Here is a 288,358-nt window from a genome sequence, read left to right as displayed (position 1 = left end):
AGACAAGTTACACAAAATTGATTGGCATCTACTATTAGTCAGAGCAACTCATTCTTTAAGCCAATCACACAATCTTCTACATATTTTAAACTTTTATCCTCTTAATCTTGTTCTCTTCAGACTAAAGTAAAAAGAAATCAGAGGCAATGATCCTATAAGTTCTTTGAACACTTAAGTACCAACACCCCATTCTCTTCTCTTCACTATACCAAACAAACCTAATAGTTGGTTTGCTGACTTCAACAAAACATAAAGTGTATACAAGTTTATTTATCAAGTTTATTGATGGCTTCTCCTTCATGCTCTGATCAAGATTCTGATTCATGACAAGTTGGTATTATGAATTTATTTAGTGCTAAAAAATGTCTTAAATTCAAATATAGCAGAACAGAAACACCAAATTGTGCTCTTTAGTGGTGCCATCAGGAATACAGCTGGACAATTTAATTGTTTACCAATGAGCCACAATCACATTAGTGTCAAATAAACTAATTACTTCATCAAATCACAGAATCAATCAACTACTAAAAATTAGTGTTTCCAATTATTCCAACAATAAATTAATCGAAATTTTGACTAAATTTATTCTCATGACAATAATTAACTCAAATTAGCATTTCCAATTATTACTGTTTTTGATCATTATAACTATCCAAGTAATCAAAATTTTGCTATTATGTTTGTTTATTATGAAGCACCAAACTACTTTAAAGGACATCTGTGACCAGCCTACTTCAGGTATCAAAGTACAATTTTAGCATTATAAGTTTCTTCTTTACTTCAGCTTTGGGATAGCATTACCTAATGATTTGTTAGTTGGCTGGTTTGGTGTTTTATGGCACAAAACAACTAACTATCTGTGCCAAACAACCAGTAAAAAGTTAAAATTAAAATAAAATAATTAAAATTCATAAAAGAAAATTAAGGTGAAACAAAACAAAGTTGAATTTTTGAATTCAAGACATAAATAGCATTAAATCCAATTTTTACATGTAATCTACAACAGTAAGAGAAAAAACTACAGTGATACAAGTTGTAAAGGACTGTCTGTAGCATAATTGTAATTATCATAACTCACCAGGATGACTAACGTGTATGTTCAAAAATCAGCATTAGTCACCTGAAGTTGGCCTTTCCAGTCCTGGTTTCGAGTTATTTGACATTATGGGGGTTTTAAAGTAATACAAGTTTCAAAAGACTTGTAGCAAAATTTTAATTATTATAACTTGCCAGGATGACTAACAGGTAGTTAAAACAGTACCATTAGACACATGAAGTTGACCTTTCCTGTCCTGATTTTGAATTATTTGACATTATGGCCATTTCCTAATTTCAAATCGAACAAGATATACTTTGATTGTTAAAAGGGAATCACATTTAAAAAATGTCTAATGTATAAATTAAAAAATCAAACTTAAATAGCATTAAAAAGATTAATGGCCTTTAAAAAACTAAAAACATTTCTAAGGTGGACAGTGTCACCATCACCAATAACACTGTCTAATGTTAGGAATAAACCTTGGAACAAAGCATGTTTAAAATGGTGCTGTCGTTGAGAGTCGAATAATAAAACATAATAAGATAATAAAATGTGGTTTATTGTGACCTGAGTATTACACACACAACACATTGGTGCACCAGTTTCAGATAAAAGAAAACACTGAGTTAAAAAACTGTAACCGATGTGAAGTCTAATTAGGACAACTTCCTCTTTCTGACCCTTATAGAAGCAAGGCGGCCAAAGTCCAATAGAGGGTTTTGTTTGGAAAAGCTTGTTTTCACGTTGCTCACACCAAGTTGACTGCCGACAAGCATGGTGCCGAACCTTGAATACAGGACTACAATTCATGTATGGAACATGCACAGCAGTGATAGTGCCAGAACAGACAGATTTAGCTGCAGTGTTAGCAAGCTCATTCCCTCAAATATCAATGTGGCCTGGTAGCCAGAAAAACTGGATAGAAGTAGATGTTAAAAAGAAATGGGCCAATTGGTTTTGAATATCAGCAAGAACAGGGTGAGAACTAACATGAAGCAGTTTCAGAGCCAATAGAGAACTAAGCGAGTCAGTATAAATAGTGCAATTTGAGTACTGCTTAGCTTCTATGTGATCCAGGGCAAGAGAAATGGCATACAGTTCAGCAGTGAACACAGAAACTGTAGAGGTTCTGTGCACAACCACCAAACCATGGCAGAGCCCACACAGTCACATGATTTTGAACCATCCTTATAAATAGGCCCCCCCCGCTAGTACAGCGGTATGTGTCCGGATTTACAACGCTAAAATCAGGGGTTTGATTCTCCTCAGTGGGCTCAGCAGATAACCTGATGTGGCTTTGCTCTAAGAAAACACCTGTATAAATAGGAATGGAAGGATGGTTCGAAAGATGTTCAGCAAATAACAGGCGGTATTTCCAATCAGGAGTATCTGCTTTTCTCAGATGGCTTAAAGAAAGGTCACATTTTGGGGCTTTAGTAAGCCATGGCAGGTGAGCTGACCAGTAGATACAGAAATGTTATCCAAGAACAGACACAATTCATCCAACTGTACCTGGATACAAAGGCCAAAAGGAGCAATGGCAAATAGTCTGTTCTGAAAAAGCACAGCCCACCGGGAAGGAAAGCACAACCCCAGGTGGATTGTTTTGGGAAAGAACGAAGTTTTGAAGCATACAATCAAGACAATTTCAAACAACAGAAGTGTCGAGGAGGTTTACGAGACTCTGTGCATTAGCTCCGAGCTGGAAAAGTGTGGAAAGCCCAGTGCAGAGCCGAAGTCCCTGATGACTAACAGGGCCCAGCATCTACAAGGCCAAGGTCCTGGTAGAGCCATATACCAGTGATCCATAGTCAAGTTTCAATCAAATAAGAGCACGATATATCTTTCGCATAGAACATCGATCTGCTCCCTAAGTGGTGGAAGAGAGGACATGGAGGCTGTTCAGTGCTATTGTACATTTCACCCGTAGCTGTTTCATGTGTGGTATAAAGGTCAGTTCACGGTCAAAGATAAGCCCCAAGAATTTTGTCTCAGGGACCTCATGTTGCACAAGTTCACCAATATGGAGGGTGAATAACTCTTTGGTAGCAAAAATACATGCAAATGGTTTTAGAGAGACAGAAGTTAAAACTATTTGCTGTGATCCACTTCAGTAAAGATTGGGGACAGTCTGCAGCTGCCACTCAATATACCTCATGTTTGATGAGTGACGTGAGATGTGAATGTCATTGACAGAACCCATTTGCAATAGTAAGAGGGAGTTGTTCAGTGATGGCATTAATCTTTATACTGAAAAGTGTGACATTAAAAACACAGCCTTGAGGGACTCTTAAGACCCTGTAGAAAAGAATGGGAAAGTGTCAAACCTACACAAACTTGGAATCATCTCTCCATTAAAATATTTTTAATAAAAATGAGCAAATGGCCATGTAAGCCATATCAATGGAGATATCACAAAATGCCATACCTCCATGTTGTATCAAAAGCCTTCTCAATGTTAAAGAATACTGATATAAGATGTCATTTGAGAAAGACTTCTCTGATTCACATTTATAGTCGAATCAGGTGGTCCCTGATGCAGCTCTGTCATCAGAACCCACACTGGGTGGGCGAGAGAAAGTTGTTTGATTCGAGGAACCAAACAAGATAAGCATTAACCATCCTCTCTATGGTACGACAGACACAGCTCATCAAAGAAACTGTACGGTAGTTTGAAGGAGTCTTAGGATCCTTCCCAGGCTCAGAGAAAGGTAGGACAATAGCCTGTTGCCAGGTGTCAGAAAAAGCATTCTCCTGCCAGATCCAGTGAAAAACAATCAGAAGAATAGCAAGAGAAGCAGAAGACAGATGGTGCAACATTTCACAGTGTACATCATCAGGTCCACCAATGTACAGCCAGAGTGATGAAGGGCCAGTTTGAGTTTCACCAGTGTAAAGGGACAATTATAGTCATAGAGACAATCAGTTTAAAAGGGCCAGTTTGAGTTCCACCAGTGTAAATAAATAATTATAAATCATAGAGACAATCAGCTCAAAAGGAAAGAGGTGATCGCTCTGCCCAAATCTTCATGTCTAAGAAGGTGGAGAAAGAAACAGAAGTGCTAAATACCTGACAAGAGCTTTCACCTAGAGTACTGACAATGTTCCGGGTATCAAATACTTCCTGGCCATCAGAGAGGAAGATTGAGAGGGGACAGAATTATATTGCCCACTGACTTTTCAAATCTTGTCCCATATGACTTTGGAACTGGTGATAGAAGATATGCTGGTTGTGAACTTAATCCAAGAGTTATTCTTGTTTTGACATTTTATCCACCAAGCATGTACACGGATCTTCTGGAAAGCGATGCAGTTCGAGAGTGTGGGATACCTACGAGAAATATCCCAGGCCCGTTTTTGAGCCCTCCATGCCATGTCACAGGCAGGATTCCATCATGAATGAGGATATTTTGGAAAACGTATCTAGGTTTTAGGAATACACTGAGCAGTTGCCTCTATAATACAGTAAGTTACTGCTGCCACACAGTCGTCTATTGATGGCTTACAGACGATGGCAGGATTAAGTTTTGTAAAAGCAGTGAAAAAGGACCAGTTTGCCTGATCCAGCTTCCACCAGAGCATGCAGGTTAGGTGGCATCAGCCATGGCCAGCCTCTCTCAAGATTACAAGAAAATTATCACTACCTTGTGGATTAACATCAACCCTCCATGAAAAATGGGAGAATAATGAAGGGGAGCAAATTGAGAGATCAACAGCAGTAAAGGACAGTGCACAGAAATAAGTAGAAGAACCAGTATTGAAAAGAGAAAGGTTGTGATCATAGAGCATACACTTTACAGAGCAACCCCTCCTATCAATACCAGCACTTCCCCAGAGGGGATGATGTCCATTAAAGTCCCCCAAGATGAAAATGGGAGATGGCAACTGTTCAATGAGAGCATCAAGGTCTGATTAATATATATGTCTCTCCAGGCAACAGGTAGAGAGAACAAACAGTGGTGGTATGACCCAGGAAACAGGGATGGCTATGGCCTCCAAGAGTGTGTTGAGTGGCAAAGACAAGGTGGGCACATGCTGATCGACCAACAGTGCCACCTCTCAATGCACTCATCCGTCACACAGCCTGTCATTTCTGTACAAAGAAAACTGCCAAAAGGTGACTGTATCGGCAGGTTTCAGAAATGTTTCCTGCAAGGAAAGACATACAGGATGGTAGGAAGCAATCAGTGCTTTGATATCATCCAGATTAGAATATAAACAGTTCCATTGTATCAAGGTGCCCATTTTTATTTATGTGTAGGCAAACTGGATGGAGAGCCCTTCAATTTATGACCATGTCTTTTTTTCTTTATTGTTTCTATTCGAGGGAGATCTGTGAAACTCTATGGATCCTGCCCTGGGTCGATTGGGCAGGTCTTTGTTGATGGAAGAGGATTCCAGTGACTGAGAATGTGAATGAATGATCATTTTGCATCTTGGGGTGGAAGATGTACCCAAGGAAATGCCTGTACCCAGAAACAAAAGAAGTGGATCTTGAGGTTTGCTGGAATGTATTTTACGGACAGAGGTAGGTGTTGACGTTGATCCATCAACTTTTTAAACCATGGAGGTCAAAAGACTTTTCATTTGGTTTGAGAACAATTCTTTTGGAGGCACAGAGATCCGTCTGCACTCCCATTGTAGTAGTGGAACAAAGTGCAGCAGCATACATCTGAGATAAAGTGGTGGACAGCAACTTTCAAGCCTCAGGGTAAGTAATGTTTTGAATAGGCTTCAAATGCTGCATCTCTTTTCCTTCCAACCCTTTATGGCAGGAATGAAAGTAGGGCAGGTGAGAGTCATTGCAATTGATGCAACAAGAGTCTGTTTCACACTCATAGGCATTGTGATCCTTGTCACCACAACGAGAACATGTCAAAGAACCACGACATGATGTTTTTGAGTGACTACACTGATGACACTGGAAACATCTGAGAGGGTTTGAAATGTATGACCACACCTTGCAACTAAGATAACTTGTCTTGATGGTGGCAGGTGGATGCAGTGATGTAAATGTTAAAATGAAGATAATGGTCGGCATCATAATACCATCTTTGCGAGTGGAGATATGCCTCACTGCAGAAACTCCTTGGGTGGAGAAACCAGCAAGAACCTCTGACTCGGGGATGTTCTTCAAATTCCTCTTAACAATAACTCCTTGTGACAAATTCAAAGTAGCATAAGATGTAACCTTAATAGGTATATCACCAATCGCCTTTAAATGTGAGAGGAGTTCACTATGCTAAGACGTGGACGCTTCCACCACCAGTATGTTACCAGAGCGAAGTTTTTTCGACTGACTCTGGAGAGCCAGCAAGTCCCTCTAGTCTCTTCTGAATGAAAAAGGGAGACATTTGCCTCAAAGGTTTGTCTAAAAGAGAATGCAGTATAAGAAAATGAGGTGCAGGTGTTACAGATGTTGAAGATTGCTGGTCAGAATCTTCAAGATGTGGTCATTTACCTGCAGACTGTTTTTTCACTATTTTATTCAAATTTTTATTTGGAGGATCCATAATAAAAAAAAAAAGAATTTTTCGGTGCCCAATGACCCCACCCACCATGGAGCCCTATAAGGAGATGATGCACTACAATGCCAAACAAGGGCACTGCAGTAATGCCAGGGTCTCACAAGCACTATACCCAAGCACCAGCATCAGATACAATGTCTACAACACCTGTTGAGGACATCCAACACTGGTGCTTGGCTGATCCTAACCCGAGTGGACCAGCCGACTGACCCTGGGAGGCCACCCCAAGGCTGCCCATTTGCAGAAATTCAAGGCTTGAGTGGTGTGTTAGGGTTGGATTCCTCAACCACAAGGGTCCTCTCCTCCCCTTCACAGGTCACCATGCATGGCAAACATATGGGTGGATGTTTAGATCCCAAAGGAGGTAAACTGAAAAAAATGGAATCTTCCCTGGGAGGTCCCCTCACCACATACAAGAATCCACACTAAGAGGTTAGTGATTTGTAGGTCTTGGACTTGAATCCCATTGCTTCAAAACTTGCTCACTTTGTTTTTATCATGGCAAAGCTATAAAGTCTATCTGTCACCATCCCTAATTTTGAACTGCTGAATAGAAAAAAGGCAACTGGCTGGCAGCATCAACTGCCAACTGTTGGACTACTTATGTGTTAAACAATATGCATCTTCAGTGTTTTCAACTCATGTTGTACTTGTACTTTATAATATATATATATATATATTATTTAATCATGCATAAGTAGACACAGATATGAGAGGTTCAAGGGGCTTGACTCCCTACTAATCTTTAAAAAAAATACAGATGTCCTTACACTGCCATAGAGTATGATTAAGACATGTAAGATGCTAGTGTTTTTAAATGATTGTTCTAACCACCATAAACATTTCTTCAGGTTTTTCTTAAAGTCAACAGAGCTGGCATCTACAACAATCCAGTTATAACCTCAGTACTAATAATTGGACAAAAAACTGCTTTGCCCATTCTCAAGAAATTATTTTTGCTAAGAACCTATCACTCATTGAAAATATATTACCATATCTTACAAAATATTGGAAACTATGCATTTATTGGTTACTGTGTAAGCATAGTAAAATAGGAAACAGGATGTTCATAAGCACTTTCAAGTCTAATTTGCCACCCAACTTTAAATTACTCTAATTTAAAACAACTAGTTTCAGCTATAGGCTTATATTATGTATAAGTTAGTTGAATACTTCTTTCATTGTTAAAAATAAATTATCTTTCAAAACACATCCAAAAGCCAATACAATATTTGAAAAAAACAATGATAAAAAAGTCAAACCTTGTTAGATAGATCCATACTTTGAGAAACTTACTCAAAAAGGGGGTAAGTCAAGATATTTTGTGTGTTTGTGTCTATCAGAGGGAGGGTCAAACTCAATCTTTTCAGTGTGGGCTCAAAACCTGATATTGACCTTGAAACCATTTTGTGCTTTCTATGGTTTTCATGCTATTACTTTTCAATTGGTATGTGTGTTCATAAAATCTGGCAGATTATCAGTAAACATTACAAGGCTTTGACACAGAAAATATCAGATTTTTTATTAAGTCTTAAGGTTTGTTAAGCAATGTTTTTCTCATGCCTTTTTGTTTTTGTATGTTGCAAATTACTTTTCATTATAAGATTAAAAATAATTATGCATCAGAAAATTTTCAAATTTCACAAACAAAATCCTTATGATGTCTGGATAGTTCTACCAAAGTTTTTTTTAATAAACTTTATATTTTGTTATTTTCACTTATGAATCTCTGTTGATTTTACCTGTCTCATATCCACCATATAAAATAAAGAAATTAATATAAATTATGTCTGTCATTCTAGAATGACTATATATAATAAAATAAAAACATAAATGTAAAGATTAAATAGCTTAAATCTCAATTTTATACATGTATACAGATTTATTATTTTTATTATATTGACCTTTTAAGTGTGCCTAGCTAACAATGCAGAAACTAATGTCATGGAACACATTTGCTAATGTTACTGTAACCAATAATATAAAACTGACCTTTCTTGGGTGTGTGTTTTAGTGGTCTAGTATTCAGTAACATATTCTCACATTTCAATTATTATACATTGTTTATGTATATAGATTGTTATTACTTATAAACAAGTTCTTAAAAGTTCTCGTTACAGCCTTTGAACTCAGTTGCTGCTTGTTGTAGCTTGCTAAGCCTTAAATCAGTTTGCACCTGGATGATGTGAAACAAATTTTTTTTTTAGGTTTTACATTTATATGTAAACATATTTGAATAACCACAAAAACCTAAATTACTTCATCAATATCACAGAATTTCATTATCATTTATCAGGCTTAATAACTAACCTATATTTGTATCTAAAAAAAATACAATACCTCAGACTAAAGACTCAACAGTACAAAGGTTTGTCTTGATAAAAAGAAAGGACACCATTATATTTGAAAAATTTTCCAGGTGACCCCTCAGAATGCTTTGAAAAAATTCACATCTACCCAAAAAATTGCCAAAAATTAGATCAATATCTCTAATAGTTTCTGATTTACAGCCCTGTAAAATTTAATTAATTTCTTGTTATTTTTGGCAAATTCATTTTCGGGCAACCTTGGCTGCTTAAAGCTGCAAGAGTAATGGTGGCAGAAGGCTGAAATTTGCTACACTGACTGAATTAATCTCACAGAATTCAAAAATGGTCTCACACCAAGTTTATCTGCCTTAAGATTTGCATGGTGAGGCAGTAAAATCACCTAAAAACCCAAAATCGTAAAACACATTGGTTTATTTAATGAGCCATAGCTCTAAGACTTCATATGATACAAAGCTGAATTTTATTTTCAAATTTCCTATATCACTTGATAAGTCAGCAACTGTTGTAATTAAAAGTCTATTAGATCTCCTGTAAAAACATTTAGTTGCATGCAACTTATGATTTAGCTAAAAATAGCCCTACTTCAGGCTACAGTTTGACCATGTCACCAATTATTCTACCTTTTCAGATTACCATATATTCTTACATCTCTGAATATGATCTACAAAATAAATCAGGATGGTGTTCAACCTACTTTTTGAGTTATAATTTTTTAAAGTATCCTCTGACCATACGTTTAGTTGAAAAAAAACTTAAATTCAGGTGTGTTATTGTGCGCATATATATCCATACAAATTTGAAATAACTTATGAATCCCATTGAAATATTCTAATCAGCCTTTACCATATATCCTTACATCTCTGAACATGACCTTCAGAAAATCAAGGTTGTGAAAAATAATAAATTATCAAATTTTAAGTGTCTCTGATATGTACCATTGGGCAAAGGACCACATTCAGGGCATTCAGTTCTTTCTTGTCAATCAGAAATCAGTCCTGCAGAATTATGTAAAGTTTGATCTACTTGAGCACTATGAAAAATGCAAAACTGTGGCAGGTATTAGGTCACATCATAGCTTTATTCCCCACTCTACCAACAAATTGTATATGACAAGGCTATCAGATGATATGTGTACACAGTTGTAACTGTTGGTAGTAGCAGTGAAAGTGATGCTGCAGCAGCTCAAATAGGGTCTAATGATAGCAATGACAATATGTAGCATGCCCATACGATCATGAATGATATGTGGGAAACATAAAATATAAGATCAGATGTACATTTCAATGTGTTGGTGTCATTTATGAAGAAATCAAGAAACTGTTCTCATGGCCTGCAAGGTCACGTAAAGATGAAAGCTGGATTCCTTTCCAACATGTTCTTTGTCAAAGTGATCTCAACATAATCAAACTTGAATTTAAAAATTTATTCAAGCTGTCTGAACAAAGCAATGTTTATTTGATGTTGTTAAGGCTAATTTATTGCCAAAGCAGTTTTTGAAACATTTCATTGTCACGATTATTGCAGTTTGGTGTGACTATAATCTTTCTGTTATCCCCTGTTGTAGCACTGTGCTTTTTGTGTCTGATTTACCTTTGTATTTATTATATTATGAATCTTAAACCCAGCCATATCTGCATAACTGTAATGCATACATAATATATTTGCATTGCCATGAGATCTAACTAGTTATGCCAATAAACTTGTTCAGAAATGAATTAATTCATTCTTATTTCTTACAACTTCATTATTTAACATTGTGAAAGGCTGGTTGGAATATTTCAGTGGGATTCATAAAATTCTGACAGGCATTTTTCAAAATTGTATGGATATATTTGCACACAGTAATGCACCTGAACTGAATTTTTTTTAAATAAAAAACGTATGGTCAGAGGACACTTGAAATATTATAACTCAAAAAGTAGGTTGAACACCATCCTAATTTTTTTTGTAGATCATATTCAGAGATGTAATAATATATGGTAAAAATATGAAAAGGCTGAATAACTGGTGACATGGTCAAACTAAATATAGTGATAGTTCATCAAATAGAAAAGATAAAGGGTTATTTTACATTCTAGTTTGTCAATATCAGTAATGTGAGTTCCTAATTCATACAAAACTATAGACTTTGTATTTTGATATCACAAATACCTAATCTTAACCAGTGCTGCATTCAACATACCACAAGACAAAAAAAATCAATGTTTAGGTGTGTTTAACATTTTAAATAAAGAAATTGAATAATGTATATGAATTTTTGAATTATAATGTAGTTTGATACCAATCTTTATAAAATAAATTAATAAAACAGTAGTTTGATAAAACTTTGAATCCAAGTCAACAAATGTGATGACATCCTTTGACCTTTAATGATCCAACATCAAAAGGGAAGGCAAATAGCTCATAATACCCACCACTAACTCTAGCTACTTAAGTACAAAATAAAATATAAATTTAGTGGGTTTTTTTACACTCTATTATGTTTCTTATTTATAGCAACATAACCACCTTTTTTTTTATTATTAATAACTGGATTATTAAATGCAGAAACAGGAAAAAATCTAGAAGATCAAACTTCATCATTTTCTCTTTCCTTTTAAGAAATTAAAAATAGCTAATAGAAATAAAAAGAAATATCAAGTTTCATTAATTTTAATTGATCAGTCTATTGATCACCATAAGAACTTTAAAAAAAAACTGATATCAATACAGCTGAAGTTGACAGCAATCTTTGTGTGGCTTCAGCTAGTGACTGGTTATTTCAAAATGAATACAATGTCAACTAAATATTGATGTTGAAAGCAGCACTGTCTAAAATTAGATGTTTGTGATTTTAAAATAATGAGTTTATAGCTTCATACAAATTAGAAATTTGAATTACCAATATTGACAAGTTATAAAATAAGAACCTCATATCTTAAGTAATGAATCAAACACAGTGGCCCCATTCACCTCTTTCCATTTTTTAGAAATAGTCCCTCATATACTCAACTACAATACATGGCTTATCTCCAGGAATCTTCACACTAAACTAACAAAAATACAATCTAGCAGAGAAGAATTTACTTAAGAAGCATACATTAACATGGTGAGCAAAAGTCTGTTCTGTGTTTCCATTTCCAAAAAATGTTCTTGTGTATTAAAAATTCTGATTGGAAACTCATCCAATGGGAAGATAATTACCTGTAGAATCAATTAGCATATCAGATGAAATAGGAAAGCAAGCCATAAAAATGTCAACAACAGTCAACTGAACTTCTTTGATGGAGGTCAGTATAGGTCACCAAATATGTGCATTGTGAGAGAAATCGATAAAATCTTGCAATATACTGGCATCCTTTCAACTACTTGAATGTCAGAAGTGTCAAATGTTTTCTGTATGTCCACATATTCATGATTTAATCCTCTATACACTGGTCATGGGTCAGAGGCCATGTCATCACATTTGTTGGCTCGCATTCAAAATTTTATTGAACTACCATATCATCAATTCATGTTAATAGGTTTGATATCAAACTATAAATTTTAATTCAAATATTAATATTATACATTATTTAATTTTTAATTTAAACATCAAATTTGTTTGTTGTGTGGTATGTTGAATGCAGCATTGGTTTAAATTTCACTTTTGTAATGTCACAATACAAAGTTTTTTAAGAATCAGGAACAAATTATTGATACTAACAAACCAGAATATAAAATAATAACCTCCTATCTTTTCTATTTGATATCACTCATGTACTGAATCAAACACACTGGCCCTGCTAACCTCTTTCCATTGTTGGAAACACTTCTGTCTATGACATGTGAACCAACAGAAATCTAAGAATGTCCCCTAGTGGCTTTCTCAGCCATTTTCAAGTATTATGATGTCATCTTATTCTTCTGGTAAAAAAATTCAAGCTGGCAAGTTATGTCTTTAGTCTACTTGAAATTTCATATTTGTTAAGACCCACATACAGCTAAGTTACACGCTTGATATATAACAGTGGAATTCTATGATATCGATATAATATATTTTATTTTTTTGTTTATATCAAATATTTCTATAAAGCCAAAATTATTTCACATCTTCCATGAGCAAAAGTTTATAAGGCTTAACAATCTACAATAAAAAAGTACAATGGAAAATTGTTCACTTTATACTTCTTTGTTTACTGTTCTGGTCTTAAAAGCTTAAGAAGTTATTTATAAACAGTAATAATCTATATATATTTATAATGTATTATAACTGACATATGGCAGTATTTAAAAAAAACAATAGTCCACAAAAACACAGCTAAAACAGGTCATTTCGTAAAGATTAAACATCACTTGTATATTACTGGATACAGTAATACTAGTGCACACGAACTACTTCATTGTAACTGCTGTATTGTTAGCAAGGCATGACTGAGAGATCAATATAAAAAAAATAATAAATATATACATAAATGTTAAATGTATAATTTTATAAGGTTTATGCTATTTAGACTAAACATTTATGTTTGAATTATAATTTGTAGTCATTCTAAAACAACAAAAAAACACACTATTTATATATCCTAATTTTTGATGGTGGTTATAAGATTGGTCAAATCAACCAAACCTGTATAGTAATTTGTTGGTGAAAATAACAGATAAAATGTGAAGGTTTTTCTTAAGAAAATTATGTGAATATTATAAAGATTTCACATGTGGAATTTGAAAATTTTCTAATGCATAAAAGTATTTATATTCTTCAAGTGAAAATTACTTTGCATGTTGGCTAGGCAAGACACAAAATGAAAAATGTACGAGAAAAACACTGCTTAACAAACCTTACAATAAAAAAAAAATTAATAAAAAATATGATATTTGCATATGAAAGCCCTGTAATGTTTGCCGATAACCTGCCAAATTTTGTGAACATACACTTACTAATTTAAGTCATGGCATGAAAACTATAACAAGCACAAAATAGTTATAAGGTCAGTCCCAAGAACCAAGCCCACACTGAAAGAGTTAAAATTTTGTGTTTGAAGTGATTACAAAATTAATTGAATTTCCAAAATTGTTTTTATCAAGCAATTTGGAAAAGAAAATTTACCCACATCTTAAAATCACTTTTGGGTTACAGCAAACAAAAATATTATTTTCAAGCCTGGCATAACAAACACAGAAATAGTAAATTTAGGGCAATGGGAATCATTACCAAACTTTCAAATCACAAAGCATCCCTAACATGTATGTTTGTGGTTAACAACAAATATGTTCAAACATGTTATTGGTATGAACATACTTTATAGTCACTATGAGAAAATCCATACACTGGATATATGAAGTGGAGAAAAAAGTGTCACTGGTCACTATTCATATCTTCACATTATACAACCACACAATAGCATGTTTAATAAACTTAGTATTTAGAATATTGTTTAACCCTTATTAAACAGCAGCAATGTTGTGAGTTGCATTATCAACTGATGATGGCTGCTGTTTAAGGATTAATAATTGTTTAATTAAACAATTTTTGGAATACTAAGTTTATTTTTTTTAATATACACAATGGAAATATACCAAATACCCACATATTCAAAATAATCAAAATTCCTAATTTTCATGACAGTCAATTTAATCATAATTTTGATTAATTAACTATTGATATAAGAATAAACAACAATAACAATAATAAAACATCTTTACATTTTCCAGACAATCAATGTAATAGTAACTTTGATTGTTGGAACAATTAAAAACAGCAAGATATTTAATTTCATTACATTAGTCGATTAATCAATTAATTTATGAAATGCTAATTAATGTAGTCATATTAATTAAATTGTCCAGCTATAACATGAACTTATCCATTTTGTTCTTAATATTCCTCATGTTCCAATAATAACCATGCTAATTTTTAATGCACTATATTTATCTTTAAGGCTGACAAACTTATCTTTAAGACTATTATTCACGTTATAGCATATTCCCTATCATTTTCTCCCTATCAGCTATCATTCTCACCATCATAATACTTGAGAAGTTAAATTTAAAGAATACCTTTAGAGCTTTCCCAAATATGATAATACATAGCATGCTTAAGTAAACCTTATCTCTAGCATGTACTTTTCACCCTTGCCCTAAAAACTATAAGTTTACTCATCCCATTTACATGTCAATGAGCTGTCATTTAAGCCCTGAATCCTGCAAAGTAATTATTCCTCTGTCTAGCTCAAGAATGCATGACTAACATTACCACAACTTTATTTCTATCCTTAAATTTAACTCTTCAGAAATTAGGGCTAGATATAAATTTAGAATTTTCAAGAAGTTTTTCTAACTTACTACTTATAATTTTAAATAATTATTATTAGAAATAAGAAAAACTCATCTAACATATTCTTATTCTAAACTGCAAGACTTAATTCAGAATATTAAGAACTACCGAAGAATTAAAGAATAGTGTATATAGCTGAAGAAAATTTTCAAGTTTACATTAACTCCAGATAATCTGAATGGAAGAAAAATAAAAACAAGTTTAACATATTTTCCCCACGAACATAATCAGAAAACACTCGTACCCAAAGAATGTGTGCTTTCTTTCCCATGCCCAATAATAGTGGCAACCTAAATGGGCACAAGGGCCAGTATTTCATATAATCTATAATCATCCAAAGACAACGAGCACAATTTAAAACATCTTTTCTAGGCCTAATATTCCAACTAGCTAAATTGTCGTTTAACTTTTTTTTTTTGTTATTAAAACTAAATATTTGTATTATATAGCAACATTAGGAGAAAAAGAAAATTTGTAAATCACCTTTTTACTCAGTTTACCCTTTAACAGCTACTAAATAAGTTTTAACTCCAATGCTAAACTTAAGCCTAGTTCTTTACTTGAAGTTGAGGTTGCAAGTTTAGGCGCTCCGTCTGGCACAAAAAATCTGTTAAACCAAATACAGTTAGTTGACTTTCCTTCACAACAGTCTGAATATGACAAAAGCAATAAAATCTTTTAAATGTTTATCAGCTAATTTATTCTAATAAAGTCTATAATTTCACTAAACCTCAATATAAATTCATCATTTTAATTCGTTTATGCACGGGGTATACAAAATCAGTTACAAAGGGTATAGGCCTAATCAGTGGTATAATATTACGTCGCCACCTGCACTAATATAATAGGTGTGAGTAAAATTAATAGAAAGAATCGTATTCTAGAGATGGTATTTTAAGAATCAATCTTTTACACCCTCAATAAATTAAATCAATGATTTTCAGTATTTTTCACCTAAAATTTAACAAGATAAACAATGATGAACATTTTAAATGTTATGTTGATTCATAATGTTAAACTCAATTTTCGATGCCTTTGGCGGGTATGGTACATATGACCCTTCATGTAGCTTTGTTTTTAACTATAATGTATGTTTCTGTGTATGTTTTCTTATAGCAAAGTCACATGAAGCTGTCTGCTCTGTCCACTGAAGGGAATCGAATTCCTGATTTTAGTGTTGTAAATCCGACGACTTACCTCTGTCGCAGAGCGGAACTTTTAATTACAAATAAACAAACGTCCTTTGCTATTGGATCCAGCACGGCCAGATGGGTTAAGGCGTTCGACTCGTAGTCTGAGGGTCACGGGTTCGAATCCTCGTCGTACCAAACATGATCGACCTTTCAGCCGTGGGAGCGTTATAAGGGTACAATCAATCCCACTATTCGTTGGTAAAAGAGTAGCCCAAGAGTTGGCGGTGGGTGGTGATGATAAGCTGCCTTCCCTCTAGTCTTACACTGCTAAATTAGGGACTGCTAGTGCAACTAGTCCTCGTGTAGCTTTCCAGGAGTTCAAATCTTTGGTATTTTGTCTCAACATTAAATACCTCCAAGTGTTTGTTCAGTGAGTCTTAAAGTTTATAACGCTAAAAACAAAAAAACTTTTTTCGATACCCGTAGTGAAGGTAGCATACAAAGTTAATTGTTTACCTTTGAAATTAATAACTAACAAACCAAAATGAAATATACTTTTTACTAAACGGTTGTCGATAAATTAATACAACACAAGTATCATATTGTAAAGTCATGATACGATTGTATCGATACATCGTCCAATACGATATGATATCTATATCTTAAAAAAATGTGCAATCTTTCAGTAAACATTAATAATTTTAACAGAAAAAAGTCAGAAATTTTAATAAAATATTTTTTTCTAAAATTTACTGATTAAATGAAGAAATTTGAGTATTGCAGGTTGTCTTCATTTCTTTTATCAAAAACATAGTGGCCCGGCATGGCAAGGTGGTCAAGGCACTCGACTCGTAATTTGAGGGTCGTGGGTTCGAATTCCCGTCACACCAAAATGCTCATCCTTTCACCCGTGAGGGCGTTATAATGTTACGTCCAATTCCATTATTCATTAGTAAAATAGTAGCCTAAAGTGGGCAGCAGGTGGTGATGACTAGCTGTCTTCCCTCTTGTCTTACACTGCTAAATTAGAGACGGCTAGCGTTGATAGCTCTCATGTAGTTTTTTTCGAAAGTTAAAAACAAACAAACAAACTTAACAACATTAATATTTGTATGGCACTTTTATATTTTCAGATGTAATTTATATGTTCCTTATATCATATTTGTACACTCCTCTTACTGGATCTTTGTGCCTCTAATTTGTTAAATGGCCATGTGAAAGACCCTAGACGTTTATGGTTTAGATATAGCCATCACTAAGTTTGAACAACTGAACAGAGGAAAGGCAGCCAGTTAGTGGCAGCAACTGCCGCTACAAGAGTGTTTTCCAGTTTTGAAATGAATAACAGTATTAACTGTCACCCTTAAAACGACCTCATGGTATTGTGAAGCATTTTTTTTTTTCACAAATTAATTATGAACTAAAATGTTTGTGAATCTATGATATTCCTAGTAATAAAATTCCTATTCATATAGAAAATTTCGAAAACAAAAAACTTCAATATTGTAATTAATCCCAATAATTACTCTTAGGGTTTCCTGTACAGTATTACATAAAGTGATGTAATTCTCCTTGAAGAAGTATTAATTCACACCTTTTCAGTACCTGGCTTTATAGTTTACAGAGTTTAAAGTTTGTGCAATTTAATAACACCTCTTAACACACCATTTAAATTCAGCTGTTAAGAAACAGAAAAAACAATGGTAGCCCAGTATGATAGAATGGTTAAGATACTCGACTCACAATTTGAAGGTCGCAAGTTTCAATCCCCATCCCACCAAACATGCCCACCCTTTCATCTGTGGAGATGTTATATAATTATGGTTAATCCCACCATTTGTTGATCAAAGAGTTGGTGCAGGGTGGTGCCTTCTCTCTAGTTTTACACTACTAAATTAGGAATGGTTAGTACTGATAGCTCTCATGTAGCTTTGTGCAAATTTCAAACCAAAACCTCAAAAAGTAATGGAGCTCTGTATCTCATTTGGAATTCTGAGAACTGGCATTGAGTTTCAGCAGAATGTCAACCATAATTTTACATCATTAGAAGAAAATGAACGATATCACTCAATTTATGTCATATATTTTCATGTGTTGTGACAGATAAAATCAAAATCTTATCATTGGCTTGGTGATTAGGGCACTTGATGCACAATCTGTGAATCGTAGGTTTGAATCCCACTCTGAACTCATTCCAGCCCTTTGGCATTACAGTGTGACTATCAGTTCTACTATTCATTGGTAAAGGTAAAAAGTAGTTCAAGACATGGTGATCGATGTTGATGACCAATTGTCTTTTCTCTTATTTACACTTCAAAGAAGCAAAATTAAAAAGAAAATTGTGAAAATGTTGTGGAAGTTTGAGGATACAAGCATACATGGTAGCTTCACCACTGTTAAGGAAGAAGATATTATTGGCATCACATGGTACAAGGATTGGTGGCCAATGGAGTGTTTTGTGAACTACTGCTACCATGTGAAACTAGTTTTTGTGGCTGTAACATTAGGAGGTGGTCTTAACACTTATATTGTGTATGTATATGCACTGCTTATAACAAAAGCAGAGCAAACTCTGTGATATTTTCACATGTTTTCCCTTGTAGAGAATTTCCAGGGAACTTATATTGGTAATTAGTATGTGCTAGTGTGACACCACATACCTCACTATAGTATATATATACTGTTCAAAATTTCTGATTCAATTGTAAAAAAATCTAATAAAAGTCACATGTCTTTGTAACATTGTCTGGTCATTGAATCTATCTACTGCTTCATGAGATAGATGCATTATGTTCTACATTCACTTTGTATATATGATACTGCTCTTTAATTATCCCATGGAATAGAAATATTTATTCACATAGTTATTGTTACTCTTTATTTGAATTTCACTTAAAGGAAATAAATGGCTAGTTTTTCCTAATTACGAAGTGAAAGACTATAAGGAAAGCAATTAATCAACTTTTTTGGCTAATCTTTATCAACAAATAGTAGGATTGACAGTAACATTATAACACTCCCATGGTTGAGAAACAAGCATGTTCAGTGATGGGTTTAAAACCCATAAATTGTGAGTTAAGCACCATAGCAACCAAGTAATTCCAGACCTGGATATATTTGATCAAATTTTCTGATTAGTCTCTGACAAGGAGCAAATAAAATGTCCCCACCCCCAATGTTGGCATTTCTAAACAGATTTGTTTTTTATCTAGAAAGAACTAGAACTCATTGTCAAGGTTTTGTCTTTGTTTCACTGTTTTTAGGTAATGTCCACTGATTATGTGATATTCACACTTATTACAAGAAAAGTTTATTGTAATTTATTTTTTGTCAAATACAGTTGCCCTTTAATTATTGTTTTTAATGAAATATAGTTTATTCTTTATGTTTTAATTCAATTACAATGCAAGTTCTTTTATTATACCAATTAGTCATTTTTGTTGTCTTCAGTCAATAAAGATTATATTCTATATATCTTTGCCCCAAGTTTTATTTCTTTCATTCCACCCACAACAAATGACTACATATGTACTTCTGTATACCAAGTTCACAAGTCTTCAGTTATTGTGAAGATCAGGTAAATACTTGTTTAACACCAGGATCAGTTACTTTACCAAGTAAATTGAGGTACATCCACTGATTAACATTTTATTGCAGTTGTTGCAAATAAGTTAATTGAAACATGGATATCTTGATCCTAAGGCCCTGAAGAAACCCATATGAAGCAAAAAGCCAACTTCGACAGCCTCTTCAGACATATGTAAATAAAGTGTTAAATGTGGCAAACGTTCAAAACTTTTTCATACCACTCAATCTAATGGTTTGGCTGAATGAATTATTCAGACGGTCAACAATATGTTTTCTAAGTTTATGACTTCTGACAGTATTATTGACTAAGCTGAAGATACTCTATGCAGTATTGTGCAACTGTGCAGCAGTCACAAGATTATTTGTTTAACCTCCTGGTGTTCAGACATGAAATATAGTTTCTGACTCATCATCTCATTCAGATTTGCCATGATATTCACAAAATCATGCAAAGTGGCACTTGTGTACATTTGATGATGGACATGAATCTGCCCATCGGATAAGTAAAGCAACCATACACTATGAGATGTTTTGCAGTACGATAAAAACAACAGTAAAAGCCTGGAAACTGTGTATGACTTTAACATGGACTTAGTTTAGGCTAGACTTATAGTTGGGCAGCTCAGTCCTTCTGGGCCTACTCAACACTTACAGGGTCATAGGTGGTACTTATGTAAGAAGGAAACAAGCAGGAAGGTATGTCTTTCCTTAAACCAATGTTAAGACAGACTCTTAACATGTAAAGGTAAGACTTAAGGGTGACCAGACAAAATTGTGATTTATTACCGAACATAGTTTAATTATACATATTTCCTTTGTGTTTTGTCCAGTGTAAATATCTAGCTTCAGTAACTGTTTCTTCTGTTGACATCAAACAACAGAAGTTGGACAGATAGCATTGTGTATTCAGTAAGTTCACTACAGAAAAAGATTGTTATACTTTGTTTTGGTGTGAATCAATAAATTCTGTTTTTGTAAGAAAAAGCTGTATTCAATATTGTTATTTCACTGTTTTATCAGAAGTATTTACTCTGCAACAATTATCTCATTGTTTTTCCAGCTATTTCATAAGTTTTTAATTTGCCTGTCAGTGGCCAGTACTACAAGGGAAGACCATGAACTGATATTGTAACATAGAAATATAAAATGATATTTTAGTTATACCAACACAAAAAACACAAATATTAATATGGCACTTGCTTTAATTTACTTAAAAGTTATTCCAAATCCTTCAACAAATTATTTAAAGAAGTACAGAATTAACTATGGATAAAACAAATATCTATGAGACAGCTATAATCAATAAATTAGTACGAATAAAAAAGTACTAATGATATTCCAATACAGTAGAAAAGCATATAATAACAAGATTTTCTGTAAATTCGTATGCTTTCCCAACTATTAGATGATTGCCTTTTCTTTATAATTTTATGTTTGAATGCCAATTAACAGAACCTTTTCTTAGCTATAAATTAGTACTACATTAGTGAGTAATGGATTATGCCAATGTGAGGAATCATACTGATCCAGTAATAAGGTGTTGATTGAAGAATGTGATAAAGCCATTTCTCACAAAGTGGGATTATAATTTAGAAACTGTGTTTTTCGAGTAGAATTGAAAACAAAAATAGCTATCAAAAGATTTGAAAATTTTTCTTTTATAACAAAAGAACAATGCGAGACCAGAATGCTACTGTTATTATTTCTTGAAGATCTGTTATTAATGGACAGAAGACAAGGGGGATCTTTTCTCTTCTGTTTTCATCCTTCTCCACGTAGAATGATATTCAATCATTTTTAAAGATGAAGCTAATTAAGATAAAATTCAGAGAATATTAAATCAGCTTGAGGATTTTGTCTTTTAATTTCATCATGTAGTTGCTGGAGATAATGGTAAACAGCATTAGCAATTAGAAACTGATGCATCCTACATGCCAAAGAAGATTTTGTATAAGTATGCATCATATAAAGTGCACATCTGCTTTCAGAAGTAAGTCATGTAGTGGATGGATGGCTTGCAATAATACTAAGTGGCAAACTATGGGATGATATAACAATCACAAATTAAGGAAGCTTGATTTGTTCAGTTTCCAGGTTGATCATGCAAAGTAATATTTCCAGAAGAAACAGTGTGCTGTAACTGAGGCACGTCTAGTTAAATAACAGATCTTATTTTTTGGAACTTCAAAACCAACAGTACACATAACATTAACAGCAACTTCCTCTTTAATTAAGAGAAATAGAAGATTCAGGGTAGTTTTCAACTAATAATGAATTGGTGAGACTATTTTCAGTACCAACTACTTGCTGTGAATCCTCTGTATTTACATATAAAGGTAAATTTACTCTTAAAACAGCTCTGCAATCTTCTCCAATTAGATCAGTTTGTGAAGCATGAGATGTCTCTGCACTTTGATCAATCATATTTTCAGACACGTCTGCAGTATTATCAGTTCCAGCTGAAGTGACTGGAATTTCTGTAGCACTGTTCACCTGATTATAATGTGTTCCAAAAACGCTAATGTATGTTGGAGGAGAGAAAATGAACTTCAAAACATCTTCATATGATGGTGGAGGATCATAATGTGGTAGATCTGATGTCACACATCCTTCACCCATAATATGACTCTGATCTACAACAATTAAAATATTAATAAGCATGTTCAGTATACAAGACACTGCTTCCTTCACATAATGCATATAATCTCATATAACTGAATTAATCATGATCTTATTTCATTTGAGAATCAGTTCAGTATAGATGATTTATTTTTCTCTAAATACTTTATGCTTTTAAACGTTTCCAATATGTAAAAGTCTGTAAAATAGCATATGATAATTTTAAAATGTATAATAAAGAATAATAAGTAACTTTTGTAAATTTTATGACTGATTCAGTGTATAAAGTAAGTTTTGATTCAAGTGACCAAAATATGAAACTTTTCAGTCTGTGAAATTAACAAATTACATTATTCTGCTACTTACCACTGTTTCCATTATGAGTACAAAGGCTATCCCTGGTAGAATCTTCATCTGATTGTTTTTTGTGAAATCTTATAAGAATCATCAGGGCTACCAAAATAAACATTCCAAGTCCTGCTAAGCCAGTAATTAAAACAAGTTTGTTGGTACCTACAGTTGACAAGTTTGACTGTTTAGGGAAGTAATAGTTGGGTGTCAAAGTTTTCCACCAGTTTTTGTCAAAAGAATCATGTGAGCTCCCTTTTCCTGAAAAATAGTTCAGATTTTCTGTTATAGTTAATATATGACTTTCTTTTACATATCACTAGGTAACAAATAATTATGGTATTTCACAAAGAGGAACACTTCAAAACTGACCAAACAAACCATCTAACAAGATCTGTTTACCACATTATACAAAAGCTAAGGAAGAAAATATTGAACAAATAATGTTAAAAGTTAATTTTAAGAGCCAAATTTCTTTTTTGTGGAATGAAGAAATCAGTCTCAACAGTATACATGTATCTTTGTAGTTAATGTATCAAAGTTAAATAACACTATATGCAGTTATGGAAAAAAAAATTAGACTTAGCTTAATTCCATAGTGGGAGGTTGAGCTTCAACTCCCAAGTTAGTAGAACAACAATCTACTAAACATAAGTCCTGGATAAAAAATTATTATGGCAGGATTTGAACCTAAGAACAGCATTCAACTAATAGTATTCTTATGCTTAAGTGAGTTGTACATTAAACCACTGTGACTGTTTGACAACTGACCTAAATTACACATGAGAAAGAAAAAAAAAGCATAAAATATTTTATTTATGGGGTCACCAGTATGTGATGTTAACTAGTGAGCAATACCAATATTTCATAAGAAAATACTGAAAAGATTAAATGAGGTAATAAAAGGCAATCTTGAGTCCTGTTAACTTTGTTACAGAACACAGTTTATACTCAAGAAGCAACCTGGTTGTCAGTTTTATTTGATATTACTTTTAAAGAGCATTATGTGATGGAAAATTATTACATTATACACAAAGTAAACCTTCCCATATAATTCCTTCAGCTCATTATCAATCTCAATTAGTATTTAGAATTTCAGTTTGTTAAAATATTCAACCAAGGAATAAAAACACACTATTTTGCAACAGCTCTGTAAACTGTAGTCTTATAAACTTTATATAGTATAATGACTTAAAAAACACGATATTCTCTTACACAGATTTTTCTTCTAATAGTTTGAAAAGTAAGAACATTTCGGTATGAAAATAAAGAAACATCTATTCTGGAAGCAAATCTCGAGAATTTGTACTAAAAGAACAGTTAGAAATCGAATAGAAGCAAAGGATGCTTTACAGAGAATTTTTATTTTAATTACCTGTACACAAGAGTTCATCAGAGTTATCCCCACAGTGATTGAAAGCATCACACTGAAGTTTCTGTGCAATGCATCGCCCATTCTTACATTGGAACTCACTAGTTGAGTAGCATTCTGAAAGAGTAGGCCAACTATGAAACTAATACATTTATATTTAAAATATTTATATTAAAAATGACAAATGTGAAAGTATTACATGTCATACAGAACAAATAGTTGCATTTTCAAAGCAACTTCATAATTTGAAGTTCAAGCTAGCTTTTCTTAATATTATTTTATAATATCCTAACTACACCAGGCCCTATAGAAATAGCCATTTCAATTGAAAACTTTATTGGATAGAGTCACATTACAGTACTGTTTCTTAAAAACATTAATATGAACCTGTATTCCAACTCGCAAAACTTCATTACACTAAATCTCCTGCATATTATGGTAAACATAAGCAAAATCATGGTTTACAAAAACCTTTTCAACTGAAAGCAAGTATATGGTCCAATTAACATAACATAATGTTTAGGAAAAACAAGGGACCTGCCTGTCTATCTCAGTTGTCCCATCCTATATGCAAATTAAAAAAAAAATTAAAGCCAGCCCTTATCATTCATATACTTATCAATCTTTCTCTGAAACTCACCTAAATTTATTGCCTCCACAATATCTGAAGGCAAACCATTCATAGGCCAATCACCATATTTGAAAAATAAAACTGTCTTAGCTAAAGATGGCTTCTACCTTGGCTAAATTTATATTTCTGTCCTCTGGTTCCATAATTCTAGCTCCTAAGTATCAAAAAGTTTGATGCATCAACGTTATTAATTTCTTTTACAATCTTAAACACTTCAATTAGATCCCATCTAGCTTTCTTTTGTCAAGAGAAAACAAGTATAACGATCTTAACCTCTCCTCATGTGACAACCTTCTCCTTCCCAGGCACAATTTTAGTAATCATCTTCTGAACCATTTCTAACAATTCAATGTCTTTCTTGAGGTAAAGAACCCAAGACTGAACACAATATTTCATATGTGGCCTAAACAGTTACTTATACATTGAAGCTATAACCTCTTTAGACTAGTATTCAATATTTTTGTAAATACAACCTAAATTTCTATTTGTCCTACTACTATAAACAGCACATTGCTAATGAACCAACCTGGTTTTTTACACCAAGATCCTATTCTTTCATGAGACTGTTAAGGTTATTCACATCCAAATTATGTTCATAATTAAAGTTATAATAACCCACATGCAATATTTTGCATTCATCATAATTAAAACCCATCTGCCTTTTATTTGCCCAACTCAATAAATGATCTAAATCTTTTCATAAAGCAACAACATCCTCTTCACATCCAACATCATCCAAGACCTTGATATCATCAGGATATTTAAGTAATTTATTGACCATTCCTTCATCTATGACATTAATGTAAATCAAAAATAGCAATGGTCCTGAGATTAAGTCTTGAGGTACATCACTTGCAACATTAATCCAGTTTCACTAAACTCCATTTATAAAACTCTACTTTCTTCCATCAAGCCATTCTTCTATACAATTACTTAACTTATCCCCTATCCCCCTACAGAGATGAGTTTCTTTACAAGCCTTTTATGTGACATTTTGTCAAATGCTTTCTGAACATTCAGACATACAAACACGCTTACCTTCATCAACATATGCAGTAACATTTTCAAAGAACATCAAAGTATTTGCTAGGCAAGAGTTTCACTTAGTGAAACCATGTTGACCATCCCGTAAATTCTAAACTTTGTTAAATGACTTTGCAAAATATCTTTTATCAGACTTTCCAAAACCTATCCCACAACTGATATAAAACTAATAGACCTACAATTACTGGGACAGCTTTTATTACTTCTCTTGAAGAAAGGAATGATATTAGCTAATTTCTAATCTGTTGCAACTTGTCAGTTATTGAAAGATTTACAAAAATAGTAGAAAGTGGCTCACATATCCAATCTTTAAAGCTCTTGGGGATCTAGTATCTGGCCCAGCAGCCTTATTATTCTTTAAACTTCTCAATTTTATTTTAGCAAATTCAGAACTTATGGAATTGTCTTGTTCAAGTTTGTTTTCATCTATCAGTTACTCAAGATGAGGAATACTGCTTAAGTCTTCATTAGTAAAAATTAAAAAAAAAAACAGAATTTAATAACCTAGTCATTTCATAACCATCAAATACAAGCCTTCCTTTATCATCCCTCAACAGTCCTATCCCCATCCAGATATTTGTTTATCCTTAAAGTACTTTACAAATCCTTACTGTTAATTTTTATGTTTTCAGCCAAATATTTTTTACACATCCTTTTAAATGTCCTAACTTCCTTATACCCTTTGTCAGCCAACTTGTCTTTTTACTTGCAGCTACCATTTTCTTTCTGTAAAGAGAATATTTGTTTTAATATTGAAAGATTTTTCTTTAAAAATTTTCCACATTTGATCAGTGCCTCCAAATAACTCAGTTGCCCAATTCACGAGAATTGCTGCATCCCTTCAAAATTTGTTGTTTTGTTTTTAACTTGGAATCAAAATATCATTATTCCTGATTTCTATATACAGCAAAACATCACACATAATATAGAAATGACCACTTGTACCTAGGTTTTTCCCAATTGTTACCTTCTCAGTCATTTCTGTATTAGGAGTTAATAATAATTCTAAAATATCATTCTTTCTAATAGGTTCCTTGACCATTTGGTGAAGAAATCCATCCTACAGTTTCTAGAAGCCTTTCTCCCTTATGGTTTGACTCTAGAATTTCCCAATCTATATGTCCAAAATTCAAATCACTCATAATTATGACTTCATTAACAGCTAAAATCTTAATTTCATTGCAAAGTATTTCACTAATTTCATCACTTTCAACTGGTGGTCTGTAACAAATTCCTACTAAGAGCTTTTCCCCTTAATATTCACCAACAAAAACCAAAATAGTTTCAATCTCTTTGCTGTCATCTTTAATATTTTCAACTTCAACAGGATATACTCACACTTTACATACAGAGCACTCCTCCCCCTCTCTTTGTTACTCTATCCATATTAAATAACCTATAATCACATATTTCACAGAAATATCTGTCATAAAACTCATTTACATTTAACCATGTTTCAGTTATTATCGTTTTATCAAAATATTCTATTGATACCAGTGCCCTATAGTAATCTATTTTATTTCTTATACTTAGCATTATATGTCTTGTGTAAAACTAACAGCCAATTGGAGATATACATCTCCTAATTATACGTAATTTATAAAAACAACAACATATTGCAACATTTTCCTTATAAACACAAGTCAGTGTCTATTCAATTTAAATGTTCTGTGAAACTCTAATGCTACAGATATCTCTAGAAAACCAATTAGCATATGATCTCACTATAGTATATCTTAATACCCTAATGCTGACAACAATTATCATGTCTAATCACAATGATTTCTGAAATATTATTATATCATAAAGAATCCTTCAGATGCTAGCTAGTGAATGTTTTTTTATGTCTTAATACAGTAGCTAAAGAACAATTTTTATTAAATAAAAAGCTGTTTTGGCAATTAAAAAGTTTCAAAAGATAAACAAATAATTCATGAAAAATGTTCAGTATTATGAAATGTTTTAAACATAAAGTATAAGAAAACAAGCCAAGATTTATTTTATCATAAAATCAGAATTATTGAATTGAAATTTAAAGTCAAAGCAAAAAAAAATTTCCAGCCAAAATAAAAATAACAAAACCTTAAAGCTGCTCTAATATTGTTAAATTTAAATGTTATTAAAATTTATGATTTCTGTTGTAATATATTGAAAATTTTTCACAAATCATTTTGTTAAAATACAATATATCTAATTCTTACATCCAAAGGCCTACATTAGGAAATAATGTAGCAAAATAAAATTAATCATTCAGAATTGGTGGGTTGTTTGTTTGTTTGTTTTTACTGTTTTTTGAATTTTGAGCAAAGCTACACAAGGACTATCTGCACTAGACAACCCTAATTTAGCAGTGTAAGATTAGTGGGAAGGCAGCTAGTCATCACCACCCATCACTAACTCTTGGACTGCTCTTTTACCAATGAATAGTGGGATTGACTGTCACATTATAACACCCCCACAGCTGAAAGGACGAGCATGTTTGGTGCGACGGGGATTCAAATCTGCGACCCTCAAATTATGAGTCGAATCCCTTAACCCACCTGGCCGTGCCGGGCCGTATTAAATTGGTGGGATGTTACTTATTTGACAACGAAATTTATAGCTATACAAATAAAATTGATTTGTTTAAAATATTTGAAAACCCAATTGCCCCTCTGTGGCTTACCAGTAAGTCTGCAGGCTCATGATGCTAAATATTGGGTTATGATACTTGTAATGGACACAGAAAATGAATATAGTCCTGTATAGCTTTGTACTTAGTAGTAATCAAACCAATAAAAAAAGCACACTTGATTTTCACTTTAACGTAAAATCTAAAAGACAAAAGTCCAAATACTTTTGACATACTTTTCAGGTTTATAAGAATATCTCATGAGGTGGTGCATATAAGAGGCTTGGAAAACCTTAACCTCATTAAATAGTTTCCCTTACAGGGCAGTATTTTCACCATTTCAAAAATTATTATACAATATATGTGTGAAGAAAGAGACAGATAATAGAATAGCCTACCCAAAACAGGACTAAAGTGATTTTCCTTTATTATTTAGTTGTATATTGTTACAGGATATATTCTTAATTTTTGTAATTTAGATTTTAGGTAGAGGGTGTATCACATTAAGATAACTTTAGCAGTAGAATATATTGGAATATTAATGAACAACAGGTTTTGCAGGATAACTAGAACAAGAGTTGTCTTACAAATACAGGTAAGGCAGTCAAGCAGCTAAGTAAGAGAGAGTTGTTTTCCAGTTGATAAGGTGAATAACATAATGAGTTTAACTTTTTGAATCTGTGTTAACTATTTAGCATAATGCTACTTTGTACAAGCATGTTGATTATTATGTTAATATAGGGCAGATTGTGTGACAGTAAACATAAGCCTGCAGCAAGTTACAAAGTGTACTAGTCTGTAAAGAAACATAAAGAAAGAAAGAAAACTCATTTGTTATTGTTATATGGACTAGATGTCGAATTATTCACAACAAATAACTTAAAAGAACTAGTCAATGAAAGAACAATGTTAGAACATTTGTGTCAGGAGTGGGTTATTTTGGCAAAAATAAAATAAAACATTGACTAGCCTTCATAAGATGAAGAACTTAGGGCAAAATATTATTTGAGATAATGAAATTATTAAAACAAAATCAGGAACAACATAGCAGAATATTTAAAAGAGAAAGATTTAAATGAAAAGAAAACCAAGAAAAAATTTACTGAAAATTAAGATAGGGAAAAAAAGATAGAATAATAAGAGACAGGGAATTAAGAGATGGATTAAAAGAAAGATCCATACTATATAATAAAGAATTAAAATAAAAAATAAAACTGATTGAAGTCAAGACTGACAAAACTATTGGAGATGTATATAGAGAGATTAAAACAACAAGTTTATTGAAATGCAATGTGATATTAAGGAGTTACAGAAAGGCACTAATGAAAAATCTAAAGAACTACAACAAGGCTGTACTGACAGAATTGATGAAGAAGAAAGGACCACCATCGAAGTAGAAAAGAACATTAGTAACAGAATAAAGCATTTGAAAAACAAACTATTAGATGTGAAGGTTAAACCAGCCAATGCTCTTTATGCATTGGATCAGAAGTTTCAGGCTCAGTTGAAATAATTTCCAGAATGAATGAATGGAATAGTGAGCAACAAACTTTTCATCTCTGTCTAATTAAAAGGACTAGATTTAATAATATTAAGTAATAACCCTTCAACTCAGAGCAATAATGGCTATTAATCATTAGCAGCCACCTTATTCAACTGGTTGCACCAGAAAAAAGTAACTAGAGTACTGTTTCTGAATAAGGTACATAAGAAATAAAAAAAACATAGCTGAAGATTTGGAAAAGCTTGCCTATTATCTTACTTGGGCATTCCTTGTGAACTAATGGATTTGTTGTCACATGACTAATTTGTAAATGATATAAAAAAACAAAGATATGAGAATTAGGATGAATCACAGTAGATGTACATCCTTAATGGAACCTGTAATTGGTGATGGAACTAAAACCCATTAAAGTCACAGGTGAACAACTAAAAACATCGTTTCAAATTTTCAGAATTGTTAGATCAATGATTATTGAAATATTAACTCCATTGTTGATAATCTACAAGAGCTAAAACGACTGGTTAGACAACTAGTTATAAGGAATAAGAAATCCTCTCAAGTGATACTAAAAGAGGGAATCATTATATAAGTAAAAAAAACCTGATCATTACAACGTAGATTGTGAAGAATCAACAAGCATTAAGACATAAACAATGAGTCTTTAAATACAAACATGTCAAAGGAACAGCCAAGGGTTAACCAAACACTAGGAAACAGGAACTAGCTGAACTTATGAGGCCAAATTCAGATAAGAATACCCTATCTGTTTCAAATGAAATAAAAAAGTACAATACTCAAAGAAAACCACCAGTCTATTGATTTACAGGCTAACTGACAGGGAGCGTCACATAATGTTGATCAACACTGGCTCTACCACTATAATTCTTTAACCCAATTTATTAATGAAAAATGGGAAACTGCCTCCAGATATGAAGAAAAAATGAGAGAGTGATGCAAACACCAAGTGAATATAAGGTTTCAGCAAGAGGAAAATTAGTATTACCCTTACTGTAGGAAACTAATCTATGCTTCATGATGTGTGGGTAAATGACATCAAGCAATAATGCATATTGAGGACTGACTTCATTTGGAGATAGGGATGCAAGATTAAGCTAGCTTCAAATACCTTCTTAGCTTAGTCTAGTTTACGAGTATGAAAATTCTGTGCACTACATGACCATTACTATGAACGAGTTTGAATTTCCAATGACATTAAGAAGAGCAGTCGCTCAAAATAAATTCACATCTTGTAAGTGGGCTATATTAGGAATGTCCAAGGGACTGTATAATCCAGAAAATGGGCAATGTTATAAGGTATATTTTTAATGTTGTAGATGGTATGTCATTTAAGAACACATTAGTTTCTAGAATATTTGGGATATTAATGAGTGAGAAGCTTTGTAAAATATTTAGAATAAGGATCAGATTCCCTTGATTAAGTACATAAACTTGCAGTGAAACAGTGAAGTATCAAGAAGATACAGGGTTCATTTTCTGCCGTTAAGACGAATCAATCAACTTGATGTAAAAAAGTTATGACAATGCAGCTATAATGCAGCTGCTTATCATATTTAACATTTTATACATAGTCTGCATTCTTTTGATGAAACATTAGCATTTTTTGGCTTGAAACAGTATCATGCCCCCAGACCCTGTAGATAAGAAGAGAGAATTAATAAGTGCAAGGGGTTGATAAAGGTATTTAAAGAAAAAGACCATAACTTAATTTTGCTTGAGACATTGCCAAAAAATTAACTGTGGGAATGAAGTTATAAGTAGGTCACTAGGGCTAAGTGCTAGACTTCGGTTAGTATGTAAGGATGAACAGATTGACTGTTTGGATTTGTGTGAGCAATTCAAGGGAAGAAGAGAGCTTTTTGAAATGGATGGTTTACACTTAAATAGGATAGAGATTGACTTGTTGACTATGGCTATTAACTCAGCTGTAAGGGAAGTTTTAAACTAGGATCAGACAGTGGTGAGGGCCAAGATAATCTAAATGCAAAAAAGAATATGAGGCAGAGAAACGATAGTATAAGAAATGAAGAAGAAGAAGTTATAAGGGTGGGTTTAATTGTAACTATTGTAAAGCTAGAAGTATAAGAAATAAAATAGATAACTTTAGTGCATTGGTTGGAACGGTGGATTTTTATATAATGAAAATAACTAAAACATGGCTAAATGTAGATGACTCTGATGACAGAAGTTTCTTTGAAATACAAGGTAATTAACAGAGACAAATTATTGAAAGAAGAAAAGGAGTAGCTCTCTAAATAAAATATAAGTTATATCCTGTTGAAATTGATGATATCAAAGATAATAGCAAGGAAGTTAAATCCATTTGGGATTATATTAATGTATATAAAAATAAAAGGCTTTTAGTGGGAATTTGTTACAGACCATCAAATGATATTGATAAGGGTAAACAAAGTATTAAGAAGGTGGTAGACGGATGATAAACGGTGGCTCATATTTTATTATTACAATATGACTGGATTTTAATTTTTCCTTTTTTTCAGTTTTTACTAATAAATATTTGAACAGAATTCCATATCTTAAATAGTTCTAGATGGAAACATAGTTGAACAAAATGGTTGAATTAATCCTCACAATTCTCATTTTGTTAAGAAACAACAGAGAAGTTTAAAGAATGATAAGATTCCAGGTCCAAATAATATTTCAAGTGTTTTTGAATGAGGTTAAGGAATAGATACATGAGCCACTTGCAACTCTTTTTCGTAAACCTTTAAATAGCAGGTTTAATATATACCAGAGGATTGGAAGTTAGCCAATGTCACTCCTGTTTTTAAGGTAGATGATACAAGTTATCCCTGTAATTATAGGCTCATTAGTCTCAGATCAGTTGTGGGAAAAGTTTTGGAAAGTCTCTTAAAAGATGCTTTACAAAGCCATTCAACAAAGTTTAGAATTTTATTGAATAGTCAACTTGGATTCACTAAGAAAAAATCTTGCCTAACAAATCTTTTGACTTTCTTTGTAAAGGTTATTGTTTGTGTAGATGAGGGTAAAGATGCATATTTGATGTATATGGATTTTTAGTGAGCCTTTGACGAGGTGCCACATGAAAAACTTTTAAACCAATTATCTCTATAGGTGTGGGGAATAAGTTAGCAAATTAGGTAGAAAAGTTGTTGAGTGTTATAAATCAGAGGGTTGTGTAACAGATTTACTGTTATACATTTTTAATATCCATGTTTGTTTTAGTTTAATATATACATTTAGAAACGCATGTGTATTGGGAAAGTCCTGCCTTTTCTCTAAATTTGTAGAAAGTTCTTGAGCATAAGAACAAACAATCTACAATATATGTATGTAAAACACTAGTGATTACCAGCTGCATTTTTGAGAATCTTGCCTAATGAGTATAAAAGGTAATCAATGCAACATGTGGAGAGATAGTTTAATATTGCTGCTCTGCTACAGTCAGTATATTTTAATCCTTGGAAGCTTTAATTGTGATAAATGCTTATTAATCTCAAAGTTACAAATATTTGGCCAGGAATGTTTATAGATTTCTAACATGATAAATCATTCAATTTCAGCGAATTTACTTTGGGTATAAGTATTTCTGTGAGGACATTAAATATCTTTGTTAAAGAAAAGTCCACTTGTAAATGGCCTGAGGCTTGCCATTAAGGGAAGTGTAACAATATCAATTCAGAGTTAATTCTCTCTTTGTGAACCATCGATAAAATAGTCAGTTCCAGACCAGATAGAAGACTCAATGTTCTTTGTAAGTTTGTAAAGCTTTTGTACATACATCATTATTTGTAATAAATTTTGTTATAAATTATTATTCTTTGTATATTAAAATATATTTGTGTTAAGAAAAAATCATGTGTATCAATCTTGTTGGCAAATATCACAAATTTGATACATATCAATATTTAATTAACTTCTAAATATAAATTCAAATTTCTGGCTATTCATGATACATCATGACACTTAACATAATATATCAGAGACTCATTTGAGATAAATTATAATATGTAACAGTTGTTACAAATGGAGTTCAGACAAACTAAATTACTGTTACAAGTGGGATATCTCAAGGCTCAATCTTACGAATTTTGCTCTTTTTGTGTTACATCAATGGCACAGATGAAGGATTGTTTGTTTCCGAATTTTGTGCATAGGTATATGGAGGATATCTGCACTAGCTCTCCCTAATTTAACAATGAGACACTACAGGGAAAGCAGCTAGTAATATCCACTCACCACCAACTCTGGAACTACTCTTTTAACAAGGAATAGTGGGATTGATTGTCACAATTAACACCACCACAGCTGAAAGGGTGAGCATTTTTGGTGGGACCGGGATTTGTACAGGAAGGAATGGTCAATATATTATTTAAATTGTTAGCTGTGAAGAAGATACTGTTGATTTTACAAAAAAGGATTTATCAGAGTTGGGTAAATAAATGGCAGATGGATTTTAACCATAATAAATGCAAGATAATGGAGGTGTGAGGCATTGCTGGATATCTTAAATGCCTCAGCTAATTTTATGCAATAAGGAGAAGTGTGATACAATGAAGTATAGGCACAGAAGTATAAAAAATTATATAACAACAATGACTCAAGTTTATGCTGTAACGAACTGACACTATCAAAGTCAGTAAAAGGGTTATGCAAGCTATGGATGCTGTATTAATAAGTGGAACCAGGAAGATTCTCTTACAACTTGAAGACACTGCAGTATGGGCTAAAGCTGCAGATGATTGATAATTATTGAGCTTAAAACTTTCTAAAAAGGAAGCCAGCTGGCACTTTGATAAAGTATTGATAACCAGAATGTGGGTATAGATATGAGAGTAGAGGCTGATGTTTCATCGTTTCTATCTGTAGCCAATGAATAATCAGATTTGTTTTTGCATACAATCATAAGAGAATTGACTAATTAAGTATCGGAATTATTTGCGAGTAGTTTTGCATGATGTTTGGTAAATCCTGAGGATACTAAGGAAAAATCAAGTTAAACCTCATGTAACGAGGAAAAAGTCAGTTCTCTCCTGCAGCAAAGATGTTGTTTCTAGACTCTGCATCAGTTATGCCCTCTACTTCAACATGACCACTACAATAATGAGCTGACCAACTGTTTCTCCCCTTAACTCTTTGTACGTATTTCATTGCCATTATTCCTATATGTTGGTTAGCATATTAAAGTACTGTAAAGTTAATATTGTAAGTAATTGTTTTGTAAAAAGTACTGATTAAAGTAAACGAGTTTAACTCATCAAGAAATATGAATGTTGGTAGGTATATGAAAAGCTTAATAAAAGAAGTATTCTTGGAATCTTGGTCTTAGACTTCTTTGCTTTAACTGTAAAGCCTCAAGTTAGTGCCTGTGTGTTCCATTCACCTACTGTTTCCTCATTTAAAATAAATAACAGTGTAACAGGTAGTATTAGTCGAAGCTCCAACAGCTAAACCAAACCACCACTTAGCCTGCCTTCAGTACAGATGGGTTAGCACAATTTGAATTATAAATTTAATTTGAATAGTAATAACCTTAACAGAAAGGTTGGGCTTTGGAATGGATTACCTTTAGATGCTGTGGAGGCAGTATATTTAAGTGAGTTTAGAGGAAATCTGGATAAGTATATGAATGATAAGGGTTGGCTTTAAGATTTAAAAAAATATACTTAACAGTTTTAGCTTAGTTTAGAGGATGGAAGAGTTGAGGTGGACCAGTAGGTCCCATGTCGTCCCAAACCATTACGTTATCTCAATAACATACATTGCATGCTAATTGTGCTTTGCACAACATATATTGGCTTTTGATCTCATAAATTAACCCCCCTTCACACATTTTACGTACAGGCCTGTGAGATATTAAGTACAAGTACACTGGTTATCACACTAGTGTGTGAAGATAGCATGCTTGTAAACATAGGCCTACAACAAGTTACAAAGTGCATAATAATATAAATAAATGCTAACGATGAAATAAAAAATAATGCTACTGTTATATGGACTGTATGTTGAATTATTTTATCAGATATTTAAAAGAATCCTCTTTATAAAAAAACAACAGTAGAATAATATGATACTCACCCTCATACCTAAATGTAGTGTAAACCATTGCTATTCGAGATGTTCTGTTGAAAAATCCTTGAAGTCTAATGTAGAATCCTTCATGTGCTGAAATGATGTGTTCCTTCCCTTGAGGAACCTTGTGGTTATGAAATCTTGTAACAGACTCAATCATCTTGGATTTGGATGTTAGACCTTGTCGTATCTCTAAAACAGACTTCGATCCTGTCAATGAAACATAGATAAGATATTTGTTTTAATTATATATTTTGATTTGCTACTCTTACTTATTCAAATGAAATCATCATAAAAAATTAATATGCTTATTTTTGGTTGTAATAATTATCTAAGAACAATCTTACTATAATGGACAAAACATGTATCTATGTATGTGATTGAAACAATATATGTACATATCTATTGAATGGCACCATAAACTATAATGCATAAAATCTTCACACTATAACTATAGTGTGTGCAACAACCATTTCTTTAACACAGAACACAATTTTAAATAAAAGTATTCTCCTCAAAACAAAAACACTACCCTTTGCTAAGACTTTATGTACAGGTTTGATTATATATCTATTTATGTGATTTGTAAACATAGTACTACAAAGTTGAATTTAAGAAAGAACTTATTTTTTCAATAAGGGGTACCACTTTCAACATTTAAAAACAGTTCAATTTATATCAGCACAATCAGAACAATTTGCCCATGCATATTAAATTACTGATTTAATATACAAGTCGTTTTTGTTTTCAGGTTTAAATACTAGCTTTGTGTGTTTATATATATATTCATACACACACACATATATAGATTTGTCAAATATTACCATTACAGTTTTCATCGAATTTGTCAAATATTAAGCCTGTTACTAGTTTTTAATAATTTAGAATTGCATTATTTTTCATCAGGAAAAATACTAATTACATATTTTTAAGTTTATAAAATGATTTCTCACCCATAAATTCAAACAGTGCAACTTGAATAGAAAGATGAGTCTCAAATGCATTTGGACCTTTTTGGTAAATTAACCATATGCAATCATAAAACTGAAATTCACTGGTACTTGTCATGTTAATCATAGTGATAACTCCTCCTTTGTTGTCAATAATTCCTCCACATTCTGAGAAAGAATAATGTAAAATGTATATAAATATACTTGTGCATAAAACTGCAGTTTTTACACTACACAAGCTTAATTATAAAAAGAACATTTTTTTCTTTCAATATAGGATGAACTTTTAACTTACCATTCTGTGTATAAATACAGTTCACTATGATGTTCTTAACTACAAGCTAACCATATAGTACTTTTATCTATGGCAAAAGTGACAATTTGTTTAACCAAAGTAATTTTTCACAGATTTGATGTAAATAAAGTCAATTTTAAATGCTCATTTTTATTACTATCAAACTTAAAAATAATAATAGCTAAATCCTGAGAATTTAATTATTGAAATTTTTAATTTTATTATCACTTAAAGTTATCCAAATGGCCATTCTTCACTTGGGATATATTTATGGTATTATGTATTTAGTAAGTTGCCATGGCAGTAAGGCATACAGTCATTACTTTTTTTTTTTTAATTTTGAAGTTTCTTAAATGTATTTAAAGTGAAATTTTTATATGTGTTAAAACTATGTTATTTTGACAGTTTGTTTTATAAAATACCAAAGTTTTCTCAACACTATAGTAATAATGTGAAGAGTAATTTGTGGAAGATTTTTGAGTGAAATATTACTACATAGCAACAATGTTACAATAATTTTCAAACAAAATGTGATTTAATAAAAAAAATGCTAATATCATTAACTGTAATACTTAATGTAAATACACAGATCAAATAATACTGCAGCTTCAGTGTTTCTTGCTAATATCATTTTCAGGTTCTTTTTATGATGTAAAATGTAAGTTTGATTTGCTTCCCTGAGTAATATCTTTACATAAACACCTTTCAGAAATGTCTGGATATTTAATTGTCAGACGTGTTTCTCAGTGTGCATGTCAATTTTCTTTATCACATGAAATTTGTGGCTAAACGTTTTTATCTTTATTTATATGATAAAAATTAAATTAAAATGGAGTCTAACTTGCAGTAAAATTAGTTTTTTTCAGCAGAACAGATGTTAGGCCACATTCAGCTATGGATATTTTATGACTTATTTTTTGTAATTTCATGCAGAGTTACACAAGGGCTATCTGTGCTAGCCATACCTAATTTAGCAGCATAAGACTAGAGGGAAGACAGCTAGTCATTACCACCCGCTGCCCACTCTTGGGCTACTTTTACCAACAAATAGTGGTATTGACCATCACATTATAATACCCCCATGGCTGAAAGGGCGAGCATGTTTGGTGTGATGGGGATGCGAACCCACGACCCTCAGATTATGAGTCGAGTGCCTTAAACAAGGGATTGTTTTGTCAATCTAGGTTATCCTAGCCACTAAATTAAGCTAAATAGTAAAAAAACTAAAAGTCAGTCAGCCCTTATAATTCAAATTTTTCTACAGCTCTCCCTGAATCCCCTTAAAATGTTAAAATGACTGCACCTTTCACATATGAAAGGAAACTTGTTCCAAAGCCTAGCCACCCTGTTAGAAAAATAAAGCTATCTTTGCTGAAGATGATTCTTACTTTCCCACAAGTATTTCTGTTTCCCAATCTCACCACTTTCACAATTAAATATGAAAAAAATGATACATCAACATTGCTAATTTCTTTAACAACCTTAAACACCTCAATCAGATTCCATCTACTTTTTCATATGACAATATTTCCATCCCAAGTATCATGTTGTTAGCCTTCCTCTGAACTCTTTCCAGCAATTAATCTTTTTCTTCCATACCAATGTTAAGGTTATTCCCATAAAAATTAGTTATAATTTAAATCGTGATATTCCATACACATTACCTTGCAATATTATAATTAAAAGTCATCTACCATTTATTTTCCCAACCTATTAAATAATCCAAAACTTTACCCAAAACTTTGGTGTTGTAAATAAATTCAAATAATTTATTAATCACTCCTTCATCTATGTCACTCATATAAAAAAAAAAAGAGCAGAAGCCCTAAGACTGAGCCCTGAGGTACTGCACTCATGACATTAATTCAATTTGAATTAACTTCACTCATAGCAACTCCCTGTTTCCTTTCATCTAACTTTTATGTGGCACCTTGTTAGATGCTTTCTGACAAGATTAATAAAATATAATTTTCTTATAGTGAAACCATGCTGACTAAAAAAAAAAAAGTAAAAATTGTTAAAAGACTTTGCAAAGCATTTTTTAATTAGATATTCAAAACATTTTCCCATCACTGATGTAAAACTAATAGACCTATAATTTCTGAAACAATTTTTATCATCTCTTTTGGAAAGAAGAATGACATAAGTGAGCTTCTAACCTTCTGTCACCTACCTACTATTCAAAGACTTACAAAAAAAAAACAGTAGCAATATCTCATACGTCCAATCTTTAGCCTCCTTCAAATTTCCTGGGGAAATATTATCTTTCCCAGAAGCTTTATCATTCTTTAAACTTACCATTTTTTTCTTAAAAGTTCAGAACTAATGAAGTTATCTTATTCAGTCTTGCTTCCATCTATCAACTATTTAAGATATGAAATACTGTTTAAATCTTCGTCAGTAAAAACTGAAGAAAAAGTAAAGTTTAATAACATAGTCATCTCATAATCATCAGATATGAGCCTTCCATTATCACCAATTGAAGGTCCTACTGCCATCCTAACATTTTGATTACCCTTATTCTATTTTTAAAAAATCCTTACTGTGAATTTTTACATTTTCAGCCAACCTTTTCTCAAACATTCTTTTTGATGTTCTAATTTTCCATTTCACCAACTTTCTTGATCTTCTGTAACCTTTTAAATATTCCATTATGCCAGTCATTTTAATTTTCTTATAATTATAATGCTTTTCTTTCATATTATGCCTCATGCTAGTACAATGGTATGTCTACGAATTTACAACGCTAAAATCAGGGGTTTGAATCCTAACGATGGGCTCAGCAGATAGCCCGATGTGACTTTGCTATAAGAAAACAAACACACACTTTCATAATATTATTTATACTCTTCTTGATTCAATCTGGGTTTTTTCACTTGATCCACTTTTTTTGTCTATAAAGACCATACTTATCTTGAATATTTTGAATAAATTTAAGAAGTTATTTTTCAAAAAATTTCCACATTTAATCAGTGTCTCTGAATAACTCAGCTGCCCATTTAACAACAGATAATTCTTGTTGCATTCCTTTAAAATTTGATTGTTTGTAAACCTGGAACCAAAAAAAAACACACGAAATCTAATTGAAAAATGATAATTTGCACATAAATGTTCTCCATTCTCTACTCTATCAACCAAATCTGTATTAAAACTTAGCAACATATCTAAAATAGCATAGTTCCTATTTGGTTCCCTAACTAACTTTTGAAGAAAATTATCCTGAATGTACATAAAAAAACTGTCTCCCTCATGATTTGACTAGCATTTCCAAATCTATATGCCTAAAATTAAGATGTTCCATAATTATAATCTCATTATCAATTGAGTTCTTTGTTTGTTTCTTTTAGAGCTAATTAACATTGGACTATCTTCCACATACACTGTGGGAGAATCAAGTAATAGATTTTAGCATTGTAAGTCTGTAAAATAACTGCTGTTCCACAAATCCTTCTTCCCTTATGAACAACTAACAGAAACCCAAACAAATTCAGTCACATTGCCATTAGCTTTTGTATCATTGACTTGTAGAGGTTGCAACACACATTTTACATAAAAAGTCACATGACATTAAACTATTTGAAAAGGATTCAAATAATATATATATAATAAATCAAGTAATAGATTTTAGCATTGTAAGTCTGTAAACTAACTGCTGTTCCACAAATCCTTCTTCCCTTATGAACAACTAACAGAAACCCAAACAAATTCAGTCACATTGCCATTAGCTTTTGTATCATTGACTTGTAGAGGTTGCAACACACATTTTACATAAAAAGTCACATGACATTAAACTATTTGAAAAGGATTCAAAGGAAGGCTGCCTGAGATGGAAAAGTTGCTATGTAGGGACAGGTTAATATCTCCAAGATTGTTTTCACTTCAAGAGAGAGTTAGAACGGATCTTATTGAGGTGTTAAGATTGTTAATGAAACTGATAGTGTTGATTCATCATCTTTATTTTTGCTTAATAGTGAAAATGATAGGACACAAATATAAATTTTAGCAGGGTAGAAGTCATCATCAGCTAAGAAAGTTTTGTTTTTCTAACAGAATAGTATGCATTTTGGAATTAATGGCTTTCAGCTGTGGTATATGCAGTAAATTTAAGGGAGTTTAAAGGAAGGTTTGATAAATATTTGAATGATAAGGACTGCCTTTGAGTGTTATATTTTTATTCTGAGGTTAAGTTTAGTGGATGGAATGACCTATATGGGTCAAGAGATCCTTTGTTATCCTTGAGTTTTTATATTTTATCATATATTCACAAACAAAACCTTTTACATAAAAAAATATTACTTTCAATGTTTATTGGTTAAATTTTTTTCATTTTAAAAAACAACTAAACTTTAGCCTAAATTTAAAAAATAAAAGCCTTTTACTGGAGAGAAGCTTAAAACTCACATATACTGAAACAAAAAAAAACTAACACTTCAGAAAACTAAAAATTAAGGATCTACATAACAGTTATGATAAAACATGAGCAAAGACTTACATATATATTCAAAATACATTATCATTATAATGAGATTATAACATTGTGTAATTAAATTTACAAAGCTTTTGACAGAAACATTAAGGAAGCATGGGCATATTGATGCAAATGCTGCTGAGAACCCTCAAACCTGATTGATAAAAATACTGCTGAGAACCCCAATGATTGGAAATTTGTACTGTGCACTCCCAATCATTGGTGTGTTGTGTGTGTGTGTGTGTGTGTGTGTGTGTGTGTGTGTGTAATATACATAAGATAAATTAAAAAATCAGATTAATTTTAATTTATGTCATAAATACATTTAGTATGTATGTTCCTATTTCTTACAAAAACTTGAAAATAATTATTTTATTTAATATGAGATGCATGGAGTCCATTACATTCAGATTGATAGTTAAATATATTATAAATTCACTGTAAGTAATGAAATTATATTAAATGTAGCTGGTTTATGATCAAATGTTTTGATATAATTCATTTATCAGATCTCATGTTTGAAATAAGTTAAAGGTTGACTGCTAACTTCACTTATCAGTCTTCCCATAAATGTAGTTAATCAGCTTATAGCTTAACAAACTGCATATCTCAAAGGAAGCCATACAGGTTAATGTAACATCTACAAATATATTATGGTTTTTTCTACCATACTTTACCTCATTTGTTTAAATTTTAAATGTCACACCACAAAATTCTTTAGCATAAGATGGCACAGTACTTACCAGTAAATGTTTGAGTAAACCAGTCCCTGTTGTCACCTGTATAATCACAAAATTTAATGTATATCAAGATGTATGTAAATACAGAGTGAGTAGGAAAATCAAACAACAGAATGATTCTGAAGGAAATAAAAAACGAGATAAATAAATGAAATATGTTTAAAAAAACGTGTAAAAAATGAAAAATTTAAAATATTTAAAAGAGAAAGAGAAAAAATTGGAAATAAAAGTAAATTTAAGGGTAAAAAGCTTGTGAAACATAAAAAAACACCTAATATTAATTAACAAAATAAATCAATAATACAAAAATAGAAATTATAAAAATACAAAAAGTTGACAAAGAAAGAAAATGTAAGTAAAAATAGTGAAGAAAATGACAGAACTATAGAAAATTGTAAAACAGACAATGTGAAAGATAAAACTTAAAACATTAGAACAGTTACTACACTAAAAAATCAAATAACAATAAGAATCAATTGAAAAAAAAGTGTATAATGTAAAAAAAAAAGACAAAAACATACTAGGAAAAAAATGTACAAATATAAAGCAAATAATGATTATGGAGCACAGAAAATGTGAAGACAAAATATGCTAATGTTTGGTTTACAGATTAGTAATTATATGAAGTAAACAATATCAAGAAATATTTCCTTTATGATTTTATTTATATATATTTATTCACTTATATATATACTTAAGTTTTTTTTCTCATGTTGGCAATTAAAAGTACAGATGCAAGGCAAATATTGTTCATTTGTGGCATTGTGAAAAACACTTTGAAATACTCCCTTTTAGTACCAAGGAATGTAAATTGGCATTTAAAACGTCCTTAAGTTGTTAAGCACCATTTCATTAAGTTTCTATCCATTAAATTTAACATTCAATATAGAATTACATATTTATTCTAATACAGCCATTTATATAAACATTATACTTACAGCTTGTGAAAGAATACATGACACGAAAACCAGAACTAGGATGGTCATCACTGGCTAAAAATCTCAAAGTGAGAGTAGGGCCAGATGATACTATGATTGGTGGTCGAAATATCTTTCCGGTGTATACATCCATACGTGTGCTGTCGCTATCAAAAAGCTGTTTGAAAAGTAGAAAAACAAAATTATCATCTTGCTTTTTTATTTTGTTAACTTAATACAACAGACTAAAAAAAACTCTCATTTGTGAATAATGAAACATATTTACCAAGTTGATCTTTTGAGTAGAATTTTCAATAATCTAGAAATTTTTGTTAACAGTTGCTTTAATACTTTTATGTATGATACCTATGGTATCAGAATTGTAATACTAGAGTAACCACCACCAGAAATCTGTGGAGATTTCAAAATCAGCTTTCAATCCTTTATTTGAATAACATATTTTGTATGTACTATAGATTAAGCATAACAAAGCAAGGAAAATATTTTAACAATTATAGACTGTTTGGAAAAAAAACATGTTATCTTAAAATATGCATACTATGAACTCATTAAAATTGTCTTAATATCAGTATACAACAACATGTTCATAGAAAATATTTAATATTTTAAAGAAGATGCAAGAGTACATTATTAAATATACAAAATCATTTGAAATATCTTATAATATCTTACCCTTCAAATGTTTAAAGTAATGAAGCAATATGTTTTTCCAGAAAAGATTTATTCTTAGGAAATGGTTAACTATATCACAGTTATAGTATTCAACTTATAACCTATGGTAGAAATGTCACAGTAGAGCTACAAGTTTTTTTATCATATTTTGCCTATTATTCATCACTAAGACTACCATAATTGGGGGTTACTTTGAGCATCAACATAACTTTGAACATATTTTTGTGAAAAAGATTTTTACCATTTTAACCTTCCATAAAAATTCAGCTTCATAAAAAATATTTATTCTAAAGTATTGATTCTTACTATGTTATCAATTAATTTTTATAATAAAATATTTCTATGAAAGAAACAGGTCTGCAGCAAATTTTCAAACATGGCCATTATCCACATTCGATAATCACATTTTCATGGTAATCAAACTGTTCTTTTTTTCCCTATGAAGGAAAGTATATATATGGCACCAAATTTAGCTAATGTGTAAAGTATTTTATGCATATATAAAAACTGACAGAGAAAACTGAATCTGTTTGTTGGATAAATTTATACTTTAGGAAGTTACATAAACTGTATGGAGAAAATAGACCATTCACCAAACTCATGTTTAATTTATCTATGAGGTTCAGTTGACTAAATATCTTATCATTTTCTATACATGTGCATTTAGGGTTGCCTACTATGACATGTTGTTTAGAATTTCATGTCACCCCCATGTGTTATTGGAACCAGTAATCAGAAATATCCAGCAAAACTTACATCTGTCAAAATGATCAGACTACAAATGGCAGTCTGATCCTCATCACTACATGAGCTACACAGACAAACATGTAAAGAAGCCTCTTGATCATATAAAAACAAACAAAATTTCCCTTAGAAAAGCCACCAAAGAGCACAAGGTTCCCTTTGGAATGCTAAGTTACAAATTATACAAAAAACTTGAAAGAAAAGCAGGACATACAACAGTCTTCACTGAAGCAGAGGAGCAGTCATTTGTGGATCATATAAAAGTTGTGACATATTGATGGTTCCCATTTGACACTTTTGGTATAAAATTTCTGGCAAATAATTATCCAAACGCCAATGATCATACTGTAAAGTAGTTTTCCAGCACCTACCCATTACCTGAATGGGTAATGTCTGTCACAGACAGGCATAAAGATGAAATTACATGCAGAACATTAAAATATTAGAGGCAAGTGTTAGTGCTTAGGAAGTGAGATGTACTTTTAATACCTAACAGAGACACTGAAAGATGATAATCAGCAAGTGTCCCTGCAGAACATCTTCAATTATGATGAAACAAATCCATGTAATGACCTTGGGGTCAAGAGTTATGGGAGATCTGACTGAGATGTTTAAGATTATAAAAGGAATTGATAGCGTTGATGCATCATCTTTTTTCATATTTAACACTGAGAATAGTAGGGCTATGGGACACAAATATAAGTATTGGCAGAGTAGGGGCACCTTCATTTAAGCTAGTTTCGTTTTTCTAACAGGGTGATTGACATTTGGAATGGGTTGCCTTCAGATGCTGTAGAAGAAGTAAATTTAAGTAAGTTTAAGAAAAAACTTGATAAGTACATGAATGACAAGGGCTGGCTTGAAGATTTTGTTTTTAATATTTTAATTTAGTTTAGAATATGTAACAACCAGGACTGACCAGCAAGTTCCATGTTGTTTCAAAATGTTATTTTCAAAGGAAGAGTAAAGTATGCAGAAAGAATTAAAATAGTTTTATAGGAGTTACTTCAGTGATGTTTTATAGATCTGAAACAAGTGAAACAATATCATGTTATGTGATTTATAAGTCAGAAACCCTATGGACAACATGGACTAACAAGGGACCTCAAGGATTCTGATATAACAGGAGTCAGAGTGAATGGTTTGATGCTTGCTGTTTCCCAAACTGGTTTGTTTCTATCCCATGTGAATGATCTGCCAAGAAAAAAGTCATTATTAGAGAAAAATTGAGTAGCCACATTAAAGAAACTGTTTTTGAGACTTGCCGAGTATAACAATATCTCCTTTACCACCCAATGCAACTCATATGATGCAACCACTTAATGTTACATCTTTCCTCCAGATACATCACAGATTTTGTAGAAGCTGCCAGGTACAGATTCAACCAACACCTAAGAAGTTTTGTAAAATGTAAGGAAGAGCATATCAGATGTGGTTCTTGACATTTTAAGGACAATAAGAGTAATATACAATGATGAACGTCACACTTATACCAACAAAAGAGAACAAATGTTCCTCTAGGAAAGAGTATTGGCTATGAAGATTTGACCCAGGTGAAAAACTTATTATCAGATCCATCAAGAAGGGAGTTTGACAATGAAAACTAAAACAATGGAAGTGAAGCCCATACTGATGAAAAGAAGAGTTATCCAGTGTGCGAGGCACAAAGTGGATCAGAGAATGAACCTAATGAAGATTCAGAAAACAAAACAGAGACAAGGTGCATGTTGTAGTTTGTCAGGATAACTTGGTAATAGAGCCTGCTACAGGGCCAGCATAAAAAGTATGAAAAAGAATGTCACTGCTGTGGGTAGTCTCTGATGGTCGATTATAAAACTTCCAAATTCCATGGAAATGTCACCTTTTGAGGTTATTTTAAATATCAAAAAAAGTTTAAATTTTTCAGGCAGTTAATATATGAATTAATAACTGGATGAAAAGAAAGGTATTCCTAGGCCCCATACTCTGATAGCACAACATTTGAGTTTACTGTTCAAAGTAAACCCAGTGTACAATGTTTATCTTTAATCATGCTTATTGTACATTTTTAGCAGTTCTACCTGTAGAAATTATTACATCATACATTAGTTGTTCATCATTGAAAATAATAAGTCTTCTTTTCATCTTACCTCAATGTAAGACCAGGAAGATAGCTGAAAATCAATAAATGTCATTTGAATACATCCTTTATCTTTGATATTTCTGATGATGTACTCACACCTGTAGTCACCAGGATAACTAACAGGGAAGTATGGAGATTCAAAGATATTTGTGGTGTTTAACTGGTACAAGTCATAATGTCCTTTCAACACATACACATTTTCTGGTGGATATAAACAAGAATTATAAAACAAAATGTATTTATATTAGGTAAATAAATACAATTAATTAAGTCATTTTGTTGGAAGAAAAAACATGGTATAAGAATATTTTCAAATGTTTATTCACTATTTCACTAATTTGAATTATGCTTGTACATTAAAGTATATCTGACCATTTTAATTAGTTATCTGAAAATAATTCATAGGACAAAGGATTTGATGAAGACCTATACAACTAAACTTTTTTACACCACACACACATTACCCTAAGAAGTAAATCTTTAAAACAGAATCATATCAAAATTTTGGTATTTTTATTTCTGAAAAAATGCATCTATACAGTAGTGTAGTACTAGATAAGAACAAAAAACATGGGCTGAATATTGTCAGAAATAGAAGATCTAAGGTAATATCTCAACAAGTACAAATATGAATTAATTAAACAGCTTTAAGGAAAATGCATATAAGGACAATTTCTCTGTTCTGTTCTCTATCTTGTTCATTTGTTTGTGAAAGTTGTGAAAACTTTATATGTCATATTTTAGGTACTATTAAACCATAACCATACAAAACTTCAGCTACAAATCAAAGAAACACCTTTTTTAAGTTTCTCTATACTTCCAACACATATTCATTTTGTTTTCTGTATAAAATTTTTAGCTACTTCTTCACTTGTTACTATTTTTTATGTGTCAAAATAATGGTGAATATGGGCATAAACAGAGATAACAAAACTTTACATAGGGTTTCCATAAAGAAGGCTAAGGTGAAGACATTCAAGGTGTTTCATCTTCAGGCAAAATAATATACCTCTTGCATATCATATAGGAGGTACCTGATGAAGATGTTTGATGTAATTCATAATTGGTAAGTGGTACTGAAACCACAGTTATTGATTGTATGGTTCTGGTTCCATACTGGTTGCTAAGGTGGTTCTGGTTTTAGTAACAGTCATATATGCACTTCTTGTGTTTATCAGTGATAAACAAAGACTGATAATTTTCAATTCTTTGTCTCTGTTGAATACATAACAGGGTATTTATGTAAAAAATGTCCTTATTTTCCTAGTTTTCCAATGCAATGAGCCTAACACTGTCCCAGCTCAGTAACTGTACTTATTGTTACAACAAAAACATTATAATATTTTCCATTGTGAATTGCATACTGTGGTCTATAAAGTTAAAATGTTTCCATAAGGAAGTTAGGTGCTTTTGTCTATAAATACTAAGTCATTTTTTCTGTAGGGGTAAGTATTCTGTGTTTAAAGCTTTCTGTGTAAATATCTGCTTAGATTGGAGAAAATGTAGAATAAGAGCAAGGTATTCTATTTGTTCACTGAATGTGTGTCATATTGGAAGTAGGTAGACAGTACAAATACTGTAGTTAATTACATGACAGCTTCAAGATCCGATTGCTAGGGAATTATTTAATAGTCATTGTTGGTATTAAAAGAGGATACAATTTGCACTTGCAGTGCATCAAAACTCATGCATGAATCAATTGATCTAGTGTTAGCAATAGCAGTCATCAGTAATTTTTTGTTTATTGTTCAATTGAACAGCATTCTTGCCATCACTGAACTTTTTTATGCCAAAATTAACAGTCTCTTTAATGTGTGCCTTTGAAATGGATTGACAGATATATTTTCTGCAACTTATCAGGTGATATCTTGCTATTACTTTGGAGGATATACGCTTCTAAACCAATCTTAAGGATAAGCAAGAGGAAATTCTCAATATCCACAGTGTGTGAAATTATTTAGGCAGGGTTAGAGTAAATTAATGTATGAGACTCTAAGTTAGTTTTTTTTTTTTTTTTTTTTATCAGCTGTATTTTGTGTTCTAGCAATACCAATATGTATGAGCATACATATACCAATTTGATTTTAATACTTGTCAGAATCTCTACCAACCTACCCCCAAAATGAAATTCTTTTAGGCAGGATTAAATTAAATTAATAAATGAGACCTTGAGTGTGGTCAAATATATCAGTCAAAAGGGTTTGACCTTCTGAGTTAAAAACTATTACTTGATCTCATATCAGTCCAAAGAAGACAAAGCTTTGAGTTCAAAGTTTGTACTTGTTTTTTTTTCAAAACCATTCTATGAACTGCTCAGTAATGGCTTAAAAACAATATTTCTTACATAAGTTAATCCTAAAATTAATGGAGAAGTATAACTGCAAATACACATGGAAGAAAACATTATAGAGTTAGGATTTTGTTCTGATATTTGTTTTCTCTTACATAATATAGCAAAAAACTGATGTTATATGTCACTGAACTGCTCATATCATTTTATTTATAAACATACTCACAGTTTTTTTTAGTTGAAACTACATTATATAAAGAAAAATTAAGTTAACCATTAAATTACATTAGCCAGAAACAACATAAAAAATAATTGCTTCATTGAGAATAGTATTCCAGAAAAATGAAACAAACCATTAATTCTTAGCTAGATATAACATTACATAACCAAATAATTTAAGAACTTCTACTACACTTTAACTTGAAACTGGACATCATCATTACTTACTGGCTGCTGTGAACTGGAGAACAAAGCTATCTTTGTATGTGTATCTATAGAAAAAATCTATAGTTACAAGTTTAGTTCTAGACTCATACTGCCAGCCAAATGATTGGTTATTGACAAAACCACAAAATTTCTGACCAGATGTGGCATAGGCTGATTCTTTGATCCAAACATAATCACATCTAAAATAAAAACAAAACTAAATAAATGTTTTGTTACGTACACACTTGAATCTGAAATTCTGCTATAGAAGGGAGATTTTTTTTAATACTGAAATTGAGCTTGTTGATAAAGTAACACATGGAAACACTTTTATCATTTAAATGCATTTGCTTGTTATGCCAGTAATAATAGTTGTTAAACTCACAGTTATTATTAGTATAGCCAACTGAAAGTATTCAAAGAAAGAAAATATGCTCATCAATCCTCATTTCAAATAAAACTGATCCTTGAAGAAAAGTTTTATGATACAGGAATCATTTTACAGTCTTTCTGAATTTTATGTTAATTTTTATAAGTTGTTTTTAATTTCATGATACCAGTTTATGATAAATATCTGTTTTTACATAGTTTAATGTTTCTGCTATGATAATGTAAACCTATAAGCAAGTGAACATTTTAATTGTTAATATGGTGATGTAAATTATAAACAAAAAAGAAAGATGTCTAGTTAATATGGTGGTCTTATATTATAGTTTTATATAAGATGTTGAGAGAGCTTAAACATCACAAGATACATTTTTAATGCAAGTTATTTCTTTAATTGTAACTGATGATGTTAACTTTTAGTCCAACAACTAAATAACAAAGTAATACCTTGGTCAGCACACAAGTTCATTGTATCTTTATTAACTACACACTGCTGCTTCTATTTACCATATCAATAAAGAAATCAAAGTGAAAGTGGTCTAGATGTTCAATAAATGTAAGGCATATAGTTCAAAAGATTAACAAAACCTAACAACAATTGTCACACAGTTATGGCTAATTGATTACCTGCAGGAGTTGTCAGAACTGCACATAGGAATGTTTAGATATAAAACTGAAACAACAATGTGACATGATGGGCAAGTGACTAGTTCCATAGTACATTGAGGAAGGTTCAGATGTTCTGTTTCATTTTTAAAGAATTTGCTGCTCACATTTTCTGCTTTGATGATTCCAGTTTCTCCAACATCAACATAATATTTCTTTCCATTCATCAATTTGCATAGGTCTAAATAAACACAAAACAGGATAAAAATTGGAATACCTATGGGAAAATATTCTTAAAATATAATTACATTACACATGTATGCATTCTGTATAGTTTATTATTTCTCTGATACTTTTTCAATTTTCTTGTTTGTGGTTTACCTCAAAACACCCTATCCACAGAGTGGGCTAAATGGCCAGATCAAAATAACCATTTGTAATCTTAACTTGCAGAGCAGAGTGAAACAACCAGTCAGCAGCAACTATCGTTTGAGAAAGCTACTCTTAACAAATAGCAGGACTGCTTGACACTCTTATCACCCAACCACAGTTGAAAGCGTAAAGTGTATTTAGTGGTACAACATCTCAAACTCAAGGCCCTCACATTACCAATCTGATACCCTAATTATAGGTCCTGCTCAAGTACGCTTGATCAGAATCATAGCAAAGGTGAAAAAAGTACCACCGCTGTACAGCAAAAGGATTTTAGACACGAGTCAGTCTTACAACCATCGCTATTCATAAAAATAAAGAATGAAAACGATATTGTATGGAGACAACCTTGATACCATAGCCACTTCATTCTTCCCTAGACTATTTATTTGTTGTTGTTTTTTTATGAAAGACAGAAGCAAGCATATTGTTTCATGTCCTTGAAGCTCCTCTACTATCATAAGTATTAATTATTTTATGTTGATGGTAATGATGCTTTAGCCTACTTTAGTTCATTGTTTTCGTAGTAGGAGATGACGCACATATTGTTGAAAGTGAAAGCTTTGGGTTGTGTTATGTTTTATGCAAGTTCTAATGAGTGTATGCTTTTAATTTAATTGTTCCAACTCTTTGCTTTTGAAATACAACATAACGTTTACACATTGCACAGTACAATATATGGTTCAACCAAAACTTTAATGACCTTTTTAAAATAGCATATAAACTCTAAAATTAAATCAACGGCTGTGTGTGAAGCAGATATGTAATATGAAATCTGTATATATATGTAGGGGCGTATATTTTTTACACCCGATGGGGGGACGATTTTTGCAACCACTTATGTGGAGTGTTCAATTTGCAAATTGGTAATCTTTGATTACGTGAACCTGAAAGCTGCAAACATGCAGTCACAGAGTAATCTTGTTGCCACGATACTTCAAGGTTTCCATGTAGGTTTGTATAAGTGAGGTGTTGTGAACAGTTTTCAAAATGTTAATAGAATAAAGACAAATGTGTCACAAATTAACTGCCACATGAATTTATTCCTGCACACTGTACAGTATAAAAGATGGCCATTATACTTGACAAGGTTACTAATAACTTTCATGGCATGAATTACGTTTTCAAATATTAATAAAATTAGTATTTACCTTTGATAAGTTTATAGCTACTGAAAAACTGTTCATGTTGTTTGATAAAAATAATTAAAATGTCTTTGCAAACTCTTGAAAATTACACATCATTACAATGTAGCACATAATTATTCATACTTTTCGTCGAAGTAAGAATCATTTAGTCCTATAGTCTACATGTTCCCAAACGTAGACCTCCTTTCTGATGATCTGTTTATGCATTCTTTCATAAGCTCTTCTATATTTATCTTGTCGACCTCATCTTTGTGAGTGTGACAAACTGCCACATGGTTGAGGCGGCACTGAGACATAGTCTTCAACCGTCTTAATGCAGAAAAGCTGCATTACATTCGCAGCTGGGCACTGGATATACAAGCAAAATTTTCATGAGAAGAACCACTTCACTAAACATCTGCTGGCTTGTTTCATGCATTGTACAGAAAGCATCCTTCACACCTTTCAGAAATACTGCTTTTGTTGTTCCTTTGAACATGGACAACTGAAACTCGAGCCGTTGTGCAGAGATTTCTGGATAGAAGTTTATAACCGAGTTGTCAATCTTGCCAGATGTGATCATGTTCTCAAGTGCCAGATATTGCCTCAAGTCATTGTTATCTGTATTGAATCTAGTGGTCAGATGTTCTATGACTGTGTCCACAAATTCAAAATATTGGCTTCTGTAGTAATCTCTAGCTGTTGCAGAATGATGTGCTGAGTCATCACCTGTGATCCTTCTGGGGGGTCTGAAAATGCGTGGTAGTTCAATAGGCACCAGATCTAGGGAAGTTACCTTTTTCTCAGCTTCATCAAATATCTTGTTGTAATTTTCCTCTGTTCGCAATACCAGCAACTGCTCAACTGTCATTGCAGATGCTTCAATCATGCCAGATACTGTCGCTGATTTTGCTTGGAATGAACGGTTTAGTTTCTCTAATGCAGCTATAATGGATGCTGAGGCATCAACAATCCTAAAACTGTCTTTCCTTTGTCAAATCTGTCCAGCAAACCTCGTGCTTTCACTTCTACATCTGATTTTTCATTTGTTAATTCAGACAAAGAATCAACAATGTCACTGTAGTGATCATTAGCACTTGTAATTGCAGATAGACGGCACAACCAGCGTGTTAGACACAGTGGGCGGATGCATTTAACTGGACCATTGTGGCTGTTTGACGATCCAATATTTTCAAAGATTGTCTTGTATTTGCCTGACCTCTGAAGCAAGACACCAAGTTCATGTACCCACTGGATAGAATCTCGAACACATTCACAAGCTTCAACTGCATGTTGCATTATTAAATTAGCCTTGTGTGCTCTGCAGTGAAAAAACAAAGCTGACGGTTGTTTTTATTTTATTTTTGCCTGGCATCCACTGTACGCACCACTCATCTTAGCGGCTCCATCATAAGTTTATGCTCTTAATCCTGACAGTAATAAATTGAGTCTAGTTAGTATATCAAGCATAGTCGAGGATATTATTTCACCAGTTGTATTGGAAACACTGTACAAACCAAGAAATGTCTCGTGGACGTCAAGATTCTCATCTACGTATCGTACACATATTGCTTCCTGTTCGGCACCTGTAACATCTTGAGTGCCATCAACCATTAATGCAAAGATTTTACTTTGCTGCACTTCGTCTGCTATGTTCTTCAGTATTTGATGGCTGAACATCTCCATTATTTCATTCTGAGCCTGGGGTGATGTGAATGTGGTTTTCTTTGACAAGTAGGCCGTCAACTCGGGATCTTCCTCTTCCAGGAGCTTCATTAACTGCAGGAAGTTCCCCTCCGTATCAGTATGTCCACGTAATGCTAAACCTTGACGCAGTATGAAACGTAAACTTCTGAATATTTTGGCTAGACTTTTTTTGCATTCTTCCTGCTGCTTCTTTTTTCCATCATGTAGCTAGACAATCACTGGAGTTACATCAAGTGAATCTTCTGGAGATATAGCGAATCTGTGCTGAGAGGAGGATTAGTGTTTGTTAAATTTCTGTTTTGCCTTTTTCCAATTGCAAAAACCGGTGGATATGAAGGTATACTCCACTGGCATCTCCAATTTCCCTGTAAAAAGGCCTTTATTTTCCGCCTTGGCACAATGAAAGCATACGACTTTTTGAGTCTGATTGTCGAAGTGCAGTCATGGGAACTCATCAAACCACTTGCCCTGGAAGTTGATATTTTGAGATTTTGCTTTGTGTCGTGGTATTACTTGTGCATTTAGATGACATGGCTTTCCACGCTGTATCTGTGGAGTGTCAGATTTTTCATTACTGCACAACTTGTTTCACAACTATCTGGTGGTTCATGATGTGTAATAGTTGCACAAGCATTTTCAGACTCGTCCTCTGATGAACATGATATTTCCTCTGTATGGCAAGTTTCTATTCCTTTGCTTGAGGTTGTTGGATTATCTGCATCTGCATTGTCACTTGTAGTACTGGTAACTGGCTTGCAGAACTACCTAATATCGGAAAGTTTCAGACGCTTGCTTGTCATAACTGGAATCTGTTTCCCAGGTGACTCAACAGGCTAAAATACAGTCTTTATTGATAATCTCTAACATACAATGAATGAAGATAGAACAGAATGGAAGTAGGATTGAATTATACAATGTATTTAAGTCGAACGCGCGAACCTCACAGTGACAACTGAGCCGACTGACCGCCTGGGCATCGCTGGGACAATAATGTGTGCTAGTTCCAACACATTTCTGTTAAAGCTCATCAAAAGGCAAACACGATGTAATATAACGTCTATAAGTACGTCTATTAAATAAAAACACCTGAACAAAAACTAGCAATACAATTCGAGTAGAGGCTTCAGGCCGTTGAAATAGCTCCTTTTGTGTTCTAATTATACAAGAAAATACAATATTTTTACTATCTATGATAAGAGAATATATTGTTCTTTTACCATGTAGCACCAGCACTTTATTAGAGGGTGGTGATAATCTACGTATCAAAATTATATGAAATTTCATAGATTAATGAGGGCCACATACACAGGTCTAATGAGCCCTGTTGTAAAATCGAGACTCAGACTAAAGGGAGCGAAAGGGGTGATTTAGGGCGCGTCTGGATCCGAGCGGCCCGAACCTGTCGTTAACTGTACACTAAACGTACACTGTGGTCATCGGCTTCGGCAGCTAAGGAGAGTGAGGCGTTTGACAATAAAACTGGCTAGACATGCATAAGAACAAATGGCGTAGGAAAACCGCACAATATACACATAAGATTGATGCAGCTACAAGCTACAAATGGCCTGCCAGATCTAGATCACAAGAGTTTACACTTGGAAGTAATATTTTCGAATTTCATGTTCTGTTCAATCTGTTGTGATGAAAATTTTACTTAATGTTATACTACATACAAGACGTAGGGAGAGTCTGTGATAGTGCTTGCAAGCCTTGCATGTATACTTAGGCCTACTGACAGATACTTACGAACTATCGCTTAGATCGAAAATCTTAGAAGCACGCCTATATTAAAGATATACATTTCGGCTACTGAAAAAGTCTACAACTGGGCCTAATTATGTAATTAGATTGATAAGAACACGATAATCGCAAGAACAAACACACGATTTGTAGTTCTGTGATGCAATGAAACAATTCAACAGACCAAATTGTAGGGGAGGATGATTGTATGTACTATACCCCCACCTAAATTAAGGGGGATGTATCCCCCATCCTCTCCAGAATCTACGCCCCTGTATACAGACAAAACGTAGAAAAACTATTAACAATCATATTTCTGCAAATTCAGTGGCGCGTTCTCACAATTACGACCCTAACGCTGGTGTAGTTTAGTTCCAGTATATTAAATTTAAAGCAAATTTGTGATCATTTCGTAGTACAAATCCTTTTGTAATAGAAGGGAAATAACATACTTGCAAGATTCAAAACCATGGTCCAAACCAATTTGGTTTAAAACCCTTAGCCGCAAAGTGAAGGTTATGGATGATTACAAAAGAGAATCAACCGCCCCCAAAAATATTGAAATGATGTTAGCGAAAGATCACGTGCCTCTAGCTAAACTTCGGAGCCAACGTCCGTTTTCTTGAGCAATACTGCTGAAAAACTTCAATCACAGTAACACCTTACGACAACATAACGAACAAGTCACACCGTCTTTTCTTGATGCAGGTCCGATAATCTTTTGCGTCTTTGTTGCTTTTAGAATTTAACATCCAAACACTTGTATGAAACATCTGTGAAGACTTTGTTAATATATATGGGTGTGCTAAAACTAGCCTTGCTACCCTTTGTAACAGCTTGTCATATATATATTGCGTTGTTGAGCAACAATGAATTAAAAAGTATGATGGTGTCATCAAACTGATCATGGAGTATTTTTTGTTTGGTTTTGTTTTGAATTTCGCGCAACGCTACACGAGAGCTATCTGCACTAGCCGTGCCTAATACAGCAGTGTAAGACAAGAGGGAAAGCAACTAGTCATCACCACCCACCGCCAATTCTTGGGCTACTCTTTTACCAACGAATAGTGGATTGATCGTCACATTATAACGTCCCCATGGCTGAAAGGGCGAGCATGTTTGGTGCGACGGGGATTCGAACCCACGACCCTCAGATTACGAGTCGAACGCCTTAACCCACCTGGCCATGTCAGGCCACACCGATCATGAAGTAAACAAGAGCAGTAGGTTATCTGGAATATCGTTCTTACAATTAACTTTCAGTAGAAATCATTCAAAGTACAATTTTTTTTGAAATGATATGTGACAGAAAATAAGGTCATTTAGTTCTAATTACAAATTTAGTTTAAAATCATATTTAAGTCGATTATTAACGACTAGTATGTCAAATACACACATTTAGAAGAAATTTATTTAACATACGCAGTAGATATATAGGTTAAGATAGTGTACAAATTTAAAAAACAAACAAACTATAACATCGGTATTCGATTCTGTTTAAAAGCTAAGTGTAATGTTTATAGTTTTAATTAGATGAGAAAACAATACTTACCTCCATCAGGTAAGCATTCGTTCACAGCTAACGAAACAACAACCGCCAGAAAGGCAATCTCGAAAGCTGACAATGAAATATAAATGCTTTAGCCATTAAGAATAAAATAACAAAACAAACTTAATTGAAAAGTTTTAAAATAAAATAAACTGGCTAAATGTTCAGGTGAATATATATATATATATATATATATATTTAAGAAAGAAAAGAGTCATCAAACCAGCAACATTTTAATCGCACTATATGTATATAATAGTTTACGTTACCTCAATTTCTAGTAATATATATATGTGATGAATTTGCGTAGAAATTAAATCATTACGTTTCATTAGTGTTTGAGTTGCTTTTACACCTTAATCGTAATAAATAGCATAACCTAGAATACGTTACGTAGTTATTTAATTTAATTTAATATACCTTAAATCCAAAGTTTGGTATAAGTATATAAATTATTTCGAAAAAAACATTTACCTTTCTTGCTTCGTACTATTATTAACTACTAAGTTAAGTGTGGTTTTTACCCACAAAGTCACAAAGTCAAAATACTTTATGTTTAAGAATTACTCTGCCGTTCGTATAATAAGAAAATTTATTATTGCAAACAATATTCAGTACACAAAGAAGGTCTAAACATTACGAAAAAGAAATACGTTCAGTTCACCCAAACAGCTTAATACAATCAGTTTTATTTGAAACTTATTATTATATATTTCTAATATCACAAAAACAAATAAAAATCAAGTTTATCAGACTAGTATATAATTACTAGGAAAATCGTACAACAATATTTTCTTTTCACCATATAAAATAAGTCCCAACTACCCCCCCCCCCAGTAGCACAGCGTTATGCGAGCGGACTTACAACTCTATAATATGGGCTTCGATACCCGTGGTGGGCAGAACACACATAGCCCAATGTATAACTTTGTGCTTAATTACAAACAAACAAGTCCTATCTTTTACATATAAAAAGCAATAAACTGCATACCCGAAGTCTAAAATTCAAAATGGTATACCCATTTTTATTTGAAAAAGGAGACTTGTACAGTTCTACATTTACAGCTCTACTGAAGGATATGGAAGTTTAGAAGAAAAAAAAAACAACTTTAAGGGATGGTGAATGTGCGAAGTTCTTAACACAATAAATACAGTGAAGTAGATATGCGTTAAAAGCTTTACTAAATACACTAAATATTCAAGAATGTGTATACACAATAAAATACTTAATAAAAACTCACTTGACCACAAGTCCATCAAACTTGTACGTCGGATCAGTAGAAACTATACAGATAAATGTTACGTGAATTGTTTTATAAACACGAGTGAATTGTACTGCACAAGATAAAGGTGTCTTTTGTATATGACAAAATACAAGCTTTATAAATACGACTTTGACTGAGTCTCAATATACACGATGAACGAGATGTCTCTTCTTCACTAACGAGATTAAATATTGATAAGCAAATTTAATCCAGTTTAGCTGTGTGCAGTTCGTTTGACGAGCGAAGAAAGGAAAAAAAAAAGGTCTTGGATATTTTACTAATTATAGTATTTATTACACAATGATTTATCATAGCCAGAATAATTAATTGACAGTTCCTGTTTCATATTAAATATTCTACAAAATTACAGAACCACGAGTTTGAAAATGTAGACAAAAATCTAACTTTAAGTATATATTTATAGGTATAAAAAATGTCATTGACGTTACCAAAAGGTTGAACTGAAGGGGAATAGCTCCCATTATTTTAAATAGGGGTTACGTTTTACACATCCTCTTAAATTTGATTAGTTTGTTTCGAATTTCTCACGAAGCTACTCGAGGGCTATTGCGCTAGCCGTCCCTAATTTAGCAGTGTAAGACTGGAGGGAAGGCAGCTAGTCATTACCACCCACCGACAACTCTTGGGCTACATTTTTACCAACGAATAGCGGGATTGACTGTCGCTTTATAGCGCCTCCACGACTAAAAGGGTGAGCATGTTTTGGTGTGACGAGTATTCGAACCCGCGACCCTCAGACTACGCGTCTAATGCCAAAACCATCTGGCCATGCCCATCCCTATTAGATTTGATCAGCGTTATTATTAATGAAGTTATATTTACATTATTAGGTAAATATGAACTGTAACTATTCTCGTGTTACAAATAATAATGCAAGATAGGAAAATGTTAAGAATTTAATATTACTTCAGGATCAAAAGATTCACACTTTAAATTTAATGATCGTACAGCTCGAAGTCATAGCATGCTAAACTGATATTTTTGGTTTTCCGTTTGTGTGTGTGTTTTCGTATAGCAAAGATACATCGGGCTATCTGCTGAGCCCACCGAGGGTATCGAACCATTGATTTTAGCGTTATAAATCCCTAGACGTACCGCTGTACTAGCGAGGGGCTTATTTTTCGTTAAAGATAACCGAAGAAAATAATCGTGCATAGAGGAAACTTTCTCAAAACTTAATCGTTCAGGTTCGATTGTTTGGAACATGAGACTAGCTTAGCTAATGATGGCCTGGCGGTTAAGGCACTTGATTCGTAATCTGAGGGTCGCGGGTTCGAATTTCCGTCGCACAAACATGCTCGCCCTTTCAGCCGTGGGAGCATTATAATGTTATGATAAATTCCACTATTCGTTGGTAAAAGAGTAGCCCAAGAGTTGTCGGTGGGTGGTAATGACTAGCTGCTTTCCCTCTAGCCTTACTCCGCTAAATTAGGGACGGCTAGCGCAGATAACCCTCGTGTTGCTTTGTACGAAATTCAAAACAAACTAACTCATGATACTGATTTGCAATTAATTTTTGCTTTAGTAAATAATTTGGTACAACACAGTAAATGTGGAAAATGAAAGTTTTAATGAATGGTTATTCGTAATTGAGAAATAACAAGAAATATAATGCTTTTTCTGCATTTTTCACGAATAATATGAAGGCAAGATAAAAAGTAATTATATTGTTCTTTTTAATAAACAACAGTTCATAATTTCGTATACAAATTACAAATACTGTAAACACAGAGTTTAGCATATATTGATGTTTAAAATGTACGTATCTCACCTGTTGCACCAACCAACATAATGTATGGTTGATATTTAGGAGTGTGTGTTTTCTGAAAGTTAAGCCACATTTGGTTATCTGCTGAGCTCAAAGAGAGGAATCGTACCTCTGATTTTAGCATTATAAATCCGTAGACATACTGCTGTACTAGCGGGAGTCAAAATGAAAGTAGAAATTTACGAGCCAGCCAGGATTTGAACCCGGAATCTGCTGGTTCGTAGTCAGACGCATTATTCGTTGCGCCACCAGCCCTGATATTCACAAATACTTTTAGTTATTATTAATGCTTCATATATTTTAACATAACGGATTTTATTCATTAATAAATATTGTCCCAATGGAACGGAACGTCAAAATTTTTAGATGAGTTTCTTTTATCAGGTTTGCAAAGGACTTAATTTACATTGATAGGAAGAAAGGAACGAAAAGCATTTCATCCTAGTGAAAGTCTGGCCGGCTACTAGGGTGTACACCCTCTCTTCAGCAAGTAGATGGAACTAAGAAAGGAGAGAAAAGTAAAGATGGATGAGTAAGAGGGAAACTAGAAAGTGGAGTTGTCGTGTAGGGGAAAGCAAAAAGGGGGAAGTGAAGTGTACGGAGGAAAGTCACTGAGGGCGGAAAATAATAAAGTGAACGTGTGACAATGAAAGGAGGAAAAACGTCAAAAGATGATACAGACACATATCATAGCACCAAAAATGATAGAGTAAGGAGGTCGGTTTGCATGAGGCATGCTGCTCCAGAGTCGGCGAATCAGAAGAGTAAATATAATGTGGTAAGTTACACAGCGGCATGTCAGTATGTTCAGGATCATTAAGTAGAAGGTTAAACAGATGTTCCAAAGGAAGGGTGAAGTGAAAAGAACGGTGGAAAGGATTATCAAATACAGTAGGAAAGAGAACATTTTGAGTATGAAAGTAATGTTGGACATAGCAAATCCAAAGAAGTTCACAAGCGGTGGGGAAAAAGTAATGCGAACATAAAGGTTTCGAGTAGAACTGAGCAACATGACGCGTAAAGCATAACATTCCAAAATCTGCAAACGATCATAAAAGGAGGAAGATGAGGAAGGTGTAGAAACTCAAGCAGTATGACCACAGGTAAGACAAGGAGGTCGTATGGTGGTTTTGTACGTGTAAAGGAAAAGTGGAAGATACAAGCCCCAGAGGTTTCCAGACGGGGAATGAAGAAGCTGAAACCGGGAATTGAATTTACTACGGAGGGAATTAAAATGTGCATTCCAGGTAAGATGTTCCTCAAAAGTGACCCCAAGGTATTTCATAGTGTTAGAAAGTGTTAGTGGTACATTTTCAATGCGGACTTTAAAAAGAGACGAGTCACGACAGGAATGAAATTTGTCACGGGTATGGCCAAATAAAATACCTCGAGTTTTAGGTGCATTCACAAAAAGACGCCAGCGACAAGTCCAGTGAATGAATTTATCGACAGTCGTCTGAAGTAATCTGTTAAGAATAACCATCGTCTTGCAGGTAGCGAGGAGGACAGTATCATCATGATTTTGATAAAAGTAAATGAGAAGAGATGTAACTAGCATATCATACACATACAGCATATAAAACAGACGAGAGAGAGCCAAACCCTGAAGACCTATTCCCGCTGCTATGGGAAGAAATCAAGAGTATATTCCCTCAAGAAAGACCGTGACTAAGCGATTTGAAAGAAAGGGGTGAATAAGATGGATATACGACAGAGGAAGGTGCAGACAATGTAACTTGTAAGTTAAACCTTGATGTCAAACCGATTCAGAGATACTCACAAAGTCAAAAAAAAAGAAGACAAGAAGGTTAATAAGTGTTAACATGATTGGTAACGGCATAAGACAATCGGAGAAGTTAATTCATAACTGAAAGGTGGGGTGGAAACCAGCTTGGATATGGGGAAAAGCTTTGTATCAGGTCAAATGTGAATGAAGTCTGTGAACCAGAATTAGCTCAAAAGTATTACTAAAAACTCTAGTAAGACTAACAGGTCGGTTAGAATCAAAAAGCACTAAGACGTGGATAATTTTGAGATGAATAGAACAGTATAAAAGGCAACCAAAAGAAGTAAATACTGAGTAGGGATACTCTGAAGGTGAGAGTAAGTCACACAGTAAGGGCCAAAAGTCGTATTACGCTGAACACAATGGATGTATTAAGAGGACAAACAGAGAAAACATGACCAATACTTGGAGTAAAGTCAGAGAGAGAAGAATCAGTCTGACGATAAATATCAGGAGAATCCTCAAGATCTATAGAGTGTTGAACAGGTGCTTGAAAGTTTTGGCAATTGATGAGAAAGGAGCAGCCCCATAAACCAGAAGAGGATAGGAAGGAGTAGTTCATCGCCCAGTAAGAAGTCAACATTATTTCCAGTACTAGGAAGAGTGAGGACAGTTTGGTAAGGCATATAAAATAACTAATTTTTTATTTTTCACTATGATTAAGCAAAAATCTTTATAATGGGCTATCTGTGTTCTGCCTACCACAAGTATTGAAACGCGGTTACTAGTAGTGTAAGTCCGCAAACATACCGTTGTGCTAGTGTGGGGCTTATACCCCCAAATCAACTGAAATTTAAACGTTTGCATTGTTTTAAATATTTTTAATGTATTATAGGAAGTACTGTGCGTTTAAACAGTTTTTAATAATAGTCATTTTAAGATTCATAAATTCATTAACTTCTTGTTGATACACAGGACTCAAATTACTTTGACAACACGACTTATTTGCTACTACACCTGTCTCGTCACTTTCTATTTAGTTCTCTACAAACACAAACGAAATAAAACAAGTTTATCCCTAAACCTATTTACATCTATAAGCCCCCAGTGGAACAGCGGTGTACCTGCGGACTCACACTGCTAGAAACCGAGTTTCGACATCTGTGGTGGACAGAACCCGGTTAGCCGGTGCTTAATTCCAAACAAACATCTAAGGGCCCTGCATAGCCAGAAGATTAGGGCGCTCGACTCGCAATGTAAGGATCGCGGGCTCGAATCCCATTCACACCAAATATGTTCGTCCTTTCAACTGTGGGGAAATTATAATGTTACCATCTATCGCATTATTTGTTGGTAAAAGAGGTGGCAGTGGGTGGTGATGACCAGCTGCTTTTTCTCTAGTCTTACACTACTAAATTACGGACGGCTAAAACAGATATCCCTCGTGTAGCTTTGCACGAAATTAAAAAAACAAAACAAAAAACACATCTACAACATGTAGGCCTTCTTTACATATGAAACAAAAACATCTGAGTAGCGCATCTAAAACTAATCTTGTTTAGCTTTCGTACAGTGCTGATTAACTTAGGTATATATATATATATATATATCTTCTATCAACTTTTTTAAGATTTTAATTATTGTTATTTTTAATCTTCGACGTATTTACAAAATTTTTATATGAAACACGACGAATAGCTTGTTGTTTGATCGTCAAAGTAGTTTCGAGCGAAGAATCCCGAAACGATTGCATTTTTATAAAGTGTATATCTGCATTGACAGTTCTCTTGGAATGTGTTTTAAAAAACCTTTTGGAATTTTGAAATTAGAATATCCTAATATCGATTGATTAGCGTTTGGAGAATCACTAAAGTACTTCAAGATATGCGGGTTTCTCTTTAAGGTAAAAATAGTAATCACAACAACTAGAGGAACATCAGAAAATATTATCAGAAGTAATTTTGATTTCTGTAACTCTAGCTGAGTTTGAAAATGAGATGAAACACAATGTAAAAACAATGAGCAGTAATCTTTATTAAACAATGGCATATGTCACTGCAAGTCACAAGATAATTAAGTTATTACCCAAAAAGCAGACTGTTCAAGATTTGAAAAAATACTGGGTTATATTAAATGAGTGAACTAGCATCATGTCTTATAGTGCACACACTACCTACTCGACTGATAGGCATTCCAAAAGCAAAAAAGAACACCATCTCAAGATATATATCCAATCATCATTGTTCACCTATATTTAATGTAGCTTGTCTTATAGTATGTTGAATATTCTATTTTAAAAATATGTGCTACCAAAATAATAGAGGCCCGACATGGCCAGGTAGCTAAGGCACTCGACTTGTAACCCGAGGGTCGCGGGTTCGAATTCCATTTTCAGTCGTGGGGGCGTTATAATGTGACAGTCAAACCCACTATTCGTTGGTAAAAGAGTAGTCCAAGAGTTTCAATGAGTGGTGATGACTAGCTACCTTCCCTCAAGTCTTACACTGCTAAATTAGGGACAGGCAGCGCTGATAGCTCTCGTGTAGCATTACGCGAAATTCAAAACAAACCAAACCAAAATAATAGATAACCAGGTTTACTCTATCTTCACCACAATTCTACATTCCACTGCTTGGTTCTAGTTGTAAGAAGTTTTAGTCATGTCATGATTCTCGCCTATTCAATGCCCTTTGTGATTATTTTTCCATTCAGCTATCTGATTCTGTCAAATATCTGGGCATTACCTTTGATGAGAATCTCACCTGGAAAACTCGTTTAAAGCCAAGCGAATCAGCTTCATACGATACCTCATTGAGGCTTATTGAAAACTGAATTTCCCTCTTTTACTTCATACTTTTTATAAATATTTTATACAACTATGCCTTACTTATGATCATACGTAATGGATGTGTGTTTCCTCAACATTTGATGATCTTTTGATAATCCTGGAAAGATTAATTCTCCGATTAGCTTTCTGGAGTTGTCTATCCAGTCCAGTCAAAGAACTATATAACCATATTACCTTTCCTCTCATCTTTTCACATTTTGCGCGAAAATTCAAAACAAACCAAAGCCTCAGTAATAAGTGGTAAATACTCAGTAATAAAAAATTCGTATTTTTGGCACTTACCTATTAATGCTAATAATGTGATTGTTTTTTCTGGCACTATAAGAGAATATATTATATTGTTTTTATCAATTTTAGTGGAAGAAACTATTGGTGAGTTTAGATATGTAAATTAAAAGAGTATGAAAGTATAAATTTGATTCGTTAAAGTAGCTGCCTTTTCTAATTTCATGAGTTTTTTTGTTCTTACTTAAGTTGTTTATCTTCACATAACCCACTTATTAAACAAACTTTCATTACTAACACACTTCGTCCAAATTAAACAGGACGATCAAAAATTGAGAAAATTTAGAAGACTTATTTAAACCACCTAGAAATTAATCGTCTAGCTTGAATTTCTTAATACAAATAACTTATTTAATCAAACAGGTGGTGTTTTCTAAATACTATATGAAAATAATAAAAAAGTCCTAAATAGTGTAAATTTATTTTAAAGATATTGAGAAAAAGAAAATTATTACGTTGAATTCTTATCATTACTGTGTACTTAATTTGAAATTTAATAAATGTTATTCTTCTTTAATTTATCCCGTATTCCACTTGTTTAGGGTGAGTCTACAATTGTAAGTTGGAAAGGGGTTCGTATTTTCCGTATGAGTGTTAAAAGAACGTTTTGGAACTGATACAAAGCATGTCAGATATAACCATAAAACAGTATTTGTTGAACAATATTAACATCTCAATAATGTTATACAGCAAACAGATTCTGACAGTCCTATTTTGTTTGTTTTTTATGCATATTTTCCATAAATTTGATATTGTTTCAAACCAAATTTACAAATTGTCTATTACGAAATTGAAAATAAAATAACGAATTTTTGCCAACAATAGTTGATAAGAACAAGTGCCATATGAAGTTTAAACATGAAAATGTTTGCTGGTATGTGAGAAACATTCCACAGGTGATATTAGTTGTCGATATAATTAACCCATGTTAGTGGATGTACTGTACTATTCAATTTGTTCTAAATAAATTAATTTTCATATTAAATTTTAGCACGTGATTTAAAACAAATTTTTAGGCTTATACGTATAACTTTAAAAATCGAATTTCTTCTACGAGTTAATCAAAATATAGGAAAGTTTAGTGTATAACATAACCGTTATGAATTTATTTCCAATTAGTTTGCGATCGGCTAATATTTTATATAAACCAATACATGTTACACGCGGTTGATTAGCATGTTAATCGATGAGTATTAGAACTCTCATCCTTCGGATTAGAAGTTGAGAATTCAAAGCAGAGGGTTACGCCAAGTCCACGTTATAAAGTAACAGTAATTGCATTTCTGTATATTCTAATAAATATTTGGTTAGTATTATTTTATTAGTCTAAACAGTATAGTAATTTTTAGTTGCACGATATAAAATATCTACAAATGTAGTCCCCCCCGTTTCCGATGTTTTGTTCAACACAGAAAACAATTGTAATTACTCTCACCAGGAATTTTCTGCCTTTTGTTTCACAAAATTTATTATTTGTTGAATAGGTATGGAAATGGTAAAAAAAGAAAAAAGTCATAAACCTGATTGTGATTTAGCTGCAAAGGTAAATTTTAAAATTTAATTTCTATCAATAAAATAATCAATCAGTATATCATTTATAAAAACTTTATTTGTTTTTCTATTTTTAATTAAAGTAAAGCTGGGTAACATATAAGCCTCCTTAAATATTATTGAAATATTAAGTAACTTGTAAAGAGTTGTTACAAATTTTTATCTTTGATTCTGAGTATGGTTGTATGTTGGAGAATAGTGGACATTTTCAGGTTGTTAAAGACTTTTATTATTCCACTGATTAATGTTAAAAATCAAGGATTATGCTTTTTATCATGATTTTAAATCAAAGAAAATTAGTGACTTTACTTAAAAGGCAACAATGAATACAGCTATTGTTTTTGTCCCTTAATAATTGCTTGTCAAATGTATTAGCTTTATGAAACTTACCTTGTATTTTCAATGTTTGCATTTATAAAGGCAACAGAAGTTGAGAAAATAAGTTATTTGCCAACCTAGAAAGTACAAGGAAGATTCATAGTTGATTGCCTTTAAAAATATTACCATTGTAAGGCTTGGAAAATATTGGAAAGGTTTGTCTGCTGAAGTTGTATTACTTTTGTAACTTTAAGTGTTGATATTTTGACTTTGAAAACAAAGGCTGAACAGTATTTATATTAAGTTACCTCCTCTTAATAGTTAATGCATCTTGCAGAAGTTTAAAATATATTATGTATAGATTAAGAACTAATTTCATATATTGTATGTCTTCCCTATAATTTCAAGTGCTTGATTTGATGTCAGTGTAATGAAACATATAAAAAGCACTAACATCATATTTAAGTTTATATCACACCATATTACTAAAATTGAGGAAGTTTAAAAAATTTTGAAAGTGCTTTTTTGTGAGTTATTTGACTTGTGTAGGTATTAATTACATGAAAATGAAACGTACAAGTTAAGCGGTAGGCCCTACTACTAGACTAGGAAAGCCTTTTGATTGATTATTGTAGTTACCAGACCAGTAGAGCAGAAAAGTTGACTATTATATCTACTGGAGCAATAGAGAATATAGATGAACTAGTAGAACTAATAGAACAAATGTGAGAGAAAGACTAATTAGTAGTATACTTGGATTAGTAGAAAAGTATACAGTTTGTAGGGAGAAGTTAGAACCAGTTACTACTGAGCAACTGAAATTTTAGCATGCACAGGGAAATTTAAAATAGTACTCTGAGTGAGTAAAAACTTACTTTCAAAAAGGGTTCTTAACTTTATTTCATGATGCAGTTACTCACAAAAGTTCCAATACAACTTCCTAAAGATTTCACAGATGTAGTTTCCTAATTTTGTGGTAGTAATGGTAAATGGGATGATCAAGTTCATGTTTAAATCCACTAGCTGCAATTATCCACATAATGTGTAGAACACACTTAGAGATTTAATTTCAATGCTATATAAGTAATGAAACATTAAGTTGTGATAACTACACTCACCCTTTTGGTTGATTTACATATGCAGTAGTAAAAGTATAAACATTTGTATGTGGTTGGGTAAGAAAGGTGAAGTAAGTTTGATATAATTGAAATTGGCAAGGATTAACTAATAACCACATTTTCACATAATTGTTTTCGACTTTGATATACTTGTGTGTTCTTTTGTTTTTAACAAAACACTGATGAATATAATCAGCCTACAAAAGCTTGGTTTTACAAATTTCAAAGAAATAACTTATATCATGCCATTCTGTTTTGAAATTGTATGGGATAAAGATTCAAACTACAGTTTCTTTTAATATTTGCAGGGGAAAATCATGCTAATTCTTATGGATTTCACATGTATTGTAACTCAGATCCAAAGATATGTCCATGTATTTTATGTATTATTGTTAGTTATGACTCAGTCCAGCATGGACAACTTACTGGCTTGGTAACTATGTTGGGGAGATAGAAGAGTTGCAAATTCTGTTTAGGTGTGTCAGCTAAGACAGGAGTTACAGGTAGCAATGCATTATTAAAAGTCAAGTATGGCTTTGAATTTGTCACATAATCTCTGAAACAAAGCTTACTTGTCAGGCTTATTCACAGTTGTCACAATTGACTTGCTTTGTCATATCTGGAATTGTATTTCAAATTTCTTAGTGACTTCTTCAGACTAAGAGTGTTGTAATATTACTATCAAATACAGTTAAAATGTATTTCTGGTGGAACATTTCAGTTCTCTCATTTTTTTCTGGAGTCATATTTATGTTACATTTGGAATACAAATTTTTTTAACCCTCTGGTTTGCAGATTTAATAATTCTCTGTTAGGTGTAAATTGCACCTTGGAACACTACCAAAGTACAACCATCAATATTAAGTTTTATCTCAAATTTATCTACTTTTTTACATTTTAGTTTGAAGCTCTGTTTCTGTGTTCACTTATTTTACTTTTTGTATGAGCTATATAATCATGTTTTTGTTTCAGTAGTCAGTTGTAGGATTTACTTTTGTGATTGATTTGTGTCATTCAAACATTAAAACTGGAGAATATTTTCATTTCTGAACTGAATTGCACTATTGAAAGGAACATGTAAACATACTTATAAATTAATATACTTAAAATTGTAGTATTCCTTGGTGAAAGTGAAACCAATGGGGTATTAAGTTTACCAAATATGTATCTATAACATCAGTAACTAAAACTCAACCATAAAAAGAAAAACACTCAGACACTTTTTACACTTTGAATCAAAAGGAAGACATTTAATGCTAACATAAAAACAGTACTCTTGTATTAACCAGAATAGTTCCTAAAATATCCAATTTATCTGTGCAGATAACATTGACCATCATCATGAAAAATTTGAAAACAAACTAACTTTCCAGAATGTCAAGTTCTGTTGAAAGACAGTGATGCAACAAAGTTCTCCACAATTATACTTTAAATGTGATAACTAATACAGATATTGCAAGAAAATATTTTGGCCAGTGGCAACTTAAATATTCCAGTAACTGGACACTAGCTGGCCTAGGGCCATGACTAATAGGAGCATAAAACAAAGGTGTTAGGAATTAATTTTGATATCTAAAAAGTGATTTTTCTTTTTCCTTTGTATTTTTCTTCTGAATTAAATCATATAATGTATTATAAAGTAGAGAAACTTGGGGAAGCAAAACAATCTCAAAATCTTATAGTACATCCAACTATGTAGTTTTTCACTGTCAACTCTCAGTAAATGCAGCAAAAGTAACACTCAAATTGTATAAACTAAATACAATGTTAAACAAGAAAAATTCCATGTTACATTTAGAGGGTTTACTATAGAAGAACTAAAGGTCTAAAGGTATCCCCCTCAAACAAGTTAAAACAAATTTTCAAATGTAAATTAATCTTGCAGGGGCAAAAGTGGCTTTAAATCAAAAAAGATTAGTATTACAAAAGTTTTAATTGTATATCATGCTTATGATCTTTTTTTAACTTTGAATCAATTTTGAGGCAGAGACTGCCCCTGACAATTGTATTGCCCAACAAGAGAAACAGCCATCAATTTTTGGATGTCGCATTCTATTATCCCTCCAAGAAAATTAGACTAATTACTAACTTTTGAACCCAAGTCCTTTACATATTATTTCAAAACAAGGAAATTTAAAGTGGTACTTCAACAGATAGTTGTATCTAAACAGAATACTTTAAATGAGACAATGATTCTGCAGAGATGAATGTGGAAAATGAGGATAATCACTGACATAGGTAATGTTGAATTGTGGAAAACTGTATTACCACTATGATGTTTATCTGATTGAAAGTGTGATAGACACAGCTCTGCAGTTTTGTATATTTTTAAAACATTATCTTCCTTCTGCCTTGGTAACAATATTGTTCCAACTTTATTTTAGAACCAGAAAATATTGTGGTAATTAAGGCCAAGGCACAACTTGTCTGTGCATAAGAATAAAGACTTTGAACTCCATAACTCCATGTATCTATTTTAGCCCTTCCCTGTTTCTCTCTCTTGAGTTTATTACAGTAGTTTTATAAACAGTTCAGTTGGATTCTTTAGTTGCTGCAATACTTTAAATTTTAAGCGTAGTTATACAATTTGTTATCTGAACTCTTTCCACACAGGTATTGTAAATGGATTTTTATCATTATAAGTTTGTTGATTTATTGTTGAACTTCTCTGACTCATTATTTACTACTTTTAATTTTGTTTCAGCATTATCTAAGACTATCATACATTGAGATGTGATAAATGCAAAGGTTCAGAGTTGATAGCATAAAAAAACAAATTGCTCATCAGATTTCAATTCTGTAAATATTATAACTTACTGTGAAGTGTGGAAAATGTGATGCAGTTAAAATAAAAAAAAGAACACAACTAAATGAAAATAACTGAAAAGTATTTTCCATTAATTTCCGAAAAGAGTTAGGCTAGTAATAAAATATCATTTATAAATGATTTCTTTAAGCTTCATCTTAATAACATTATAAGTGTTAAAAATGAGCATTTAAAGTAAATCTAGACTTGTAAAGGTGTAAAAGTAAAATGTTAATCTAGGAAATTGATGGTGAAACAAGATACCTCGTATTACATTATTTATAGAATATTATCTATGAACAGATAAAATATATTTTTTTATCAGCAATGAAATATATTTATGGACTTGATGTATCACATGGGGTTAATAATTAAGTTGGTCATATCCTAGTTTCCTTTTAATAAATATTTTTCCCATTCCATTCAATAAATTCTGTGCAATAATCATTAGTTACTTTTGATGCTATAATAAGATAAAAAAAATGCATGCTTTGTTTTGAAATTGAAATATTTTATGGTTTCTCACCTTTACTGGGTCCAACTTGGCCAAATGGTTAGGGCACTTTAGTTTGCAATCTGAAGGTTGTGGATTCAAATCCATATTCCACTTAACATGCTTGCTCTTTCAGTCGTGGAAGAGTAGCTCAAGAGTTGGCAATGGGTGGTGATGACTAGCTGTCTTTCCTCTAGTATTTCATTGCTAAATTAGGATTGGCTAGCACAGGTAATCTTTGTGTAGCTTTGCAAAAATGTAAAACAAAACAAGCATCAGTTGGTGTTTATCTTGAATAGCTTAACATGGCTTTATATGGAGAGAAAACCTAAAGTTCTGTTAAAAGATTTTTAAGACGATTATCAACTTGTGTATGCAAGTAGACATGTTGTATTTTTTGAGTAAGGTTGGTTTTAATTTTTGATAAATGCATTTAGACTATTTCTGTTTCAGCTTACAACCCATTAGTATTATCGAATTTAGCTTTCAACACACATTTTTTGTTTGATCATACCATCATTATAAGGTGAATCTATCTAACACCTGTGTGGAAGTCGATTTATCTGGCACTACCAGAAACAGATTTTTTTTTTATTTAAGGATAAATTTTGGTGCTGTAACCATAGCATTTATTGTGCAAAATTTTGTTTTGTTTGTTTTTGAATTTCATGTAAAGCTACTTGAGGGCTGTATGCATTAGCTCTCCATAATTTAGCAGTGTAAGACTAGACGGAAGGCAAGTAGTCATCACTACCTATCGCCAACTCTCGATATACTTTTTTATCAATGAATAGTGAGATTGACTGTTACATTGTAATGTTTCTCTGGCTGAAAGAGTGAGCATGTTTGATGTAATGGGATTTTCAACCTGCGACTTTTAGATTATGAGTTGAGAGCCCTAACCACCTGGCCATATTTGGCTTTTATGTTGTTGTTGTTAATGAATATATGAGCCACTCCTTTATATGTTGAGTTAAAGGTGTTTAATGCTTTTACTAAAATCAGATTAATCTGGATGTAGAAGTAGTCCATGCTGTGGAGGTTCCTGACATCAAACAGCCTGCAGTCATAGACTCAAGAAGGCCTGTTGATCTCTAGAGCATCAATACTGGTGAATGAAACCTTGCACCTCATGGTTGATCTCAAAATAATGGAAGTGAGGGTCATCAATAGTGATTGGCTCTCAAAGGTAAAGACCATGGACCATAGGGTTGTAAGTTTTATGCCCTGAAAGGTACCACATGACATCAGCCATTGTTATGATGATGTTTGCGAGTTGTGTGGGACAGTACAATGAAATACCATGAGTAACTAGTTATCCTACTACTTTCTACAAAACTACCTTCAACAAAGGATCAATATTCTGTCCAGGTGTCAGATTCCTTTTAAATAACTATTGTCAAGTGCCCATGTCATTGGTGGGATCTCAGCCAGGCATTAGTGAGAACTCGCAAGAGAGAGGTTTTGTCCAACATTACATGTCTCTACCCCTTGAGGTGGATTCCTGTATGTGATGGGGGACCTCCCAGGGAAAGTTTTGTATTTTCAGTATACCTTCTCTGGCTTCTGAACATCCACCCACTTTTTTGTTGTGTGTGGCAACTCATAAAATGTAGAAGAGGATCCTGGTGGTTGAGCAGTCCAACCCTGTTGCACCATTTTGATCTTGAGTTGCTGTAGACAGGTAGCCTTAGGGTGGTCCCCAGGCACAACTGAATACCAGTATTTGACGTTTGCAAGAGGTGTTATGGGCCTTGTGTTTAATGCTGGTATTTGGGTATAGTGTCCATGAAACCCTGATATTGCTGTTGAGCCTTTTGGTTTCAGCTCTGTAGCACATCTTCTTGTATAGCTCCATGGTAGGTGGGGTCAATGGACATTTAATTTTTATCTTTTTCAGGGTTTCTCACACCTCTTATCCATTCACTGCTAAGGTTAAACAACCATTGATTGGAAAGTGACTATGCTTGGAGGTCTCTAATACTCAGTCCAAAGCTACAAGTGATAACATACTTTGATATCCTTATTTTTACATTCAATATCTGAAAGGTACATTTGGCAGATGTCAGTTTTTATTCAAAAAGATTGGAAAGGCTCACTGGTTCTCCAAAATCTGTTCAAAAATTAAGATCCGTACACATTCTGGTTGAAACTTCAATACCAGAACACATCATCATCCTTTTGAAGTCTAAGGCTTTTGAGGATTTGTGCATTCAGGTTACTTCCCATACTACTCTGAATACATCTCGAGGAGTTATTGCTGGGAAAGATTTTCTTAACATCCCCGAGTCAGAAATTCTTGCTGGTCTCTCTAGTGGAGGAGTTTGGTCATGCAGCATATCTCAACTCGCAAAGATTGAGTATTTTAATCTACCAGTTTTCTCATTTCATTTTATGTTCACTTCTCTACATTCCCCTACATCTGTAAAGGCAGATTACTTACATTGTAAGGTTTGACTCTATATCCCTAACTCTTTTTGGTGTTTCCAATGCCAGTGGTTTTGTCACTCTTAGATCACTTCTTGTGGCTTTTTTGCAGTGCTAATTGTGATGTCAAAGACCAGAAGGCAGATCTGTGTGACAAAGAGCCTCACTGCATTAACTGTGATTTCTACCCTTCTTATTCCCATTCTTATCCCAAGTTAATCAAAGGAAAAGCAGTACAGCACTTGAGGACTGTTAACAACATGCACTATCTTGAGGCATGTAAACTTTTGTTTTCCATGCCAGCAAAGACATAAGCTGCTGCTCTTTATTCTACCACCTCAGTGGTTGTGGAGACCAACCTTTCTGTGCCTCCTGAAGAGTCTTTTTCTTCTTAACTTCATATTCACTTGCCCTCTGTGAAAAATGGAGTTGACAAGTCCACATCAACTCCTGTATCTGTTCCTACCTCTATGGCTGATCAGGTCCCTCTTGAAGTGCTAAACTGTTATAAGGTCATGCACACAGTCACTAGACTCACCAATTTCATGCAGAATCCATGAGATCAGCAGAACTCTTTCTTCTGAAGAGAAGTAGTGTGGCTGCAAAGGGATCTCTGCCATTATCCACTACAGGGATGACATTAAGGTCCTGATTGATTCATACCATCCAGTCTGTCTTTTGTCAAAAAAAGCTTTCCTCCATTCTGCTGATGCCATCACCTTTTAGCAGTTTTCACACTACAGGAAGAGCAGGTTGTGTGATGGTCAAACCCATGGTGGTGTGGATTTGCTGGTCGCCCAGCATGTGTCCTCTATATTTGTGCTACTAGCTGCTCCATTGAGGTTGTGGAAATTTGTCTCTCTTTGGGTCATACCATCACTATTTCTTCCATCTACCTGTCTCCAGGAAAGACTTGCAGTCAGTCATATCTAGATGTTATTTTAGATTAAGTGTCATCTCCTATTTTCCTTTTGGGTGATTTTACTGGACATAGTCTCTACTGGGATGATGCCAACAATGATGGAAGGGGTCTTTATGTGGAGCATATGTTCTGAGATCATAATATATCTCTATTCAGTGATGGTTCTTTTACTTACTCTCATGTACCCAGTGGTGGATCTGAAGATTTCTCTTCATCAGTCTGACAGTACATCAGTTGGAAATGACAATCTTCATTATAAGATGCTGTACCATGTATCTCCTGCCAGTGGTGGCAGTGAAACTGTACATCTTGACTGTGCTTTTAGATTTTTATGAACCATTGGTGTTTTTAATTCTATATAGATTTTACCTTATTCTGGGATTTCAACACCACCACCAAAAACAAAAACAGAAATCCCATATTTTAGCATGTACCATTTTTCCTTGTTTGCTTTTAACTATGTATATTTTTATTGATATTTTTTGCCTTTTTAACGTTTTTCAGAGTATTGTTTCACTTTCAAAATGAAATAAAACAATTCCTACTTTTACAAAGGTTGGTTTGCCCTTTCACCCACTGTTTGGCACAGATAGCCTCGATGCTTTGTGCTATTAAATGCCAACTGACACAGGTCTTTATAAGTGAGATTAACCCCTTCCCAATGTTTAAGATTGTGGTAAAAGACGACTTTGGTAATTCACCAAGACATTTCAAACAGGAAACTCCCTATAATTGATGGACTCATGAAGTGGCTTTTAGTGCCTAATCCTGAGCTTAGATCTTTTGGCTGCATTAAATTTAAAATATTTGCTATTGGTGTGAATACAGAATAGTAGATGCCACTTGGAAAAAGAACTAGCCAAAGCAAGTCAAACACCTAGAGATATTTGGGTGTTGCATATACAGATGATATCTCTGGGTGTTGCTGGTCCACTTCTTGGAATTGCAAGACATTATTGCTAGATACTAGTCACTGTCAACTATTTCACAAAGTGGTTGATATAGCAGTACAGTTTATAGCTAATTGTTTGGGTGTAGAAGTGAATAACACAGTGCAGAGTAAAGATAAGAGAGTTAACTTCAATAGACAGCTGTCTTCTGGGTTTTCCTGTATGAGTTCTCCATTTAATTATTTTTATTGTTGGCTTGGGGCCAAGCCTGAAACAGAGAAGTTGGGAAAAATGTGACTTGCAGGGATATCATGTTTCCCACCATCTTTTATAACAAAGGAATTTAAAAAAAAATCACCTATCCTATTTTTACGAAGTTTTAGCATAAAATTTGGTTTAGAAAACTACTGAAATTGTTTCATGTTAGTTGCCTTTTTGTACTTGTTCTCTATAACAGATAATATCTGCTCTGACTTAATTTGACACACTTTTACATCTAAAGAAGAAAAGCTGAAATTCTATTCAATGATCCAATATAGGCAATCATCTACTTGTGTACACAAGTATGTATGCTCTTTTTCTTGTATCTGAAATAAAATTTGTGTTTTAATTTCTATTAAATGTGCCAAGTGTGCTTATTTCTTAGAGATTTAAAATGAGCTGAAATTGTGATCTGACTTATTGTGACAATGTAGTTATTCTGTAAGTGACCACTAGTTTCACGGAAGGACTTGCTATTGGAGAGTTCACTTGTTGAATAGCCATGGATTCTGCCAAGATCAGTTCAGATTACTGTAAAGAACAGAGCCATTAGTGATAAGACAGAAAGTTGCAACAAAGTACAAAAGATCATCCTATACATATACCACATACCAAAGAAATAAAAAACCACCAAAAGGATATTAATTTATAGTTTAGAGCTAGAAAATGAGACAACAGAGAATGTTTTGTTTTGTTGATCTATCTGTAACTACTTTTTTTGTCATATTCAATTAATAATTTATGAATACTGCCTCTTTTATGCTTCATGGTAGATGATAAGTGTTGAGGTAATTATCTTTTACCTTTTTTCAGCTGGATGTACAATTTACACTTTGAACCAAATATTTAAAATTTGGACTCATCTGTTCATAATGCCATCTTTCAATCATGAACAGTCATGTTTTGTACTTTTTTTTTTAGCATCTTCACAGTATTTGGAGATTGAAGTAATGGTTTTCAAAATCCTACACAATTGCATATTCTATTCTCTTTGAGTTGTCTTGATACTGTAGATTTGGATACTTCACTGTCATTTCATACATGGTCATTTATCTCGTGTTTGAGATCAGTGGCAATCTTCCTTCAGCTCCAAAGGCTGCATGAACGAAGATATTTAACATTAGTATAATTCAGTTAACTTGTTCTGACTCTTCCTTTCCTAATTTCAAATGTACCTGTCTCATTCTCATGATCTATGGTGTGCTTGAGAGTGTTTGTGGAGCATTTCAAGTCTGTAGCAAGTTGTCGGAGAGTCCAACCGGAATCATGCAAAGATTTTATGCAAACTCTGCTATACTGATATTTCTCCACACTTTTTTGGGATGTAGCATGACGAAACTTTATATATAATGTTAAACACTATTTTTTCTTGTGGTTTATTTATGAAGTGTTGTTAAACTACTTTATTCTAGTTTATAGAGCTACCTATGCTAGTTCTTTGCTAGCTTCTTTCAAAATAGTTATAACACTGAATAGGGTACCATATCAGTTATACCAGACCCTAAATTTAATCTGTTTATTCATTCAAGGAGAACCCTTATGACATGCCCTTGGTATAAATATATGGAAAATCTAAATAAGTATTCTGAGCATGAATCATTCAGTTGTCAACAAGGATAAATGAAGTATTACCATAAATGTTGAAATTTACATTATATAATGGCATGGAAGAATTGAACCTATAAAATGAAAATAGTGATAAAATGTTCTCCTGTCCAAACAGTTTTTTACAGGACTGTACCCTTCCTCATTTCTTGATCAATCAACACCAAAACATTAAAAATGAAGCGCTAAAGATATAATAAACCTTATATTAATACTTTACGGTAAAAATAATTAGTTCTCTAATTTTAAAGCATTTAAATGTAATTGAGAAATTACTGGATTAAAGATTAAAAATAACTAAAATGGTGTATAAAAATAGAGTAAAACTACGTTTAGCCACCACTAATGTGATATCATCATATACTTTACACAACTGAACACAATATAATAAATTCATCCATGGAGTCATAAACATAATCATGACGGCCGGGCATGGCCAGGTGGTTAAGACACTCGGCTCTTAATCCGAGGTTCGCGGGTTCGAATCCTCGTCACATCAAACATGTTCACCCTTTCAGCCGTGGTGGCGTTATAATGTTTCGGTCAATCCCACTCTTCGTTGGTAAAAGAGTAGCCCAAGAGTTGGTGGTGGATGGTGACTACTACCTGCCTTCCCTCTAGTAAATTAAGGAAGGCTAGCGCAGATAGCCCTCGTGTAGCTTTGCGCGAACTTCAAAAGTAAACAAACAAATATAATCATGACTTAAACATACTTATTAGATATTATTTATCATAAGTTTGCTTTATATTATAGTATATTAAGATAAGAGCAACTAACTTTTACAATTTTCTTATTACAGGGATGTGATGTAACTATAATTAATCTGTAAAGCTTTTATATTTAAATAGAAAATATTATGAAATAAGTTTATAAAATACGCTACAAAAGGAAAGAAGGTGACCTTATGTAATTAAAAATTTGAAACACTCTCGTGGCTTTCAAAACAAGAGCTCTAATACACGAGCCAGCCAGGATTCGAACCTGGAGTCTTCTGATCCGTAGTCAGACGCGTTATCCGTTGCGCCACTGGCCCTGAGAGAAAGTTTGTTTACAGGAATTTAGAAAAATGTGTTTTTCAAATTATGTTATTCTTGTATTTGCATTACATTTATATTTTTCACTACGTCCTACTTTCCATCCGCTAAAAAGAATGTGAATACGATTCGTTCCTGGTTACTAACATCCTATTAATTGATAGTGTTACTAATGTTAATCAAAGCAAGCTACTTGCATAGATCAAAACTAAAAATCTTCCTGCTAACGAGAAAAGTTAATTAAGTATATTGCTTTTACGTTCTTATTCAGAACGTTTTAGTTACTGAAATACGGTGTTTCTTCAGTTGGCATCCTTGCGTTAATTAAAGTTCTTGAAGATTCACGGAAGGTTTAGCTTTGTTACACTCTCTCTCGGGTTTGGGTATCATATGTACCCTGGAGGTTCAGGTGCTATTCGACCTCTTCCTCCTTTGTTACACTTATAAACTTTTACTTTACTTTTAAATTTAAGTATTTGTTTATGTTTGCTGCTAGCGAACCACTCGTTTTCATTATGAACGAAACGTAAGAACGTTTTTAAGTTTACATATTCGGTTTAACTGTCCTTTCTAGCGAAACGCTGTCAAGCGATTAGCGTGGTGGGCTGTAGAACTAAAGTTCTGCAGCTCGCCACGAAATTATAAAAGTAAGAATGTTTTACTTCGCTGTGGGGCGTAACAGTTGTGAGGATAAAATCCCAGTCTTTGGTAAGTGGTGTTGACTAGCTGCCTTCTCTTTAGTCTATAACAGGGTGGGGGACTTATTTTTCATAGTGGTCACAACTATGGCTAAAGAAAATAACGTTGGTTCTAAATTTATGTCAGTAAGACGAGATTTGTATCTAGACTTAAGAAAATCTAGCGTAGAAAATGTTGACTCACACACCCACGTGGATTCAAACATGGAAAATAATTTTGAAATTGCTATTTTTAAATTTGGAAGACTCTCATTTATCACAATTGTGAACCCCATCTCTCTGATAGAACATTTGCACAGAAAGTGCAAATCACACTGCTATAATAAAGTTTCAATTTCAGGGAAATTTTTAATCTTACCTTTTTCGACAAGATACGTTTTTATTTGAGGAAATAAGGAAGTAGATTGTTCCAAGACTTCTCTACTTAACCACCTTACATTTGCATAATCAGTAAGATCATCAAAAGTACAATCACTGCTTTTCTTCAAAGACTCAACAAACTGTTGATGGATAAGTGATCTTCCACTTCTAATATAATTCACAACTTTTACAACAATGTCCATTACATTTTCCAATTCATCACTTTCAGACATCTGAGCACATACATTTTCCTGATGTAAAATGCAATGGAAAGATGGTAGCGTGAACTTCACATTATTTTCAATTAAATGCTGCTTTAAAAGAGAAACAAATCTCAATTTCGCCCCAGTCATGGCGGGAGCATCGTCTCTTGTGTTTGTTTGTTTGTTTTTGAAATTCGCACAAAGCTACTCGAGGGCTATCTGTGCTAGCCGTCTTTAATTTAGCAGCGTAAGACTAGAGGGAAGGCAGCTAGTCATCACCACCCACCACCAACTCTTGGGCTACTCTTTTACCAACGAAAAGTGGTATTGACCGTCACATTATAACGCCCCCACGGCTGAAAGGGCGAGCATGTTTGGCGCGACAGGGATGCGAACCTCTAACCCTCAGATTACGAGTCCCACGCCTTAACATGCTTGGCCATGCGGGCCCCCGTCTCTTGTGAAGGAAACCAGGTTTTTGAAATTCAGATTGAATTTTTTGATATTTCAAGAAAATTTTCAAAGATTTTTTTTCACATATTCGATCTCGTAATCCACAAAGGCCAAGCATTTCTTCCCTCATTTGAAGATCTGAAGTTACATATTGAACCCAAAATATCAACTGTGCAGTGTTACTAACATATTTTGACTATTTGTTTTTGAATTTTGCGTAAAGCTACTAAAGGGCTATCTGCGCTAACCGTCACTAATTTACTAGTGTAAGACTAGAGGAAAGGTAGCTAGTCATCACCACCCACTGCCAACACTTGGGCTACTTTTTTACCAACAAATAGTGGGATTGATCATCGTCTTATTATATTGCTCCAACGGCTAAAAGGGCGAGCATGTTTGTTGTGACTGACATTCGAACCCGCGACCCTCGGATTACGAGTCGAATGCCTTAACCACCTGGCCATGCCGGGCCCATCCGTTGACTTATCTAGTGCTAAAAAAATACAAACAGTATTTTAGTTGTTCAAGCAACTGATTTTCTATATCTTTCGCTTATTCTAGCATCCTGCGGACAATTGTTACTCGATTTAATTGCAAATTATTTACATTTTGAAGTATATCGTCTTTTATTTTTGAATCATAATTCTCCAAAAGAGTTTCAATGACCACAATGAATATTTTTTTTACTAGTTCAGCATCAGAAAATTATTTTTTGAGCTAGAATCCAAGCTACTTTATAGCTACCTGACGCAACTAGTTCTATTGATGATAAAAGTCTTTTTAGGCCTTCCTTTTGTTCATAAAGTTGTGCTTTCAGACGGCTAATTTCATTCATACGACTTTTGCTATCAACTGAATATTTTACATCAAATTCGTTGTGAAAATTGTTAAACTGTTGCTCAAGGGTGTATACTTTATTATGCCTTAAAACTTGGTTACACAAAAGACACACTGACTTATTATTTGCTTCAATCACTGCAAATTTCAACTCCCAACTTTCATTACATTCTCGTTTCACGTTTTTCCAGTCACGCGCCATTTTCTTCTCGGCAGTAATGTCAGAATCAGTTAAATTATCTTTATTTTCTGAGTGTTCACCATCATCTAGATTTTTTCGTTTTCGAATTCCACTTATTCATATTATGAGGTTAAAAGCAAAGTATGTTTAAACACTTGAAAGTTGCACAATAAAAATATGTGTGCAAGCGCATGCAAAACAACGCACACTCAATAACAAACTTCTTCCCCATCGCACCAAACGTGCTCGTCCTTTCAGTCATGGGGGCGTTATAATGTTTTGATTAATCCCACTATTCGTTGGTAAAAGAGTAGCCCAAAAGTTAGCGGTGGGTGGTGATGACTAGCTGCCTTCCCTCTAGTTTTACTCTGCTAAATTAGGGACGGCTAGCGCACATAGCCCTCGAGTAGCTTTGCGCGAAATTAAGAAAAACAACAAAAAACAAACATCCAAACCAGACTGAAGTTACAAATTGGGCGGAGTCTGTGACAGTGATGAAGTGCGCGACATCAGCAATGACCTGAGGCAGTGCAGTTGCTGATTGCCAAATTTGCGATAAAAAAAAATGATGGAAAAAATTGATTCCTAAACTCGAGCTGGCCACAATTGTGCTATCCACTGGCCACGGAGCTGCCAACCTCTGGTCTATAACTTCCAAATAACGTTATATCGAAAGCCTTCGTGAAGCTTTACGCGAATTTAAACAAAGTACAAAAACACCCTCTATACTACTTCCCGCGGTAACCCGTGTTACGCGGTGGAAATTGTGTAGACGCAACTTACTGAACACTTGAAAGAGTTGTGAAACTCAATGGAAAAAAATGGTAGAACTATTTTTTTTCTTCTTTATGAAATGTACGTTTGACTGCTCAAAAGTACAAATTTTCTGTGTTGATTTTAATGGAATCTCACGAAAATGTACATATGTGGTAATTTTTTATTTCTTTCTCAGCTCAGTATCGGATACGAGACCCTTCTCTACCAACTCAGCTATAGGTTAGTCCAGCGTTTCTCAAAATGTGGTCCAATGACCCCTAGTGGGTCCCGAAATCGCTTGAGGGGGTCTTCTAGGTCAAAACTAACTTCATAATATAATTGTTTCAATGAAACGTTTTTGTACGTTTTGAACCGAGTGAGAGAACGATTTTGTTTTTGAATTTCGCGCAACGCTACACGAAGGCTATCTGCGCTAGCCGTTCCTAATTTTGCAGTGTAAGACTAGAGGGAAGGCAGTCATCACCACCCACCGCCAGTTCTTCGGCTACTCTTTTACCAACGAATAATGGGATTGACTGAAAATCATAACGCCCTCACGGCTGAAATGGCGATCATGTTTGGAGTGGCGGAGATTCGACCTCGCGACCCTCGGATCAAGAGTGAGTCTTTGAAAAATAAGTACACTTTGTTGTCTTATTTTACAATATTTTTAATTGAAAACTTTTCTAATTTTTAAATTTGTCTACAATTTTATTATTTTATAATTTAATTATATTTTATTCTAAAATAAAATAAAATTTATTAATAAAATGTTTTTCTTATATTTAAGAATGGATCGTTGGCTTAAAAAGGGAGATTGGAAGATTCGCTTTCTCGACCCACTGTTGCACCGTCTATGTCCAGAGATACTGAAAATGATGAAACTGAAATATCAGAGAGTTCTTTGTCTTATGGAGGAGAGAAATCTACTTCAAAGAAACTTGGCGAAACTGTAAATAAGAAACTAAAATATGACGAAATCTATCTTTCCATCGGCTTTATAGTTGTTAATAATTTACCTGATTGTGTCTTATGCAAAAGAACATTTTCAAATAGTATGGTGTCAGTTAAGTTGCGGCATCGTTTTCAGACTAATCATTCAGAGTTTAAAGAAAAAGGAACTGAATATTTTAAACGTAGACGTGATCAGCTCTTTAAAATCCAAAAATTATTTGTTACAGCTTTTCAAACTAAAATGATAACACCACAGAAGTATCTTACAGGGTAAGTTATCATATTGCATTGGCTGGAGAAGCGCACACAATAGCTGAGAGACTAATAAATTCTTGTACAGTTGATATTGTTGAATGCATACTGGATGAAAAATCAGTAAAAGAAATTACAGAATTGCCACTTTCCAACTATACAGTATCTCGTCGAATTAAAGAATGAGCTGCAAACATGAAGACTGAGTTAATATCTCTCCTGCAGGATTGTCCTTCTACCTTACAAATGGACGAATCTGCAAACGTGGCTGAACTTGCTGTTTTGCTTGTATCCGTTCGGTATCAGCATAAACTAACCATCTTTTATGTGAATTCTTGCCAACAAACATAACTGGTGTTGAAATATTCCATGTGTTGAATAACATTTTTGTATATCATGGTTAATTCTGAAACAACTGTGTTGACATTTGCACTGGTGGTGCAAAAGCAATGGTAGGTAAAACTGCTGGCGCCTCAGCATAAATCAAGGCAGTGGCACCAAACTGTACTAGTAGTCATTGCATTCTTCACCACCACGCACTCACGGTATAAAAAAAAAAAAAAAAAAGCCAGTTTCACTTAAGAAAATCTTTCATGAAGCAGTAAAAATTATTAATTTTATTAAATCATAACCCTCGAGGACAAGTCTTTTTAATACTCTGTGTGGCGAAATGGGAAGTTCGTATAAAGCATTACTGCTGCATACCGAAGTACTATGGTTGTCTATCAGGCTAAATGGAATAATGAATTACCTGGAAGGATTTAAGGCTTAACTGAAGAGTTATTAGGGAAATGCTTAGAGCAAAGTGAGCTGGTTAAAACTGTAGAAAAATGTTTAAAGTAAGGGTAATTTTATGTTACAAATAGGTTTTACTAAAACAGGTTAAGAAGTACGGTGTTTAGGAAAACTAAACATACTCATCAAAGCTGCTGAATGCAGGTGAAAAACTTTGGAGAATTGCGAATATACAGTTTGACAGAATATCTAGAAAAACGAAGGGTTTGAACAAAGTATATTGAAGGCATAATAAATTAAAAACTAACTTGAAGGATAATTACCTTAGGTTTACAGATAAACTTAGTAGGATCAAGGATAAATATTGCTCATATTATCATAATATCAGGAGTTCTAGGATTAAATTAATTGAGTTCAGGGCATTAGTTTAAATGGAAGACTGTGATGTAATGGGAGTTAATTAAACTTTTAATCACATTTGAAGAATATCGATAGAATAATTATTTTGACATTTCAGGTTACAAGCCATTTAATAATGATAGAGTTTTCAAGTGAGATGCGGAGCAGGTTTTAATACAAGTGATGAACTGCAACATGTCAGAACTGAAGGTAGTGAAGAAGCTGAATCTGTATGAGTTAAAAATCAGGTGCATAAGAGCAAAGTTAACAGAGATAAAAAAACTTGTTCCTTTAATATACGCATTTTTGGAGTTGGCCTCATCAAACTCAAGTTTACCTGTCTTTACAGCAACTGCCATCATCTCCTGGAAACAAAGAATTTGTTGCGTTCATAATTCTTTCGAATGAAAAACATTATTTTTTGAAGAACAAAGTACAAGTAGTACATTTTAGCAAGCGATTGATTTTCTATGTTAAAATTTCCTAAAGTAAGTTATTAATTTTATCTATTTTTTTATTCAAATGTTAACTTCGAAGTTCATCAATTAATAGAATTGTCCATTTATTTATAACTCAAAAGCAAATAATAATTTTATTTATTTATAGTTAAGTTTATTAGTCTAATACGTGATTTATTTGCGATTTTGTGTTCATTGCGATGTTAATTTACGTTTAAGTTACTTTAGTTTTATATTTTACTTAATATCACCACAACTATAAGGAATGGTATTCATTATAACTGTACTTAAGATGAAATTTTGAATTTCGATATTTAATGCTGATTCCAGGGATAAAGTGAAAGACATGACTTCCCAAATTTCGTAACATGTTTACGCCTATGAGCGTCTTCAGGAAAACCACGGATGATAAAGTTTTAATGGTGGTTGTTATAAGTCAGAAGGACTAAATTAAAAGTTGCATAATGAGGCCAGGATTGTTTCTAAAGATACTAATGTAACAGTTATTTGAAACTACTTTTATTCCTCCTCTGAGGAAGGGCAAACAACAGTGATTTTACAATATTAAAATTTGGGGTTCCATTTCCTACAGTGAACACAGTAGGTAATCAAGTTTCAGTCTCTTGACAGTATTTGGTGATCGAAGTAAAGGTCTTTAAATTGCTACACAACTACATATTCTGTTCTCTTTGAGTCTTCTTGATATTGTAGATCTTGATACTTCACATGCGTTTCGTGCGTGGTTGGGTATCTCGTGTTTGGGATCAGTGGCAATTTTCCTTCTGCTCCAAAGGCTGCATAAACGAAGATACTTAAGATTAGTGTAATTAAGTTTAGCTGTTCTGTCTTTTCATTTCCTAATTTCAAAGGTACCTGTCTTAATCTCATCTATGGTGTGCTTGAGAGTGTTTGTGGAGCATTTCAAGTCTGTAGCAAGTTGTCGGAGAGTCCAACTAGAATCACGTAAAGATTTTATGCTAACTCTCTGCTCTATTGATATTTCTCCACACTTTTGGGGCGTGGCATGACGAAACTCAATATATAATGTTAAACACTATTTTTTCTTGTGGTTTATTTACGAAGTGCTGTTAAACTGCTTTATTCTAGTAGAAACAGTTACCTATGCTAGTTCCTTGTTAGCTTCTTTCTATATAGTTATAACACTGAACAGGGTAACATATCAGTTATACCAGACCCTAAATTTGATCAATATGTTCATTCAAGGAGAACCCTTATGACATGCCCTTGGTACAAATATATGGGAAGTCTAAATAATAAGCATTCTTAACATGACTTATTCACTTGTCAACGAGGATCGGTGAATCATTACCATAAATGTCGAAATTTACATTCTGTAATGGCATTGAAGAATTAACCCCATAAAATAGAAATAATGGCAAAATGTTTTTTTGTTCTAATACTTTTGCACAGTATTGTATGTCAAAGAATCTTCTTTTGCGATTTTGATACTATTTCAGAGAACTTTGGACTTCTACCGGTCATCAACATATCACTGTTACAGCTTTGAATATGTCTGTTTCTGTGGTCACTGTCCGTGACTTTTTCACATGCTAAACATTTAACTTTGTGACGATCACTTGCATGTCTTTCCCCCAGCAACTTTGTACTTATTAAGAAAACGGTCTAGAACAGAAAAAGGTAAAAACTGATTAGTCGAAAACATGGGGAAGAACAATAATGAAATGAAAATGACTAGTGTAATCTTTCAAAAAAATTTCTTATATTCATTTTTCAAATGATCCACCTGAACCTCTGTGCCTTGGCCATACTAAAATACGCAAAATAATGGCCAAAAATTAATGTTTTAAATTTTATTAAATTATTCACAAAATATAAGTACATTTTAGATCACAATAAGCATTTAATAATACAATTAAGAAAAATATATTATCTAATTAAAATACAAAAACTTTAAAAACTTTTTCTTCTGAAACACTTTATCACAACATAAATATTAATTATAATAACAGATAAACCTATTTGTTCGTATGTTTTTTATACATCTATCTTATAAATATTAATTAGAAAAACAGGAAAAATATTCTATATATTCATTATTCAACCATAACGAGACGTAAAAGAAAAATAATTGACACAGAATTACATTGCTTATTGCATCATCTCGCTTGATCCACTGTCCAATTGTTTACTGACATGTATTCGTTCGCGTTCCAATGAAAAGGAAACAAGTGCAGAAAATATAAAAGTCAAATCTTAATCTTGATATTCTTACGGTGATTTTTCTGTCTCTCTCTATCCGATCCATATTTCTTCCTTTTCTCCCCCCCCTTTCCTTCAATCTCTCTCTGAGAGGATATGTTTTTTTCCGAAATTAGGGGTCAAATGGCCCCTCACATCCTGCGAGCATGCCTCAACTTGCACTTTCCACCTTTCTTCGCTGCTTCTGATGCCTTTTTTCCTTGGGACCAGCTATGGTAGAAAAGAATGTCATGCTCTTGTTGGTGGAGTGTTGCCATATGCTACAACCCAGCTGAACCACGTTGAAACATGGAGTAGGTGGGAGTTTCAAGACTAGTAGTTATCAAAAACATTCTTGCACACAGAGAGCAGCACTGAACGATAAAGCTTTCATATGAGACGAGGTATCTATCAGAAATATATATACAGTGTTGGAAAGTGTTAAGTTTTCATAAATTTAAAATTCATCCACAAGTTTTTTGTGTCTGGACCCTCAATTTGAAAGGCATAGGCATTACAATTGCAAAGCAAAGCTGAAAATTGGTAATACTAAAATTGTAATCAAACTTTATGTATGTAATCTTGGGTGTGAGTATGTATACAGAGTGGCCCGTATGTCCCTACCCATTCATATATCTTATGTATCCAGTGTATCTGTGTGCTGTCCCTCATTCTCGCTGTATAATATTATGCGACGCCATGTTCTGTGAGACATTTTCCTCAACATAGCAGGAGTTATTGTTCCAAATGCCATGGTAACAGCTACCTTCAACTCATCATCATCATAATTGAATATAACATAACAACATATGGATGGGTAGGGACTTACAGGCCACCCTGTATATATATAAACAGTTAAAGATAAGCGTCTTTCTTGAGCCTTCTGTTTTCAAGTTCCAAAGTAGAATTGGTTGGCTTTCTTTATGAAAAATATTTTCCATCCTTACTTTTCTATATCTTTTATCTGTAATAGCAGATCACAGATATAATGGCACGTTTAAATGATGCCACAGTAATATACGATTCCAAATCCTCCAAAACAGCAATTATGCTAAGGATATTGCTGAAACCTTTTATTCAGAAAAGATACAAAGGAATTTTATTCATGTATTCAAATTATTTATTAATATGCATAACTGGAATCATGCATATTTTATTTGCCACAGGAATGTGTCAAAATTGTAAGTATGTTGTATAAAAAAATTCTGAAAAACAACAAATAAAGAATGAATTCTTTATAGAGTTAGCATTTTATCTGAAATATTTTCATTACAATGGTTATTGACCAATCTAAAAACAAAATGAGGAATACATTTACATTTGTTAATTTAAATGCAGCACAGATAGCTTAGTTGCTTTGTGCCATAAAATGCAAACCCATTCAACCAACCAATTTAAATGCATATATGTGCTAAAAGTATAAAGTATTAAATAAATTTCATTTGATCATTTCTTGGTATAGTTGTACTTTTATTAGATAGGATTCTTTAAAAGATTCTAACAAACAAGCTTTTAAGTCTTCATAATATGTGTGATCCTACCTGATTCATCCAATACTAAATTATGCTTTCACATAAAATGAGCAATAAAACATTTCTACTTTTACTGATATATTGAAAATGTTCATGTGTAATGATTTAATACTGTCACATTTTATATTTTTTAGTAATATACAAATGCTTCAGTATGTTATATTAAACTAATTTTGAATAAGCAAATGAATATCTCATACAACAACTACAGCTGATATAAAATTCCAACAGTACAGCAGCAACAAAGCTACATTTCAACATTATTTGGTATTTCATATGTAGTTTGATGCCACCAAAACCTTGTCACATTTAGGAAAGTATGTAATAGCCATGAAAAATAATCATGAATGTGGGTTATGAAGATGTGTTCAGATTAAGGGCAATTCAAGACATGGATAGTCCTTAAACTTAGTTGAATTGAGAAATAAAGGAACATCAACTGGGAGCATCAGAACTATCCAGAAAGAAATGTGGAAAAAACACCATCCCACCCATGCTAATCAAAGTACAACATTTTATAACAGATGGTAATCCATGAACACAAATGTCAGTTATGAAAGTTATCAACTGCTCCAGCCAACAGAATAGATATTAATCAAAAAGGATCTCCACCTGGAAGAGAAACAGGTCATGTGTACAGAAGTTGCTTTTGCAAGATATTTGTTCAGTCATTACATACCTTAATCACCTAGAGCTCTAAACCTACATTCTATAGATGTCTTACCATGCCCATTAGCTACAAAATTAAGGAGTCACTAATTTATTCTAAATTAGAAGCTCCATTACTTTGTTCTAAATTTACCTTTAATCACCACCAGGTGGAACTTATCCTTGAAATTGCAAGTGTGTCAATCATATACATTTATGCCATTTACAAAATGTTCTGTGATAAAAAACAAAACAAAATTACTAAACTTGTAAAATTCATGATTTAAGACACACTTCATCTTATTCAGTGTAGTACACACCAATATAAGTGTAAGAGAACATCTTACAATCACAAGTCTTTCATTAGTATGAACAGTGAACTTCTTAGTGTGAAATATGTTATCATACCTTACCAAATTGTTCACTACATTAAACTCACAGGTATAGTCACTGGTTCACATCAAAAGAAGAGAGAAAAAAAATGAATCCTTCAGAACATTCACTATAAATACTGTAATGTAAAATAACATTAATCGTCATATAGAGATTATTTACCTTGTTATTTTAAAATAAAAAAAATCCAAAAAATGACATGAATTTTCTACAGACTTGGCATAAGTTTGCACTAGAGTCACTGATATTATTTCAATGCATTGATAACAAACTAGTTCAAAAGTTGGTTGTGGGTGTTATTGATAAGATTCCTTCCTTCCAGTCTATCAATTCTAAATTATGGATGGTTGGCTGGATGTGGGTGGGGTTGACTAGATTCCTTCCCTTTAGTCCATAAATTCTAAATTATAGATGGGTGGCTTAGATACCCCCTTGTTCAGCTTTGTATGAAATTCAACAAAACATTCACTTCAGTATTTTCTATTTTGTAAACTTCCAAAAGCTGTTATATGTTTATATGGTATTCCTTTACTTTATTTTTAACCCTTAAAGAACAAACAAATATATAAAGTAAAAAAAAATCTTAAAAAATATGTCTTGTTTCATGAGTTACTTAAGCAAATTAAAAGCAATGCTTTTAAGATATGTATCTCTTTGTGGATCTTAAATCCATCAAGATCATTAACATACAGATAAGAACATTATTTTCAAAATGGTAGAATTATTAAGACTAGTTGAGGGAAGAAGATACACAATATGGTATCTCTATAAACAATATGGTAAGTTATTCAAACCTTAACCATTTCATTGTAAAATCATCTGTTACTATATTAGGACTTCACAAGTTAAAGTTCCTTTGAAAGAGATTTATATTAATATTAAATTTTGCACAGTACAAAAATATTCAACTTATGAACCAAAATTGTATTAAAGTAAATGGTGTACTTTATTTATACATTCTTGTCTCAACTAGGTTTATACCTTGTGTGACAGTTTCTTCAGTCTTTTAATTTGTTTTGAACACTTACAAGTTCTCCAGAGAAGACAGTACAGGATTTAAGTTTTAAATATAATGTGCTAATTTTTATTAAACACTTGTAGAAGGAGCAGCATTGTGAAATTTATACTTTACAGCTGCAAAAACTTTGAGAAATTTTGCAAATTGCTTGTGAACTGTGGTGATGTTTAACCAGATTTTTATTTGCCTTATTTGCACTATTTACAAATGTGGTTTCACTGTCCAAATGTGCAAAGTGATCTTCCTGACAGAAGACTAGGGGTAATCTGATGACAATTACAACTAGGTTTTCAAAGTCTACTTGAACAACAACTGTCTGAATTAAGTTTTAGTAACCTTCCAATCATCAATTGAATACATGCAAGTTAATAAGGTATATGAATGACGTTTTGTGAATATTTTTCATCAAAGGTTTTATTCGATGTGTACATTTGATTGTTTATCATGAACGTAATTTTTGATTACCCATATGTTCATGATAAACATTTTTTTAAACTTAAACAAAACCCTTAGTGTGACCACACGTCTAGTTTTTTGTTAGGTTATACCAGTCTCATGCAAACATTTCTTGTAATGCATAAAATGTCTCAGTTTTATGATAAAGACATCAAACTTTAAATCACATCGAGTTATGAACATAATAGGCCTGCTTCACTTCTTCATTTTGTAACACATACTCTTTTGCTAAACTCTTTCAAAATTTCTGTCTATGTATGGTGAAAAACCCAGGTCTGCAGAGATTTTGGAGCTAGTAGAAATGCGGTTCACCTACAGCTTTTGATGAATGTGTTCATGTTAGGGACATTTCTTTATGATATTATTGAAAATGTTTAACCTATTATGGTATTAAAATGCTGAAAGGAAGTGTTTTTTTCTTCAGATGTTTCGAAAGCGGACTTCTTTTTTTGCAGGTTGGACATTGAGGATCATACTGACATAAAAAAGCACAAGAACTATTCTACAATTAGGGGCAAGGGCTAAGATGTCCTGGTTTTTGGGTTTGGAAATATGGTCACCCTACACAACCTCTCACCCAAGATAACAAGATGTGTAAAGATCAGTCCAACAGGTACCATTGTCATTATTATCAACAAGAACCTTATGACTGCAATTAAAGTATGTTTTGTGTGTTCTTAAAAGAGGAATTATGAAAATCGTTTTAAGGAAGCCTTACATGGAAGTATTCAGGACAATTATCTGGATTATAACTGATCTTAGGTGTTTTACCTGGTTAAAGTAAGGCAAATATTTATTTTCAATAGCCTCCCATGACCTTTAAATTTGTCCTTGTCTTCTTTCTATTAATATGACCTATCCTACAGTCTTTGTATAATTTGAATGTGTTAAAAGTCTGTAAATATTATATGTAAATATAGTATACAATATATTTAATATCCAAAGACAACTATAGCTGAAACAAATATGCATATAATCAACTACTGTGTAAATAATCCCAAACTTTTCACACAACCTTGATGAATTTCCCAGATTTAGCTCTGTCTCCATTAATTTCAACAAGACAAAACAGCCAATGCATGCAGCTAACCATCCTGCATTTCTGTGTACCTGCTTGACATAATTTAAAAATTTGTTTTCTACTGTTTTTGTTTACATATAGAAAACCATGCAATTCATTAATGTGCATTTTTCTACTTTTATTGCTAACTACGTTTTGCCTGTTTGTTGTTTAGATTCAGGTATTCTACATTAAACTGTTAGGAATTAATCACAATATTATTCATATTTCAAAATGTGAAGTAACTAACACACGTCGGCTCCCACATGACCCACTGGTGTGTCATGACAGTCTTCTGGTAAAACCCCCCCTGACCCACCAATGAGTCGTGCTTTATTATCTTTTTAAATGGCCACTTATTGGCTAGGACACAAAAGCTACATATACACTCTTCCTAAAAAAAGTAATTGTAAAATGACTAGTGGAATCCTGGAAAGTATCAGCAAAGTAGATTTGGGGGCCAATGTGTTAAAGAATAAAAATGTATATTTACTGTATTTGATTACTGAGTGGCTCTTAGCATGAGTGAAATGATCAAAAAGTACTTTTTGCAGTGGGTGGCATAAGCAGCTCAGAGCTTTGGCTCAGGGTAAAACCAAGAATGCAATGCAGTTAGCCTTTTCAAATAATTTAAATTGATATATTAACTTAAACTTTTCTCATAACAGAGGATGGATACTTTTAATTGTAAAACATATTACAAAAATTGTGCAAGTTCTACAATTATACCCTTTACACTATTCAATTATACTGCATGATTTACCAGTTTTAATATTAAAGTTATTTTAACAAGATCAGCTCTTTACTATAAATTAATTTGTGGAATTTTTATTTTATAAACATTACTTGACATAAACAATTATCACATTGCTTTGTCAGTTCAGTTAAACATAAATATGAATTTTCTAACTGTTGTAATCTTTAAGTTTTCAAAAACCCACATATCATTGTAAGCTAACTTTAAACACACTGCTAAATAAACCCTGAACACCTAATTGTTTTTATTATCTACACGATAAAAGTTCTTTAATAGAAACTGAAAGACAATGGCTATTACTGTTAACTGAAAGAAGTAATATTTTTAACAGCCAGCTGAGAGTAATTCAGTTGTATAAGTGCAAATCTTAAACATAAACAGTTTTTAAGAAATGTGAACATTTCATATATAATATTTCATTCCTACCAAGTTTTTATTGGATCACTAATTCTACATGACTGGGAGAAAGTGGGAACTGCTGATTAATATCATCACATACACAATGTTACTCAACTGTATGTCTATCATGCACATTACAAGTCTTTTAATAACATAATCTATTGTTTCTGTATTTGCTATGAGGAGAAACATATTAAATAAAACTAATATTTCTAACCAAGTTCCTCTATTCCTCTAAAAGAGGAAAGAAAAATATATTTCCTTTGCTGAAACAGTGGATTATGTTATTAAAAGACTTATTATGTGCATGATAGACACACAGTTGAGTAACATTGTGCATGTGATTATATTAATCAGCAGTTCCCACTTTCTCCCAGTCACGTAGAATTAGTGATCCAATAAAAACTTGGTAGGAATGAAATGTTCACATTTCTTAAAAACTGTTTATGTTTAAGATTTGTATTTGTACAACTAAATTACTCTCAGCTGGCTGCTAAAAATATAAACTTGTAACTATATTGAAATAAGTGAATGTAGTAATTATCAAACAATACTGAAAAAGCATTAATTTTGAAATTTTTATGCAAGAACGATTTAAATATTAAGAAAAGTATTTTTGAAAAAACTGAAATTAAGTAATCTTTGTGAGATTGTAATGTTAGGATGTTAACTGTGATAACAGTTAACATATATAAGCCCTTAAGTTTAATTATAATTAGTTAAGAACATAGCACACCAGCCTTCAAACTAAAAAAAACTGCAGAACAAATCCTGGTTCTTACTACCACAAATAGTCCTTTTCAAGACTTATCTGAATACAAAAGTATATATTATAAAGTAACTAGTCTCTAGTGAAAAATAAATACATGGATAACTTATTGATACTTAGACTTAAGTGACAATATACATAAGTGACAATGACAACAATAAATATTTAACTTCATGTACAATCAACTGTCAAAAATATAGTGTAACCAAAAATAACATAATTAAATTTTAAAAATTATTATTGATCACCAATGCAGTTGCATTTGTCTAATCTTAGTTCATAGCCATCTTGACAGTTACAAAGAAAGCTTCCAATGGCATTAACACAGCAACCATTCAGGCATAGTCCTGGTATGGTGTGGCAATCATCCTCGTCTGTTAAGAAAAATGTCATTATTTTAACATTATTTCTATTCTTCTCATTAGAAATATATTAAACATTTTAAATCATGTTTCTTTAGAAATGCAAGATTAGTATGATATCTTTACACTTATTTAAAGTCGCTCCCTGCTGTGTAACAATTAAATAACCATCATCCTAAATAGAATTTGTTTCTGTATGAAGAATACTAAAACACATTTACTTATATATGCAGTTACCTTTTGGACAGAAGTTAAAATACTATATATCACTTAATTAATAACTTACCTTCTGGTGTAATGAAAAATCCAGAGTTACAGGTATATTGGTAAGATCCTAGTATGTTCTGACAAATTTTCATTAAGACATTCCAGGTCTATGAGCATATTCATCAGTATCTACAATCATACAAGTTAGAATTATGGCAACATTTATGGACGTTTTAAAAAGCATTTATTTTTAATTGTTTTCTAACAGATAATAAATTCAGAATTTATTTTTTTTAAATTATAATATCAAATAAGCTCTTATAAGTTTAACATGTAACTTGATATTGAATGCAAAAAAAACAACAACAAAAAAACACCTAGACAATCTCTCCTATCTTGTGACAGGAAATAACCTGCATTACAAGTACCCTGGGATCTTCCCTCAAGATTTGTATGCTGCCCATGTTAACATGTCTACACATTCATTCACATCTCAATCAAAAACATAATATTCTCAGTTTAAAAATAATAGTTTTTTCACAAATCTTGTGCACTTAAAAGTTTGTTCAAACTAAATATATCAGAACACAGGTTTATTTCCCACAAAATGAGACAGATTGACCTTCACCAAAATATGCACAGTTTATTCTTTCTGACATGGGACTAGTACCACAGGCGTTATCTGCTACAGCTTTAAGGTAACAACTGGAACTAACAAAGGAATCTTTATCAAAATCTTTTTAATGCTTATTTTATATTTAATTCTTTATTGTTTTATAGTGCTGAAGCTATATATATACTTCATCCAAATACTTTTATTAACATGCATGCTAAACACACACACTCAATTGTAAACCTTATGTAAAGAGTATTATCAGTGTTTAAAGTGGTTTAGAAAAAGTTATAGTATGTCCACAGCTGAAAGAGCTAGAGGTGGTTTAGTGTTTAACCTGATGAGCAACATACTTGCACATATCACAGTTAAACACAGATTTACATAAAATCAAATAGGTATGGGAAAGGTGTTTTGTTACAAATACCATCCTTTTTTTTTCTGTTCTTACCACTATGCATACCACCCTACTTTAACCACTAAGTCTTTAAGAATATATCATGTCAGATACATAGTTTATCCTCTTGTTTGATGTTGAGATGAATTCTCAAATTTTCTCAACCATTGATCCTTCACAACGACCTTGCCGGTCCATGGAATTACACAAAGACGAACAACATATATATGTCACAATGTTTTTGGTGTTTTTTTTTTCATTGTATTTACAATTTAATGATCTATGACAGTAAAGTTCCATATTTCACACAAAGTACAACTATCCGTGTTGTTGATCTTGTTTATATTAACGTGAATAAAAATTATAATGTTTTATGAAAGACTTAATATTGAAAGCCCCTATCTAAATAAAGTAAAACTCCGTATGAAACACAACTGCATTTTATATTTATCTACCTTAAAACTGACAAAAAAAAAGCTTTGCGAATACTCCCTTTTAAATCCGTAACTAGACAACCCCGATCCCAATTTTAAAATACAAAAATTTATAACTCTCATTTCAACTACTTCTCAAAATATCTACTAATTCTAAATATACCCTATATTCCCATTACATCCTCGTAATTTCAACATTAACCTGACATTACACTTCTTTTTCACTACATACAGCCACCTAAAATTTCTGTTAATTTAAAAGCCTTTTTATACTGAATATTGTCATTAACCTCGCATTCTGATATATAAACAAATCAGTTTTTTAAGAAGGAAGTGGTGTTGTTGAAAGAATATATAAAAAATTTACAACAGATTTAAAACTATGGAAACGTGTGAAACTCGGCTCAAATAGAATTATTAAATATTTTGAACTCTTATTTCAAGTGTCTGTTCTGCTGAAGAATTATTAAATGGTTCTCCACTTTAATGTATCCTGTATTTCTATTATACTACCCGAGTCTACTAATATTAATCACAAGGGAGATTAGTTTATAAGTAAGAGCATTAAAAGAGCATGAGAGATCGAATGAGAAGGACCTTTCTCCATTTTTAAATGATTAGTTTAATACAAGTTATCACTAAATTTCAAATATACTTATAAAATATTATTTCGTTATCAATGTTAATATGATAACAATATTTCAAAATAACCAACTAATGTTTCATTTATTTATATGCTAGAGCATGGACTAGCGATAACTTTCACACTCACAAAGCTAAGATCAAGTAGGACAAGTTCATGCACAAGCTGTTTAACATGTTTTGCGCAGCAGAAAAATAACTATAATTTATTTAACAATAAAGTATATGATACTTCAATTTTTTTTTTTAATTTCTACTATCTTGAACTTGAAATGTACGAAATTTTGGCAATGATATACTGGTATGTATGTTTTTTCTTATAGCAAAGCCATATCAAGCTATCCACTGAACCCACCGAGGGGAATCGAAACCCTGATTTTAGCGTTGTAAAGCTGTAAACTTACTGCTGTACTGGCGGGGGGGGCATTATGTACTGGTATCAGCTTTATTCTTCATACTTACGAGGTTTATGGCTATTTTTAATTCATCATATTGTAACCAAATTAATTTAGATATGCGAAAAAGTATTTCTGACTGCGCCTAATATATATATATATATATATATATATATTATACATCGGACCAGTTATTTAATGATATTTAATTATTTTATTTTCACCAAAGAGAAATTTAAAAATGTTAGCTATGTCTCAAAAACCATATAACTATTATAAAAGGACTAACTGTTTTTGTGTTGCTGACCCAAGCTGTGTTGATGTGTCTTGAATAGTCGAAACTATAGACCACAATAAAGGGTACAGTGAATCAAAACAGTTGGAATAATTATTAGATATAAATATGGATAAGCTAAACAATAAATCTGGTAAACTTCTAAAGAAAATCAAAGAAACAGATTGAGTCAATCAGTTAATGTTTTGTTTCGTTTTTACTTCTAGTTATTTGATCGCTAAGTCAGGAAGCTATAAAGTAAGTTAATTTATTACGTTTAGATATTCCCCTTTGAGCATTATATGCAAAGTTGCTACAGCTTACAAGTTACAAAGTGTACAAGACTATAAAGCAGTGGTGTACAAAGTCCGGCCCGCGACGAGTCGCCGAGTGGCCCGAGTCAAACATAGAGAGTTCCCGCGCTTAGAGTTCGCGCCTGCGCGAAGATTAAGCGCTATTGAAGAATATGCATTAGATTAGATACTGAATGGTTCCATATTTGTGTCGAGCAATAAAGAAAATTTAATAAGCAAATCTCGTTAATGCATAGGCATTTAATCATTGGCGCAATGACGTAATATTTCCGTAATTACGAAATCTCACGCGTTCCAATTGTTCTTCGAGATTTACTTACGAGCCCTATTTTGATATTATTTTGTAACAAAAATGGCAGATAATCGAAAAAGAAAAGTTACCGACTAAAACCGGCAGTTTCATGATGATTGGACTGCGCAATACTGTTTTGTTCAACAACAGAAGAATGTGATTTGTCTGTTGTGTCATTCGACAGTAGCAGTGGCGAAGGTATCCAATATAAAGTGTCATTATGAGTCGAAGCATAAAGATTTCCACAACGTTGTCAGTGATTAACGAACAGCTCGAATTGAATCTCTGCGGCGGTCGCTGAATCACCAGCAGAACATTTTCTCAAAGCAGTCAGCAGATTTAGGTGCAGCATGTGAGGTCAGTTACGATATTTTGTTGATGATAGCGAAATCTGGCCGACCATTCACTGATGGAGATTTTGTCAAGCAATGTATGATTACTGCATCGGAAACGTTGTGTCCAGAAGCAGTTTGCAAGCTATAGACGGTGGCTTTGAATTGTATGACAGTTCAACGAAGAATTTCACACCTCTCAGCAGACGTGACAAGGCAGCTTACATATAAAGCATCCAACTTTGCTTACTTCTCTTTGAAGTACGCTGGCTGAGTCGATGGAAGATGCTCAGTAGATTCTGGGAGTTGATTGATGAGGTGATAGAATTCCTCAGAAGCAAGAACAAAGACACAGAAGTGATTTCCATGACTGATCCAGCATGGTAAGCTGATTTGACCTTTCTGATCGACATGACACAACACTTTAATGATCTGAATTTGAAGTTGCAAGACAAAAATCAGCTTGTCTGTCAGCTTGCAAATCACGTGTCAGCTTTCAGGACAAAGTTGCAGTTGTTTCGGCAGCAAGTAGCATCAGGCAACTTCGGTCACTTTCACACTTTTCAGTTACAGCAACAGAATAATCAGGACATTGACACACAAGTTTATGTTGGGAAGCTAGATACCTTGATTCAATCCTTCAACTCACGGTTTCATAACTTTGACCAATGCAGATTGTTGATGAAACTTTTTGCTGATCCATTCATTGTGTCAGTGGATGACATGTCAGCAGAATATCAGCTCGAACTTACTGATCTCCAGGCATCTGATGAACTGCATGCTATTTACCAAGAAAACAGTTTGCTTGACTTCTACAAAACGTTGCCTGATACATTTGCTAATCTGAAAGAGAACGCACTTGTCCACACCAGCATGTTTGGCAGCACGTACTGCTGCGAACAGGCTTTCCCGCATATGAAACTGAACAAAAACAAAACTCGCAATCAGCTGACTGATGACATTCTGGAAGCAGTCTTGCGTCTTTCAACGTCAAACATCAAGCCGGACATTTCTAAATTCGTAGACATGCAGCACCATCCATCGCACTGATTTTGTGAAAGTTGACGTATCATAACATTTATTAGAATAATGTGCAAACTCTTTGATGTAATCGTTATTTGTGTGTTCTGAAATGTGATGTCCATCTTGTGTGAAACAACTGTGGGACGATTTTAATATTCACTTTTTATGGCCCTCAATGGTTACGAGAAGTCTGTTTGTGGCCCCTGACTGAAAAAGTACGTACACCACTGCTATAAAGAAACATTAAAGAGAAAATAAATTAATTTGTTATGACTGTATAGATTGGACTTGAATCATTTTCACTAGATAGTTTTAAAATGCCTGCTAACAACAGAAGAACGTTATAACACATATGTCAAAAGTAGGGTTACTTTGGTGAAAGCTCGAACATTAAATAAACTTTAACCTTTAAGATGACTTCATGAGGCAATATTTGACAGTTATTACAGTAACTAAACTAATTAAAGAAAATTAAGAAAAAACACGTAGAAAACAAAAAGAAAAGGGCAGAAAACTATATAAAAAGTTGAGAAATGATCATGAGTAGAAATACAGCAGTTTAAAAGAAGTTAAGAGAAATGTTCGAATAAAAATAAATTGTATTGAATGTGTGTGTGTGTTTTTTTTATTGCAAAGCCACATTGGACAATCTTCTGAGTCCATCGTATGGATTGCAAGATTATTGAAGCTATTTGGGATATGCAGAAGGATTAGAATAAATAATCACAGATATTACTTAGGAGGTTGTAAAGATTTGATTTGGTTTGTTTTGAATTTCGCGCAAAGCTACACGAGGGCTATCTGCGCTAGCCATCCCTAATGTAGCAGTGTAAGACTAGAGGGAAGGTAGCTAGTCATCACCAGCCACTCCCAACTATTTGGCTACTTTTTTACCAACGAATAGTGGGATTGACTGTCACGTTATAACGTTCCCACGGCTGAAAGTGCGTATTTGGTGTGATGGGGATTCAAACTCGCGACCCTGGGATTAAGAGTCGATTGCCTTTACCACCTGGCCATACCTAGCCTGGTTGTAAAGGCAAAAAAAGACATGAATAAAATAAAGAAAGATATAAACGGGGTAGAAAACGGGTATTAAAATGAAACATCTGAAAAAAACATCAAAAGCAAAAATTAAACCAGCAATACTTCTTTCTGCATTGTAACAACAGGTTTTAAACCAGCAATACTTCTTTCTGCATTGTAACAACAGTTTTTAAACCAGCAATACTTCTTTCTGCATTGTAACAACAGTTTTTAAACCAGCAATACTTCTTTCTGCATTGTAACAACAGTTTTTAAACCAGCAATACTTCTTTCTGCATTGTAACAACAGTTTTTAAACCAGCAATACTTCTTTCTGCATTGTAACAACAGTTTTTACCTAGAAATTCATTTAAAAAATATGATACAGGAGAACTTATTTGGTCTAAATCTATTACCACTAATGCTTTACAGTCACAATCAGTGAGATGTTAAGAACTATTTTATGAACTATGATATGGAGGTATATCAGGCTTAATTTGTAACAATTTTCAAGGTGAACAGATGGAACAGTGAAGAAAAAACAATTCATTCTGCAGCTCATCTAAAGGAACCAACTTTACAACATTAAATAACCTTCCAGTCATGGCAGCTATCAAACAACAGGTTTGAAATGAAAGATTAGTGGATGGAAAATTTAGTTTGGTGTTTAAACTTTATATTAGGAGTGTTCAAGGGACTTTACAATTCATGAAGACGGCAATGTTGTAAGTTGCATTTTAATGATATAATTTATTACCTAGAAGTCGCAAAGACGTTCGCAGGAATAGCCTTGAATATTCTAAATTGATGTCAGAAAAACTTAGTGACTTTGTGTATATCAGGTGATATACTTTGCATAGTTCTTACTAATCCAGATTGCATGGGGCAAATTAAATGTGAGGGGCAAGGTTTATTTGACCAAACGAAGTATGGGAACATGCACCACAGGCACGTACCCTTACACTTTAGAGCCCTAGAAGCTTTAGGGTTCTGGATGAAGTTTTATGCATTTTTCTGAGGGTAATTTTCCTAATTTTGATGCATTTTTACTGAGACAGATTGAAAAGTAAGGTTCCAGTTCTCTCATCTCTTCACTTTCTAAACCACTGTACTTAGCAAGGGGTTTGGAGTGGTTTCTTTAAAACATTGGACAATATTTCACATCAAATAATTAACTCAGTGCTTTAGAATGCAAAGAGTCGCAACGCTCTTTCAATTATATTTTTCCATCATGTGATGTTATAACTGTCGATAACTGACTGATAATTCAGTATACGTTGTATACGTTAACCCTCATTTATTTAATTCACCCTACGTACTGTTGGGGACACTGGGGAGTTCGCATGATGAATGACTATATAACACATCCACTATGAATAGCACTACCTGTCTGAATGGCCTACTAACCCCTGTTTCATTGCTCTGTATGAAAGCATCATATATGAAAAGTGATCATTCCAGTCGGTTCTTTCCAGATTGACTGTATTTACAAATATCCACTTTGTAATCTTTATCACATGTTCTATCAAACCATTACAATGGAGTGACAAGGTAAAGTGCAAGTTTTTGTTACACCTAACACTTTACGAAACTAAATGAACAGTTGGCTATTGAAGTTAGTTTCCTAGTTCATGTTATTTTAAAGCATTTTTTTTAAATCGTGCTATCAAATTCTCAGCTAATATCTGTGACAGTTTGTGCTCGCATACTGATTAATGGATAAGCTTTAGCCCACTCCATGAAATAGTCAATGATGATTAATATACAACAAAGACCTCTAACAGTTTCTCAGAAGGAACAAGAAATATTTCTAGCTATCTTATGCACAGGAGACCCATGAATTATCTATTGGAATTTACATGTTTCAGTAAGTTTGTCTTTTGGGTGGTATGTACCTTATACCATTCATACAAGTGCTGAACTTTTTTATACATTTGTGGCCTCAGCAACTGCTATTGGGTTTTAGCACAAGTGTGGGTTGCATCTTAGCGTCTTCCAGTATTTGTGTTGTTAAAGTGTAGAGGACTGCTTGTAACAGATTTCTCGAGACCACTAGCTGCAGCTCTATTGGAGTACCAAACGTTGTGGTTTCATCAAAATAATACAGCCCACTTTCTTGCACTTGTAACTGCTTGTTCAGCTGTGTCAGAATACATACATTTATGCTGTGTTCATCTGCTAGTTTTGTTGAATCTTGGACACCCATACTAGGTCAGGGTTTTTAGTTACTCATCCCAGGTAGAGATATACATCTGCATGTAAAGATTTCTATCCCATGCTTTATTTGCTGTGACAGAAATGGTCATGGTTTAACTTTCACACAGTGTCAATGGTCGGAACATTACAAGAATGGATAAGACCTTATCATGTGGAGAGATGGTCAATCTGCATTTCTGTGTCGTGGGCCTGAGTAAGGAACTATGAGAAAGTCATAATCTTCCAGTGCCATTGCCAAACATGTTGTTATCTCGTCCAGATTTGTAAAGCTGCTAACCACTTCAGAAAAGTATGATCCATCTGCAGTGAGCTTTCTACCAAGCAAGTAGTTTCTTCAGTTTGTCCCTAAAGAAGAAAGGTCCACCTTTCTAAAGTGCTTGAGTTATAGGGTTTAATTAATTTCTATCAAGACTTCTTGAACCTGTGTGTTATTTTAACATTATGAAGTAAGTAGTGATTATCGTGTTTCACAAAAACAACCACTGCAAGCAGCTCTTTGTTTTACGTACTATATGTGCTTCTGGGAATCGTAAGAATATAAGCATCATATGTGACTGTACTACACATTTTACTCAATCCTATAACTCTGATAACGATACTACAATTCTGTTGTTGATTTTGATATTCAGGAGAAAAACAATTCTATTAGGGAAAGTCAGCACTGGAGCATCCACTTTAGGAATTGAAATACTTGATCATAATCTTCACTTCATTTAAAGTACACACCCACAGTTGTGACAGTCAACAATTGTGTGACTATCTTTGAGAAGTTGGACTATAAATCGTCAGTAGTATGACATAAAACCAAAACCTGCAGACTTCTGACTTCTTCCTGGGTAAAGGCAAATTTCATACTTTGCTCCTTTCACCCTGTACGATGCTCTGGTAGGGTTAATGGTTATGACTGTGATATGTGCCCAGTGGGTGAACCATGTGGTTGCATATGTCCATGGGTAAACTTTGGCATAACATGTATCCCATGGATGGACCTTGCTGCAGCATGTACCTTGTAAGCATACATGTTTAGGCTTGCCCACTTATTGGAGAGCAGTGTGATTGCATCACATTTGTATCTATTGGAAGTGACTGGTTGTCAAACCTTCAGTTGGATTTAGCCTACTGTTATGGATGTGTTTAGGTCATACCATCTGCTAGTGAAATTGCTTCTAGAACTTTTACTACAGACTTTCATCTTTGATAATTTCATTCTCAGGTGATGTTGCATAAACTCATTGGGAGGTCTCTCAACGTACTCAATGAAAAGGGTATTCTTTTAATCTTCAGAGGTAATTGGTAGATATGCCTTCCCATATAACCAGTAAAGGGCATATATGTAGGTATACAGTTCCATGATACCCAGCCTTGAAATGGGTTGAATCAGCCATGTAGCTTGTACATTGTGGTTAACCAGTTGTTCTGCTGGTCCTCACCCAGTTGTTCAATAGCACCGGGGGCTAGGTTGTCTCAGTTTAAAACAAGGCATTGTGTAATTCATTCCTAAGTTCGTCCATTCCAAGTGTCATCTGCTTAGCTCTATTCATAAAACCTATGCAATGAGCCAAATTCTCCTCTTTCATAATTCCATCAGATACCAAGAAGTGCTGCCAATGGTCTTAGTTCTGGTTGGAAGCTACCCAGCTTGACTTCTACACCCAGTGCATGATGGGTCTTTGGTTCAGGGCTATTAGCTACTTGAAACGGTTCATTGTATGGTTCTACTTGACCTCAGGTATAATAATATAAGTTGTAGTGAATTTCATGGGAAAACTCTCTGTCCTAAAATGTACCATATCTTATGGATCATGGTCTTCATCTATGGATGCCTATTGCTTCGCTAGCCAAGGAGATACCTCTGACTGTCATAAATCATCCACCAACGACAATTCTGGTCTCCTTCCACTAGTTATTGATGGTCTTACCTCAAGTTAGAAATGCTGTGCTCTGAATGACATCACCCCATCTAGTGTCCAACTCATCAAGTGCCAATCCATTCTATCAAATCTCAATCGTCTGCCCTTCCATTCTACTCAAATTGCCTCAAGATTACCATCTGATTAAATAGTCTGTATATACCAGATATGAGTATATGTTTCCGAGCTAGAAATTGCAAGCTACTTGAAGCCATGTTTCGTTTCAGCATTGGTAAAAGTCATATGGAAAGAATGAAGTTTAATGTGAGGGTTATGACTTCGATAGTTTATATAGTGCAAATGTCATATATAATTATTTTTAGAAGCGAGAGCTTATGGCAAGTTTGTTTCAGTAGTTATTTACGAATCATAACGTTCTGTAGCATGTACATTCAACTGTTTTGTGTTAGCTATTGTTATATTGTTGCATCGTGTTACTAGAACTTGCTGAAATTTTCTGGTTGTTTTAATTGTGTATTATTGCATCAGAATACACAGTATTGTGTGAAATGTTCTACTAGACTTTTATTCGGCTATAAATATTCGTTTAGAATTGGAAAAAAAATATATGATTTTTTCAAATTCAAAACATAAGTAGAAATTTTATTTGTGCACAAAATGAATCATGCACCAGTTGCACACAATATCACCGTGTTCAAAGAACAAAACCAACAAAACATAAATTTCACACAATAACAAAAGCATAACTCAATGAATATTTACTGCAAATCAATGTGACTTTTGCTGTTGCCTTTCAGAGACAAGTTCAAAAATGCGCGGCTTCACTTTGGCAAGTGTCACTCTCATATCATTTTCGCAACAAAGTCTTCTTTTTTTCTTTGTTTTTATGTCTACCATCCTCGAAAAGGATTGCTCGCAAAGATACGTTGTAACAAACGATATGAGTATCTCAAGGGCATTCTTAGCAATAAGAAGATACGCTACGATTTTGTGACACCAAAACGTTGTTGTTCTGAAAAGTTGCTGTTCAACCTGGCTCTGCTGAAGTTCAATGATTTCGTCAAGGTATTCATCATTGGCATCTGGTGTCGCAACACTAAACGTGAACGGCTGTCTCACCCATGCTGGATATGATTCTCTGGTGGGGAAGTATCCGTCGAAAGACTTTGCGAGCTCATCTTAGTGCATGGCAATTGCTTGCTTTAGTTCCCCGGGTACAGAAATGTCTCCAATTTCAGACACATCTTCGATCTTACTGACACAGTCGTCCAGCAGGGAAAAGATTGCGAAGTTATCATTCTCTGTCGTTTCCATAACAGTAGTTTTTTTTTAAAAGCCTTCAAGTTTTCTTCCGCTTCAATGATGTTGACTCCACCGCCCTGCATCTGTTGATTGATATGATTGAGAGCATTGAAGATATCGACCATGTACGCCAAAATGAGAATGAACTCAGATTTTTCGAAGCAATCTGCATCACAATGTTGGTGCTCTCGCAAAAACAGGGCTAATTCCACACGCATGGCAAAAACACGATTCAGCACCTTTCCCTGCGATAACCACCGAACGTTAGAATGGTAAAGAAGTACCTCGAATTCAGAGCCCATTTCATTACACAGCTTTTTGAAGATGCGGTGCTTCAGGGCACTATTTCGCACAAAGTTCACACATTCCACAACAGTTTTTAATACTTCTGCCAGTTTTGAAGGCAAGGTTTATGTTGCCAACTCATGCCTGTGCAGAACACAGTGTGTTACAACGATGTGTGGTGCATCGGCTTTCACCAGCGGACCAAAACCAGAGTTTCGTCCCAGCATGACTGGAGCTCTGTTCGAACAAATTGCAGAAACTATATCCCACAAAAGATCGTTGTCTCTGAAGAAGTCATCCACAAGTTTCTTCACGTCAAGTGCCTTAGTTGTTGTTGTAAGAGGCTTACAAAATAAAAAACCCTTTATTTTGTAGTTCTTCACATAGTGCACGAATACAACAAGCTGACTTAAATTGGAAACATTGGTGGTCTCATCGAGTTGAAGGCTGAATTTTGCTGGGTTTGAAATCAGATCTGCAACTACTTGAGCCAAGATGTCATTGCTCATGTCATCTATTCTGCTGCTGATGGTGTCATTTGAAAGAGGAATTTGGGATAACTTATTTTTAGCAGCTTTTCCCAGCATGATATTCGCCATCTTCAACGCAGCTGGTTTTACGAATGCTGTAGTAGTGGTGTGTGGTTTGCCCTGCTTTGCAATCAAGTACGCAACTTCGTACGATGCTGTGAGGATCGGTTTGTCGATAGGTACAAAGCCGAGAACAGGCAAAGTAGCCTTTTCATCGAACCTGGTTCTCTTTACCTTGAATTCAGCAAGCGTTGTGTTCTTGTATTTCCAATCTCCATGCAGCTTTAGGGAGTGTTCTCTTAGTTTTACTGGTGCTAGACTAGAATTGCTCAACTTGGCATTGCAAATCATGCATTGAGGACGCTGACTTCCATCATGTTCCGTTATGCACGTGAATCCATATTGTACATATTCGTCCGACCACTCTGTTTTAGCTCGACATAGTTAGTATGAAGGGGTTGAAAGATTAGGAAAAAAATCACAAATGACGCACGATTACTACAGCCACAAGTCGACTGCTAAGCGCACGAAGTTCCCTGCAGCACAGATATTAAAGCCAAGTGATGTGACGTGATCAGCCGCAGCCAATGATAGCCAAGTGGAGCATGAAGTCACGAATCATACGAGTGGAAGGAATGGAACAGACAAACACACAGTGTGTTTGTCTCGAATTTCGCTGAACCCAGGTTAAGAACCACTGGTTTAGCTCTAGACTGCACGATTGTATATTGTGTAATAAATAGTATTTTTAAAATGAAATAGTTACAAACTGTATTATAATAATATAGCAGAGAAGATTAATTTGCCTTGTAAAATTGTGTTATAAAGTAATCGAACACTGACGAAAAAAAGAGTCAATTATTTAAAGCTCTAGATACAACTGTGATAGCAAACAGTGTAAAGAACATGTATATAAGTGTGACTTGTTTTAATATATTATTTTAAAACAAGTGTTTGTGTTGCTGTTTATTTTTGAAATTTTCATCGCCAGCAATTAACAGACACTTATTATAAGGAATCTGGCCTTCAAAACTTTACAGCTATTTGAAGTTTAAATGTCTAGTGTACACAACACAATAAGTCGGGCACTCGTCTAAGATAAATTATAATACCTAACATAATAAACCGAGAGCTCTTTCGAGATCTGAGTCAGAGACAAAATTCGAAATAAATTTAAATCATTATTCGATTTATATTGATCAGTGTCAATAAGATTTGACAATATCTGATTATAGGTTTCTTGAATCACCCTACCTCCCTTGAACAACTAGAAAAATATAACAAAAGTGATTGTTTGAAATTGTCAAAGTTTTAGAATTAGAAGTTAAAAATCAATGAGAAGAAACGAACTAAAAAGCGTATTGTTGAAATATAAGTCGTTGATGATTTGTTGTCTGAAGAAACATTAGAGAAATACTCATGTGTCTGAACTAGCCAGTCAGAGTTAAGTGATAAAGATAAGTTAGAAGTCCAATTAAAACTCAAACAAATTGAATTTTAACAAGCCTACATCAAAGCCTAAAAGAGCAAGCCTGTATCGAAGCAGAAAAAGAAAGTAAATGTATCGAGGCTGAAAAAGCCCGTATTGAAGCCAAGTGTGAAATTAGGCTGAATGAAATGGAAATTATACTAAATTCTGATCGACCAAGGCAAAATTACAACTTTAAACTCAATCAATATATAAAGTATCGCCATTTAATGGAAATAAAGTTGATAAATATTTCCAGCATTTTGAGAAAGTTGTCCAAATCATGAAATGACCCAACGAAAAATGTTGCTATTATTATAGAGTGTTTCGTCTGGTGAAACACAAGAAGCTTATGCTGCTCTCTCCCTAGGAAATTGCACTAATTATGATAAGGTTAACACAGTTATTCTCAAAGCATAAGAGTTAGTACCAGAGGTTTATCGCCAAAAGTTTCGAGAATATTACAAACAAGATAATTAAACTTACATGGAATTCGCTCATAAAAACAAGATATTCCTGCCAGTTCAGCAAAAGCCTGTACTTGTTCAATCTTCTAAAGTTGATAATTCTTTTAAAAAAAATTTTCCAGCTCTACTAGTTCGAAATCTTCAGATAGTCAGGATAAAACTTCATCAAAATCATCAAGTCCTGTCTGCCATTTATGTAAAAAAAACCAATTGTTGGAGTTTGAGAAAGAAAAGAAGGCAACACCGAGTGCATTTGTGTTCACATATGGGCGTAGTTTCACCAGATCACCCAGTGTTGTTGATTTGGCCACTGATAAAAAGGCTGATGTAGTTAGGGAGGAATTTAGACCTTTTGTTCTTTGGTTCAGTGTTCAGTGTCATACACATACGTATTTTACATGATACTTCAGGGTATTGAAGGTGTCTTTGTTAATGCTACTCTTCAGAGCATTTATGTAGCATCATATCTAGTTTTGGGACCAGTTTTGGTTGCAGTACAACCTACTCTGGCTGTTTTCCAATTAAAAGTGTATCATTATTGTTGGGAAACAATTTAATTGGTTGAAACGTTGTCGCCGAACCCAAAATGGTAAATAAGCCGATTACTGTTTCATCTAAGGATGACATTGTTGTTGAGGAGAATTCAGACGTGTTTTACTTGTGTATGACTCCAAATCAGACTAAGAAATTAAGCCTAAAAGAAATGATAGACATATGTTCAGTGGATGACATTATAGATTTGTCTCAGACATTTTTTAGGTCTGACATGGATCTTATAAATGATTGATTGTCTTACTGACAATTCTTTGATGAGTGCCAATGATGGACGTGATTGTTACATGTTATAACTTAGTTCGGATAAGTCTCCAATTTATTATATTATGTACGTTATGTATTATTATTTCAAATAACTGGAATTTTAATTTGAGCTTAGAAATTCATCAAGTGTTAATATGTACTAAATTTATGTTATTTGCTAATAAGATTGATACGCACAATTTCCTTTTTTGATACAAATATATTTCAATTAATGTACAAACACAAAAATAATACAATTTATAATAACGGTTATTACTAATAGTTATTACAAACAGTGGTTTATATACAACAGTTTTACAAACTTATAAACAATACCAAGTTTAATATCCGGTCTAAAACTAAATACATGTATTTCATCGGCAATCCAGGTCCACGACGAGTAAACTAATTTTGAGTTGATATTGTTACACACCTCGCTTAAGCTAACTAGCTTGATTGGCCTCATACTTTTACAAGCTCGTAGAAATACTAACGTCGAAAATACTTCACTGAAGTTGAACAGTTTGTAATGTTCGAAATCTATAAACGTTTCTGGACAAATTCTGTAGTTTTCCGTTTAATAGACGTCGATCACAATTATAACTTCCTAGGCCTATAGCACATTGATTGTAGCTGTCCAATAATAATAACCCTGTCTCGTTTGTTTATTTGTTTTGAATTTTGCGCAAAACCACACGAGGGCTATCTGCGCTAGCCGTCCCTAATTTAGCAGTGTAAGACTAGAGGGAAGCCAGCTGGTCATCATCACCCACCGCCAACTCTTGGGCTACTCTTTTACCAACGAACAGTGGGATTGACCGTACATTATAATGCTCCACGGCTGAAATGGTGAGCATGTTTGGTGCGACGGGGATTCGAACTCGCGACCCTCGGATTACTAGTCGAACGCCTTAACCCACCTGGCCATGCCGGGCCTAACACAAATTTATTTACATACAGCCCACGAGCGCACTGGAATGGGTGAAGTGTGTATGATTTTAATTCTAAATATTAACTGAAATACTAAACATAACTTAATTGGTGGGTAATATTGTTTGGTTATTTTTGAATTAATGGTTAATTCGAAACAAAATTGTTTTTACAGTAAAATTATTTTTAAAATTTATCCCACAGTTTTTGAGAAGAGTCAGTTGCATACATAATGTTAAAGCACTAATAAAATTTAGCATTAAAATGGCATTTTATGTATTGACTAGTTTCAGTAGTCCAAGTTTAAATCGTTGGTATTATTAATATAAATGCTGAACAAATCAGTGTTTAATTAAAACATTTAGTAAACGTCGAACATGGTTATATAAAATATTAGAATTCAATAAGATTGTTTTTCAACGTATAAAATATATACAATTTTACAGACCTATCGAGTTTTTACATATTTAAAACTATTCCAAGTTTGTGAAATAGATTTTTTTAGAAAATCCATATATATATACATTTGTGTGTTTATTTGTTTTTATTGATATCAGCTTTAATGTGGTTATAGAAATGTTTTGCTGAAACGTTGTAACATTTATTCTGCCATATAAATTTATGCCTTTGCAGTATAGTCATAATTGTAATGGATGGTTGTGAAAACGAACATTAAATAATTGGACAAAAAATTAATTCATCTTCTTTATCCATACGTAATTTAATTTCCCCTAACCATATTGTTTATATTTAATAACCATTAATACATGTAATTTAAACACAGATTAGTTGTTTTAATTACATTACATTTTTCTTTTCCTATTTTTCTCGTAAGCTACGTCCTTATAATAGTAGGACTTCAAAAATTTCCGTGAATTTACGAGTCAGTCTATTTCATGTTAAGAGTAATTTAAAATGTTATCATTCAGCTATATAAAGAAATTAAAGTTAACAAAGAGGACGGTTTGATTGATCTAATTTATGAAAACTTAAAATGCCTTTTAAAACTATCACTTTAAATTTAAATCTTCTGAAGTAAAAATATTCAATATGCTGCATTCTTATTTTATACTCTTGTTTTGTTTGTGGAGTAATAATCTTCCATTCATTCTAGTCTACCGTTTGTTTCTCTCCTGCTCTGGGTGAGTCTACAAATGTCAAATACAAAAGGGGGTTGCGTTTTACATACGAACATTAAAAGAACGTGTTAGAATGAATAAGAATAATCTTGGTATATTTTTAATAGGGGCACAATTAAAGGGAAATCAGGTAGATAGTTGTCCCTCCTGCGTTTAATACCATCTTGTAAGTTTAAGAACAATACACCTATCTATAATGTATAGTTTGACTATCCACTTGCAGCAAGGTTATGAGCGCCATCTAACTAAAAGTGACTGTAGGAAAAGGAAAAAAAAAAAAAAAAAAACCGAAGGGAGATAGAAGGAAATTTTCTGTCCCTTACGTGATAAGCAAAAACTAGAAAAATTTAGCTGGCCTGTCCTATCGTATAAAATAATATTTAAAATCAGGAGGAGTAAAACATTTGATAAACAAAATATGACCTCCAGTGTTATATATTTTCTGGTAGTATATAAACTATTATTCGTTTCGGAACCTTTCGTGTTACACAAAGAGGTTATTTACTATTCAGCGTCTTCTTCTACCATTACACCCGTTTGGTTTAAGACCTACGGATGAAGCGTCACAGGAATATAAGTGTGCATGTTGGAAACAAGTTTGATTTAACTTTCTCATTGGCCTGGTGGTTAGTGGGTTCGACTCGCAATGGACTCGAATTCCCCATCCCACAAAAATATACTCGTCCTTTCAGCTCTGGGTGTTTTATAATTTACAGTTAATCTTACTGTGTTTTTCTAGTTTCTCACTGTTCAAGTAGCAACGGCTAGAAAAAAAATCATAATTTTAAATTATATTTCGTGACGAGATTGATGTTAATAGATTTCCTATTACTTTAGTAAAATTTTTTGGCAATGAACTGAACAGCGGTTTTGTAAAGATTTAAACATTTTTTTTTGTTTTAAAGTTTGTTTAACTCCCATAGTTGTTAGGTAAGTTTATCAAGAATCTAGCATGGTTCCAACCAGTTGGGCTGGTAAGTAACTGCATGCGCAGAGATAATTTATTTCTTAAATAACAGAAAATTATTTTCGGCCTGTAAAAACTAAAACAGTTTTTTGAAAGGCCTCTGATTTTAAACTTATAACTTTAGGAACCTTATTTTCACTTTGATTTTGTTCTAGAATTGTATTTTAATTCTTGATTCAGTTTTTTTTTTTTTTAGGGGAATGCTACACTTAACTATTACAAATTCAAAACAAAAGGAAATGTACTCTAAAGTGCAAGTTAAAATTCAATATTGGAAAGTCTAAATTGATTGGTTTTAAAGCTTATTTTAAGAATTTTTTAAAGTGTAATATAATTATTATTAGTAAGCAGATACAAGTTTGTTACATTAAATACACAATGAGTTATTTGTATTCTGCCCACTGGTATACGAGGGCTGTTCAAAAAATACGCGGACTGTTTGAATTGCGCGGCTTCAGTTGGTTCCAGGGGAATCCGCTTGGTGTCGCTAGGTTCGCACAGATCAGCTGATTACGACGCCATTTTCCGATTGCAGATATCTTCATTTGTGTATTAGCTACGCGGTTTTAAGTGAAGTGCGATTTTTTCGTTTGGCGGATTTCAGAATGAATGACCTGAAGGAGCAACGATTTGCTGTGAAATTTTGTGTTAAACTTGGAAAATCTGCGACTGAAACTTTTGCTATGCTTAACACGGCTTACGGTGATGTTGCTATAAATCGTACGGCATGTTTCAAGTGGCATGAACGTTTTAAGGATGGTCGACAGTCCATTGAAGATGATGAGCGTCCTGGACGTCCTTCCACGTCATCTGACGACCCACACGTCGACAAAATCAACACCTTGGTGCGGGCAAATCGACGTCTGACTGTCAGGGAGCTTGCTGAAGAGTGTGGGATATCAGTTGGATCTTGTTACGAGATTTTGACCGAAAAATTCAAGATGCACAGCGTTGCTGCGAAATTCAGCCCTCAGAACTCGTGAGTTTTTGGCCAAACACTCGATCACTGTTCTTCCCCCCCCCCTACTCACCTGACCTTGCTCCTTGCGATTTTTTCTTGTTCCCCAAACTCAAAAAACCCTTGAAAGGAAGATTTGAGACGATTCCCGAGATTAAGGCAAATGCGACGAAGGAGCTGGAGGACATTACAAAAGAAGCGTACCAGGACTGTTTCAACAAGTGGAAACACCGTTGGGATAAGAGTGTGCGTTGGGGAGGAGAGTACTTTGAAGGAGTCCCAGACATGTAACTTCTGAATAAAGTACATTTTGTTTTATGACGTCAGTCCGCGTATTTTTTGAACAGCCCTCGTATAACAGTGATTGATTTGATTCATATGCCCACAGAATTACCATTTTGACACTGGAAAATTAGTGAATTTTGCTCAATGTTTTTTTCAGTAGTTAGACTGGTTTAAGATTGGTAAAATAAGAATGGATACAAGCCATAAAAGCATATCATACATATATTCAGAACATCTTGTTTAATATAAATGTTTGAATTTGTTCAGTTATTTTTCATGTCGTTTGCGTATACTCGTACCACATGCATGACTATGTACAAGTAGGTGTAAGTTTAGGAAACTAAGAAAGATTATATCGCCGCCTATCGGAGAAATATTCTCCTATACTAAAACCGATTCCTACACACAAATTGACTCTGGCCAGGCGACACAAATCCTTACCTTTAACCATTAAAGCCCCCTAACTTTTTTTTTCCTTAGGGACTTTTCTTCAGTTACAAGTTTATTACAACTTGTTTCATGTGCGACTTACAAAACTTTCACCATATGAGTGTTACTTTTTGTTTTTACCTATTACATTTACAGCCTACATTTTCAGGCGTTATTACTGCAACTTGTAATAAAATAAAGTCAATAAAACTGTATGCTCATTTAAAATATTTTAATCTGCATGACTGAATATATTCTACCACAACCACATAAAACACTAGGTACATCATGTTTACTTTTCTCTTGATATAAAACTTCACGCTCGTGAACTTCATTTACTAATAATTCTGTCTATTCGTCAATATTTGAATTCGATCCCATTTAAATATCTTGCACCACTGTTTACAAATAATACTAGATAAAGCTATGCTTTCTCTCAGAGGTACCACGAGTTACTTTGTTACTATTATCTCCTCCATCAAAATTCACATTCTGCTGAATATTTCATTGTCAAAATTGAAATATTATATTACACTAAGTAACAGTTTTTTTCCTTTTTCATGTTCCAAGGCAGAAAGTGTTATTTCCCAATTTCTTATGCCTAATGTAAATGAAAAACATATTTTTCGCTTCAAACTTTGCTTTTGTGACCTGAGAGCGTATAATGAAAACATGACGGGAGACTAACATTGGGGGCTAATACGTGAAAGTGATTTACATTACAGTCGCAAATCTCGAAAAACTACTCACTTCTAAACATTTTTGTATAACTCTAGTATAAATACATGTAAATCTTGATTCATATGTTGTTTTATTCAGGCCTTATGTAAATTAAAATGTTCAAATTTGCCCCTTTATACATAGAAAATAGGTTAATTTCTAAATTTTATTATCCAGGCCACAAAAGCAAAGTTTGAAGGGAGTAATGGCCATTTTCTATACTTTTACAACACAAGAAGTTAAGAAATAACACATATTATCCAGGAACAAAATTTGTGTTACATATTGTTATTAATTTTAAAAGTAACAGATACAGAGTTAATTCAAATACCTTCCAAGTCACTGGTCACAGTTAACCTCATATCAATAAATCTTTACGTGAAGATCAAATCCCTTTTTTCCACAAACATTGTTTATTAGTGTGCTATTTGTATATTTGATTCATTGATATTTTAAAATACTCATGAAATATTTTATTCAATGATGAAACTTTGTAGAATGGATGGCAACTCTGCCTAAACAATCTATCAATGAAACGCAAACGCAAACTAACGTGGCAGGGGTTTAGTTTAGAGAGAGAGAAATCAGAAGAGTTCTCTCTCCAACTGGGGTGTTCAGGAACGTTGTGGTTCCTCTTCGTCCCCTTACGTGAGAAATTGTTAAAATGTCCGTGGGGTTTTTTCTTTTACTTCTTTTTAATGTTTTTAAGGTGGAGTGGGGTATTTATGAGTGAGAGAACTGGACGAGAGCAGCATAAGTGAAGTGAGCCAGACCTTGGCCCGAGAATGGAGTACACTGTCGGCTGGCGAATTCCTTTAAAATTTACTATTTACTGTTAACTATGGCTGGATAACCTGTGACTGGGTAAACGGTCCTTTTCAGAAAGTGGCTGGGACCTACAGATCCGATGCCAGAGATTTTGCTGTGGGGGAAACGGGAGTACCCCGAGAAAACCCACTTTCACGGTCTGGGCGACGAAAAATCTACCCAGACCGTGCCCTGAAGTAGCTGGGAAGAAAAATAAATAAATAAAAATAATAAAATATAAAAAAAACACAAAATAATAAAGAAAAACAAAAACAACTGATGAACTGTGACGGTGGTATACTTGGAAACTGTTAGCTGCGGTCTTGTAGATCGGATGGTATCTTTGTCATGAACTTGTTTTCACACTTGAAGCCCATTGGTGCAAGTGAAAAACGTGGTCTCTGTGGTGGAACAACTGGCTGTTCTTCGCTGGTCTGTGATGCTTTGTTTCTTCTTGTAATTTTAGTTTGAGTTTTCTGCGTGGAGGTAGTTTGTTTTTCAGTTTGAACTGTCGCGTCGATGGATATCTTTGTAGTGGTTTGAGTCTGGCTGGTTGTTAAATTCTGTGGAACTTGGATTGAAGTCTGGCATGATCTGTCCTCTTTCTTTCTTAGGTTGCTGACACTTGGCGTGTCGGTGGCAGAGGGAATTGACGTCTTCTGGGTCGAGTTATTGGTATCTGTCTTCGTGTTTCTTCTGGTTAGTTCTGGACTCGACGGTATTTTTGTAGTTTCTTGTTGGTAGTTGTCCGTTGGTTGTTTCTGATGTCTGGATGCTTTGTTTGACCAAGTGTTGAAAGGTCGTCGATGTGGGCGTTCGGCTCTAAAGTGGAATATGTGATAATAACAGCCGTCACGTAAAATACAATCAGCACTGTACTTCGACGTTGTTACTATCTTCATAAAGTACGTAGGAAGGTTAGTGTTCTTAGAAAAAATTCGATGAACAGCATATACATTGGCTTGAATTTGAGGTTCTATGGCTTGTTTGATTTCTTCTGGTTCTATTGATGGGTCGACGCCCCTGAGGAATACTGAGAAAAGGCTGACTGGACTTTTAGTAGGGGAACAATTTACATTAAATTCGGTGTTCCACGGTTGGCATAGATAAACTTGGTCTGCAGTAGTGGCTGGTTGGATGAGAATTCCGCCCCGGCGTAAAATTCGGGTCCTGGACGGTTCGATGGTTGCCCCTGGCTTGGCTCGGGCGATCAACGTGGCGACTTGGAACGGCGTGAGGTTCGACGGTAGACCATCGACGATTACCGGCGGTACTAACGGCTTGACTGGCGTGGATGAACGTTTCGTTCTAAAGAACATATTGGCAGAGATATTAGCACGTCTGACTTGCTCGGTGATTAGCTCTGGAAAGCCCAGACGTGCCCTCCAATAGATCCTCGTTAAAGGATTTAGAGTGTACTCATTCCAATTACGGGGCCTCGATAGAGTCCCGTATCGTTATTTTTCGTCACTACCTCCCCGTTCTGGGAGTGGGTAATTTTCGCGCCCGCTGCCTTCCTTGTTCTTTTGTGTTCCTGCTGCCTATCAATGAACACAACAAACACAAACTAACGTGGCAGGGGTTTAGTTTAGAGAGAGAGAAATCAGAAGAGTTCTCTCTCCAACTGGGGTGATCAGGAACGTTGTGGTTCCTCTTCGTCCCCTTACATGAGAAATGTTTTAAAATATCCGTGGAATTTTTACTTTATTTTTAACATTTCAAAAATGGAGTGGGGTATTTGTGAGTGAGAGGAAGGACGGGAGAACTGGACGAGAGCAGCGAAAGTGAAGTGAGCCAGGCCTTGGCTCGAGAACGGAGTAAACTGGCGGCTGGCGAATTGATTTTTAAAATTTACTATGATTGATTAGATACCCTGTGACTGGGTAAACGGCCCTTTTCAGAACGAGGCTGGGACCTACAGGTCCGATGCCAGAGATTTTGCTGTGGGGGGAAACGGGAGTACCCCGAGAAAACCCACTTTCACGGCCTGGGCGCCGAATAATCTACCCAGACCGTGCCCTGAAGTAGCTGGAAAGAAAGAAAGAAAGAAGAAAAAAAACAAAAAACAAACAAACAAAAACTGATAAACTATGTTGGTGGTATACGTGGAAACTGTTAGCTGCAGTCTTGTGGATCAGGTGGTAACTTCGTCATGAACTTGTTTCCACACTTGAAGCCCATTCTGTCAATGAACTAACTAACTAAACTAACGTGGCAGGGGTTCAGTTTAGAGAGAGAGAAATCAGAAGAGTTCTCTCTCCAACTGGGGTGTTCAGGAACTTTATAGTTCCTCTTCGTCCCCTTACGTGAGAAATGTTTTACAATATCCATGGAGTTTTTACTTTATTTTTAACATTTCAAAAGTATTTGTGAGTGAGAGGAAGGACGGGAGAACTGGACGAAAGCAGCGAAAGTGAAGTGAGCCAGACTTTGGCTCGAGGATGGAGAACCCTAGCGGCTGGCGAATTGGTTTTTTAAAATTTACTGTAATTGATCAGATACCCTTGACTGGGTAAACGGCCCTTTTCAGAATGAGGCTGGGACCTACAGGTCCGATGCCAGAGATTTTGCTGTGGGGGGAAACGGGAGTACCCCGAGAAAACCCACTTTCACGGCCTGGGCGCCGAATAGTCTACCCAGACCGTGCCCGGAAGTAGCTGGGAAAGTTTTTCTTTTTTTTTTCTTTTTTTTTTTTTTTTTTTAAAAAAATTTACATGCCCCGTGAAAGGGAAGGGCCGCTCGGACCCTTGGTTTGACAAGCTGAAATTCAACGACTCGTGCAGAGCACGCTGCGGGTCCAGCATCCCGTGTGTCTCTGACTGAGACCGGCTAATCGCTCGGATTAACTCGTAGGCGTGCGGTCGAACGCACGTACTGCTTTTATCCCCGCTCGGACCGAGAGGGATAGGGAAACAGTCACCGTTGTTCACGTGCCCCGTGAAAGGGAAGAGCCGCTCGGACCCTTGGTTTGACATGCTAATATTTGAATGAATATTTGAATGAATATTTCAATGAATATTTTATGCAATGTTTATATATACATACAAGCAGCTCTACTGAAATGGTAGGGATATATTTCAGTACCTATCAGGGAGCTTAAAGAAATGGTAAAAATTTTGTTACGGATGTAACAGATCAGTACAGAAAATTTTAAACAAACATTAAATGTGCATTCAATCATTTATACGTTTATGTGGCATTTTAAAAACTATTTGAAAAGAAAAAATGTTTCTCTGGGTCCATGATGGATCTTAGCAGCCCTTTGTGTAATGTATACACACACATACATACACAAATGTACTGATGAGAAGATATATTTCTTTCTTAAAATTAAGCTATTCTAAACTAAAGATGTTTACAAAAATAATAAAAGATGTTTCATATATATAATGTGGGATATAAAAAGCTTGTACCCTGGGATCTTTTCAGTTAGTGCAGCGTTTTTTTATTATTTTTTTCAGCTTGTTTTTAGATTATAACAAACTAATATAATTAGTCAGAGGTTTAGATTTGCTGTTTTTAATGTTGTCCTTCCTTTTGATTTTGTTTACTTAACTTTATTAGTATTACTTTTCTCTGAAATATATACATACATGTATAAGATAGAATTGGATATTAATAGCCTTGATTTCTTGCTATATATATATAAAGTTGATCCAATACATGATCTCCTGAAAACTAAGTTTTCAATTCACAACTGATCACTATAATAAGAGAGAAATATTCGTGTAGCAAAACCTAAAAGTTACGAATTCCTATAAGTATATTATTTAAATCAGTTACTTTGTTTTTGGTTTTATTCTTCACTACAAAATTTATTCTCATCTTTAATAGAAACAGAGACTAAACATTGTTGCTACGAAAAATTAAGAAATTTATGGTTTGAACAGTATTATCAATAGCATCTATATTTAAATATAATTTAAACGTTATTACATAATTTATGGAACGAAAGGAGTTGTCTATACTTAATTTTCATTATTTACTCATCAAGAATAACACTGGATTGGTGAACAAAGTATACAGTTACTGAAAAAAACAAACTTAAACATATGGAAAAGATATGTTGATAATGCTTATTAAGCTTGCATAATACACACATACTCATTCAATTTTCTTCTATTCAAGGGCATAAAACCTTTTTTACTGATTTACATTTCAAAAAACATCCCTGAAAAATACAAAAATGATTCTAAAGCTTCAGTTTCGATTTCCTATCGATTGTAGTCGTGGTATTACTTAATGCTTTGATGGCTTAGAGTATGAATACTGACCACAATAACAAAAGAAACAGCAGAAAATGGTTAGCAAGGATAAAAACTATACTACTAACTTGAATAAATAAAAATACACTAAATACAATGTGAAACAAAATGCAAAGTAATTTTTATTAAACGTGCTTATTGCCCATCATGTTTGATGAGGCAAGCACTACCATTCCATAGTATAACCCAACATCACATTTCATAAGTAACTAAAATAAATAAATTTTGTGAAATCAAGCTTAACCAGCAAAGGAGCAGAAAAGTGCAACTGAGGCAGTCAACATTAGTAAATCCCTTTATGGGCCAATCATAATTAAGAATATTCACGAAATGTATTCTTGACATATTCATATAATAATTAACAGTGAAAATCAAGGTACTTTTTCGTTCTACTCCTTCAACTGTTCCTGTTTAGCCTAATGTTTAAGAACTAATTATATTAGTAATTTTAATAATAGTTTATCTTTGCACGAAAGTAAAAAAATAAAATATCTTTAATTATATAGAACTTAGAGAACTTTATTAGAAGTTACAATAACTAGTCTTTGATGTACATGTAAGGTTAACAATACAATGTATTTACCTAGATTTATATCATAAACTACCCATAACTATATGTTGAATTTAAACTAACATATCTAAGCTCAACATCTGCGACAACATTAGACCTTATTGGTCCATATTCGCTCTTCCAACCTCAAAACTATTAATAGATAAATATAAACAAATCTTAAAGCCAGCCCTTATCATTCATATACTTATCAAACTTTCTAAAGGCCAACCACCACTAGAAAAATAAAAATATATTTATAATCTTAAAGGGAATTGACAGTGTTTTTATATATTTCCTATATATGAGGGTAATATTCCTTGAAAACCATATTGGATAGTGAAATATAATGATTTAAAGAAAAAAACTGAGATAAATTAGAAGGAAAGTGTTCTCCAGTAAATAGTTTATATGAAGGCAAAACTAAGTCAATAAGAGGCCAATATTATTGTCAATAAAACAAATTATTTAAACAAGAATATCCAAGATATAAAGAAGCTATCTTTTTACAGATTCCAATTTTGTAATGAGGCATATGAACATCCAGATTTCTTAGATTAGAACACAGATGACAACACACACACAGGTTTGGCAACTGTTTTAAGTACCAGGGGATATTCCTGTATTTCACAGTAGAAGGAAATTTTTTTGGTAGCCAGGAGGTAAACCTAAATCAGTCATTTATAAATACTTATTCAAATATATCCAAACTATGCAGCAAAAAGGGTTAAAGGAATATCCAACTTCTTTAAGAAAGTGAAATTCAAGGGGTAACAATAACACTGGTTACACTACAATTATGATTTTTTAAAAATTACTACTAGTTAATAGTAATATTTGTGAAAGCAGATACTCTGTTTGAAACTATTTCACTTCTATGATATTCGATGACATCATTGTCTTGGTTTTTGAGTTATGTAATAATAAAAAAAAAAAAAACATAATAGAGAACAAAAAATTCAAAATTTTTGCTATGATATTTACATATATTCCCAGAATATGTCTTCTGACTCAGTCATTAAATAAATATCGTTATATTTAAAAAAACATTGTACAGTAATGTTAAGTTCTAATGGCCTTGTAGGAGATATTTAAAATACCATTTATATCAACAAAACAATTAGCATCATCCTTACACAAGCTGTGCAACCGCCTGCCTGAAAACATTTACTGGTCTCAAAGTAAAATGAAAATAAAATTATTTTAAATGTAAGACAAAAAACAAACATTTTTCTAATTGATTAGAAATGTGTTTTTAAAACTTGTATTTATGTTTAGGTAACTTTTATGTTGTTGCTATCAGTTGTTTTTATGTGCAAATAAAGTTCAGGTGTAACACATTTTGGAGAAAGAAAATACTCTTATCATTGGAAAATGAAAAAAATCAACATATATATATATATCACCCAAAAAGCAATAAAACATAGTATATAAATGTGTTATAATCAATAAAAAACATCAACTGATAAAGTAATCAATATAAAAAAAGCAAACATGGAATATTAGTTAAAGTCATATTCCAAAACCAAAGAAATTACGCTTAATTAACATTTAGAAACCTTATCTACAACTTTAGGTGGTATATATAGTATTAAAATATTTTCTCTCTGCTTATGAATAGATTAACATGCAGATTTTATATAGTGGATTTTAGCTTTATTTTTAATTAAGTAATTTAACAGGTGACTGTCATAAACCTTCAACATAATGCAGATGCATTAATTTTACCACATTTAAAATAAAGTAACTACAATTCTAATGATGCTTCATTAGTTTACAAATAAAATTAGACTACAGTACACTAAACCCTGCTTCAGATTTACTAAATACTTTAGCTAAAATACATGTCCAATATGCTGATAGTTATACATGTATTTAAAAAAAAACTCCTGATAGTAATATATATAAAAAATCTTTCTTTTTTGGATATATGTGTTGTTGGATAAAAAATTATGAGTCATCATTACTAAAATTATATTAGGAACCCATCATGCTCTTGCTCATTCCTAATTGGTTCCAGAAAAATAATTCAGTTTTAAATCTGAAAAGTATTTACTTTCAGAAAGGTTTAAATGGAACAAATGATAAGAGAAATAATTAGTTGTTGGAATTGCTTAAAAATATAGCTTCAATACCAGCCAAAGTTTCCTCTCCTGTTGGGATTATTTCAGTACGAGGAAGAAAAAATCCATGTTCACCTTTATCACGAAGCTCCAAAGCAAAAGAGTAATTAGCACCAACGTTATCATATGCCCAATCTATTGAAGATCCAGCAGCAGGGTCTATAAAAAAATTAATATTGTTAAGCTACTTACAATACGTTATTTTTCATTTCAATTTCAAAAGCGCATTTTTAAATAGATTCATTCATGAAAGAAAGAATAATGGTGTATGTATAGAATGATCAAATTATTTTTAGCATCACCATACAGCTAACCATTACCACAAACATCTCTTTAAAGTACCTTAGTAGAATAATAATATGTAATTAAATCAACATTTATTATCATGATATTATGGGAGGAATTGCAATCAAGACACCATATTGTATAGAAGTTTATATATATATATACATATATTCTTTCACAAGCACAATATATTTATTTTAATTTAGTTAAACAGAAGGAATGACTAAAGGACTTATCTTAGATGATTCTTAACCTGTTGGCATCGTTTTCAACTGAAGAGCCTTCTTAATTATGTTACGTTTGTTCTTGTCTGGGTTTTATAGACAGCTTTTGATGCTATCTGAGCTTTGTATTCATAGATTATCAACCATTACAAGATGCTCCATTTTCTGTGTGTGTGTGTGTTTCCTTATAGTAAAGCCAAATTGGGCTATCTGCTGAGTCCACTGATGGGAATTGAATCCCTGATTTTAGCATTATAAATCCGTAGACTTACTGCTGTACCTGTGGGGAGCTGCTCTATTTTGCTTACCATAGTTGGGATACAGCTTGTTGCATGTCTCTTTCTGAGTGTCTCAAGTTTTTATATATTCCTTTGTCCTTCATTGCCATAAAGTACAAGAAATATCACAGCCTTGTAAAATCTAAATCTCTGATATGAACACATCTCTATAACCTGAGTGTATGAATATTTTTTGTTGGAAAGGGCATATATGTACCCTTCCCAAAAGCATTCTCTCTTTGGTGGTCTCAGACTTCCTACAACATACCAAACAATGTCAAATATAGTTTGGATATGTGCCATTCTAATGCAACCTATACACTGTGTTTTATCACATGACTTGCTGTTTGCATATTCAAATTTTTTTTAATAGAACATACTTAACCCTCTTAATAAGAAACCAAATGAAGTAATAATACTATCTCATGACACTGAACTCTCCAAACTTAGTAGCAGGACAGTGAAAACGTTTCATTTTACATGTTCAATAAAGATGAAAAAAACTTAGATAAATGCTTATTTATTCTATCGAATGTTTTGACAAACAACTTTTTCAAGGGTATGCGAATTTCACAAGTTAAAAAACTGATTTTAAATGATAGTAACCAAAAATGTTATAAAACTACAATAATATAATGTGTAATGACTCTTGCTGCATAGTTATAAAACCAGAAAATTTGTGGTTGTTAGAGGAAATTGTCTGCTTTTATTAATCTATGTTCTTTGGTACATTATTTAATTAAATACAAATTATTTAATGTACTACTATCATCAGTTTAAAAACGTAATGGTAACTGTCACTGACAGTTGACAGCAAAAAAGAATACTCATGAAAGTACTTTATTTTTTACTTATTCTTCATTTATTATTATAAAAGTAATTAAAATGTAAAAATAGAGATCTCTTCAGATTATTTAAGGTTAAATTAGGAGAATAAACAATAATAATAATAAAATAAAACTATTTCACATGGCACTTACAGAAGCAGCTTGGAGTAGTTTGTGGATAATGTAATTCGATAGCATTACTGGAGCTGCACATTCCCCAAGTGATTTACAACTTATAATGGTATGAATAGTAGTTAAAAATGTAAAAATAGAGATCTCTTCAGATTAGTTAGGGTTAAATTAGGAGAATAAACAATAATAATAATAAAATAAAACTATTTCACATGGCACGTACAGAAGCAGCTTGGAGTAGTTTGTGGATAATGCAATTCGATAGCATAACTGGAGCTGCACATTCCCCAAGTGATTTACAACTTATAATGGTATGAATAGTAGTTAAAAATGTAAAAATAGAGATCTCTTCAGATTAGTTAGGGTTAAATTAGGAGAATAAACAATAATAATAATAAAATAAAACTATTTCACATGGCACGTACAGAAGCAGCTTGGAGTAGTTTGTGGATAATGCAATTCCATAGCATAACTGGAGCTGCACATTCCCCAAGTGATTTACAACTTATAATGGTATGAATAGTAGTTAAAAATGTAAAAATAGAGATATCTTCAGATTAGTTAGGGTTAAATTAGGAGAATAAACAATAATAATAATAAAATAAAACTATTTCACATGGCACATTACAGAAGCAGCTTGGAGTAATTTGTGGATAATGCAATTCCATAGCATAACTGGAGCTGCACATTCCCCAAGTGATTTACAACTTATAATGGTATGAATAGTAGTTAAAAATGTAAAAATAGAGATCTCTTCAGATTAGTTAGGGTTAAATTAGGAGAATAAACAATAATAATAATAAAATAAAACTATTTCACATGGCACGTACAGAAGCAGCTTGGAGTAGTTTGTGGATAATGCAATTCCATAGCATAACTGGAGCTGCACATTCCCCAAGTGATTTACAACTTATAATGGTATGAATAGTAGTTAAAAATGTAAAAATAGAGATCTCTTCAGATTAGTTAGGGTTAAATTAGGAAAATAAACAATAATAACAAAATACAACTATTTCACATGGCATATACAGAAGCAGCTTGGAGTAGTTTGAGGATAATATAATTTGATAGCATAACTGGAGTTGCACATTTTCCAAGTGATTTACAACTTCTACGGGCTTGAATAATAGTTAAACATGGTTGAAAGGACAATAAAACAGTAAAATTTAATTATAAATATACTCTTCAAAACAAGAAACGCAAAAGGGATATTTTTTTTTATTTTAAAGAGAAATATATGTAATAACGTTACAAGCTCAGAGTATGTAATGTTACACGTGTTAAGGCACTGATTGTCAGACCAAAATGACAATAAAAGTTGTGCACTTTGAAAACGGAAGAAAACATCAGATTTTTCACCAAACCGCATGCGTGTCCAATAAATTTGTTTGAGAGATCTGCATGTTCTGCAAGTGCAACATGTGCAAAATCCCTATAAAAGTGACGGGTTCTCGGTTTCCATAGCTCAGTGTTAAGCCACCGACACGCAATACAGTTACGCCAAGACTGACTGAAGCACAACGCAACAACGCCATTGGTCGCCTGAAAGCAGGCAAATCTCGATCAGATGTTGACAGAGCTGTGAATGTCCACCCAAGCACCATCACAAGGCTATGGAATCGTCACCAACAATATGGATCAACTTGTGACCGTCCACGATCTGGCAGACCTCGTGTGACCACGCCTGCACAAGATCGCAACATCCGGTTACGTCACCTTCGGGATAGGACCACCACTGCGACGTCTACTGCCTCAACCATACCAGGGCTGCGTAGGATTTCCGATCAGTCCGTACGCAACCGTCGACGAGATTCTTAGGCCCCATGTGCAACCCATCATGGTGAACGTCAACGACGTTTTTCAACATGACAACGCCTGTCCTCACACAGCCCGACTCACCACTGTCTTCTTGAGACACCAAAACATCAACGTTCTTCCCTAGCCCTCCAGATCACCAGATTTAAACCCCATCGAACATCTTTGGAACGAGTTGGACCGACGTCTGCGACGGCGACAACCTCAACCGCAGACTCTACCTCAGCTTGCAGCAGCTTTGCAGGCTGAGTGGACAGCCATTCCACAGGATGTGATTCGTCATTTCATCGCTTCCATGGGCAGGAGATGCCAAGCAGTTATTGATGCTCACGGGGGGCATACTCGTTATTGACGTTTAGTGACGTTAAACTTCACCTAGTGAGCGTGGACTTCGCCTTTGCAGACTTTGGATGTTCAGCAGTGAATATGGAAAGTTTCACACATGTCATACAGAACTGCCCGGAATAAACTTGTTAACAATTTGTCTCAAATTTTGCCTTTTGAGTTTCTTTTTTTGAAGAGTATAGATACACACTATTATGAGTTTAAAGCTACTTAGGATAAATGAATGCAGTTTCACATGCTACATTTGAAGTCATTGCAGAAAGATGGGTAACTTATATTAATTTCGTTTTGTTACTTTTTGTGGTTAAGATGCCAGTCAAATTGACCAACCTTATATAGTTAAGGTACAGAAGATAACAGATAAAATATACTGAAAACAAACATTTCAAATGTATTTAGGTCTTAGGAATTATAAAAATGAAAATTGAAATTTTTTAGATGATGAGTAGTACTTTTAACCTTAACATCACTTTGCACATGGACTATTCAAAATACTCCATAAATTCAAGAACAAATCTTTTTGCAGTTTATTAAAATACTGCATTAAAAACATAATTTTTTGTCTGTTAAAGGCTTATTTTTACTGAAAGATTGCCAAATTTTGTATGATATACACACTATATCAAAAGTTAGTAGTATCAAATTTATATGCAAAAACGGCTCGTTTGGGCTGAGAAAACACTTTTACATAGAAGAGCGAACAACGTTTCGACCTTCTTCGGTCATTGTCAGGTTCACAAAGAAAGAGGTAACTGACCGGAAGCTGACCACATGTTTGAAAGGGGTTGTGTAACTGTGTGTCGTAATGTAGAGGGCGGTATTAGATGTTTGAATATATAATTTTATTTATTTTATTATATTAATATAGGTATAAAGGCGTTCCTTTATATTGGTTTATTTTGGGTTTAAGTTGTTGTATAAGTAAGGCTTCTTTAATTTTGCGTTTGTTTGCATATAAATTTCTCAACAAGTGGGTTTCTCATCGTCACTGATTAGTAGTATCAAATCTATTAAGACTTTATATGATTATGAAAAGGTCATGTGGTCAGTCAAATTGACCAAGCCTGTGTGGAGAGAGTTGATGGAAGGTTGTTTGGACTGAATAAAAGAGATTATTTAAATTTCCTGTCCAGTAAGTTGTCAAAAATCTCCAAAATATTTATCTAATAAGTTATTTCATTAATTATATCATATGTGCTGATGTGATATTCAACAGTGATTTCTTTTGTTATCAAGATATACAGTGGTGCATATGAGTTCTTTGAAACATATGGAGGAAAAAATGCTTTTAAAGAACTTTAAAACCACTATACTCATGCAACTTCTAAACAGTCTTAGACCATCTCATTCCAAATACCCTCAGCTGTATGGATTACCTAAAGTATAATAAAACAGACATAGCTCTAAATGGATGAATAGATTCAGCTTCATATGTGGCTGAACACTGTATACATTTCCTTTCACAGGATTTCTTTAAGCCGTTAGTCTTAGCAAAGTACTTTTTATGTTTGCATGGAATGTTGAATAAGTAAGTATATCCTTCAGTTTTTACCACATTTTTGTATGATGTAGATATTCAAACAAGATCTTCTAATCACTTGACAAAGACAAGTGGTTAAAGGCTATACATAAAGGACATAATGCATGAGACAGTGTTTTAATGTGGTGGTTCCATTTTTGGCTGTCATTTGTTAAAAACTTGTGTGTCAAAACTGTAGAATGTCTTTGTAATATAACTATCTTGATAGCCATTGGAAAAGAGTAGCTTCTTAAGTTTCATCTTACATCTTAACATCCGCATTGTTGTAGATTTTTTTCAATACCATTACACTGACAAATAATGAGATTCCGTTTGATGGGTGGTTTGAGTTATGGTGTAGAATAATGAATTTATATAGTAGTAATAAGTTTGCTGTTTACAATAATGACCATGACATCAAAAGGGGTATATTATTCTGAACATTATTGCTATGGAGAAGCATGAGCTTTATGTTAGGGTGCTGTTTATTACAGAACTTAACACATTCCAAAAGAGAAAGAAATTCATGACTCCACATTAGAAAAAATGGCATCAATATATTTGTACCACATAGCTGGTTCAGTATTAGTTTCAAAATTCTACTAAGAGTTGATGACTGAATGAAATACTTAAAGATAAAGGCCAACACAATATTGTTGCCCATAGCAATACCTTTAGTTTGCTTATAGAGAACTGAACTGAACTTAAATTAACTGTTGTTGAGAACAAATCTGAGAGAATTTTGAACAAGTTTTGTGAAGTATCATTGGTAGTATAAAGAGAAGTCTATCTATTAAGATTCATAACCAAGCTTCTACTTTCTCTTATGAGAATGGAAGGGTTCATATACAATACATTAAGAGCAAATAGGAATATGTAAACCATGTCCACGTAACCTGTTAAGAAAGTCATCAGTCCTGTTTAGATGTGAAGGAATATTCTTAAGTTAAGGGCAAAGTAGCTTTTCAAGTAGACAAGATAAAATGGCTAATGGAGTTATATATGGAGGCTATGGGTCTTACAAGTGTGTTAAAATTTATGACCTTTGGTTAGTCTATACAGTTCAGGTAATTTGAAATGAGATGGCCTAAGATTGTCACATGGGTATTGTAGATTTAGAGTTCTTCAAAATTTCTTGAGCATTTTTTTTCCACAGTTGAATTCAGTCATCAACCACATGACCATTTCAAAAAATACATTTGTGCCATTGTAAATCTTGACAACAAAGAAGCCACTGCTTAACATTGCATCAACACACATGGCATAATTAACATGACACCTTATCAAATCAAAATTTTAGAGATTTCTATCAACTTTGACAGAAAATTTAAATAATCTTTTTTTAATTTAATTCAAATGCCTTGTCATTAATAGATGCAATGCCTCCCCTATAATACTATCATTATTTATTTACTAATTTTATTTTTTTCTTAACATTTACTTTCATGATCTGTGATTCTAACACTTTTAACAATACCTTTAGAACATTTCACTATGCACCATTCCATTATACTGTTGTAGTGTTCTTTTCATTTACTATAATTTGAAATCTGTTTTTAACCTGTAATATTCATGGACCCTTGAAAAAGTGTAACTTGTAATATAAAGTAAAACAAATAAAAAATTTATCTGAAATTCTTTTATCTTCAGTGAAAATGGTTTCCATCATTCAGTCAGCACTGAAAGTTTTTAAAAAATCGTCATAGTAAATTGAATGTTTTACTTTTTGCTCTAAACAATTAAATATTTTAAGCCTAATTTTTATAATTACCACTATTCAATAAATTATGAAACACAGTAACTTATTTTCACCTACAGAATAAAAAAAAGATGTATTAAAAGTTAAGTCTACACATTTTTTTTTAATTTCTTTAGATAAATAACTGCAAGTAGTGAACCTGACTAGCATCTTAAGCACATTTCAAAATTGTCTCATGTTTATTACCTTGTTTTGAAATTATTATTCATTATAATTTACCTTACTTCCTGACAATGTGCAACTTCTTAAGTATAATAATGTTTTTACACTTTATGTCACATATATTAAATTCTTTATCTGCACATGTATTTGTATCACATCACAAATATTTACAAGTCTCGTTCATGAAACACAAGTAAAATATGTAACATACAAAATTGTTGAGAAGGAATAATTAAACCACATATAGACATCCTGATTAACATATTGTACATGTTTTGAGCTCAACAGACCTTTTACCAACTGGTAGTTAAATATACAACACATGCATGGAGTCAGTAAATGTATTTTGTAAATGTTAATCATTACAAGTAAGGCATTCATGTCAGGTGAGTTTTACAGTTCAAGATATATTTCAGGACATCCTACAAAACTAATACTTATTCAAGAGATATATTGTTTGTTACTTACAGATTAGAAATGCAATACTTCCATATCTGTAAAATTTCCCATGTTTATTCCAAATAGCATTTGTAGCAATTTGTAGTGCTTGTAGCTGAAAAATGAAAAATCATAACTGATACACCCTTAAATGAAGTGGATAGCAAACATTATATAATAGTTTGGGTGGGTACAAGGAGGTAAGAATAAGATATTTGTCAATACCATACAAAATTGGTCTTCTTATAAAATAATTAAAAATGTCAGATGAGGAATACCCCTGCAAAGTTTATTTGATACCATTCAGTTGTGAGGACAATGAAGGGAAGTTATTATCATTTTAAGGTAAGTCCTGTTTGAAATTTACGTTAAATTTAAAAATGTAAAAGTTAAATAAGACAGACTTATCTCTTAAATACTTTAAACCAGCATACACAATGTAAATGAAGCAAAAACTAGTGAACTTGAAATAACAGAAAAATGTGAAACTACATGCTACAGGGCAGGAAAAGAATAATCTCACCTACAATACATCTGTAGCTAAGCAAAATCAGTTGAATTCAGAAACATAAAATAACTTGCATAACAGGATTTGAGAAGGATTAAGTGGAGCACAATAACCTTATAATAAAGAATCAATTGAAAGGATATTCAGAAAATAGGCATTAGTATCAGTAATTTTTAATTTCTAATTCAAACAAAGGGGTTGGTTTTTCAAGTGATAACAGTGTATTAAACGTATGGATCTAACAATGGAACACAGATGGTTGGATAAATAAGTGGAAGAAACAATATGTCCTGTTTCTGCATTGGAATATTTTTGTAGGATTAACAGAAACATGTATTATGAAAAGACATACTCCAAAGTTTGCCCCCTTTATTAATTTTTAAAATGTCCAGTAAGTCATACAACTGGTCAACTTAGTGGGTTACTCAGGAAAAACCAAAGAAATATTCCAACAGTCTCCAAGGGTGAGCTTAACAAAGTGAGGGCAATGAAATTAGAAACATAAATAAATAAATAACAAAAACACAGATGATACCCATCTGGTTTGGGGCTGAGGTATTTAGTGATAACAGTATTTCTATTTCTGATACCTCTAATGACATACATGTGAAAGTGGGAAAGATGCTCTCCTAAGACATCTCCAGGTACCCTCTGTCCATTTCCAAAGACTCTCATGGAGCTCCAGCATAAAGGACATAATTTTATTCAGAAAAAATAAAGAGGTATGTGTTACATGCAAGAACCCCAAATTAATAAATCAATACTTGGAGTCTCACAGAAGGATAGGCCATGATTGTTTTAATTAGTTTTTCTAATGAAATAATTTCTCAATTTCAGAAACCCCTAGGGGTGTTTGATAACACAGAAATACTCAAATTTACTAGAAATAGAGGATAATGAACATGCAAGAGTTTAAACTAAACAAACTTATATAAATATAGATTCTTAGTAGAAGTGGGAAAAATTCCAATGGACTATAGCTCTGAGGATAGGCACTATGAAGGAACAAGATACCATTAATGGTTCTTCAAGTAAGAACAATCCATGAGGATTGCCATATAAAGAGAAGTTATTGTTCTCAAATCATAATTGATGTATTTGGCAGACAGATGACACAAGAACACTGAAAAATGTAGGGTCTTTTTAGGTCTGGTCCCTGTTTTTAATAAGTTTTTTTTATTGTATAATTATTTAATGTTGTACTCCTTTTATTTTTTAAAAAGTTAAAACAAAATACTACAAAAATAAAAAACCTGCTAACTGCCCATTTATGAAATGCAGATACAATTTTTTAGCAACCATTCACCATGTAAGAGCAAAATAGTTTACAATTTAAAATTTGATACTAAGTTGTTTCATAGCATTTCCCTAACCTAAGAGAACATCATATTCTCTTGTAAACTGTTTTAAGTGACAAGATTTAATGTTGTGTTATCATTTAAACAAAATAATTTTTTCTTTTGTTACATGTATAGTCAATATACATAACTGAAATAGTTTTCATTGATACAGAACATTTACTAAAACAACAAATACAGAATAGTTTCTTTAAATAAAATTATAGTAATAAATTATGAAAGTAGTTCAGTTTAAACAGTTTAAATATTACTACATATTCTTAAGTCATCAATATCTTATTGAATCAGAGACCTATACATAATTATAAAGAATAAGAAATTTGATGATTTAGATCTCTAAGTAGTTAACGATAAGGTAATTTTATTCTGATGTTAACCTCAGTTGTGTAATATGCATAGTCAATTATTTTCAGATATAATAGTATATTTAATGACTGCACAAGTTAAACTTAAAAAGTTTCTGATATTGGAATACAAAACTTGCTGTAAGTTCATGTCAATTCCTGTCAATAATCTAAATAATATCCAGTGGTGAATTTAAGGTTGAGTGGGTCCAGGGGCTAATAATTTTTGTGGGCCCTACATCCCATGTAATTTTACATAGAATAAAATTATCAATGGGCCTCCATTAAGACCAAGGGCCTTGGGGCTGAGCCCCCCTCTATCCCCTACTTAAATACACTACTGATGATATCCCAGTAGAAATTTTTATAACTCTTCCTAAATGAGCTTTAATCATGTTACATTTGGTAGGAAGTTCATAACCCTTGTTCAGTATATTTTGGCAATAAAGTTAAAGGTCTTTGAAGTTGCAAGAATGAAACTTGTATGAAATATAAAGTTTTTTATTATTACCTGTTAAGTAAAGGTTCTTTTTTGTCTAATTTTATTGTCATAATGTTTAAATCCCTTCAAAACAAATAAAAACATTTTGTCAGTCAAGTGAATCCATCACAATGCTTCAGTAGGATACCTCATTCTACGTGGCCACTGGTGGGATAGCGGTAAGTCTATAGACTTACAAGATTCTAAAATTTGGAGTTCAGTTTCTTGTGATAGATACAGTAAGTAGTCCAACATAGCTTTGCTCTATAAAAACATTCTAAACACTTTCAAAAATAAAATCTTAAACTTAAAAGAAATTTACACGTACTTGATTATTGTAGTTTGAAGGATAATTTTTGACGTAACCATAAGGACACATCCACAATTGCGAGTAAGAATGGAAAGAAAAATATGCTTTCAGTCGACCCTTTAACTGTAAAAGGCCATCTCTTATGGCTCTAGTCTCTGGTTCAGAAAAAGCTGATTCTCCTCTGTATATATCAGAACATGCATCATTAGATGTTCCTTGCCCTAATAAGTAACAAAAATACTTTTTTTCACCCTTTTTTTGCATAACTTTCAGTATCACTTCAAATGATCGATGGTAAGCTGCAATAGAGTAACTTTACTAAATATTTAATAATTATTGAACAGTTCTATGTATATATAATCCACAAGCGTCACTTCCCCAAATTATAAAGCACTTGGTTGTTATTTTTAAGATAGTTTTTTATGCCACTTTTATCAAATATCAGTCAAGTACAATCTAGAGAAAAAATAAAATATTTTATATTGGAGACTCCACTAAATTAGATAGCACTTTAAGTTACTTTAGTGTACACTTACATAGAAGTCCACAATTAACAACTGGGTACATTTTCTTTCTTTCAAACTCTTACACTTAGTTGAAATGCACACAATTTAATTTAAAACATTGTACCTGGAAAGATGCAAATTATTTTAGTGAAGAATATAAGAATACTAACCATAACATAGTAAGATAAGCTAGTTTTCTCATATCATTCACATACAATAAAATAAGCTAACTTCCTCATATCACTCACATACAATAAGGTAAGTCAACTTTTTAAATTTGAATCATGTAAAATTATCAGAAATAAGGATTTATTAGCTGCCACTTCATTTTATCTCTGAATGAAAGGAAAAGAGAATATACATGATATGTCAACCATACTACACTTGCTTTATCTAGTGTTGATGAGGCCTTTTGCTTAATACCAGGACTCATAAAGCTAGTTGGGATACAAAAGATATAGTAGCAGTCTATACTCTTAAACATATATGTGTGTATGTATATATCATTATCAATTTTATTTGGACAACAGCTATTAGGTTGAAAATCAAATCAAGCAATTGAATTGTAATTATTATAGATTAGGTTTTTAGGTAAAGATTGTACATGTCGGAAATAAACAACTCTAAATATCAACAAATAGAAATAAGTATAGAAAATGCATGGTTTCCTTTTTTATGTACAACTATCAACATTATCTATTAAACAAGTTTTTATTTACTGCACAAATCAAACACACAAACATTTTATTTCCAATCAAAGTATACAGAAGTATATAAAACCATCACTGCAATTGTTTATGAGAGAAAAGTGAGGATTGACTCAAAACCTATAATAAGCACAGGTTTCAGAAGTGATGTGGCCATTAACATGTGCAAGATTGAGTAAACAAATCAAACAATGAAGATGGATAAATACAAACCTTGTTAACAAAAGTGTTGAAACTCTTAGAAAATTTTCCACTTCAAAAATTTAAACATTACATATCTGAAAAAGTGAATATTAACATTTACAGAAGCCACGAAGGTTAAGCAAGCAAACCTTTCCAACATTCTTTAAGTCTTAGAGTGACAATATTTGTAAAGATAATAAATGTTTGCATTCTAAAGTTGTGTTGGGGGTATAATTTATTTTCTCTACTTGCATTGTCTTTATAAGTATAGACAAATGTTGCTCTCACTGTTACCTTTTATTAAATCAAATCACAATACCTAATATTTTTCTCAGCTTGATATCATGACAAAGATTAAAGAGTGTGACTCTTCATCTTCGTATTATTAAAAAATGTCTCTTAATACTCAGAGAATTTTCGTAATTTACTGAGCATACCTCCAAATGCAGAATCAAAGTTACGATTTAAATCAACCCCTAGGCAGTTCCTTAGATTGCGTACTCCAGGTTGAAATGATCGGTTTTTCCTCCACATTCGATCCTGAAATATTATCAAATTCTTATTTTTATTTGAACTGGATAAAAGTAAATTTATGTAAACAAACTACAAATGGAATTTTTTGTTTATGAAAGCAAACCTTTTAAAATTTAATTTTCTAGTCTACTTTGTTCGAAACTTCTTATGACTTATATAACTTCTAGTTGTTATAACTTAATGTTTTTGAAACAGCAATAATAGTTTTTTTATAACACTCTATCAATATATGAGAATCTTTCAGAAGCTAGCTTCTATGAAATTTTTTGGCTCAACATGGCCAGGTGGTTAAGGCACTGGACTCATAATCCAAGGGTTGCAGGTTTGAATCTCCATCACACCAAACATTCTCACTCTTACAGCCGTGGGGGTATTATAAGGCGATAGCCAATCCCATTATTTGGTAGTAAAAGAGTAGCCCAAGAGTTAGTGGTGGGTGGTGATGACTAGCTGCTTTCCCTCTAGTCTTACACTGCTAATTTAGGGATGGATAGCACAGATAGCCCTCATGTAGCTTTGCTCAAAATTCAAAATAAACAAATAAATGAAATCTCTATAAACAGATATCTTGAATGTAAAAGTTAGCTGTAGATATCAAAGGAATTTTATGGTAGAGCATAATTTCATTGTTTTTGAAATTTAGAGATATGACTAAAGATTTGTCTAAGTGAAGCCTGATATTAGTTATATTTCTCTAGGATATGTTTTTTAATTGAGATGTTTGTATTATTGTTCTGAAATTGTGCAAAGGGTGTGATAGAATAAGAACAGCTTTCTTGAGATTTATGAAATAATGCAAACACTAAAACTTCAGCTAAACTTAAGTAAATTATTGGTTAGTGAGTACTTTGTAGTAGAAGACTGATTATTTAGCTAGTGAACTTATTAGTCAGTTGGTCTAGCCATTACTTTAATCATTTTTTCAGTCCAATTTCGTAAATATTGAATTTTTATTCATAAGAAGTAGATGAAATTGCTCTGTTAGCACTTGTTATGACCTTAGACCTATCAGTGAGCATTAGTAAAGCTAGTTGAAAATGTTGTAGTAGAAGAAATAAAACATTTTTGGTATGAGACACTGCATATTACTTTAGTTGAATAATTAAAAGAATCCACTCAACAATATATCAGCTGTAAAAAATAGTTTTTGGTGTTTAAAAATAAACTATCTCTCACTGAATAAAAAAGTAGGGTATTAATAGTTTCACACTTTCATTAACATCTAGTTTGACATTTGTTCACATTTCATAAATATTCCCTCAAAATATCTGTTTTTAGACAATTAAAAATTAAGATAATGGAAAAAAATATTTTCTTGCATTTCTCTCAATGGATGAGTTTACTGATTTAGATACTCTCACAGTCCTGCTCGTTTTATAAAAACATTGTAACTTGTCTACCAACAATTAAACAACCAATCTGTAAAAGTCTATCTTAAATTACATTTCACCTTTACATAAAATATTACAATGATTAGAGAAAAGTATGCAATTGCTACTGAATCTGTTAAATGCTTAAGTGTAATTCAAAGTTAAATATTTCATATTTATTTAAAGACATGTGCTAATGACTGAAAAAAATATTGCTGATTTATGGCATTGCACAAACTGTCTCGAGATGCTTCCTTACAATATCAAGCATTGACTTGGAGTCACACTACACAGATATGCACAAAATGATAAATAGCTGGATTATTGAAAATACCTTGAAAAATTTAATCCCATGTTTCTAAGATTTTTTTTAACAAAACATTTTTCACTTATCTATAATGTAAATTAGTAAGGAATATTAAAGTCTTAGGTTTCACTGGCATAATTTACGAAACAATGACCACTGCAACTTAAAACTTGATTCAAAATTTAATATGTAGTTTATATGGAGAATCAATTTTTAACCACATAATTAGCATAACAGACCTTCTTCTGAGCAACACAACACTGAATGAAGTTTTGAAATATATACTCTGTTCATTCACCAATGATTCTCACATATGATCATGTTTACATGCTGGGAAATACCACACTTCTAAAACAGTTCATACAATAATGAAAGTTAATAAGTTTTTCTAAGAATGGAAATGCCTAACTAGGAAAAAAAACAACTGACTATGTTCTGCAGTGACTAAATTAAAATGTTTTGATAGTTGCTGTAGTTTGTGTAACAAGAAAAATATCTGACTGTCCACATATTATTTCAGTTATGAATATTTAATTTTATAAATTATCTTGAATATATGATTTTCAAATTACTCATGATAGGTTAACAATAAATTCTACATTGGGTCTTTTAGATGATTTTCTTCTATGTGTCACTCAGCTGCCTATAGAAGTAGCTCCGACTAATAGATATGCAAGTTAGAACAAAACATAACAGAATGGAAAATGTACTAGATAACAAATTATGAAATCAATTTATATTAACAACATGAATAATTATAAAAAAGTAGAAAAGTAATTCAAGTTAAACATACTAAAACCTGCAATAAACAGTATGGACAAAAAAGAAATCCATGCATACTGAACTTAATGCTAAATATTTGAAATGAATTAATCTTAGCACCTCATCTTCCAAACTTTTTCATATTATCCTTTCACATTTATTTCTTTATAACATATAAGATGACCTGTTATTTCAGCTACCAATCTACTATTGCTTGTAACCTTCCCTTTAATGCTTCTTTTTAATATGTAAACATAAATATTAACCTAGTAGCTTCAATTAAAATAGTGATGTTTTGATTCAAGTGCTTTTTTAAAATTGTGTCTGTTGTTAACTAACAGTTCATTAGTATATCTGTTCTTAATTGTACTTGATTTAAAGCAATAGGCTTCTTAAAGTCATTATAACCAGATTTTTTGTAAAGTTTTCTTTACTATTTTCAACCTTTAATAAAGAATATTTCACCAATAGCTTTCAGCCTGTACTTCACTTATTTTTTTAAATTGAAATCAACATTTTTGTTAAATCTTAACTTTCATACATCTTTTGATAAAATATATTTACACCAAAACAATTTATACACAATGATTCAGCTATAGACAGGCCAAGCCCTTAGTTGAGGTATTGAAACAATTTGATAGGTTTTTCTCATTTTCTGAAAACAGTGCTTTATATCAACAAATTCTTAATAACCCACTCCAGTGACAAAATGGTTGGCTAATTTCTACCATTTCATGTTTGAGTTTTGAAACTTTTCAATATTTTATGTATGAAAACCATGATACTGAGGTTCAGAAGTACACAATTTACTTAATTTCTTGAAAATGTGAAAAAAACGTTTGGCCATATTATTTCTTTGTAATCTTTGAAAGAAATTATCAGTTTTAATTTCTACAAAATACTAATTCATTCCCATTACATAGAAACCACAGGGCACATTGATAGCTCAGCAGATAGCTTACATGCTAACAATTTATATGCCTACAATTCAGTATTTGATACCAGTAATGGAAAAGGCACAAATAGCATATTATGTAGCTTTGAGCTAAAATAAGAATAACAATCACACAAGAAACTAAAAGCATTTACACATTCAACTGTGCAGCATCTATTTCAAAACACATCTACTGGAGAAGATTGACACGAGATTTGCTAAGTATTAACACTTTAAAAATTACATACAATGTGTTTTTACAAAGTGAAAGTATCTTTAGTATGACCACACCCCCAACTGCAATATTTATCAACTTACTATTAGAAGCATCAAACAATGCAAAATTAAAAACTTAACTATTAGGAATACAATAATAATATCTTTCAAATAATTTTTGAAAATAATACTTCTATTTTTCAAAAGAACAAAAATATATATTAGTAGCCCATTTCTTCCAGTGCTTAACTATTCAAAATTTATTTAGTCATTTCAAGGTAAAATTGTAGACTAAAGCGTTTTAATTACATTTGAATACTAACTAAAGAAATTTTCACCAAAAATTACAATAAACTATACATATAGAGCTTTATTAGAACTAGTTAACAATATATGTTTTAATTATGAAAATGTTAGAGACTTAAACTCATAACCTTAGTACTTACAAGACTATTAGTCTTTTGTTTATCATTGCATATCTTTTCATACACTTAAATAATTTTGGTCTATAAATATTACTTAATGTAAAGAAAATACATCATAAACATTAAATAATATTAACAATCTAACTCTTACTCCATTCCAGGAATATTTGTAACCATCAGGATTAACCACTGGAAAAATATACCAGTCATAAGTATTGATAAGTTTTGTGACTTTTTTGTCAATTCCATATCCATTCACCAAATAATGGATTATGTAAAGAGCAGTAGAAGGAGCAACCCATTCTCGAGCATGGATGCCTGCATCTATCCACACAGCTTGTTTTTGAGTGCCAGAAGTACTTGCAGATCCAATCTGCAAAGATATCAACACACAAGTGACAAGGAAAAAAAGTAGAATTTGTTGTCACTAAAATTACCAGTTTATTTTATTTTCTCCTACCATGTTATTTTATGTATACCCCATATAATGAAAATACCTATTTTTTTACACAAGAAAAATTACATATGACATTTAAGGATTTCCATTAGTCTAATACACACAGCTAATTAATGTAAGATGTAAATTAACTAGTTCTGTAAAAAAGGTGCAAGTACATACACATTAGTTACTGAAATAATAAAATGATCTTAACAGACAATTTGAGCAAATGTTAATCAATAAAATTCCACACATTAATACTCATAAATGTATCTACTTAATGAAATAAACATTCTCTATTTAACAGTGCGACAAATGTTAAAATAATTAGTATTATCACTTTATACAAAATCTGCAAAACAGTGAGGAGGCATGCCAAACATATCCCAACACAGTTAAACACATTTCATGTAACTCTTTGAATATACATTTCTACATCAAAATCTATTTATTCAATCATTGTATCTATTTAATAGGGTTCTCTCAAATATTATCTAAAAGCAGAAAATAGAAACAAACTAACGGCATCACTACACAAATTATCAAGTGCACCAACAAAATACATATCACCTTACAACATATTTCAAGAATCACAATCCACTCAACAAAGAATCTAAATAAATAAAATCTATGTTATTAACATGAATTCCTTTTTTTTTTCAGGTACAGAGCACACGACAGGTAAAACTTTCGGCGCCTGTCGTGTGAAAGTGGGTTTTCTCGGGGCACTCCCGTTTCCCCCCACATCAAAATCTTCAGGCATTGGATTTCTAGATCCCAGCCTAGGTAACCTTTTTGCCAGACCCAGAATCGGGCCGTTTGATTTGTTCTGAATTTCTGTTCACATCTGCCCAACTTTTTCCTTTCGGGACAGGTCCCGGCCTTTCTTTCCACTGCTGCCTTTTCCTCCACCCAAAAGAACATCTAGTGAGACATTCTCCACCCAAAAAGTCAAGAATAATAACGATAATTAATTTATTAAAATAATAAAAAAAAACACCACTTAATCTTAATAACAATCCACGAAAGGGGACGAAGAGGAACTACAAAGTTCCTGAACACCCCAGTTGGAGAGAGAACCCTTCTGATTTCTCTCTCTCTAAACTGAACCCCTGCCACGTTAGTTTAGTTTTAGTTTTTTATTTAATAGGGCTCCCCCGCTAGTACAGCGGTATGTCTTCGGATTTACAACGCTACAATCAGGGGTTCGATTCCCCTTGGTGGGCTCAGCAGATAGCCTGATGTGGCTTTGCTACAAGAAAATACACATTCTATTTAATAGGTCTAATTAGTGAGATAGTTTCCTTACTTTATTTCAAGGTTTGATTAAGTCACAGCATCATTAACTAGTATGTAATTATTTTGAAATTTCTTTGTACAATATGTTTATAAAATTTATTTCTTACCTTCAAACCAATAATTGAATTTCCTTCTACACTTGTTCCGATGTGTTGAATGGAAGCTATAGCATGATTCTTCGCTATTTCTTCAATATATGTATTGATCTGTAAAAACATTATCAGTTATTTATTGTTGTTAATATACACTGTTTACATAATATTATATCAAATAAATTAAACTCAAAGTTTAAGAATAAGGTTTGTGCACATTTTAAAAAAGGAACTGGAGTTACGAAAATAAGAAACATTTGCAAAATTAAACAACTATTCTAGAGGCAGTTATAATAATATGATTCAAAAGTGTGCCATGTATCTTGCCTCTTCCATATTATGATAAACGTCCAAATTAAACTTCGTCACGTCTCTTCCTTCCAAGAACTCTCCTGGTTGATTATCGATGCGCTCATCTTCAATCAATCTACATTTTTTATTAAAACAAATTAAGTAAACACGTTTATAATGCCCCTTATTTATATTTTGCACAGTTTATGGATAACTACATAGCACAAAAATACAACTTCGGGCACTACTAGTAGTACAAAATTAATACTGTGTCTAAAGTACACTACATGGCCAAAAGTATGTGGACACCCGACCATCACACCCGTATGAACTTGTTGAACATCTCATTTCGAAACCATGGACATTAATATAGAGTTGGTCTCTCTTTTGCTGCTATAACAGCCTTCACTCTTCTGGGAAAGCTTTTCACTAGATTTTGGAACATGGCTGCGGGGATTCGTTCCTATTCAGCTACAAGAGCATTAGTAAGGTTAGGTACTGATGTCGGGCGAGAAGGTCTGGCTCGCAGTCGGCGTTCCAATTCATCCCAAAGATGTTCAATGGAATTTAGGTCAGGCAATTTAAGTGTTTCCACACCAACCATGGCAATTCACGTTTTTATGGACCTCGCTTTGTGTAGGGGGTATTGTCATGCTAAAACAAAAAATGGCCTTCCCCAAACTGTTGCTACAAAGTTGGAAGTGCAAAATTCTCTAAAATATCATTATATGCTGTAGCATTAAGATTTTCCTTCACTGGAACTAAAGAGCCTAGCTCAAGCCAAGAAAAACAGCTCCAGACCATTATTCCTCCACAGTTTACATTATGCATTTAGGCAGGTAGCGTTCTCCTGGAATCTGCCAAACCCAGATTTGTCCATCAGACTGCCAGATAGTGAAGCGTGATTCATCACTCAAATAACGCGTTTCCACTGCTCCAGAGTCTGATGGTAGTGTGCTTTACACCACCCCAGCCGACGCCTGGCATTGCGCATGGTGATCTTAGGTTGTGTGCGGCTGCTTAGCCATAGAAACCCATTTCATAAAGTTCCCGACGAACAGTTTCTGTGTTGACGTTGATTCCAGAGGCAGTTTGGAACTCGGTAGTGAGTGTTGCAACTATGGACAAACGATTTTTACGTGCTTCAACACTCTTCGGTTACATTCTTTGAACTTGTGTGTCCTACCTCTTCGTGGCTGAGCTGTTGTTGCTCCTAGACGTTTTCGTTTCACAATAACAGCAATTAAAGTTGACCTAGGCAGCTCTAGCAGGACAGGAATTTAACGAACTGACTTGTTGGGAAGATGGCATCATATGACAGTGCCACGTTAAAAGTCACTAAGCTCTTCAGTACGACCCATTCTACTGTCAATATTTATCTATGAAGATTGCACGTTAGCAATGGGTGTGGCTGAAATAGCTGAACCCACTAATTAGAAGGGGTGCCAACATATTTTTGGTTATGTAGTGTGCATTACATTACTTATTAGCATTACATTGATCACTTACATTCATAAATATAATTTGTGATTACAAGATACAAAACACGTTTAACTAAATATAATAAGGACTAAACATATTCATTATATGAATACCAATAAGAGTTGTTATTCTATATCGGATCTCATGGAATATTTATACAATTAAAAGCAGATTTATGCATCGTAAATAAAATTTCAAACAAATTGGTGATAACTTATATGCTAATAATAATAATACGTAACAAGGCTGAAAAATTCGTGATGACGGTTTGTTTGTTTATTTTGGAATTTCGCACAAAGGTACTCGAGGGATATCTGTGCTAGCCATCCCTAATTTAGCAGTGTAAGACTAGAGGGAAGGCCGCTAGTCATCACCACACACCGCCAACTCTTGGGCTACTCTTTTACCAACGAATAGTGAGATTAACTGTAACATTATAACGCTCCCACGGCTGAAAGGGCGAGCATGTTTGGCGCGACTCGGGCGCGAACCCGCGACTCTCAGATTACGAAGCGCACGCCTTAACGCGCTAGGCCATGCCGGGCCGTCGTGATGACGGAAAACCCACTTAAAGTACAAATGTATCTCAGGATGGCTAGTAGTTTGCAAATGACTGTAGCCAGGCACACGTGTCAGGGAATGCTGTAGCTCAAATATTGCGATAAATGCATTTCTTTTCATATATTGTCTGTGTTCCACTCATTGATAATAAACTATAATAAAGCCTTTATCGCCTCATTACGTTAGAACTTCAATTTTTAAATTTTATTCTGCAACCCTGCAAAACATTACTCAGTCTCATATTTTACATTATCAAATGTTTTTCAGAGCAAGATGTTCAACAAAGGTAATGAAGATATGAATTGGATAAATGACTACTACAATTTATAAATTATCACCAAATATGATCCATACTTAATTTTAAATATTTCTGTTTGCTTGGATCAGAGCTTTTCATACTATTATATGTGGCGCTCCTTTCCTCCATGTCAGTTTTATTTTAATTAAATAAATGTTCGTTTGTTTGTTCTTTGAATTACGCGCAAAGCTACTCGTGGGCTATCTCCGCTAGCCGCCCCTAATTTAGTAGTGTAAGACTAGAGGGAAGGAAGCTAGTCATCACCACCCACCGCCAACTCTTGGACTACTCTTTTATCAACGAATAGTGGGATTGACGGTAACTTATAATGCCCCCACGGCTGAAAGGGTGAGCAAAGCTACTCGAGGGCTATCTGCGTTAGCCGTCCCTAATTTTGCAGTGTAAGACTAAAGGGAAGGCAACTAGTCATCACCACCCACCGCCAACTCTTGGGCTACTTATTTATCGACGAATTGTGGGATTGACGGGGATTCGAATCCGCGATCTTCAGATTACAAGTCAAACGCCTTAACCCACCTGGTCATTATATTTTAACGTCAAAACATTGATACACAACAGAATTCAGAATTGATATCGTCAAGCGGATTTCTTTCATAAAACAACATCTGGTACAGCGGTAAGTCTACAGATTTACAACCCTAAAATCAGGGGTTCAATTTCCCTCGGTGGATTCAGCAGATAGCCCACTGTGGTTTTACTATAATAAAAACACACGCACACTCTCTCATAAAGCTAGAATTAAAAACAGAGTAAACTTCTTTGATAATGCTGTGTGTTATTATTTTTTTTCTACACTAGTTCAAGACAATAGTTTACAAAATGGAAAATGAATTGAACATTTAATTTAAATAACAAATTGTATAAATTATTTCTGTTGTCGTTTGTATGGTTTTAAATGGTTTAGTATAATTTATTAAGGGGAATATTGTAGCTTTTTAAAGCTTTGTATAGGATTGTTTTACAAGTAAATTATTAAAAATATTTATTATTCATCAGTGTGTGTGTTTTCTTATAACAAAGCCACATCGGACTATCTGCTGGGTGCACCGAGGGTTATTCATCACTTTGCCTATTTTCGTGTTCATTTGTTACATCTAAATGCATTCAATATCGTATAATTTTATTGACTTACTTTTCCAGATTATCTGTCATTATATAAAAATCTATTCCATTATCACTCAGTTCTTTAAGAACTGCTTTCTCCACGTCAGGGGAAGTGTGAATGCTGACTTTTTCGTATTCCTTGATTGGCTCATTCCAAAAATCCACCTCAATAAATAAAATAAATGCATATTCTCATAACAATCACAAATGGCATCTCAGTTATCACTGATGATAATATTGTTTTTATTCGTCGCTCAGTTTAACAAAGGCTTCTCTTCTTATTATAAAATATAATTATTGAAAGTTTGCTTATTTTAGAAAAAATCAATATTAAATTTATTATAGTTTCATTTTCTGGAAATAATGATAAAGTTGTGCGTATTGTTTTTAAAAAACAACAGCATAATTTCAACCTGTTTTGCAAGAAAATGTAAGACCTTAAAATTCTTTTAAGTAGTCCTGACTCAGTTACTTTCTTTTTAAGTTACTATCATCTTGTTACACTAAAATTTATCTGAATTTCCAGAATGGCACGAATCTATAAAAGATTGTGTTTAAGGAGTATCTGTTACATATACTGAGTATAAATGTCTGTTATATATGACTATTATGACACTTGTAACTTACCTTTGGGTCATTCCTCAAATTTCGTAAGACATCAAGTTCTTTCTTACTACTTGCAAATGCACCAATGACTTTATGCCTGCGTGAATAAAGACGTTTGAATTTAAAATACTTATCTTTGTTCGAAAACTATACTCTTTGTCATTGGCTTAATCTTAACATCAAGATGTACGCAGTCCTAAATAAATTATATTAAAAACCGACATATGAGTTTGTTAATTAATAAAACTAATATATATATATATATATATTTTTTTTTCAAATCAAAGGGCAAGTTTAACGATAAAGTTTGGCATTTCTTCGTGACAATGTTAGGCCTATTATAAAGGCCTGCATTTTAAAATGTTTCTGAAGTAAGACATGGCATTGCCATTGAAAAGGTTTATGCTGCAGTCTGCTACAGCTTTGTCAGAGTGAAATTTTTCCACAAAACTTTGTAACTCTCCCCATTTTCCACAGATTTCCTTGATTAGTGAACTAGGAACATCCTCCCTTCCCTCCTCCTCATCTGAAGACGCTTCCTCAGTTGCCTTCTGTTGCTGCTCCTTCTGAAGGTCTTGGAGTTCTTCTGTAGTGAGCTCAGTGTTGTGGTCTTCCACCAACTCCTCCACATCATCACCACTCACATTCAAGCCTAGTGAAACAATATCCTTGACAACAGGCTCAACCTCAAAGCCTTCAAAGTCTCTATCTGCTACTGAGTCTGGCAACAATTTATTCCAGGATGAGTTCATAGTCCTCAAAGACACTTTCCTCTAGGCTTTGTCTATGATCCTCAAGCAATGGAGGATATTAAAGTGATTTTTTCAGAACTTTCTGAGGGTTAACTCTGTATCAGAGGTCACTTCAAAGCTTCTTTGAAACAGTGCTTTGGTGTAGAGTTTCTTAACGTTCGATATGACCTGCTGGTCCATGGGCTGAATGAAAGGAGTCGTGTTAGGGGACAAGAGCTTCACCGTAATGAAACTGTACTCCTCCACCAACCTGTCCTCCAAGCCTGGTGGGTGAGCAGGTGTATTGTTCATCACAAGGATGGCTTTGAGTGGCAACTGTTTTTCCGTGAGGTAATTCTTTACACTTGGGGCAAACACTTCATGGACCCACTCCATAAAAAAAAATTGTCTAGTTACCCATGCTTTACTATTATACCTACACATGACATTTAGTTTACGTTTCAGAACATTATTTTTCTTTAAAACCCTCGGTTCTCAGAATGGTACACAAGCAAAGGTTTAAGTTTCAAATCCCCACTTTCATTACTACATAACAATAGAGTTAGCCTATCCTTCATTGGCTTGTGTCCTAGCAGTAACTTCTCCTCCTTGGTAATGTAGGTCCTCTTTGGCATTTTCTTCCAAAAGAAGCCTGTCTCATCACAGTTGAACACTTGTTGGGGGGAATAAAACCTTCAGCTTCTACATAGTGTTTAAATTCCCTAACAAATTTATCAGCAGCGTCTTTGTTAGAACTGGCACCCTTCCCATGTCTCACGACACTATGTATGCCACTTCTCTTCCTAAAGTTTTCAAACCACCCCCTACTAGCCTTAAAGGCATCACTTGTATCAGCACTCGTTCCAGGGGTGTTTTTCAGGATGCCAGCATACAACTGTTTTGCTTTCTCACAAATAATGGTCTCAGAAATGCTATCACCAACTAACTGTTTTTCGTTTACCCAAATCAACAACAGTTTTTCTACCTCTTCCATTGTTTGTGATCTTTGTTTCGTAAGCACTGTCACTCCTTTTGAAACATCAGCTCCTTTGATAACCTCTTTATTTTTCAGTATGGTGCAAACTGTAAACTTTGCCATACCAAACTGTGTAGCAAGGTCAGATACCTGAACACCACTCTCATACTTCGCTATAAGATCTTTTTTCACCTATATTGTGGCTTTAACAACTTTTCTTTTTTGGTTTGATGCTTTCATTATCCTTCTTCGACCCCATGGTGGCTTATTTAATAAAAATATTTAGAAAAACAACATAAAAAACAAAGGAAAAACGAGAACGTTCACAGCAGATTTTAGCGGTGGTGTGGACTGAGCGACAGGTAAAATGTTTTGGGCAAGCTTGACGTGGGCCGAAAATGGTCAAAGGGTCGTTCGGGTCATCAGTCGAATTATTTTGGGGGTTCGGGCCATGACAGGTTGGTTCGGGAACCGAGTTTATGTTCGACAACCGAGACAATTTTTTCTCAAACAATATGTTTGAAAACCGAATTGTTCGAGAAGGGACTCGTTCGAGAACCGAGGTACCACTGTATTTGCATTCTGTAGTTTTCCTAGTTGCGTTTGCGCAACAAATCTAAACACTAGGTAACTTAGAACCAAAGTTTCAGGTGACAAAAACTCAGAGTATAATAGCGAAATTATCAATTAGATTTAAAAACCAAGCACGTCAGAAGAAACCAAGCAGTATTTTATATAAGCAGCTAATATTTTTTGTTTAAAGAAATTGAGTTAAAAGTTATTTAAATTCTTTTTACGGTGTGTATAAAAGCGCAGTTTGGCGTCAAACTCGATAATTGATCTAATTAACACATGATGAAATAATAACAAAACGTCAGAAATGAGTGAAAAAAAAAGGTAAGTAAATTAACAAAAACTGATGTAAAAAATACACTGATGAACACAGGAACAGTTGAAGGAATTAATAAGAGATATAATAGACAAAATAATGGAAAATTCACGTCAATGATTAAAGCATTTGAACGAATATTGAAAGATGAGAAAAAACACCTATTGATAAAACACTGGAAAGCTCAATATAACATATAGGTAGGTTGTAAAAAAACAACAACAGCATTTTGTATAGCTCTATAGATAAAGACTTGTAAATCAGTTTGAATTGTTAGAAAGAAGTAGTTCTCTTACCCTGAAAAGTCCTTCATGGCAGATTCTGTGCTGTCCAGAAGAACACACACAACCAACGCATTACATATACTGATAACTTTCTGCATTTCGAATTTTCTTACAAACCTATAAAGTAGCATAAACAAATATATATATATATATCTTCATAATTCACCAAACTAGCAGATATTGAAATTCATACTCTTAAGTAAAATTACCGAATGCCATTTCTCAATTATATATATATATGTATAAACTTATCGAAAATAAAATATACTGAAAGCATATATGATAAACATAACATTTTGTGTTTACCTCCCATGTATTGTAACATGTGAAAGATTCTTTGAGAAGTGAACAGACTCAATTCTGCCAACAAGTGATGATCTCCAACGTTGTCACTGCAGTAATATAACCTGTTTTAGGCTTTTGAAGAGCAAGGTTAATGGCAGAGGAACTTCTGGGAGGTTTTAGATTATTGGAACGATAAGCATACATGAAATTACCACCTAAGGCACAACCTAGTAACAAGTTTTTATGTTATTTAAGTTAGTTGTTTTGGTTTGTTTTTCTTGAATCAAAACGTTAAATTGTAGTTTTAATATAATAAAAGTTCACCGTATATGTATACTTATTACATAGTATAATAACACATTTTTTAAAAGTTCAATTTTACTTGTCGCTTCGCGTCAAAAGTATTGTTTAGTTTATGTTAAAGAAGATTGACATTTTATGCGATCCCTAGCGGTGGGTTTTACGTGTTTTCGGTCATTCATCTAGCGACGTGCAACTGATAATATCGGAATTTGAAATGGTGTGGTCACTTCGCAGAAGCAAGTTTGTAAGCATTCTGAAATTAACAAATTAGTCATTTTTGTATATCGCCATTGGGAATATATAATGAATTTGAATTATTCAGCTTAGCTAGTCCTTACTATGGCTTTGAATATGTAGTTTTATGCAAAAGTATAATTATTATACTATAACTTAATGTGTGAATGTTTGTTACTGAGGGCAGAGCTACACAATGGGCTATCTGTATTTGTTTTTATTTTTTGAGTTTTATTGTTTGTTTGTTTGTTTTGGAATTTCGCACAAAGCTACTCGAGGGCTATCTGTGCTAGCCGTCCCTAATTTAGCAGTGTAAGACTAGAGGGAAGGCAGCTAATCATCACCACCCACCGCCAACTCTTGGGCTACTCTTTTACCAACGAATAGTGGGATTGACCGTCACGGCTGGGAGGGCGAGCATGTTTAGCGCGAAACCGCGACCCTCGGGTTACGAGTCGCACGCCTTACGCGCTTGGCCATGCCAGGCCTCATTTTTTGAGTTTTAAGTCTTCAGTCTTTTCGCTGTGCTACTGTAGGGGTGGATACTTAGTGTGTAAATTTTCAGCTTTTGTGTATACAATTGAGCTATTTACGTCATTTAATTAACGGTGGTATAAGCTATCATGATTGTCACTCTTGATTAATTGAATTAATCAAATTTTCGGTTTTATAAAGGTTGTGTTTCTCAATAAGTGACATTATCCTGTAAAAAATATCCACAGTTTGCCTCAAAAGAAAAAAAAACACCCGCCCACATGCCTGAAAAGTTTCGATACATTTTGCTAAGTAATTACATCGTTTCAAATCCAACAATATCCCCTCTCAGTAAATACTAAGTCTCTTAATCTTTGTTTTCAAAATGTTCATTGTTTCTTATATATATATCTTATATTCGAATGTAAGCGATTCACAAAGTACATTAACTTTAATATGTACCTAAAAACCCGAATGAGACAATCGCCCATAACCTTAAAACAAGAACAACAAATTAAGACTATTCTTTTTATTTAGTTATAGCATTTATCTCAAATATATAATGAACAACCAAAATCCACTATATATTCGTGACTGTAAAGTGTAATTCGCATTTTAAATAAGGGATTAATTCACCTAAACATATATTTTATAAATAACTAGAATAATTGATCAGTTCATTTGAATGATCGGCGACCATCATACAAATTAAACAACAAAAAAAGTTTGAACTTCAAGAATTATTGTTTATTCAGCTGTAAGATGAGCCAATAACAGAATACAAATGGACACACCTCATTTGGAACCAGTTAAATAATTTAGGATCTTTGTTGTTTGACGGCTGAAGAGTTGTGTAATTAAGTTTATAAAACTTTTTTTTTGTTTTATAAATTCTTTGAGGTTATTCACTTAGATTATCCGGTTATACATGGACGATTCGTTTGTCTGCATTCCCAATCAGTTTTAAAGATTATCACAAAGTATTTGTTTTCTGTTTTTTTTTTAAATTCAAAATATTAATCACTGGTTATTTTGTGTATATTTTAAAAGTTTCATAACTTTTTTTTATAACAGGTAATAAATCTCCTTTGTGTATATGTGTGTTCGTGGCTCTAAAATATGTTTATATTTGAATGCATCTACGTAACAAACCAAAATATTTAACTTTACCAGAATAACTTTATCTGTAAATCACAAGAAAAGGGTATTTATTGTTAATTTAAAATTATAGTAAAAAGAGAGAAGAAATTCTCTAAGAAAAAAAAAACAAGAAAAAGAGAACACAGATATTTAAAATTTAGTGAGTGTTTTTTATTTATATTTCTAATTAAAAATTCATATCATGTATATATATATATATATAAAATACGCTGCGTATCTTAAAAGAGATCCAAGGGTACAAGCTACAACGTGGGATTATAAAATGTATTCTAGGTTTTTGAGATGAATGAGAAGTTGGACCCATATTGCGGTGGGGATACACCGTCTATCAGTCTTTACATTCAATTCGCTAGTCTTACATAAGACGATTAGAAATTTAGAAATTAGGATAGTAAGATGTGAGTGCTCAAGCTCACAACGTTTCACATGTATGTCACTTTTCATTGTCTGCAGACAGTTATGGGAAGGTGATGCTCTCCCAAGTTAAAATAAGAATAAGAAAAAGATAAACAAAAAAAAGGTGAAAAATAAATAAATAAAAAAATTGAAAATGAAAATAAAAAATAAGAAAAATAATATGCATATATGCACACATGTCTATATATATATATATATATATACATATGTCTACCTTCAAAAATATTTTGATTTAACATTTCATTTTGAAAATAATATAAGTTTATCCTTAATAAAATGAAATCAGTGTAAATGGAAGCTAAAACAAGAAAGCGTTGTTTTGATTTATCATTAATTTAGTATCAATCAAACCATGAAAGAAAATTGTGAATAGTATATCTTTTCGATAAAACAAAACACTAAAATTGATCAAGTTACTCTTAAATATAGCTATGTATTTTAACCATAGTTTTAAAAATGTTGGTCTAAAGACGTAATCTACTGTCTAAAACTTTAAGCTTTGAAACCTGAGCCAATGTTTCAATACGTGTGTTGACAGTCCTCTTTAGTCTTTTACATATATAAAGTTATGATTAAACGTAAACATTCTTTATTTTCACTAATATTTATTATGAAAAGTTATAAATATATATATTCTTATTCAAAGTACAAATAATAAATTATTTTAATCTACAGAGAAAATTATCTATACACTTTGTAATATACGTAGATATTTCTTAACTTACACGTATCAACAAGAAGAAAATAAGCATTACTGTTATCCATAAAGTGTTAAAATAACGCGAAAAAGTCAAATTCTGTTGAAACAGAAACTTACTGTTTTGTATATTAATAAGCTTGTTTTTCTAAGCCTTAAGGACATATTTCAGTGACAAAAACCTTCAGTCATTAGTTAACGTAAGCTCAATTCTTAATATGTAGTGGAAGTAGAATCTTTTTCTCATGAAACGTTTTATATTAATAAAGCCAGTACATTACATGCAATATAAAGACGCAAGGTTTGTGCACTAAATCAGTATTTATAAACTAAATTAAGATTGTATGATCTAACCTACGCACAAACTATAAATTTTGTGTCGTATAAGTTTGTGAGATATACACGACTGCTTTATTTAAATTTAACAAGAAAATTATGAATTAGATAGTTATAAAGCGTGGGATTTAAGTTGAGTATTATTAGAAGTGACAATTTAACGCAGATTTGCTTACGTAACTGTTAACTGTTTTTGTTGTGTAGCTCAGTTGATGTGAATTGACGTCACACTATTCGAACCTACTAAAATTTTCTCCTTGTTGTATTAGTACAACATAACGTCTCGTAGTTTGTAGAAAATTCTAGGCCTCAGTCGGGTAATACTGTTTATATAAATATATATATACAGGCTACCAAGCTATGTTATGTAAACAAGCTAATGAACGTAAAAGTGAAGTTAGACTGCTTATCAGTTTAGACCTAATAGTCGATTTTTAAAGGGAGTTTCCCAGCTTTTATTGTAATAACAGAGATATATTTTAATAATGTGTATTCTCAAAATGTATTATAAAGTAGTTGAAACCCGCCTGTTTGGGCTTTGACGAAAAAGGGACTATTATTTAAAGCTCTGGATATAACTGTGGTAATCAGTAATTGTAGTGATGATTTTAAAGTAAGTGTCTCAACCGAATCTAGATAATAAAGACAAGGGTAAAAGATACAATGCAGAAAAACAATCAGTATCAATAACAGTTAAGCATTATGCATGTAGGTGATAATAGAGAAGTAAAATGCTCACGTCAGAATTTGTCTGTTTTGTACCATTCCTAAAGTATAGGAGTTTTCTTCTATTTTTTAACCTGTTTGTGTAATTTTGTGTTTCTATTTCGTTGAGTTTTTTTTTCTACCCTTGTATTTATTATAGCCACTGTCAATCACAGCTTTGTATTGTATTGTAGAGAAGAATAATTTGTATTGTCAAAGAGCGTTCCTATTGTGTGAACCTTGACGAAAAAGAGACAACTATTTAAAGCGCTGGATACGACTGTCTTAACCAACAGCGTAACGAAGTTTTGAACACATGTTTGACTTCCTTTGAATATATCATTTTAAAACAAGTGGATTGTGTGCTGTTCGTTTACTGTTGAAATGTATCGCCGACAAATTACAGACACTTAAAGTAAAGAACCTCAGCTCTGCAAAAACCTGAAAAAGTTGAACAAACAATGGGAAAGTATTTAATGTAAACAAGTAACGATTTCACAAACTAACTACAATAGCAATGTACCATAATGCATGTGTTTAAAGTATAAAGAATTTAATCAATGGATTTTAAGTCGCATTAATTCTGTCACAGTCCTCAAGTACGAATGAACAAATTAATATATCTCCTTGCTATGTCAACGCAAAACGTTGTATAAGGATCACGTAATTCAATTTAAAGTAAAAATTTAGATTTTAAAATTGAAGTCTGGCGTTGCTACATTTGTAAAGTGGTAAATTTTGTTCTACTGAAAAACTTCCGGTATTTATCCATTTAATTAATATATACGTTATTTGACCAAACAATGCCATTTGACAAAATATAAAATGTAAAGTTTTGCTACTTAGAGTACAGTGTAAAAATGTCCGTACAAGAGAATATTTTGTTTCTCTTTCCATTTTATAAGGATAATTCTTACATGCCATTATAAAGTGTAAAATTCAACACTAGGGTAATACTTCACTGATCTCTCTTGACAGTTGAATGAGCCAGGGTGAGAATACTTATCATTCTTTAGAAGTCCCATATACTTGTACTAAAGGCATGTAACAAGGGTTCTGCTTGAATGAACATACTGGTCAAACTTAGGATCCGAAATAACTACCATAATATCCTATGTAGTGTTTTAACTACATAGAAAACAGCTAGCACAGGTGTCGGTATATGCCAGAATAAATCAATTTAATAGCACTCCAAAAACAAACATGAATAAATCAATGTTTAACAACATATATTAATTTTTGTTGTCATGCCACGGCTCAGAAAGCGCAGAGAAATGTTAGCAGAGAGGAGAGTTCGCGTAAAAATTTATTTGATGCTGATTAGACTCTTCGACAAATTGCTGCAGACTTGAAATGCTCCCCAAACATTGTCGTTGTTGTTGTATGTAATTAAGCACAAAGCTACACTTTGAGCTCTCTGTGTTACGCCCACCACAGGTATCGAAACATGGATTCTAGTGTCGTAAGTCTGTAAACATACCGCTGTACCACTGGGGGCCCCAAACATTGTCAATACATCCTAGGTTGTAAAATAGAGACAAGTAAATTTGGAAATATAATATGAAGAGGCAGAACGCCTAAACTCAATGATACTGATGTTAAGTATCTTCGTTTATTCAGCCTCGAGAACAGAAGGAAGACTGTCAATGATCTCAACCGTAAGACAAACGACCATGTACCAAATGACAGAAAAGTATCATATCTACAGTATCAAGAAAAGTCAACGAGAAAGGAATATTTGGTTTTGTAACAGTTAAAAAACTTTATTTTGATCTCAAAATATTGTCAAAATACAGAAATTTGCTAAAAAGTACAAACTAAACTGTTGATAATGAGAAAAGAATGTTATGGATGGTTGAGTCCAGTTTTGAGATATCTGGTTCAAAGCGTAGGTCGAACAGGAAAAAGATGAAAGATACTTACCTCAATGCGTAGCACCTACCATGAAGCATAGGAGAGATAGTATGATTAGTTGGAGTTGTTTCTCTGCTGAGGTGACAGATGATATTTGCAAAATAGATGGGATAATGGGCCAGCCCAAGTACCATCAGATACTGAACCGTCATGGTGTACACAGTGGTTTGTGTATTATTGGTAAATGATTCTACTACTAATGCAAAAACTACTTAGCTAAGAAAGAAGTTGAAGGAGGTATTTAAACGATGCAATGGCCACCACGCCAAGCCACTATCTGGGATTCGATAGATCAAAAACTTGACAAATCAAAAGTTATTTCCAAAGAAACGTTATGGGAGTGCATTATAGACATTTAGAGTAAAATATCAAAGGACACTTTGATTAACTGTGTTGCAAATTGTCTGAAAGACTGTCTGTAGTTATCAAAGCAAAAGGGGACACACAAAATATTAACTGTTTACTGAACTCAAGCACTTTCCACTGAGTTTATGTTGTACTAAGTATTAAGATTAATAACATTTCAATGTTTCACCTATGATTTACCTTACATTGTTCTTTTTAAAGTGGTCTGAAATCTAACTTTTGACTTTATCCTTATAGTTTTGAACAATACTATGTTTCACTTAGTTAATTAAAAAAATCTGTTTTTTTGTTTGTTTGTTTGTTAAGGAGATAACGACACAATATGCTATCTGTGTTATGCCCACAACAGGTATCGAAATCCGGGTTTGAATGTTATAAGCCACTTGGAACTATACGAGAGTGAAAACAGTTAACAAAAAGAACTTATCCACCAACACTTGGGATATTATAATCAAATAGCAGAAGTTGGCAGTCATTATTAAAACACAATCACAGCTTAAAGTGTGAAATAGATTTTGAGACAACACGATGTAAACCATGGATCCTCGGTCTCTCAATATGTCCCTCTTACCATTTAGTCACATCCGAGGTAAGACGTAAATGATTCTGTATCGCTACAGTATGCGTGTTACGTACAATAATGAGTAATTTTTCAGTGTGAAGTTGTCATGTGGGCAAATTTTCCTAGTTTTCTCTTCATAGCTACTAATCGAGTTTGAAGTGTTCATTGCCACTGCAACATTTGTCTTGCTTGCTTTTATTGTACCCACGTATATGCATAGAAAACGCGTATAAAAAACTGACAAAAGAATGTGTAAAACATTTCCGGCCAAGCCCACCTGCGCCATTTTACTATTTCGCAGAATGTCAATGTCACATGAACGTCAGGTAGAACCATCTGGCATACTGTTTTGGCGCTCAAAATCAACATTTCGGTACACTGTTGATCCGCATCAAGTATTTATAATACAAAAGTGGGTGAATTAAAATTCTTAAAATATGTACCGAATTTTATGCTGAACAGTTGTTCCGGATTTGTATTGTGAAGATGTATTTGTTTCGTTTGGTATCTTAAGCCATTATGCCGTACAATGCCAAATGTTTTGTCAATTTCGAGAAGGCAAGTGGCAGTGCATTTCTTTTGGTTAAAACTATCTATTATTGTTTCAACTAATCTAAATAAATAATTTGTCGTTTTTCAAAATTTTCTGAAACTATTTTGAACTTCAGATAAAATTTTGATAAGATATCCAGATAACTATTAATAGTTATTCTTTCGAAAAATTTGTATATAGAATTAGTTAAACTAACTGATCGTTAGCTTCCTGGTTTATCCGCTTGTTTGCCTTTCTTTAGAAACATAATAATATTTGCTTGCTTCTAAAAGACTGAAATATAACCAGAATTTAGGAATGAATTAAATAATGTAGTTAGGTGGTCAAACATTTTCAGAATACCCTTTTTAAAGGAAATGATTTGTATACCATCCTCACCTGGAGCTTTGTTTTCACTGAGTTTATGATTTGACTTTCATATTCATTATTACCTACTTGTGAACTTTGGAAATTAATTGGAAAAGCTGGAAAATCTGGTGTGTAGATGTGTTTATTTTGTTAAATTTACCGATTTACTTTGTTAAAATAGTGTGTATCCATACGTGATTCCTGATTTACTTTGTTAAAATAGTGTGTATCCATACGTGATTCGTTATGAGTTTTAAATATATTTCTTAATTGTTCTTTGAAAACTTCTGTTTTGTGTGTATATGTTCATATATGCTATTTTACTTTTGTGATTTAAAGTCGGATAAGTTTTGAACATGTTTTGTTTGTTAGTGAATCATTTCATAGGTGTCCAAAATTTCCCTAAATCTGTATGTTCGTTAAATTGCGGACAAAAAGTGTCTCAGTTGTTTTATTTTAATTGTTTTATTTCATTTCTAATTCTGTTTCTTCGTGTATTAATAAGAGTTTTGAAGAACGGATCTCTATCCATATATTGTCTTCTCAGGTGGCGGCCTTCTTTTACCATGTTTATTATTTCTGTGTATTGTTGCCATTTTTAGAGCTACCTATCATTTTTGTTTTGGTATGATCTGCTCTGCAACTTTGGCAAGGCACTCAACAATTCTTTAACAGCAGTCACTAATATCTGATAATTTATCAGCTAGACTTACTGTTGATTCTGATAATAATCGAACTAAGAATGTTCTATATTCTTCCCAATTAGCTTTTCATAATTAAATTTTTGTTTTCTCATTGGTTTATTATGATGGGGTTCGAAATAGAAGACACGTGTTATTGACAACTATTCACAGTCTAAATCAAATCCAACATTAATATATGAGTACTTATTACTAACTTGTGATGAGCTTATACAAAAATCCAAAATATCACTAGAATTGTGCGTAGGAGTGATATTTTAACAAAAAAACTATTTTGTATAATTTCTAGTAATATCCTTACGTTTTGTGTAGTTTTATTATGTCTAAAATCTTTATGTTTGCTATTAAGACCTTCTATTATTATTGTGTTTTTTACTGTACTAATTAAACTTATTTAACAAATTAATATGTACTGTACATATTATTTTAGGTAGAGAAGAATATTTTCCTGCTATTGTAATACCATTATTATTTAATAGATGGATATATATATATTATTACATATTTATTTGTTGATTACACAGTTACCTGTGATACAGATAGGGTTGACGTATATATTACTACACTACCCCTGTTAGAGTGATTTCTTTTTAATATGTGTATTGTAACTGAAGTAAATTCAATAAATTTAAAAAAGATTTATTCTTATTTGACACAGCTTTCAGTTATAACCAATACATCAGTATGTGTTTCTATTACATCTTCGACTTCATGCATCTTAGAAGTAAGACCACCTTGGATATTAATGTATTGTATTGTGAATTTTCCGGCTAAAAATGTGCTCATGGATTGTTGTGCTAAGCATGGAATGATGGGTGTTATGTCTCTTGGTTATTTTGATTAGGAGTGTAATACGGTCTTGCTTGTTTTGTGGGTTTTGAAATTATTTGAAGTCACAAAATGATAGAATGTGTTACTTACTGATCCATTGTTGGATTGTTTTCTGTATTTATATTGTTGTTATTGTTAGTTTCTTGTGTTTCTACAGATTGTTGATTTTGTTGCGTATTTGCTTGAAAAGTATTTTTGTTTATCTCATTTGATGGTTTGTTTGATGACTGTGATCATATTTTTGATATATGTTTGTGTTTTTGTTATGTTAGAATATATGTTGTAGATTTTTACTTTTTATTTGTTTAGATTTTTGACAGTATTTATAACTGGTTGTACAACTTGGAAAATCTTTACATGCTGTTGTTACATGTCCACAGCTTTGACGATCGTAACATTGCGCCACAACTACGACGGGTATTTTAGTTTCTTCTGTCTGGAATCTCTGATAACAGAGTATAATAATACCATTTGATATCAGGCTCTGGATATCTTGTGTGTAGACTGTATGTACTTTGATAACGTTTGTATAAGTGTGTGTGTTCTACTTGATGTAATTTTTTTAACTTTTGTGAATGTGATGTTTGTGCTAATTCCTCCTATATTTGTTGTATCCGTATGTTGAAGTGCATGCTTCTGATTATGAATGATCTTGTGTTTGGTTTCATCCTTTAGATTAAAGGTTCCTTTTGGCTAATCTTAGAGAAAGGTGTTTAGGTCAGCCGGCTCCGCTCACTTCACTATAACGCCGCCTCTTGCTAAATGTTTAATGGGTGTGAATTTGGTTTTTAGTTTACATCTTATTTCGGCCCGGCATTCCCAATTGGTTATGGCGCTCGACTCGAAATCTGAGACTCGCGGGTTCGAATCCCCATCCCACCAAACATGCTCACCCTTTCAACCGTGGGTGCGTTATAATGTTTTGATCAATCCCATTATTCATTGGTAAAAGAGTAGTCCAAAAGTTGGCGGTGGGTGATGATGACTAGCTGCTTTTCCTCTAGTCTTACACTGCTAAATTAGAGATTATTAGTGCAGATAGTTCTGCTCGAAATTAAAACATAAACAAACAATTCTTATTTCAACAATCAGTTGAAAATTGCCGAAGTCTTACACAGATTTTTATTTTCATATTCACCACTTTGAATTCATATATCTTAAAACTGTTAAGTTCAAAATATCAAACAAATTTTTTATGACAGTGACTACTTGAAATTGATTTTCTTATAAGAAAGTCGAAATCTTAACAAAAAGTTGAAATATGCATAATATTGTGGGCCCGCCCAATTTATTATCAAGTATCGTCTGCGAGTCGAAAATCGTCCGGTACTACACTATTGTTGTTATATAACTAAGTTAGCCTTCATTCAAACAGGACAAAGCTATATATTCCAAGTTCGATTGATTATTTTAAGCTTCAAGTTATACGCCGTTGGACTGATAAACTTACTCTGTTGATGTTAGAAGCAATTTAAGTTTACTACGGGTAGATGTGATCGCAGTGTTTTTTGGTTTTTTTTCTAGCGCAAGGTTTTCTTTTTTAAAACCCAGTTTTGTCCTAAGTAAATCACTTGTTTATTGCTGACTTGGCTTTCCAATAGGCCTAACTGATTGATTGCACGATATTAGCATGTACTTGGCCACAAACTATGATTTGTTAGAGATCTAAGCTTAGGCCCTATAGATTTCTTACTTATTATATATGTGCGTGTGTGTGTGCGTCTGTGTACACGTAGGCTTGGTATAAAACCTAGGCTACGAGGTTTGTGATGCGGTGACTAAAGCTATTAATAGTGATATACAAGTAATCACTGCGGGACACAGAAAATGATGTGCTAGAGACTATTTGTTCTTGTAATATAGAAATTTAAAGATTGGTTACGATGTATCTGATTAACCAAATTTTGTTAATAGTTAAATTATTTTACAATAAAAATTGTAAAAAGGTTATATAGTTGAATGATTTTACAATAAAAAATATAAAAAGTTATATAATTTATTTTACCAGTTTCAAATTTTGCATTCATTTTACCAGCTTAGTTCTTGTGACTAATTATGAACTTACACTATTCTTGAATGTGAGTTATATTTTCGAAATACTGTTCTTCTAATTTTTATAGTATTGCTTATATTATGTATCATCTCACAGAGCCTAACTTTATGTCCAAAGACCATTTCAATTTCGAGAGTTTTATAAGTGTCCACTAGATGTCACGCCATTCTACTGAGTTTACAGAAGTTGGTGTTTGCTGCTCAACAGTCGCAAATTCTGAAATTGCCTTTGCAACACTCTCGTCGTGTATAATTTATAATTTTCATATATCAGATTGTAATTAGTATACCTACTCACAATAATTAAAACAAAAACGGAAAAAATCTTCTTACGTGTCAAATTTAGGAAATTATTAATAAATTTTCCTCTGTTACGCTAAAGATGGATTATCTTACACCGTATACAATTACTGTTTTAAATTAAGCACAAAGATATATAATAGAATATCTGGCCTCTGCACACCACAAATATCGTAACCGGGTTGTTAGAATTGTAAGTCCGTAAACATACCGCTGAGCCACTGGAGGGTCTCAGTTATTTACTAATTTGTAAAATATATAAACAATTTTTTTAATCGCCCACTTTACCGGCTTTATAAAAGAAATGATGAGAAACTAGTGGAAAGATGTTGTTCAAAGTAACTGCTTTCAACATAACTTTACAGTGCAATTTCTGCAAGAAAAATATTATAGTTTCTCCCCTTCCACAGGTCTTAGATCTGATGATCTAAAAATTTGATAATAATACATTTTCCACTAAATGGTATCGTCGTTAGCGGTAGTGCATTTCAGGTTATTTTTTTGGGTATTGAAATATGTCAAACAGAAACATGCTATTGATTTTACCTCTATTCATGATAGTTGATTGTGGGGTATTCAAAAACACAAAACTTTTCATAATGACAGTTGAAAGTGATATAATTCACACTAAAATTAAAAATCTTTTCAAACCTATTATAAAATTTTCTGTTGTAGTGGAAAGTTACAGTGAAAAACCTGTTGTGCTTATCAAGGGGAGTCAAACGCCTGATTTTAGCATTTTAAATCCCCAACCTTACACCTAACCCACTGGGGGTGTATTTTAGAAATAATTATAAAAATATTTTTACAATATTTCTACCAGAAGTGACGTCATGATATCAATTATAATGTAACACACTGGTCCTTGAAAAGTTTATACTTTTTTCCGCAATATTTCGTATATGAGTGAAATATTTGTTCTTTAAACTAACAGATTTTTGTATTTGTTTAATTTCAGTGTTCTCAAGATAACTATTCTTCATAAACCTTTCTTAAGAGTTTTTCTTTCGTTTTAGTTTGATATATATATGGTTTTTATATGAAGATGTACTCAAACATAAGAGTATGTGATCCAATTCATTCTTTCGTCAACGTGCATATAATGTATGACTGTTACAATTAAAATATTTTTTAAATAAAAACGTCTGTATATTATGTGATAAATGTCTATTAGTTACTTCCCTTTCTCTCCAAACCTAAGGTGATCACACTTCAAGTCGTAACTTGATTCACACAAAAACGATTTTAATTTGGTATGTATTTATAGGTAATCGTTTATGGTTTTATGAATTATTTACAAGCGAAAAATAGAAGGAACGCATATTTTCGTCGAGCCGTGTATATTATACATAAATATCTCTAGAAGGTTGATATAAATATGCCCTCAGGTGAATCAATCGTACGTTTATTGACTAACAATTCTAAATTTCAGGGTTCGATTCTCCACGGTAACACAGCGCAGATTACGACAACATAAATATTTAAATACATCTGTCTTTTGTTGACTATCTAGTCGCTTTTTTTTTCGGTAAGGCATACCTATGTATAATGTTACCTATAGCTATATGTTAGTTTTTTCAGATAGCCATCTATTTCCTGTTGTTCGTCTAGTTTCTGTTTGCTATGTGCTTACAGTTATTATTAATCTGATTATCAGTAACTATGCAAAACGTTTAATCAATCCACTCTCTTCTTTCAACTGTCTTTGTTTATTGTGCTTGACACTTATACGTGAAATCTAAATTTTGTAAAAACAAATTCTCAAATATACCTGAATAGGTTTTTGCGGCAAATAATATCTTCTAAAGGAATGACGATGTAAAACAAAAACAAAACTAGTTATACCTTCTTTCATTCGCTGTAGCTTGTCAGTTGTTTCTAAAAACCAAAACGTTTATAAATCAATACATAAGGTGAATTATATATAACACATCATAGCATATGTGTCTTAGAAAAGGTTTGATTTGTAATAACGCCTAAACTTGGGTTGACTATGCATGGTTTTTAGGCGTATCTGTGCCATTTTGTAAAATAAAGGGGAATATCACTGTCTAGCTTATACCCCCTCCCACCGTAGGTGTACGTTTGGGCGTAGACACCTACACACACCCCACATATACACTATCTGACTGCTACTTGTCAAGTTCTGAACGAATGTTTAGATCTATTTTTCTAAGCACCGCTGGATTTCTTTATTGTGCTCTAACGAAATCTTTTAACCCTTCTGTTACTTTTATAACTTCACCTTACGGTAGTAAACCCAGAAAAGATTAGAGTCGTAGTCTAGGCAACTGGGGCGGAAAGCGCGTGCGTGTGTCCCCGTGCCATTTCCGCATGCACATCGCCCACTGCCTCCCGTTGTGCCACCACCCCCTTTGTAGACAGACTATCGCCAGGAGTCGGCCCACCCCTCGTCTCCCCCCTCCCCCTTAGAAGTCACGTGGCTAGTATTGACGTCAGTCGTTCCTCATGACACGCGCATGGGGTGGAGTTCGTCCTGTTTTCAGTGGGCTGTGGTGGGTGGAGGGGTGTACGGGTACTGCTCGCGGTAGGAGAGTCACGAAGAGGAGTAAAACGGCCACATACAGCAGCGTCTTGAGTGGAAGAGAACGTTGGATTCAACCAGAGATTTTCTTCAAAGGTAAGGAGAACACACTAGTGCACAGTTTCTCGAATATCTGATTTAAAAAAACAACAAGATCTGACTAATGGATTTCCTTTTTACATGCGAGTAAAAGATTGGTGCAGTAAAAAAGAAGCTGCGTCGTATCTATCGAAATCATCTGATGTTCTGTGATTTACTTTATTAGACGAGAGAGCAGCCAAGGCTTTTGTCGTAGTAGTTTGATGATATGTTTTGTTTTTTTTAAAGTCTGGTTTTCAATACGGTAATTTAAAAAATCTGGTACTCAGAAGTGTGTGTGTACATATCCAGTGTAGCTTTTGTTCCCAGCTAGTCATGAGATCAACATTAATGTCTGATTGTTTTGAGAGGGTGGGGGAATATATGCAAACAATGTGCATATGTATGTTTGGGAAAGCATTGTCTGATTCATGCTATCTAGTTTTCTTTTAAAGTAAAAAAATGAAAATTTTTAAGGAAAATACTGCGTTTGTTGCACAAATATACCTAAGTGTGTAGCTTTAGTATTGATGGGAGGAAGTATATTGTTACGTGTTCATCTACTGGTTGTTAGCTAATCTTGCTGTAAAAGCGTCTTCTTTTTAAACTACAAAATATGTAATATTTGAATAATTTGTTTTCATGAGTATGTTACTTACATTCTCACTGTAATATATTCCATACTGTATATTAAATGTATTGCTTCACTTTTCCAACATATCTTTTGATAACTGTTGTCACCAGTCATGTAATCAGCTCACCTTTGATCAGAAACCCTGACAAATCTCTAGTTGTAATGTGCTACTAATGTTTTCTCAGCCATATTATGTTATAACGTACTGTTAAAATACTTTTCTTTGACAACCCCTCTGTTACAATACAGTTTAATGCCATTTCAATTACTGTATTACTTGTTGATTCTACAATTATATCATTACTTGACTCGAGAAAATAATAAACAAAAAAGTAATTCTATACGTTTAACTTACACTGCTCTTTTCCACTTTCTTATCGTAAAATGAACAAATTCGGTCCATCAACGTTATCTTTATTGAAAGAAAATATCAGTAAACAGTACGTGAGTTGTTGGTGTACTTTAGAAACCTGTCTGAAAACCTCTACATTAGAACTCTTTCAAAATTAAGAGGGCTTGTCATGTGACTATAGATAAAGACACTAATAGTCCTGGTTACCCTCACATGGCTATATCTGTACAAATAGTTGATGACTATGACCACACCCTGTCATACAAAAACATGGTATGAGATTGCTGGGTGTTATACTGTTCACTTATAACTACACTGATGTGATACTGAACAGAAACTGAAACTCATGACTGCGACCTTGCACGTAACAACTGCTGGTTATTATCGTGCTTGTTGTTAGCTGTAGAAATATCGAACCAAACCCGATGGTCTTGACGGTAACCTCGCACACACAACTAAACTATAACAACTGCTGGATATTATCATGTTTGTTTGTAGTTATATAAATATCAAACCAAACCTGATGGATGGTCATGACGGTGACCTTGCACACACAACTAAACTGTAACAACTACTGGTTATTATCATGCTTGTTTGTAGTTATATAAATATTGAACCAAAATTGACGATGACCTTTTATAAGGAATGAACTGTTGTAATCTTGTAAATACGTTTGTTATCTGAAGTCAAACGTAGTGCATATGTTGAAGACAATATATTTCTAAATGTTTTTGTGCTTCAAAGCTGCATCAAAATACATGTATATCTATCGTATATTTACAAAACAATCACTTTTTCTTCAACATTTTATGTGCCATAATACATTATACGTAATTCTACAGAATATGGAATTACAATAGTGAATATAATAACGTGGATTATATGGTCCAACATTACTGGAAACATCAAGTACTGCAAATTCAACTTTTGTTGAGTTACAAATGTCTGTATCCTTACGATATTAACCAATCCTCACTTAACAGTTCTAAGGTCAGTTTCATAAAATGTGTGGTTGAAGGACAAATTATTCTGCTTCGTGGAATAATAACTTTGTAAATGATTTCAAACGTATCTTTATGTGATTTCGTATTTTATTTATCATACCTTATCAACAGAAACAATTCTGTGAAATACAACATATACTCTGTAGTTTGTCACTATATTCAAGGTAGTTGTGCTTTCCACGTGTTCGAGTACTACAAGGAAAATTCGAACCGTTTTGTTACACAAGCCACTCCCGTTCCTTCGTTTACAATGTAGATGACTTTTCTCTCAATCCCGGTTTCTCTCCCCGGATGTATAGGATATGCCGGAGTCACCTGGTGGCAAGAGATAATAGTTTTGAAAGATAAACATGTATCCTGAGTTTTGCCTTTCTATCTACAAGAGTGGAAATGGAATAGCGCTTAGAATCGGAAGTTTGTTATATCTTTTAATAAAATATCGTGAAGCCTATTTCAAGTTTTACTGAAACTTTAATGCTGAGACATCGCTTTGTTGAGACTTTTCTTCATGTTTCTGTGTTTGATTTGAAAAGCTATGATTTATTGTCAAGGAAAAAAATCTTGCAAAAACAATAGAAAAAAGGCTACACAATGTATTAAAATACACGTATTTTAGATTGGCAAATTATAATATAATAAATCACTTCGTAACAAATTAACTTAATACTTGTGTTTCAGATCTTTTGTTCTAGTACTAATCAATACACTGGACGATCTGCACTGTGTCCACTCAAGGTACCCAACTACGACTTTTAGCATTATAAGCTGTGAAGTTTATTACTTAGCTACCAGGGGACAAGACCCCAGTGGCATGGCGGTTTGTCTGCGGACTCACCCCGCTAAAATCCGGATTTCGATACCCGTTGTGGACAAAACATAGATAACCCATTGTGTAGCTTTGAGCTTAATTCTAAACAAATAAAACCACGGAACAATCTTCTCTTAATGTAAAGGTTAATAATTGCAATGCATTCATTATTTACATAATGCATGTTTGCTCTCACACCAAATATCTTTGTACAAATTTGATTCCTTGTAAACCACAAAGTTGCCATTTATATTATTGCCACGAACTCTTCCTTTCATATGATAAACTTAAAAATCACTTGCTACCAATTAAAGTACGCTATTCTTAAAAAAAATAATTCGGTAATATCGGGTCATACAAACTTGGAAGACTTATGTCTTCAGAAGTATTTTTAGTGGTTTGTTATGTTTGCGGTAATAAGATGATGGAAAGTCTTTTTCACACAAGATCATACATAATTTGTGATGCAATTCTCTGAAACGTAGAAAGAGTAATAATCGCTTCTATCATCTGTGAATAAGGGTGTAACGTCGTACTTTGGCATTATTCGATTTTGAATTTAAATGTGGTTTGGTTTGTTTTGAATTTCGCGTAAAGCTACACAAGGGCTATCTGCGCTAGCCGTCACTAATTTAGCAGTGTAAGACTGGAGGGAAGACAGATAGTCATCATCACCCACTACTAATTCTTTGGCTACATTATAACACCTCCATGATTGAAAGGGCGAGCATGTTTGGTGTGACGGGGATTTGAACCCGCGACCCTCAGATAACGAGTCGAGCACCTTGACCACCTCGCCATGCCGGGCAGCTAATATCAAAACATTAACTCTGTAAATCTTCTGTTTTGTTTTCTAATACTTATGTATCTGATTATACTACTTCAGTAAATTATATAAAGTAGTAAAATCATAAGCCAAACTAAGTAACCTTAATATTTCAAGTCGTGCCATACAAAGAAGATTCCAATTCCTCTGAAGCCCAATAATTTTCTTAACTGGATCCTTCAATTATAAACTAGTTATATCTCTCAGCTTTCATTAAATAATTTCTAGTTTGAGTAACTTTTTTTTTTTGCTTTCTTAGTCTACATACTTAGCCAGAAATTTCTCTTTAACATGAAGTCAATAAGTGTTTGTTAAAAAAAAAAGTGAGCACGGCTTGGCATAGCCAAGTGGTTATTAAAGCACTCGACTCGTAATATGAGGGTCGCGTGTTCGAATCCCCGTCACACCAAACATGCTCGCCCTTTTAGCCGTGGAGGAGTTATAATATTACGGTCAATCCCACCATTCGTTGATAAAAGCGTAGCCCAAGAATTGATAGTGGGTGGTGATGACTAGCTGCCTTCCCTCTAGTCTTACACTGCTAACTTAGGGACGGCTAGCGCAGATAGCTCTCATGTAGTTTTGGGCGAAATTCAAACCAAAAGAAGAACAGGCTTATGCTTACCTTACGCTTCTTTTTCTGTTTATTAAACAAGTTAAATTATGCTCGAAATCAATATGTTGTAGCTGATGCGAATAAACAGTTTAACAAACGCATGAACTTCTTGTCCATTTTATTATTTATGCACGTCAAGAGTCTTCCGGGAGGTGTTTGCACATTTTTTAAAGTTCACGTCCTTTAAGCTACTGATTCATTTTGATATTTGTTAATCGATTAAATATTAATCACAACTGTTTTAATCATACGTTTACAGCGAAATTGTTTTGACTTTCATGTGACGCTCTTTTAACATTTTAACAAGACCAAACCAAAATTAATTTTAAAGTGTTATCACAAATAGCCACAGAGTTCTGTCAATTGCTGAGTTCAATCAAGATATTCCTGACAGCCTGTGGAAAATTTTGATGATCCTTTAATTTATCGCTAGATTGCATTATTACTTTCACCACTTTTGTGATTAGTGTATTCTTTACTGCCTTTATAAAGTCTTGTAGCTGTCTTTAAAAGCATATGTTATCATTTGTTTCTCTATCTTTCACTTATCACTGATTGCACTCTTTTTCCTCATTACCTCTCATAACATTCTCATGTACCACCTGATCAGAAATATAAGGTTAATGAGGAATTGTATTAGATGGTCAGAGATTCTATAATGATAAAAATATTGATCAAATATTCATGGAACACTAGCTTTAGATAATTGATTGAATTTTATGGGGTCATATAGTGGTGGATAGGTTTCTTGAAATTATTCAAAACTGTTTTTAGTACCAAATGGTCAGAGAGCCTACAAGAAGGATGACATCGAAGATTTATTGTTAACATATTTGAGGATGTGAGTGCAAGAGTATAAATGAGGGGAACATTTAGTAAAAAATGATCATTAGTGAACTGGAATAACGAGTTAAAAGTTGATGTGGGAAATATTTTAGAAACTCCAAAAATAAACTGATTTTAATGGCATGTTCCTAAAAAAGTGGAAAGGTATAAAAGAAAAAAATTAAACCTAACGAAATTACCGGGTATTAGGATTTATAGATTTCTACCCTCGTGTTTTTTTTTTTTTTTATGGAGTCAATATTTAACCACTTGCGAAACACCACTGGACCTTTGCCACCAGTTGACTGCATAATCTCGTTAACTTTAAATTTTGTAGGTATAGTTATGCAAAGTGTTAAATCAAATACCTGCTACGAATTTTATTTTATTACTAGCTTACATAAAGACATAAAAGAGAAAATTAAGACTAAATGTCATTACTTCTTTAAAAAGTTTAAACTGACAGATATAATAAAATATTTACAGAGGTAGAGAAAAGTTCGACATTTGGTTGAAAAGAAAACTGGGAATTCAAAAAGGGCTTATGAAAAACAGACAGTTGATAATGTTCGAAAGAAGCAGTCATTATTTTTTAAAAATGTGTTAAAGGTAAGGAGTTTGTTAAATTGAGGACTGAGTTCTTAGAGAATGTTTATTTTAAGGATTTTACTAAAAACTATGGGATGGATGGTATTTTAAATGTTTTATTCTTATCTTCTATGTTTACAAGAGAATGTAATAATAATAATAATAACACTTTTAAAGATACAAGATATACGCAGGACTTTAAAGGAGATCAAAGATTATATTAGCGAGCAACTCTCTTTCCTTTTCAATAGGTCAGTGGAGAATGAATAGGTTTCTGAAATTTGGAGACCTTTGTACATACTCTCATTTCTAAAGAAGAGATAAGAGTTGCCCTGAAAATCAGGGCTATGTTTTCTTGTTATATTTGTTGTCTTCTAATCTGGCATGGCCAGGTGGTTAAGGCACTCAACTCGCAATCCGAGGTTCCCGGGTTCGAATCTCTCTCACATCAAACATGCTCGCCCTTTCAGCCGTGAGTGCCTTACATTGTGACGGTCAATCCTACTATTCTTTGGTAAAAGAGTAGCCTAAGAGTTGGCGGTGGGTGGTGGTGACTAGCTGCCTACTCTCTAATCTTCCACGACTAAATTAAGGATGGGTAGCGCAGATAGTTCTCGAGCAGTTTTGAGGGAAATTCAAAACAGACAAGTCTTCTAATCTTATACAACGGTTCCTTTAGTTTAGAGTAGCTGCAACTGTGTACTTACATCTACATTGAGGGTGATGAGCTACAACAAAATGTCTTATATTAATTTATATGGTACAAAATAATATGTGGCAAATGATCTCCTTTAATTATAGTAATTACACATTAATACGTTTGAGTTATCATAAAACTGGATCACACGTTTGATACAGATGAGAACCCATTGAATAGTATGGCTGAAGAAGAGGTTCTTTGTATAGTGACGAATACGTCACTCAAGACGTTGAAACTGCTCTCTGTTGCTGTTAGAAAGTTAGTAGAAATTTAGGGTGTATACGTTGATATGTTAATTATAAGTCAAAATATGTAATTATCACTTTTTTCAAATTACTAACTGGACCTCACTTAGAATACTGTGTACAGTTTTGGTCTTCTTATTTAAGAAACGATATTGACTTGTTAGAAAGAGTTCAGAGAAGGACCAGTAGGATGATTCCCGGAATGAAAAGTTTACCTGACAAGGATATGATAAAGCATCTTAATTTATTCATCTTTTGAGAAAATAAAAGTCAGAGGTGATCTTACCGAAGTTTAAAGATATCTGTAGGATCAAGTCTGATTTCTTTGTGCCACATTCTGAAGATAATACGTCTAGAGAACACAAGTTCGAGACAGACTAGGTTCTGGGAAAGACAATTTTATTTTCCTAACAGGTTATTAACTTATGCAATGACTTGCTATTATCAGTAATGGAGACCAGCATTTTACAAATCTTTGGGAAGAAATAAAGAGTTGGTTTAAATTATTACATTTATCAAGAGTGTGTGTGCAAGAACAGCCTCGAGGGAACAAGTGGTTCTTCATTGTTTATATGTTGTGCTGTAATTGGTACTATTACCTCTCATAGGCTGTTTATGTCAATAAGTTCTGTGCTACCTTTACAACGTCTTCTTAGAACAGATCGTAGCTTTCATGATAATTTATATGGTGTCACAGTGTTATAAACTTCATTACTAATGTGATAATTATATTTTTACATTTAAAATGAATATTGTATCTAGCTGGAGACATCCCGCATGCTCGGCAAAAATTGTGATAACTGATCATACATGATAGGTTCTGCGGCTGTTCTTATTAAGCCAAACTGGAAGTTGAAACCTCTACCACACCATTCATCTGACGTGAATTTTGAGTTATATTAATTATTACGTAAAGTATGAACGGTATAAGTTAATATTGTTAACAGTCTTACTGGGTCCACTAGAGACTATAGATACTACTCTACACCTTACATATCGTAATTAGGCTACACTACACCACTACTGTTCACATTTTGTTATGTTTTGTTAGTATAATACAGAAGTCATGTTATGATTCAGAGGTTTTGTGACAACTGGTCTTACGTTATATTATAAATAGATGTTGTTTTATATGTATATATATATTAAGAACTGGGTTCAAGGGGGTCACCCGGTTCAAGCCTTCTATTTCTCGCCTAGTAACGTTTTTTTCCTATAATTAAGGGCGAACTTATTGCAGCTGTATTGTTCAAGTGACACGTATTATTTGCTGTAAATCTACTTGAACAAAATTTAGTTCCCATACTATTCTAATCAACGTCGCTATGAATTTAGAAACAATAACAAACGAAAATGACCGAATACCTACGGTGTCTTTTAGTTTGTAAATAGTTGTGAATTTTACGAATACTAAACTTATCAGAAAAAATTATAGATTAGTGCTGTGTATTCAAAATGGTCGATGTAACTGTGTCTAAGGTAATCAACATATTTTAAAAGCACACACATACCCACCTCTGCTTCTACTCCTGCTATCGTTCATTAGCGTTGTTCATAAGCATTGGCGTAGCGATACAAGATGAACACCCTGCATAAATAGTAACTGGTGCCCCTACATTTATTTCCAAGGCCCAGCATGGCCAGGTGGTTAAGACACTCAACTCGTAAACCAAGCGACGCGTAATCTGAGGGTCGCGGGTTCGCAGCCCCGTCGCGCCAAACATGCTCGCCCTTTCAGCCGTGGGGGCGTTATAATGGGACGGCCAATCCCACTAATCGGTGGTAAAAGAGTAGCTCAAGAGTTGGCGGTGGGTGGTGATGACTAGCTGCCTTCCCTCTAGTCTTATACTGTTAAATTAGGGACGGCTAGCTTTGTGCGAAATTCAAAAACAAACAAACAAAACGTAATCCGAGGGTCGCGAGTTCGAATTCCCGTCACACCAAACATGCTCGCCCTTTCTGCCGTGGGGGCATAATCATACGTTATAGATTAAAGTTTTATTTACACTGTTCGTTTAAGTTTGTTTATGTTTGGTCTATTTACTACTGTTTATAAATTAGTTGTGATTAAGGGATGTTGTTACCCTTAATATGTTATACAGTAAGGGTCTGTCACTTGTGAGTTTTATTACTGATATGAAATACCCGCGCTCCATTATCAGGTTTGAAGGACCCACTATAGTTCACGGATGTCATAATATGCCGAACAAGCTCCTCCAATCTTCTAAATTACTTCTTTAATTACCTCAAGAGGGTTCGTATCTGAATAGTACCCCTGTCATGACATAACTCAGTGGTACGTGTTGTTGTTTGTTTTTTTACCACATTTGATGCCACTAGTTTGTTGTTTGTTTTTGAATTTCGCGCAAAGCTATTCGAGGGTTATCTGCGCTAGCCGTTCCTAAGTTAACAGTGTAAGACTAGAGGGAAAGCAGCTTGTCATCACCACCCGCCGCCAACTCTTGAACTACTCTTTTATCAATGAATAGTGGGATTGACCGTAACATTATGACGCCCTACGGCTGAAAGGGCGAGCATGTTTGGTGCGACAGGGATTCGAACCCGCGACCCTCAGATTACGAGTCGAACGCCTTAACCCACCTGGCTATGCCGGATTTCTACTGGTTTGTGAGTATGGCTATGAAAACATTTTCAAACACGGCACCTCTAGGATATCAAGGGAAACTAAAAACTCAAAGACCGATTACATTTTCAGGTTCAGCGACTCTGCAACCCTCTATCCAGAACCCATCATGTATGAATGTTTTAACCTTCTTAGTTGAGAATTTACGCTATACACACACACACACACACACACACACACATATATATATATAACGCCTCTCAGATCACCCTGAGTCCTGCCCGGTATTATTCTACTAGCTGCAAAACTGTGGGAGCAGCTTACAGACAAACAAACATAAAGTATATGAAATATAGGCCTAGGCTTTGTTAACCACTGCTTAAACATTAGGTTGTTGTATCTTTCGTAATAGATGCAAGGACGTTACACTTTTATTGGAAAAAGCATGTTTGCCTGAAGAGACAAACAGAAGTGTGTGCATGTATAAACAAACATACGTGCTTCAGTTTCGTCTTTATAGCGGGGTTTATGTTCAGTACATTTTATTTTACTTTACAGCTTCTAGAGTTTGACGCATAGATTTCTGAGAATGTTTCTTTAAGTATCACAGGTGTTAAGTAAAGTAAGATTGCATAAATATATGTGTGTGTGTGTGTGTGTGTGTGTTTATGTGCATATTTAGATAATCTAGTTAATTATGTAGATTAAAAGGAACCGTCCGTATAGTTCTGTATTGCGATATAACTGTTAGTGATAGAAAGTCTGAGTAGAACTGCCACGCAATATTTCAGTTTGCTTATTTTTTCCCGTTACATCGCTTGTCTGTATATAAAAAAAATAGACAATCCAGTCTGATAACAGTCTTAATAAAAGTATTATATTTGTAAACAATAACTTGCATCTATAATTCTATGATTACTGTTTAACAAAAATTCTAATGTCGAATATTTTAGTGATGTGCCAAATTATTTTGCTAAAAAGGTGCCTTTCTTCGATTAAAAATAAGTAGAAAAACGCTTGCCGCCTTCAGTACTCTCTCTACCAGATGATCGAGTAGATTTTCCACGAAGATGATGGGCGGAAGGCACGACTGTACGTGTGTCTGTGAAGTGTAATTTCTTGGTACACGAGCGGGTGGGCGTCTGGCGGCATCCCTGCTGTTGGAGCTCTCAGATAAAAATCTTCTAAGTTGGTTATGCCACCATGAAATGATCAAGTTAATAGTGAAAATACATATGCATTCGTATGTATTTATTATTAACTTGTAAGATAACCTACTCGAAAAGAAAACGCCACGTGCGTATTTTTCTTCTTATCTTGCTACATTAGGCAAAGTGAGTTATTAATATTTCAGCTCTTCTGAATATAAACTTTGTAGCGTCGTATTAGGTATTTATACAAATAATAAAACTAATATTTTTTTCTAACCACAGTAAATATCAACTTGTTTTTCTTCACAGCTTTTCTGTAGTATTTAACAGCATAATTGTATTGCGTTAGTTTTTTTCTTAAATAACTAATGTTGTTGTCTGTAATTAAGCATAAAGCTATACAATAGACTATCTGTGCTCTTTCCACCAAGTGTATCGAAACTTGATTTCTAGCGTTGTAAGTCTGCAGACATATCGCTGTACAACTGGGGGAGGGTAAATAATTAGTAATAAATATGAAAAATTAGCTTCCATTTTAATAGTTTTAGACTCTACTTTCTCAGTTTTTTAACATTCTCTGTAGAGCAAATAAAAATTAAAATAATGTCCATTTTCTAGTTATTTATGCTTAATCATTCTGTTACTGAGACAAGGTAATAATACAAAAAAACAACCCAACTACAACAGCTTTATCACGCCACTATCAGTATGCTTTACATTTTTAACGACATAGAGATTAACATGGTCATAAGTTAAATATTGACATTAACGAAAAAGATCTCTGGCGTTTTAATTAAGATATTGTTAGATATTTTATTTTTATTCGATAGTAGCTAACTAATACTTTCCATAATTTTATTGAATTTTGGTTCAAGTGAATGTTTGATTTTGCGGGTTTTTTTTTTTGGTTTTTTTTAAGGTTTCCTTTCGACAAAATCACCACTATTAGAATGGCCCACAGTTTTTGTTAATATAAAGATTAAGGAAGAAAGGAAAAGAAACTTAATTTAAAAAAAAACATTACTGAAACTGTTAGTGCACATTTTAATCAAAACTGTCAGAAATGATATAACTAAAATTAATATTTCATTTAATTTTCATGGAATAAATATAATGTGTTAAATCATGTACACAAACACTGCACGCATTCCTCTTCCAAAATTTAAACGACTGCCTAGATATCTGTAGTTTTAATGTACTCACATAAACATATGGTTATGTCAGTAGCGATCGTATTCATAACTTATGTAATTTACAATAGAGTTATTAATAGTTAAGTCAAAGGTTAAGTTCAATGTGAGAAGATGTTTCTCTGCGATGCAGTTTTAAAAAGTGACAAAATCTAAAGGAGTTTCTATCATGAATATATATCTTTGTACACGGGTAAATTGTTTAAAATAGTAAAACTGATTATAAATAAGGAGTCCTCTGGAAGGTCAGCAGCAAGTTTATGGAATTATAACGCTGGAATCTGGAGCTCATTTCCTGCAATGGACAAGGTGCAGATAGCCAATTATGTAACCATGCACTAAAAAGTAAAGTACAATAAAAAGCCAAGAAACAAATAATGGGATATGTTACACGAAAAAAATATATTTGTATTATTTTTGCAGTTCTAATAAAGTCAATCAGTTTTAAATTATTCCCAAGACTATGTATTTGAGATTTTTACTGTAGTATTGAAACTTAAAAATATACTTCAGGTCTTTGTTCTTTAGACTATTAATTATGTTTGGAAGCTTATTCAATATTTTATCGAATTTCTGGTGTCATTCAAAAACAGCTAAATTATGAATATTGTACATCATTTGTAACATTTTTTATTTTTTTTATACTTTGAATATGCATGAAAAGTATCTAATATGTGACCATGTTTAAGAATTATTCTTTTGTATATTTGGAAGATACGTAAAGAAAATTACATCATTTTTTATTAAATTACCAAATTTTATACGTTGAATTATATATATATATATATATTACGCTAAGAATGAGTTATTGAGTACAAAGTTATTTGAACTTTTCTTACCACAGCGTTATAAGTCCTTATTATTACCACTCTGGGGATAAAGATGTTGTATAATTTTATCTCCGCAAAAACATTGACCACAGTTATTCACATTTATCGGATAATTAGTTCCAAAACTATACAATGTATGTACGTGTTTTCTTATAGAAAAGCCACATCTGGCTATCTGCTGTGTCTACCGAGGGAATCTAACCTCTGATTATAGCGTCGTAAATCTGAAAATTTACCGCTTTCTCACCGGGAGACCCAAAACCAGTCAAAGAGACATGATTATATAATAATACGTTGGCAAGCAACGATTTATTAGCAAAAAAGAAGATAAATCAATGTTCTGTGGAAACATGTAGTGTATTTCTTCAATATGAAATGAACTTATTATGCTTATAAATCGTTGTTTGCCAATTTATCATAAATTTTGATAATAAAGTTATCATAACATGAAATATTGTTGGTTGTGTTTACATTTTCTAGATGCCGCTTTGTAAGTGGTATTTCAGTATGTATAGAAGGTGTGGGTTCTCGTTTGAGAAGTGAAATGAAAAAGAGAATGAATTTTTGTTGCTAACTGTATTTAATGTTAACACTCTCTTCAGTTCTAAGTAGCATACGAGTTTCCTAAATACTATTTGACCAATTATAAACATTATACCACAAAGTATTCGCTTTTTTTTATAACATCTGCCCTAAGTTTAATAAATATTTTGAAGTATTTGTGTGTCAATTAAATTGTGGTCGAGGGAACGTGGGTTGACGAGAATGAATAGATTATTGATAAATAATTTGTAAATTGGCTATACTATATATCTATAAAGGTTGCTGGGGTGAATAAAAACTAAAGTGACTTATTTTAAAACATAGATGAAAGGATTTAGTTTATATATAGCTGACGAATTGAGTAACCTACTGTTAGGTTCGTAAAAAAAACAACAGCTAAAGACAGTTTTGAAGTGTTGAAGAAGGATTAACTTGAATATAATCGCACGTATGAAAACTTAAGTTAAGAACCTGGTGACAAGATCTACCACCTTTATACAGATTGCAGAGCGCTATTTTCTTCAAAGCAAAAACTTGAAATTCTCTACGAATGGAAGGTGTAAGACTTTCCATTTTTAAAGTCATTCTCTTAATTTATTCTTGTATTGTGGTACTATCAGAAATAAACATGATAATCCTTCTACTCTCTCTACAGACCATAATAATTACCATGAAAACGCATTAATTTCGTATGTAGTGTGACAAACGTAAAGAAATCAAAATTTCTGTGCAGCAGGAATTACCATTGAAAAGTATATGAAAAAAGTTCAAAGAGTTCTGTATTTGTGATATAAATATCTTTCAAAGAAGGACATTTCATAATATATTTGATTCTTCCAGTGTTAGAATATATTTTGAAAAAAATAAAGTTTTCAAACTTACAATATTATTTCTAATTAAACCTTTGTTCTTTTTTTGGAAATGTATTAATTTCCCAGAGAGCACAAATCCTCATTTAGGATTGAACATAAAATATAAAATGGTGTTGTAATGTGATACTTTTCTTTTCTGGCAATGTTGTAATTTATAATTACTGGAAAACTGTTCATTAAACCATTCTTCAAATGTATATCTTAAAGTAATATCAGTCTGTTACTTTTGTAATTAATATTTGTATGTCTACATATTTCAAAGTGCAAATTTTAATTGAAAATAAAATCTGACTTATTTTTATAGTCTTGAAAGTAGAATGCTACTCATATGCAAGTTTAAACATTTTACAACAGTATTGTAAGTCTGTATAATGTGGTGTAAATGAATGAGCTTGAAATTTTTATGGAAATAAACGTGTGTGTATTTTAACAGGAAGTGAGAACCTAAATAATGAAATATGGAGACAGTTGACAGCTACACCTTCCAGAACAAGATTAGTCAAAGTCTTCATGAAGATGATGCCCTTTTTACAAATCAGAATGTTGGAAGGCAAGTTGAAGCTCTGTTTGAAGCTGGTAGCCATAATTTACAGAATGGTATCAGCTACACTGGAAATGGACATGAATTATTGGGGCATTCTTTGACACAGTCACCACAAGTTAATTCGTCATTGAGTGGCACCTTAAATATGTTAGATTATAATAAAACCAATGAATTTCCACCATTTTTAAACTCAGGAAAGAGGTCTTGGGTCTTCGGGAAAGATCGTTTGAGTTGGGATGGTTCCCCTGTAGCCGGATATAATGTTGAGAGTAAACTTTTTTGCTGCGTTGTATGTAACACTACAGGTTTTCTCTCGTGAATTGCAGAACATTATCTTGGTACCCATGCTAATGCTAAAGTATTTCAGTGCCCTCGATGCCCATACAGCAGTGCATGGTCAAGATGTGTTCGTATGCACATGAGTAAACACCATGGAATACAAAATGCTCCAGAATCATTATGGAGAGGCCAACCTCTGCTGGATGAAATTGTAAGGATTTTGACAAAACTAAAGAATACAGTAGATGGTACAGGCAAGGATTTCCTTAGGTCCTCAGTTCCAGATAAAAGATATGCATGCCCTAAATGCCCATATGCCACAGATAGAAAAGATTTGTATTCTCGCCATGAAAACATCCACAAAGATGATAAACCATTCCATTGCTATGTTTGTCTTAAGATGTTCAATAGAGCAGACCACGTGAAAAAACACTTCTTCCGGATTCATAAAGAACACTCCTATGACATCAGTCGCATCAGGCGATATCCTACCAAGACTGGTGCTATTAATGAAGTCTCAAGAAAACCTACTTTAAATGTAATGAATGAGCAATCTCACTGTAGTTTACAGTCTACTATACATGCCAGTCATCCTATGATAAATATGCAAAACAATGTAAATCTTGATTTGGATCAAAAGCATGTCAAGAAACGACCACCAAAATCTTTTCAGTGTACCTACTGTTCGTGGCGAGGAGTTGACAGCTGGTGTTTACGTCGTCACTTGAACACACACATCAAACCATTTGCCTGTTCCCTTTGTGAATATAAGGCTGCTCGATCTGAGAGACTGGCCACCCACATATTGAAAATACATAAAAAACATGCATGCTGCAAATGTACTTTTCTGACAGACACTGAGAAGTTATTATGGACACATGTTAGGGAAAACCAGTGAGTATAATTATTTACTATGATATTACTAGCATGTTTTTGTTAATCATAATTATGTACATATAGATTTCTATAACAGCATTTTGTCTGATCTGAAAACAAAATAAGGATATTTTCATAAATTTCTTGTAATTATGTTTTGGGTTAAAATGAAAAACACTTTGCTTTAAATGTAGTAACCAACATCTAATGTTTTGACATATTTATGATATTGGAAAATATTATTGATTATGGATGTTTCTTGATTGTTTTTAGTTTAATGTAACAATATATTAATTATATTGTTTTGGCAATTGAGCAGAGATTTGCATTACCTTACTGGGTCAAATGGATTTTAACTTTGATTATGTGTTTTTATGAATGTACAAAGTTTTTAGAAAACTAAAAAACTTTATGTGTAAACTTATTTTAGAAAAGTAAATTTATAAAGAGATTTAATATAAACTTGAGCAAAATTATAAGATGACTAGGTTAATTGCAGTTTTGTGTCATAGCAATAAAATTTATTTGAATATGTTAAGACTTTGTTCTGTATTTGAACAGTTTGCTTTTGAGTATTTTTCTTTGTATACTAATGTTTGCAATTAATGTTGCATAATATATATACAAAAATGTAAGAAAATGTTGTTGATGTAATGAACATAAACTCGTGAGAAGTTGTCATTAGTGAAAAACATATAACACAGGTGTTTTCAAATACAATAAATTTAATGTTTATACATAATAATTCAATATTTGTCTGTATAGGATGTTACACTGATAATAATGGCTTAAATAATAATTACTTAAATTGATTAATTATTTCTTTCTCTCTTTCATGATGGACAGCATTCACTCTTCAGATGCTACTTTGAAGTGTAGTCAGTGCAGTGATACATTTGATTCCCGATCAGACCTGGAAACACACTGTATATTAATCCACAAAAAATCCTTGCTAGAATGTTGTATTGATAACTGCGATTTTCGTACCACAGATATTGCAATACTTAATCAACATCGTCTGGAAAAACATGGTACCCATCGAGGTCGTAAGTATTATTTATTTCATTACTCTCTAAAATGCTGTAGGTTTTTTATGAAACAATAGAAAACTGTAGTATTTTGAGAAGAGACTACATATCTATTTATAACATGAAGGAGTATTAAGTAAGAATTGTGCAGAGTTTTGAAAATATCTGTGCATAAAATATCAAATATTTCTGCTTATGAAATAGAGAAACATTATGCAGAGACTTGAAAATTATATGCATCAAATAGACAGAAGAGTATATTTGAAGAGAATGAATGAAAATACATTCTTTGCCCAGTAATACTTGTTTTATTTGGCTGTATGTGCATAGGGTTTGTCATCCCATTCATTGAACTACTCTCATATTAAAGAATAAATGATGATTATAATTTAGGATTTACAAAGTGTGTCAACCTTTTACTAAAATGTATGCATCTGTTGTCCACAATACATTAGATGTGTCACAAAAGTGTTTGTAATAAAGACTGGGTGTGAATGAGGGAAGCAAGTCTGACAGATCATAGTGCAAGTTGATGTTCATGTCAAGGATAATAACACTTTTGTTCACTATACAATTTGCATATTATATTTGCATAATCTCTAGAACCTCCATAATGCACATCTACAGTTGTTATCCTGGTATTTGCTCTCTTTTATAGTTTCCTTAAATCAGTAGTGTGGGGTAAAATGAATAGTTTATAACTCTGACACCAAGTACATAACATTTTGTTAAATGGCCTTCTGAGAAAGGCTATAGCATGTACACTGACCTTTTCCTGTATATATGCATATACGGTTAATCTTACATGAATACAATTTCCAAATAGTGATTGACATAAAAAAAAACTAGAAATGGGAGTTTCTGAAGTTATATTTGGAATAAAAGCTAGATTTTTCTTTGTGTAGAAAAACAAGTTCAAGTAATAATAATTTAAATAAATTTCAAGCATATAACATTACAGTGTTTGAAATAATGAGCTTCATCTCTCTGTTGAGAAAATTATAAATTTCTGGATAAATGCATACAATCATAACAAATTATATAATGTTTAAACTAGCATATTTTCATTATTATGCAGAACAGTCTGAACGATTTACTTTGTTTGAAAGTTAGGAAACAAGTTCACATTTACAAAATAAAAATTCAGTAAGATGTTTACCTCATTTTCAAGATGTTTATCATCCACTTCAAGTAATGCAAAAGAAATAATCACAAGATCTGTCTAATTTATTATTGATTTTATCGAAGTACATTCGTGTGGTAATTTGCTGATGAAAAACAAACTAGTTCTGTAGAATACTCATTTTTTTTGTCAATTTTAATCAGTAATTTGGTTAATACTGATATTAAATGCAATTCTAATGCTTGTTGAAAAGCTTTGACACATTTTTCATGTTTTATTATGTTGTAGATGTACTAAATTATTTCCAGAACTTTTAAGAAAATGTTTTTTAAATGTTGTAGTATTTTATTTTAAATATCCTCTCAGAAATGTACTAAATATTTTCTTAAACAAATCAACTCTCATACATTCTTTAGTTTCACCTATTCACTGCTTTTTTAAAGTGGATGTATGGTAAAATGGTTAGGATGGAAAGTTGTCTGCTTGAATCATAAGTCATGGTAGCTCCATCAGTAAGAGCAACAGTCTCAGTATGCCAGTGTGAATTGAGGTTCCCTAGTTCAGAATTTGGTCAGGAATCTTAATGCCTGATACATTTTAACAGCATTGGTAACAATTTATTGAACTTGACAACAAAGTATGAGTGAAAGTTTCTGGATAGATGTATGATATGGTATACTTTATTATCCTAATGCTACAAATTTCAGCACAACAAAAAATTATACAAGTTTGTTATATAAACCTTTAATTGTAAGAACATCAACCCATATTGCATAGTTAGTAATCTTTAAAATAGTGTATGTTATGTGTGTATTAGTAACATAATTGTTACAAAGTGTTATAAATGTGAAATGGTTTGTAAACGTAAGATCGCTTAGCCTTGTTTGTGACAAGCATGTTTCCTACACTGCTCTCAAAAATGTTAAGTGGTTTTTAAATTAGAAATTTGAACTGTATATGTACTTTTATTTATTTAATTTTTCTATTTATAAAATGTATTTAAGGACATTCTGTAATTTGGTTTCAGACTTGGGTAGTTTTGTTTTTTTTACTGCATTGACTTTTGTATTTTGAGTTTTTTTACGTGTTCAAAAATCACTGAATAAATGACCTTTAAGTTGGTATGCTTATGTTATAGAATAGTCAATTATATCAAGTATATATGGTAGATGCACTAAATTTAAGGGAAAGCTTGATAAGTATTTGAAGGATTATAGATGAGTTTGAGTATTTTTAGCATTTGATGAATAGGATGTTATGATGGACAATAGGTCTCATGTTGTCTTTTAATGCTGTCTTCTGTTAAGAACTGTTTTCAATCATTAACTTCATCTCTTCACATGAATTAGTGTATTTAATTTTTTTGCATGTCCAGCCTTGATATTGTTTATAAATTTTATATTTTTTAATGAGAGAACAAAAACAAAAGTTGTTGTCTTTGTCATATAAAGTAATGAGAGACTCCTAAGGTTATAACTTTTCAAAGTATTTGAGTAAGAATGAATTTAATGTGTTTTGTGACTTTATCCTGTTTTTTCTGGTTAACTGTGTTGCTTTTATATCTTGAAAATAAATTAATAAAGGAAAAAAATAGAGTAATATATGTTTAGGAATAGGTCAAAAATGTTTTCTGTTTTAAGATTTCCTTAAGGCATAAAAAGTGATGGAAAATACTGAAGGTGAAAAATGTTAGATATTTACTATACTGTTTGTTTGTGCAATACATTGATACAAAATTTCTTAATCAGATACTAATTTTAAAATACCAGCAACAGCTGAAATCAAAGCCAAAGTCAGTGTGAAAGAACGAGATGAGACAGTTTGCCGATACTGTGGTTGTGAACTGATCGATGGTACTTCACTCAAACATCATCTGCAGCTGTTTCATCAAGATAAAGAACAGATAAGACTGCAGACAACATCTGAGTATCCATACAAGTGTGTGGTGTGTGAATTTACAAGCACCACACAACAGATCATGATGGAACACATGAGAGTTCACTCTGGCTTAACATTGCATTGCTGGGCAGAGGAAGGGTGCAACTTTTGCACCCCTTTTGATTCAGTTCTCCAGGAACATGTAATTAGGGAGCACCAAGATGATGATTGTATCATCAGGTGTCCTCACTGTGGTTACCCATGTAATACTAAACAGTCTTTTGCTCAACATTGCTTGGAGGTTCATCATCCTTTAATCTGCCATTTATGTAATTCTGTGGAACGAAAGTTTTTTGTTTTTGGCTCCTGCTCTAGCCAGCCTTTGACTGTTACGAAAACACAGTACCGCAAAAGAACTACCCATATTAAAGAAACTAGTCACAACAGACAATCACTTTTCACTGATGAAGAGTCCAACGATATTTGGTGTGATCAACCTTGTCGACGGAAAAGGAAACAGTCATCACCACGTAAATTTGTCAATCCAGAAAACTTTACAGAAAATAATCGATACAGACAAGCTATATCAAATACATTCATGTGTTATCAAGCACATAATTATTGTAAGAGATCATTTTTGTATTCCTGCCAGCTGTGTCAAAACAGTTATGTAAAGCTCATGTCATTATCTCAGTTTTCTTTTAAGAGAGTATGGCATTGCCACATTATGAATTTCAAATGTATTCCATGTGGCATAACATATAAACATCGTTATCAACTTTTATTACATAACAGGAAGGCCCACAATAAGAATATAGCCTTTAGCATATTATAGTTATATACAACTGTTGTTAAGTTACTTCAAATTCTAAGATTATTTTACTAAATGTTAGGCAAGTGTGCTAGGGGAAGCTTGCACATATAATATCTTTTATTACAGTTTAAAGATGGTTGAAGAGTCAAGCTATAGTGACCATCACAAGCTTTTGATGAAAAATTTGACCAATAGTCAAGTAGGTCAGATTTTTTGTCACATCCAATCTTTTAAAAACAAAAGCACGACTGTTTTCCTGGCTGTTATCTTGATTAATAGGGTTGTTTAATTTTTTAAAAGTTTATATCACATGATTTGTGTGCAGTGTGATTGTAGTTGTAGTGGTTGCCAGGTTTACTAACTTAGGTTTTAATAATAATAGCTTTTACCTTGTGAATGTTTAGAAGTTGTGCATGTGCTAGTACTCCTCTGTGCTGTAGTAATATTTCACTACTGAAATTAAATTTTGTTCACTGTTTAGATGCAATAAAAATGTATAGGTTTCTATGAAAGATTGAATTGTTTGTTTATAGAGTGGATAGTAAACACTAGATTTTTGTTAAACTCTCTGTTTACATGTTCATCAGAGAGTAAACATAATTTATACTGAAGATTAAATTTTAATAACAAAATTTTGAAATTAACTAATAGAGGATTGTTTAATATAAAGCTTCAAGTTTATTATTGCATGACTGTTAAAACATCTTAAATTTTAAAGGGTAGTTTTTCATTCGGATAAAATTCGGTTAAATACAAAATAGTTTTTTCACATTTGAATTTTCCTTAATGTAGAACTATTATGAAATAATTCTGCTGAAGACTTAGCATTTTGTTAAGTGCAAAAACATAGATAAGCTGTGAAGCAGTTTAACTAACCTTATATTTGGACAGTTGAAATGATCAGAAACACTAATTTCATTTTATTTTTATGACATTAATCAAGTTAATTTCAATTTTTTTCTTAATCAGTTATTTTTGTGATGGTAATTGATGTACTTGATGCTCGTAGATAATTAATTTTATTAAATATGTTGCTAATTGCCAAGTTCTACTCCAAAGTGTATAAAAGAAAATATATAGTTAACTGCATAGGTGAAAAAGGTATCGAAATTAAGGAATAGGTTAAACAATTACCAAGTTTGTTTTACATATTTGAATAAGATGATGTTTCAACAAGTGTTCTTCATCAGTCCATACAGCTTACAATGAAGCTGTACTATTTGATGAAGAGCACTGTTTCATATCATCCTCCTCATATAAACATGTGAAAAAACGTGTTGAGTGTTTAACCTATTCTCTACCCCAAAGTGTAAACAGTTTAGTAGTAAGATAGATCTCATTGTTGAATGGCAAACTTTACCAATTCTTAAAACAATAATTAAACAAGGAAGCTTAGTAGAATGTTAAACTTTAATGATACATTAGGAAAAATAACCAGATAGTTGAATTTTTGTACAAAAATGTGAGCTTATAATCATGCATATTTTAATATCAGAACTTAGTTAACATGCATGAAACTTCTTGAAAGATAAACTTTAAAATTTTTTTTTTGAAGATGCTTTAATGATTAGACTTGAAATAAAAGTAGTTCATTATCAAAATATTAACTTTCTTTCTGTTTTTGTAATGTATAGATTTCTTTAGAATAATCAATTATATTTATTTATTACAAACTTTGCATCAGAATTTCATGTTGAAGTCCAAAACTGTGTAGTGTATATAATTTGGACAAACATTCAGTCTTCCAAAAATTAGTAACAATGGTCAAAACTTTACAGAACTGGATCTCATTATTTTTTTTTATTGGGAGTTATGAATATTTATTTTGGTTTCTAGTCAATAATTGAATGTTTGTGTGCTACTATGGAAGCAATTATATTTTGGTCAAGTTTCTGTTGGTTTCCTTACCATTTAATGTCAAACATTAACAAATGTTGAAATGTTTGAGGTACTTTTTTACAACGTTACTAAATTAAAATTGAACACTTCATATTAATTTGAATTTACCATGGATACATATATATATGTTTGTGTGTTTTTGAACATATCTACTAACTTAAATTGGATGGAATGGTAGGCATATTCCATGTCTCTTCTCATATTAGCTTTTCTACATTAATAATGTGTCTTTATTACTGTAATCAGTGACATTGAACAGTTCATATACCTTACAACAGTGCATCTAAAGTTTTAATTAAAGATCTCATGAAAGAATGTTTAAATGAATGTTTAACTTTTAATGAATAACTGCTGATGATTTTCTTTATGAAATACCTTTTTAAAGTAACTATTATTTAGTTTAATATTAAATCATTCTGTACAGGTATACCACATTTTTTCATTTCATGTTGATGAACTTACTTTAAAAATAAAGAAAATATTAAAGTACTTGTAGGGCAGTCATTTTGTAAGTTATAAACCTGTTTAGGATAAGGAAATTTTACCTTTGGTAAAAACTAAAATACTGATGATTTCAATGTTCTTTTTTTGCCTTTCGACTTTTTTAAATTTTACATTTGATGCAATACTAGTTTTTGAAACTTTGATTTTAAGTGTTGTTTAGAACGAAAGGTTTTGAATAAAAATAAATACATTTTATCTTCATGCTTATATTAAACATAAACTTTTTTGTATAAATTCTACTTTTCAGAGATATTTCTGTTTTCAACAATTAAATGCATCTACTGATGTTTCATAGTTTGTTTTGATTAAGTCATGCCTAAAACATTAAGATTGTGAAATTTCATCTCTAACAATGTTTTATTTGTATGAAATTGAATTACACATAAAATAATTAATTAGTTGTTTAAGTCTTTAAATGCTACTATGAGAAAATGCATGTGTAAATATTAACTTATTTATATATAACCTAAGATACTTGAAGAAACAACTAAACTTTCTCCAGTTCTTGATAAAACTTTATTCATTTACAATATAGGGCAATACCCTGTATAATTTTATAACCTAAGTTTATATTAGAGCATAGAGATTTCATAATTTGTCAAATGTATGTTATTCTAATTGTGTAAGGTTACAAAGATAAAACATAAATACATGTTAAACACTCTGTGTGTGGTTTGTGTACATATGCAGTTAAAACATAATTACAGTTCTTTCTTTGCTGTTTTCTGATAAAGTTTGAATTTAACATGAAATATTGCAATTTATTTTTTATAGTTTGTATTTGATCTTTGCTTCATTCAACAAATGTATTTTTGAACTTGTATATATTTTTGTTCTAATACTTGGAAAACAAGACAATAATTTGCTTTTGACTGCTGTAATTTAGCTGTTTGAAATCAGTTTAAATTATTATTTATCAAAGTATTGAACTATGGTTTTTGTTTAAATCAAACTTATTGTGGTGGTGGTAGTGGTAGAGCACAGTTAGTGTTATATTTGCAGTTTGAATTTAAGATTTTGTAAAAGTAAATATTTTGGTGCAGCTTTATGGTACACAAGTCTTTTAAAATGAACAAACATCCAAATAACACCCATGTAGGCATTGAGTTTTTCTGTGTTTGTTTATTTGTATAGAGTTTACTAAGGAATAATGCACATTAAGCACAGAGTTTGAAACATTAATACAAAATCAAGTATAGTTTAGATTATTAAACTACAAGATAAGATAACTGTTTCTTCTGGAATTAATATTCTTGCATGTTTTAAACTAAATGCACATGTGAGAGCAAAACTGAGAGGTACAATATCTATATTTATTATAATTAGTAGTATCAAAGTGTATTTCAGATAATATTTTGTATGTGATGTCTAGTGATACCACAAGAGAGTTTGATCAAACATTGGCTAAGATTTTGTTTTTGTGAGTTTATTCTACTGTTCTGTTAACAACTTAAACATGTGTACTGTTTTGTTGAATAATTTTATCCATGACCAAACATCAAAATGTTTTTGAGAACTGTGTAATTTTATCATTCCTATCAATTTTTCAATGTTATGTTGTTGCTGTGATTTTCTAATCGTGTAACTTTTACATATGCTTCTTAGCTCCCATTACACTAGTCTGTATATGTAAGCAGAAATGGCAAATGTATGTATTATGTAATGTGAACAATGGTGGTCTACTTCTTGTAAAGGGGGTAAAGATTATAGGGATGTTAAAAGCTAACACTGTGATACACTATCTGCTTTACAGATATATTGAATAACCTTTTATAGACTGCTTCTGGACAGGTAAGATAATTTTGTATTTTCAATGAAAATCTTCCAACTATGGTAAAATAGGCTAATTGTTTTCACAATTACCATGTTTAAGATGCTGTTTGAAGTTACATAGTTAATAAGAATTATTAGAAGTAAACAGATTCAAAGAAGTTGTAAAAATTATCTTCTTAGATAATGTTTCATATTGAGGAAAGGGCTATTTGATGTTTAGTTTTTCAGTAAACATTTCAGTGCAGACAGTAATATTATACTGTCATTCATATTCTATGTTACAGTACAGTAATATTATCCTGTTATTCATGTTATATGTTACATTACAGTAATATTATCCTGTCATTCCTGTTCTATGTTACAGTAGTTTTACATTTGTTTTGATGCATAACTTTCTTGGTTGTCAAAGATATATAAAAGTAAATTATGGCAGACTTGTATTTAGATTAATAAGTTATTTAAGGTTTAAAAAATAATTTACAGACATAATTTATAACTGAAGAACTGCTGCAAGATAATGACACTTCACTCTGTGTAACTGTTAAATCATAAAATGGTGATTTTTGTTGTTGTTGTTTACAGCATAAATTATTAAGAAACGTAATATCAAAAATTAAGATTTTCTATCGTATATTGTAGCCTCAGTGTTATGAATTATACTGCATTGAAAAAATAGGAATACATAGACCACACCAAATGTTTGGTAAAAAGTGATTTGTTAGTCTAAATAAGACTTTTTTTAATGGTGCATAACAGTTGCTTTCTTGTGAGTGTTAATTATATGATTTTAATTTTGTTTATGACATGGATGGAAAGTTCAGAAATAATCTAGTGTTGTTATGTAACAATATGAGATTTAGCATTTGATTTCATTGATTTGTCTTTGAGTGTCCTGCAGGAGGAAGGAAATCCAAAGATATATATACGTGAAACAGTCCACATATGGTGCTGCATAAACTCCTATAGTTCCTTAATGTTTTGTATGTAGATCTTGAATCTTATAACTATCTCTCTTGAGGTATCATATCCAAAGCAAGTGAATTTCTTCATGGGGTGAATAAAGCATAGTCTTATCCAATTCAAGCAATCAGTTCATGCTAAACAAAAACCACAAAATTTCAACCAAAATTCTTTCTTCTTTATCAAATCATCTAGACCCTCAGCATTCCAGTATATTTTCAAGGAAGTTTCACTCAATTATAAATGAAAGGTTATAAAGCAGTATACCATTTCTGGACTTTTGCATGTGTAAATATATTTGTTAATTGACCTGTTATGCCTCTTAAAATATACTCTTGGAGAATCATGCTTCTTAAGCATTGTAATTTAGTAACTGGTGGTTAAATAGATCTGGATGTACTAAATGAACCAGAGATAAGAATGCATAATCAGTGTTTCAATGCAGTAGTTTACCTCAGAGTAAACCGTAACATGACTTGTTTAAACAAAAATTAAATGAATGTAAGAGTGTTTATAGTGAATGACACAACTGTCATTATTCACTACTATTTTGAAACTGTAAAAGAAATAGTATGTATATTTATTGAGAATTCTTGGTGAGCAGCATTGCAGATTGTTGTAATAAATGAATGTACTTATACAAGTTGAGATTTGAGGAATTTTGTATAAAGAATATTAATATTTTCAGGTAGGAATTTTTTTTCTTAAAGCTGGTTTACTAATGTTGATGGCAAAAAATTGATTTTTAATGAAAAGGTGAGAAAGGATATTTGAACTTGAAGTCACGTATAAATGTCTTAAAAACTTGGTTTTTAAATTTTCTTTTAGAAAGTGTCCTGTTTACTTTTAATGCTTTGTTAGAAGAATTTTCAAGACACTCTAATACTTAAGTGTTTCACAACTGTCCTACTGTTGTTAAATCTTGTTATTTTATGTATAGAAAACTGTGTTTTAAGTTAATAAAATTTCACATGAAACAAACCTTTCTTTTATCTTTCAGTTCTATAGTCTTAGTAACATTAACATTTTGAAAATTCATGTACACTTTCACCAACTCCACAGTGCTTTTGATCATCATCAGATAGTTAAGTCTAACATTTATAAAAAAAAAAATATGTTAATAAGTAACATTTTAACTTGGTTGAAGAAATTTGTGTAGCATCTTTTTTAGTTTCTGAACTCCTACATCATGTACTGTGGACATTTGGCATACCATCACAATTACTGATGCAATGTCTGTAGTCTACTGTTGGTTTTTTATATTGAGGAGAGACATCACACAATTAGTGCTACATAATCAATATTGCACTGTGAATGTGTAAAGTTTGAGGTTATATACACACTTCTCTCACACAGAAAGCTATCTTCCTCATGCATATTCCTTAGAAATTTGTGTGTCATTGGCCTTCAGACAACTCTCATCTTAAACTCACAAGATTTCTTGTAAATTAAACTATGCATAATGACATTATTTTAGTAAAAGCCCTCCACCAACATTTATGTTGAAATTATGGCATATGGAGGCATGTTTCCTTGGATGACATGGCAGTCATTGTAGATAGGGTGTGGATTCCTTTATGCTGCCCGGGACTTTAGCTCCAGTTCCATTCTCAGACATTCCTTCTTCTTGTTTCTGATGTGAATGTATTTGATTTCCATGTGGAAGAGAAACTTCTACTTTCTTGCATTCTTTGCCTTTGATTTATCAGGTATGCACCATTCTATTTATTTCCCCTGTATTATATTTTTCTTCTTGTTCCTTACTTCTTAATCCTAACCCTAACTCATTTTGAAGAGGGTGGGTGGACTGGACTATTGACATTGGTTTAACCTTCCAGTACCTGCTACTCTTGCCTTTTTTAATGTAATCCTTTTTTACCACACTTCTTTACCTTTCCATCTACACTTCCAGCTAGAAGCATTACACATTGTCTAAGTGAAACTTGCATGTGATTCTTGTACCTTTCACTCCTCCACTGTGGCCATTCTACTTTTACCATTCCCCTGTCACTCACCCTATTGTTCCTGGGGGTTATTGGGTAGGGATAATCTTCTGTTTTAAGTATGACGTGTTTTTTCCTTCTTCAAGCTCTTTGCCTGACCTCTTTCTTTGCTCTGGAGTTGGGTTGTATTCCTGATTTGATTCAGTTATAGTATGAGCCTGCCCATCATCAATCATCACTTTCATACATTGTTTCTACACTGTCCCTAATCTTACCTGCACTTTTGTACTTTGTCTTACTCCTTGATTCCCAACTTTCTCTTCTACTCAGTATCAACTTCATTGAATTCTTACAGACTTTTTGTCCCATTCACTTCCCCTTCAAAAAGATTCTGCTCTCATCTTGCTCTTTCTCCTTCTACTCCCATCTGTTCAATGTCTCTTTGAGGCTGTGTTTATTGCCACTTCCACCAATTTCTTACTCCCATGCAAGATCTCATTCACTTTGTAGGGATTCAATTCATTCTCTGCTGGTATCATCCTTTGTCCACCTGCCTGCAGACTATGGACTTATTCTAAGTAAGGTTAAGTGCTTGGCTTCATGGGGACTATTTATTTCTTTGGGTAACACATACATGTACCTTATCTGTTGATCCTTGAATGACCAGAAGTACATCTCACAAGATTCTTTGACCTCAATTGTTTTCCTTTCCCTTTTTCAGTTCTGATATTTGTAAGAATGTTGGATTGATCCAGTGTCACCTCTGTGTTACATTACCTACACCCATACAGGTAATTCACCTCTTCACCTATGCTTCCTCCTTTTGTTGAAGAGCATCCCTGAATATCTGGCACATGGACCTAAGTCAAGTTTTCTCTTTCCACATTCACATGCTTGAACTTCTGATAGACTGTTGGGTATGATCTCATTAGTATCTCTTAGTGTATCATTTCATTATGTTCTTTTCTACAAACTCCTTAGCTCTCTTTTTATTACCTCAGTTAACTGCTTTGGAGGGAATAAGATCCAAAACCTCTTGCTTTCAAACCCTGGATCTTCCTTCTTGAATCAGTTTTTCACAGGTTGTTTTCTTTGCCCACTGTGTATTAGGCACTATGAATCAGGTTGCAGACTTCTTTTCTTGGCTGGACTGGGTTCTGCTGTCTCATGCTTCCTCTCTTGGCTGGACTTGGTTCTGCTGCCTCATGCTTCCTCTCTTCTAATTATCTGTTCTCCATCCTCTAACCCTAACTATTGCTTCCTTCCACCTGATTTGGTCTTATGCCTTATAAAATGCTCTCTTACCTTACAAACCTTAACCTTGGGTGTTGGCCTTGATTGGAGACACTTGGTTTTATCTCCTCTTGGTGGTAATCCTCTTGCTAGCTTAATCTCAGTTCCTTCTTCTATTCCACCTGACAACCCAACCCCCTTTTCCCCTGTCAATCATAAGCTTTTGCTTCAACATCTCCCATTTTCTTTTCATCATGGAATCTTTTTCTTTCCACATTCATGTTTGGATTAGTTGAGTCCATTGCCTGTTGAAACAGACTTTCCCATCTGACAGCCCTTTCATTTCCTATTCCTGGACATACTCATATGGGGGCATGGCTTTTGATGTTTGCTGATCTATTGCCACCTTCCTCCTAGTTGTGCTTCAGTTGGACATCTCCCTTCCCTTTACTAGGCTCATCTACAGGGTTCAGCTGTCTTTGCTTTGCCTGTTATAAGACAGCTTTGTCTTCATCATTTTACCTGATTGATACTGTAAAGTTTCCTCCCTTGTTTTCTCCACCTTTTTATGGCCCTTCCCTATTTATGGATACACTCATCCTGTTCTTATGCCCAATCAGTGTCATCCTGTATGTTTTTACCTGTATCTTGATAACTTTTGCACTGATTCCTCCACCATGTTAATGTTGGATAGAAGCTAGCAGTTTCCTTATTTGAAAATGTATTTCCAAAACATACTCACTTCTTCACACACACTTCCCAACATTCCTTCCCATTTTTGGTGTGACTTAGAACTCCTTGCCTTGTCATAGAATGAAGATCACAAGTGCAAAATCATAGGAGGAGCTAGTGTGTATGGGAGCTGTATCAATCCCCATTGACAGAGGGCTTTTGCTATATAATATTATGCAGTAGCATAATTCACAAGAAATATCATGAGTTTAGGTGGGAATTGGCTGAAGGATATTGGCATGCATATCTCTAGGGCAGATGTTTGAGGAAAATAGCTTTCTTTGTGAAGAAGTATCTATCCGAATTACATTTTTAGGTAAGGAATATGTTAACTTTAAAAACTGTATGTAACTGCTGGAGAAAAGAATATTCTACCCTTAAAATCAGAAAAAAAAACTTTTCTATTTACAGTTGGCTTAAAGATGATTTTAAAAGAAATTTGTGGGTAAAGTAGTTACATACTTGTTAAAGTTTCTTTCTTAGTTAAAATCCATGAGATAATAGATGAGAAAAATATGTACCCAAGTAATTTAGCTACAATAGATTGTGGTGTTAGAAACATTTTAAAAACAGTTGAAATGTATTTCTTAACATGAACTTTATATTTTCAGTTTATTAAATGGAAAATATAAAATACGAAATTACAAATTAAATTATTTTGATATGCAAATTGTATAACACTAGCAAAATTTAAATACAAGCCAATACAAGTTTTCTTGTATGGTTGATATCTTCATTAAAACAGTTATCAAAGTGGTTATTTACTTATAAATCCAAAACATGTACTTAAGGCTGACCTTCTAATTTAGCAGTAAATTTAATATTATTGTTTAATATTAAAATATTCAAATTTATATTCTTACAAATGCTTTTCAAGCCAGATTTTTTTCACTGTGACAAAAACAAATTACTGAACCTGATGTTAATGTTGACCCAATAATAGCTTCTTCAACTTCATCATAAATGTGTCCAATTAATAAAAAAATGAAATTATTTAGTAGCAGAATAATTATTTTAGAATAAAATTGGTTGAATGAGATAATAGGTTTAGTTAGTTCATACAGTACCATATTGTGACTTTACTATATCGATACTATCATACATCTCATTTATAGTAGTACCCAGTTTCTTTGCAGTTTGCCAGTGGTGGGGTCTGTATCTAAACGTTTGAATTTATCTTTCATTGGACTAAGATGTTATTCTTTTTTTTTTCATAATAATCTTCTTTCATCCATATGACTAACCTATTTCTTTATTAGGTTTTTAGAGGACAACATCCTCTAATGAACACAAATGTTTTAAAGCTTTCCATTTTCCTTAAGTTACATCTAACATTCTTTTAATTAAAAAAAACAAAAAAAGTCTCCACTAAATATTATTATTATTACATCAGTTACTTCTGGTGTAACTTTTGAATATGATGTCCATACAATACTGCTAAATATCATTGTTTCACTCCTTTCGTGAAACTTTCAATACATTTAATGTTTTGACATCAAACATACTCTATGTATTTCTGTAAGCATTTTACACTAACATTTTCTATCTTACAGTATTCAGGTTATTTGGTAAACAAAAATTGGTGTTGAAATTATTGCATCTTATGTGAAAGCTCCAACACCAGTTATTTGCATGTGTGTATACATATATATGTAACACAAATTTTGTTCCTGGATAGTATGTATTATTTCTTAGTTGCTTATGTTTTAAAAGTACAGAAAATGGCCATTATTCCCTTCAAACTTTGCTTTTGTGACCTGGATAATGAAATTTAGAAATTAACCTATTTTCTATGTAAAAACAGGCAAATTTGTACATTTTCATTTACATAAGGTCTGAATAAAACAACATATGAATCAAGATTTACAGGTATTTATACTAAAGTTATACAAAAACAAACAAAAATGTTTAGAAGTGAGTAGTTTTTCAAGGTTTGCAACTGTAGTGTAAATCACTTTCATGTATCAACCCCCAAATATAGTCTCCCATCATGTTTTCCTTATATACTCCTTGGTAGTGGCATTCAAAGTCCAGTATATCTTGGTGGAAGCGCTTGCCTTGCTCCTCTGAGCATCAAGGATATGGACTTTCAGGGACATCCTGCAGCCCATTTTGCTGTAGATCTTCACCAGAGCCTCAGCCAGTTCCACATAATTTTTGTCCTTGTGATTGCCCAAGAAGCCCTGAACCACTGTGACAAAGCTGCCCCAAGCTGTTTTTCCCTTCCTATTGAGCTTCTTGGGAAATTATGTGCACTCTCCCAGGATCTTCTTTATTTGTGGTCCAATGAAGACACCAGTTTTGACCTTTGCCTCAGACAGCTTAGGGAAGAAGTCTTGAAGGTACATGAAGGCTGCAGACTCCTTATCAAGAGCTGTGACAAATTGTTTCATAAGACCCAATTTTATGTGCAATGGTGGGAACAACACCTTCTGGAGGTCCACTTGTGGCTCACACTTGACATTGTGCCTCCCCACAGAGAACTCAGTCTTTTATGGCCAGTGTTTCCTGTTGTAGTGCGCTGCAGTGTCCCTGCTATTCCAAAGGCAAAGATAACAGGAAAACTTGGTAAAGCCTCCTTGGAGATCCATCAGGAATACCACCATTTTGAAATCTCTGATAACCTCCCAGTCATACTCATCATACTTCAAGGCTTCTAGTAAGGTCTTGATGCTGTTGTATTGAGGTGCACCAAAAGATATTTAAATTTTAAAATGTCTAAAATTTGTATAATATAAAATTTTACTATTCAAACAAGCAAAAACTTTCCATCTTACGTTCTAGAGTTTTTTTGAAGTGCTCGCAGGTAAAAATGAGGTGCCCAGGATTTGTCTTGATCCCTGACAGGCATGCCAAAATATGCCTTGTAGGCTTAACACATTTTAACAAATACTGTCACAGAGTACTTTTTCACTTTTGTCTTGATAAATTGGCCACATACATAGCAGAATGCCCCTGGAGAATGCTTGCAGCTTCTTGATGCCACCTCTGATAAACTCAGATAGGTCTATGTGTTCACTTTCTGCAGCTAGAACTAAAGTGAAGTGGTGAGTGGTGAGACCCTGTATATATTACTCTGGAAAGTTCTATAAAATTCTCATAATAATCTTCTATCTGCAACATTCTAGAAATTTCTTGAAAATTCTCTATCAGTTACTCGGCACCGAATCTTCCTGGAATGTTCTGGAAAATGGGTAAATTTGAAAATTTCATTACCCAGGTCACAAAAGCAAAGTTTAAAGAGAAAAATAGGTGTTTTTCATTTACTTTAGGCATAAGCAATTGGGAAATAACATTTTCTGCCCAGGAACAAGAAAAAGTAAAAATTTTATTGCATAGTGTAATTATTATGCAGCAGTAGCTTTTATAAGAATCTAGAAGAAATTCACACTGATACTTTATCAGAAATCACAGTAACTTCTGAATAACTTTATTATTATTTCAAAACAGCTTTTAAATTTCATTCATTCTCAATTAGTGAAGTTAAAAGTAACTGAAAAGGACCACAAGAGTTCCCTAAGTTACATCATATTCGTTAAACAATGTTTAATGATTTAATAAGTATCTATGCCTAAGACTTGGATTAACTTTTTCATTCACATGGATTTGTAAAAGACCAGAAATATAATTCATTTTCTCTGAAAAAAAATTTAATTACTTGTGTCCTTGATACTTTATATATGTACTGTGATCAGTATGGTAACATGGTGTGTATATATAAAACCTTCAAAGAAGATTATGCTATGATAAAAAAACATGCCAGTTTAATTTTTCTAATAATAACATATAACATTGGCATTTATTTTTAATAAAAACTGCATTAAAAAATGTACTATGTTTAATATAAACAAATTTAACATGGCTATACTGCATAAAATAAAACTAGTTTTGTAATTTTTTTGAAAATCTGTATTGAAAGTTAAATTTACTACAAACCATGATATAACACCTGTAACAGCATCAATCAGACCATCAATATTCTTAAGTCATAGAACTTCTTTATAACGTCTACGAGAATTATCTTAAGTTAAAAACACTGACCAAATTTTGGAAGAGTTCCATTTTTTACGTTAACTAACACAATGTTGGCTTTTGTACTTTAGCAACATAGTCTACAAATAGTTAATCGGAAGTGTGAACATATTCTTATCCCAATTACTTGTTGGTTATGATATTCAAGTATCTTGTGTATCATATAGAAGTAAATACAGTGGAGCGCCATTAAGCCGCGGACCAGTAAACCGCGAAATCGCTTAAGCCGCTGTAGCAAGTCTTGTGAGCGAGGATTATCGCGGCTCACCGCTAATTTAAGAACGTGTAAAAACGCGGCTTACGAATTTAATCCTGGCTTTATAACTTCAAGGGGATATTTAAAAAGGATTTGCTTTAATTTGGGAAATAAATAAAATATATTACAATAGAAATCGACCGTTAATCTACCTTATCCGCTCTCTATGTCAGCTTTATGGAGGCCACCATTGTTACCGAATCACACCTCTCCATACATTAAAGTTAATCCGCGGTAAATCCGTGAAAAAAGTGATCAATAATTAAAGTATTATTTTTAATTCGATAATCAGATATAAGGTTCACGCAATGGCCCGGATGAGGCTCCTCGGCGGAGCTGTTGGCGACTTTGGCTTTTCAGTCACAAAGGTTTAAGCCGCGGACCACTTAAGCCGCAGTTAAGCAGGTTGACTCCCCCAAATATCGCGGCTTAACGGCGCTCCACTGTATATTTCACAGGCAACTTTAGGACAATTCCTAAACCTAAGTGTCATATTTCTACTCAAGTTACTTACTTGCATTAATATGAAGGAAGTGAGCCTTAAAAGAAATTAAGAGAAAAATAAGTCTTTATAATTCTGAAAATGAAATTTCTAACAATTCTTGGGATTTTGAGAAATGTTTTTAAAAAAGATATATATTTATGGCTTTATTTTTCAGAAAGAACTTGCACCTACCAGTGAGAGTTTTAACATACACAAGATCGAGAAAATGTCAATGCCACTACGTAATCACCTATTAAAAGGCACTAATGATACAGCATAGAGTTTGAGTATAAATGAACAACAAGCATTCCCTCCAAATTTTCACAAATTAAATAAAAGAAAGTGTGCTAAATGTAGTTTCATTGCATTAATCTTTTATACAATTTTATGAATGACTATATCATGGCACTAAAAGTTATTTTGTAGTAGTATATCACCAAAGTCACTTACTTTATTAATTTCAAGAGTTAAAGTAAATGAACAAAATTAATGACACAAACCATGTGAACACTAAATGATGCAATAGCACAAAACATAAGTTCTAAAGTATTTCTGAGAAAAAGAGAGAGTAAAATACGTGTCTGTATGGCAGTTTGTAATATAAAGCCTTTTTTAAAAAATATGTGTCATTTTAATTTCATATACCATTATATATGTATATTGCTTTTACATACATATATGATGTTGTGTTTACCTCTATAACCATTTTACTTTTTAAGGTTTACGAGTGGAACAATACAAACACTGATTTTTTCATCATGTATCTTCCACTTTTTTTTGTCCCTATTAAATAGATTTGTAAAATGAGATCCTATATTTTTTAACAATATTGAAAATTAGACAACAAAAACATAATATTGAAGACAATCCACAGTTATGTCCTTTATAACCAAGAAATAAAACAGCTTTACTCATATCAGAATTAATTTAATTATCTGTTTGTTTTTAAGCACAACGCTACACTGTCCTTTGCCCATGGAAGGTTTCAAAATCTGAATTTTAGCATTATAAGCCATGAAACTTACTGCTGAGTTACTGAAGAGAGGAGATCAGTTTCTAATGCCCTCTTTTTAAGAGTTAATGTAATATTGGCTGACTGGATATAAATGAGATTTTATGATTTGACAGACAAAGAATGGGAGTTGGTGTTATCTTTTCACACAGGAAACTTGAACACCCTAATCTTTAAAAGTGTACCCTTTTGTGTACTCTTTTTGTCACAAGTCAGTATAAGTTTCTAGCTTTATAACTTCCATTATATTTTAAAACCACTCTCATAAATATCTGAATATTTAACCATTGGGAAAATTATATACAATAAATATCTAAAAATCTACATATTTGGTTATGTATAACCTGTGTAGGAAATTAAACCAATATTGGACTTTTATTAATGTTCTATTAAAGGATACATAAAATATGCTGGTCTATTGGAAAGGTTTCTAAATGTTTAATAATACAGCTGGACTATAATTATAAAAGTCAGAAGAATAAAATTGGTCTAAGGCTTTTTTAATATGCTCACATGTGAAAAATGGGGGTATCATGACTTGTCATGTCTATTTTCATGTCATTCTGTGTTTTTAATGAGTAACATACACATACAAAACAGGAATACGAAACTTGTTAGATGGAATTCTTTTATATATTTTTTTGCATAACATCAATGATCACTTGCAAAATAAGTATCATAAGGGTTATGCTTAATTAACCTATTCAAAAGTGAACCACAAGGAGATTTGGCAAAATCTGTGATATTCCTCATAACATTTACTATAATATATTAAAAGTGAAGTAATGTTACAAGCATTTTTGAGAATTTAAGCAGCAGCAATCAGAAGCTTCAAATTAAATCCTGCAAATAGTATGGTACAACTGTAAGGATGCATGCAATGGTAAACTCTCTTAATTTTAATATAAATGTTAAGCATAACACCTCTCTCTCCTGATAATAATAATACACTTTAATTTAATTATCCAACAAAATGGCTGTAGTGCTAGGTTTGACAACAGGTGGTATTTAGATGATTTTGTTTGGGAATTTTCATATTACTTTCACTTGCAACTTTTCATCTTAACGTTGTCACAATCTTATGAATCGGTAGTTCTTTCTCAATGTTCTGAAAAACAAAAGTCAGAAAGATATAGTATTAGAAAACCAATTAAATTACACTTAGATTTAAGAAAAAAAATTAACTGGGAAAAACTAATCAAACAGCTAAGACAAAATTAAATTGTAAAAAAAAAGAGCAAATTGATGTTAAAATAATTGTCAGGTAACTTAGCAAAGTTGTAATGTATTTATAGGTTAGTTATAAACAACTTTAAAATAATATGTTTTAAGATAAGTACACTTGATGTTTTCTGAGCTAACATTAAAACACTGTTGTTATTACTGTATCCACACATGAAAGTTGAAATACACAGAATAATCTAAAAATTAAGAAATAATTCCACAGTGATGAATTAATCTATCAAAGTAAAAATAATGACATACTTAAAATATTTATTCTTTTCAATCTAAAATGTCATAAAACTAGTTTCAACTTATTTAAAAGGTGATTTGCTGTTATAGTTAAACAGTGTTTTTAAATGTATGCACCTTGCATAATTTTACTCTTTTGTCTTTAAATAAAATTTTATTAGTTCAGTGACATGTAAAACAAATATAATTTTCAAACCTGAAGATCAAGATAAAGTAAGTTAACACAATTCTACTATTAACATTTAGAAAAACTATTTCCTTATATGTTTAAAAACTGTTCAATTTTCCATCTTGAAAATGTTAAAAAATTGTCTATGCTATCGGAGAAAAAACAACTAAAAGATTTAAATGTGCACAATATTTCACTTGTGTTCGTCCTCACAGTTCCATGAGAAATGTTAGTCACAATAAATATTATAATATTTTTTCACATTAATGGTGTATTAATGAAATACAATACTGAACAATGAAAATACATGATGGGAAAACAAGTTATAAATTATGCATATATTTCATATAAGTTTTCATAGTTTACCACTACCTATTTGCTAGTAAGTTTATTGAATGCCACAAGCTGTTTGCATAGATGTCACAATACTTTTTTTTATTACAGTGATTTTCTTGGCCTCTTAGATCATTTCTTTTACTAATTTCTACTTGTCTCTCCACATGATTGGATCACTACTTTCAGGCAACAAACAATCTGCTAGTTCAGTAAGCAAGTTCTGTAAAAAGTAATACTTATACTAACACTACCATAGTATGATATATTATCACCATCAGTCATCACATGTTTTCAACACCTCAGTTACCAGCAGAACATCATTATGTAGTCATGTAAGAATCATAAGACCTTAGTTAAGGCATTGTAATGTTCAGTTCATCCATCATGTATCTCATAACAGCTGGAATGGGTATCAACACTTTTATTGATGAGTGGTGAACAACGTTTCTACCTTCCTAGGAAGGTTGTTCTCCATGTATCAATACCCCTACCAGCTTCTGTGAGATACATTTTTATTTCATGTGGGTTTTTCATCATCAAGAATTCATCCATCAGTCAATCAAGCATATTTATTTGTTCAATTACCACAATGGTATTGTAAATTAATAACATGCAAACATTTTCCACAATTCAGTTAATATCACAATACAGTGTTTTGTCACAACCAGTTCAACAAGCTTAACTCCACTCAACTTCACAAAACAATGGATTTTATACACCAGTCAAACAAGAGGATCTTTCAGAATATTTCAATTAATATTGCTGTAAATTACTGCTACCAATAAAACAAGCATCTTTACCCCCACATAATGTACCACAACATTGTACTTTATTATCACTAGTAAACCAAGAATTTCTAGTACCTTGGTTAACAATATGATATTGTACTTTACATCATTACTCAACCAAACGTCTTTCTATTCTCATTTAACACCACAATATTGTACTTTTATACCACTAGTCAACCAAACATCTGCAGCAGCTTACTTAACTAATACACCTTCCTATCTCATTACATCACAGTACTCTACATAATGGTCAATAAACTAATAAAACAATGTTTATTTAAGATAAGAAGATATTACTATCTATGGCCAAGCTTAATGTGTCTCACAGTACAGCACTAAATGATTATTCCAGTTTGGAGCCATGTCAACATAGAACAATTTCACTTAAGTCACTTGTAAGGAATATCACCTTACAAGAGCTTTATTTGAATATAAGTTATTAATTAAAAAGAAAATTAGAGATGTTAAATTGAGCATTTTTTATAACTTTTTGGTCAATGAATTATTAATATTATGCCTCTACCAACAAACCTCTAACAATCGCTCTCGATAGTCCTCATCAGGCTCACTTTTTATCTGTTGTGGTACAGGCAAATGACCCCATCGAAGCATTAATTGCAGATCATTCACATCCATCACAGTCAATGGCTCGAGGTTGTTGTTGTTAATTTGTTCAACCAGATATTCCACATAGTGAACCCTAGTGAAGGGGACAGAAAATGAGCATGCGTGAACCTCTAAAAATACAGAACATTCACCTTGATAAGTTTTTCTCGGTATTGTTCCTCTGAATCCTGCCGTGATTTAACTGGAAGACAAAGAGTGGCTCTTTTCAGAACTAGTTCCAGCTCATCAATGTTGAAGATGGTCAGGGGATCAATGTTGTGTTTCTTCACTAATTCACCTAGGTACTCCACATAATGTAGTCTGTAAATTAATAAAGGGACTTTCATCCAGAGAGTGGGCTTTTTTTTTGTTACATACATAAATGAAGGGATAAAAATACAACTCTTTGAAACTGTTACTTTATTAACTTTAAAACTTCCCTTCATGATTTTAGGAGAATTTTATTATATCCATATCGCTAATCTTAGACAGAGATTGCTTCAGTTTCCCTAAAAACAAATAGAAGGATCAACTCTCACACTTAAAAAAGTGTAAAATAATGTTCTTTTTAGAGAACTCAGTCAAAATTATTGTAATCAAATGTCAATGGAAACAACTTTTCAAGTTTTTTAGGAATTTCAAGCTGTCAACAAAAGGCAAAATAAAGTGTTTAAGATATGAATCTACTTTTACTTTAAAATGCACTAAAACAATATTTCAATCTTCATGATGTTTCTTATTATATCTTATCTTGAAACAAGAAAATTTAACAGTTTGTCATATAGGATAGTTAACCAATGAGTTACTCTCCCTCTCAAATAATGCGAAAGAAATTTTCCATACATGGTACCATATTCATCTGACTTTGTAGTGTACTCATCAGCAAACTGTGAAACAGCATTATGACATGTGGATATTGTGACCACTTGAGGGTCAAATGAAATAGCTTTAGTGATAAAAGCAATAGATGGAATCATAAGGCTTAAACATGATGGATTACAACACTTTTCCAATTACACGTCATCTTGTAGTGTGTTTTTAATGCTATAGCCTATTATTTGAAATTATACATAGGAACTGGATAGGTATATTTTTGTACCAGTTATCAGATTTATCACAATCAACACTGATTCCATTTGTAACATATAAGAATTGCAAGGACTTCTGCCCCAAATGCTATCAATAATTAAATATTAATAATGTTTCTCTTTATAGAATCTACATGCAGCCAGTGACTTTTAGAGTGAAGATATCACTGACCTTCGATAAGTATGTGTTTTTTTTTCTTACAGCAAAGCCATATTGGGTTATCTGCTATATCCATTGAGGAGAAGTGAGCCCCTCATTTTAGCATTATACATCTGTAGACTTACCACTGTCTCAGTGGGGGACTTTGTTAAGTAACAAGAAGTAATCTGTAAAACATGATTGTTTCTCGTGTTATATTTGTGACAGTTATTGAATCTCAAAATATTAAAACTTTATTGCATCATATTTTAGTTCAAAACAAATCTATAGCATAAAAACATCAGAAAAGAATACAGCAATAAGTAATAAACATCTTGGGGAAAAAAACTATATTCAGGAGCGTTTATAAAAATTAACAGCTTTAACACTGCATAAATACATTAATAAAGTCTGTATGTAGAAATATAATATATGAGCACTGAGAAAAATCTGTGCTTAAAAAATGTACTAAAGTATTCTAAATACATTGGCTGAATAATTTTCAAAACACTGGACAACTTCAACATGTTTATGTTGTACTCAATAATTATACATTTTAATACAGTTAAGTAACCATGACCAAAGAGAAAAAGAATACCACTACATTGTAGAAAGCTGCATTATCTATACACAGGTGTAGTACACTGTATTGTACTATACTACACTATCCTACATTGTAATACAGTTTATTCTGGCCCAGTATGTAAATAAACACTTGTTAAATACTGTAAACCTAATTTAGAAATCTGCAATATCTTTATGAAACCATAGTGCTCTTTTTTTTCATTTTCATGTTTTGTATATATATTTGTTTCCAGAATATTTTGTGTACATTTTTAACAATGAAAAACAGGAGCAAATAGTAAACATGTAACCAATTTCAAGGTGAAAATGTCTTCAACTAGTAATATAATTTATGTAACTTGATATTGTTAAAAACAAAAACCCACAACTGTGAAATCTCTAAATATCTGATGCACTTAACACTATTCCTGAATGTTTTATTCCTACCTAAACTCCCTGCTCTAAGATATATAGTGTTGTAAACAAGTCAAGCTTTTGTACACAAATGCAAAATTTATTTTAACCATTAATCTGCATGTTTTGTCAGTTCTGTCACCAAAGTGAGTTTAGTAACACATCAATTATATTTAATTTGTTAATTAATTGAGTCAATCAAAAGTAAATTTCCCAGTGCTACCTGAGTGACTTTCAACTGCCAGAGATCTCGGATCTTTCAGAATATCTTAGGCAAAGGCAGAACAAAGATAATTTTTATTTTGCTAGACCTCTACTAAAATTCACATTTTTCCATACTGAAAATATATTTCATCACACTTTAGCTTTATCCTGATGAAAAGTTTTCTTCTTTGCCTGTATGTATAAGCATTGGTATCAATTCTACCTCACTTGCTTCAGTCTTTACACCCAACTAAATTGTCCCTAGTAGTTTTAATCCTGTAACTATCTCTACCTACATCAGTGTGCCCTCTATACCTGATCTGCATATAAGCTTTCCGTAATTCTTTCTTATTCACATTTTTGAAGACTGGTAAGATTATTGGAGCCAAATACTGTCTATTGTGGGGAGAAAGGGCAGAACAGTATGATATGAGGTGAGTATTATTGGAAATACATTTTCAGTGTAGGAAAACATAAACTTTCAAAACACACTTACCTCCACTCCCACTTTAACTAGAATCCAACATTGACAAGGTGGAGGGGATATTCAGGGCAAAATGAACACAGAAAACATCTACATAAAAAAATAGGTGTGCAAAACTGAAATATGATAAAGCACACTAGTGTGAGTGTGCACTACTTCTGGAACAGTTATGCTCTTTGCGCAAATAAAGTAAAATCTAAAATGGATGATAAAGACTAATGAGCTACATTATTCATTGTTCATTATCATGAGTTTTATCCAGTCTCCAACCACACAGACAAGTGGAATTGGATGTTGCATGTCAAGCCACTGGAATTACAAAGAAAATGAAAGTAACACCTCAGTGGACAAATCCTCACTCCAACCCAAAGAAGCACAAAATGCAACAAACTGAAATGGTTGTTATGAACTTAGGCGCCTAACATGAAAGTTATAAAATGTTGCAATGTTGAAATTATGAAGGGAAGGAACATCATACGAGACAAGTCTTATATCCAACCAGAAAAAGAACAAAATGCAACAAACCAAATTTGGAATTACAGAGCTAATTCATGCCTCACTCAACCTGAAGAAACAGAGATCATCCCAGCCTGGGATTATGAACCAAAATCCTAATTCCTCAATCTGGGAGGCAAGGCAACATTTTCTGTTCCCAGAATTATGAGGAGAATGTTGAATTAATGGCTCACAGATGTCATATTCTGTGTGTGGAATTACAAGAAGTCGAGGACCTTCTTCCATGATCGTGGAAAGTGATATGATGACTAGAAGAAAAAAAGAGAGCCACACTCAAATAACTGGATAGAAAAGTGTCATTTCTGAACCAGAATTACAAGAAGACTCCCACATAGGCTGGTCTAGCTCCCCACCAGACAGCTGGGAAAACCATCCAAGTATAAGTGTATTCAGCTTTTCCCTCTTCTCTTTAAGTGGAATAAAGAGTGCAAGCATCACTCAGGAAGAACAGACTTCTGTATACCATTCATGCAAAAGAAAACTATTCCTTAACATTTTTGTTATATAAGTTGTTTGTTTAAAATTGCAATCTTTTTATTTTGATAAATCAGAACAAGATATTAATTAAAAACAAATAAACTACAAACAGAAATCTGATTACAGTAAAAATTATTTTTGAAAGGAATTTAACACCATAGTATTATAAAATTTATTTATAAATTGTCACATTCTGCTTCTGGATGTGACAATTTAATATTAAAAGTTGAAGTGGATGCTAAATTAATTTATATCCTTTCTTGAATGGTCAATCTATGATCTAAGAGAAATAATAACATGACACTTACCTACACAAACCTGCATGCCCTTCAAGTACTTCTTTACCACAGATATCATCTACCAAACCAGAAGGCATCTCTTTTTGTTCCATCACTTGACAATACTCCTTGATCTCTGTTCCTTCTGGGGGTTCTTTATTATAAGGTATATTGTAGGCCTAAAAGCAGAAATTTAAAATTATATCATTAGACTAGTTTTTCTTTTTAAAAATGTTAGTGATATGTTAATATGTATATAAAAGTTTCTCAAAAAAAAGCTTCAGATTATGTTCTAGATAAACATCTTGTTATTGGTAATACTGAAAACTTCAACAAAATATTTATATGCATATGTGTAGCAGCTGTTTTGAGATCCAGTAACAGTAAGACTATTACATTCTAAAGATAAACCTAATAACTGCATATTTGAAGGCCTGTTATATAAAAGAATAGACATGATGATTTGTTGCAACTGGAAATAAAGAGACAATTTTCCTGCAAAGATGAATAGACAAATATTTTGTTGAATGAAGTCAAGAAAGTGAAAAATGGCTGACCATCAAGTAGAATACCTCTATATTGTTTAAAGGAGTCAATGGTACTTTAATAATATTTCAGTAAAGTACTGTAAACAGTGGAGTAGTAGTTGGGAACCACAATTCCAAAACACTGACTAAATCTGTGGTTTGTGTGTGTGTGTGTGTGTGTGTGTGTGTGTGTATATATATATATATATATTATGCACTATACTTCTAACAAGATTATAGTCAGTATACAAATAGACCAAATATACTTTTAATACCTCACAAGATGGAGTAAACTAACATTTTGTGCTGGTAGCTTTGTGTGTGGCACTGTCTCAACCAATATCTTAAGGCTTTTTATTAGCAACATCATGCTTCTTTGGAACGAGAAAATCTTTATGTGAAGATAAAATGGACAATTTTGAAGATTACAAACATGCAGCCCTAATTTCTCACAGAAATTTGACAGCCCAAGCTTCTCTAAAAATTGTATATATTTTTCCAATCTTGCTGCAACACCTCAAATGAAAAATGCATACTTATCAAATAGAAGTTTCACTTTCCCAGTGGAAAACTCTGGCAGGGAAGCCTTATATAATTATATTTAGGTTTAATTGTGATCTAAACTATATTCCAACATAAATATAACATTATATCAGTAGATGGAGAACCAAAATAAAAGTTACATCAATAAAAGCCCATTGCACACAATTTTGATTTAATTATCAGTCTTTAATATGCACATTAACTTCTGGTAGCCAAATTAATTTCTTTTTTTTCAATCTGTCAGGGTAATGATTTTCACACCATTTTAATTACAAAAGTTTCAAGTTATTTTTATTATACTGTTTACAGTCTGGGTTGATCACTTGTTTTACTTATACTCTGTAAATAAAAATAATGTTATTTGACACAGAATTCACAAATCTCCCAGTATGCTCAAATCATCACATATAATGTTTCATTAAGTATTCAAAATAATTGTAAAAAAAATTAACTTAACAGTATTATATATATATATATATATCTGCCATTGTTACATAAGAGTTGGTTATACTTTTCATCGCTTAATATAAAGCTTTGCATAAGATGTGAATGCATATAAAAACATTTAATATACTCCAGATATATTTAGGGATGTACTGTTATATGTCATACATACACACTACACACATTAAAATCAACTGCAACTGTATCTAAAATGTTTTTAATTTTGCACAAGGGAAATTATTTCACTAATCAGAAAGGAAAAGCAGACACCAGTGAGATTTACACATAGAACAATGAGTACATGCTATGTTGCTTACTTAACCATAACAGAGCTAACAGGAGTATGGACTTTAATAAGAACTGTACTATCAACTTACATCCAGTAATTCCTGCAAATCAGCAGGATCCTTATCTCGAAGATAAAACAAACAATTTCGTGGATGATGTGCATGCAGTCCCAATTTCTCACAGAAATTTGACAGTCCACACTTCTGGAAAATATATATAAATTACATTTATATGCACCTACATTCACAGACACAAATATTAGTACTTGCTTTATGAAATAACTACAAAAACAAATTATTTATAATAAAAAAAACATTGAAATAGAGTATTTATAGGCACATTTCATTATGGGAAAAAAAAATATTATATTGATGACTGGATTGTCAAAAAACATTATCTGAAATGCCCCTGAACAATTTTATAAGTTTTCTGTAATTGAATTATTAAGTGTTATGCTTGCAAATATTGGGAATAGAACAAGTTTTTTAACATATTAAATAAGTCCATAAGTTTGATTTTGTGCCTTTAAATAATTTGTTCAAAACAATAAAAAGTATTAGTTTTGTTTTAAAAAAATGTATACAAAAATATTAATCAGCATACTATGAAATGGTTCTTCATAATTATCAATTCAAGTATAGAATCCAAATCTCACAACTAAAACATAATGTAGAAAACATTAATTTTATGATTAAAATACATCTTATTTTAAATTTGTTAACAATCTTCTGTGAAAGCACAGTACATTATTGAAACAGATATGCAGATAGAAGTTCAAAACCAGCATACTACATTGTGTGCATGTGTGTACATGTATCTATATCTTTCTGTATATTATGCAATGTACTATATTTATAACAACTACAGAAGTATATCAAATCAATTTTGATGCATCTTGTCTCTATAACTTTCTCTTTGACAGTGTCTCAAATAACATCCAATGCATTATACCTCTTTGTAGCAAGAACATATTTGCACTAAAATTATACTTACCTAATCATACAGTTCATTAAACCATTCAGTTAAGAGATTTTTTATTTCAGAAATAAATTTTTATTTTTTTTAAATATACTTTATGATACTACTTTCTGAATAATGTGTGTTAAACATATCTGTTAAGTATTATGTCTAACACAGTTTCATGCATTAAAAGAAAGAGAGAGAGGAAAAATTATTAACTAGATGTGGAAATGGCTGAAAGTAAATAAATAAAATATTATCTTGTATGTGTTAAATTACCTTTCCCATCTTAAAGGCACCACCACACCCACTACAAAAGTCATACTGACACTGTATGCATCGAAAATGCATACACCCTCCTTTGGCCAATGAATATTGGAAATGGCAACTAGGACACACTGAAACAAAAAAAATTGGCCCTATTAATATGGGATGCTAAAAAAAAGTAAAATCAAGAACAGTATTTCTTCCATTAGAGAGTATCTTTTTAATAATTTCATCAGGATCTCTATTTCTCAGACTCTAATGTCTGAGAGTTAGTTCCACCATTATAAAATTGTTGGAGTTGAAAGGTCCTAAAGTTAAGCTAATTGTATAGTTTAGATAAATGTTATATACCACAACAGTTTTTCAGTAAGGCTTATGCTTGCTTGACACTGTTATGAAATTATGTTCTCCTGGACTGAGGTAGTAGTCATTTTAAATGTAGTACAGAGATTTGTACAAATTAGTATGAGTTATGATTTATATCCCTTAAATATGTATAATGAGAATGACTGTTAATGCAAGTAGTCTATGACTGTAGGATACTACACAGGGATTTTCATTCTGAATCAATTCCTTTCTTTACCTTAGGAATACAGTTCCACATCTATCTGATTGATATGTTACATCACAACATATTTCAATTTCAAATCATGCTCAGAACACAAATTAATATATGCTATGAAATTTATGTTGACATAACTTGTTTGTTTTTTCAATCTTACATATTCAATTCTATATACTAATATCAGGAAAAGTATGAAAACAGAAAAAAACTAATAAAAATTTTTAACTTCTTAATATATTTTAAATAGAATTTCATAAAAGTAAGAAGTCCATAGGAAAAACTATTTTCCATAATTTTTGTTTGATGCTATAAGCACATTAGAAATTAGAAATGTAACTTAGGTGTTTAATAACAAATGCTCTAATATCTACATGATGATTTCTGTATTTTTACTATTACTTTCTTCCTAATATCATGTTGGTATATATGTATGTAATGAATAGCTGTCAACTTTTTTTGAATTTGACAATTTTGTACTACAATCTGTTACATCACTGTGAGGTGTGAGAATATCATGTCATCTATCTGCAGTAGTGATAGATATATTTTATAAAATGTATAGGTTGTGTAGTTTCTATGTTGTTATGACAACATATTGTTAAGAAAGTCATGATTCTACTTGCTTCATTTCTTTGTTCTCTACAGTAGGTGACATCTTTCCTCTTAAAGAGTTTACAATAATATACACATCCAGATTAAAAGGATTGGTTCTATAATATCTTTTACTAGGGAACTATGACATAGACTTAATGTAACAGTCAACCAACAAAGCTCATGAGGTGGTAATGTTGACTGGAGATAAAAAGTATGAGTTTAGTTCTTGAATTCAGGCATGTTTTCTTTACCCACTTCTATTAGGAGTTTTTAGAGTAAAGACTTACTTTTGAGATAATTGTGATTAGTTCAATGGAAATCTGTCCTGTGAGAGAAAGCAGTAGGACAAAGCACAGCCTCATATAAATGACTACTTTTTTCATTAGTGCATGTACATACATTATGTTTTCTTTTTTATATAATAAATATTGTTTCTACTTTTACAGTCTTTATCCAGTAACATTATTTTTCCTACACTAGCAAGTCTCAATCAAGGTTTCTGGTCAGAATGACTTTCCTTATTTCCTTAACAAATAATTGGTTATTTGCAAATCTATTTACCTGACACTTGTCAGGAAGTCAGCAGTAATTACCTGAAATTACCAAAAACAGATGGGATGGAAATATTTTGGTGCTATATCATCAGAATTTATTACAGATTTCTGAAATGATAACAGTATTTGATCATGAGTTTGAGCTTAAAGGAATATTTATTTAGACATTTTCTGGACATAAAAGTACTCATAAAACTCATACATGAAAGAGAGAGATTACAAGCAGAGAGGGAGAAATGTTAACTTTAAAACAAGTCCTCTCTTGGACATAGGACTTTTACTGATGCTGCAAAGGCCCATGAAAGTGGCAAGCTAGTAAATGCTAATTCAGGGAGACCTAGTATGATAAGGTCACCTCAGCATACAGTACCCCTGAGAATAAATTTTGGCATCTGTCCAATACCAGCAGTAAATAATGGGGCAGAGGCTGAATGTGTTAATAGTGGATAATTCCCACCCATCAGAGTTGTCTTCCCAGTAGGTGAGGCAATAGGCACCCATGGTGAAGACCATGGTCAATGAGGTGAAGTACTTTTCCAAGTAGAAAGGTTCCCTATTACACCAACAGCACTTTGTGACACTTGAAGTCATGTAGGGATGTATGAAAAGGTACTATAAGTACCTCATCATCTTGTAGCCCTTGATAAAGATTCTGTGAGTGAAACCAAGCAGATCACACCTAATGTTCAAAGAAACAACAAGAGAGTATCTGGATTGATTGCTAAAACATTTCAAACAGGTCATTGTGCAGAATATTTGAACTTCGAAGCAAGTCGTTAAAAGCTTGGATAAGAAGAAGCGAGACAACTAGAAATTTACTGTATGAGACACATAACTGCTTCAACCCAAGGATTGAGGTGTTCACTTGGCTAAATTCAAGGCTTGATAACAAATCACCACCAAAAGACAGGCTGCCTATACTGATATTATGCACGTATTGCACAGGAAGAAAATACCCAATAATGGCTCATGCTGATCAGCAGGAAACCCTAATTGATAAATTTATTGACAATATTTCCAATGAGCTTATGTAACAGCACGTGGAAGTGAGGGACATCATCACTCTTTTACTTTTATGGTGTCCGTCATGACACGTTTTGAAGCAATTATTTCAAACTATCTGCCACAAAGGAAGAAGCCTACTGTGGCAGTTATATTAGTAATTTCACTAATATACAATACAATTCAGGTCTCTCTGCAATGACATCACAGAGTTTACAACCAGCCACTTCCACTGAGCAGAAGTGCAGGGCAACATACTGGTCTCAGTGAGTGGGCAGTGCTGTGCAGGTTCTCACATAAGATATAAGACCTGCTCATGTAGCATCTACCATCATGAAAGTCCAGGCTACTACAAAATATGCTCATAGAATACATATCACAGCCATGATCAATATTTCTGGTTGGATATTGTCTGGGATGAGAAAGGTGTCTGCTCTGCTTGTGAACTTACGGTATACTAGTGATAGAACTGGCTATACTTTGCAGTACAGCTATCAGAAAGTGCCCATCAGCCCACAACATTTTGCTAAGCAGCAAAGTAGGCAAGGGTTTAGATACTGGCTATCTGGTCAGCAGGCCCAAGATGATCAGTAACAAGTGTTACATGCCAATGGAAATTGTTCCAAAAACTGGCACAGTCCAAATTAGGAAACAACTTACACCAAAGACTTTATTGGCCATTCCAATTTTTTTTCGTGACTGAATGAAGCTTTGTGTTTGTTGATAAGAGTAAAAGGTTGAGTTCCTGGCAGACACAGAAGTGATGAAAATTCTAGTGGACTTTGCAGTCTTTCAAGAACTCTGAGTGAGATCACTCCTATGCCAGCAAATACCAATTTCATTCTGGAAAAGAAAGAAAGAGATGTTAGAGAAAAGATAGATCCTTGGTTTAGTCTTAAAATGTTTCACTCATATAATAAAAGTGGTATTTTCCAATCTTAGGTCTGGAATAGGCATCCTCAAGATAGATATAATGCTGACCTCATTGGTCAGTTTTGCTTAGGCAGTGGGTGAAATGAAGGTCCACAGTGCAAGAACAATGTATTACACAAGTGTATGTAGCAAGCAAAATAACAGTACCTCCATGTACACAAGCAGATTTCTAATGTTGTAGAAACCATGCACAAAATATACTGTTTACTTTTCCAAAAAGCAGACAGCAGTACCTTGGGCATTGATCCACGTAATATTAATAAAATCTCAGTGTTGCTTTATAATTATGAATGATCAGCTACCTAGTTAATAATGGTCATAGGTATGTTAAACGAAGAGGAAGTAATGAATTCTAGCAATAAAGCTAGGATTGTGTTTATCACACTGTGATTAAGAGCAAATGAAAAGATATAAACACACTCGAGACCATTAACTGATGATTGTGGTGAAGATCTGGTCACAGTTAAATGACTTGTTTGTGGAATTTGCAGATGTCTGTTTGACCAAACAAAAGATTGTATTGAACAATGGTAACTCAGCATCATATAAAAAATGTTGATACAATCCAAAAAGGAAACCACCACAAGGATTTCCTTTGAGCACAAGGAAGATTACATGTGCTTAAATACAGTGAAGAGTAGAGTGGAAAGGTTCATTCAGTTTACTTGTTGGCTTCAAGACAAGACACAGCCTGCTGAGCACACTACAATTTGGCTATTACACACGGCGGGAAAGATCCAGAGCAGGCCCACTGGGAGAGTCTCACACCCCACCCCAAAAGAGCAATTTTTACTTATAACAATTAGACCATGTATACAAATATATAAAATTCACAAACAGAGTTGACAGTGAACACATAAACATTACACATACAAACTGTGACAAGTTAAACAAAACAGTGTTCAGTCAATTAAAGAATTTCGACAAATGAAATTAAAGCAATTTGAATACTGTTTGAACACAATATGTTGAAGAGTTGAACATACAGTTTTTGTTCATGCCATGTTAGAAACCTAAACAAGGGGTTTCAAAAAGATAAATGCTCAAGGTAGATGATAAGTGTTTCTTCCATGATTCTGATGTTTCAGTTACATTTGAGATTTTACTTAAAAATGAATGATGATATTTTGATACTTTGTAATATGTGGTTTCTGGATTAGTGAATATTTTCCTGAGTGTTTTAATTTTATTATTATTGTGAAGATATATCCTGGTCTGTGAACAGGAAGACAATATGCAATTCTGATAGTTTAGGTGCTTTGCTTCTAGTGGTTTGTATACATTATCAGACATATTGCATTTATGTGATGGCATTTACATATTCTGCTACTGGTCTGACGTACGTTTGATACATTAGTAAAAGAGTTTGGGCATCACAACCTTTGGTCTGGCATTTATTCTTCAATATGATTTGTTCTTTGACTTGCTTTCTTAACAGTTTCATGAAAGTGAGTGTTCCATATAATTCTTTTGTTAAAGGTTATGCCTTAAAATATAATTAATTGGTGAACTTGATTTATATATAATAAAGAGTAAGCTTGACTTGATTTACTTTTTCCTGCTTTTTCTGAGAATTTTGCTGAAAGCTGTGGCTTACGTCTTCAGTGGATTAAGCATTATGCACTTGTTGTTCAACCATTTGATTCTGTAATCTAGTAAAAGTTGAACTCTCTTGGCCACTATACAAGGGTCATGTGACAAACAACATATTGATTTGTAAGATTGGAGAAGTCGATATTATTTATAAAGATTATGTAATGTAAGGGGCTTAAAACAGAGCCTTGTGAGACTCCTGTTTGTAAGTTAAAGGTTGTGTTTAGATTATAATTGATTCTGACTTTAGATGTTCTGTTTCATAGAAAGCTAGAAATCCATTATATGAGGGGTATTAGTATTTTGTGTTGAGAGAGTTTGTATTGTAGGCTGCTGTGTACTGCTGAATGCGTTTTTGATACAGACTGTTTTTAGTATATAATAATTATTTTTGGGGATTTATAATGAGTTTGATTTTGCAATACATTTTTGACTCTTGTTCTTCATGTTAGAGACTGTTACATACTGTACTATTCTTTTTGCAAGAGGAAGCAACACAGAATCAACATAAATCTCTGTAATAATTGAATTTAAATGGAAACATGGTTAAAAGCTTTTATCATTATTGTTTGTCCTTTAGTTTATTTTATTTTTTATTAAAGTTTTTCCACTTTTAAAGAGAAAACTATATCTCTGTGGTTATGTTTCTTTCTTATGTTCTTTTGTTTATTGATTGGATTCACTTTTTGTGCTCATTAGTACATACTTGCATACTTATTTATTTGTGTTAAAGAACATTTTATGTAATTCTACATCAAAGTGTTTTTTATGTATTATTATTTGTTAAAGGATCCTTATAATGTTGTTTTCTGACTGCTCTTTGTATTTTTATTCAATTTTAAACTACAGAGTTAGTCCTTATGTTGACTTTTAATGATTTTGTTGTGTAATCAAAAGGGTAAGTTAATAATGTTTAACTTTTGTATTATTTCTAATTTTTAATTTTTAAAATGTAATTAACATGGATTGTATAAACTAAAAGTGTAAATGTTCTTTAACCATATCACAAGTTTAAAGATGTTTGGTTTTAAAATGAAAAATAACTGTTGGCTTGAAAACAAGTCTGAAAGAGAGATAAGACAAAAAGTGAAATGTGTAGGCATATCATATATTTTTTACCTGCTACAGCGATAGATTTTTTCAATTTTTTTTTTATTATATTGTTTCCATGCTGTAATGGCAGAAACATATGGTCCAGAAGGTGATTAAGACTATATTGTTTCATTGTGCTTGTTTTTTTTAGTCCCTATAGTAGGTGAAATTAATTCTCCCTGAGAAAATATTGTAGTAATATAAAGTGCCTGGATTAAAAGAATAATCACTGTATTATCCTTTACTAGCTGATTATATGTTAATTGAATGTAATAGCTGACCAATGCTGTGAGGGGAAAAAGTCATAAGGTGATGTTGTCAGCTGGACAAAGAGTGTTAAATTCAGGAAAGCTTTCTTTGGCCAGTTCTATTAAATGTTATAGAGTAAAGAATTATTTTTAAGATTATCATAGTTTGACAAAAGTCTATCTTGAGAGAGAGAGATATATAGTGTAGAACTAAACACAGTGTAGTAGAGCAACTGTCTTTTTATGTGCAGAAGTGCTACATTTTCCTTTCTGTCTGTCTGATGATAAAGATTGTTTCACTTTTTACCAACTCTAAGTACTATGAATGCCCAGTTAAGTCAATTGATGAAAATCACTATCCTTATTTTCTGAACAAATTTTTAGTAATTTGCCAACTTACTTGAAAATGAGCAGGTTTACCTGAAAACACCACACCATATTATCAACTTATATTACCCATTCTAAAGATTCCAGTCACAAAAACAATTAAAAGAACATATAAATTTAGGAAATATATTTTGTGGCAGTATTAATTTCTTGTGCATAAATTTCTCTGGCTGTATGTAATTACAAAACTGTTTAGCCCAGCATGAGAGAAGACATCCTTTATAACATGTGTAGCTTGATTAGGTGAACTTCAAAGTAAGACTTAAATTTACAGCATTTTGTGTGGTTAATTTGATAGACAGTGAGAATATTCTATAAAAGCTAAAGTTTAAATGAGCACAAAATTATATTGAACCTAACTCACCTTAAACACTTGTAGCTTCATAATGTTTAGAAACTACAGTACATTATAAGGAGTCATAATGAGGGGATCAATGTATTTGTTTCACTAATTTTCAAAACAAACATTCCTTCTACAATAGCTATGAGATTATTTTCAGCCACTTAAAGTATTGAACCTATAATATATCAAAATTTTTAAATTTTCCATAATCTAAAATAATTTCACATTTCAAAAACAGTATTCAAATGTGATTAGACTAACCAATGCCATTCTCCTCCAAATGTTTGGCTAAGCCAGCAGCTTGAGTCTCAGGGTCATTAGAATTCTTCCAAGTCTGGAACTGTTCACAGGTGATGCCATCATGCTGTTTTTCCCACTTTAGAAAATAATATATATTTGAGCAAAACATTATGAATCTACGTGATTTTAGTTTGAAAGTTTTTCTCTTTAGTCTCTTAAAAACTATAGTTTATATACAAAAGTTATCAAACTTTGATGTAAGATAGCACTGAGAATTACAGTAAATTAAATCATAAATAGCCTAAAGAATTTACTTAGCTTTAGTATTACATTTTCTTACATTTTATTTTGGCAAACCTAATGTTAGTTAGCTCTTTAATATTTCTAAGAATTAAATGCTCTTCTTTGATTACACAATATATATACATTTTTAAATTTAAATAATAAAAAATTCACAAAGAAATTCTTATTCAGTGTTTGGGTAACAAAGTAACATTATCATAATTTCATTCAATAAAACTCATTATAATATGTATACCAGCTTACTGAATGGATAGTACACCTAAGTCTAAATAAGCTCTTGAACGTTTAATCCCATTTTTTATTTTAACTTTTAAAACAAGCTTAGCTTTACTTGCTTTTAAACAATAAATGACATTTTTTATTAATATAATACAGATAGAAATGTAAATTTAGGCTTCACAGTAAACTTACCAATTTTCTACAATGGGCACATATTATAGCTTTACAATCTGGACACATCAACCTTTTTTGGTTTGGATTGGAAATGAAGCCAGATGAGCACTGCAATTGCCACATTTATGTTGTCAGAAACAATTTACATTTTACTATAAGGGAAGAAACTATTCATTAAAACAGAAAAAGACATGGAGCTGTATCTGACATTTATACATATATTCTTGAAAAATCAAACTTGTTACTTATTTCACACTCAACCAAATTTTTATTCATGAATTCATAAAACTGACATACACTCTGAAATTTGAATTATACTTTTGAAAATCTGTGAAAAAATATATATTCTCAAAAATATATCAATATAAAAAAACTGCAGTGCTAGTAAAATTTGTTTAATTAAACAAGAAACAAATGTTACACTGACACAACATTAACAAAGTTCTAAATTAAAATAATCACATGTGTAAACTTGCATTTCCACACATTTTTTGAATTCCTAAGTTATTGTAAGAACTTGGTATGTCTTCTCATTAAAGTCAGTGAAGCCTTGTCTCACAAGATTCTTATAGTGAAAAACTAACAATTACAACAAGTATGAGTGCCAAACATTGAATGTCATTACTCAGAGTTTGGCAGTATAAAAATTATATAATAGCTATTACTTTTGCATCACCATTCTTTTGGGTAATCAAACTTTTTAACAAATCATACTCATAAATTATAACTTTCTTATTACATTTGATTGTCCATTTCAAATTTATAGCTTAATAAATCTTCATATCCAAGTGCAAATATACCAAAACCTACTATACATTTCACTTTGATCTCTGTTATGTAGGCCATATATCTAAAAGGCTTTGTTAACTTTCTTGTGAAACTGTAGGAAGTGTTTGTTTTACAAATAGGCTACAGGTCTGTTCTCTTTCAAAAGAGTGGAATTTATAAACCCTTAATGGATGAACACATCTGATATTCAAGGATCATTTCTGCAATGCTTCGCAAAATTCCATATGAAACTACATGAATAACAGATTATAAGACATTGTTTTATATCTAGTGGAAATGTCTAATTTCAACAAGTGGTAACTAAAAAAAATGAATGTAAATTACTTAACCTGGGAAAATTTATGACAAAAGAACCATTTCCAAACATCTGGTGAAAGAAATTAAAAATATCCAGGAAGCTTGAACTCATTAAAAAAGAATTTTCAAATTGGTTAATAAAACAACTCCAAGGCTTGGTAGTTAATAGGGAAGAAATCAGTCTTTGTTGTTCAATATACTCTACTTTCAGTTTAAGTTTAATGTAAGCATTATGACTTAGATAGTTTATATAGAAAGAGTGTTATGTTAAATATTTTTAGAACTGGTATTTTATGGTAAGTTTGCTTAAACAACTCTTTACTAAGCCTATGTTATATATCTCGGTTGTTATGAATTAACCATAGTTTACAATACTGAGATTATTGTACCCTGTTGCAAGAACTTTTTGAGTTTCTTATTGATTTAATTGAGTATTATTGCATTGTAAATTCTTATATTGTGTGGAATGTTCTAGAATTTTGTCAGTTAAAAAATACATGCCAAAATATCATTACTGATCTCTGGTTCTAGATTGTGATCAGGACTTTAGTGATAAAGAGTGTATAGTGGTGATTTTTAAAGTGTAATTACCACAGACTGTATTGTAATAACAGAATAGAGAAGAATAATTTGCTTTGTCAATCATGAACCTGACGATGACCGAAGAAGGTCGAAACATTGTTCGCTCTTCTATGTAAAATATTTTCTTAACCCAAACGAGCCGTTTTTGCATATAAATTTCTTTGTCAATTGCGTTCTAAAGTACCTAAACCAGTATGTGTAGACTTTGAGAAAGAACAATTATTAAAGGACCTGAATACAATTATGGTAACCAATAGTGTAATGGACATTTTTACATTTGTATATTTGTTTGATTTGTTTTTAATATACCATTTTTAAAACAAGTGGGCTATATTTCTATTTTTTTAACGGTTGAAACTTTTTTGCCAACAACTCATAGGTACCTACCGTAAAGAATCCAGCCTCAATAAATCTAACAGTGGCAAGCCAGCCAGGATCTACAGTGGTATATGTTGGCAGAAGAAGACATAAACAACAGTGGCAAAGAGGTCTATATACACACAGCTGTAGCAGTGGTAAAATATTATACAGATCACAATTACATTACATAATCAAGTTTACTGACTTTGATAGGTGGATAAAGAGAAGTAAGTGATATAGGTTTAAAGATGACAATCTAAAAGAGTTTGTTAAACAACAACAAGACCTAAAAAGGAAGGGCATCAACAGAAGAGAAAAGAAGAAGAATGTGAATGTGAAACACAAACCCTAAAAAGAGAAAGAGGAAAACAGAGAGAGGAAAGACTGGAAATGAGAGAATAATAGCATAAATTCAGATTGTTAAACTCACATGACTGAAAGACAGAGGACCCAAGAATGACAATGGGGTCAGGGCCAGTTGACCCACACTGCCCATATTTGATGAACAGAAAGAAAACATTTATGTTTTCCTGGAAAGGTATAAAAGCTTTACCAAAAGACAGATTTGTGACAAAGGTGATTAGGTAGTCTGTCTCATACTCCTTCTTGAAGAAAAATGCCTGTACATGTTCAGGGGCATGATGTCACATGATGCTATGGACTATGACAAATTAAAAGTGACCTTGCTGAAACACAATATTATCAAGGAAGACTTTTGATGGAAGTTCAAAGAAGTCAAACCTAACACTGGAAAAGCTGTATTTCAGTTTGTGGCACATCTATGGCAATATTTCACAAGGTGGACTAACATAGCCAAGTGTGAAGACAGTTTTGAAGGACTGGCAGATCTACTAATACACAAATACTTATAATCATGTACTCTTTTGACATGTCACAGTTCCTAAAAGAGAGAGCACCAGAAGACAAGGATGAGATAGCCAAGCTGTTAAAAGAGCGCACAGAAGAGGGAGTACATTTGGCAAATCCAAGAATAACCAGTTAAAGTAAAAAAAGACAGGGGTGGCTGATTAGATGCAGGATACTACCAAAGGTGACAAGAAGTCAACTTACAAAAAAAAGAAAAAATGCTATGCTTGCGAAAAAATGGAGCACATTGAGAGTAAGTGTAAGTCTGTCGACAACAAACAGCAAAAGAAATATCAACATAAAGTAGCTGGAACTACCCAAAGAGATGTTGCTGGCAAAAAAACAAGAAGAAAGTGACTGTCACCATGGGGACTGCTACTAAAAGAAAGAAGATGAAGACAACTTCTCAGATTCCCCACAAGAAGGAAGTGCTATTTCTATGATTAAACAGTGCATGTATTGATGTGTAGCTCAAGTCAGCAAATGGGTCAACAGTGCCAGTTCTATTTAAAGCATCAAGAGGTGCCAATGAACCACAACATGTCTGTAGGTGCAGGCTATGTTGGGGATAAGAAATTGAAAGTCCTAGGAGATACTGGATATACCAGTGAGAACCAGTCTAATATCTGATGACCAGATTGTGGGCAAGTTACATCTATGTGTGCTGATTGATGGGACGGAAAGATAGTTTCCCACAGAATTAAAGTGGAAACCACATTACAAGGGAGATCTTTAGGCTGTATTTATCAAGACATCATCTTCAAATTTGTGATTGTGAATATATATATATACCAGGCAGTAGAAGTTTAAAGGAACTGGACAAAGGGAAGAATGATGAGATATTTGCAATCACCACTAGAGTTCAAGAGAAAAAAGGAAAGCAAGATACCACACACTTGCAAGTCTCAAGGGGTAATATTCTAAATATAGATCTAGGGAATTGAAGGAAGCTCAGAAGAAAGACTATCCACTGCAGAAAATTTGGGACAGTGCATGGAAGAAAGTTGAGCACAAGATCAAGATGAAAAGGATGTAGAGAATAGAAGACCAAAAGGGATTGAAGTACAAGATCTATCAAGGCAGTTGTAGTGGAGAAGATAAACAAAGAACAGTACCAATAGAATACCAGACTCACATTATGAAGCTGGCTCATGAGTTGATGGTAGGATTACACTTAGGAGTTAAGGAGACTGTAGACAGAATAACCAGCAACTTACACTGGGTGGGGATTATTAAAGATCTGACCAGAACCTACACATTATGTGCCATCTGCCAAAAGAAAGTACTAAAGGGAAGGCAGCAAAAGTGCCACTGGATGAAACACTTCTTATAAGAGAGTCATTAAGCAAGGTTACTTTGAACTTGACCAGACCACTAGAACCTGTATCAAACAAGGGCACTGGTGTATGTTGACAGTAATCAACTATATAACACATTACTCAGAAGTCATAGAATTACTAAAGATAGAGACTGATTTAATAGCAACTTAACAATAAAGAGTGTACACAGGTGATTTTTTAAAATGAAATCATCAAAGGCTTTATTGTAATAACAGAGTAGAGGATAATAATTCCTCCTATCAATTGTGTCCTAAAGTAACTGAACCAGCCTGTGTGGACTTTGACAAAAAAAAAACAAAGAAAGAAAAAAAAAGATACAATTATTTAAAGCTCTGGATACAACTGTGGTAACCAACAGTGTAATGAACATTTGTTTATAGTTGATATTTATTGCCAATATGTCACAGACATCTACTGTAAAAAAACCAGACTTATAGAACCTGAGAAATGTCTTCATCACAGGTAACCTATATATCAAATCCATTTAAAGATACCACATATAACTGTTTCCATTTTGTCAAACACTTTAATATGTCACTCTAATATTTCTGAAAAAAGAATATAACATAATAAATCTTCCATAAAACAGACATGATTAATCAGTGCCAATGGTCACAAAGAGATAACAAGTTAGAAACTATTTTACACATAAAGTTGTTCTCTAAGTTAATTACCTGAGAACACCAGTGAAAGTTTGGGTCTTTCATCAAAACTTTGTCTCGCAGCTTCTTTTGAAACAGTTCATGGATATCAGATTCTACCAGGTTCTTTAGCTAATGAAGAGCATAATATTTTAGAAAATAAGTATCAGTAGAATTGCTGCAAACTCTATATTTAATTGTTAATAAATTCATTTTCTACAGGGATTTTACAGTTTACAAACCTTGAGATTGTAGGCAACTATATTAAAACATTGGGGATGGTTACATATTTGAATATTTTTTAACCATAGAAGCTGACTTGGTTCATAAAGAAAAATAACAGCTTGATTTAGAATATTTTGGCAGGTTTAAAAAGCAGTTAATAGAGAAAAGAAGGAAATTGTAGTTAAGCTAAGGAAATACTGTGTATATTATTATGTCATTAGTTTGTACTTATTGCTTCATGTTTAACATGTATGAAATATATTCATACTCAAACAAATACACAAATATGAAATTGTGGCTCAAAACATGATACTGAAAGACTTCAATGCATAAACTTCTTATTTAACTGTAGCATGTTCTTATGATATATTTCCTGATAGTTTATTGAGTGATACATTCTTTTATGCACAGCAATGAAAAGTAATAAAAATTTCAATATGATAAAATCTATCCTAAATCTTGGTTCTTTAGCTATATTTTTCACTGATTTTTGTGCAGCCATCAAGTGTATCTCTACCAGTTGGTCCATATGGGTGAAGTAATCTTGGGCTACATCTTCATTTGACAAGTCAGGTTCATTACAGAAGGGGCATCGCAACTCCATGATATTTCTATCTCTTATCTGAATGGTGAAGTAAGCCTTCAAACACTCTTTACATGCACGATGAGAACAGTGGATCATTACCAGCATCTATAGCAAAATAAAAAAATATATTAATTACTATAAAACAACACAGAAATAAGGTTATCGTTAACAATATTTTTTATTGTAAGTCAAATACCCTTCAACTACAAAGTTATGCTTCAAGAGAGATAAGGTAGTATTTTTCAAAGGAACTTTCATAATGTATGCTTGAAAATGGTTATGGTTCTATGTATTTCTATCTTTGTATTGTTTACTGAAAAACTGCCAGTGTGCAACAAGAAATTTTTTACTTTCACAACCTGAATACAAATTTCAACAGTTTGGGCTAAAGTTTTGATTTTTTAAATTATTTCATTCAAAACAAATGTTAATAAAATTATATAAAAGAAACTTTAAAATATAAACATTTCAGTTTCAATTTTATTTTGATAAAACGTGTGGGAATACATCACATATAATTGTTCAAAAGCAGATGTTGCACATTTCATTTTGTAATTCACCATGCAGTCATGCAACAGACAACAACAAAAATTAGTTCAGATGTTTAATTTAATAGTTGTTGTTTTTTGCTCTCTCAAAAATGTTTTGTTTGGGTAGCCTTCCTATTTTAGTAGTTTTTTTTCTAGTGCTGCTACTTGTTGGAAGAAGAAGTACTAGAAGGTAATAAATAATTCTGCCTCATACTTCAATATTTACTTGTTAGCTATTTAAATTTATATCTCTTTCTGTTAGAATTTTTGTTATCTGTAAATGTATTTTAAAAACATACTCATCCCTTCACAGAACACATCATGTTATTGGCAAAGAGGTTTAATCCATGTGTCAAGCCTTTGTATTAATTCCCACCCTTACACATTATAATGTATACTGTGCTAGCCTATGATGCCATCCCTGTTAGAAGATACCACTCCACCAACAAGAGAACAACATATCTTCCATGTACAGTATTTTTCTTGAACATTTTGTGATGATACCAAAAGATTATACTTGATAAGGTAAAAGGAGATACACCAAAAGTGGAAAGGAAAGATGGAAAGTTCTGTAGAGAGGTACATATTTGAAACACATTTCCAGATAAAGAAAATGTTATTTCAGAAATGTTACTCACCTATCCACAGAATATGAACAGATACTTAGCTTCTTACACTGAGAACACAGAGAAAGGGCTGGTGTGGATAAAGAAATTAAAATGACAAGCTTCTTTTTTATAAATATAGAACTGAAAGGAAAACCTATTGGACATGTCATACACTAAGTTGTGGTAAGCCCTAGTGGGAAACTGCATCCATTTAAAATAGGAAATACTTTTTCCTCAGTATAAGTGGTAGTGCAGAAAGGTATTGAAAAAATCTCCTACATGGTATTAAAGTGATGCAAAAGAGAAGAGAAAGTGAAAGTTCCTTATTCAGCCTATATATCTTATGAGGTTGGCAAACAATAGACTGTATTATGGCTAGGATAATAATGAAGTCATATAGTAAGTGAGAAATACTTAGGTGATATATTTACTAGAAAAAACATATTCAGATTTGAATCATCCTACAACACTAGTTATGATCAAGCTCATAGTGTAGGGAGTGGCTTATACTATACTTCTAATATATATTCTCACCCTAATTCTAATTGAAGGGTGTAACCACTCAGTTTCATGCCAATGAGATTATATAAAGCCAAAAGGAACTCTCCACATCAAACTCTCCAGTAGCTTGAAGCTGGGGAAGCAATGGTTCTCCAACTCTATTAGAAGAAAACAGGTCAGAAAAATGATCTTTCATCTGCATAAAGTCCCACAATGAAAGATTGTGTAAAGGTACAGAGATCTTGTCATGTGTGACAGCAGAGAACCACACTAGGTTTATTTGTTTTTTATGGGGAGAAGCAGTACTGTTTGAAAGGTAAAATATAGTAACTCTAGAAAACAAGTAGGGACAAATGTTAACCCTTACTCTATGTAGATTTAGGGAGAAAGAGGAGTATTCCTTATGAGGCAACACTGGTTATGTGATGAGTTCTACTTATACATATATACTGTGGAATCTGCTAGTAGAAAATGAAAAATTAAAAATTCACCTCCAGTGTTTCTGTGATGACTGGTGGGAAACAAATCCCAGAGTAGAAGTAATGTAAAGAAAGTCACACAAAAGTGTTAAGGGTTATCCACAACTTGTCTGTAATATTTCACCCATTGCATATTACTGGCCAGAGGCAAGAGAAGCTTTGAGATGATAAACTTAAAGGGAGGTGACAAAATCAAACTCTCCATGAACTGTATTGTGGCTAAAGTAATACATCAAGAAATAGACAGGCCAGATGAATTATTCAATTCAACTTACCAAGGTGAAGGTGGAAGGAAGTATGTCATGAGAAGAAGAGAAATCTCACAAAAACAAACATGACATCATGAGCTACAAAAAAGGTATAGTGCAAGTGAGGTAACATAAAACTCTTCAAATAGAATAAAAGAGACAATTGTGGCCTATAGGATCACATGGAGGAGAAAGGACAGAAAGAGTAATTATAGATATACTTAATCACCATCTGAAGCAGGCAAAGTTTTGGAGAAAAAAACATCTGGGAATAAAGTCAACCTGCTCCTGTGGTAAAAAGTGCAGGAGAAATCTAAAGTAAAAATATTAGAAAAAACACCTTAAAAGAAAAATGCTACAGCGAAGAGGTGGCCAAAGGTTTGACTGCAGGATATGTAACAGCCCTGAAAACTAAACATAATTTCTAGTACAGAAAAGGATGATGGGATCCAGAAGAACCATTCTGATGGCATAAGCTTGTCAAAACATTGCACAGTTGTAATAAATTTTCATTCACTATCAATTCAAGTCTTCTCCAAATTTTATATGTGATGTTTGATACAAAACAGTGGCAGAGATTGTCACCAGTTCAGATTATACTTTATCTATTGCTTTTGTGCATTAAATTCACATTTCAAGCAGGAGGTTCAAATTGTATTATGTGACCATCATACAGTGATATGGATGCCTAAAGGATTAAAGAGACAGAACCTCATGCATAGGAAGAAAAAAAAGAAAGCCTTGGAAACAAGAAGCTCCATATTTTTGAAATGTAGAAGACTGAGCCCACTGTGTAAACAAAGTAATAAAAACTCCCAAATATATCATATACAGAGAGTGAGTCAATTGTGACTTATAAACCTGACTATTCAACCCAAATGAACAGACTTCCAAAGGAGAAGGGAAGATGCAACAGATGATTCCTTTCAGTACAGGATTAGGAGATGATAAATATCTACAAGGTAGTGGAAATGCAAACCAAAGAGTGTATTCTTTGTGTGACATCTTTTTAGAAGACAAAGAAAGCCACTGAGAGAAAAACTTGTGTGACACACGTGTCTCCTGCAAGGTGAATCCACAGATGAACAAAGAGCAAAAATTAAGGAGTGATTCCAGTTACAACTAACCAACAGTCAAGCTTTATGATGGTTGGCCTCTTGGGAAGAAACGACTTTATGTCACAGGATGAAAGTCCCTATTGAAAACTTCTGCAGAAAGGAAAGGTACCACAGTGAGTTCCTTGAGGTAAAACTGAGGTAGTCTAACTCCAGAAAATAAAGCACCTTAATAAAGCAAATTCCTAAAAACAAAAAAACTTGGGAAACAGCTGAAAAAGAAAACTGGACAGTATGAACAAAGTTTTAGTGCATCCTTTCTCAGTAAAACTGATGGGGTACTGATGCAAAGCTCAGAAAGAAAAGATAAATGGGATAATAAGTTAAAAGTGAGTAAATGACTATGATTCAAGATAATGGATGTATAATAAAACCAACCTCATAACTTAAAATGTTAAAACGTTGCTTACTGGTCCACATTTAAGTAAAATAAAACAACTCCTGTTGAGGAGTCTAGAACTTGGATATAAGAAGTCACATTCAATAAGATCCATGGAACTGAATTTATCAAAAATAATAATATGATTTCTGTATTTTTACTCTTTTTTTTAATTTCCCTTTTTATCAGTGTGATATGTCTGTAGCACATAATTAGATCTTGGTCATTTTGTTATTGAAAAAACTGAGATTAGTATAGGATTTGGCCAAAATTCAAACACCAGGTAAATGATGATAAGGAATATTCCTGTCAAAGAAACCTTATCACAGGCTTTTATTGGTTTAGTTTGTTTTGAATTTCACACAAAGCTACATGAGGGCTATCTGTGCTAGTCATCCCTAATTTTGCAGTATAAGACTAGAGGGAAGGCAGCTAGTCATCACCACCCACTGCCAACTCTTGGGCTACTCTTTTACCAACAAATAGTGAGACTGACCATCACATTATAATGTCCCCATAGCTGAAATGGTGAGCATGTTTGGTGTGACAGGGATTTGAACCCACAGCCCTCGAATCACAAGTCAAATACCTTAACCTCCTAGCCATGTTGGGCCCAGAGGCTTGGAAACATGAGTTCTAATTCTTATAGTTTAATTAAAGGAAGAAATAAATAAAATAATTATTTGTATCAGAAACTTTAGTTTCAATTCAATTTCAAAAGTACTATTTTTAATTCAAATAAAAAATGAAAATATGAAATATAATACTTTGAATGTTAACTAAAAGTTAAAAATATTAAGTGCAAAAAATTTGGAAATCTTAATGAAAATAGAACACAAATGAACACTTCAGTGTTGAAGGAAATAATAAATTTTAAGTATAAAATAGTGAAGGAAAGTTTTTGTACAAAAAATGTATTATTGCTGATTGTATCATGGAGTAGTACAGCACACATTATAGATTTTGTTTCAAACGTTTGGTGTATGCATGAAAACTTTTCAGCAGAGGCATGACATATTACTTATTTTTTTCTGTGAACAAGTGAGTAGCATATCTGAAGCAGTTATTTATTCTAGTTAGCATTATTTATAGCTTTATATTCCAACTGTTATTTCTAGTAGCTATGTGTTATAGGGTCTTATCCATTCTAGTTAAAATGCTATAAAGAAAATTGGAATCAGTAAGGTGAAGAAATTTCATAATTAAGCCAACATAAACAAAATAACACCTGTATACATAGATACATACATACAGGTAGTGATATCTGGTTTAAGAAAGTAAAACAAGAATTTGCACCTCAGCCATGGGGAACTTTCCAGAACACAGCTCACACTCTTGTTGTAGGAAGTTGACAGCTTGATATAGTGAATCACATTCCATGGCAGCCTGAAGAGATTCCTTTTCATCAAATTTCATATCCATAAGTTTGACTACAATTTCTGATTGTTCATAAGTCTGGCATTTTCCTTGAGCCAGAAAACTTCTGACTTTTCTCTGAAACAGAATTTGTTTACAATGGGCATAATAATAAATGTTTGTTTGTTGATTTTTGTGCAAAACTTCTTGAAGGTTGTTTGTGCTATCATCTTTAATTTAGAAGTTATAGTTCAATAAAGAAGCACTTTATGCTAATATAATAATAGGCAAGCATGTAAGGATTTACAAGCATAAGAAGGAATTTTATTGATGGTGGAATATACTACAATGCATAGAGGTGAATTTCAGGTATATGCTTTAACATATCATCAGTATGAAATAGGTCATAAAATAGTTTGGGATGAAATGCTGCCAAATGTTATGACAAAACATGTAATATGTTTTGCCATCAATAGATATTTTTCTAATGCTTTAAATCATTGTTTGCCTGCCTATTAGAAGTGATTGAGGGCATGCAGTTAATCAACACCACCCACTAACAACTCTTGAGCTACTCCAATCAAATAGTGAGATTGATTGTTATATTATAATACCTAAGTGGTTAAAGAGGCAAGCATGTTTGGTGATGAGGTTCAAACCTGCAATTTTCAGATTGTAAGTTAAATGCCCTAACCACCAAGCCATGCTAGGCCAGTAAGCACTGACAATAAAAAAGTGTTTAAATCAACATGGAACAAAATCTGGTGAAGGTTCCATTCAATATAAATATAATCAAATGCTGCTACTTGAAATTTAAATAAGGTTGCAATCAAGCAAACTGAAGTTTTATGTAAAATAATATCTATTATTTTCTTTCAGCGTCTGTAGGTAAACGAATCTTGTTTTTATGTAAAATTGAGAGCATTATTAGGTGTTACATTATTACCATGGTAACTACTTTATTGTAAAACAATATATCACAAAAGTATGATGAGTTTGCCAATATCAGAATCCCTGTGCTGATACATTCATTTTTGTTTCTGACAAATTATTTCTGAACTAAACATTGTGTTAAAAAAAAAACCAGAGCTAATAGGTCTTCCACTCATTCTTTAGATTAATCGAAATATAAAATATTATGGAATACTTGTCAATGATTTTGAAGAACAAACTTACAAATCATACAATCCTTAATTGTAGCCAAATGAAACAATTCACTTTAAATATGGAAAACCAGAATCCTAAATTTGTCATGTTCAAACATTCATTTTGAACACTAAGCTACCTGTATGTGTTACCTTAAGTTTCAACATAAAGATATTAGAATAGATATAAATCTATAAGAAATATCCAATTATGTAAAATACAGTTTATTATATAATTATTTTAATACAACATATTTTTAACATTTATTATAAGTTGATATTACCATGTATACAAGTAATGAACTATTTACATACAAAATCATAATATTCCAAATATGATGTAATTGTCATATTTTAAGTCATTATGAGTAAAATATCAAAATATTTTGTTTGTTTGTTTGTAGTTGAGCACAAACTACACAATGGGCTATCTGTACTGTGCTCACAACTAGTAAAGAAATCCAGTTTCTAGCAGTGTAAGTCTGCAGACATAATGCTGCACCACTGGGGAGCATCAAAATCTTTTATGTCAAATAAAATAGAACCAGTATAGTTTCAATTCGGCCCAAAATGTTATATATTATACATGTTACAAGTGTAAGTGAAAAGAACTGAAAGTAATGCGGTAACTAATGTGAAAAAGCTACATAACAAGATATAAAACTTTTATAGATTTCTTTGCATTATTATTCCTTACCAAGAAGTTTTTTGAAGAGAACATGCATACCAGTATAAACAGTAACATAAAATTTTCAGGATTTCAGAAATTTAAGAATACAGAAAGCACATTTTCTTAGTTAATCTCTAACATTATTTTCAAACTTTTTGCATAAATTTGAAATTTTTTCAATTGTATGTTTATTAACTAGCCTCTTCATGTAGACTTTAAAATATAACAATTACAACAATAATTACCTAATATCTTCAATACATTTGACATTATTTAATCCACCTCTATTGTAATTAATTCATATAAGCTTAAAGTATTTACCTTTTATTTTTTACATACAGGAATAACAAAATAATTCAACAGGTCACTTACCTCAAATTCAAGTCGTTTTTCATTTGTTACTGACACAGGACGATAATTTTTTTTCTTGGAGGATGAAAAGAAATTTCTGATTGTAGAGCCACCTTTTTTAGTTGGTTGTTTTTCAGTTGATTTGGTCTCACTGATGGGATTGACATAACTTTCTTCTGTTAGAAGGTTGCCAGAATCCTCATTCAAGTCATTGCTTTCAGTTTTAGAAGAGTTAACAGTATTTACTTGTATTGAAAGATCTAAGAATTGGGGTGGTTTTGTTCTCTCAGAAGATTCAAGTAATGTTTCTTTCTTCAGAGGCTCCAAAATTTGAGGTTGATCTAAATGATGAGCAATTTGTTTAGTATTATTAGGTACAACATTTGAATTAGGGCTACTAGAAATATTATCTCCTTTGGAAACTATTTTTGATATATTTGTTTTGGTAACTTTGGATATAGCAGAATTCATTCTATGCTCAGGAGATTGGCTTTCTTCTTCTTTGTTCTGAATGGTTGTTTTGTGATCTGCATTTGAGATTACATCTTCATTTATATCACTGCTTTCAGTTTTAGAAGAGCTAACAGCATTTATTTTTCTTGAAAGATCTAGGAATTTAGGTGGTTTTGTTCTCTCAGAAGATTCAAGTAATGTTTCTTTCTTCAGAGGGTGCAGAACTTGGGGTTGATCTAAATGATGAGAAATTTGCTTAGTATTATTAGACACAAGATTTGAATTAGGACTACTAGAAATATTATCTCCTTTGAAAGCTGTCTTTGATTCATTTGCTTTGGTACCTTTGGATATAGCAGAGGTCATTCTATGCTCAGCAAACTGGTTTCCTTCTTCTTTGTTCTCAATTGTTGTTTCAAGATCCGCATTTGAGATTACATCTATTTTATTAAATTTGGGTGTTGTTTCAGATTCACAAAACGAGTTATTATTGATTTCAGGAACACCTAAAGCAGATTCAAACCGTTTGTTTTTTTCAACAATACTAAAGCTATTTTGACTTTTACTCTTTATGGATTTATCAAAAGAGCATCCTGTTGCCATGTTTTCAGCTCCAACAGACAAATCTGGTTTGATTCTCAAGCCTTGTTCTATATTTTTATTGACAACAGAAACATTTAAAGCATGTTCTGTTTTTTTTCTTTCTTCCACATTGCTATTAGTAGATTTGATATTACATTTTTGTTTCCTTTTCACATCAGATCTAACAGGAGGTTCATCTGTCTCAGAAGAATCAGAATCTGTTTTGGATTTCTGATTCAATTTCCTAATAATTTCAAATGTTTTCGAAGTAGCCCTGTATTTTCTATTATGAGTTTTTTTAGCTACATATTTTTGTTTTCTACTAGTCTTAGATTTAACATTAGAAGAAGAATCATTGGAATTAATTATTTCATCCTCATCAGTGTCAGCTGGTATTCCAATCATTTCTGAAGGTAAATCTTTCATAGTCTTTCCATAGTTAGTAATTTCAATCTTATTCCCACTGACAGAATGTGGGACAGTTTGATTTAACTGTGTTTGGTTTTTGTTGGTTTCAGACTCAACATTTTTAGAGGCATATCCAGAAATTAGTTTTTTATTCCTTTCAAAGAAACTTGGAAGTTTCTTCTTTGAACTTTTTATTTCAGTTAATGCTTCTGATGTATATCTAGGTTCTTCAAACTGAGAGTTTTTTACAGAAGATGTATTCTTGGAAGATTGAATTTCAAATAGAGCAGAATCATTCTTCCGAGGAAACAAAAGATTAATCTTATCTGGATTTACAGCACTAGAAGAGACAGCATACATATCATGGTTTCTCATCCTTTCATTTCCTTCTAAGATTTGTTCTGTGTTATCATATGTTTTGCCAAATTGTGATTCTTCACATGTTTGAGGTGTATCCTGCTCAACTAAATTGGTCCCCTTTTCTTTCTTTTTTTCTTTTGTTTTGTCTTTTCTAAGTGAAGCTAGTCGTCTCAGAAAGCTTGGACGTCTACTTTTTTCACTTTTATCTTTCTGTTTTCCTTCAGTTATACTTATAACCAATTCACTTGCACTTCTCCTCAACACTGGTAATATATTCTTGCGAGTTACTACAGGACTCTGCTGTTCTAATTCCACATCAGTAATGTTTTCAGATTCAGACTTTATTCTATTATGAGTGGAATGACTAACAGAGGAAGGAAGCTCTAGTGGAAAGACAGTATGGTTTTGTTGACCTGACTTAAAGTCATTTATATTTTCACCCCATTGCTGGTCATGAACTGATTGGGAAGGTGAAGGTCCTTGTGTAACAGGAAGCGAGATTCCATTACCAGTTTCAACCTCACTTATATCCCTGGACCAGGAACTCTCTCGAGTTTTAATAGAAAGAGGAGGAGAAGGTATTGACAGAATATCATGAGAACTAAACTGATCTGATTCCAAGTCACTAATCTCTTCAGACCAAATTCTATTCTGCTTCTTACTGATTGTAGGCTGTAAAGAGTGTTGTCTGATGGCACCTTCTTGGTTGTCCACTCCTGCTCCAGGACCCCAAATTCGCATTAAAAAGGGTTTTACAGTTGATTTTGTAAGATCTATGTAAGCTTTCTCAACATTACCATGACTAGCTGTGAGAGCTGCAACTATTTCTCCTGGAGAGAAGTTCCCTCTTGAACTCAATTCCATGAACTATATGGAAGGAAAAAAAAATGTAGTAAAATATTAAAAAATTGAAGTATTAATGTCAATAACAGATAATTTTACCTGTTATTTTGCCACCTACAGTACTGAACTAAAATAATACAGTTGAAACCTTAAAGATACTAAGTATTCCTCATACTCTCATTTTGCAAAATTAAGATAATGTGAACAACAGATGCTACATGATTTCACCTTTCTCACCTTTCTCTGCCGTCCCTCAACACATTCTGTAACTGATGCCCAAACATTTCCTCTATGTGTTACTAATGCTTCACGTGATTCAGTTTCAGTGATAATCCCCACATTATTGTCTCGCTTGTCATGACCATAGTTAGTTGCCAAGGTAACAACAGTTTCCACCATGTTTTTCCAGTTTTCCTGCAACCAATGGATGGGATTTTGTTTTCCACAATTGCTTAGGGCTACTTGCAGCTCATCAGCTGAGAAACCATGTTGTTCTGCTTCCTAGACATATTGTATTAATATTTTTTTTAAGTAGATCAATGGAGGTCATTTCCTATGAATTAATAACTTTAGTAAAAGTAAGAATCAATATAAATAATGAAGAAATTCAAATTTGATGACAAGAAACCCACTTTCTGAAAGTAAACCTTGGAAATGGTTCAAGTGGGTAGTAACAGAAACTATTATGAATATAGGTCAATGTTACGACAAGCTTATGCCATCATCAGGTAGAATGTCAAAATGTTGACATATATTCATAATAGTTTCTGTCGCTACCCACTCAAACCATTTCCAAACTTTATAGTGATGAAATTATTTTCATTCTCAAAACTGGCTGATCCAAAGCACATAGTCTAGTAATATTTTGTAATGAAAATTATCTACATTAAAATTAAGCTAATAATGAATATCATCAACATACATCACTTTCAATCAGAAAGTTAACTTTATATTATAGAAAATAGAACAAAAACAAACTTTAGTACATATTGTACTGTTATTCCAAGCTGGCAGAAACTTTTCAAATTGGTAACACATCAGTTGTTAACAAGGTTGTTTAAACAAAAGCCAATTTTGCTGCTCTGTTTACAAAATGTACAGTTTATTTATCAGTTTTGTTAATTCTTATGTATATTGTGTTCGGAAACACAGTAAAAGTTTACATAAAGAATTTACACACTAAAAGCTATTTGACAATAGCTTTAATTTGCACCCACCCTCACAAGACGAACCATTTCCATTCCTTGCACACGCATGTTCTCTTGTCTTCTGCGTTCTACAAGTTCCTCCATGCTTCGATATTTATCCTGCTTTGACAAGTTATGATCTTGTCTCCAGTCATACTGAAAATAATACAGTGAGAGGCAAATTATCATTCTAACAAAGCATTTACCACTAAAGAGCATAAACTTGTAAATGGTGCATTTGAATAATCTTTTATCTGCTATATTTTTGACATTTCAAATTATTTTGAAACAATATCTGTAATACATTTTGACAAAATAAGCCCACAGCTTTGTTCTTCTGAAAAGCATCTGTTTGAGATCCACAATTAATAATAGCAAGATAATAGATCATTTCTGCTTATGTTTAAAGACATATTTCTTAATACTCCATTAATACATGTAGGTTATCATATTGTAAATGTTAAATATAATTTAAATGGGAATAACTTCAACAATGATATGAAAGAAAGGAATCTTGGTGTAATAGTTGATCAGTCTCCTAAGTCATTCAAGTAATGTGCTGCTGCTAGTGATAAGGCAAATGGGAATCTACAGAAATAGTGAATACAAGTCTAAAGAGGTTATAATTTCAATGCATAGGCCACATTTAAATTACTGTATTCAGTCTGGGCTTTTTACCTTAGGAACAACATTGAATTGGTGGAAAGGAAACTTACTATAATAATGCCTTGGAGGGAGGAGATATCATATGAGAAGAGATTATAATTTCTGAAATTATTTTCTCTTGAAAAAAAATGAAATAGGAGGGATCTGATTGAGGTGTTAGACATTAAAAAGGGAATTGACAGTGTTGATGTATCATTTTTTTATACTTAATAGCAAGAATAGTAGGCCTAAGGGGCACAAATATAAATTTTGGCATGGTGAGAGTCATCTTTACAATTTTATTTTATTAACTGGGTGGTTGGTCTCTAGAATGGATTTCCTTCTGATGTTTTGAAGGCAATAAATTTAAGTGAGTGTCAGAGAAAGCTTGATAACTCTATGAATGATGAAAACTGGTTTTAAGATTTTTATTTTGTCTTTTAATTTATTTATTTGGTAGTTTTAGTTTACTATAGAGAATGAAACAGCCAAAATGGACCAATAGGTTCCTTGCTGTCCCTTTAATATTATGCTACATTATAAAAGTAAAATGAAAAAACATTATACACTATGTTATTAGATCAAAATGAAAAAAAGTTAAAATTTTCCTATCTTTATCTCAAAGAAAGTTTTTGTTCTATGCCTATCTAAGTACTGGTATTAATCTTACCTCACTTCTCTAGCCTTTCTATCCCACTTGTTCATAGCAATTTCAATCTTGTGATTCTCTCCACCTACATCAATGAGTCCCTCTAAACCAGATCTGTTTATAAGCTCCCTGTCATTACTTCCTGTTCACTTTTTGAGATGGTTCAAATTAACAGACCTAAAACTGGCCATTTTGTGAGTAGGAAGGGCAGGGGAGTGTATGAGGGAAGGTAAGTACTATTGGAAATACATTTGCTGTATAGCAAAATGTTAATTGCTGAAAAACACATACCTATCCTTACACTTTAACTAGAATCCCACACTGAAAAGGTGAAGGGGCAAGAGAGGGCAAGATCCACACAAAAAGCATCAGCATAGAAAAGAGCTATACAGAAATTGGATGTGGTAATAGCACAGCAGTGGGATCTGTACAACTTCTGGGACAGATATGCTTTATGCCAAGACCACATTAAACCAATTTCTTGGGAGGTAAAGGCCAACTGGTCACAGAAACAAAATCTTAACATCCTTAGAAAAACAAAAACTCATCTCGACTCCAACCAGGCAAATGAGGCCCCACATCTCATCCTTGGAGTTGTAGAGCTGTGGACATAAACTGAGATCCAAGGTGTAATGGCTGTGACAAAAGGGCTGCTGTATTGTTTATGATATTATTGGATCCCAATCTGAAACTTTTAGAATGTTACATGTTAAGCTACCAGAATTATGAAGAGAAGAAAAGCATCACCAAAGAAGACAAACACTTATCCCAAGCTGCAAAATACAACAAACCAAACTCAGAATTATGGGACAAATCATGCCTCACTCAACCTGAAGAAACAGAGATTACCTAGTCTGGAATCAACAACAAAAATCCTAACTCCCCAACTTGAGTGACAAGACAGCACCTCCTGCCTCTGGAATTATAAGAAGAAAGTATAAGAAATGAAGTACAACCAACGGTACAAAAAGTAGTGCTCTGCATGTGGAATTAGAAGGAGTCAAGGGCCTTCTTCTGTGATCACTGAAGTAAAAAGAATGATCAAAAAGAGGGGGCATACAAAATCCAAGTGGATACAAAAGAATAATCTCTGAATCAGAATTATGTGTAGGCTTCTGCATATGTTGGTCTTACACATACCTCACATCTAATAAAACTGTCTAGGGTTATTAATAGGAGGAACTTAGCTTCACCCTCTTCTCCTTCAGTGAAATAATGAGTACAAGCATCACTCAAGAAAAAAAACTGGAATCAGTATTGATAAGGACTCCTATGCTGCATTAGAAGAAATGATGGGATACACTCAAACTGGAGAGTCCTAAGAAATGATGGGATACACTCAAACTGGAGAGTCCTAAGAAATGATGCTCCATAGAAAGTGCAATAGGTGAACCACATTCCCTATTTTAAAAAGCAAGTGACCTGAATTTATTAAGACAAGGAATCAGCGGAATGGGCAAAATCCCCTTAAATGTTTTACCCATGATAATCCATGAACAGCAGTGTACTTGTTTTTGTGTTATAACTGTGTACCACCCAGAAAGTACACAAGGTGGTCTTATGGAACACCCCATTTCAACAGAACTCATTGCTAACAGGAAAATTATTGAGTAATCAGCTGATAGTTAGATTTGGAAATAAGCATATCTGACAAGACAACACTTGCCATAGAGTGGGAGCCCAATGAAAATGATGAGAGGGTCCCTGAAAATTAAAAGACAAAAGAAATGAAATCCCTTACCTCTTTTTTTTCAAACAAGTTGGAGCATGAAGAATAGCCACGGGGGTTAGCCAGAAAAAATTCTGAGGAAGCAACTGCCAAATTATGTAAATAATAAGATATAAAAGTATTGGATGTGACCCACATACAAGCTTGCACAATTCCCCTCCAGGTAATGCAGCTAAGCTGTAGGGATACTCAGATATAAAGAATTTGATGAGATAAGACCTGAAGAAGTCTCCATCCCTGCAATGAAAGCCCAGAGTAAGCAATACATCAATTGCTGAACCCAACCTGACAAAGTGACATTGGATAAGTTACATAACCCATTAGGATCTAAACAGATAACAAAAGGTAACATGAGCCCCAAAACCCTTCAGTGTGTGCAACAGAACATCAAAGATCCTGAACTGGGCATAAAAGATGATCTGGATTCAAATGTTCAATAGAAAAAATATGAAGTTTTTGGAAGAAAGTACCTATTGGATTAAGATAGAAGTGGAATGATAAAGGATCATGAATATCAATAAAGACTTGTCCCATTCTGATTGAGAGCATTTATGCAGGACAGGAGCTAAGCATTCCACTGAGTAGAAAAAGCAGTTAACTGAGCAGATCTAATTAAAAACTGGTAAATGAAGCATCCATTCCATGGAAAGAACTTGATTGGGATAAGATAGCTAATTGGTCACTAAATTCATAACCTGGAATATGACAAGCAAGAGGAATAGTCTGATGATTGTGGGCCCAAAAGAGAAGTTATAATGTCTGAAAACAGAGACCTGTAATAAATGTCCTGTTGTTTAAAAATGTAGTAGATCATTGGGGAATGTCCAAGTGAATCATTAACACCTTCTCTTGCAACAATATGACACCCTAAGACATAGCTCATCAAATGGATAGAAACTCAAAACAACTGATGACCCAATAGGGTCATCAGACAATCCATTACATTCTTGCAAATGCTCCAATGGTCCAATAATAATCACTGAAGGTAATGTATCTGGACCTGACCCATAGGAATGAATGATTCCAAGAATGTCTACATTCCCAAAAGAGAACAAATCATACATAGGGGTGGAAAAGGAGATAAAGGTATTAGAAAAATGGTTTGTTACAAAACTGAAAACATGGAGAAGTGGGACCTTGCTGAGACATGTAGTGAAAATTACATCTGAATTGGTGAGGTATTATGTGAGAGTAGGAACAGACTATTCTGTTTGGATGAGAAATCCAGCTCTTACAGCATTAGATAAAGAAGCTTAAGTGTGAAGCTCTGAGCCAAGTGGCAAGAATTGATCCATAGAATGGTCAGTGTGAATGTTCACTGAGTGAAGATGATGTAATAAGGATCTGACTATCCACTAAAAGATGGATAGATGAGAAGCCATATGGTAGAGCATTAAACTAAAAAACCTGTCTCTTGTTAACAAAATGGAGAAACCAAGGTGAAGACTACATGGTCAAAATATCAATGTAGGCATCAGTGACATCAAACTTCAACAAGAGACCAAATACAAAGCACCACCACAGAGAAAGAAATGACTCCATAGTGAACTGAGGTGGTTGTAGGAAACAATGGAGATGAGGAAAGTCAATAAGACGTTGCCAATTGCCTGTTTACTACAAACAAATGGGAACAAAAACTCTCAAGAGAGTAGTTGATGCATTCTACAGCCTTGCTAAACAGGAGATCCTGAATGGTTTGCACTCAACAACTGGAGGTAAGATGATCCATGAGAAGGGGAAAGATAACCATTATGGTAGACAATAGAAAATGAGATATTAAATGAAGAACCTGAATGGCAAACTAATCAGAGGAAAATATCTACCATATCAACATCAAACTTTCTTAGTTGAGCCTCCACAGGACCAAACCCCATAGAGTAGTCACCTATGCCCCAACCTTTGAGAATCTAAATATGAGTCCTCCAAGCAATGAAAAGTTAAGTCATAAAAGGGAGGTCAAAGTATGGTAGGAGCATCTCTCAACTGATCTGGAAATCTCCAAGCAAGTACAACAATTTCTAGTGAAGGTAGAAAGACTAGGTGATCAGCTGATTAACTTTCCTGTTACAATGAAGGAAATAAGGTTGTATATCATAGGAGAAATCTAAAGACATCACAAACTTGATGTACTAGTTGCAAGAAAACAATGAAAGAGGTTGGATGTCCAATGAAGGCTCTTAATTAGCTATCTGAAAAGAGAAAAAAAGTCAAATTCTAAACACTTTGTTCCTGATCTCCTGAAAGTTCAGCCTTTGATTCTACAGGAGAAGAAAAATTAGACTGCAAGTAAGACTCCATTTGTCTGTGTGTAAAGGATTAGACATAATCTGTAGAAATGGGTCCTTCTCCTGCTGTCCAGGCAACACTAGACTTTAAAGGTGTCAGGCTAGGAGCATGAAGAAACTCAGTATCAGATATGTAAATGTGAGACTTCATATCCAAAACCTTTCAGATTTTTTATTATTATTAAAATTAAATAAAATAGACAAACTTAAAACCCAACAATATGGGTAAAAAAAATCATCCACAGCATAGGTATAATTAAAGTTATGCAACTCAAAAGAGAAATTCAAAGCAAGTGCATCAAACCATTATCATAATATTCTGCCATCAAGAAAAACAAATAGCAAGTAATAATATGGAGCTTAAAAATGTATCTCAGAATGGCTGGTAGGGGTATTAACACTTTCATTGATAAGGAGAGAATAACGTTTCAATCTTCCTAGGTCATCTTCAGGTTTAAAAAGAGAGTGTTTGCAAGTGACCATTGCTGGACACGTCTTAGGGATGAGAGTATAAACAGGTATGGGACTGTAAAAACAACAACAGCAACAACATACCTAAAGATCACTCTTTATATGTCACGTGATTTGTTGAATTCAGCATCGGTTCAAACCAGATATTTGTGATGTTCAAATACAGTCTATAGTTTTCCATGAACTAGTTACTAAAATTACTGATACTGACAAACTAAATATTTACTTTCAAATTATGAAATTAATGTATAGTACCGGAATTTCAATTATAATCTGCAATTTGATACCAAACTTATTATTGTGTTTTAAGTGTTCGGTCAGTGTGGATAGTAGTTTTGTTTGAATTTGTAGCATTTTTTTCATATGGGAACAGAAATGTTTAGGATCTATTTTTTAGTTTATGTGTGCATGGAAGGTGTCCCATTTTTATGATTTTATTAGTTTAATTTTGTTTCTGAGGACATTTTTTTTGCAAGTCACCAGTTGTTATATATTCTTAACCTTTTTCATTCCTTTATTTGGAGAAGCAAGCAAAAAAATGGAAACTAGATTGAAAGAAAAAAAACACCTTCACGCATTTTTAAACACTGCAAATAAAATAAACAGAACATAACCATAGTAAACATCCAGATACTAAGTAGAGAAACAAATGTAAACAAATGCAAAAGCAAAGAACCCCTACTTATATAGTAACTAAACTCAAAATTAAACCAATATAAAGGAACACCTTTATACCTATACTAATTAATAACCTAACATCCAACTGCAACGCCCCCTACAATCCCGTATCCCGTACTCATTTATACTCTCGTCCCTAAGACGTGTCCAACAACGGTCACTTGCAAACTCTCTATTTCTTAGCCTGAAGACGACCTAGGAAAGTCAAAACGTTGTTCTCTCCTTATCAATAAAAGTGTTGATACCCATACCAGCCATTCTGAGATACATTTTTATTTCAAGTGGGTTTCTCATCATCAATAATAAATAGAGCTTATATATAGACCTGATATAGGAAAAGAATTGACACAAATGTAAAGAAGTACAAGATTTAAATCACTATGGGCCATATAGTGGAAAATAAAAGCTGAAGGAAGTGAGATGAGATTTATACCACTGCTTAGATTGGTAGAGAAGAAAAACTTTCATCATTATAAAGCTAAAGATGAGAATAGGAAAGTGCATTTTGGAAATAAGATAAAAAATACAAACATTACTGAAATGCTACTAATTTTAATACTTTTTTGTCCCTTCCAATACACATGTAGGTGTATATAGTTAAGTACTTTAAACATCATTACAAATACTGATTTCAGTACGAGGTTTAGATTACTGACAAATATTTTTTCAGAGTTTAAAAGATTTTACACACTACTCCAAAAATGTTTAAATATTACAATCCCTATAATTCTGATTTCCCTGATTTTACACACCTGGAGATTAGTTTAAAGAAACAAAACTAAAACACATTCTGTGTTAAGCAATAATCATTTATATATACATTTATTTTAGCAAAGTTCTGCTGAAAAAGATATAAAAGATGTTGTTTTCACCTGGTCGTTTTTAAATCTTGATGTTCCAAAATGAGGTCTACTTCTTAAATCCCAGCTGGAGTTTCTAAATTCGCCACGTAGTGGTGTGCCACCACTTTTGAAACTAAATGGTTCAACAGGACCAAAATGGCTCTCTCCAGGATACATAGCCATGGATTCACTGTTAAGGGAACTGCGACTTAAACTGCGAAACAATGCACCTCTAAGTCTTCTATCTTCAGAAGCTTGTTTATAAGAGGAGAGGGACTGATTAGGTGGAACTACATCATTATTGAGAAATGGCCTATTAAGATCTAAAAATCCTCCAGTGTTAGAATCAAATGTAGTCTGAGTATATATATTTTGAGGAGGTGGTGAGGTTCCCATTTCTACTTTATGACCATTAACAACTGCATCAGCCAATGAACTGGTACCTGTACTAACATCTTCTGTTTTATTTTTTTCAGTGCTATATTCCAAAACTGACTCTTCAGGTTTTGACTTCAAAGCTTCATGAATTGCATCAATATGAGTCTGCACAGAGGAATCTCGTCTGTGACCTGATTTTGATAAAGACGGTGTTTTGTTAAAGTTCTGAGTTAAAGAAAAAACACTGTCATTAGTAGCACTGTCAACAGTAAAATGTGAGGTTTCTGTAACTTGATTAATGGTAGCTTCTTTATTACCAGAAGAAAAGGAATGATCAGTATCTTTTGTTGAAATCTCAGAAGCTCTTTCAACTGAAGTTCTTTGTGATGCTTCTCTGCTTACAGATAAATGTTTTTGTTTGGCTGGTTCTGTGAAATCTTTCATTTTTTCATCTTCTTGGATATTCAGCTTCCCATGTAACCTTTCTCTGATCTCCTGTCAAAAGTTTAAGTGACATTACATTCACTTGATATACTTGTTTGCTAGGAATAATGTTAAAAATAAAAACATTTTTCAAGCCTTTTAAAAAATATAACATTCAGTTTCGTGTGCTGTTCTCTAAATATTTAACTCTGTGGTGTTTCTTTTTAATAACAAAAGAGTCTTTCATAAAATTTATCTTTCTACTTGGATAAAAATATAGTCTTTTCTTTGCCTAAAGGAACTATTGTAAGTGCAATTTCCAAAGTTTTTAATTCCCACTAGGTTGCAAGCCCTATAAAAATGACCTAATAAGAATACAGACCCAATAACCTAATTAAATAAACATATGAAAACTGAGCAGTTTAAGTAGCATACAAAAACAATATGGTCTAAATATTCTAGTATCCAAATTTCTTAAATTATTTAACATTCAGGTCTTCTGGTATGAATTAATTGTAGATTTATGTGAAACATCTATTACTTTCTACTCTAAAGGAACTTTTGGGTATACATAAATATTTTAGTGTAAATAAATTTTGAATAAACACTGGGTCTTTGTTATACATTGCATTTCTCTGTGTCATTCCATTATTAGAGTGTTCACCAGTTACTACCCACATATTGAATAATGTTTCTTTGTTTTGTTACTAGAGCATTTCAACATCATTGACTATATTTCTAGGTGTAGTGTTTGTCAATTACTACCAATACTTTTGAAACAATGTCATCTTATTTTATTACTAGAGTATTAATTAAAACATTTTTGAGCTACTTTAGAAGGTACAGTGCTCACCAATTAATGTAAAGACTGTACCACTATTATGTATGTGAAGCAATGTTGCCAAGTCATGAAAGTGGAGAATGTGAACATGTTGTGCTTACATGCTATTTTCTAAATACACTGTTTTTCAAACTGCAGGATGCAGGAAAGCCTTGTTTCCACCATTTCAACTTGACTTCAAAGTTGTTACTTAGTGATGGTAAAGTGACCTTTACAAAGATGCCCAGGGAAACAATTAACTTTGATGCAAGTGAATGAGTTGTGAACATTGCTAGTACTACAGACTTCATTCCTTCTACAGTGAGGATGATTTTGTACAGTACACTGTATTTAAAAAAGCAATGTTACATCCTTTAAAAAATTATTCAAGAGTGGACCAAAACGTTTCAGAAACACATCCCTCCATAATACATGTAAAAATTGTGTTGCTTAACATCATTTCAGATGAACATCCTACTTTCCAGCAATACATCAAGATATATAATTGTAATTTAAACATTGTTTAAAATCAAATTTTATGTATGGCTAGTTCTTATACTACTAGCCCTGACAAAGCTGCAGTTAGAAAGCATTGCCTGAAATAAAAAACCTTTTATCATTATCTAAAGCAGTGGTGCACAAAGTCTGGCCTACGATGAGTCAGCAAGTGGCTCATGATGTCCAATGGGAAAATCAAATATAGAGAGTTCATGCCTGCATGAAGATTAAGTGCTATAGAAGAATATGCATTACATTAGATACTAGATGGTTCCATATTTGAGTTGAGCAATAAAGAAAATTTAATAAGCAAATCTTGTTAATGCATAGGCATTTAATCATTGGTGCAACAACATAATATTTCTGTAATTACAAAATCTCACGTGTTCCAATTGTTCTTCGAGATTTACTTATGAGCCCTATTTTGATATTATTTTATAACAAAAATGGCAGCTAATCATAAAAGAAAAGTTGACGAAAACCGGCAGTTTCATGATGATTGGACTGTACAATACTGTTTTGTTCAACAACAGAAGAACGTGATTTGTCTGCTGTGCCAATCGACAGTAGCAGTGGCAAAGGTATCCAATATAAAGCGTCATTATGAGTTGAAACATAAAAATTTCCACAATGTTGTCGATGATTAACAAAGAGCTCAAATTGGATCTCTGCGATTGTCGCTAAATCACGAGCAGAATGTTTTCTCAAAGCAGATTTAGGTGCAGCATGTGAGGTCAGTTACGATATTTCATTGATGATAGTGAAATCTGGCCGACCGTTCACTGATGGTGATTTTGTCAAGCAATGTATGATTAATGTATCGAAAAAGTTGTGTCGGGAAGCAGATTGCAAGCTACAGACAGTGGCTTTGAATCGTATGACAGTTCAATGATGAATTTCACACCTCTCAGCAAACGTGACAAGGCAGCTTACAAATAAAGCAGCCAACTTTGCTTACTTCTCTTTATCAGCAGATGAGTCAACTGACATCAGTTCAACAGCACAGCTACTAGTTTTTGTTTGTGGTGTGTCGTCATCATTTGATATTACAGAGGAACTAATAGGCATGGGTTCCATGAAGGGTCAGACAACTGGGTGTGCTCTATTGAGGAGACAGTACGACTGTGTAGTAGTGTTTCATTGGATTTCATGAAACTGGTATGTGTGACAACTGATGGAACACCAGCCATGACCAGAGAAAGTAGCAGGCTGGTAGCATTGTTGATGAAGCATCAAGGAAAGCAGAACAGACAGTTGGTGAAGTTGCACTGTATTATTCACCAACAGAACCTGTGCAGTAAAGAACTTGGTTTTCAGGCACTGATAGCATTAGTGATGAAACCATTAGTTTCATCAAATCACGAGAGCTCAATCACTGTCAGTTTTGAAGTCTTCTTGAAAAAACTGATTCAGACTATGGTGACCTTGTGTATCACAATGAAGTATGCTGGCTAAGTCGAGGGAAGGTGCTCAGTAGATTCTGGGAGTTGATTGATGAGGTGGTAGAATTCCTCAGAAGCAAGAACAAAGACACATGACTGATTTCCAGCATGGCAAGCTCATTTGACCTTTCTGGTCGACATGACACAACACTTGAATGATCTGAATTTGAAGTTGCAAGGCAAAAATCAGCTTGTCAGTCAGCTTGCAAATCACGTCTCAGCTTTCAGAACAAAGTTGTAGTTGTTCTGGCAGCAAGCAACATCAGGAACTTCATGCACTTTCCCACTTTTTAGTCACAGTTACAGAAGAATCAGGACATTGACACACAAGTTTATGTTGGGAAGCTAGATACCTTGATTCAATCCTTCAACTCATGGTTTCATGACTTTGACCAATATAGATTGTTGATGAAACTTTTTGCTGATTCATTCAGTGCGTTAGTGGATGGTATGTCAGCAGAATATCAGCTCGAACTTACTGATCTCCAGGCATCCAATGAACTGCATGCTATTTAGTAAAAAAACAGTTTGCTTGACTTCTGCAAAACATTGCCTGATACATTTGCTAATCTGAAAGAGAACGCACTTGTCCACACCAGCATGTTTGGCAGTATGTACTGCTGCGAAAAGGCTTTCTCGCATATGAAACTGAACAAAAACAACACTCGCAATCAGCTGACTGATGATCATCTGGAAGCAGTCTTGCATCTTTTAATGTCAAACATCAAGCCGGACATTTCTAAGCTTGTAGATGACATGCAGCACCACCCATCGCACTGACTTTGTGATAGTTGACATATCATAACATTTCTTGAAATAATGTGCAAACTCTTTGATGTAATCATTATTTCTGTGTCCTTAAATGTGATGTCAATCTTGTGTGAAACAACTGTGGGATGATTTTAATATTCGCTTTTTTGTGGCCCCTAACAGTTACGAGAAGTCTGTTTGCAGCCCCTGATTCAAAAAGTTTGTGCACCACTGATCTAAAGAGTAGAGGTAGTTTTAAAAAATATTATTTGCATCATGGTTCTATATGTTTTTATAAAAATATCTGAAACAATATCAATTTGCAAGTTTAAAAATACCACTAATGTCTAGGAACATAGACAACAAATAAATTTTCTCAACATAAGTTCTATTTCCTAAAAAAGAAAAAATTAAGAACATTTCACAATAACCTAAATTGACTAAATTACAATTCAGCATTACCTTTTCAATTTCTTCTTGTTGCTTAATCAGTTCTGCAGTGACAAGTGGCATCTCAGTTTGTTCTTTACTTGTAATACCAGTGCTTGTTTCAGTTTGGGGATATGTTTGTTTTGAAAGAACTTCTTCTTGTTGATTTCTATCTTCTTCAATTTTCTCTTCTGCTGGAGATTCAAGTTCTGGTGGAAGTATTGAAGACTTGAATTCTTCTTCCTCTTTACTCCCATGGGATGTTACTCTTCCTCTTGGAGATGTCTTACAGCACATTTGACAGATGCGAGTGCCTAAGGGATTGCGGTATGTGCAATGCTCACATTCCCAGAATTTTTTTGCTCTATTTCGTTTTTTTTGATAACGTCGAATACTAGAAGCTGCTTCTGAAAGAATTTCTGTGTAGAAAATATTAAAATGAAGCAATAACTAGTGTATAACTACATCTACAACTTCAGTGTGACTTCAATGATAAGGTTATAAAAATTGACAACTTCATTTCCAACAATAAAAATAAATGGATTGTTATGTAACTAACATCTTAACTTTATTCTGAATAATTAACATGATTATTTGCTCAGTTAATTGGTTTGAAGCCACATTTTGTTAAGATTTGTTTGTTTGAAGTTAAGCACAAAGCTACACAATGGAATATCTTTTTGGTCAATGGGTTTCTAGCATTGTAAGTCTGTAGACATGCTGCTGTGCCACTGAGGGGGGGAACACTTTTGTTAGGAAATAACCATATAACTCCTTTGAGCTATTAATTGTACTTCATCAACAATTTTATTCACAATATGTTAAAATATCCAAATTCTACAAAAACATGTAATACTGTATTTCAATAACAAAACTGGAACTACACTAAAATCTTATATATATATATAATTGCTTAGTATAAAATCCAGTACTTTTTATGAAATACAAATTTGTTATTTTTATAAAAAGCACAAAAGTGTTTGCTCTTGGAAACAAAATCTTTGAACCAAAAATAATAATAATGAATTCTTAAAACAGGTATAAATGAATATAAGCTGCTCATGTAGATATGTTCTGCCTGAAATTTCTAAGTGTTTTCTTTAACCCAAAAAAATTTGTTTAAGTTTATGTAAAATTAAAGTATTTTTTATAAAGAATGAACTACAGAAGATTAAAGATAGCAGTACTCTTCAAATATTCAAATATTATGTATGTGTTTTAATGAAAGTAACATCAACTTTGTATATAAAATGTAACTATCATAATTAAAGGGACAGAAGTAATCAAAACTCTACTTAAACTGGCATTTAAAATAACTGGTATAAAACTGTGAAAGCAAAGATATAGTTCAAAAAAATGTTAAAGAATGAGAAACTCCTGGTATGTTACTACATTATTAGTTTTATCTGTGCAAATATTGCCTGAATATTAATTTGTTAAGTACTGTACAAAGTCAAGAATATGTTTTATGTCTAAAAGTTGATATAAAGTGGAACCCCTCTAAGTGGCTACCTCTCAGATTCAGTCACCCCTTGAAAGTAGTTATTCAATCACAGTCCCTTTTTTTGTTTACATAAACCCTAATTATGTACAGTGGAACCCCTCTAATCAGGCCAGTTTGTCTCATTCCTGAACGTGGTTGCTTTAGAGGGGTTCAACTGTATTTGTTTTCAGTCTATTGTCTGTAAAATAAAATGTTTTGAATTTAGCTAAACATTCTTTAAGTCATTAATTTTTACAATAATTTGAAAATAAATTAGCCAGAACAAGTGCAAGCCTAGATCCCATAATGACTTTAACTAAAGAAGCAATATGTGATACATTAACAGCAAATAAAATACTCTTAAACCACTTTTAAGCACTCCATACTGGATATCAGAAGAAATGTTCAATTTGTGCAAATATTAATAATTTCTTGTTATGAAATGTTTGAGAAATAATCAAAGTCTCTGAAATCTTTTGGACATCAAATTATGCACCCAAGCCCACAAGTTCAGGCTGTTATTATTAACCTGTTATGAAGTATGAAAATCTTGCATATGCATTCAGTTAGTTTTTAATTGCAGAACTCTAAATTTCTGAAATATTTATTTCTCATTGTTATAATCTTCATATAATCCAGCCAGGAAAAATCCAAAGCATTATCATCCTTGAAAAATAACTTTATCCAAAATTAACTATCCTTAATTACCTTTACAGGTACAAACACTGCAATTCTAAATGTTAAACTGAAGAAATTCATCAAAGAACAAATACTAAATTGGCCAATCTTAATTAAGACTTTTTCTTTCCATTTAATATGTACATAACTGAGAACTGCCCTTTTTAGTTCAAACTAATCTCCTAAAACATAATACTTTTATTTTATTCTAAGTTTAATGCTTTTTAGGATACTGAAGTTTCCATTATTCACATAATAACTTCCCCTGTGAATTTAATCAAAAACACAGTTTTATGATTTTAGCCATGTTCATTGCAGATAATGTTAGCTGTTTCTTTGTCTTAACTCTTTTGCTGCCATGTTTATTGGTTTGATTTGTTTTGAATTTTGCACAAAGCTACTCGAGGGCTATCTGTGCTAGCTGCCCTTAATTTAGCAGTTTAAGACTAGAGGGAAGACAGCTAGTCATCACCACCCACTGCCAAATCTGGGGTTACTCTTTTACCAACAAACAGTTGGATTGACCATCACATTATAACACCCCCATGGATGAAAGGGCAAGCATTTTTGATGTAACAGGGATTCAACCCCCCAGGACCGTCAGATTACGAGTCAGGTGCCTTAACATGCTTGGCCAAGCTTGGCCAGCCACTTTTAACCATGAACAAATTTCTCATTGCCAGTATTATTTTCAGATGCAGAATTAATTTTTTTAATATTTCACTATTTATCTGAACTCAAAACTAGTAAATATTAGAGAGGTTGAAGGAAATACTCTTTTTTTGTGGTAGTACAAAATTTCAAACTACTATGTGGATAAAAATGCTTTTCATGACTAAAAAAAGAGGTGAATAACATATATGTTCCCACAGTATTAAAAGATTAATAGATATTTTTTCACTTATTTTAGAAGGTTTACTTCCCTTAAACTGCAGATATAACCTTTTAATGCAAATAAAATAGATGACCTATATTGCTAGAATGTATGTTTACTAGCCCAATATCTCATTATTTCAACTTCATTTGGGATTATTATTATCCTTCAAGTTCACTAATCCAGTTGAAACTAAATGCAACATCTGGTTCACCCAACCAATGTTCTAATATGATAAAATGCAGTTGCAGATTCACAGGAGTCTTACAACTGTTAGCCATAAGCTAACCTAATATAAGTTTGTTTATATTATTTCTTTAAAGAAGCTATTAACTTAATTCTTCCATTTACTAAATAAGTTTTTGGCTTACTGGTAATCATAAAATGATGCCAATGTTCAAAACTTATAAAAAAAATGTATTTAAGGAATTGTAAATTTATAAGATTCCAGTTTTGATCAAAACAATCAAAGGATTATTCTTTATTTACCATCATCTTCACTGTTTTCATGAACAGAGAAATAATCTTCTTCTTCAGTAGTTGTTCCAATATCTGTTCCCTTTGACCTTCTGTGCATGGTCCTTTCCCTGATAGAGCTTCTTGCCTTCCCACGGGAGCTTCCAGAGGCTACACTCTGTTCATCATTGCTTTGTCGTTTGTGTGGTTTTCCAACTCTATGAAGGGATCTTGTTGACCCTGATGGTGATGGTGATATAGACATATGTTGAGAGCGAGGATAATATGGAGGTCCCATTCCATATCCTTGATGATGAGGTCCAAAAGGAAAGTAGGATCCTATAAAAATGATATAAGTAACTAAAATTCAAAAAAAGATAAACAAGAAGGTATTTAATGAAACATGCAAAAAAGTTTCTGGGAAAACTTACCAGAATGCGTGGATGTTATTGCTTGTGCTCATACAAGTTAATATAAAAAACAATAATTTTTTCTCAAAAATTAAATTAACAACAATAATGCCATCTAACATATTAATACTCCTTCTTAAAAGTAAAACAATATTTTCTACACTTCTACAATAATGAAAAAATAATTATTAAGTCATTAAAAATTGAAATATTGAAATCTGATATTTTTAAATCAGCATAAACATTTCATAATTTAAAACACACCTGGAACTGCCATTGGATCATACATCACACTTTGACTCCTTTTCATTCTACCATTCATGAAGTAGTCAGGGGCATGTTGTTGAGACATTCTACTTAATGTTCCATCTTTGCCTGGATGTGGTCTTCCAAATGGAATATTATCTATATGTTGTCCTCCAGATGTGCCCCATGAGCTGCCATAACACTGTGGACAGTTTGGGTGGAAAAACGTATGTCCATGGAAATAAGGATGACCGTGTGTGTATGGTGGGAAATGAAGATGTTGCTGAGGGTAAGATGAAAGGTCAGCTACACTCATACTATGTAACATCATTGAAGGCTGCTGCTGAATATCACTAATAAGTAGGAAAAATGTTTTTTTGGTCTGAGAAATGAGTGTATATCATGAAACAATATGTAAATATTTAAAGTTTGTAGATTAATAAACAAATACATTTAACAGAAACAACTGCTAAGCTATGAAACCACAACTTTGCATTATGTAAATTAAATACAGAGTTCTTCCCTAGATACCAGAAAGCTATAAAGTTTTCAAAAAATTTAATTGTAAAGATTTTATTTCAATAAATGGAATTGTTTAATGCCATAAATTTGAATATTCTATTATATTTACATTCAGTTTTATCATTAATTTCTTTTTAATGTATAAATTATTTATTGCTTGTTTTTACATGAATTTTAAAACAGTTTTTAAAAGACATAATAAAAACACTTCATTTGAATTTTAATGCCAAGCTGTATCTTACAAGCTTTATGACAACACTACCCAGTAAAATGTCATTAGAAATACTAAAATACTTATAAAAAGTTAAAAACAATTATATACTGAACAAATATGTTGTGTTCATACCTTCTCTGTATCACAGGACCAGATGACTGGTAGGGTTGTCCAAGGGTGCCAGCCCCAGGAGAGAAATTAGCTTGTGGTATATTAGCTGGAAAATCTTGACTCCAGAGAAAATTTGTTTCTTCCTGACCTTGTGTGTTTTCTGCACTTGTTCGTTCTGTTGCATGCTGGTGCTTTAAGTTCATACCAACAACATACTTATTAAAAAGAGTATAATCCACAACACAGCCCATCTCCTTCCTTGACGTTTATAACTAATTTTTATTTAAAAACTTTACAAAAAAGGAGTTTCAGCAGTTTAATGCAAGAAAAGCAGATCACTAAATATACACAATACAAAATAACAATTTAAAAATGTATATATTTAAGGTTTGTGTACAGTATTTTACAAATTATATTAGAGATTTTACTTATAGATGCAATAAACCATCACCTTGACAGAACATCATATGATAGAAAAAACTATGCAAAAGAAAAAAACAATTTTTAGGTGGTGATATTTTAAAAATGACCTAGTTAGTAAGCAACTGTATTAAGATTACGTTATTTGCTATACTGCTCAATGGTTTGGTCTTGCAACAATCAATATTTACTTTTAAAAAAATATTCTCACCATTTATTGAAAATAAACAGCAAAACATATAGTCTACCCAAGGGTTATAAAATCTCCTATATGCACAACAGAACCAACTAATTAACTGAGCATGGCTTAAACAGTTGCTATAATCAATGTAAAAAATAAGTTTATCCTAGTAGTCAATCACATAGTAGGCAGTTTTTACTAAAGTACTGCTCTACTACAATTAAATAATACATTGCATAGCAGAACATTCACATACAGATATTAGTTTAAGTGAAATTAATCTGGACATTTGTATCTTTTTACACTGATAACTTGTTATATCATTTAGAACTGGAAACAGGAAACAGAAAAAAATATCTGTTGATTCTTAAATATATGTCCAGTATAACATAATGCTGAACTTTTACTCGAATTATACATATTGTTCTTAATTAATCATTTTTGGCACGATTATAATTAACATGTAATTATTAATACAGCTGGGTGAAGTGTGGAATTAGATAATTATCAGGCTTATTAACTGACTACTAATCAATTACTAACATGAGAGATGATTAGTTGAAATAATGAAAAATAGTAATAACCAAAATCACTAGCTTCAATTAATTATTTTGTGAATCATGATGTTAATCAATTATTTAATCAAAATAATGATGATAATTCATAATAGCAATATTTCAATTACTTGAATAGTTGGAATAATCAAAAATATTTCATTCAGTGAATTATTTTCATCATATTAAATCAAGTTAATCTTAATTTTGATTGACTGATTGCTTTACACAACATTAATTGATGTAATTTATGTTCATGAGTAATCAATTAATCAAGTTAATGGCCAGGTTCTAATTATTAATGTTCTATCATAAATACAGTTTTCTTTTCATATTTTTAAAATGTTAACATAAAACATTAAAGACAATGGAAATCAACCATAATGTTTCAAGAAAAAAAAACAAAAAAAAACTCAAAGAAGTTTTATGTAAATCAATTGCTAACCACAAAGTTTGGTGATACTGGTTGGCTATGTCTTCTGATATTTAACTGAAAACCTGGAAGTGCTAGTTTGCTTCTTCTGTCTTCTGACGAGATATCTGAATGTGCTTGTTGGTTGTGTTCTCTATTTGTTGGTTGAAAACTCACAGAAACTTGCTGATTTTCTGACCATATATCTTTTGCCATTTGCTGCTTATACACTGTACTATCTGGCCGAGAATCTTGAGGAGTAAATTGGTCTTCTCTATTTTCTGTTTGAAATTGAGACTCAGTCTTAATTTCTGTCATAGTACGAGGAATTATCAGTTCATCTATGCTGTTTACTCTTTGATGAGTGCGTGGAAGAGTACGTTGTGGTAGGGATGGAGGATGTCCTTCATTACCTGGTACAATTATATATATATAAAAATCACAGCAAAAAACTTTATTTTCAAACTGCTTTGATAAAAAAAATTATCCTTAGTGTAACAGAACTTAATTTCTTTTGTTCTTTAAACTAATGAAGTAAAATGTAGCTGAATTCAGAAGTTATAATTTCCTATGCTGAAATTGTGTTTCTAATATGTACCTTCCTCCACACACAAGATTAGCTATTCTCATTCACTGCCACTCTCTGCATGCAAACATTTTCCTTACATATGCCACAACCCTTCTGTTCCCCCCTATTGCTGACCTAAAAGGAGCATAGTACACGATGCATGTGACTCCCTCAATGGGCCTTTATTGAACTATCACTTCAAAGTATATGGCAGAAAACAGGAGCACTGGGAGTGAGTTTTGTGAGAAGAGAAAAGTCCTATCAGAAACACATTTTCCCAATCAATTGGATTCTAGCTAAACTTGTGAGGTGAGAGAAGTACTGTACCCCCCAAAATGTCCAAAATATACATCTGATAGCTGAGAGAGTCAGACCTGAAGAGGGAAGCTGCACCACTTCTGAGCCAGACACATATTTTGCCCATGTGTGGAATGTGTAAGACATCAGGAAGGAAAATGAGAGGAGTATATCCAAATGAGAAAAAATGTGTTGAGAAAATGATCTTAATCAGAGAAAGATATTTTAACACAATCTTACAATGAGGAAAGCGAGTAAACAAGAATATGACACTGGATGTAGAATGGCTAGGGTGCTGTGGACTGTATTCAGCAAGGCAACTATGCCCAAAACCTCCTCATGGGGTACTAACATCTCTGTGAGGGTAGGATGAGGATCATATCATCTTTATCTAAAACCTTAAAACCAGGAAACTGAGAACCACTCTGATTCCAGAGTATGAAATAAGGATTATTCCTGATCTATTGATCCTGGAAGATGACATCTGGTAATAAAAGGATACCTATCACATTCAATCAACTCCCCCAACCATGAACTATCTAGAATCTTCCAAATGGCAATAATATCCCCATAAAAAGAGAAACTGAGTGACAGCCAAAGAAAGAACCAGAACAATCCCAGGTACCACTGGTGTGACCCACAACACAGATAGAAGAAATTCAGAGAGAAAGAGAGACAACATGGAAATCTGTTTGAGGACTTATGTTGACTGGTTCACTCCAAATTCAACACTAGGCCACAGAGTACTGACATTAGGATGAGGGCTCTCAATCAAAGGGGTGAACTGCATTTTCTACGGTTCAACTCTAGTGGCTGTGCAATTGGTATCAGGATTCACATCATACAGCAAAATGATGGCTCATCTACATCAGCACAACACCACTGTCCTACTCTTAACTGAGTGATTATAGCTATCTTTTTGTAGAACTCATTCAAGAGGGTGCCTCCACAGTTGACCACCCCAACAGCTTGTCACTGATGAGAAGGACTTCCATACTTCACAAGAAGAATGAGGGGTTGAGAATGTATTTCAGAGTCTGGAGGAGTGTCATCAACTGAGACAGTGCAGTTTAGTTGTTTGGTGTTAAGCACAAAGATACACAAAAACTACCTGTGCTCTGCCTACCACAAGTATTGAAATAGGTTTCTAATGGTGTAAATCAGAAGACATCCTGCTGTGCCACAGGAGGGTAAAACACTGCAATGGGTGATCACAAAACCCTATTTTAGAAAGTAGGCCATACCAATTCATTCAACTGAGGTATAGCAGGGATGAGCAAATGCTCCCTTCTGTTTCACCCATGAAGCCCATGAGTGATAGAGTCAGAACAAGCAAATTTATGAAGCAAAAGTTATGAGGTTATTCACCTACAAGAGATCTTGGGAAACACACCATCTCAACAAAGCCATGGAAGATAAGCATGGTTGTACAGTGAGGAATTTGAGTTAAATTATACTTGGACAGGCACTACCTACCATAGAGCAGGATTCATGGAATGAGAGGATAAAGAATGAGCCCCTGAAAAAAAAAAGCATTAATAAAGACTTGCCCAAGTTTAAAATCATACTGATGTCTGAAGAACAGCTACATGTAGAAGGTGAAACCCAAGGAAGCTGAAATTGCAATATGATGTAAATAATATGAGATAAATATGTTAGTTAGGGTTGGTTCACATGCTTAATTTTAGGATTTCCTCCAAAGGCCAATGAAGATAAGAAACACTGAGAAGATAACATGGTGAAATAGACTAAAAGGATCAAAAGATGAACCCAACTGGTGAGAATAGAAGACAGATCTCTATATGAAGAAGACTGCCACAGGTAAAAAGTTTGGAAAGGGAAGCACAGAAGTAAGCAGTGTGGGCAATATTGTAATGAAGGACACTCACTGGGCAAGAAATCTATCTAGATCAGGATGAGGGTGGAGATAAGAAATAGAGGGAAGGGCAATAGGTAAAAAGGAGGAGTTACCCTTTCAAACCACTGAGGTTTTGGGAAAGAAGGAATAATCTAGATAAAGGAGAAGATAACTGCAATGATAAAGTGTGCATAATGTCAACAGAAAACATGTTAGACCATTGACAATCACAAGTCAAAAGGAGAAGGAAATACAATTTAAGAACACAAGGAAACATTTGAATTGAGGTAAAGTAAGGAAATGGAGGACCATGTTGATATCATAATCCAGAAGAGTAGCATGATGAATCCAGAAGGATATATTAATAATGGTAAGAATGGGTGAGGCAAAGACTGTAGTAACAAGAAAAACAAAAGGTATGGGACAAGGCTTTCCACTAACCTGAAGTTGAGGAGATGAAAGACCTCCTGGTCTAAAAGCCGTATAAGAAATTTGGAGACACCAGCCACAGTTGGTCATGCAGCCAGAAATCCTCAAGCATAAGACCATGTATGAAAAACATTCCACTTTCATTAACATATTTCCATGGAAAAGTACATATGGATTGGATCAATGGAAGTAACAAGATCTCATTACCAAGAACCAGACAAAAGCCAAGCATGAAGACAGATGACATAAATTGCAGGATGTAAAACCAATGACTGAGCTTGATGAAGGAGGTCAGGTAATAAAGTAAGTGGTAAAGGAGAGAGTTGTTGTGTATGAGGAAACTACAGTTTAAAGCATGAAGACAGATGACATAAATTGCAGGATGTAAAACCAATGACTGGGTTTGATGAAGGAGGTCAGGTAATAAAGTAAGTGGTAAAGGAGAGAGTTGTTGTGTATGAGGAAACTACAGTTTAACTGGCCAACAGGAAGCAATCAAAAAGACCCAGCATGGGGTGGCATGGATAAAGAAAACTACCCAATGAAGTTATTGGATAGGAGGATAAGGATACAGTAATTGGTATAACCATTCATAGTTGAAAGTATCAATATCCAAAGCCTGAGAATGAAGTACTGAAGAATGCAAAGCCATTGGAAAACAAGAGGATAAAGGGGCCACTATATTGGATAAATCATATTAGGGTGGGGCAGATGATCCACCATGAAATTGAAAGCACCCAGGACATGACACATAATTAAACAAATGTGGTTTGCATAGACCCAACAGAGGAGATCCAATGTATGAAAGCTGAGGGATCTCAACCAGGTGTTACCTTGGTGATTTATATAAGCCACCTCTGTCATGGTGTTTGCATGGATCATCACCAGAAAATGTCTGATTAGAGGGAGGAAGTGATTCAAATTCTGACAGACAGCCAGAAGCTCCAGCAATAATGATTGCTCATCCACTGACCTGAAACCTCCTAGTAGTCAGCCCATACACCACAGCCCTAAAAGGATGCATTTGTAAAGAGGTCTAAATACAAGCAATGAGCAGAAAGTAGGAGTCCTGCCAAAGTGCAAGTCCTGTTCAACCACCAAATCAAATCAGATGTGAGGGAAGGAGGAAGTGTAAAAGGAGCATTCAAGGGATCCGAAACAAGATTCCAGTGACTGTGCAAAGTCCACTGAAGGGAACACATATGTACCTGACTTAAGGGGTCCAGTGGTGTCATAGAAGACCAAACCCCCAAAAACAACAGAACCTTACGTACAGGAAGTGAGGAGTAAGATAGGGCATGGAGAATAGACAATTCTATAGAATGGAGATGGACAGAAGAACATTGGGCCTGACTGAGGTAGATGTTAAAAAGACACCCAAATGTACAAGATATTGGGTAGGACTTCTCCAACTTGATTAACCAGCTATCCCAAGCATGCAAGTGAATAAAATGATGAGTATAACTGGCCAACTCCAGTTCCAAATGGGCTAGAAGAACCCAGTCATCCATGTAATAATGTAAATGCAGCTCCAAAGCATGAAGATGAAGAGCAAAAGCCCTTACCACCCAATAGAAAACATAAGGTGAAGAAGCCAGCCTGAAATATGGGACACAAAATGTGTACACCACCACATGATGGATGAACCAAAGATAGGAAGAAGACCTTGCTGAGATGGGGATATGCAGGTGAGCATTGGCAACATCTATCTTGGTCATCCATAGAACTGGAGAAAATGCCCCCTAGAAGGTGTAAATATAATTTTATAGTTAAATGTTGGAGATGAATGAAGTGATTAAAACAGAATGAATTGATGACAGGCCTCCAGTCTCCAGTTTATTTGGGAACAATAAAAAGATGGGAGTAATACCCCGGCAAATGAAGCAAAACAGGTTTGATAGCCTATTAAGTGAGTAGGTCCTCAACTATCTCTGAGAGACACTGGTAAATGATGGGATCCTGAAGGGAAGGAAAGGAAACAGGCACAGGGACAAGAGAGGTGAGGCAAGAAATGGAATCTCAAATCCTACCTATAAAACTTGAAGAACCTAGATATTTAGTGATGAAAGGATGTTAACAATGAAGAAAGGCTGCAAGTTAAGCCCCCACAGGACCTGTACCCACCTGGTAGTCCCCAGAACTGTTGACAATGTATTATGCAATTTTGAGAAAACTGATGAACCATGGCATCTTGAGAAGGAGGAATTAGTAAAGGCTGGGAAGGGGGAGGATGAGAAGCTGGAATGGGTGCCATGCTTGGCTCTGACTGAAATAAATGAGTTACCAGATGAGAAATGATAGACTGTTGTTGGACAGACACCACCCAAGATTTCAATGACTCCAGGACTGTATCGAAGATGAAACACCCTAAAAATTGAGCTATATGCAAATCCCAGAGATGAGGTGCAGGTAAATGGGATCATGATAAAACAGTGCCTCAATCCAGAAGGTTCAAACAACAGAGAAATCATGCTTGTAATGCCAGAGCCAAAAACAACAAATAAGCCAACAGGAATGTAAAGAGGAAGAGGATGTCCCAAGAAAATCCTTCAGAATTTCTCTGGAGAGCCTAATATAGAAGAGAAATCATGGAAAGATTCTGCAAAACAGTCAAGTTGGTAAGATGTGGGCAGGAAAACTGAGATTGGATAAAACAATGAGGGAATTCGAGGTCCACCTCCCAAATAGGTAAAACAGAACCCAAATAGTTGTTGGTCAAGATAAAAACAATTTGATCCTATGCCTTTGGGGAACAAGGCATACTGACACTATCATTCAACTAAGAGGGAAATTCTTCAGCATGAACCGAAATGTCAGGGGATGGGAGTAAAACCAAACAGGGTAGGGAAGAATGTTCAGGAAGTAAGAAAGATCAAGATAATTAGAAACACAAGTGAAGGATAAAACATCATGTATCTGAGATATAAAGTATGTAAAAACTGTGAAAGGTCAAGCTGAATCTTCAGGTAAGGTACAGGAAGACTGTAAATTCAAAGAGTGAAAACAGGTGATCAAAGCCCTCATAAGCCTGCTCATTTACAAAAGATTCAGAAGGACATGGAACAGTGTCTGGAGATAGAGGTCGACCCATACATTCAATCTCCCTACAAATAAGTCTAGACAAATCTCCTATTTGGCTGCCCACACCTGAAGCCTGTGACAAAGCATCTTGTAACATTGACCTTGGATTTCATTCTGCAATAGTTGACAACTACAAATGAATGAAATGAAGGCAACTAGAATAAAAAATAAGAACTAGAATCCAACAAAAAAACTGGATAGGTTAAAAAAATAACCACTTCAAAAAATAACAAAAGCTTCAAACTGTAATCAAGTCTTAAAAGGAAGACATCTGAGTACAAATGCTACCAAACAAGAAGTAATAGTTGGTAGAAGCACATAGAGTGAGTCACATGAGTGTACTATGCTCCTATTGATGGAGTAGTGAAGCATGATGATTTGCATGAGAGACACATTGAAATTACTTGATTCTAATAGAGGGGGGGAAGCAGAAGGCTTGTTGTGTGCAAAAAGAAAGATGTTGCATATACAGAGGGCAGCAATGAACAAGAATAGCTAACCTTGTGAGAAAATGGAAGTACTGTATAAGAAATATTTTCTTCAAAATTATATTCAATATCCTGTAAAGAACAATTTATGTGACATATAGTAATGCGATCTATATAGAGACCACACAAGTCAAGACTGTTATGTGCTGAAATAAACTTCCAAATATAACATGCATCCAATCTTCAAAATTATATAGAAAGGGAAACACTTAATGTGTAACAAAAAATATCTTTAGGGCCTACAGAAAAACAATGGTTTAAAACTGAGTGCTTTAACAATTTCAATTCTAAACAAATTGTTTCTTTAATGTTTTCACATTTTTTAATTGTAATGAAAAGAGCAAAACATAATAACTTTAAAAGTACAAGAACTGTGAAATTAAGATAATTTGTCATGTATTCTAATACCACATGTGGTAAACTAAGTTAAAAGTCTTACAAAAACCTTTTAATTCAAATTTTAACATTGAACTATACTGAATTTTAAAGTTTTTAAACATTTACAATTTTAATAATGGTAACAAGGTGATATATATTTGTTTTTAATGTATTTAATAATCTTATACATTTTTAGTGTGGTACATTTATCTTCTTTAAAAAAAATTAAGTTGATATTTCATTAATTTTGTAGTTTTCACTAGTGAAGAGCAAATAGTTCTTGAGGAGTAACCACCAAAACTACAAAACCAATTAAAGTTTGAAAAATAAAGATGAAATTTGTACGTTTTGTATAACAGAAAAGGATTTAAATATTTCTTACCATGGTGTCTTGTCATTTGAGGTTGGTCAGACATGACACCTGATGCCTGAAGAGTTTCACCACCTCCATCAATTGAGTCTTTTGGTGTCGGTGGCAATGGACGACTAGCCATAAATCGCTTCAAACTTCCGAGTTTATTTGACCAGGAGAACTCTTTTCTAGGAAGAAGAGGTGTCTGCAAAAGTAGAATATATCATATAAGAAAAACTAATAAACTCTAATTTTAAATTAAACTGCTATAATCTACACAGAAACCCTATAAATGCACACTTTCTTTGTCAAAAACTATATAACAAATCTGGATGTAGAAAGTTGTCAATGATCTAAAGGAGAGAAATAGCACTTCACATAAGTTTGTAGAACAATGCAATTCTTATAATTTGATTTAAACAAGCTATTCAGGTTCTGTATTCTAACTATACAAAGAAACAAACTATGCATATAAACAAGAGAGCAGAAGCTCTTACCTCAGCAGTAGAACTCCTACCAATTGTTCCAAAAATTGTTTTTTCCTTTTTCTTTCGAGGGGGAGGAATTGGCATTTTGGAAGGATCTCCACTCAAAATTTGTGTAGAGTGTGAGGGAAGGCGTCCTCCCCCATCAACTAGACTATCAACAGCACGTCGTAAGTGAGATTTCCTTTTGGGATGTCGATGGTACATATCATCACAAGAAAGGCAAAAAAGTTGCATGTTACATTTATCACATCGAACAGCTGGTGATGAACATCCACAGAGATCACAGTGCCTCCCACCTCGTGATCTTCCTATAAATGGTTGAAAACAATAATTTTGAAGAAGTAACTTTAATTTGAGAGCAAATTAACATTGTCACTGTAATATCTGTAAACATTTGCTTCATTTGAACAACTAAATCTAGTATCATGACTACTTTAAACAACTTACGACTACATTATCTGAATGTTTTGATATATAACTGAACAGATTTTGCAAACTTTTCAAACATTAGTTTTTATCCCTGTTAACCTATGATACACATCTGGTCATCATCTGGAGTTCAATGCTCTTGTAATTTAGAAACAAACCAAGCATATATAGTTCAGAATTTAACAAAAATATGCAGTTCAGAGTATTGTCCAAATTGTTCACATTCTTTAATTTCAGTTTGTGCAAATACAAAAAATTATATATACATAGCTGCTACCTAATTTACATCTAGAATTTAGTTCCACACACACATGTCATAATATTTTCTACTACAAATTCACTAGTTAAAAATGGAATAATTTAAATCCCACAGACTTGCTTTATAAAGTGTCTTATATTTATCTCCACAAATAATTTCAAAAAATTACAAAGTTTAGTGTCTGTATCAGTTGAGTGAAAATCTATGGTGTTACCATTATTGTGCCCCTGTATTGTTGTTAGTGTTATTTAAGATCTGTTTTTATTAATGTGTTGATCTTGTTATGCTTTATAATTTCTGATTATAATATAATTTAAGAAATGTTGTTCTACTAGTGTTGATCCTCTTGGGTTTTATGAAAAATGTTTATATTGTAATACATTGATTTGTTTGGCTCTAGGATTCCAGAATACATCAAGAGAGAGTTAATAGCATTTATATATATTGTAATATATTGCTTTGTTGCATTTTAGGATTCCAGAAGACATCATGCAGAGAGTTAACAGCATTTTAAAAGAATGATTTGTGTATGTGATGACATATTGCCAAAAAGGTAGGCCTTATTATCATGGGTGATATTTTTGAAATGTATGAACTGGTTCATGGCAAGTTCTAAACTATTCAACAGTGTTATTTTACACAAGTAATTGAATGGTTGGAGGGATGCCACAGCTATTTCCTTAGAAGGAGAAATTCTTAAAAATAATGCAAAACCATAGGAAATAACATTTTATGAGAAAGTGTTTTCATTGCTTACACAATAATCTAAAAAAACTATAGCAGGGAATTTAAAAAAAGTAGTAGGGATTAGTCTGGGATGTGGTTTTAAAACTCACTACTTTTTTAAAATGTCAAAGTTCTCTTTAAAGTAATACCCTTTTATTCACAAGAACATTACTGGGATTAGCTTAAGGCTGTTCTTGAGGCTAGGCATACTTATTAGTACCAATAAAAAGGTAATAAACAAAGATTTGAAGATTATGAAACCTCAAAAGTTAACTTTTTCACCTGAATATATATGTCAAACGTTTAGCTATGTTCCTTGTGAATCTGCCAGAGAGATTTGGATGCCACTAGCATTGAAACAACTCCCACCAAATTTCAAGTGATTTCATGTGAAATGTGCTGGTGCATGGGAATTAAATCCCCTTGTGCACTTGCAATAACTTCATTCTTCCATAATGCAAGAAAAAAAGGTGCACCAGAAGTGTGTAGAGGTACCTACCACAAACATATTTTCAGGTAATAAAAATATTAACTTCTAAACCACATAATTCACCTATTCACACAGTTTAGTTAGGATCCTAAATCGAATTGATGAAATGTCAGTGCAAATCTTACCTAGATGAGTTCTCTTCCAAAAATGCTCAAAAGTAGCACCTAGAGTGTGGCACCTGATGGAAGGAGCTCCATAGGCACACACCTATGGTACACCTCATCTTGTCTTGGCCAAGATATATCATTCACATGGAAAAGAAAGGGGGAAAGAGGTAAATGAACTACATTTGTTGCATAAACAGGCTAAATGAGAACACAACTGTTGAAGTACTTGCACACAAAGTAGCAAGACAATCAATACACATAATGTGGCTTGGATGTATTCAGACCATACCCCATATGTTTATCTCAACTCTGTTGACATTTCATATAGGACAAACTCCAGCAGTAGTACAAGAGCGCATTAGTTTGTATTATGGATTCACGTGCACCATGAGCCATACTCCAGCTATGGGAGGAAGGCACATCAAACAAATATTATGGTACTGTAAGTGCAGAGGAAGGCACTGTATTATGCAGTATGGTTTCATATGTAATGTGGGCCCACCTTAACTCTACTGAATATGATCTGGCTGTGTGAGAAGGGCACAGTATTATAGTCTGTGCTCACTTCAACTCTACTGACTAGACTCAGGCTGAAGGAGGAAAGTACAAGTGATATGAGTTATGTGTTAAATTTTCATGGTATTGAAGCTCTTCTGAACAGCCTTATCTGTTGAGTTTAACTGGCAAAGTTTCTTCCATTGCCCCAGTGGCTAGAAACTGGTAAGTGGCAAGGGTCTCCCTTGCTCTACTTGAAGAAAATAAAGGGAAAGGGATTTGTGGTGTAGAAATGTAGAAAAAATGCCCAGATCCACGTCAGTCCCATTCCAGCATAAAAATTTCTTTTACTGGAGTCTATACAACTGGTGTCTGAGAAATGGTTTTTGAAATCCACAAGCACAAGCTAAAAAAGTAGACAGAACAGTTCTCAGATGCTGGATTTTCCATAAAAGAGGTACTGTCTGGATTGGATAATTCAATAAATATGTAGACCATGGGGACACCTCAAGGGGTCTTGCAGAGCACCCCAACTTGCAAAGAACACAGGAAGAGCCAAGGTAGATGATATGAATGCTTTCCATTATCCTGGTTCAATGCAGATTTTGGGTAAGTATACCCTGAGCAGCAACACTAGCCACCTGGCAGGAACTAATGAAATAAAAAGAGGATTCTGAAAAATAAATATTACATATTTTTTCTCAAAAACAGTAGGGTAATTGGAGAATGGTGACCTATGAAAACCAAAAATCAGCAGAAGATAAAACAGTCAGAAGACATAGAGAAGGACATGAATTTGTGCAGAATCAACCATCTGCCCACTGGGCATGGGATCATTCAAGGGCAGGTGAAGAAAAGATTGAAGCAAGTGAAAAATGTAAAATAGTCTGCAAGCATCCATATTATGAGATAAGCACATCAACCAAAGGAGTTTACAGACTCGTCTAGCAAGGGTAGAAGAAGAAAGGTGTTTGGACAAAGAAGAGTCCCAGATTAGGGACAGAGGAAGAAACAACACATAGTGCTGAGAAAGGTAAAATGCCATGGAAAAGGCCTTCCAACAAATAGTAAAGGTAGAGAGTGATCAATCAACCATTGATGAATAACCAGGTAAAAAGGCAGAAAGGCCGTTTATGGTATGATAGCCAGGAAAAAGGAGTGACAGTAAGACAAGTGATAAAAGACTTATCACAATCACTGACAGACAAGATAGTAGAAGAGCAACAGGAAAGCAACAAGACAGTTGCCACACAATTAAAATGTAAAGCCCAATGGGTGACAATTCAGACAAATTCCATGAATGAGGATGGATGAAGTAGGGATGCATGAGGGTAAAGCAAGAGAGATGGGATATTAGAGAGAGAAGAGGAGGGGGTCTGAATGTCAAGTGGACCAATATAAGTGTAGTCAGAAAGGTGCTGATGATAGGAACAAAGAAGGCAAGTATTGTGTACAGATGAAGACCAGATGGAAGAGACAAATAGGGAATACAGAAAAAGGTAAGACCAGCCCTTGCTGAGATATCATTAGTCAGTGAAAAATAGAAGAAAAAAGCCAAATGTTGAAAAGTGGCAAATGTGTCCATATAGAGCATGTCCACCAGGATAAAACCCACAAAAGACTTGGGGATGTAGGGACCACTCTGCTGATAGAATGAACACTGAAGAGAAGTAGCCTGTTGTCAAGATTTAAACTCCTGGCATGTGACAGGCAAGAAGACCAACATAGTGTGAATGGCCTCAAAAAGGTATTTCCAATGCTCAAAAGCAAATGATTCTGGAATTTGGGATTATTAAATGGTTGGTTCAAGAAATTGCCATGGAATAGTTTGAGTGGAACATGATAAAGTGATCCACTAGTAGGAGCAGGAATGGGAGCATGTCAGTTGAAAACAAAAGGGTCAAGTGTGTTGTGGTAAGATGAACACTTTTCCAGCATCCAAACTTTGTAAGTCCTGCTCACATCTAGAAATGTAAAATTAGTGAAATATACACTATCCTGTACCATTTGCTGATGAAGTCATCAGCAGAAAATGAGAGCAACAGAAGGAGATGCAATGGGTACTCACAGAATTGTATGTGTGTAATAGTTTTGCAAGAGTGTCAAAACGATGAACACAAAATATGTGTGTAATAGTTTCTAAAATTAGGTGGGAATTGTCTCAAGGCTAGTAGCATGCAAATCTCTCTGGTATACACATGAAGAAAGTCCTACTTACATCTAGAAATGTGTCTCAGTCAGAAAAGTAAGCATTTAAGAAAAGAGAGATCTGATTTGGGAGTTATTATGGAAACACCAGAAGAGTATGGGTACACTATAGTCACCCAAACAATTGTTCAAGGAGAAACTCACAAACAGTGACTCCAAGAATAAAACTCTTAGGTCCACAACGACCACTGTAGGAGACACAAAAGTGACTGCCCCAAAGGAATGAAATGTTCCAGGGAAGCTAGAGTGAAAGGATCCTATGCACAAAAAGAGAATGAGAAGGGTAAAACTTGAAGACTAGATATGAAATAGCTCACAACCAAAGAGGAAAAGACCTAATTCAGTCAAGGCAAGAGAGGAAGAAAATGTCCTAAAGTACTAAACACAGAGTAAGAGTGCAAAGGAAGTAGAATCCTAGGATAGCCCCTCCAAACCAAATATTCACCTGTAAAAGATGGGAAGTGGAAAAAGGAGAAACACTGAAGAATAAGCTAACAGGAAGAAACAGTCCAAGAAAAGGAATGCCAGCTACAGGATGTGAATATGGCAAGTGAAGACCATATAATACCAATGACTACACATGGGGTCAATGCTTAGTCTATGGAAGAGCAAGGAATTTAACAACACAAAATAGATGGTCAGAAAATATAAAACAAGTAAAATACAAGTTGAAGATGATGTGTAGGAAGTTGCCTGACATACTGACCAAGGCCAACCACAGATTGGATGGAAAAGGCCATATATAGAGTCCAGAGAGAGGACAAAATGAAATGAGAAGAGGAGGAAAATAAGGTGTAAAAACTGATAAGCAGTTTTCAGGAGAAAATGAGAGCAACAGAAGGAGATACAATTGGTGCCCACAGAATTGTATGTGTGTAATAGTTATTAAAATAAAATAGAGTGTCAAGCTAGACTTGTGACAGAGACAAGACGAAAAAAAGAGGAAATTCTGGAATCCAGTATGGGAAGATTATGAGGAAAATGATCTAGACCTCCTGCCTGGGAGTAAAAGGCAAGGTCAAGAAAGAGGTAAAAGCTTGGAAAGATAATGAGAGCAGAAACCATATAACATCAGTTCAGGACACCAGGATGAAAGGAAAACTGAAACATCCATGAAAAGAAAGTTAGCCAGATGAATAATAAATATACAAAAAGAGGGAGTGTGTTTTTCTTATGACAAGGCACATCGGACTATCTACTCTGTCCACTGAGGGGAATGGAATCCCTAGTTTTAACATAAATCTCAAAACTTACTGCTGTCCTATCAGGAAACCAAGAAGAAAGTATAGAGGAATATAACCCAACCCAATAAGTCATGAAAACAGGGAAACACACAAAGGAATAGGGAAAAAAACAGAACAGGCCAAGCAGACAAAAAGAATGTCTACAAAAACCCATATGAAGCATGGATAAGTGTTGCAAATAAAAGACAAATTTTGGGGAGGGAATACAGGAGAGCCCAATCCCTAATATATCCAAATAGATACCAATGAGAAGACACTGAGAGAAAGCAAGGAAGTCTACAAGTTAGGACAACAATGAGTCACAAACATGTGGAGGATGAAGAATTTAAGTATGATAACAAAGCTATTAGGGAAAAGAAACAGTATAAATCCTAAACTGAAACAAGGAGATAAGACAAGGTAAACCCCAAGAACTATGAGTCATGAGGAAAAGTGATAAGAATAATAAAAACCACAACCAAATGATAAGGAAAGGGACACATCTGAAAATGAAATCTAGAAAGGAATTAGAAGGTTAAGATCATTTCACAAAAGAAAGATACTACTCAAAGCAAATCAGGTTAAGGTTGTATTCCATTACATTATTTAAACTGAGAAAAGTGAAATTTAGCTGATGTGAGGGTAGTAGGAAGTTTAGAAAGCATGTGGTAATCATGAACTCTTTAAACAATATCTGCAATGTCCCTGACAGTTAATGAGCATTTAGAAGCCACAGCAGAAATAAGGTCTAAGTGTGAACAATATCTTTCTCTCAGGACACAGTACAAGTCACCTTGATTTCAGAATTCAAGATAAAAATTAAAGCTTTTGAAACAAAAGCTAAAGAAAATGAATATCAAAGTTTTATCAATGATAAACATCTTGATAAATTGAACTCAACAAGAAATTAAAACTCATCCATTTAACATAATACTGAGGAGAGGAATGAAGTTATCACAAGCATAAGTGCAAAGGAAGAGTTATTGCACAAGGAGGTATATTATCCTCCTAGTGATGGAGGGCTTTTGTTGCATGATGACATCATTATATAATTGTGAAATTCATGTGAAATTAGATTGGAATTGTCTCAAGGCTAGTAGCATGCAAATCTCTCTGGCAGACATGTGAAGAAGATTACTAAAAGTGCATAAGGATGAATTATTTGCTTGAAATCAAAGGTTTAGAAGTTCCCAGCCACCGTTCATAATCAGAGGCTTTCTGCAGAAGAAACATGATCAAAGCAACTGGATCATAGTGATTCCATTCAACAATATTAGTAATATACCTGTCAAAGTCACTGATGTAGTTCCAAGAGAGTTTAGTATCTTTATTATGCTTTAGAGTGATATTAGGTGCCAACATGCATATAAGAGGGAGAATATGTAAAACTTTGCCATGATTTGTGGTCTATTACTGGCCTTGTTGACTTTTTCACAACAGTTCATTACAGTGAAAATTGTGATGACAGACAAAACAATGTAGTCATGGCATTAGGTATTCATTACTAACAATGGAGAAAGTGGCTTCAAGGTGAGCAGATGATCTGGAATATTGTATTTATGAAGTATGACTAACCATTAGTATATGAACATCATGGTAAATATATTTTATGACAAGACTTTGCACTGTAATTGTTGTATTTTGTGATTCTTGGTTACAATGTTGTACTTGAATTGTGTTTCTTTCAGAATAAGTGATCATATTATATTTGTGTTATGTTACATGATTATCAAATATCTTACTTTCCTTTAGAATATTTGTGATAATTGAATTTTTGCATCTCCTATGAACAGAAATGAACCTAAAAACTACTACATGCTAGGTAAGTGTTCTGTTACTAAGCTAATGACTTAACCCACTAGCTGTTGTTACAGAGACACTTGTTAATATTGAATCTAAACATATTAAATATATGAAACAAAAACTTTTCAAAATTTCCAATTTAAAGCCTGCTAAGCCCAATCTAGATCTCACTGCACAACAATTTTTTTGAAAAGTTTTGCTTCCTGAAAAGTTTTTGCTGATTGTGACAGGTACCTGGTGGGTATGCACAAATATAGTTTTGGTATTGCTTCATCATGCAGGAACTCTTAGAAATAGACAGTTAACTGTTTACCAACAATAACATATTTAATTGCATTTATGTTTCTAATATGCTATTAAGTTAAACATAATTAAAAGTGTTTTGCTCCTGATTTTCGTTTGCATTAAATGTTCGGTGCATCACATTGCAGTGTCCAACAGTAGTCAGCAAGTATTGATGGATTCCAGTTGACCTGATATCATTTTTACATTGTAGCAATGTCCTGGTGAAACAAAGAGTTCGATGGAATGGTACCTGATGAGCAAATTTGGATGTGAATTTCGTGATCAGCAGCCAAAATTCTATAAGGGACACCCAACAGTGTTCAAGAAGCAAAAACTTTGTTGTGCAGTGTCATGTACTAATCCAGTTTTTATGTGTTATTTTCTATACCCTAAATTGAGGATGCTATCTGCTGTTCTATTGAATAGTTGTATTGTGCCCCAAACCACCCTCAGTATGTTATTAACTTTCACATGAAGCAGGAAATAATCTAGATCCCAGTGATCCAATTTTATACTTCTTCAGTTGTAAAGAGGAAGTGTGGATTTTCAAGAGTAGTTTTGTACTTTCAAACAGATTTTGTTTTAACTCTAAAGGAAGCAGAATATACCATGAAGTCTTGTTTTGTATTCATGTTCTTTTTTATTGTCTTTCATTTCTTATACAACAACAAGAGATCTCAGTTCACTTTAAAATGCAGTTTATCTTTGATCCAGCATAATTTTATCTCTTTATTATCTCTAATGATGACTATTTTATGTTATAGAACAGTAATCTTTTACCTCGTAGGTGATCAATCATGCTTTAAAAAATATTTTTCTAACTTTGCAAACAATTTTTGTTCCTTTTTACAGTAAATCTTCTCCCTTTTATTCAGCTGGGTACAGTTCATTATTCCTATCTTTTAATGTACTAAATCTACAAGTCTTTCATTGTCATGAGTGATAAATTAATTGTGTACTTTATCCATTCTAATAATATAAATTTTAACTACAACAAAGGATCTATTGGTTTACCTAGGCCATTCCATCTATTAAGCTAAATTATATTAAAAAAACAAAAAACAATCAAAACCAGCCCTTTGTCATTCTAATATTTATTTAGCCTGTTTCTAAACTCCCTTAAATTTACTGCATCTTAAAGTAATGCATTCCAAATACCAATCACCTTGTTAGAAACAGTGAACAATTAGCCAAAGATGGCTCCTTCTATACCAAATTTATGTTTTGTCTTCTAATCCTACAGTTTATATCATTTAATTAAAAGAAAAGATGTACTGATGCTTTTCTTTTCAAGCAAATCTCCTCTAACTTTTCTTTCTCTTAAGAGAAAACAAGTTAAAATATTTTAATCTGTCTTTGTACATCAACCTTTCCATGCTAGGCATCATTCTAGTAGCCCAACTCTTAACCCTTTCTAATAATTCAATGTCCTTCCTGAGGTAAAGAGCCAAAGACTGAACACTATGTTCCAAATGTGGAATAATTAGCAACTTATTCTTCTTAATTCAACTTATATTCAGTATTCCTATAGATACAACTTGAAAACCTATTTTCCCTACTTCTAGCACCACAGTGCTATTCACTGTCTGGATGACTTAAGCAACTGATCAAACCTTAACACCAAAATTCTTTTTTTCACCATAACATTGTAAGGTTATTCCCATCAAAACTATACTTAAATACAATTTATAACCTACATTCATTATCTTGCATTTGTTATAATTACAAGCCATCTGCTATCTATTTGTCCTTTTCACTAAACGATCTAAATCAGCAGCATCGTCATCCTCACAACCAGCAACACCCAAGACCATGACAACATCAGCAAATTTAAGGAGTTTATTGATTATTCCTTTATATATGTCACTGATGTAAATTTAAAGGAGCAAAATTTCTAACATTGAGCCCTGAAGATCCCACTTATAATATGAAACCAGCTTCACTAAACTCCATTTATAACATTTGCTTTCTTCTATCCAGGTACTTTTCTATCCAATAAACCAATTTATACCCACACCTACAAGGATAAATTTTAGCAAGTCTCATCAAATGCTTTCAGAAAATGCTAATATACTAAATTTACTCCCTTATCTTTATCTATGTAGCACTAATCTCTTTAAAGAATCAGAACAAATTAGTAAGGAAAAGTTTTCTCCTAGTGAAACCATAATTACTATCTAACATTTTAAATTTTGTTAAACAACTTTGGAAATCATCTTTAATCAGACTTTCAAAACTTTTTTTCAACCATTAAAATAAGTCTAATAGGTCTATAGTCTTTGGCATATCACATAATATGTTAACCTATTGTGTATTAACAGTCTTGGTTATAATGTTACCTCATGATACTTACCTATTTCACTGTAATGAGTAAATCATCTAGTGCTTTAAGATTTTGAATGTTTATATTAATTATAGTTAAACAACAATGTACTCAGTTTATTCTGTTCTGGATGGTTTATCACTGTCAACTTTTTCACTTTTCTGTAAACAACTGTGTACAGTGCTTATGGTTCCTCATACATTAAAGTCATGTTCAATTAGCAGTAGACTACTAAGAGCATAAAACAGAGAAAGACAGAGCTACATGTAGCTCAATAAAGAATTTAGCTTACATTATAGTATAAAAAAACAACAAAACAAAATCATTAAACACATAACAAAGCATGCTTTAATTCATATAAATAATGTAAATACAATAAGACAAAAACAGTCAAAGGAAAGATAACATAAGATAAAATAAAATATACATTTTAAAATATATTACATATTTGTAGAAAGACAATTTGAGTTTATCTTCATATTTTTACTTGTTAAATTGTTTTTCCATTCCATTTCAGTTAAATTTATCTAAAGATGTACTTATTTTATTGTTTGATAATTTAGTGATTCATGTGGTAGTGTACATATTGTTCTGTTATGACTACATGTTGTAATCTTTATTCAGAACTGCAGTTATGCTAATTTGTAGATAGTTTCGAATACCTAAGTTATAGCAGTAAAACATCATGATAGGTGATTTCTGAAACTTATTGGCACTACTGAAAGTATTTTTAAAACATTTGTTTTCAAAACTTTAAATTAACAAATTAAATCTTTAATCACAGAAAAAGAAAGTTATGTTAAATTTTAAACTTATTCTATATTAAAAAAATAGATCACAAACACTGAAAATGTAAGTATTTATGTTTTTCAACATGAGTATGCATGCAATGAATATTTAAACCAAATAGATAATTGAAACATTTGAGTAAAACTTTCTAAGTGTTATTTGCCATATTATTCATACACATGAAATACAAACTTAAAACTAAAATAGTTGGCATTACATTTTATTATTACTTCAAAATATTTTTACTACAAGTTTTTCTGAAGTTGTCTTTGTTTCTATATGCTAAGTTTTTAAACGTATCTTTTACTTTTTATGCAGAAATATCTTTTAAAACATAAAATTCTATTTTTAAATATTTATTAGTGAGATGAACAAATCTTAGTGTAAATCTTTAAGTCTTTTTTAACTCATCTGCTATTAATATAGAAACAAACTTATGTATATGTTGTATCCACAAGTGGATACATATGTGGATAAAATAGTTTTACAAATTAAAAACAGCACCATAAAAAAAAGACAGAAGGTAGGCTAAATCTCAAAGAAAGAGATTCATCTGGAGTAAATTTCCTACTTGTTTCTGGTTTTCTACACTTCTATTCAACATACCAAACAAGAATAAGAAATCAACCTACAACTCATGCAAGCTAGTACACAATGCCATATGTAAGCCCCTCCACACCCTTATTACAAAGCAAATTAAAGGCCAGAAATGACATTCAGTTAAACAACATCAACCAATTAAGAGCACCAATACAACTTAACACAGTAAAGTTTTTATTTTTGAATAGCTGACAAATACTTTAATAAACCCATAAAATATAAAGTATTCATCCATGTTTATTCATGTTAGAATAAAAAATCTCTTCTGAGTCTTTTGTTGTGTAAATATATTAGTGATAATAGAGAGATTAGCTGCACTTCTTTTACTCATTTGATTGACATTAACAGTGCTTTCAACTTATCTTAAGAAAATATAATTGTCAAGTATTTAATAATACTTTAATAATAATCATGAAACAAAATGAGAGTCATAAAAATCACTCATTTAAAATCATATTTGAAGCATCTGAATAGTGACAATGACTATTTCACTGTGTTAGCTGAATAAAACTAAAACTTATTGTACTTATAAAGCTGCTGAAATCACTATGCAAATGTTAATGAAGTAAATCAATATTTCAGCATTTATATGAATTTTCATTTAAGTAAGCAACTGACTTTTTCAGACAAGCATACGCAAAAAAGACATCTTAGTGCTCTATTTTTTTCACAGAACTCCTATGGATGGGGTCCCAATTATTCTGTTCTTGTGTCTGAAAAAGGTGCTAGTATATATATATATATATATGTTAAAATTAGATGGATAATACATTACTTTGGGCACATAATTATATTTGAGAGTTGTTTAGTATAGATCCTTATGAGTAAATTGAATCAGGTATTTGTCCTCCCCATGCCTGGTACTGTTTGCATATGGATATTTAACTAATAAAGATGAAAACCAACAAGTATAATAAAATTTATAAAAAACAAATAGAGACCAATATATGCATAACCTAGCCACGTATAGTGATAAAGAAAGTTTTAAAACTACAAAAAAGTATTGAATCAAGAAATTCAAACAACAAAACTGCATTACTTAAACTTTTTAAAAAATGTATCCCTACTTTGGCTCATACTAACATAATTACAATGATTTGGAAATGTATATATAAAAGTTTTTGAATTTTAAGTAACTCAGTTTTTGTATTTTTGACTTTCTCATTTCAATACTTTTTGTAGCATTAAAACTTTCTATGTCACTATACCTAACTAAGTTACATATATATATATATATATATAGACTCCTACCTGTCTTTATAAAGCTTTAATTTTTATTATACTTGGATATATATATATATATATACATTTAGAAGTATATCTTCATTTATTTTTATCATAGTTAATAGGTTTTTTCATATCATACTTTATGTTTGTTTTGAAATTTCACACAAAGCTACATGAGGGCTAACTGTGCTAGCCATCCCTAACTTAGCAGTGTATGACTAGAGGGAAGGCAGTTAGTCATCACTACCCACTGCCAACTTTTGGATTACTCTTTAGTAATAGTGGGATTGATCATAACATTATAAGGCCCCATGGCTGAAATAATGAGCATGTTTACTGTAACAGGGATTCGAATCCATGACCCTCAGATTATGAGTTGAACACCTTAACCACCTGGCCATGCTGGGCACATTTAAGAGCAATTGTGTGTGTGTGTTTTTGGGCTACCTGCTGTGTCTACTTAGGAGAATCAAACCCCTGATTTTAGTATTGTAAATCTGAAGACTTACTGCTGTCCCACCAGGGGACCATACTTTATGAACTGTATGTATTTACCTATAAATATATATATATATATAAATATGCAAGTAATATAACATTAAAAAGTTTTACCAAAAACTAAATTATAGCATTGAAAAAGAGTCAATCAATAATTCTGTATAATTGTTAAATTTCCTATAAAAGCTTTTCATATCAAACAATGGTTTCTGTGAGAAAAAATTACTTAAGCTAAAAATGTACATTTTAAATGCAATGTATGTACATGTTTTAGTAACATTTGATGAAAACGGCATACTTACTCTCTCTAAACTGTTTTTGTTCCAACATAGTTGCTGTTGAAAGCGATTTTTACTTCATTAGTATCTTTTACTTCAGAGCTATGTGGCGTATCCACTTGCTAAATTTCTTAGAACTTCTGGAAAGATATTTAATGAAGAATATAAAATAATAAAGTATTTCAAACAATTAAGTCTTTTATGAATGATTAGAAAATTTTATTAAATCTAACTTTAGTGGAATAACACATCTTTTGCTGTGATGAAAATAAAAGAAAAGAGATTAAACCTACACAATTTTTTTTTGATGATACATGTTTAAAAGGCATATAAAGTCAACCTTCTCCCTATTTTCTGATGCATTTACTTTTTCTACTGAAGTATACACTATATCCTGAAAGCAAAGCCACTGGAAAACTGCCAGTAATGACACATCTTTGCTATTTCCTTGCCATGGCAATTTGAAGACAAGTAGGCAACACAGGATGACATCCTGATGCCACACCTTCCCTGTTTTCAAAGCAAGAGCTAAAAGAGTATTATAGTAAAGTTTGCACAGAGCATGTCCAAATTGCTTATAATTACAAAAATGATATATTTATTACTTGAAAATTAACTAATCTTATCTAATGTTCTGAAGGGGATTAATTACAATTTAAACAGCAAACAATAAAGATGCAAGTTAATAAATCAATAAATTTTTAATGATATAAATGAAAAAATCTAACTTTTATAATAGTTAGCTATCAGGTTTGGTAAAATAATATACAATGATCACTACTCTGTGTTTTCACTTCTACTTCCCTTTTAGTACATCAGCTAATAATACCATGATAAAAGTTTAAGCTAATCACAGAAACTCTAAGACATCAATTACTGAGATATGAAACTAGAATACTGATTTTGGCCATACAAACATATTATTAATATATTTGTTAGTACAGTAATTGTATTTTAATAACTTTTTTATATTTCTAAATGATAAACTGTTGAATCTTGGATGAGTTACATATATTCACTTCTTTACTCTAACAACTCTATTACCTAATAAGCTCCACACAATTCTCTAATGAATATTAATAGCATACAAATTTTGCCTAAAGGCAGTGTTTCACCAAAGAAGCATTAGAATATTAACTTTTATTTTCTAAAGATATTACAAAGCATACTAATATTTTATAGAAATAATTACAAGCACAAATCCATACAATTTCAATGACTGAAACCAGTTACATGGAGATTCAGTATTATTTAACTTATGTTAAATTTACTGTACAGTCATTCAACATATATATTAATTATACACTCTTGCCATTTTTACCATTCATAAGTTAAAGCTATTTTAATGTCAGTTATTCTACTACTATTATTTACCCAAACTATGTTAAAACCATGTTGTTTCCATCAAAAATGTTAAAGCTATTTTAATGTCATTTAAACTGTTTATGTTAAAGTCATTCTTCTATTATTTAACCAATTATATTATTTCAATATCATTTAAATTATTCTACTGTTAGCTAACTTATTATATTAAAGCTATTTGCACTTAATTTGAACTATGTATTCTTCTGTTATCTAACAAATTAGTTAAATCTTCTTTATTGTCATTTATCCTATATAATTAACAATTATTCTGCTCTAACTTGCTTTAAATAAAATCTTATTGGTTAAGTGTAAAGTGAGATACTATTATTTAAATATTATGTTAAAAATCATGCAGTTATATTTACCTAAAATTATCTTGGAGCTATTGTAATGTTATGAATTATGCTAGAATTACTTCTGCTGAAATCCACCCAAAAATATGTCACACAGCCTTATTATATTCAAGTTATTCTAAAGTTATTTAATGTTGTCATGTTGAATTATTTTTACTACTATTGAAGCTATGTTAAAAATATTCCAATGAAGTTTATTCTAGCTGGATGGTTATTTAACTATTTATTCATATGATAGGTATTTTATATTACTCTAACTTATTATGTTAAGCATTTTTAAAATTGTCTAAACAGATTGTGTCAAAACTATTCTACTATCATTTATCATATCTATGTTAAGGCAAATTTAATCATATTTTATTTTAATGTGTTGGCCATAAGGGAAAATTGAAGGCCTTCACATGCAAAATATTCAGTTTTGCATTTCATTTTGTTTTCCTGCATTTGAAAGGTTTAAAGTCAGGGGCAGCACTAAAGAGGGTCTTTAAAAGTGCTACAATCACCTCAAAATTTGCATTGCCCACACCAATTAATAGATCAAACATGGTGGTGATCTACACATCTGGATAGCAAAACCTCCCTGAACATATTGCTGCATGGCTTGTGACAGTTAATAAAAGTGATGATATATCATTCATAAGCACCAGACAATAAGCTGCCTCCCATACAATTAAAGAAGTTTATGACTTTCTTAACTTTGAGTTTTTTGGTTAAGTATAATGATCAGTACAAACAGATATAGATTCTAAAAGTAATGTATGGTTATAGAATAGAAAGATTAAACTAGTTATTTTCACATGAATTTCATTTGTGTTTTTTTTTCTCATTTTGAACATATCTTAGTCCCCACTACATCAAAATTGGTTCAACGTAATATCCTAAACTAAACATGTTCTCGAAGAGCATTACCCTCAATCTCCTTGATGTGATTATATAAAAAGGAAAAAAACTTCAAAGTCTTAATACTCACAAGCACTTTAAAATATACACAGCATAAAGTCTGATATCTATAGAACTATAAATCATATGTATTCTCTTATGAATAAAAAAATAAAACAATATTTTGTATATATATAATGCCTTTGAGAGCATCATTATTACCAAATATATGTGAAACAGTTGAGTCATTATATAATAATAATTATAATGTTTTAGAATATCTGACAGTTTCAGGTTCATAATTCAATAAAAATGTAGAAACATAATTCATAAAAATTATTATCAAAACAATATATTACATATCAGTCATTGTTTAGAATGAATAACACTGTTTATAATAATACATTATTTTGTTGTCAGTTGAAAAAGAATTAAATAAATGCATTTTTTGAAATTGGTAGAATTTTCTACTGCTCAAGTAAAGGTGGAATGTTTATAAAACGTTAGCTAATTAAACTTATTTAAAAATTTTAAATTTTCATAAAGAAGTGTTATGATGAAATCTAAAAAACATGATCAATCCACAAGTATTCTGTAAAAGTTCATTTTATAAAAAAGATTACTAGCTTTAGATATGATAACAGACACACACAAAAAGAGGTTTTTGAAGTAGATATTGATTTCTTACCCTGAATTCAGTGATTAATAAAGCAACAACATGCTTGTAATATTCACAATGTAGTTGTGGCACTTAAAAAAGTGTCTGGCTATGAGAGTCTCACATTTTCCTAACTTGTTAAATTTAGAAACATTCAAGAGCTTTACAGTGTGGAAGCCTCCACTGCAGCCCCTAGCTGGGTGGCAACAGATAGGAAGGGGTGAGAAAAGACACGTACAGTGGACTTAAAAAGTGACAAACTGATAGGTTGAACGCATTGAGTAATTGACTTCATTTATAGGAAATTTAGAATAATAAAGACATTCAAATAGTAAAAAAAGGTAAGTCTATTTATTATTAATAAAACACAACCAGTCAACCAATGCTTAATTATACAAATCTTTGCATGAAACTGTATATTTCTAAGAATATAACATATGATAATTCAAGTAGATGGCCTAAAGTGCTAAAAGTACTCTTATCTTTAACAAAAGACATATGGCTGAACTCTGAACTCTTTGTGGCACAGGTGGTTTATGTAGCAGGTTTAAGTTTTCTCTTTTTAACTCTAGCATTATTAAAATGATGAAACAAAATGTTATTGTTTATATAACAAGAAAAGTAAATTAATTTGGAGTTAAGAGATACATTTGACACTATACATAAAATATTTCATAATGCATAATGACAAGTATAACTACATATCAGATAATGTATTGTTCATACTTTACATTGATTTTTGAATCATATGGCCTTATTAAAATGCCAACTAAAATACAATTACAAAGTTTTGTGTAAGAAATTAAATATTTGTTATTTTCTTTGAATACTGTAGTTTTGTTAAAAAAAAGATGAAGCAATCATCCTCATGTTATTAAAACTACATAAACAGGCAATCACATTAACATTAGTTCCTACAAAGTATAATGTTAAAAGATAAATCTGCACTTCTTGTATGTTAAGATAACAATAATTAAATCAGTAACATCCTATTTTTTTTACTAGTTAAAACCAACTTAGTAGAAAATCTTTCCTCTAACATTTTATTTAAAGAAGGAAAAAGCCCAAGTGCAATAAGTAAAGGTTTTTTCAGATGTTACAATATGTTTACTGTAACACCTAGCCATCCTTCACAAGTTAGAATCACATTAGTGATGGTCCTTTTTCATATGTTAAGATTAGTAACTCTTTTTATTTTTACAAGTGCTAATATCTTTGCAACAATATATTTTTTTGTACAAACTACTATCTACTATACATACTACCAGCAATTGTGACCAAATCAAATATGGTTTAACAACACTATCAGATTATAGTAAATTTCAGCTTTCCATTGTTCAAGAGTACTTCTCTCCCTCTATAATCTAACACTTGTTCACTATATTGTTGCTACCTGAAATACAGTTCACAAGTCCTCTTACAACAACACTGTAGTGATAAGGACAGTTCATTATAATACTGAAAGTTAGTATATATTAATTAATATATGTTTTTGATACTAATAGTTACACTGCAACAACTGATAATTTGCTATATTATTTTTCTTACTGCCAAAGATAAAGGATACCAGATTTTTATATATTAAACTAAAGTATCATGCTTTAGGCATTAACTTTCCATACACAAATATTTAACTTTTTCCATGTTTGACAAGACTGGTCATTATTTACTTCACAAAAACATACAGCTGTAATAAAATATTTTAGTTCCTCACATCAATATCACTTCTTTATTGTAATGTTACATATCAAATCCATTGAATAAAATTTAACAAAATACAATGAATACATTAAAAATACCATGTGATATTTCTCAACCAGTCATCATGATTTATCAACTACAGTATTTGTGGAATGCATCATCATTATCAAGAGACAACACTGTTCTGAAGAATGGATTATTTGTACTTTTCCCAGAGTTTGTTTTAACTACTTTTAATCTTAACTACCAACGCTAATAAATTCTAAATGTAAATAAATGTAAATACAACATTAAACTATTTGTACAATAATACAACAGTAACTTGACCTGCAACAATTTATAAACAGTATGAAAATTAAATTACTAACTGAAATTATAATTTTCATTATTAATCAATTTACTATTAAAATAAATATACTTAGTATCACTACTGAAACTGTTTAAACAAGATACACAATATTTAAATTTATAAAATGGAAAAGCACTTAACAAAGGCTTGATTCTGGAAAAGTTAAAGTAGTAAACCTTGTCTTCCTCCCCCCTTTCTTTTAACTTTAACCTTTTTTAAGCCAGGTCAGTAACCAGGTTTTCACTCTTTTTTTTTTTTTCCAAGAAAGAGTTCTCACTTTCACTAGTAAACATTTATTCTTTACATAGTGATGATCACAATAATTGATCATATCTGAAATTATTTTGAAATATAATAATGCACTTTTAAATATTTATCATTATTTCAATCCTATTTATAATATATTAGAAGTTAAAGAAGAATAACAATATAATACACAAAAACTTTACAATTAAATGTTTTATAAATTATTTATTATACAAATATGTTCTTCACAAAAAATTGGTTTGGTAACAGGAGAATATCAAGAAGGAAATGCTTTACAGAGAATGCAAGAGAGATCAGCTTCATCTAAAGAAAATCTAAAAGTGAGATAACACTGAAAGGAAATATTAATGACAGATAGAAAACTTTTAAAATTGTATGTGATCAATGAGAAAGAGTTTATATTGACATGCATACATGATTTCCAACATTATAAAGTACATTTATCCATAGAAATCTCCACTGTAATTTTAGGGGAAGTTGTGCAATGCACTCTAATATTTCTTCATCAGAATTTATCTTAACAGACTTTAGAAAATTGTAATACTACAAAAAATAGGTACTCAGAATAGCAAATCTGCAAATAACAATTCATTCTTGAAACACAGCTTATGAAAACTGTTTAGATAAATAATGAAATAACTGTTGTTATTTACTGCACACAATTATGAAAACAAATTAATAAATTCCAAAATACCAATAAAAACATAATAAAATGAAAAATACACCTCAGTTAGCATATAGGCTTGTAAATTTAAAGGTTCATGTTGTTATTGTTTCGAATTAAGCACAAAACTACACAATGGGCTATCTCTGCTCTGCCCACCACAGGTATCGAAACCCGGTTTTTATCATTGTAAGTCCGCAGACATACCGCTGAGCCACTGGGGGGCTAAAGGCACATGTAAAATCTATTTATGTACAGAAAAGGTTTGACCATTATTTCTTATTTTCAAATAGAGCTAAAAATAAGATTAAATACTTCATTATGATCTTCAATGATTTACATAAATTTGTCAAAGAATGAAAACCTAATTATTTCCTTTTAAAATGAGGGATAATCATTGAAATAGAAATAAATATTTAAATTACAAAATTAAAATTTCTCTCATCTGAAAAATAAAATATCCTTAATGTATATAAGACAGTTTAGAACTGAAAAACAGCCTAAAAATTAGTTTATACTATTTTTACATGTGGTCTTCTTGTAGTCTCTCAGATAAAAGAAAAAGGAAGAGCAAAATCAACTTTTGTGATGGTATTAATGGAATCTTCTCTAGAAATGATGATATACATGTTCCACATGTAATGAAGGAAGTAGGTGATGGATATGTGCATGAAACAGCATGTAAGCAGTACCATGTGTCTAAAAATAACCTTCTAAAGTGGGGTTCCTTAAGACCACAAGTCCTGGCTCTCTGAAACTCTTACAATATGGTGACTCTTAAGGAAAATACATACATAAGCATAATTATTTTAAACTTCTTTTAACTGACATACTTTTAAGTCAGAGTACTCCATTCAGTCACTGAACATCAACTTTATATTTCTTATAATAACATATAGGGGAATATAAATATTTAATATGAACATTAAATGTTGACTGAAGTACTTCAGTGTTTTAAGTAGGTGGAAAATTTAGAGCACATACACTACATATTGTGGTCACTTGAAAATACATCCTGCATCTTTAAAGTCAATAATTTACTTGTTTTTAAAATTGTTCACATTTGTGAGATTGACAAATAAAAGCATTTGTAGAAACAAAAATATTTAGGAGTGTTAACATGAATATTATAAAACAAGAGTTCTCTTTTCTTCTCATTTTAATGGTAGTAAAGCTAATAAACTGCTAAAGAAGCATCTGTAACAACCACAATATATTACTAATACTATGACAGTATGTTTTAAAGAATATGATAAAAACAAACGTATCCGGCAGAGTAACATCAAGAACCATAGTTAAACCAAGAGATAAAATGAGCATAAAGAACCAGTATGTTGAATGGCAATGTAACATTTGCACCGAGAACCATTAAGTGATATCAACTACTGAAATGAGCACATGGAACTGGTATGCTAATTGAAAACTAAATATGACAGCAAGAACAATTAAGTGAAACAAAAAGGTGAATTGAATGTATAGAACCAGCAATGTGAAAAAGAAAGTAAAACTGACATCAAGAACTATTTACCCAGTGTTTATGAGCTTAGTCAAATTAACCACCCTTGCATCTGTAAAGATTATGTGTACTAATGTTTATTATCATTTTAAATTTAAGATGTTTATCTTCACAAAATTTGCTACTATTAATAAATATTGCAGCTCTGTTGTATAAACAAAATCTGATTTCTTAGTTAAGTATTTTTTTAAATATTCGTCTGTAAATTTCTGTAGCCCTTATTGATTTACACTGAGTGAAAGATTAATTTTATGCTAAGAATAAAAATACTTATTTTTATTTGCATAACCACAAAAGCCTCTTAAATGAACATCACAAGATTGGTTTGGTAAAACTTTATAATTTATTTCTTATTTTCTCTACTCTAACCCAAACTGAAGTAAAATAATCAATATGCAGTGAAATTAAAAGTAAAAAATTATTAAATAAATTGAACTTTACCACATTTCACTCTGCATTGACTACAGTTATCATCGGAAAGATCCAAATTATTTATCTTAGTAGCTTTAACTTCCAATCTTTCCATATCTGTTTTATTTTATGTTCCTTTTGCTGTCCTTTAACTTCATTATGTACGTAAATTGCAATGAATCACAGCAGGAGCTAATTAGTAGTTTCCCACAGAGCTACATTCACAAACACTGTATGATTTTGAAATGTTGTGTTACACATGTTCAAATTAGAATAACTTTAGACATTTTATTTTACTGAAGTTTTGTTATAGTCAAGGAGATAAGCATCAAACGTATCCAAGCAATGCATAAAATTGGTACATATGTAGATTCATACAAAAGCAAGATCCACTACAGATCTTGCATCAACCAATCACAATCTTGGATTTCAATATGGTTACCATTGAAAAACAGCAATACTCAACATATATGCATCAAATCCACACTAAAATGCCACATGAATAGGTAAAACTTGACAAATATGTAAATGTTTATAAGTAGATCCACAAAAAAGTAGGATCTTGCCCTAAGCAACTACCATACTGGACTCCAATATCATTCATCATCGAAAACTAGCATTATTCAACTGGATGCTTCTAATGCACATAGAATGACCTTCTAATTATTTAAAATTTGACATATATGTAAAAGCAAAATCAATCAAACATCTTGTCCCAAGCAGCTGCCACCTTGAATTTCATCATGGTCTCCTTCAAAAACTAACAAAGCTGTATACTTTTAGTATTCATAGAGGTGTCACCTAAGTAGTTAAGCACATTTTTTTGGCCTGTGAGTCTGGTTTTAACTCTTAAATAAATATATAAGTCATTCCAATTTTAAAACATTCTGATAAGCATCATAGTTTTTTACTGCATTCAAAAATAAAGTGGACAATAGCAAAATGAAAAAGGAAATAACTGTTATTTCTTTCTATTTTTTAAAGTTTAATCCATTTAATTATTTATATGTTTAAAACAATATAATTATTCTGAAACCTTTAAATGATATGTTAGACAGGAAAAAGATTTTAACACATAATATGTATCACTTACAGTAAATACTGATACTGCAGCTTTGGAAACTACCCATGCACATTTTGGCATTCAGGAGTTATACACTGCTTTTGAAGTTCTCACAAATGTCTCATACACATTTTCATACAGCACTGCTAATGATCTTCTTCCAAGCACATGCACAGCTCAGACTTTTTTCCATACATTCACAGGCTGCATTACTGTGTCAACCTCAACTAGATAAGAAGAGAAAACTGTATTTGAAACATGAATTGCATCTCCTAATAAGACCACAGCATTTGCACACCTTTTTGACATACCACAAGAAATCATTCAGGAAGATCTTGCATTTGTACAGCTGCAATTATCCAATTAGTAATGAGAATCACAAGCAAGAGAAAACATCCCTGTACGTAAAAAGAGCTGCTTACCAGGCTGGTCATATACAGAGGCAATCACTAATGTACAAACAGAATGCATTGACACCAGGTGAATGAGGTTTGGGTCAAGCAGACCAAGCCTGGACACCTTTGTGGACAATCTTATCAGAGTCAGTTAAGTGCTGCAAAGAGCTTATCATTGTTTCTGCAAGAAAGCATGTGGGGTTCTCAGCAAATGCTGCATGGCTAGCATAACCTCCACTGCACTGCATTTATGTGCCAGAAATTGTCACCAAAAATAATGTTTCAAAAGTCCATGATAGCTGGGATAGACATAACATTTTCTTTGACTAAATTAGTGTAGCTCACACATATAATCAAAAGAATCATGCAATTTTTATAGAAAATAAACAATAATGTGACTTAAGTGTGATTGTCATTCTTTTTTGCCCCTTTGTGTTTCTATACAGTTTACACTAATGGGCAATAATATTTTACATTATGGTACCCATCTGACAAGTGTTAATCTTAATGCATACAATGTTTGTTCCTATGTATAGTAAAACCTTTGATTTTTTGAGCAAATTAAATGTATTCATTTGAGATTTGATGTGTAGGATGACCTCTATTATCAAGCAAGTCTAGGATGTTACTTCTGTAAAGAAATTCTTAGAAATTATTTTAAAACTGTACTAACCTATGCTCTGAAGTAATCAGAGCCACACACAGCCATTAGTGTGGTTTGTTTATGTTCTTCAAATGCTATAGACAGTTTAGGGCAGCATAACTTAAGTCACAAATATGCAATAAACAACTTTACAAAGTTTTCATCACAGTTGAACTCCTTTTCTATTAAAATGTACTCAATAAAACTGAACCTTAAGATATAGTGATTTTCTATTGAAATATTTTTACAAAATCAAAATGAGTTTATTTTAAGGAAACTTGGTATAAATTATCAATATTATTGTGTGACAGATGAAATCAATCCATTTCAAATAAAAATGTTTTCATTAATTGTAACTAGCATGTGAGATAAATAGCTTTTAGTTATGAAGAACTGAAGCAAATGATACAATTACACATATGTTATTGTATTAACACATTTACTCAAAAAAGCAAACAAATATAAAAAAAAAAACAATTTAGTTTCAGTTATACATGCTATTAACCAGAATGTTCTTACTGGAATTTTATTTTTGAACTTGTGTATAAGACAAAGGGTAAAATTAGGTGTTACTTATGAGTAAAAAGTATTGTTTCATACACTGGCAAATACAGTATGATACATAATTGACACAAGTTCTGTTTCTAGACTTCCATTTATGGAATATGTCAATAAAATTCTTTTGATTGTAGAAAAGATGCTTTCTGAGACTTTATTGCCATGTGACAGAGTCTGTCAGCTGAACCCAAAAATTATTGTACATAAAAGTATCCTATATCTTCACTAATAACCATATTGAAACTAGATAATTTCATGAAATAAGTTAAATGATATAATCAAACACTCTGATCAGGAAGATCTTGTTTTGGGTATTAAGATGGCATTTTTATGTGTATTTGAAGTATACAGTTTAATAATGGAGGTTTTTCTCTAATTGACTTATGAGAAATTTTTAACCTACTTATAGCTTACTTAAAAAACTGGATAAGTTATAGTAGTTTTGAGACATTCTCAGAAAGAATACAATATGGGTGCCAAAATCAAACAGCTATAACAATCATTACGTAGATAAGAACTTGTTTCACCAATTAGATGTTAACAATCTCAAAAGTCAGCAAAAGAGAAGTAGGGCTTCTCTGAAGGGTCTGAAAAATGTACTGATATCTCAAAAAATAAAACAGTAGGTGGTTCAGTTGTGAGATTCTTGCTTGTAATTATATACAGTTTCTGTTTCTAACTGGTTGGAAACTGCTTTCTTTTGATGTTTAAGTTATGAAAAGGAGATATTGGAACTGAAATATATCACATGACACAGAAAAATGAGTATTGAGAAAATTTTCAAAATTCCTTTTTGCAATTAAAAAGTTAAAACTTAAGCACAAATTTCAACTGTAAGCAAGTTTGTCATGTGAAATTTAACATATTATGAATATAAAAATGTTTAAATACTGAAAATAATGCTGTAAAAAGACTGTAAAATGCACAATAGAGCCAGACCTAGATACGTAGAGTCAAGTGTTATCAAAAGCTGAAATGAGCACATTGAACCAGTATGTTGAATGGATAATCAAATTTCATAAAAAACTAAAATGAAAGTCTGTAATGTGTAATAAGCACAGAGAATTTATCCATTAGTAATATTATTTCTGATCTATCTACTAATGGGTTTCAATGCTATATATGTGTTTCACATTTTTCTTCTCAATTATTATCATGTATCCTTCACCGCCATAATATATACACACACACAAACACATAATGCTAAGTTATGGTCTGAATCAGGAAAATTCCCATTTTTAAAAATACACCACATAACTTTGGATAGTGGAAGGATTACATTTCCTGGCTTGTAAATTATTTGATAATTTTAATACTTTATAAGGTCTTCATCTCCTAACATATACAGTTATTATTGCTCAGAAGAATATGAAATTTACTTAAACATTTTTTTTACTAATTCTATATCAAAAATTTTTAATCTCATTACAATATTTTTTTCCTCCACCTTTTTAATGGATGTTATTTTGGACTTAACAGCATTGTGCTCTCACACAGTGTAGCAACAGTATACTGACAAACAACTTGTATTATTGTATTGTCATAATATGCTTTTGTAAACAAGTAGGATAGTAATATTTAAAATGCTTGCTTACAACAAACTGACGTTAAATAAGTGCAGCCATTATTTTTATAATATTGCTAGAACTATTAATAAAACACCAACAAAACCACAAGCTTCATTTGTAGAAATCCTTACATTTTGTAATGACTGAACCTATAAGACTATCTAAGCATGTACAAAAATTCCAGCCATACCTTTTTTTTCTACTCAGGAATGAAAGTAAGGACAATAAAAATACAGTGTTATAAAGACCAGGTAGAGATGTTACTATAACCAATAAACCTAAGCTAATATGTATAATTCAACATCACAAAATGAAGTCACCACCTTATTATGCTCTGAAACCACACATCTAGTTAGGATGGGATGAAACTTGGCATGATCTAACCAGGAAGCTCACCAATTGGACAGCTATATTTACAAGTTTAAAGAAAAAATAAAGGACTTTACACATGGATATAAATAGTGTCATAGGCAGTCACCCTGAGACAGAGAGTAGAAAGATTTCCCTGGTTAGTGACTATTTATATCACTGGAAATGTACAGTTATAAATTTCTTTCCATGTATCTCTTCAACTGCAAACTAGGACTATAAACTATGCACTTGATCTATGACAATGTGTTATTGTTTTTCTTATTTCTCAAGATGTTTTCTCAATAGACAAAGACAAGTAATTTTTAAAATCAGTAACTTCAAACTTTATTTCCAAACATTTTTGACACAAAATAAAAATACTTATAAATCTTGATTACACTTTAGTATACTTAACAACTTTGTAATGTGTACCAACACAATATCAATCTTAAAATAATAAAAAAACATTCCAAACTTCATCTCTCAGAAGGAAAAAATTAAGATTCTGTTAAATTCTACAATGTTCAGTGTTGCAGATGGACTCTTGTTAGTTCATCAAAATCAAAATTAAATATTTGATTGAGAAATATTTAAAGATTTATTCAAATCCTAATGACTTGTATTGCATGATACTAAAAGATGCTTTACCATCATAACTTTTCCAATAATATATTAAGATGAAAATAAATGAACACTTTTCTTTATGTTCCAACCAATGTTTATCACTAGCTTAAATTTTAGTCCATTTGAAATTTTATATTAATACAATTATATACTTACTACTTGTTATACAGAAAGTAAAAAAAGTCATAGAAAACTCCAATGCTTCTTTTTCTTTAGTGTAGAGACAAAAAGTACATTATTTATGTATTAAAAAAATACATTTTTCCCCTTCAACTTAAACCTTTCCCAATTATTTTCAAGAATGTCATATTATTATTTGTTCAGTATATGTAAAGAGTAATGTTAAGCAGATAATTGTTATATGCTATTTTTTTCCAAGGGCACTCTAAGAGACAAAATGCATACAAGTTTCTGGAGATGACTCATTAGAGGAACAAATGTCACTAACTAAAACCCATACTTTATAGAACCTAGTAGGTCAAAGACATGATAAAGTTTTAAACAAAAATGTAATCTTTGTTCATATAACTATCTGAAAGGTATGAAAAACAAAAATTTCCAATATACTGAAGATACATCTTTTTTCCATCTT

The 288,358-nt window shown here is 32.8% G+C and overlaps 6 protein-coding genes, 4 long non-coding RNA genes and 1 other non-coding gene across 38 annotated transcripts in view; 4 read left to right on the top strand and 7 right to left on the bottom strand.

Moving 5' to 3' along the window:
* LOC143248384 (RNA-binding protein 39-like) overlaps window positions 1–16,025 on the bottom strand; it is a 60,796-nt gene extending 44,771 nt beyond the window's left edge. For 2 of the 9 annotated variants that reach the window (XM_076496772.1, XM_076496749.1), the window contains exons 1-2: window positions 15,923–16,019; window positions 15,676–15,799 (exon numbers count right to left, since the gene is read on the bottom strand). The gene's annotated coding sequence lies outside the window, so the exon portion shown is untranslated. Of the gene's footprint in view, window positions 1–15,675 lie in introns of all 9 variants that reach the window. The other 7 variants (XM_076496754.1, XM_076496746.1, XM_076496766.1 and 4 more) reach the window with 7 other exon arrangements.
* A 5,070-nt stretch (window positions 16,026–21,095) lies between these two features.
* On the bottom strand, window positions 21,096–59,030 carry LOC143248374 (uncharacterized). Its single transcript, XM_076496737.1, has 12 exons — window positions 58,549–59,030; window positions 57,311–57,376; window positions 50,774–50,993; window positions 49,781–49,959; window positions 47,051–47,244; window positions 43,506–43,662; window positions 42,571–42,606; window positions 37,068–37,232; window positions 36,121–36,324; window positions 24,256–24,369; window positions 22,899–23,141; window positions 21,096–22,546 (listed from the first exon to the last, which is right to left on the bottom strand). The coding sequence occupies exons 1-12, from the start codon at window positions 58,562–58,564 to the stop codon at window positions 22,140–22,142; spliced, it is 2,001 nt and encodes a 666-aa protein (XP_076352852.1). The 5' UTR covers window positions 58,565–59,030; the 3' UTR covers window positions 21,096–22,139.
* Window positions 59,031–66,001: 6,971 nt separating this feature from the next.
* Window positions 66,002–92,148, top strand: LOC143248301 (uncharacterized). Of its 8 annotated transcripts, none has more exons than XR_013026907.1 (3): window positions 66,002–66,526; window positions 66,705–66,763; window positions 91,655–92,148. It is a non-coding gene; the product is annotated as an uncharacterized LOC143248301 (long non-coding RNA). The 8 variants fall into 8 exon arrangements; XR_013026900.1 differs by lacking the exon at window positions 91,655–92,148 and adding an exon at window positions 82,925–86,025; XR_013026911.1 differs by having other exon boundaries at window positions 66,030–66,094.
* Window positions 78,573–78,645, bottom strand: TRNAR-ACG (transfer RNA arginine (anticodon ACG)). The gene has a single exon. It is a non-coding gene; the product is annotated as a tRNA-Arg (tRNA).
* Window positions 92,149–92,249: 101 nt separating the features above from the next.
* LOC143248339 (thrombomodulin-like) lies at window positions 92,250–96,958 on the bottom strand. Of its 5 annotated transcripts, XM_076496718.1 has the most exons (4): window positions 96,795–96,958; window positions 95,818–95,948; window positions 94,833–94,942; window positions 92,250–94,558 (listed from the first exon to the last, which is right to left on the bottom strand). In XM_076496718.1, the coding sequence occupies exons 3-4, from the start codon at window positions 94,903–94,905 to the stop codon at window positions 94,422–94,424; spliced, it is 210 nt and encodes a 69-aa protein (XP_076352833.1). In that variant the 5' UTR covers window positions 94,906–94,942; window positions 95,818–95,948; window positions 96,795–96,958; the 3' UTR covers window positions 92,250–94,421. The 5 variants fall into 5 exon arrangements, with proteins under 5 accessions (XP_076352833.1, XP_076352828.1, XP_076352824.1 ...); XM_076496713.1 differs by lacking the exons at window positions 95,818–95,948; window positions 96,795–96,958 and adding an exon at window positions 96,361–96,483; XM_076496709.1 differs by lacking the exon at window positions 96,795–96,958 and having other exon boundaries at window positions 95,818–96,349.
* A 22,822-nt stretch (window positions 96,959–119,780) lies between these two features.
* Window positions 119,781–148,778, bottom strand: LOC143248293 (carboxypeptidase B-like). The gene is made up of 11 exons (XM_076496688.1): window positions 148,715–148,778; window positions 148,421–148,525; window positions 145,550–145,625; window positions 144,951–145,087; window positions 141,493–141,592; window positions 141,181–141,279; window positions 139,487–139,708; window positions 135,225–135,327; window positions 133,410–133,612; window positions 130,421–130,505; window positions 119,781–122,765 (listed from the first exon to the last, which is right to left on the bottom strand). Exons 2-11 carry the CDS (start codon window positions 148,504–148,506, stop codon window positions 122,581–122,583), a joined length of 1,296 nt encoding a protein of 431 aa, XP_076352803.1. The 5' UTR covers window positions 148,507–148,525; window positions 148,715–148,778; the 3' UTR covers window positions 119,781–122,580.
* Window positions 148,779–155,923: 7,145 nt separating this feature from the next.
* LOC143248286 (uncharacterized) lies at window positions 155,924–161,811 on the top strand. The gene is made up of 2 exons (XR_013026876.1): window positions 155,924–156,420; window positions 160,445–161,811. It is a non-coding gene; the product is annotated as an uncharacterized LOC143248286 (long non-coding RNA).
* Window positions 161,812–162,654: 843 nt separating this feature from the next.
* chn (zinc finger transcriptional factor charlatan) lies at window positions 162,655–189,697 on the top strand. Of its 2 annotated transcripts, none has more exons than XM_076496650.1 (4): window positions 162,655–163,288; window positions 177,472–178,755; window positions 179,584–179,783; window positions 182,658–189,697. In XM_076496650.1, the coding sequence occupies exons 2-4, from the start codon at window positions 177,995–177,997 to the stop codon at window positions 183,599–183,601; spliced, it is 1,905 nt and encodes a 634-aa protein (XP_076352765.1). In that variant the 5' UTR covers window positions 162,655–163,288; window positions 177,472–177,994; the 3' UTR covers window positions 183,602–189,697. The 2 variants fall into 2 exon arrangements, with proteins under 2 accessions (XP_076352765.1, XP_076352759.1); XM_076496644.1 differs by having other exon boundaries at window positions 162,657–163,288; window positions 182,637–189,697.
* LOC143248278 (uncharacterized) lies at window positions 165,330–172,241 on the bottom strand. Its single transcript, XR_013026867.1, has 2 exons — window positions 171,384–172,241; window positions 165,330–165,575 (listed from the first exon to the last, which is right to left on the bottom strand). It is a non-coding gene; the product is annotated as an uncharacterized LOC143248278 (long non-coding RNA).
* Window positions 183,713–197,712, top strand: LOC143248241 (uncharacterized). Its single transcript, XR_013026835.1, has 2 exons — window positions 183,713–183,779; window positions 197,572–197,712. It is a non-coding gene; the product is annotated as an uncharacterized LOC143248241 (long non-coding RNA).
* On the bottom strand, window positions 196,033–287,121 carry LUBEL (Linear Ubiquitin E3 ligase). Of its 8 annotated transcripts, XM_076496581.1 has the most exons (24): window positions 286,982–287,117; window positions 283,658–283,854; window positions 274,426–274,541; window positions 260,671–260,969; window positions 260,204–260,378; window positions 252,756–253,135; window positions 251,177–251,346; window positions 250,327–250,661; window positions 249,686–249,991; window positions 246,195–246,580; window positions 241,452–242,294; window positions 234,153–234,278; window positions 233,173–233,436; window positions 230,311–232,959; window positions 228,064–228,261; window positions 222,839–223,012; window positions 222,130–222,228; window positions 217,239–217,328; window positions 216,546–216,660; window positions 208,986–209,104; window positions 207,836–207,949; window positions 205,975–206,123; window positions 201,933–202,101; window positions 196,033–199,516 (listed from the first exon to the last, which is right to left on the bottom strand). In XM_076496581.1, exons 3-24 carry the CDS (start codon window positions 274,451–274,453, stop codon window positions 199,466–199,468), a joined length of 7,239 nt encoding a protein of 2,412 aa, XP_076352696.1. In that variant the 5' UTR covers window positions 274,454–274,541; window positions 283,658–283,854; window positions 286,982–287,117; the 3' UTR covers window positions 196,033–199,465. The 8 variants fall into 8 exon arrangements, 7 of the variants coding, with proteins under 7 accessions (XP_076352696.1, XP_076352690.1, XP_076352720.1 ...); XM_076496575.1 differs by lacking the exon at window positions 283,658–283,854 and having other exon boundaries at window positions 286,982–287,121; XM_076496605.1 differs by lacking the exons at window positions 201,933–202,101; window positions 283,658–283,854 and adding an exon at window positions 201,706–201,874 and having other exon boundaries at window positions 286,982–287,121.
* Window positions 287,122–288,358: the final 1,237 nt, after the last annotated feature.

The sequence above is a fragment of the Tachypleus tridentatus genome, chromosome 1, assembly GCF_004210375.1.
Source record: "Tachypleus tridentatus isolate NWPU-2018 chromosome 1, ASM421037v1, whole genome shotgun sequence".
Classification (NCBI taxonomy): domain Eukaryota; kingdom Metazoa; phylum Arthropoda; class Merostomata; order Xiphosura; family Limulidae; genus Tachypleus; species Tachypleus tridentatus.
The sequence above is the reverse complement of the archived record's forward strand: the minus strand, read 5'-3'. Positions and strand labels throughout refer to the sequence as shown.

Bases quoted from the DNA above. Each gene is read 5' to 3' on its own strand.
- LOC143248374 (XM_076496737.1), bottom strand. The intron at 50,994-57,310 runs GTAAGTATTGTT...GTGTTTATTTAG, and splicing joins CGAATGCTTACCTGATGGAG to ACCTATGCAAATTGATGAAT. The intron at 47,245-49,780 runs GTAAGTAATGAT...TATATCCACCAG, and splicing joins TCTCCAGTTCACAGCAGCCA to AAAATGTGTATGTGTTGAAA.
- LOC143248339 (XM_076496718.1), bottom strand. From the start codon at position 94,905: ATGAAAATTTGTCAGAACATACTAGGATCTTACCAATATACCTGTAAC. The intron at 94,559-94,832 runs GTAAGTTATTAA...TTTTCTTAACAG, and splicing joins ATTTTTCATTACACCAGAAG to ACGAGGATGATTGCCACACC.
- LOC143248293 (XM_076496688.1), bottom strand. From the start codon at position 148,506: ATGCAGAAAGTTATCAGTATATGTAATGCGTTGGTTGTGTGTGTTCTT. The intron at 141,280-141,492 runs GCAAGATACATG...ATGTTTTTACAG, and splicing joins TTTATCATAATATGGAAGAG to ATCAATACATATATTGAAGA. The intron at 122,766-130,420 runs GTAAGTAACAAA...ATTTTTTTATAG, and splicing joins AAGTATTGCATTTCTAATCT to ACCCTGCTGCTGGATCTTCA.
- chn (XM_076496644.1), top strand. From the start codon at position 177,995: ATGCACATGAGTAAACACCATGGAATACAAAATGCTCCAGAATCATTA. The intron at 178,756-179,583 runs GTGAGTATAATT...CATGATGGACAG, and splicing joins ACACATGTTAGGGAAAACCA to CATTCACTCTTCAGATGCTA. The intron at 179,784-182,636 runs GTAAGTATTATT...TTTCTTAATCAG, and splicing joins ACATGGTACCCATCGAGGTC to ATACTAATTTTAAAATACCA.
- LUBEL (XM_076496575.1), bottom strand. From the start codon at position 274,453: ATGTTGGAACAAAAACAGTTTAGAGAGA. The intron at 246,581-249,685 runs GTAAATAAAGAA...TTTTCTACACAG, and splicing joins TGAAAACAGTGAAGATGATG to AAATTCTTTCAGAAGCAGCT. The intron at 228,262-230,310 runs GTAAGTGACCTG...ATTCTGTTTCAG, and splicing joins AAAAACGACTTGAATTTGAG to AGAAAAGTCAGAAGTTTTCT.